At 51.0% G+C, this 217500-nt stretch overlaps 3 protein-coding genes across 8 annotated transcripts; 1 reads left to right on the top strand and 2 right to left on the bottom strand.

Annotated features, from left to right (window-relative positions):
• Window positions 1-24837: 24837 nt before the first annotated feature.
• Window positions 24838-41886, top strand: EMX1 (empty spiracles homeobox 1). Its single transcript, XM_084766485.1, has 3 exons — window positions 24838-25711; window positions 31126-31310; window positions 41333-41886. Exons 1-3 carry the CDS (start codon window positions 25192-25194, stop codon window positions 41498-41500), a joined length of 873 nt encoding a protein of 290 aa, XP_084622611.1. The 5' UTR covers window positions 24838-25191; the 3' UTR covers window positions 41501-41886.
• Window positions 41887-50251: 8365 nt separating this feature from the next.
• On the bottom strand, window positions 50252-172801 carry SFXN5 (sideroflexin 5). Of its 4 annotated transcripts, XM_084766177.1 has the most exons (15): window positions 172193-172780; window positions 155877-155945; window positions 140743-140820; window positions 128925-128951; window positions 128373-128427; window positions 127884-128000; window positions 126098-126123; window positions 108999-109052; window positions 108215-108271; window positions 107021-107086; window positions 97082-97172; window positions 76785-76900; window positions 74656-74741; window positions 67401-67518; window positions 50252-52912 (listed from the first exon to the last, which is right to left on the bottom strand). In XM_084766177.1, the coding sequence occupies exons 1-15, from the start codon at window positions 172295-172297 to the stop codon at window positions 52835-52837; spliced, it is 1143 nt and encodes a 380-aa protein (XP_084622303.1). In that variant the 5' UTR covers window positions 172298-172780; the 3' UTR covers window positions 50252-52834. The 4 variants fall into 4 exon arrangements, with proteins under 4 accessions (XP_084622303.1, XP_084622304.1, XP_084622305.1 ...); XM_084766178.1 differs by lacking the exon at window positions 127884-128000 and having other exon boundaries at window positions 172193-172767; XM_084766179.1 differs by lacking the exons at window positions 126098-126123; window positions 127884-128000 and having other exon boundaries at window positions 172193-172769.
• Window positions 172802-173793: 992 nt separating this feature from the next.
• Window positions 173794-209796, bottom strand: RAB11FIP5 (RAB11 family interacting protein 5). Of its 3 annotated transcripts, none has more exons than XM_084766171.1 (6): window positions 209186-209796; window positions 186651-187087; window positions 185874-186546; window positions 179612-181600; window positions 176302-176491; window positions 173794-176078 (listed from the first exon to the last, which is right to left on the bottom strand). In XM_084766171.1, the coding sequence occupies exons 1-6, from the start codon at window positions 209614-209616 to the stop codon at window positions 175875-175877; spliced, it is 3924 nt and encodes a 1307-aa protein (XP_084622297.1). In that variant the 5' UTR covers window positions 209617-209796; the 3' UTR covers window positions 173794-175874. The 3 variants fall into 3 exon arrangements, with proteins under 3 accessions (XP_084622297.1, XP_084622298.1, XP_084622299.1); XM_084766172.1 differs by having other exon boundaries at window positions 179612-181297; XM_084766173.1 differs by lacking the exon at window positions 179612-181600 and having other exon boundaries at window positions 209186-209788.
• Between the last annotated feature and the right edge of the window lie 7704 nt (window positions 209797-217500).

Raw genomic sequence — 217500 nt, 5'->3', positions numbered from 1 at the left:
CCCTCTCTCCCTCCCTCCCTCTCTCCCTCCCTCCCTCTCTCTCTCTCTCCCTCTCTCCCTCATATCCAGGATAGTTTATAACAACTTTGTACACAGGACTGAGATATGAGACTCTGAGGTAGGACACTTGCCTAGTGTGCACAAGGTCTGGGGTTTGACCCCCCTCACTACAAAAAAAAAAAACCTTAAGATAACCTTATATAAAAGGACTTTTTGCAATAGTCAACATCAGCGATGTCGTTCAAACATTCATGCACTGCAGTGTGCACACGCTTCCATGACACACTCTTCCGTGTACTCATAACTACTACACCTTCCAGTGGTTCCAGCTGTGGAAGCTTCCTGGGGCAACTGTGCCAGGCTCAGAATCACATCTGTGTTCTAAATCCTATATCCACCACAGCAATAATGGGCAACATCTCAGTGTCTCTGTGCTGGTCTCTGGGATAGGATCACAAGGATTTGTTTTCTCTAAACATCTCTTTTTTTTTTTTTTAGCCTGAATATTTTATTTGAGGGCCCAAAGAGCTTGCCCAGGGAGTAAAGCACAAGCCTAGAAGCCTGAGCTCTATCCCCAGAAACATAAGGCAGAAGGAGTGAGGTGATGCCTCAGAGTTGTCCTTTAATATCCACAACATGGGTACCAGGGCGGGGTCAGCTCCCCTTGCAGACTCATAATGTTTTAAAATTTAATAATAAAAATACGAATCGTATTTAAGCAATACATAGTGCATAAAGTGTGACTACATCTTACTTAATATTCCTTCAAATATGTTTATGTAAAGATAGACAGAGGGGCTGGTAAGATGGGTCAGTATGTAAAGGCCGTTGTCACCAAGTCTGATGACCTGATTTGATGCATGGTACCAAACCCTTAAGGAAGAAGGAGAGAGCTGACACCTCAACATCATCACGGGCCTCCACGTGTGCTTCACAGTATGTACACCCATACATGTACACACACTCATATGCAAACAAACAAACAAACAAAAAGTGCACTTTAAAACTAAAAGAAAAAAGTCCATGTAAGTTTATAAATTTTTGTTTATTTGTTTGTTTTTGTTTTTGAGACAGGGTTTCTCTGTGTAGCCTTGGCTGTCCTGGAACTCACTGTGTAGACCACGCTGGCCTCAAACTCACAGAGACCCACCTGCCTCTGCCTCCAGAGTGCTGGGATTAAAGGCATTTGCCACCAGCGCCCAGCGATGATCTGTTTTTTAAGGTTCCCAATATGTAAATCAAAATTTTAACACTGGATCCAGGCTTTGGTTTTCCCAGCTATGTAAGGTCCTCATCTGTTAGGATAGGTAAAAATGCTCATCTCCCGGGGGTGCAAGGAGTTGGTAGACTAATCACGGAAAGTCCAAGAACAGTGTTTTGTGTCCAGAAAGAGCTCAGAAAATGTTAGCTAGTATTCGTAACAGCAAGTCATAAAATAATAGTATCTGGCTAGTAATTCTAGAAAAAAGCTTTATTTAGCTCTTTTTGGGTTTCCACAGCTTGATTTTTCCCCATAGTGAGCATGGATTTCTTGGGAATAGAAGTTAACATAATTGGGAAGAGGAGTAGGAAGGGATATGAGAGAAGGAAGGGAGAGAGGGAGGGAGGGAGGGAAGGAGGGAGGGAGGGAGGGAGGGAGGGAGGGAGGGAGGGAGGGAGGGAGGGGTTGTATTAGTCCTTCTCAAGAAAAATATAGTTTTGCTGAATTTTCTAATTTTGACTTTTTGTCTTTGTTTGTTTGCTGGCTTTTTGAGACAGGGTCTCCCTGTGTAACCCTGGCTGGCCTAGCTCTTGACATATAGGTCAAGCTGGCTTTGAACTCACAGTCATCTTCCTGCCTCAGCTTCCTGAGGGCTGGCATTTTTAAGCGTGAGCTCCCACACCATGCTGGGCCTGGAACCCAGAACTTCAAACATGACAAGCAAACACACTACCAACCGAGACGCATCCCCAACCCCGACCAGTTCTCCTTTCGGAAAGTGAGAATCCGATGGACCCAGGCCTCTTTAGGAGTGCCTCTGTAGGTCCCTAGCCGGGCTGCAGGGATCACGAACCCATGCTTAACCTGATAAATTGTGGCGTGGTTGGGTGTTGGTGCTGGGTGTATGTGATACAGAATATAACTGTCTGGGTTGGGGTTTTTCTCCGATGCGGTCTGGCGGGAGATAAGAAATGACTGGCATCTCTGATACTGTGCTCCTAATGTGTGTCCCCCAAATGCCTGCTGCCCCCCCTCTGTGCCAGCCACACTATGTTGCTATCATCCTGCTTGTTTTATTCCAGCCAGTGAGCTTCAGTGAGAGAGACAACCATGTTCTGTCCCCATGCTCCATGGCTGGCACAGATCAGTTCCTAGGGGAGTCTCAACTGACCACGGAGAAGTGCATCCTGTAACGACACTACTCCATGTATTCACCAAGGTCTCTTAGGGGATGCACAAGGCAAGCCCATGTGACAGAGTCATTTGGGGGCTGCAGACTTCTCTGCGTGGAGCTAGATAGCCTGGCTAAATTTGACTTAGCACAGCTATGGAAAGCATCCTAGAGGGAGGAAAAAAACAACAAACGCAGCAGAAGGAAAAGAGGAAAGCTTCCATGGCAGCAGGAGAAAGCGTGGCTGGCCTGCGTTGTGGTCCTTGTTTCTGTGGTCCCATTGTTAGAATGGAAGATAGGGTGGCAGGTGGGGGAGGCCAGTACTGCAAGTGACAGCCTGGCAGGAAGGGCAGGGCAGAACTGCCATGGTGCAGGATGGGACAGACTCTATTCTCTGTCTGCGAAGATGGGTCTCCCGGAGTGCTCCCAGCCAGGGTGTTGGGATGAAGACAGGCTTCCTGAGGTTCCTGCTCTTCCTGCCTAAGCAGGCATGTGCTGGGTAAGGTGAGGTTGGGAGCGTTGGTGCTGAGGCTGGAACCTGGCTCTCAGTGCAGGATGGGGAGAGAGAGAGAGATAGGATGGAGTGGGATGCTGCTGGAGGTGAGTGCTCTCATGCCTCTGTGGGGGCGGATGGCGGAGCTGGGGGCAACTAGGACCTCCCTGGGCCCCTGCTCTGTTGAACGAGACATGGTCCTCCTCTTCCTCCTCCCAGCCTCCCACCCCACCCACATTCTCTGCCTTTTAAGATAGGGCCTCATAACTCGGACTAACTTCAAAGTCACACATAGCCAAGGATGGCTTTGAGCTCCCTGTCCTCCTGGCACCACCCTCAGTCACTTAATATCCACCAGGCACAGGGACCCAGCGCTGGGACTGGAGTCCTTCAGAGCCACGCCCACCTAGTATTCTGTGCTTTTCTTGCTGTGATTCCAGGAGTCCTGCGTCCCTCACATCTTTCTTGACTTACACTAATGCCAAACCATGAATTGTGTGGTCTGTAGACTCCAAAGGGTGCCAGCTAGGGGAGCCCTAGGTTCGGAAGTGAGACAAGAAGGCCCTGGCTGAGTGACGTTGATGTTGTAGAGAGAAGGAAGGCTGCCATAGGTTCCTAGAGCCAACAACCCTCAGTACTCCAGGCGCTGCCCTGAGTCCCTGGTGGGTGGCACTCTTCAGATTCTCTTGCCTATTAGGGATGTCATTTCTAGTGTCACTTAGTCTCAGAGGCCTGTGAGAGAAACTCATTGTTTGAGCTTTGCCCAAAAATCATAAGCAAGCCCCACAGAGACCTTTCCAACTGTCAGCTGTGGTCAGAAGAAAAGCCACAGGGGCCACCAAAGACCATGATAGGACATGTGGAGGTGTGGCCATAGCTGTCAAAGACACTGGAAGTTTTCGAATGTTTTGTATTTTTTTCATCTAATACACACTACCTCAGAGTTCCTGAGGGTCCTTTCAGTTTGCTGTTTCTGTTTGTTTCTTTTTTTTTCTTTTTCTTTTCTTTCTTCTTCTTCTTTTTGGTTGTTGTTGTTTGCTTGCTTGCTTGCTTGCTTGCTTGCTTGCTTGCTTGCTTGTTTTTGAGACAAGATTTCTCTGTGTAATAGCCCTGGCTGTCCTGGACTCACTTTGTAGACCAGGCTGGCCTTGAACTCATAGAGATCCACCTGCTTCTGCCTTCCAAGTGCTGGGATTAAAGGTATGAGCCACGACGCCCAGCCTCTGTTTGTTTCTTATGTGTGTGTTCATGCATGTGGAAGTCAGAGGGTTACCTTGGGTGTCATCTCTCAAGCTTTCTCTGTTTGCCTTATTTTTTGAGACAGGGTCTCTCACTGAGCCTGGACCTTGACTATTAGGCTAGACTGCCTGACAAGCAAGTTCTAGAGAGCCTTGCTTCTCCACTTCCCCATCACTGGGGTTACAAGCATGCATCACTGTACCTGGCTTTTTACGTGGGTGCTGAGAACCCAAACTTGAGCCGCCATGCTCACACAGCCAGCTGAGCCATCTCCCTGTCTTGTCCACTGTTTTGAGACCAAATCTCACTGTACAGCCCAGGCTGACCTTGAACTTGCTACATAACCAAGGCTGCCTTCAAACAAGGTTCCCCCACCACCACCACCTTAGCATCTTGAATGTGGTGTTCAAGGTGTGCACTGTCACCAGCTGTTACTGTTTTTTGGAAAGCCCTAGTTTAGTAATTGTGGCCAGTATTCACTGGAAATAAACATTTATTCTAAACTGTTTTTCCGAGGAAAGTGTACTACCTGAATTAACACGAACATTTTCTTCCTTGAAAAAAAAAATTTTTCCCACTTTGAGCCCCTGGGGGATTGCTTATTGGCATGATTTCTCCGTTCTGTCCCAACTGGTTTTGAAATATTTATCGCTTCTCTCAGATGACAAGCCATGAAATTTTGTTTCAGCCTTTGACGGCAGAGAGAAAATGCCTATAGTTTCAACTAGAAGCTCTTTAGGAAAAAAAAAAATGGCTTCCATGCTCAGCCCATTGTTTCGGATTTTTGTAAACAATAGGTGAAGAGAGTTTTAGAAACCAGAGTCAGATAGCCCTCTCTGCCCCAGCCACCTGTGCATGTCAAGAATAGCCTGACCCAGCTTCCCTGGGTGGGAACAGTCTGCAGAAGGCCCTCAATCACAAACAGCAATCCAGCATGTTCCCAGCAACCCCTGCGCTTTCTGTGTGTTGCGTCTTCACTCCTCTCGCAAATGTCTTGAAAATTTGCCAGCTTTTCAGAGATGTCTGAATAGTGTCATGCGAAGAATTGACAGTCCTGTGGTTGCTTTGGAGTTCTTTCTTATCCTGGCAAATGTCGACACCATTAAATCCCCACTATGTGCATGACAATGTGTGTACGAAGCTCTTGGCTTAACCTCCAGAGCTGCAGAAACACCATTACACCTTCCAACGGTGAACATGGTGCCCCGTGTAGATTGAGTCTCGCATTTTGTAAAGATCAAGTAAAAGAGCCCCACCCCTGGTGATCTTAACCACACTGGGGGTACCCATAAGTATCGACATAATTAAAAAGTGCTGGTGTTCCCCTGGGGTTCCAGTACTTGGGAGGTGGAAAGAGGGGGGGGAGGGTCAAAAGTTCAAGACTGCCTTCAGCTGTAGAGCGGACTTGAGAGCTAAGTCCCAGAACACCATCAGCCGTCTCACACAGCTGATAAGTAACCTCTGGAAACGACGTTTGTCCATGGGCCGGAGAGATGGCTCAGTAGGTAAAGCCCAGCAGAGCATTAGCTCAGGTCTCCCCATATCACAGTGCTCCCATGTGGGAGGGGGGGGGTGGCAGAAACAGGAGAACTCCTAAAAGCTTGTGAGCCAGCTGGCCTGGCATAGATGGCAGTAAGCAATGGGAGATTCTGTCTCAAATGAGGTAGAAGGCAAAAGGGTAACCTCAAGTGTGTTGCCCTGACCTCCACACATCTGCCATGTTGAGTGCTCACACACATGCTAGCACATACCCTGTGTGTGTGTGTGTGTGTGTGTGTGTGTGTGTGTGTGTGTGCGCCTGCCTGTCTTTATCTGTCTTTCTGTCTCCCTGTGTTTCTGTCTCCCTGTGTGTCTGTCTCTGTGTGTGTCTGCTTGCCTGTCTCTGTGTCTGTCTGTCTTTTTGCCTGTGTCTTTCCCCCTCCTTCTCCATTTCTCTCTTACACACACACACACACACACACACACACACACACACACACACACACACGCCCTCGGCATTTACTCATTGACTCTTGATAACTAAATAGCAGACAGAGTCCATGATTCAGACCCAATTTTCAGTTAAGTGAACCACCACAGTAAGTTAAGTAATCTGCCCAAGGTTTACCACGTTGGCACTATTTCCAGAAATCAACTTAAGTGCCTATTAAGTGCATCTTTCTCTGATTTCTCAAAACACTTGCCCTCGGCTGTGCTAGCTGGGTTTCTGTTGCTGTGGTAGAATACCAACCAAAACCAGCTTGTGGAGCAAAGGGTTTGTTTGCTTTATAGTCCGTTATTGACTATAGGAAGCTAGGACGGGAGCTCAACACAGGAACCTGGAGGCAGGAACTGAGGCAGAGACCATAAAATGCCGCTTACTGGCTTGCTTAACTACTTAAAAAAAAAAAGACCATCTTCCCAGTGATTGATCCCTCGCACAGTAGGATGGGCCCTCCCACTTCAATCCTTCATCAAGAAAATGCCCCCACAGACTTGCCCATGGGCCATGTGATGGAGATAATTCCTCAATAGAGGTTTCCTCTTCCAAGGTGACTTAAGTTGTATAGCACTGACCAAAAACTAACCAGTACAATTCACCTTTTGTTAACCTGGCACACAAATACATCACTATTAAAAGCCATAACTTTCCTTTCTTGTTTACCATCAAGAGCTTAGTTTAATATCATAATATACAACATAATTCAACGTTTAAAAATCCCATGCTCTTTTCAAACACTTTAATAGTTTAGTGTCAGGCCAGGTGTGGTGGCACTCAGAATGTAAAGGGTGGAGGATCTCTGTGAGTTCCGGGCCACCAGGGCTGCAAGGTGGGACCATGTTAAAAGCAAACAAATTTTGATGCCTCTTTTAAATGTCCATATCCTTGTGATTGTGGGTGCCTATAAAATTTTAAAACATGTTAAATAACTCTTATTCCAAGAGGAAATAACCAGAGCACAATTACAATCAGATCAAAGCAAAACTGAAATCCAATAGTGTAAATAGATCAATGTCCAATGTCTGGGACTCACTCGTGATCTTCTGAGCTCCAAAGGGCTTGAACAGTTCCACTTTCCCAGCTCTGCCATCCACAGCCCACACAGCTTATCTCTTGGCTCCATACTGTTGTGCATGGTGGACTTCCCACGGCTGCGGCATCTCCGGTATCCTGGGATCTCCAATGCAACCGAGGCTTCTCCTTTGCCGATACTCTCCTGGGCTCTCTATAGGGACTCCAAATCTACCACAAGATCGTAAGCCTCAGACTCTGTGGCTCTTTTAATCCTGTGGGTTCCATTACAACTGAGGCTGCACCCTCGTCAGTGTCCTCTGCTAGACCTCCCACACTGCCAGCCTCAGCTACTGTCAAGAAAACACCCCTTTCCTGCAAAACCAGCACCACATGGGAGACTCGTACACAACTGCAGGTTCAATGAAGCCTTGGCCTCCTCTAGCCCCCAACTCCTATGTGGTAACCCTGGGGAAACACTTCTGTCTTAGTTAGCATTTCTGTTGCTGTGATAAAATACTATGACCAAACAGCTTGGGGAGGAAAAGGGTTTACTTGGTTTGCACTTCCATATCACTGTTCATCATCAAAGGATATCAGGACAGGAACTCAAACAGGGCAGGAACCTGGAGGCAAGAGCTGATGGAGCCATGAAGGGGTGCTGCTTACTGGCTTGTTCTGCAAGGCTTGCTCAGCCTGCTTTCTTATAGAGCCCAGGACCACTAGCCAATGGATGATCCCACCCACAATGGGCTGGGCCCTCCCCCCGTCAATCACTAATTAAGAAAATGATCTATAGCTTTGCTTACAGCTCGATCTTAAGGAGGCATTTTCTTAATTAGGGTTCCCTCCTCCCAGACAGACCCTAGCCTGTCAAGTTGACATAAAATTACCCAGCATGCCGGGCGTGGTGGCGCACGCCTTTAATCCCAGCACTCAGGAGGCAGAGGCAGGTGGATCGCTGTGAGTTCGAAGCCAGCCTGGTCTACAAAGTGAGTCCAGGACAGCCAAGGCTACACAGAGAGACCCTGTCTCGAAAAACAAAAACAAAAACAAAACAAAAAAATTACCCAGCACAACTTCCTAGATTGCTTCACCTCAGTGATGCTGGTCTCTTATTAACCACAGCTGATTTTTCAGCACCCATTGACTAACATCGGAAGTCTCAGCAAAGATTTTACTTCCACGGATTCTTAATCCAAATCACCCCCAGGAGCAGCTCCGATAGTCCTTGCTTCCCTCTGAGATGTCACAAGCCAGCACTCCATCAGCAGCACCGCTCCCAATGTTTCCTGTATTGCAGGCACTCCTAATAGCTCACTAGGGCCACTCAATGGCTTTTCCAGCCCAAGGCTTCAAACTCTTTCTACAGTCCTTCTCCACAATAACACAATCAGATCCTTTACAGGAACACCCCATACTCTGTATGACTTTCAATATTACTTCTTTCCTGCTGTGATGAGCAAAATCAACTTGGGGAGAAAAGGGTTTGTTGACTCTCACATTACCATCCATCTTGAAGGAAGTCAGGACAGGAACTCAAGCAGGACAGGAGCCTGGAGGCAGGAGCTGATGCAGAGGCCATGGAGGGGTGCTGCTTACTTACTGCCTTGCGTCCCATGGCTTGTTCAACCACCTTCCAGGAGGTGGCGCCACCCACAGGGAGCTGGGCTCTTCTGTATCGGTCTTTCATGAGGAAAATGCCCCACTCCACCACCATAGGCCAAAATGATGGAAATGATCCTTCACTTAAGGTTTCCTCTTCCCAAGTGGCTGTAGTTTCTGTCAGGTTGACAAAAGCCAATAGTCATGACCATAGATTGGGTTCTTACACTCATGACAGAAAAGTTTTCCAGGCAATAAAATATTTTCTTTCATCCTTCTTTTTTTTTTTTATTTTGTTATTTTTTTATTTAGTTTTTCAAGACATGGTTTCTCTACTTAGCCCTGGCTATCCTGGAACTCACTCTGTAGACCAGGCTGGCCTCAAACTCAGAGCTCACCTTAAGCATGCACCACTGCTGCCTGGCTGGAAGGGGGTATTTTCAATTGAGACACTACTTTCTTCTTAGGCATCACTCAATCCGCTAAAGTAAACATGGTGGCCCAGACCTGTAATCCCAGAGCTCCGGAGGCTGAGTGAGGCAGGAAGATTGTTTTGAGTTCAAGGGCAGCCTGGGTTATATAGTGAGACCTGGTCTCAACAAAAAGAAAAACAAACAAACAAACAAACAAGATTCAGGTAGTATCTTACAGAAGACCATATCTCGAAAAACAAAAACAAAAGCCCATATCATGAGAACTATGTTGTCACAAAGTCTGCACAATGGGTATTTCCTGGTGTTCTGAATTTTTCCAGGACTTTCCCCAAGTTTGTGATTGTTCTTTCTTTCAGAAACAGCAGAACTGGAATGGCTGACGACAGAACAGCACGCCCCACACAATACTCCATTCTATGAACAGTCCAGATACTAAAGTGTGTGTGTGCTGTTTTCTGAGACAGGCTCCCGTAGCTCGGGCTGCCCTGGAACTCACTATGTACTTAAGGATGATCTTGAATTCCTGATCTTCCTGCCTGCTCTTCTCGAAGTCTGAGAGGGCAGGCATGCTCTACCGTATCCAGTAATTACTAAAATTTGGGATTATTTTTTCCAGGACCTGGAAGATAACTCAGCTGGCCAAGTGCTTGCTGCACTTGAGTTTGATACCAAGAACAAACATTAAAAACCAGATGTGGTGGATTGTGCTTTGTAAGCCTGGCCCTAGGGAGGAAAAGACAGGTGGATCTCTGGGCCTCATGTCTAGCAAGCGTAGCCTAAGGTCTCAGTGAGAGACCCTGTCTTTAAAAAGACGAAACAAGGTGAATGACAACCAGGGATCAACACCCAAGGGTCGCTTCTGACCACCACAGGCATGCAGGCACACAGAGAAACAAGCAAACAAACAAAATGTCTGCTTTTTCCTCTTGCCTTTTTCTATTTTTGAGGTTGTTGGGGGTTTCTGAGAGTTATTACTTCCCTGCAAGTTTCAGACCATGTGTGGAGCCCCAGTTAGAAATGAGTTGCACCAGCTGGGAGTGATGATGCACACCTTTAATCCCAGCACTCGGGAGGCAGAGGCAAGTGGATCATTGTGAGTTCGAGGCCAGCCTGGTCTACACAGTGAGTCCAGGACAGTCAAGGCTATACAGAGAGACCCGGTCTCAAAAAAACAAAAAAGAAAAGAAGAAAAAGAAAGGAAGGAAGGAAAGAAGGAAGGAAGGGAGAAAGAAAGAAAGAAAGAAAGAAAGAAAGAAAGAAAGAAAGAAAGAAAGAAAGAAATGAGTTCCACCTGTACCCACCCTCTTGTCTGCCCGACTTCCATCCTCTTGGAGAACCCTCTCCTTCCCCTCTCTACTACTACTGACACTGTAATTTGATGATAAACTCTTGGAATTTTTGGTGAGGAATAGAAACTCAAACTTTTGTTTTGACATCAATTTTTAGATTCCTGTGACTTCAGTGTTTATTTAGAGTCGCTCAGCGATTGTGTTCCGTCTTTGGGAAGAGAAAGCAGTGACAGATTCTCTAACACTTCCTGCTAAGATGCTTTCCATGTTTTCTCGGTTGTTTTCTAAGCAGATTAGTGTCCCAAAGCAGGGGCTCCTTCAGCCTCGTGACAAACTCCTGCACTGTTCGAGAACTCTTGGACGCAAGGCTTTCTGTTTAGTATTGTTCTCTTTTAAAAGGTTTTATTTTTTTTTAATGTGTCTATGTGTGTCTCTATGTGTGTATGTACATGTGAGTGCAGTGCCCACGGAGGCCAGAAGAGGGTGTCAGATCCCCTGAAGTTGGCGTTAGAAGCAGTCGTGAGCCACCTGATGTGGGTGCGGGGAACAGAACTCAGGTCTTCTGTAAGAGCAGCAAGTGCTCTGAACAAAGGAACCATCTCTCCAATTTTCTTGACTATAGGTTTCGTTTCTGAAGTGGCTTTATTTGTTACTTAATTGTCTATCATCCCTCTTTTTTCATCTTGCTTTTTCCTCTTTTACTAATTTGGAAGTAGTATTCCATGTGTGTTCCTTTGATGGTGGCCCTGGACACTTGATCAAGTATGTTTAACTCTCTCCAACTTTTAAAATGATTGTTATATCTAGTTATGTGTGTGTGTGTGTGTGTGTGTGTGTGTGTGTGTGTGTGTGTGTATCTGTGTGCATGCATGCATGCGTGAATGTGTGTGTGTGTGTGTGTGTGTGTGTGTGTGTGTGTGTGTACAGCCAAGGCACACATGTGGAAGTCAGAGGCTGACTTTATAGAGTTGCTTCTCTCCTTGCACCATGTGTGTCCCAGGAATAGAACTCAGGACTTTTGGCTTGGCCGCAGGTGCCTTTACTCACTGAGCCATCTTGCTGTTGCCTAACTTCCTCAACAGGATAGCTTATCACCATCTTGACTTCCCCTCAGAAGAAGGTATGATACAATGTGCCTTAACTTTGGGCACGACCACCCCAACTGCGTGCTACTGTGGTCTGTAAATTCCAGGAGAACGCTGCGGCCCTCTGCTGCCAACATTTACCATTCACCTTTACCTCAGGCGTTTCTTTTCCTCTGCAGCTATTTTCTTTGTGCCTGAAATTTCTTCAGTGAGAGTTGGCTGGCAGAGATTTTCATTTTTGATTCGTCTGAAACGTCTCTCCTTCATTCTTATTCTTGAAAGACAGTATTTACTAAAAATACGATTCTAGCTTGTAAGTAATTTTCTCTCAGCGATTTGCCGATGAGTCCTGCTCTCTCCGGGCATGCACAGTTGAGTTAGTTTGTCTTTACTTTCTAAGAACCTGCCATTTCTCTCGGCTTCTTTTCCTCCATGGTTTGTGTATAGATCAGTTGTTGTTGTTTAGAGACAGAATCTCATGTAGCCAAGACTGACCTTTCTTAGTCCTGCTGCCTCCACCTTGGTGCTGGGGTTTACTGGTGTGCACTGTCATGCCTGGTTTATACAGATGTGAGGAGTGAGCCTAGGGCTTCCTAAATGCTAGGCAGGCCCTCTACTAACTGAGGTCAAAGAACAACTTCCGGGGGTTGGTTCTGTCCTTCTATCGGAGTTGACGAGATTGGACTCCCACAAGTGCCCTCCCCCATTGCCAGTCCTTTTACGTTTCTGCTTAGTATCATTTTGGGGGCGTTTTGTTTTAATCATATCATTTAGGATATCCAATATTCTCTGTTCCTTGTTGCTTCTCCCTCATTCTGGCTGCTGTAATCCTAGGCCTCTTGAACGCTGGACGCACACTGAGCTAAAGCACCAGCCATTTCAATTCTAATCTATGTGGGGTTGTGCAAATCTGACTCCACAGTTTATGGGCTTAGCTATCTCTAGTGATATTTTTTTCCCTCTGTGTATTTTGTGCACCGCCCCTCAAATTTAACCTTTCTTAGAACTTTAGCTGAGGGAATTCTTTTCCTTTCTCTGTTACTGGGGAGAGGGGGTTATTCCATCCTCGGCTTCCACATCTTTTAGGCTCTTCTGACATTTTTGGCCTGGAGTTCAGACAGATTAGAAACCCTTACACCGTGAGGCACATACGCTCAGCACCCCTCTTTTGTGGATGTGATTCCCTTCTGATCCTTGGGGTGTCGCTTTTCAGGGGACCGGGCCTGACTTCCCGCTGCAGCTGCTCCAAAGCTCTCTCTTGCCCCTCTCACTCTTGAAGGTTTAAGGTCCAAGCTCTGGTCCACCTGGCATTTGTCCCAGGCAGGCCTCAGCTTTGGAGCCTACTCATCTCAAGTCAAGCTTCCTGCAATCCCTGGCCACTGAGGAGTGCTCCTTCCTTACTTTTTGCTACTTCAGCCATCCTTGAAAAAAGATGTTATTTTAATACTGGAAAATGCTTGATGCTGAATAGAAGAAGAAAAAAAAAGTGGGGTTGGTCTCTGCAAAGGATGACTGAAATTTCCCATGAAGAAAAGGCCAATCTGGGCATGGGGTGGCGTTGAAGAGATGACTCAGAAGTCAAGAGCACTTGCTGCTCTTTCAGAGGACAGGAATTCAATTCCCAGCAGCCACATCAGGTCACTCATAACTGCCTGTAACTCCAGACCCAGGAAACAGATGCCCTCTTCTGGAATTTTTAGCACCTGCACGTACACACATGCATGTGAACACACATGTGCACACATGCATGTGAGCACACATACCCTAAATCTTAAAAAGAAAGAAATCAAAGGGACACTTTTTTTTTTAAGCCGGGTTTTTCTTTCTGAGCCGATAACGCTCCGGCCAACATGGTGCATATTCCTAAGACCCACTGGGCATTCTGCAAGAAATGTGGCATCACTAACCCCATAAAGTGACACAGTACAAGATGGGCAAGGATTCTTTATATGCCCAGGGAAAGCAGCAATATGACAGAAAACAGAGTGGCTGTGGTGGACAGACTAAGTGCCTATTTTCTGGGGGGAAAAAAGAGCTAAAACTCAAAGAACATTGTGCTCAGACTGGAGTGTGTTGAGCCCAACTGCAGATCTAGGAGAATGCTTGGCTAGTAAAAGATACAAGCATTTTGAACTGGGAGGCGATAAGAAGAGAAAGGGCCAAGCGATCCAGTTCTAAGGCGATGTTGTTATAAAGACAAGAAATCATGAGCTTTGATTAAAGAGAGAGAGAGAGAGAGAGAGAGAGAGAGAGAGAGGGAAAGAGAGAGAGAGAGCTGGGTGATGGTGGGCCACACCTTTAATTCCAGCACTCAGCTGGGGAGGAGGGAGGGTTGGAGGCAGAGGCAGGTGGATCTCTGAGTTCAAGACCATCCTCAACTACAGAGTGAGTTCCAAGACAGGCAGGGTTACACAGAGAAGCCCCATCTCAAGAAATATAAACAAACAAACAAATAAGCGAAAAGTTCCTCCTAGAAATTCATGGTGAACTATGTAGGGATGAAACATGAGGGGCATAACCTACCTCAGAGAAAAGGGAGGCAACAGGATGCAGAGTGTCAATCATGTGGAACCTGGGGGCAGGGTTTATGAGTGATCCTTATGGTGCTTTGTCTGTGTCCATATAGGATTGGAAACCCTTGTTACAAAAAGTCCAATATAATGAGTAGATTCGTCCACGTTCTACCGCCAAAGGATCTCCTCATGGATAGTCTACACGTCTTTAGAACCAAAGTTGACACCCAATTGAAACCATCAGACTTCAGGAGGGGGAAAAAAACAAACAAACAAAACAAACCTGCCAGTGACCCAGGTCAGATCACTCAACCAATGAAAAAGAACAAGGAGTGCGTGTGTTGCATAATGCAAGGCTGTTCAGACCTAGACACAAGCACGTCTGTGTGAATGGGCGGCAGGGAGGTGAGCCTTGAGGAAGCGGGAAGAACCTCAGGCCAGGTAGGGACAGGCCTACCGACATACCTTGACACTGAGTTCCCCCGAAGGGCTTGGGTTTTCACTGTGTGGCCCACACATCTGCCTCAGGGTCCAAACCTTTGTCATTTGAAAGAAGAGATGTTGTCTCTGAGGTTCTGCTCATTTCTCACCTGCCAAGTCTTCCTATCCCAATCTTTTTTGATAATTGCACTGTGTCCATTCTACAACGCCCAGGAGCTGGATTGGCCAAGGTCTTTGGTGGACCAATTCACTGCCAATGCCCTAGTTTGCTTTTCTATGACTATAACAAACACTATGACCGGAAGCAACTTTAGAGAAAACCGTTTATTAGGCTTAGGCTCACACTCCCATAGCACAGTCCGTCATCATTACGGGAAGCCAAGGCAGGAACTCAAGGCAGGAACCTAGAGACAGGAACCTGGAGACAGGAACCAAAGCAGAGACATTGAAGGACACTGCTTACTGGCTTGCTCAGTTATATTTCTTCTCTCTCTGTCTCTCTCTCTCTCTCTCTCTCTCTCTCTCTCTCTCTCTCTCTCTCTGTCTCTCTCTCTCTCTGTCTCTCTCTCTGTCTCTCTCTCTGTCTCTCTCTGTCTCTCTCTGTCTCTCTCTCTCTCTCTCTCTCTCTCTCTCTCTCTCTCTCTGTCTCTGGTTTTTTTGGAGGACAAGTTTTTTCTGTGTAGCCTGGTTGTCCTGGACTCGCTTTGTAGATAGACCAGGCTGGCCCTGAACCCACAGAGATCACTACCTCCTTGAGTGCTGGGGTTACAGGCATGCACCCCTCTCGCCTGGCTCAGTTACCTTTCTTATACAACCCAAGAGCACCTGTTTAGGGGTAGCACCACCTGCAGTGGACTAGACCCTCCCACATTAATTATTACTCAATAAAAATGTCCTCACAGACTTACCTATAAGCCAGTATGACACAGGCAGTTTCTCAAAGAGATTCCCTCTGGTTTTAGCTTGTATCAAGTTGACAAAAACAAAACAAAACAAACAAACAAATAAACAAAACACCCCTAGCCCTAAGAGTTTGTTTGTTTGTGAGCAGGTTCCAAGTTCAAGACATCTGAGTTTTCTTCCAAAGTAGTACAGTAGGAGGATTCTCTTCCTAAACATCCCAGAAGGGAAGTCCACACTGAGGGCCAGTAGATGTCACCTCCTTTTCCACAGCAAGCCTCCCAGGGCAAGGAAGTTGCATTTTCACACTGTCTCAGAACAAACATAACCTTGAAATGTGTTTCTCAAATTAATACATTCACTCCAAAAAAAAAAAGTCTTTAATGAGTATTGACTGTAATGTCAGTCAACCATGGGCTGAGTGTTAGAAACACAGCAGTGAACAGGACAGAAAAATTCTCCCTGGCACTGACATCCCACGTCCTTCACCATGTGCCTTTGTGACAGCTCCCCTCCTCTCTGCAGTTAGGTTGGTACCGGTGGCTGGTGTATTGTTTTGCTCAAGGCTTAAAGGAGAAAAACATTAGACATACACAGAGCAGCCCCCTTGGTGAGTGCTCTTGGCTGGTGGTAGTATTGTCCCAGCGCACACTGCACACAGGAGAGCAGAGGACAGGCCAGAGAGTAAAGACTTACTCCTGAGGAGCCTGAAGGCCAAGCTAAAATTTAAGCCATGCTGAAAATAGTCAGGGCCGGAGAGGTGCGTCAGTAGTAAAGAAAAGCACTCCTGGTGCTGAGGATGGGAGTTTGCTCCCTAGTACTTACACTTCCTGTAACCCCAGGGGGTCTGACACGCTCTTCTGAAAGCATCTGCATTGCCACTCTCACACACACATACAAACAGAAAGACAGCTCTTTTAAAAAGAAAACAAGGGGGCTGGAGAGATGGGTCAGGAGTTAGGAATATTTGTTGCTGTTGCAGAACACTTAGTTCAGACCCCAGCACCCCCATGGTGGCTCAGAGCCATCTGTAACTCCCCTTTCAGGGCATCTAACACCCCTTTCTGACATCCATAGACACCACCCATGCAGGCCAAACACTTGACGCTGGGCGTGGTGGTGCACATCCTTAGTCAGAGCCCTTGGGAGGCAGAGACAGGCAGATCTCTGTGAGTTCGGAGCCAGCCTGGGCTCCACAGTGAGAGCGTGCCTCAAAGCAAACAAACACAAAAAGGTTTAATACTAAAACTTCTATGGCTGGATATGGTGGCTTTAAGCCTAGCACTTGGGGGGTAGAAACAAAAGGATCTTTGTAAGTTTGAGGCCAGACAGACCTGCCCTACCATGGGAAAAGAAAAAGAACACAGGGTTGGAGATGTGGCTCAGTGGTTAAGAGTGCCATTTGCTCTTCCAGAGGTCCTGAGTTCAATTCCCAGCAACCACCCATCGATGGTGTGATCTGATGCCCTCTTCTGCAGATAAAGTACTCATCTGCAATAAATAAATACATTTTTAAAAAGAAAAAGTTATACTAACAGTTGATGTTTATTGAGTGCGTACTGTGGTAAGAGCAATATTAGAAATGAGTATCAATGGTCTCGTTGTAGCTCAGTTCCCTCTAGAGAAGGCATTTATTATTATCTCTGTAGCGTAGATAAAAGTTGGAACCACCCTTTATTATGAAATCGTCCTATGTCCCACCACAGTGTGAAAAAAAAAATTTTTTTAACATTGTAGAACTGTGATGTGGGAGTCTAGCGGCCGCATACGAAATGAATTGTCAAGAGGTGAAACTGCAAAGTTCTTAAGTGCTTATTATAAGGGAAATCTTTAGAGAGATGAAACAGAAGCCAGTGGCAGTGAATGTTAGTTAGGAGTGGAAAGAAAAGAGTGGATCCTCAGGGCATCGCTGAAAAAAAGAGCCTCCTATAGGTGCTTCGGCATGGCTGAGTCCAGGTGCCTCACAGGAAGATGGGCCCACTATCATCAGGAGACAGTTTCCAGAGAGAGGCACACACTCGGCAAGGATGATATAGAGCTCCATTCTGGAGTAGAGGGAATGTCTAAGGGGCCTGTGGGGTACCCAGGAAGATGTGACACAAGCATGTGTAGTTTAGTGATTTGACCTGAGGAAACCTACAAACCTGTGAGGAACCTGCATCAAGATGATAGATAGATAGAGGGCTAGCCAGGTGATGGTGGTGGCGCACGCCTTTAATCCCAGCACTGGGGAGGCAGAGGCAGGCAGATCACTGTGAGTTTGAGGCCAGCCTAGTTTACAGAGCGAGTTCCAGGACAGCCAGGGCTACAGAGAGAGACCCTGTCTCAAAAAAAAACAAAAACAAAAACAAAAAACAAACAAACAAACAAACAAAGAAAACAAAACAAAAATTATATATACAGGCCTCTGGAGATGGTTCAGTTAATAAGTGTTTACCATGCAAACAGGAAGATCTGATTTCAGATCCCCAACGCCCACATAAACAGACAGGTGTAAGGAGCACACGCCTGTAGTCCTAGCACTGGTGTCCTGGTTTCATTTCTGTTGCTTGTGACAAACACCCGGACAGAAAGCAGCATCTGGGAGGAAAGGGTTCTTTGGCTACAGTTCTAGGTTAGAGTTCACCATTTCAAAGATGGCAAGACAGGAACTTCAAGGCATCATATTCAGCATGGATGGAGGAGTCACAAAGCAGTCAAAGGCTGCCTGCTCTATCTCACCTGGGGCAGTTCTCTCTCACAGAGCTCGGGACTCCCTGCCTAGGAAATGATGCCACCCACAGTGGGCTGTGTCTTCCAACAATTAACAGTCAAGGCAATGCCCACAGACAGGCACACAGAGAGGTCAACCTGGGGTAGCCAGGTTCTGAATTGAAGTTCTCTTCTCAGGTGATTTTTAGGTTGTGGCAAATTGACATTGAAAAATAGCCAAACTGGGAACTAGAGATAAGAAGATCACCAGGGTTTACTGACCAAGCCACAAACTCTAAGTTCAGTGAGACCCTGAATCAAACAGTAAGGTGGAGCCAGGAGTGGTGGCACATGCCTTTAATTCCACCACTTAAGAGGTGGATCACCAGGCAGATCTCAGTGAGTTTCAAGGCTTTGTCTACATAGCAAGTTCCAGGTCAGCTAGGGCTACATATAAGACTATGTCAAAAAACAAAAAAGAAAAAAGAAAAAAAAAGAAAGAAAAGAAAAAGAAAAGAAAGAAAGAAAAGAAAAGAAAAAATAAAATAAAAAAGATTACAGGCGAGGTGTAATTCCAGCACTTGGGAAGCAAAGGCAAGTGGATCTCTGTAAGTTTGAAGCCAGCCTGGTCTACAGAGTAAGTTCTAGGACAACCAGGGCTGATACACAAAGAAACTCTGTCTCAAGAAAAAAAGGAAAGAAGGGAAAGATAGAGGGAAGGAGGGTGTGAGGAAGGGAAAAAAGGAAGGAAGAAAGAAGTGGGGAGTAATTGAGAAAGGCATCTGACCTCCACACAAATGCGTTACATGTATGCACATTCAAAGATAGGCAGACTAGAAGACAGATTAGACGACAATAGAACAAATGAGTGGAATAAAAAGAGAATTAATGCAAACTAGTACAACCACTTTGGAAATCTATCTGGCGCTTTCTCAGAAAACTGGGAATAGGGCTTCCTCAAGACCCAGCTATTCCACTCCTTAGAATATACCCAGAAGATGCTCCAGCACACAACAAGGACATTTGCTCAACCATGTTCATAGCAGCCTTATTCATAATAGCCAGAACATGGAAACAACCTAGATGTCCCTCAGTAGAAGAATGGATTTAAAAAAAAAAAACTGTGGTACATTTACACTATGGAATACTACTCAGCTATAAAAAACAAGGAATCCCAAAATTTGTGGACAAATGGATGGCACTAGAAATGATCATACTGAGAGAGTTAACCCAGAAGCAGAAAGACTCACATGGTATATACTCACCAATAATTGGACACTAGCCCAAGAGGCATGTCACATGAAAGTCTTCACTTCCCAGGAGATTGGGATAGTTGTGAGGACATTCCACTGGGACTCTAGGTAACAGAAGTATGGGAGAATGAGGAAACAGAAGAATCCAGAGGGTCCTAGAAACCTACAAGAAGAACATCATGATGGGCAGATCTGGGCCCAGGGGGTCTGCTCAAACTATGGCACCAAGCAAGGACAATACCTGCAGTAAACACTGAACCCCTTCTCAGATCTAGCCAATGGACAGGACATTCTCCACAGTTGAGTGGAGAGTGGGGACTGACTAGGACATGAACTCTGGTGCCCCATATTTGACCACTTCCCTATGGTGGGGAGGCCTGGTCGCACTCAGAGAAAGAATAAGCAGGCTACCAAGATGAGACTTGATAGCCTGTGACCATATAGTGGGGGAGGAGGTCCCCCTCAATCACAGACATAGGGGAGGGGAATAGGGTGAAAGTGGGAGGGAGGGAAGAACAGGAGGATACAAGGGATTGGGATAACAATAGAGATGTAATCTGAATAAATTCATAAATAAAAAATAAAATAAAATAAAAATAAACTAAGGACAAGGACACCATGAAGAAGCAACACTCAGAGGCAGTAAACCCAGGTAAGTACCCTTTTGGGAAATGAGGAAAGGGAATTTCTGAAAGACAAGGCAATTGCAGGTATTCGATGCTGCAGAGTCCAAAGACAATTATGACTCAAAGGATATTTCTGGAAATTTATTTGGAAAAGAAAAATGGACATGCAATAAGATACAGTAGGGGCCAATTAAGAAGTGGCAACATAGCTCGGTGGTAGAATACTTAACTAGATGCATACTGCCTTGAGCTCCATCCCCAGCACACACACAATAGTTCAGTCCAGTGAAACTTTGTAAAGAATAAAAAGCGTCCAACAGTGAATATTTAATGAGAGGCAAATATGCTCTGAATGATGTGGAAGTATAGCAAAGCATGTCATAAAACTGTACAAGTGAGCCCCTCTCCCTTTGAGACTGGAGCTGAATTTGAGATTCTCTTGCCTCAGCATCCTGAGTGCCGAGATCACATGCCCTCCCTGCTCCTCCATCTTCTTCTCCTTCTCTTTCTTCTTCTCTTTCTTCTTCTTCTTCCTCTTCTTCTCTTTCTCTTCTCCTCCTTGTCCACCTCCTTTTTCTTCTATTCCCCCCCCAGACAGAGTTTCTCTGTGTAATCTTGGCTGTCCTGATCTCACTTTGTAGACCAGGCTGGCCTCCAACTCATAGCTATCCACCTGCCTCTGCCTCCCAAGTGCTGGGATTAAAAGCATGTGCCACCATGACCTGCTTTCTTCTAATTTCTAAAAAAGGGAACCATATAACAAACTGCAAGGATCGGCAGATCTGCTTTAAGACTTTCCTGATGGGGAACACAGCTTCCTGATGGAGTGCAGTTCAAAGGCTTTCTTTATTCTTTACCACATAGTAAGGCCAGTCTGGAATACATGAGAATCTGTCTCAAATAGATAATAAAATAAATAAGTACATTAAGTCCATTTTCCTTCTCCCAAATTTCTTTACATTTTATTTTAAAATCTATTTTCATAGCAACTCTGTTCAATAGAAATGTAGTATAAGACAGAATTTTAAGTATTGTAGAAGCCATATTGACTACTTAAAAAGAAAACAGGGCTGGGTGTGGTAGCAGAGGCAGAGGACCTCTCTGAGTTCCTGATTCGCCAGAGCTACATAAAATCTTATCTCAACAACAACAACAACAACAACAACAAGCCTTACAAAAATCTTAATAAACTTCATTTAACCTGATATGTTCATTACAACATACAATTAATCCAGAAAATAGTAATAAGATATCTTACATTTTTAAAACATTGTCTATCTAATACTTAATTACCCAATATGATGTACATTACTTTGCATTGATGAACTTCCTGCTTCTGTGTTCAAGTATGGTACATATTTACGTTTTTCAGAACATTTCTATTTGGGCCACCAACATTTTATCCATCTAATTAGTATATGTGGCTCTTGGCTTCCAAATTGGAGAAGACAGTTGTATAAAACATCTAGCATTTATTAAGCTTTTTCTATGGGCTGGGCACGGCCCCAAGTCCACCATGTGGGGATTCTAATTCATTTGGTGTCACAATAACTTCAAGAGGCTACGCCTGCCAATCATCTTAAGCATGACTTGCTCTTGCAAGGATGTGGTCATGAAAGTCGGGAGTTTTACAAACCACTTTCCTGCTGTGCTTGGGTAGAAGTCTGGCTGCAAGGACTTGAGGAGAGAGGACACGAGAAAATTGGCCACAAACTAAAGTTATTCAGGAAGTTGGATGGTCAGCTGGCTTTGGTGGCACATACTTAAAACCCCAGTTCCCTTGGGAGACAGAGGCAGGAGGATCACTCGGAATTTACAGGCGGCCTGATTTACAGAGTGTGTTCCAGGTCTATGGAGTAAGACCTTGTTTGTCTCAAAAAGAAAAAAAAATGGTGGGTGATTTAGAAGAAAAAAATTAAGAGACAGAAGGAAACACGACAGGGAAAAAAATCCTTTGGAGGGTGGGAGACAGGAAGGGGAGGAAAGCTGAAAAGGAAGTGGAGAGATAAAATCTAGAAGGGATGGAGATGGAGATTCTGTGTTGGAGTTTCCCCGCCCAGCTGAGGTGCTGACGGAGAACTGCCTGGCCTGACTAGACATTGCAGCACGGTCTTGAAGCAAAAAAGAAGTCTTGAAGAGGGAAGCGACAGTGACTCTTACCCAGGGCTTCTGTGGAGTGGGGTGTTGGCCCTGGGTACTATGTGTTCCCACATTTAATATTTGCAGACTTCCCGTAGAACGCTTGCCACTTAAAAGGTATGAAACTGAGGCAAGGTTCCTAAGCGAGTCTCATGGTCCAGTACACAGAGGGTCTGGATTCTGGTCCAAGCCATCTCAGAGACTGAGGAAAGAGACAAAACGAGAACAGATGCTTCCGGTGGAACCAGCAGAGTAGGAGTAGCAGGCTTCTCTGAAGAAAGCAAGGCAATAGGTTGGACAGATGCAAAATGAGATTTAAAAAAAAAAAAAACAAAAACCAGCCTGGCAGATGTGTGGAATAGAACTCTGGTTGTACGATGGGCCTCCATCTCCCGCAGAGCTCGACAGTTTGGATGAGAAGGGAGACCTCGGGTTTCGACAAAGTGGGAGAAGCCCGGAGGTAAAAGGCAAGGTGGTAAAGGGAGAGGTGTGCAAGCTGTGGAGAGGCAGAGCGGGGGGGGGGGGGGGGGGAGGTGGGGGGGGGAGAGGGAGAGAACTGAATAAAGGTCAGAACTTTGACGCAAAATCCCAAAAAGGGATGGAGGCTTTAGCGACTTCTTCAGCTGCTGCGGAGGACTAGCTAGGAAGAGGAGGCCCTAAGGGGACCAGAAATGAGGAGACCAGGCAGGGGATTAATGCCAGCCGACTGATCGAAATTACAGGAAATTACAGGAGAGGAGTTGGGAGGAAGAGTGAGTGAAAAACGTCATAGGCGCGCCCATGAACCAGAGCAGGTATTTTAGGTACAAGACTGGGACCGCGAAGTCTTGTTCAGCTTCCGGACCGGATTTGCCTCCTTTTAACTACTGCTCAGCCTTGACGTGAGGGCAGACGACGGGAGGCTAAGGATGGACCCGTGGGGTTCATTCATCTCCTGCAAGGGTACCACCGGTTCTGTCATCTCTCTCATTGAGCCCAGCACTTGGTTGTCGCCCCAGTGCATAGGCCTAGACAAATTTTTTTCAATGGACCCTGCAGTCTCTCTGCTCAGACCTTGCTCCAATAAGACCACCTTCCAGATCTCCCACCTCCGCCACGTTAGTGATCAGCCCCAACCACCCAAGGATGTGGCAAAGAAAAAAAGGGGAGGGTAGGTCGTTGTATGGGCAGAGAAGCAGGAGATGAAAGAGGACAGTCCAAGACAGGTAGGAGGGGGTGGGGGAGCATCGTAGGAAGCAGCAGAGACCCGGAGAAGCCAGGGAGAGACAAGACTAAGCGCGAATGCGGTAACCAGTGGGTCCCCAGGGAAGCCCGAGCGTCCCGTTCTGAGTCGTCCAGGACGCTAAGGGCTACAAGGTGCGGTCCCCTTTCAGCCTCTTCTCGCCGCCTCCTCCCCACCTCGCCCAAGGGGGCCGGAATGGCACTGGCTTGCGGGGGCTTTTCGGAGCAGTCGAGTGGAAAATAGACTTTAACCCGCTTTGTAGCTGCGAGGGCGCCTGGAGCGCTCCACCGGACCAAGGCTCCCGGCATTCCGGTGGGCCACTGCCAAGACCTGGCCTGGAGTCCCCACAGAGATGTGAGCATGTAGACCCCCACACACACACCCCCACACACACCCACACTGTCCTTCCGGTTTCAGGAGGCCCAGCTTGGACTTGAGCTCTCCAGCGGAGCTCTGCCCAGTCGGACTCACCGGGCAGCAACAAGAAAGCAGAAATGTCTTCGGTCTCCTCCCCGCCATACATGAGCAAGGACTAGGTCTGGACCCCCTAACCCAGACAGAGTCCTCTTAGGCCACAAAAACCTAGAAGGCTGAGGTGGAAAGTTTGCGGGGTACAGGTTCTAATAGTCAACCGTCCTGTCGCCCTCGGGGCTTAAGTGCATAGGGTGGAAACTAGCCCGAGCAGACTGGCGCACTGTCCTGTGGTCGCAGGAGGAAGGTGACCGCCTAAGAGGCCAGGTTGCCTCTGCAATCCAAGGACCACTGGCCTGTCGAGAGCCACGCGGGCAGCAAGGTCAGCTCCAATTTAGGAAACGGTGACCCAAGGACCCCATTTTTGCCCTGGCAATCGAATACTGGAGCCCGAGGAAAGGAAATCGCTCTGAGTTTGAGGCCGGAGGTCCGGTGGGAGCCGCGGGCCGGGCAAAACCGCTGCGTTGGAGAACCGCGAACTGCTGGAGCGATGGGTTCTACGGCTTCTCCCAGGACAGTGCGAACCTGGCCCCTGTGAAAAGAATGCATGTCCCATTTGAAGCTTCCTAAATATCTAGGAAACGCAAATTTTCAGAAACATAACCTCAGCTTCAGAATATGGCACCAGAGGCCGATGGTGGGTGAGCGGGAAGGCTCCCTTAGGATAGGCGAACGCGGAGCAGGTTCTCCCGGAGAATCTAGGCTGAACCCCCAAACACCCATCCTATGTTCTCTAAGTTCTCTAAGAACTGAAATGACAATCCCAGAAGGGAGGGGGTTCACCTGCGGTGCACGCTAAAAAAAAAAAAAAAGTTGATATTTTTCCTCAAACACAGGCTTGTAGATGTCCCCTTTAGACCAGGCTCTGGCGGCAGCTAAAGGGCCGAGTCAGAAAATCAGGGTGTTGAGTGGAGGATGGGGGGCTTGGGGGCGGGAGCGGAGGGAGGACACTAGATCAAACGCCAATGTTCCAGTCCGGTTTTTGCCTCCGACTGGGGACCGTGTCCCCACCCGCCATCTATCGCCCCGCCCCACCCCGCCCCCCACCTTGGGGCAGGTGAGCCGCGGCCAATGGGCGAGCGCGGGGCAGGTGCCCGCTAACTCACTCCTGGCAGAGCTGCCGCCGAGGCCTGGCCTGGCAGTGCTAGGAGGATCGCGGGCCGGGGTCGATCACCGTGTGCCTTGTAAGGGGGAAAGCCAGGAAGACAGCAGAAGCCGCTCGCAGTAGCACTCGCAGCCCGCGCCCGGGCGGTTGAGGGGAGCTGCCCGCTGGGCCGTGAGGACCACGCTCCAGGCAGTGCGCAGTGGACCAACTCCGTGCTAGGGCTCTTGCACGCCCCTCGCCGCTCCGCGCCTGGCTCGCCCGCAAGGGCCGAGCGCGGGCGGGCGAGCAGGCGGGGGAGGTGAGGGGTGCGGGCGGGAGTGCATGTGCCTGACTCGGTGCACACCCCGCAAGGCGGCAGCGCCAGGGCACCGAGCGCTCCCCAAAGCCCCGCTACCTCACTCTGCTTCGGCGGCCGCGACCATGTTCCAGCCTACAGCCAAGCGGGGTTTCACCATAGAGTCCTTGGTGGCTAAGGATGGTGGTACCGGCGGGAGTCCTGGCAGCGGGGGCGCGGGCTCCCATCCGCTGACCGTGGCCGCCTCAGAGGAACCGCTCAGGCCCACAGCGCTCAACTACCCTCACCCTAGTGCGGCCGAGACGGCCTTCGTGAGTGGCTTCCCTGCTGCTGCCGCCGCGGGCGCCGGCCGCTCGCTCTACGGAGGGCCGGAGCTGGTGTTCCCCGAGGCCATGAACCACCCTGCGCTGACGGTGCACCCGGCGCACCAGCTGGGCGCCTCCTCGCTGCAACCCCCTCACTCTTTCTTTGGCGCCCAGCATCGGGACCCTCTCCATTTCTATCCCTGGGTGCTTCGGAATCGCTTCTTCGGCCACCGCTTTCAGGGTAAGTGTCCGTGACCCGGGAATGCGGGGGAGGCTCGTTGAGGCGGCGGGGCTGCTCAGAAGTTCTTGCGGACCAGGCTCTAGGATCCGCCTTGACTGTGCGCAGGCGATTAGCCGGTTGTGTTGGTCTCCCACTCGGGAAGTGAAGGTTGGAACCGCTACGCTTTTCAGGGACCAAGGTCGGTAGGTACACAAGCCCGGAGAATCCTAGGTGCTTTTCAGACCCTCCTTTGGCCAACCTTAGTTTCCTTTAGGACTAAACCGCTCCCATCCCTGAAAGTGCGGGGCCCTCCACCCTTCCCGCGCCGAAGCTTTGAGCTGTGACCATACTTCGCTCCCGTGGTCATCACAACCCTTTGGAGCGTCGGGACAGGGGAAAGTCCACCTGCACGGCCTGGTTCTGTGGGAAACAGGGGAGCACATTGTGTTCACTCAGCTGTCTTGGGACGTTTCTCGGCCACCTTGGGCAGACTTCTAGTTACCCGTGGCCTTTCCGACCCAAAGGGGGAAAGGCTTGCAATAAGCGAACTGGCGTCTTCACCACTTAGCTCCTCCGAGAGCCTACCCGGCTGCTAGAAGCTCAGGACAGTCCTCTTGAGAGACAGAGGTGGCAGAGGGGGGCTTTTAAGGTCATATCTAGTCTTAGCCCCCCTACACCTCGTCTGCAACTTCAATTGGTTTGCTAATTAAGACCCATCCAAAAGCCTTAAACACACACACACACACACACACACACACACACACACACACACACCAGTTATCTGACTTCCCCAAAGAAAAGAGAGTTGTGTTTATTGCAGGTCATTTTCTTCCTTGGGTTTATAGTTTTCCTTTCTTTCATTAAAAAAAAAAAAGAGATGGCCTTGATCCCTATCGCAATTGCTTCAGTTCCCACTTTGAAATAGACTGGCCCTCTCAGCCTTCTGAGTTTCCGTAGGTAAATCTAGCATCTCGTTAAACAGCAGCAAAAATAAAACAAGGTTGACACTTTGGCTCCAAGAGCTACTTTGACAGTAAGCCAGAGCTACACGGCCAAAGTGAATCTGATATTTGATACAAATATGTATACGATAAAAGGGGGGAAATTTCTCCAAGCTTTCTTTAGCTATTGGTCCTTGACTAGCTCAGAGGGCCCTGTTTTGTCAGGCAATGACCCCAGTCTTACCTGGCCACTACATACTAACCGAGAAAAATCCCGTGAATCCAATAGTGTAATTGCTTCAGCGAGTATTTTTGTGTGCGTGTGTGTATGCGGGCAGATTTTTCACCTCAAAGATTTGCCCTGGCGGGAGGGGGGAAAGCGTACGGTATTCGCTGCTTTAGGTAACATTTCCCATCACTTAACATCAAGGCTCACTACTAAACCGAGCTTTTATTCAAATTTCGCTAACCACCCGCGTCCCCCGGTGGGCTCTGTCTTGAGCTTCGCGCCCACGGGCGGAGTTTTGAGTATTCGAGGTTTGAGCGCAGGGATGGAGGGGCCTGAGTGAAGGACCCTGGAAGAGAGGGCGCTGCGGGCTCCTAGTCTAGCCTAGGAGCTCAGCATACTCAAGACGCCTCCTGGATGGCTTTTCCGCCCTTAGTCTGTTGTCTCAAGCTCTTCTCCAGACCTTTCACACCTCTGGCCTCTCCTGTAAACCCCGCTCGCCCGGGGTTGGTGGTGCCTTTTAAGAGAGACTAGCTCTCGGGCTCGGAGCATCCCCCAGCCAGGCGAGGCCAAAACATCCTCCGCAAAACCTTCTTGGAAATTTCCGCTGCTCTCTGAGCCATCGGTCCCAGCAGATACGTTGTGGAGTTGCACAAACGCTGGGCTTTTCCTCTCCAGAACCGCGTCTCGACGCGGAGAAGGACCTGAGTATGGCCGCGCTTGCGAACTCCGAAGGGTGCTGACCGACCTTTTCAACTCCGGGACTCGGCGGCCCTGCAGCCCCGGCGTCTCCGCGACGCTGCCTCCTCCAGATCCCGCGGGGCCTCGGGGCTAAGAACCCAGCGGTCCCAGGCCCTCCGGCGCCGTGTTTTCTAGAGAACCGGGTCTCCGCGATGCTCATTTTAGTCCGGTTTTGATGCAAGAAACGAAACCCGACAAGAACGAAAAGGAACCGCGTCCGCGGTCTGTGAGCAGCGCTCTCGGGCAGCGCGCGCCGGTAGCGCCTAGAAGCCGCTTCTCCCCTAAGCAAAGAGGAAAAGCCGGGGTGCATGGTCAGGACCTCCGAGCTGGAGGCCAAACGAGAGGAACCCGGGAAGATTAAGCGAGGTTAGAGCGTCGTTTCGGTCATATTTCCCAGCGATTAGGAACTTTCTGAATTGAAGAGCTACGTCTGAAGGGGACTAAGGGAGACCTAGACCTCCCAAGCCCGCTGCGGTTGTGGGCACTAGCTTCAAAGGAGGTCTTTGTTCAGACTGGAGGAAGAGAGAAGAGACTGTCTCCTGCTTTACTGTCTCCTGCTTTACCGTCTGCCTTTCCTAGTTCTAGCTGCAGGATGTGTCGCTGAGGCACGGGTCTCCAAGTCGGTAGCTAGTGCGGCCTCTTCCCCAGGAGGCTTCGGATTCTTGTTCCCGCTTCCTGCAGCCTGGTTCTTAGTATTTGCATTGCTAGATTGTAGCGACCGGCCTGAGGAGAGAGGTGAGGCGGGGGCATTTTTCACCCCCTCTTAATTCCAGGAAGGAAGGGTTCGTGTTCCTTTCCGATGGCTGTCTGAAACTGACACTTTCTCACAGCCTGAAATTTACTGTGTCCAAACAGGCTGCATCCCAGCGTCAAGCTTGTTCTGTCCTGTGGCCCGGACAAGAACTGTGTGGCCTCCCTTGGAGGTGACAGGGAGGGGTGGACCCTGTCCCACAGGCGTCCAGGTATACAGACACCTTGGACACTCATGTCCTTACAGGAACATGCAGCCATTGATTAATATCACCGGATGTTAGTTGTGTGCTAATCGTCTTTCTCACTGGAAAAAGCTTTGGTGGGTGTTTTTTTTTTTTTAATCAAACAACTTGTCATCACTCTCAGTATTTGCATAATCTTATAGCCTCCCGCTTCTTTCATCTTCATCGTTGGGTCAGGAAGGCCCTATGCCTCAGCACATGCAAATGGACACACACTGGAGCAGATTCCAACCACTACACCAGAACCCAAGCCAAGCAAGATTGAGGACTGGGGCCCAGGAAAGAGCTAGCTCTGGCTATCCTCACCCTATGGTGTTTAAAAAGACTGAGAGCACTTCGCTCCACTGTGCAGGTGACCGACACTCCCCTGCACCGCAACACAGCCGGGATAGAGCCCAGCGGAGGCCGCTCTGGCTTTTTCAGCTCCCCGCTTCCCTGCAAATCTCTGCACCCCACTCACTCAGACCTGTGTGCCCTCCTGTGCTGCAGCCACACTTCTGTATAAGTTAGGCCAGACAGCAACTGAGCCCAAACCCTCTGAAGGTTGAGACTGTGAGCCTTTCTCCCTACCACAGAGGACACCCCAGTTGGGGCTTTACCTGCACTCGCACAAGGTGGGCTTTCGAGGCGATTTATTCAATAAAGGCTTTCTCATCCACCTCTCCCACCTTTCCCAGGACTTCCTGTCTTCGAGCCTTCCTATTCAGTCCAGGAATGGGCTTCTTAGTTTTTCCTCTTCCCCCACCTCCTCTGACTGTACCTCTGCTCCCCAACTCTACTACTCTTCTTCAATCAGGCCTGTGGCTCCTGGGTCTGCTGTTGCCACCAACAGCTTAGAGGGCAGATGTCCATCCTTTACTCCTCAGTGACATCCCCTCATCCTGTTGTGTGGTAGTGCAGACCCAACCTCTTGAAATGGGTAGGTAGGTGATAGGAGGTCAGTCCCAGACAGCTGTGTCCCAAAGAAGATTCCAGCTCCTCGGTTGACTGGCCTAGGTTTCCAAAACCCAGGGAGAGTCGGGCAACCAGTAGAGGTCGGATACAGTTAGTCTACCAGCTGGATTTTAACAAGGGCGGCTCATGACGTGAGTGTTTCACTTACACAGCTGTTTCCAGAAGCAGGAGGTCTCATCTGAATTGTCCCTATCACTGTCTTCAGAGTAAAACAGTAGGGTTCAATTGAGTCAACCCAGTAGCCATCTCTGAAGAAAGTAATTGGATCATTCAGCCTCAACAGCTAACTCTGTCAAAACATCCCATCTGGGGCTCTGTGTTGTTGGGTCAGGGGAGCTGATACAGGCCACTTACTGTGTGAGGACCAGTGTGTGATGGTTTCAGGCAGTGTTTTGTTTTGTTTTGTTTTGTTGAGTCCTTGAGAATGTACAGCTCTGTGAGGGCCCAGTGGGGGCATTCGCCAAGCCAGAGGCTATGGGTAGAGGCCTGCTCTGGCTCTTATACTTCCTGACCACCACCCCAGTCTTACTCAGTCCTCTTCAGTGTAGGAGCGGAGTGTGGGAGCTTTGCCAAGGGACAGTCACACTCTGAAATCTTGTACAGTAATGGGAGGAAAAGATGGCGGGGGAAGCTGGAGTGTATATTTATACACACCCATAGGGAAATGAATAGATCTGTATCATATATATATATGTATATATATGTGTATATATATATATATATATATATATATATATATATATATATATATATATATATACACACACACACACACACATATACATATACATACATATCAGCCTCTAGATACTTACTTCTTTCAGCTCAGGACTACTCAGAGAGGACGCAGAAGCCTTTCCCATGAAGCAGGCTTCCATTCTCCCAGCCTTCCATTGGGGGCCTGCCTTCACAGTGTTTAAGGCCCAAGGAGAGAGAGAAGAGAGGGACAAAAAGTAGATTTGAGAACTCCAGGGTCTGCCTGCTTGCTGGCTCTAGCCTGCTTTTACCTCCTGCTTAGTGGAGCCTAGGCCTGCCTAGGATTTTTTTTTTTTCAGCAGGCTGAGCGTTTAGCTACAGGAGTATTTTCAGCACGTGAAAAGTCTTTAGATGACTGACTTCTGGTTAGACTTCCTATTAGACTTCCTCCCCCATCACCTTTCTCACCCCCAGCCCAGACATTTCAGTGCCAGGCAATTAAAAGCTAATCAATTCTTGGGGCCCGGGTGGAGGCAGCGCTGCAAGGACGCAGGAACAGACCTAAGGGACATCTGCCATCCCTCGGCCTTTCTGCTGCTCCTCTGGATTTGTGCCTGTTGGTCCCTCATCAGGCCTGGGCTCGCCTAGGTTCAAGCCCGGATTTTGCTTGTGTCCCCTGGAGGTAACTCTGGGGTTCTCTGGTCTGTGGTGAGGGAAAAGGGGAGAAGAGGAAGAGGTGGCAGGGTTGCAGAGGAGACAGGGCAGGGCAGGGCAGGGCAGGGCAGGGCAGGGCGCTCCCAGCTCCCACAGAGGCCAGCATCTGACCTTGCGCCTTCTCTCCTGTCTGTATCTGCCTGTGCTGCTGTCGGTTCTGGGCTGCAGCAAGCGACGTTCCCCAGGACGGGCTACTTTTGCACGGGCCCTTCGCGCGCAAGCCCAAACGGATCCGCACGGCCTTCTCACCCTCGCAGTTGTTGCGGCTGGAGCGAGCCTTCGAGAAGAATCACTATGTGGTAGGAGCCGAGCGGAAACAGCTGGCCGGCAGCCTCAGCCTCTCCGAAACGCAGGTAAGCATTCTCTGGTCGCATTCTCAAGGTGACTGCGGTTGGGTGCAGGTCTCTTTACTCCTCAGATTCCAAAAGCCACCTGCGATGTCGCATGCCTGGAAACCCTACCCTTTCTCCGGGTTTGCCCTCCTAGGTCTCAGGAGTGTGTTTTGTAATGAGACAGGATCTCAATATGTAGTCCAGGTTGGCCTCGAACTCGCAGCAATCCTCCTGTCTCTATCACCTGCGTGCTGAGATAGCATACATAAGCCACCTCGCCTAGCTTTCCGGATCTTATAACCAGCGCTAAGGATCTGACCATAGTAGATCGAATTTGGTCCTCTCCCTGCGCCCAGGCTGGAAAGATCTCTAGCCTCACTCTGGTCTAGATGACATAGGACCCACAAGTCTGCGCGGGGCAGGAAGGGGGTTGGGGGGGGGCGGCGTGATCCTGTCTTCTCTGCCCTGGCAAAGCCTAGGAGATCTCAGTTGAAGTCAAAGAAGGCCAGCGTCAGCTTCGCAACAGAAGGAATGAATCGAGGAGAGAGGTCAGCTCCTAACTGGAGTCTGAGAAGCCCTGATCCACCCCACCACCACCTACACACACCTACACACACACACACACACACACACACACACACACACACACACACACGCCAGCTGCTAGTTCCCTGTTAACAACATAAGCCCCCACCAATGTCTTAGTACCATGACTTTGGCATTGGGGGCTGCTGAGAGGTTGAGGGAGTGAACCCCATTGGTGTTGGGGAGGCTTGAGGAAGTGACATTACAATTCCCAGGTAGGGTTTTGTAGTTGCTTATTTAAGGAAAAATATTCAAGATGTCTAGGGATTGGTAAGAAGGCAAATATGAGGTGTTTTTGTTTGTTTGTTTGTTTGTTTGTTTTTGTAAGGACCTGGCCATGAAACACGTGGTCCACTGAGGGACTGTCAGCCTGGCTGCTGGTACTGCGCTACTTTTCAGTTTAGGTCTTCAGACCCTGCTGGCTCCCAGATGCTGACTTCTTTCTCTGGCTGGTGCTGAGCCTTCGGCTGCTCTTTCCTCCTGTTCTGCCCCTGCTATAGGCAGGGTCTGCCTGTGCCCTCCCGTTTGCTGCTGGGGTAGCAAGGGGCACTAGTCTGGTAGGCAGCCCCTAGCTGCACCCCAGCTCTCTATAGTGATCTCACCCACCAGTTCTGGCATTTAGGCTACAGTATCTGGTACTCCATGTAACAGTTGAGTTATGGCTTCCTTCCAGGCTACCACAGGACTGCAGAACCTGTAGGTTTTCAGAGCTGCTAGTTGACAGCTCTAACTGAAAGGGGAAAAAAAAAACTTATAGAGCAACAGAGTTAGTTTAAAAAACAGTTTTAAAGGAAGCAATGTTTAAAAAATAAGCTAATAAAATAACACCTCTTTCCCTCCTGGCAAAGAGTGCTGTACAATTATTGTTTAAAACAAGGTGTCAACTTAAGAATGGTGTTTATAATTAACTCCATGTAAAAAAGTAATATTTATTAAATGTTAATTGCAGAAATGTAAGAAAACAAAACAGTTTATAATTTTACCACCCACAGATTAGCACTTGTTGAAATCATGTCATTGTTTTTAAACTTTCCATTTTTTAGCTCAGTGAGAGCATGCTTAATTAATTTTCTTCCAAGCTGAATCTACTAGCTTCCTGTCAATTTTAGTTTCTAACAATGCCAGTTCATAGTTCATAAGCTGGTTGTTGCTTTCATTTTTATTATGTGACATTTTAAACATGCATTTAGAATAGAACCAAAGAGAATAATACAATGCATCCAGCTCTGCTAACCACCGGGGCCTAGTTAACCCTCAGGGATGAGGTTCTTTCTACACACAGAACCGTACCACCCCCCTCCCACCACAGAACTACCTGAAGGGGCTGAGAACTTCCTTGTAGCCCTGTATTTCCAGGCAAAGACCCTGAGGTGGAGAGACGGGCTAAGCAGATGTGACTTCGAATGCCTGTCTGCTGTGCACAAAGGGCAAGTTGCTTGACCTCTCTCAGTTGTTTCTTAGTCCAGAAAACACATTGTTTGAGGATTAGAGGTATCTTACATGAACTCGGGAAACATCCATTTCAATTCCTTTGTCATTCTCTTTGTTTAAAGTAATATGTTAAATTAGTAACATAATGAAGACCCTGCCTAGGAGCCCCCTAGGCCGACATTTCTTCCTGCCATCATCCGAGTTACCGCTCTGTTATCCTTGTAGCTTGCTGTTTGGACTTGCACTGTATAATTAGCTAACCATCCACCTCTCGGTATTTGCCAGGCAAGCTTCCCTGTCATTTTCAGTTCCCTTCTATGTGACAAGTCCATGCTGCAGCCCAATCAGGCCCCTGCTATGTGTTTCTAACATAATACCTGCATTTGTCCACCAGGCCTCGGTGCTCTGCCTCTCACATGTAACTGTGTTTTATCTAGCAACCTCTGTCTGTCTAGGCTCATTCAACTCTCTCCCCAAATTGGTAAATTCATGTTTTCTCCAAATTATATGCTTTTCTTCTTAATAATAACCTCCACGGACCCACCTGCTGAGTATCTCATCCGTTTTGTCTTCTGTATGTCCACCATCCATCTCTGGCGAGCAACTGGCAACTAACAATCTCTTCATACACCTGCAGATGATTAGCCATCATCTCGTCAACACAGCTGTGGCTCTGACGTCTCCCCAGGTTCAGTCACCACATTGCTGTGGTTGAATTAATAAATGCCAGGCTCTCCAGCCCTGAATGTGTGAGGCTCACCCATCCACTTTCTGCTTCTGACTTTTCTGGTGTGTGTGTGTGTGTGTGTGTGTGTGTGTGTGTGTGTGTGTGTGTGCACTGTGTGTGTGTGTCTGTGTGTCTGTGTATATGTGTGTATGTGTCTGTGTGTGTCTGTGTGTGTATGTGTGTGTGTGTGCGTGCATGTTCCCTCCTCCATGTTCCCAGAACCCACGGTGTCTTCCTTGCCTTTCCTAATATGCATCACATTTTGCTGCTATGACTTAATTATCTGTCATGTCCATATGTCAATCTGCGAGGCATCCACCTCGCAGGGAGATCTTAAAATACAGGGATACCCAGGAAATCCTCTTAGGACATCCAAGATGCAGTCCAAGCACCTCTAGCCTCATGAGGGTGTGCCCGCCACATGGGACACCTGCGGTCTAACTTCCGTGGACACTGAAAGGTGAGGCAGCACCTCCAGTACCCATCAGATGCCAGTGGGCAGGCACAGGACACATGGGAGTGGGTGCTGATCCTGGCTAGTTAAGAGTTCGAGCGACCCCTAGAATCAACCAAGCTTTTTCCCACAGCTCACCAGGTAATTATGACAAACAACGTGTCTGAGCATCTTGGTTGTGGGAAGCAGAGGTCATATTTACTTCCTCCTAGGACCCATCACGGTGCCCAGCATGGAGTAGATATTCAGTGATTGTGGTTGACTAAGAGCCAGGCTCGGGGCTTGGAGAGATGACTTGTGCTTAAGAGTACTAGCTGTGCTGTGCTGGGGCTCAATTCCCAGTACCCCCGTGGCAGCTCACAACCATCTATAACTCCAAGTCCAGTAGATCCAACACCCTCTTCTGGCTTCCGTTGGCACTACATGCTTGTGGTACACACACACACACACACACACACACACACACACACACACACACACATACACGCAAGGAAAACATTCATACACATAAAACAAAAATTTTTTAAATTTTCAGGCAGGCAGGCTCACGTACACCTATAAACCCAGCCTGGTCTACGTAAGGTCCTGTCTCAAGTCAACAAGCAAAACACTTGTAGCTCACGAGCAGGCGCATAAAGGCCACCCTTTAACAGTCACTCCTTTGCTCTCTGCCTTGGCTGCTCCCTCCCTGTTTTGCCCCCTCGGTTGTCCAGTCATGCTGTCATAGCTGATTGTTGGTTTTGATGGTATAAAAGCAGCGTATATGTATAGATAAGTCGGAGAGGAGAGCTCGGTTTGAGTTGTTGGGAGGTTGGTAGCCTGAGCTACCTGGTACTGAGCTGTATAGACTAGCTGGGAATGGTGTCCATGCTGGGATGACTGGTGATGCTCAGTTCAAGAGGCTGAAGGATGGGCCCTGGGCCGCAGCCAGGTCTCCGTTTTGGTTGTACTCATTTGCTCCTCACCACTGTGGCGTGGCCCTGAGGTATGATGAGGAAGGCACTCGTCTGAGCTTGCATCCAGGTGGGTGCTTGGCAAACCTAGACGAGGGGTCAGATCAGCACCTCTAGCATCATGAGGATGTGTGCCCGCCATACGAGACGCCTGCAGTCTGACTTCCATGGACACTGAAAGGTCAGGCAGCACCTTCATCAGATGCCAGTGGGCAGTCACAGGACCACGGAGTGAGTGCTGTTCCTGGCTAGCTAAGAGTTCCAGCAGGCTGGAGAGATGGCTCAGAGGTTAAGAGCACTGGCTGCTCTTCCAGAGGTCCTGAGTTCAATTCCCAGCAACCACATGGTGGCTCACAACCACCTATAATGAGATCTGGTGCCCTCTTCTGGTGTGCAGGTGTACACGCAGGCAAGAACACTGTATACATAATAAATAAATCCTAAAAAAAAAAAAACCTTTGACAGTAATTCCCTGTGGCTCTGGGATGACACGTCCCTTCTCCTAAGCGCTGGCTCAAGCCTTTCCATAGTCTTGATATAACCTAGAAGTCCTGTGCGGTAGGGTGAGGGAGAGGAGCTAGGATGGGCGGAGGGAGCAGAATGCAAGATGGCTCCAGAGGAGAGAGGGCTACAGCTAGTGAGGAGGTTGGAGGTGACTTTTTTTAGCTTGGGGGGGGGGCGGGGAATGAGGGTCCAGCTGGCTCTGAGAGCAGGAAGAGTGACAAGATCAAATGATTGGAAATGGATCCCACAAGAGAAGGGAGCCGGCTGGGGGCGTGGCCTGAGAGGGCGGGGAAGGGAGCGGGCTGGGGGCGTGGCCTGATTGGCGGCTCCGAGCTGCGGTCTATTCTAAAGACTTTCTCTGCCTCTGAGGCCGGCAGACTAAGAAGACATGCTTAAATGAAAGCAGAAGAGCAAAAGGAGGACATAAGGAGGAACTTCCCATGTCGGGGTTACAGGATCTTTACAGGGATGTTTGGACTTCTTGAGGATGGGACGGGAGTGTACACCTGGAGCTGAGAGGCTGAGATCGGAGGAGTGGTGACAAGGTGGAATGTGTCGCCCTGCCCCCCCCCCCCCCCCGCCACCCCACTTTGTCCAAAGAAGCAGATCACTCAAAAGTTAAGTGTGATGAACTCTGAAATAGTGCTGTTTTTCCTGTTCCATCCGTTCATGGATGCAGGCACACCCGTCTCACCAGCACGCACCGTGGCTTGCCCTCTGGGTCCATCCAGAACACATTCTCATTCTTCTTCATCCGGCCTGACTCCAGCGTGAGCGCTGCCCATCTCTACAATGCGCCTCTCTCCACCAGCCTCCCCCAGCAAGTGGTTAATCCGCTCGCTCTCTCCTACTTCCTTGTGCTCGGTTTGCTTTCAAATTCCTGTGTACAAATCTCCTATCCAGTCTAGTTTTATTTCTGTTGCTGCTACTAAAATATCCTGACCAAAAAAAAAAAAAAAGAACCTTAAGGGAGGAAACAGTACAATTTCAGGTTGCAGCCCATCACTGTGGGGAGTCAAGACAGGACAGCAAAGCAAGTACTTGCAGGCAGTAGGCCTGCTGTCTATTTCTCACAAGGTAGCCTTTAACCAAGGAGCGCGCTTCCCAGCCAAAGCAGTGCCTCAGGACGCATTGAGGATGCTGCTTTCCGGATGGCAGGCAGGCTTATGCTCAGCTAGCTTTCTGGTACAGTTCAAGACCACCTGTCCAGGGAGTGGTGCCGCCCACGGTGGGCCTGGCCTTCCCTCAGCCGTGGCCACAGGCCGATCTGATTAAGGCAAGTCCTTAGTTGAGATTATCATCTCACACAATTCTCGGGTGTGTTAAGTTGGCAGTTAAAGCTAACCAAGACAGCTTGGTTTCTCCCAAACCAACTAATGCAGAAGAATTGATGCTCAGGCCAACTGGGTCTACATAGGAGTTTTCCAGGCCAGCCAGAGCTACATAGTGAGACTCTGTCTCAAAACCAAAACAAAAAAAAACCCAACTAAAACCGAATGAAACACCACCACATCCCCCCTCCCCCCCCCAAAACCCAACCAAACAAAAGCTGGGTGGTGGTGGTACATGTCTTTAATCCCAGCACTCTGGAGGCAGAAGCAGGTGGATCTTTGAGTTCAGATCACTGTGAGTTCGAGGATAGCCTGGTCTACAAAGTGAGTCCAGGAAAGCCAGGGCTACACAGAGAAACCCTGTTTCGAAAACCCAAAATCAAACCAACCAAAAAAAAGAAAAAAAAGAAAAAAAGAAAAAGAAAAAACAAAAAACTTCAAAACAAAACAAAACAAAACAAAAAACCAAAATCCCTCTCACAAAAGCTCATCCACTAAAAAACTGCATTTTAGCACTTAGCACTTCCCTGGCCCCTTTTCCGGTTTGCTACACTCCTTCTCTTGTTAACATGTCCAATCTGGCCCTGGTACCACAGTCTTGAGTTACTCCACCAGCCTAGCTGGATGGCCATGGCTGGACAGGCCTTCTGGGCCTTAGGACTCAACCCCAAAACCAGAGAGGACACTGCTTTGTCTCCGTGGTCCAGGAATGCCTGAGCATGCTCTCAAGGCCAAATGCGAGCTCCAGGTTACATAATCCAGGCCCAAACAGGGAGTCCCGGGAGGGTCCATCTGGCTTCACCAAGAAGTTGGGAGAAACTCAGAGAGGTGGGGATTCAGATCACAGGGGCTTCTCCCCGAGCCCCCCAAACCGCAGGGGTCAAGTCGGGTGGGTGGAGTCTCCAGCCAGCATTCCAGGCATGCTTCTGGACCAGAGCTCTGTGGAGTTAGAGAGAGGGCATAGTCAGGCATGGCCTCCCATGGAGCTAGCAGCCACACCATGTCACCTGCCTTCCCTCTGGGGTCTCCACCCCTCTAGCAGACGGGTTGACCCCAGAGTTGCCTGGCTGGGCTGGGTTTTATAGGGAATCACTATCAGCTCCTCTTGCCCTGGCAAGTCAGTTCCTTTCTTTATTTTTAATCCAATGGGGGGGCCGGGGAGGGGACTTGATATTGGTAATGGGCAAAGAAAATTCAGAAAAGTCGAGGGAACAAAGAAAAGTCATTAGTGGCTTGGGTCTGTTCCCTTCTGTTCTGTCTCACCCATGCATAGATTTTTGTCTCTCAGGGCTGTGACTACACTGTACCAACACTGTTCGTCCTGGCTTTTGTACGATTACGAAGTCACAACTGTCCCTGTTATTACAGGCTTTATAACCAGCGTCTGGATACCCAGCCCAGGACTGCTCTGCAAGAGACAGCCAGGCAGCCTGAGGAGAGGGCTGTGCCCTGGTTGAGAGACAGACAGACAGACACAGACACACACACACACACACACACACACACACACACACACACGGAGGGGAGAGCTGCTGTCTTGTCCCCAGTGGTGCTGGTTGTGAAATAGGGTCTCAGGAAACTAAGGCAGGCCTCCAAGTCACTATATAAAACCCCTGCCTTCCCAGTGACAGAACTAAAGGTGTGCACTATCACCTCTAGGTTGTGTGGTGTTGGGGCTAGATCACAAGGCTTGGTGCATGCTAGGCAAGTTATCCACCAACCGAGCGACAACCCTGTTGACTTAAGTTGGTATTCTTTTTGTGTGTATGTGTGTGTGCGGTGTACAAGGATGCCGTCCAGGCCTGAAGCTGTATCCCAGGCTACTGTTCTGCCATTGGTTGTTTCCTTTTTTGAGCGAGAGTTGCCAGGCCACGGTAGCAGGCTGGGTCTGCCAGACTAGAGGCCACTGCAACCATCGGTCTCCAGAAGGAGACTTGACAACGGGGCAAGGGACACAGATGCAGGAGGTGACCCTCTGTCTCTGGGTGTTGTCCACTGCCACCTGAAACCACTTGTGTCCAGCCCACTTGGTCTTGTCAAATATGACATCCTGTACACAGTTCTGAGTCATGCACAGGAGGCAGAGTAAGCTCATCCACCCACTGGCTGCACAGTCAGTGTGCTCTGGGGTGGAAGGCAGGAGCTGGGCTGGCTGCCAGTGGTGTGCTGAGAACCATCCAGGGCCTAGGACGTCCTGCGCTCAGAGCATCTGATACCTTCCCTGTCTACCTGAGGAGAGGAACACAGGCCACAAGTTTGAACCCTGCCTTGGAGAGGAAGGAAGGAGTCATTTATCCTAACTTCATCTACCAAGGCCGGGTGCCGGGGTGCTTCCTGGACCAGCTTTGCCTTGAGCTGCTGGCATTTGGAGCACTGAGCACCAGTGTTCCCACCTCCAACCTAGCGGCAGGACAGATGGCTCGGTGGAGGCCTTTGTGAGAAGAACCCGCGAGGGCCTCCATGACGGAGAGGAAGAGTGTGTAAGCCTGGCACATCCTAGGCATGAAAACCTATCCTACAGCCAGGATGCCAGGCCCACTTCTGGCTGCCACTGCCCACCTTTGCAGTTGGATGCGCTTGCTTTGGCCCTGCCCTGAGCTCTAGATCCCCATTCAGCAGTCACTGCAGCTGCCACAATTGAAATGTTTACCACCACGGTACACAAACAGCTTACCAATGCTGCCTGCACAGCCATAGCGGGCAGCCCCTGCTTGCTTTGAGCTATGCTGATAATCCCAGGAAAACATCAGGTCTTGCAATTTCAGTGCCCCACACCCCCTACCCAGGGGACCCACTGGCACAGGAATCCAGGAGGTGCCTTGGAGCAGCAAGGGTTCCCGAAAGCATCTCCCCTGCGGATGAGGGAGGTGAGTCCAGAGGAGTGACTTAGCTGAGGAGGGTACCCAAATTCCTCCTGCTAGCAGCAAGGAGGATTTGGGCCTGGCTGGTCTACAAGGCCAAGGAACGAGATATACAAGCAAAGCAGGTGAGCTCAGGCTTGGTCCATGGTGTGGAAGAGGGAGCCACCCATGGGAGGATGTGAGCTGTGTCTCGGACACGCAGTAATGTCTGGAGAGGAGGAGGAAGGAGGAGGGATGATTGGAGCTAGGAGAGGAGGAAGGAAGGATGGGAGAGACGGAACTGAATGGGGCTTCCTGGAGATGCCTGAAATCACAGACCTGCTCCCATCATCCCAGAGGATGCTTGTCCAGATTGTGCATAGCCCACCCTTCTCCCAGGGACTCCCATTGCCTGGCACTCACCTCTGTCCTCCAATAGCTCTCCTGTCCTTGTGTGACCTGTGACTCTAGATGGGCCAGGGGCCAGTGCTGTTGGACCAGGAGGTGCAGACCCTGTGCATAGGGTAGGGCCTCTGACAGAGCTCTCCCCGTTCTCTCTCCCTTGTCTGGCCAAGGAGGTCAGAGGATCATGGGTAGATTTTAGACTCCCCTGAGGAGCTGGGCACCTGAGAGACTGGGGTTCACCATCACACAGCCCTGGCCTGCATAATTCTACTTGTGAAAGGGTAGGAGAGTGCCACACAGTACCACTGAGGCAGGTATGTGAGTTTACAGTATCCAGTTCTGGGATCGCAGGTGTGGCTATCACAGGCCGTGTTCTTGGTGTAGACATCACTTCCAGGTTACGAAGCATTACCTGTCTTTGTGTGGCAGTGTGGGGACAGCACAGGAGATGGAGGGAGCTGTGGGCCGTCTGGGTATGACTACATCTTCTCTGGAGACTAACAGAGCCCTGGCCTGTCGTGCTCTCTTCTGCCAGCTCACTGCAGCTGCAGGGACCAGGGAGGCTCCACAGCCATACCTTTGTCCTTGAGAGAGTCTGGAAAACTGCCCTTATGTCTAGCTCAGGCCTTTCCCCTCCTCACTTGCATCTGAAGAGCAGTCCTCCAGACCTGCCAGGTGGCAGATGCCTGGAAGAGAGAACCCTGGTCTGTGCAGCCTCAGTTTCCCCCATCTGACTTCCAGCTCGGTGGGAGCGTGGAGGCCCTCTTGGCTGCTTTGGGTGTTTCTTACCTGTGCCCCTCCCTCCTGGCCCAGGTGAAGGTGTGGTTCCAGAACCGGAGGACAAAGTACAAACGGCAGAAGCTGGAGGAGGAAGGGCCGGAGTCCGAGCAGAAGAAGAAAGGTTCCCACCATATCAACCGGTGGCGTATCGCCACGAAGCAGGCCAACGGGGAGGACATTGATGTCACCTCTAATGACTAGGAGACCAATCACGAGCCCACAAGGGCAGAGCATTGCTTGCTGCTGGATGGGGCTCCAGGGGGCCCAAGCTGGACTCTGGCCAGTCCCTAGCCAGGCTGCGGGGAGGCCTCGAGTCACGGCCCCACAGGGCTTGGAGCCTAGGGCCATCACTGTCAGGGGGACAAGAAAATGGGCTGGCTGAGGCCGGGGACTTGCTCAGCCTTCCGGTGGAGAGCCTGCCGCTTGGGTGAGCTGCCCAGCTGCTCTCCGTGTCTCTTTCCTGTCTTTCGTTTTGAGACGTTTCTGTTTTAATTTATTTTCCAGGTACCTGCTGTAGTTCTTAGTGACCCTCTCATGTCCCCCCCCCCTTCCCTATGGGAATAATAAAAAGCTCTCTCTTAATGACACAGCCATCCATCTTCAACCGTAGAGCCTGGGCTGCTGGGTTTCCCTTCTCGGTTCAGTGGGAGCTGGTCAGCAAAGGCGCCCGGGGCCCAGGAGGCTGAAGGGAAGTCTCGGGCAGACTCAAGGGGGGTGGGTCAGGAAGCAAGGATTCCTTATACCTACAGGCTCTGGTGGCTTCTCCAGCTGAGGCACATCCAAGGGGAAGGGGTCCTGGGGATAAGCTAGGGAGGTCCCGAGCCCAGGCCCCACACAGATGTGCAGCTGTCCTGAAGAACCCAAGCAGCCCTTTGTTTTGGCTTCTTTTTCAGACACAAGGTTTTATTCTCTTGCCCAAACTGGCTTCCAAGTCGCATCAATCCTCCTGCCCCAGCCTCCTGAGTGCCGGATTGTAAGTATGAGCCACCACACCTGGTGTCCATGGGCTTGATGGTGAGCTTGCAGAGGCCATCAGGGATCAGGGACACCTTGACTCAACAAAGAAAGGCAAGGCAGGCCCAGTGATGTTTTGTCCACCTGCCCTCTAATTTGTCTATTTGTCCTTCCCCCTTGATACATTTTCCTCCATCCTGGAGAAGTTTGATTTGTGTTTCCACCAGTCTCTCCCTCCCAACACCCAGGTCTGTCTCCGTTCACTGCCCATGAACTAACCAACTGTCCACTTTAGCGCTCTGCTGACATGAACAACAGTCACCAACCACTGTCCCAAACTCCTCTTGTGGCCACATTCATCCACTTCCTGCCTAGGTCGATCTGTCCCTGCCTCTGCCCCAATGTCCTTCTTGTCCCCCCTAATCCCTACACCTCCACTTTGGGTCTCTTGTCTCCTCTTCCTCTGGCTCAGCCACATCTCACGTCTGTCCTGTTCAGCTCATCCGTTCTTGGCTTGGACAGTGATGTCCAGCCACACTTCATCAGTGCAGCATCCCTCAGCTGTCCCTGCCAGCTGCTATCTGGGAAGAGCATGGACATTAAGTGGCTTCTGTGACTATTAAAGAAGACCTTCCATGCTGAGGCCGGGAGGGTTCTGTTCCCCCTCCTCAGGCAGGAGAGTGTCTCCTCTTTCTCAGTCCTGTACTGTGCTGCTGCTTCTCTTACACCCGGGGCCTCTCCTCTGTCGCTCCTCCTGTGCCTGAGTGTCCCTGGGTGAGCGGCCACAGCTCTTGCTAGCCTGTGCTGTTCTTCCCATCTGGGATGTCGGTGAGTACCCTGTGGACACCTGCTCCACGGTGAAGGCCCCCAGGTCCTGTCACCTGGCCTAGCGGCAGAAACCCAAGCACACAAGGTTCTTTTGCTGAGAGCACAGGCCAGTCACACTGTCCTGTGGGTACCTGTTTTTCTACTCTGCCTGTCTTGCTGAGGGTTCCACTCCAATTTCCAGAAACCAAAAAAGATGCTGTCCCTCCTGTCCCCGCCTCCACCAAATGAACACATCCATGGAATCTTAAAAGTCCTAACCTGGCTAGGTCTGAATTCAATCCTCAACAGCTCTCCCTGCCAAGCAAGTGAAGCCGTTCATGTATGAGTGAACAGGTAGGGTAGGAGGAGAGGGTTCCTTTCAGTACTAGTGGGGGGGGGGACAGAATGAGTGTGGGGGCACAGAATGAGTGAGCCCTTCCTCTGAAGATCCTACGCTGCTTGGCTGGGTGTGGGGGGTGGGGAGGGTCCTGGGCCATCATAGCAGAATGCCCTGTCAAGAAGATAGAGGGCTAAAAGGGCCGGAAACCTGCCAATCTTCCTAGGCAGGCCTGCTTGGGGGGCGGGGTGGGGAGCCCCCTCCATCCCCCCCCCATGTTGTGCGTCTCCCGCAGACGGTAAATATTGGTGTTGTGACTTCATTAATAAAGGCTTCTGTGAGCCTGAAAAACATGGAATCAGGATGAACTATTTTCTGAGCTGCGGGCTTGCCAGGTTTGCTAATTTGGGAGTTTTTGGGCCCTCTCCAGGGAACAAACCAAAGTCTCTTCCCAAAGAGACGAAGAAGAGACGCAGATGCAGCCGAACAGTGGGAAGACAGGACTGCTGCTCCTCCCCGTTCTGAGTGGCTCCTGCCTGGCCAAGGGGCCCTGCGAAGGGCAGAAGAGCGGACACTAGCCTCCTCCCCTCTATCCGTCTGGGTGAGCTTCTGGGCTAGGCCTCAGTCTCTAAGCAAGCCTGCTCAGCCACTTCTCCTCAGTGGGGCTGACCTCCAGAGCCCGGTGGAACGACAGCCTGATTCTTCTGAGCACCTGTAAAGAGCACAGAGTTGCACGCACGAGCCTCAAGTGTAGCAAGCAGAAGGAGTTCTTAGTGTTTCACGCCCAACCCATGTGCAGCCTCTCAGGGAACAAGCCCTCTTGTCCACAGAACTTTCCCAGACTGGCCTCTGAGCGGCATGGTGCCTGGTCTCTTTACCAGTCTCTCCTCACAGGTGCTGCGGTTGCTTCCCACGGGGCACCAAGCAATCTAAATGTAGAGCCAGGCTCTATCCTAGAGGTGCCAGTTTGCCCACAGGCGTCTTTGGGACCCTGCTCCAGGGCAGCCACACAGGGGGAGGGGATGGGGGGCAGCAGGCTTAGCGGTGCAGGCCCAGCCAGCTTTCCTGTCAGACGGCGCTGCCAAGGCGGAGCCAGACATCGGGAACAGGTTTAACCAATTACCCGAGCGCCCCATCTGCTGTCTGGGGTTCGTGTGAGGGTGAGTGCATGTGAGGGTGTTTGGAGTGTCTGGGAGGGCTGTGGGCGTGCGAGAGAGTGTGACTGTGTGGGTGGGTGTGGGCGTGTGGCTGTGCATGTGTGCTGCGCACGTGCATGGAGTGTGGCTACACATCCTGGCCATGCCCCCTCGTTTGTCCAAGACTGAAGCTAGCAGCTCTGGTCTTCCTGACCCCCCAAGACCTTGGGGTCTGGGCAGACAACCTAGCACCTAGCACCCGGCACCTCAGCATCTTGTCACCAGCTCTCCCATGCTTGAGAAAAAAAATATTTTCAAATCACACATTAAGATGTCCTTTGCTGGGATGCCCCTACTGGCTTGTTTACTCTTCCATCCAAATTAGTGTGGAACCCCACAGGGTCCTCCCAGCTGTTTCCCATTCTCTCTCTCTGTGATATTCCCTTGTCCTGCTATGCTTGGTTGGTCCAAGCTAACAGAGCAAGAAGTGCGCTCAGACCATTTCTACACCTACTGTGTTGAGCCGTGAGGATGCCAGGTGATGGCTGTGGCAATGACATCCTCTGCATCCAAGTTTCAGTCTCAACACAACCCTTACTCTTTGATAAGAGAGGCCTTAGACTGTCATGCCCTCTCCAGGCTACTTCTGTTACAGGAGAGAGAACCCTACTTTGGTCTTTCTTTCCTCCCTCCTTCCCTCCCTCCCTCCCTCTCTTTTGGGACAGGGTATCATGTATCCCAGGCTGGTCTCAAATTTAATACAAAACTGAAGGTGAAAGCTGGGCGTGGTGGCACACGCCTATAATTCCAGCACTCGGGAGGCAGAGGCAGATGGATCGCTGTGAGTTCGAGGCCAGCCTGGTCTACAAAGCGGGTCCAGGACAGCCAAGGCTACACAGAGAAACCCTGTCTCAAAAAACCAAAAACAAACAAAAAACTGAAGGTGAACTTGAGCTGTGATCCTTCCGCCCTCACCCCAGAGCGCTGGGGATCGCCTGGGTGTGCCACCGTGCTCGGTGTAAGTGGCGCTGGGACCTGAAACTCCGAGCTTCATGAATGCCGCGCAAGCACTACCAGCTCACCTACGTCTCCAATTTTATGCCTTCCATCCTCAGAGCGAAAAATGATCCCTGGGAGGAATGCCTTCCCATCACATAGAGAAGGGAACTTCAGACGGGGCAACAGAGGGAAGGTGACCAAAGGGACAACTTGAAAACTGTTGGTGTACCCCTTTGTAGCCTGGGGAGCCCTTAGTAACAGTGGGAAGGCTGTGTAGCCCTTAGGCCTGCAGGGGCAGGACTAGTGACCAGCAGAGCCTGGAGAAAACAGCTGGTTAGGGAGACTCCAGTCAGGAGCCATGGCCCTGCATGGAGAGCAGTCCACGGAAGTTGGAAGGCCAGGAGGGCGAAAGCCTCGGCCTTGCTCTTCCAGTCCTAGTTTTCTGCTCATGACTCCATTGGTAGCACTTAGACTGCAAGCTCTCCATGAGCCCATCTCTCAGGACTGTGAACAGGGTGCAGGTGCCTCTGACAGGGCCTGACTCTTGCTCTGCATCCTCCCTGGACACTTCTGCATCCAATTCCTCCTCTCCACCTGACTCCTGGAACCTCCGTGGCTCACCTGGAGGGCTCAAGAGCTCTCCGGCATGGGCTCTAGTCTGCCTGGTCTTGAAGACACTGTCTTCAGTTGCTGGTTGCTGGTCTTTTTCTTCCTGTCGTTAGTCCCTCCTCACCCCTGCCTCAGTCTCCCTCCTATACCCACTGCGTTCAGTGTCAGGCTACCGTGACATGTGGTTTACAACCAAATCTGTTTGAAGAATAATCCATGTAGGGCCAGGGAGAAGGCTCACTTAGTAAAGTGCTTGCTATGCAAGCCTGCATTTGATCCCCCTGTAAACAAACAAACAAATAAGTCATAATCTCAGTGCTGGGGACACAGAGGCAGGAAGATTCCTTGAAGCTTGTTAGCCAGGAAGTCTGGCCAAAAAAGATAACTTGTGAGTTCAGTAAGAGACCCTGGCTCAAAAAAATAAGATGGAGAGAGGGAGAGCTGAGATGGCTCAGCGTTAAGAGTGTGTGCACTGCTCCTGCAGAGGAGCTGATTTTACTTCCCAATGCCTGTGTTGGGTAGCTCACAACTGCCTGTAGCTCTAGCTCTAGGATTCTGATGCCTCTGAGGCTACCTAAACACGCACGCACGCACGCACGCACGCACGCACGCACGCACACCCAGAAAGCTGGTTTTGCCCCGACCACACTGTGACCATTCTGCTTCTCCTTGGTTGAGCTTTCTTGTTAGCTTCCACACTCTCCTTGGGCCACACAGAGGTGGGCTCCCACAGAACTTTATCCTAGGCCTTCTCTTGTTAATGTACTGTCCTCCCAGATGCAGAATGAAGCATGTCCAAGTCTTTTGTATTGTTTTTAAGAATGAGTCTCATAGCTGGTGAGACTGACTGACCTTGTACTCCTGATCCTCCTTCCCCTACCTCCCAAGTGCCGGGATGACAGCAGGCATGTGTCACCTCAACTGGCTTCCAGGATGCAAGCCTCTGTCTCTAGCCCTTGCTGGTCTCCTGGTATCTCCACTTGGCTGCCTTCCAGAAATCTATAGGAACGGCTGAGATGAAATGGCTGCCCTCCCCTGCAGACTTGGTCTCCTCTCTGCCTTTGTAGGCTTGAAGATGTAGGGTCATTTCTCCCCAGTCTCCCATACAGGAAAGGGGTTCAGCTGGCTCCCTGCTGCCGCACCCTTCTCAGTGACCCTTATCTCTACCCTTATCTCTACCCTTATCTCTACCATGTCGGCCTAGGCCCTGTCTCCCCAACCTCCCGTGACCAGGCAGTATCCCCTACCTGTCTCTCAGCAGATGCACCGTGTCTTCTGGCTCCTCCGTGCTCTCTCCACCAGACCTCAGTGGCTCCATCCGACCTCACTCACCTCTCCAGGATCCTGCCTCGGGTCTGGAAACAATGAATTTTTTATGGCTTCAAGTGGTCAGAGTTTTCTGTTCTCGGCAGCCAGGCTTGCCCAGGAAGAGGAAGACAACAATGTGAGGGGGCCTGGGACTGACAGCAACCCTCCTGTCCTCACTAGGGCTGCGTGGAGTCTCCAAGGACAGAATTTGTTGCCTGCCAGTCTGTGTGTGTGTATGTGTGTGTGTGTGTGTGTGTGTGTGTGTGTGTGTGTTGAGGGGCAGTTACTGGCCATTGGCAGCAAGGCTACCTGATACTCCAAGAAAAGGATGGAAAAGGACTTGGGAGGAGTGGATGAGAAATTCCCATTTGGAGGCCTAACTAGTGGCTAGGGGGGGTAGATAGCATTGCAGGAGCAACAGCGGCTGGGGGTGGGGGACAGGGGTGCTGAAGGAGGTTCCATTTTGAATATAGTCAAGATCCTCAGGCCTCAGGAAAGGGTCACTCATCACCCTTCACACACCCCTCCCCCGCACCCCAGCATTCTGACCCTCCTAGTCTTTGATTGAGTGGGAGGAAGACGCCTAGATCCAGGCCAGTGCATGGGGACTGAGGAGAGGAGAGGTTGCATTCTTCAAGCGTTAATGATCTCTGAGCTGAGCTGGGCAGGAGCTGAGCCCCCAATCCAGCTAAAAACAACAAACAGTTCCCAGGAGGGATTTGTGTATGTCCTGAGAGTCAAGGATTTCCGCCCTGATGGGGGTTGTTGTGGCCTGTGAGGCTCTTGGCACAGAAATTCCCCAGAGACCAGCAGCCTCTTGAACTCAAGGTGTAGCTTTGAAGAGAGACTCCTCCCTCTTGTCTTTTCCCTCTTCATCCATTCTAAGCAGGCCCAGAGCTCAGGCCTCCTACCCACACGCCAGATAATTAGGAGGCATGAGAGAGGGGTCCGGTGCAGTCCCCCACTGGTCTCTCTACTCCTCCAACAAGCCAGTGAGTGACCCTGTTCTTGACCTTTGGTAGCTGAGAACACCAAGTCTCAGTTCAGAAGTACTCACGCCGGAGGCTGGGGGACAGTTCAGTTGGCAGAGTGATGGAACCCACTTGTACGAAGCCAGAGGGGTAGGTGTGGTGGTGCATGTATTTAATCTCAGAGGCAAGTAGATCTCTGAGTTTGAGGCTAGCCTGGTCTATGTAATGAGTTCCGGGACAACCAGGGCTATGTGGAGAGACCTTGTCTCGAAAAAACCAAGCAAACAACCAAATACTACTAACACCACCACCACCAACAACAACAACAATTTAAAAATAATAATAATAATAATAAAGCCAGGTGTGCTAGGTCATGCTTTTAAGTCCCAGGACTAGCAAAATAGAGATAGGCAGATCCTGGGGTTCTCTCGCTAGCCAGTCTAGGCAGTTCGGAGAGCTTTAGGACAGTCAAAGATCTCAAAATCAAGCTGGATGGCTCCCGAGGAATGATACCCAAAGTTGACCTCTGGCCTCTAGACAACATGTGCACACATATGTGCACCTGAATGCTCACAAACATGTACATACACAGAAAAGAAGTGTCTACAACAGCCGCTGGCCATGCAGGGCCTGGCTGAGCCCGCATTTGCCTGCAACATGCTGTCTCCCCATATCATTCTGCCTGCAGCCTGGAAGATGCCCAGCGTCCCAAAGAAAAGGGCAGGCCAGCCCCTGGGGACTTCTAGAGGGCAGTTTGGGAGAGACGCCAGGTCTATCAGGAGGTGATCATCCTGGTCCTGGGGTGTCCTTGTTGGGGTCACTATTGCTGTGATGAAACACAGCGACCAAAAGGAAGTCGGGGAGCAAAGGGTTTATTTTGCTTATCCTCCATATCTGTACTCTTCACTGAAGGAAGTCAGGGCAGAAGCTCAAACAAGGAAGGAAGCTGGAGGCAGGAGCTGATGAAGAAGTCATGGAAGGATGTCCCTTACCAGCTTGCTCCCCATGGCTTGCTCATGGCTTGGCTTAGAGCACCCAAGACCATCAGCCCAGGGATGGCGTCACCCACAATGAGCTGGGCCCTCCCCTATCAATCACCAATTAAGAAGACACCCTTCAATCCCATCTCATGGAGGCATTTTATCAATTAAGGGTCCCCTCCTCTCATTATAGCTGTGTCAAGTTGACATTTAAACTGGCCAACACATGGGGGACTGGGAAGGGGCAGAATTCGGGGGCTAAGGCCATACACACAGGAAGCTTCACATCTGTACTTGGCTCAGAGCCCTCATAGGTCTCCAGGCCACACCCTCCGGCATTGTGGGTCCACACAGCACAAGAACCTACTGGAATCCTAAAAGTGTCCTGGTTCCCTTGGGCATGTCTCCTCGGCAGCCTCCCAGCCACGGGAGTCTTTTTTATTTTTTTTTATTTTTTATTTTTATTTTTGCATGTGTGGACAGAGGCCTGGGGGGCTCATATGCTATGGCGCACGTGTGGCAATCAGACAACTTTCAGGAACCTGTTCTCTCCTTCCACCATGGGTTCTGAAGATTGAATTCAGTGGCTCAGGCTTGTGTGGCAAACAGTTTTCCTTGCTGATCCATCTAAGCAGGTCGATCCTCTTCTGTGGTCTCAACTCACCTTCTTCTTCCAGCTTCCTGCCCTCACACAGCCGTCCTCCTTTCCTCTGGGCCTTTCCTGAGCCCTGGGCCTGCACCGTCCTTTGGGGGGGGGGCACAACGTCCACAGGCTGCCTTTACTTGCTCCTTCTGTGTGTCTTCATTCCTCAGCCCCCCATTGCCCGAAAATTCACAAAGCTGCACGTGGGTGTGTTTTAAATCCACGTTTATTGCCCACAGCTCATTAGTATGACATAAATCACATACATTGATCGTTTTTCTGAGGTTAAAAAGACAGTCTGAAGTCCCTAGGTGTGCCGAGGCACACTCATACCTGCCCAAGGCTGGAAGCCTATCATGGCCCTGCCTCCCACTGCCTCTTCTCCTCAGGGCTCCCACCCATACCCAGACCAGAGGCTTCAGACAGAAGACAGCCACAATCAGGAAGTGAGAGAGAGTGTGCAGACATCTTGGTTTGGTGGCCATCCTGGCATCCTGGACTTTGAGTTCCTGTACTCTCACACTGCTTTCCGGAGATGGAAGAGCATCCTTGGAAGGAATGTTTAAAGTAACCACAGGAGAGTTGGCCGGGAATGTCAGGGCTGAAGAGCCTGTTGCAGGGAACACCCCAACTGCTGGCAAAACTAGACCCAAGGAGAGTTCATCTGTGTCCTCTTTCCTCCAAGCCTCAGCAGATAGGGGCATTTGCGTTCACACAAAGCTTCCCTTATGGGTTTTATGAAGTCAGAACAGGGTTTAGCAGCATAGCCCAAGACCCCTAGTCACCGTCACACTGAGCCACAAGGACGCTCTGCAACAGCATATCCAAAAGAGCTAGCTCCTTAGCTCACTTGGGCTTGTATTTAGGCCTGTGGCAGAAATCACCCAGACACAAAGCACACCTAGGGATGCTGAGGCCATGAGGACAGCCAGTACAGAGGGGAAACTGGCAGAGCCCTGGTAGGCTGGGCCTCTGGAGGAGGCAGGCCTCGGTGAGGGTGGTTTTGGTCCCAGAATAAAATGCGTAATGACAAGGCTCCATGACAAGTGGGGACAGGGAGAGCTGGGAACGAACTTTTCAAAAGAGGTTCCAGACAGAGCTAGTGCCCAGGCAATACCTGGGGAGTGTGGTGTCGATGCCTATGGCAGACCCACCTCACTGCAGCTACATCTGCCTTAAGATTCTGGCAGGCAACCTGAGGCCTTGTCCTTGCTGCCTTGGGTCAGCCTTTTACTGTAACCGCACACGTTCACCCCTTCAGTCCGACCCCTCCTGAGTCACCAGGGGGAGGTTCCAAGGACTTAAGCCAGGGCTCCCATCCTAGTGTGGGCAGGCGACAGTTTTATAAAGATCAGTGTATCTCCTTTCTGTTGGTCCTTTGCACCTGAAGTCACCCTGCTCACCCCCACCCAGACCCCGCCTATCTCTTCCTCTGTAGCCTACACATGATGAGATGGAGCCAGCAGGAAGAGGCCTCAAGACCGCAGTAGTGAGAGGTGGTGGCGTGTGGTGTGACCCCATGCCCAGCTCAGGCACCGTACTGCCTCCTCCACAGCCATGAAGTGTTTGGCACAAGTCAAGGGCTTCCAGGATAGGGGGTGGGGGGTCACATCCAGAGGGGCAAGGTCCTTTCGTAAGCCAAGTGCTGGCCATTTCCAAAGTGGCCTGATCCATTTTCCAGTCCAGAATCCACCATAGAGAGAGATGCTTGCTTTCAGGCACGGAATGGAAGTGATGGGGGTGGCTTGTCCACTGCCACAGAGCCTGTGCTAGTGCCAGAGCTGGGCTGATGCCACCTCTCAGGCGGTCACCAGGGATCTGGCCTTGCACCCTGAGGCAGGAGACTCTCCTCTGCGGGAAGGTGTGGGGTGTGACAGACAGCTTCTGTGGCTGCAGACTGGACAGTAGTGGGCTCAACCCACCTTTGTCCCAGTAGGAAACTTTAGCTACTCTTGGAAAAGAACCTTACCACAGAGGCCCAAACAGGCTCTTCTCCTTGTTCCCAGAAAACAATGTTCCTCCTTGAGGCTCCCTGACTAGAGCTGAGGTGCTCTCAGGGGCCTGGGGTCAGTAAGAGCTCCATGAAAGATTACCCTTACCAGAGGGTCACCGACTTCCACTCAGCTGTGGTGTGGGATAGGAGCCGGCTACATTCAGAGTCTGCTCTTCCCGGAATCTTCCAGAGGCCTCTAGTGCTCCTCGATGGAGTGAGCCAATGCCTGAGAGCCTTGACTATGGCTAGTTCATCCTGTGGGGTGCAGGCCCCCTCCCCCTCCCCTCCTTCCCTTCTCTAACCCAGGGGCCCATCCAGCCTAGCCATGATACTTTGCTTCCATCACTCCATCCCAGCTCCCAGGCTCCTCTGGCTCCCGCCACCTGTCCACCTGCTGCTTCTGGTCAGCTACAACCAAGGCTCAGACTTGCTTCTGATACAAAACTAAAAAAAAAAAAAAAAAAAAAGAGAGAGAGAGAGCAACATATAAAAGGATCCTAACTCTACCCCGGGAGCGCTCTACAGTTCTTCGGCTCACACGGAATTGTGCTGAGTGTAAGGCCCAGAGATGCACTTGATTCTTTTTGTGTAGAAAATGTGTCAGAATTCCTCTCCCCTATGTCAGATTATGAATGGTTAGTCTCCCTACTGCTGGGGGTGGGGCGGGGGGTGGTGACTGCTTTCCAGGCAGCGCCTGCCTGCAGATGCAGCTCATGAGACTCCTTCCCCACCCCACACGCACGCGCATGCGCACGGCCTGGAGAGGGCTGCTGCGTTCCCAGGCCGGCTGAGCTTCCCTCACAGCCCCTTATTGTACACCACTGTGCGGCTGCTTGTAGCCCGGGCTATCTCAGGCTCCAACTGGGAGGTTTCAATCTGCAGAGAAAAAAAAGAAGAGTGCAGGGGTGGGGGGGGCAGGAAGGGAGGTACAGCGGATCTAAGGGATGCCCTGGTACCCACCGTTCTGTCCCTCTTCATGTGTCCCAGCCAGTGCCCACATGTCCTAGTGGGGGGGGGGGAAATGCATGCCCCCTCTTTTATCACCCTTCCAGCTTAGGACTAGCCTCTTTTATGTCTAGATTCTGGGTTTCCCTCATTGCTCCCTGTACATTCAAGACCCCACCCTCTAGCACCCCCAAAATCCTCTCCCCTGGGAGCACCCCACTTACTGCTCTCCTGGACCATTAATACTGCACGTCTCAGATGCTCCGTTCTGTCTGTCTGCACGCACGCACGCACGCAGCCCTAACTCAGATCTCAGGAACAATTGTTTCAGCTCCTTTCCAGCCTCAAGGATCCTTCTAATTCCTGCTTGGTAGAGGGTCCTGTCCATCTACCCTTCAACTTGACTGCCTCATGGAGATCCTCAAAATCTACTGCTCCTGACCTCAGCTACACCTTTGGAGCAGCTGGAAACAGCTTCCTCCAGGCCCATCACTCTGGACAAGTCACTCTCCCATCCTCTAGAGGTCACAATCTTTTGAGTCACCTCAGCAGCTTGCTCCTGGCTTCCCACTCCTCAGATGGGGTGGAGCAGCCTTAACTCCAGCGGCACCAATGGGAAGCTGTCCTTAGATTCCCAGCATTAAACCCACATCCCCCCACACCCTGCCCCTCCTTCTTGACCCCCTCCCTGCCTGTCCCTTCCCCTTGGATGGCAGAGACCCACCTGGCTCCACCTTGCTCCTTTCTCTGCATGGCCCTCTCCCACACGCCCTTCTTTTCTCCCAGGGTGCTGCCCATGGACTCCTCCCCATGAGCGAGCGTCTCCACATCCACAAGAACCTTGCATCTGAGGAAACTCTTTTCTACCATGTCAGGCTTTCCTTCGGCCTGGTATTTCTTCTCCCCAGCAACCGTGCTGCTTTAAATTGTCCATTCTGGTCAAGTCAACCTGTCCACCTCCCACTGGCTTCAGCCCACAGCAAATCTGGCTTCTGTTTCTATCACTCTCTACAAAAGCTCTCTCTTCAAGGTCATTGCTACCCTCACTTCACAACACTTTCGTCTGCCTGGACCCCTGGTGGCTGTCACGTCTGAGGGGTGTCCAGTTGTGGCTGACTTCTGCCCAGTCAAAGGCAATGGCTGCTTCATGGTGCCATAAACTCAACCATTATGAAATGGAACTCAGCCTGCTATTCGCCCTGCCCCAGCCCAGCTCCATGGTATAGGCAGTAACACCTTTAGTCAATGGCTGTGTGACCAAAGACCCCGACCTTCTTCCCCTCCCTTGCCCTCCCTCCCTTTCCCCTCTCACCCCCTTTCCTTCCCTTCCCTTGAAGACCCATCCAGTTCAGCCCACTGCCTTCTGAATCTCAGCTCTGCTCACCCCTGTCCTCACTAAAAAATGGTCCAGTGGCCTGCATCCACGCCCCCAGCTCCCGCCGCTACATTTCCCATTATCCCGAAGATGCAGGATATACGTACTTCTTTGGGTTCATTATCCAAACTAGGCTGTTCCCTGCCTCACCTCAAGTCGGCCTGTGATGCCCGGGCTGTTAGCGGCAACCTCCCACCTCCATTCCCACTCCTACCCTGTCTCCTCTGTCTTCAATCAGCTTTACAGGCCTAGCTGTAGACCACCACTCACCCAGGATGAGCAAGACAACCTTTCTGGCCCAGGACCCAAGTGATGTCACAGTGTTGGGGGGCAGGGGATGACTGCCCATCCTCTACTTTCCACATCAGCTCACAAGGCCCCCTGGGGCAGACCTATGGATGAGCTTGTTCATTCTGAGTCCTTAAGACCTAGCACAGGCCTAGAGTCTCTGTGGTTAAGGGGTAGAAATAAAATGGGCGGCAAGAACTGCCTGCCTGGAAACCACAGCAGCACAGATGTTGGCCTTCAACTCTAGGCATAGCCTGAGTTGGGCCAGTGAGGGAGATGCTCTCTTAGTGACATACACCACCACCCCACCCTACCCCTGAGTGCCTTCATTTGGCAGATGCCCCAGGCAAGATCCTAGAACTACCAGGCCTTTGTGTTGTAGCTCAGCTGAACTTGGTCCTAGGGACATGGTATATGTGAAGCCATGGAGGCCTTAGGAGGTGGCCAGAGGGTGGCACGGACAAAGGAGACTTCAGAAAGCTCAGTCAAGCCACAGTGTGTGGGTCAGGGTCCAGGCAGGGGGTAGTGTGCTAAGGATTAAGGCTGGTGGGCATGGAAGGGACCCTGGAGAAGGGGCGCCTCTCTCCTGTCCTCCCCAACACCCTAACACTCTGGCTACTGGAGTCAGCTCAGGACCCAGGAGCCCCTGCCTGAAACTGCCTTCCCCTGCCCCACCGCTCCACCCCAAGTCCCCTCCACCCTACCAGCTCCCTTCATCCCTGTGCTGCCACTGACACAATGCACAGCGCCCACGCTTAAAAATCTAAATGCTTTTTGAAAATGTTTAACCTAGTTAGACAAATTAGCAAAAATTTGTGCAAAACAATTTAGGTATTTAAAATATTCAATGTTTTTAAAAAACTGGAAAACTGTTCTTAGCTTTCAGCTGCAAAAACCAACAAAATATAACATCCCAGCAATCTTACCATGAGGTGTAACATAACCCTTCGGGAAAGCTGTTAAACAGCTACCGAGGCATCCTGGGAAATAGCACTTCATTTATTCAAATGCACATATGTCAGGCTTTTGCACCATATGTCATTCCAAGCTATTTACAGTAATAATTAAATCTTAATCAACGTTTAACCTCTGTAAAATGTTTGAAGAATCCTAATCACCCTTCAGACTGTACTAATGAAGGAGAAATATATAAACATAAAAGGAAAATGATGCATAGATACCACACTGGAAAGAACAGTAATTGCAAAATTGTATTTCTTTTAAATATAATCAGTAAATGATGTAAAGTAAGCCAAGGAGTATTTTAAGTTAAGACATCTTGGATGTCAGAGGTGTGAGCAGCTAATTTTGTTCTGCTACCCATAACAGATGTAGCATATTTTATTTTAGTGCCATTATTAGCAGCTCCCCATGCAGCTTTCCCTGAAGCACTGAGGCCCGCATTAAAATCCTAGGGGCTGCTCGCCACCAAGGCGGAGGACCAAGACCCAGGGCCGCGGCCTGCAGGCCCACTCCCCACGGAACGCGGCACCCCCCACCAGACCAAAGCCTCTCCAGCATGGCACCCAGGCTCCCCTGGACCCCCACCGAGCTGAGGGCAGCAGGTAGACTGGAAACAAGTGTGCGGAGGAGCAGGCGGTGCGGCAGCAGCCTCCTGGGGGAGGTGGCCCAGGCACTCGGGACAGATCCGCCATGCCTGTTCATTTCCATCCTGTGTGTGTTGATGTTCTTCGCATTAGCCAGCTCCATACACTCTCGGGCTGGGCGAACAGGGATGGGCAGGGCCAGCCCACTGCCCTTGAGAAGCTGGAAGTTTAGGGGAGGAGTCAGAAAGTGAAAGCAGATGGATTCCTGAAAGACAAGCGAAGTGCCATGGAAACTGGGGAGGGCCTAGGGGTTACCATGGACTGATGAAGGAGCAAGGGAGACTTCTCAGAGGAGGCAGGCAAGAATTGGGGATGAGGAGGAAGAACCCAGCTGGTCAGTCAGCTTGTGCTGTGGAAAGGAAGAAGGGCAACGGTGCTCCCGGTGGGTGAGGATAAGACAGACAAGACATCTCGGACTACCTGGAGGTGTCAGCCATTACCTCAGGGAATTAGGGAGCCATGGAAAGATTCTGAGCAGGGGTGGGCACACCCAGGTCTCAGAAAGGTCCTTCTGGCCATGGCGGGGTGGAGGATGGGGGAAAGTAGAGTGAGTGAGTGGGCAGGGAAGCCTCCCTGAGGAGCAGCTATGGGAACCAGAAAGTTCTTAGGTCCTGCTTTCTGATGTTGCCCATGTGGGCAGCTGGGAAAAAGTGAGCCCGAGGAGCCTTTCTGAAGATGACATCCACAGAGTTGATGACCAATCGCATGTGGGGGTGAGAGGGAGGTGTCGAGGATGACTGGGCGCTGGATGACTCCTAATTCTAGCTCAGGAGCCGGGGTGGTGGTTATACCATTCTCAGAGGCAGGGGATCTGGAGGAGAGTGGGTTGGCCATGCTGAGGCTGGGGTGCTTGTGGGTCTCCTGGGTGGAACGGCCCGAGAGGCAGATGGGCCCAGGGTTCTGGGCTCTGGGCAAGAGGGAGCCGGATGTGTGTGCACAGCCAGCGCCTCCAGAGTGGGGGAGCTTGCCCAGAAGAGCAGATGGAGGGGGAACAGGCACATTCGAGGGGTGGGGAAGGGAATGAGCCCATGAAGGCAGCTTCAGGCGGCCAGCACAAGCAGCTGAACCGCTACATAGGGTACCAAATGCCTCAAGGCCCTGGGTACCAAGTAAACGATGTCTCACAGTGGTTCCTAGGAGGGCTTTGGTCCAGGCCACTAGACTGTGGGAAACCTCCTGAAACCCAGACTTCCCAGCATCAAGTCAGTGCTGACCTTGGGTGCAGCCTCTTACTTCCACTCTAATTCTCTGGCTATTCCTAGGGGTGGGGCCAATTACCATCTTCGGGTGTGTGAGGAGATCACGGAAGGCCTTCACTATTGGGATCCACTGGAGAGACCAGGACAAGAACTGCCTGTGTCATCAGGCCACCATCTCCCCCTCTTATCCACAACCAAGTACACCCACTGCAGGTCACCTTTCCGAGATGAGGATAGGTCCAAGTCAAGGCCCTCCAGAAGAAGGCTGGGGTGCCTGGCAGTGTCCTCTCAATCTGTGGCTCGAAGTACGGCTAGACACTGCAGCTTTTCCGGTTGCCCTCGCCCGCTCCAACCCGTCCCCCAGCCCCAAAGCAAAGGACACGCGCTGTTCTTCCTGTTGAGGATTTCTCTGCTGCTGAGTGGGACCGAGGGGTGACTGAGGAAGCAACCATTCGGCTTTAGATGCCACAGTAGCTGGTGATGGGGCTGTGGCGAAATAAAGAGATGAAGGCTTGGAAAGGCCTAGGTACAGCCAAGAAGGGGCACCAGCATCAGAGGCCCTGGGGGCTTGGGCTGAAAAGGCTGGAATTGGGACTTCTCACCCCCAAACCCCCCAACCCCGGCCCCCAGGCTCTAGGGAGATAAGACGGTGCAGACCAGAGGCCATAGGAAGATTCTCCCAGCTTCGGGGTTGTTGGCTGGGGCAAGCAGGAAGCTACTGTATGGGTCTCATCTGGTGAGAGCTTCTTCATGCCAGGCTGCTAGAGGTGAAGGGAGGCTCTCACAGAAAGGATCTCTGGAAGCAGGTGCCAGAGCCTCAGAAAGCACAGAGGATGCTGGGAGGTACCTCTTGCCCCAGAACTGGTGATGCCATGAAATAAGCATTGCCACTATGCTGGGTCTGCCTGACTCAGCCCCATTTCGGTCCTGAAGACCAAGCTCAAACCCTGAAGTCCCTCTCAAGAGACCCCTCCCAAAACACAGAGCACCATGTGCAGCATTTCCCCTAACTACCCCCAAGGCCCAGGACTCTCTCACTTCCTACAGCTTTCCTTCATGGCCTGGGAAGGGTTAACCCTGAGCTATTTGCCTTTGTAGCTAGACACACTGTGTTGGGGTGGGGGCCAGGAGTCAGGAATGCATTGGGGGCCCCTCTGCCTCCCAGCCTGGGAGCACACACACACACACCTGCAGCCAGGCCCAGTGGATAGTTTACATATTTGAACCTGGTGCCGAGACATAAACAGGAAACTGGATCCCCCAGCCTGCCCCCTTCTCAGGGGCTTTTCCCTTCTACAAAGCACTCCCTCCTCCTGCCTCGTGCTGCTGTGGCAGGCTTTTCTAAACTCCTTTTCAAAGAGAAGGGCAGAGGGGTGGGGCACTCAAGCCTGACCCCGGTGACACAGCCTAAAGCCACTTCCGTGCCTGCCCAGGGGTCTGGGCCTCTGAGACAGGCAGGTGGCATAGCACTTGACATAGGTTCCCAAAGCCTGGCTGGTCCACCTGGCAGCCACATCCCACTTTTGTAGCCAGGACTGAGCCGGCCTTAGATCCTGCTCATATAGATGTTGCGCATCAAGGTCCATCTTTGAAATTGATCTGAAAGTCTTGGAAGGGCCAGGCTAAACTGGGCTACAGGAGCAGCTGAGGCCTGAGCTTAGACCCCCTAAGTGCCTAGGGTAGGCCTCTGGTACCGATGACAGCCTCTCAACACCTTCCTAATGAAGGTCCCACTCCACCTAGACATGGAGTGGCACATGCCTATCATCCCAACACTTGGGAGACAGAGGCAGGAGGATTGAGAGTTCTAGGCCAGCCTGGGCTACATAGCAAGATTGTCTTAAAGAAAACCAAACCATTTCCTTAACGGAGCCACCTTCCAGAATCTTCTAAAATACCTCACTGAATCTGGCGTAGAGGGTTGGCTGGGCAAAGCTCCCACTGGATGAAGAGCACGCCTGGCCTGCTCAAGGCCCTTTGGTGCTTTCTCTGGGTTCCTTGTGTTCTCTGCCCTTGAGCTAAGAGTCCAAGCTGTATCTGCCTCCTCCTGGTGGGTCTCCTGATCTCATGCCACACCAACGGTTGTGCCTTAAGCCTCTCCAGCGCTTTTCTTCTTACTTTCATTGCCCCTGGCTGAGGACTGGGCCAGGGAGGGGATAGGGTACAGCTCCCACACCCACACTACTTGGCTCAATGTTCCAACCCAATCAAACTGAACTAAAGCCCCTCCCCCACACGTGCGGCTCCTCCCCTGGACTTTGTAGACCCAGCAAGTCCCCCACACCCTGTCCTCATTTCAGAACCTTCAACGGCTCCTGGGTGCCCTGTGGTGGACTGACCTCAGGGTTTTTATCCCTCTTTGGTCATCTCAGCCTTGAGGCCTCTGTTTCTCCATCTATACGATATGGGAATTTTTCTAGGACAAAGATAACACCTAGAGGTGGGTGGGGGAGTCTTAGGAAGGCATAGAAACTCACATGATTTTATGGAGAAAAGCTGAGGCCATCCTGCCCAGCCCTAGCTAAGGCTAGCCCACAGGGCTGGCCTCTTGCTATAACCCAGGCATGCTCCAAGCACTTGGTGTTTTTCACTCAATGGAAGCTTTGCCCAGCTAAGCCTCCACTCCCATCTTGAACTCAGAGGTATTCTAGAAGGTTCTGGCAGGGACACCTGGGAGGGCCAGGTTGGGAGGTGGCTTTTCTGAAGCCTATCATTGAGAGTGTATGCACACCGGTGTGAATGCACATGTGTGGGCATTGAGAGTGTGTGCACACTGGCGTGTATGTACGTGTGTGGGCATTGAGAGTGTGTGCACACTGGCGTGTATGCATGTGCGTGGGCATTGAGAATGTGTGCACATCAGTGTGTATGCACGTGCGTGGGCCTGTGCGCACGCATGGGTTAGGATGGGGATGCGGGGAACAAGCAATAATGACAGGTGGCGTTGGCGTTCCTGGGATCCAAGTGGCTTTGCCATCCCCGTTTGTCCCTCCTGGGGGGTCCTGTGGGCAAATTCCAAGAAAGCAGCGGGCGGGGAGGCAGCAGATTTCTGACAGCAAAAATAGCCTGCTTCGGCTTTCAGTGGGGAATTGAGTAAACCAGCAAACGAGAAAAACCCCAAACAAACATCTCTAGGCAAAGATGGATGTGAGACTGGCGAGGACAAGGGCCTTCCTCTAGGGACAATGAAAGAACCGTGGACTCAGGAGGGACACAGTGCTCACTAGACACTGTCTTTAGCAGGAAGAACAGGAGCCAACAGAGTCACGGTGAGGCCAAATGAGTCTATACCTGGTGGTGATAAACAGTTGGGCTCTTAGCTGGGTGTGGCGGTGCACACCTGTAATCCCAGCATTTGGGAGGCAGAGGCTGTAGGATCTCTGTGAGTTCAAGGCCAGCCTGGTCTACAAAGGGAATCCAGAACAGCCAAGGCTACACAGAGAATCCCTGTCTCAGAAAAAAAAAAAAATAAGAAATGAAATAATTGGTTCTCATCCTTACGTGGAGGGAGGGAGATACCCTGTCCTAAGGTGGGAGATGAGACCAAGGCCTACGTGTTTATGTCTGAGGCAGGATAGATCCTGACTATCAGGAAAAATGTCTCAGGGACAGGGCATTCTAGAAGTCTTAACTCTGCCCTCCAATTTGTTCTCAGAGAAAAGGGAGACAAACTGGGGAGGGCGCTGGCCTCTGATGTGACACAGCTGCCTGGCCAAGCTGGTCCATCAATGCTACCACGTTCTGCAGGGCTGAGATGGCTAGAAAGAGTGATTCTAGCACCCAGGATAAGGGCACATTCTTACCTCTTTGGGGTATGGGGGGGTTACATCTTGTTTCTTAACTCTGAAAACAGCAGAGGGACAAGAAGAGGTGAGGCATGGGAACTGAGTAGGGACAGAATGTGGCCCCAGGAATTAGAGTCCCACATTGAGAGATGGTGTGCTTCAGCCACCCTCCCATCATGCCTCAGGCTCTAGAGGCCCTCTAGAACTGAGCTGGGCAGCGGCTGGGTTGCGGGGTGGGGGCTGGATTGGCCTGCTGATCCACGCCTTTTCTAGTTAAGGTGTTCAGCAGAAGCTAGAGTCTGGGGAGGAGGTGTCCATCTGCTGAGGTGTCAGGAAAGGCCAAAGGTCAGGGGCCAACAAAAGACTGAGACAACAGACAGCACAAACAGGCCCAACCGGAAACAACCTTCAGGCTGCTGAACCTGACTCCTTGGCCCACAGGAGGCCTCTGCAGGAGCCTTCCAGCCACAGTTTAACCACTCAGGGTCTGACCCTCCTCTCTAGCTCTGCCTTGGAGTAGCTAGGAGGGTGGAGGGTGGTGGTGGGGGCTAGGGGGGATGGGGGGGATGGGAGGGGGTGGGGGTGGGGGTGGGAGAGATGGGAGGATGGGAGGGATGGGGGGATGGGAGGGGTGGGGGAACGGTGTGTGTGTGTGTGTGTGTGTGTGTGTGTGTGTGTGTGTGTGTGTGTGTGTGCACGCGTGCGTGTGTGAACAAGATGAAAGGCAAGCTCCACAGCAGGCTAAGGGCCCTGCCCACCCTCCTCTTGGCACCATTCAGCTACCACTCAGAGGGCTCACTCACACCGAGGGAAAGGCAGGCGCCTAAGGATCAGCACGGGGCTCTGGGTATCAGAGCTGCGATCCTTCTCCGGATTCAAGCACCTGCCTCTTATTTTCACTTCCAAGTTCCTACAGGGCAGAGCCTGGAAGAAACTTACTTTCAATGCTTGCTGAGGTCTCAAAGTGGGGCCACACAGGGCTCAAGCTGGGAAAAGCCAACCAGAGGGTAAAAGGGAGCCCCCCCCCCACCGCACCCCTTGAGGCAGGGCTAAGCCTCAGTCCCCTCACATGCCCCTCCCCCGCAGGGTCCCCAGACAAGCCCCGCCTTCTTCTGTGGACACATTTCAACCTCACCAAATCGGCTAATTATTGACAGTTGGTGAAGAGGAGATTTCACTTTTTCCTCCTGTTAAACTGCTCCTAATTAGCTCCCTGTCACCAAGCCGGCGCCCGCCCGCTGCAGTTCCCCGTTCACAGCGCCTCATTAACCTTTCGCTCCTCTCCTGCCGCCTGCCAACAAGATGAGGACAAAACCAGATTGTGGAACAATGGCTCCCTCTTGTACCGCAGCCCTGTTCCCTAGCCCCCCGAGCTCCCCAGGGAGCAGCGGGGGAGGGGCGGCCTGGATATGGGAGCATCCCAGAGGACTCAAGGAATTAAGAAAGACAGAGCCAAGGGTGAGCAAGGCTTGGCCAGCGCACTGCTTCTTGCTCCCTGGGAGACCTGAGGCTCATTAAACCTCAGGGTTGGACACACTCCCCCCAAGTAGAGAACACTGGCTGTCAGAATTGGAAGGGCATTTGTCACTGCCTGATTCAGACAGCCAAGCCCATAGACCCAAAGAGTGGACACTGAATGTCCCCCACAAAAGAATCCGAGGCACCCATGTAGGTGTAGATATGACAGAGGTAACTGTGTTTGCCTTGTTCAGAGGCTTAGTGTTCACAGAAGGGCCACCCTAAATCAGGACTTCTTCAACTAGGGAACCCTCCACAACCCACCCCACCTCCAGGAGCCTTTGGGCAAACCACAGCACAGCCCCTGGCTTTCCCTCATAACTGTCACCATCACAGGATTTTATTTCACCTTTTTCTTTTTTTTTTAAAGACAAAGTCTGATGTAGCCCAAGCTAAGTTCAAACTCATTATATAGCCAAGGATAGCCCTGAATCCCTGCTCCTCTTGCCTCAGGTGTGTGCTATCTCAGTTTTACTTTTTGTTTTGACCCAGAATCCCTCTCTGTGACCCTCGCTGGCCCTACAACTTGCTATGTAGATGAGGCTGGCCATGAATTTGTGGGGATCCCCCCTCCTTCTAGGATTATGGGTGTGAGCCACCACACCCAGGGACATTTAGTTATGAATTTGTTTTCAACACCAGAATACAGGCTCCAGGAACTCAGAAGCCACAAGAGAAAGTAGCGTAGCATTCAAGGGAGACCTCGGGACAGGGACCTTACTCTAGGTGTTGATGACTGGATGCCACTCTCTGGCCAATGCCCCACCACACCCTCACCCTCAGGTCAAAGAGCAGATCCCATGCTCCCATTGTCCAGCCAGTGTGAGTGTGAGGCCCAGCAGGAGGCCAGACTAGTTCTCATACCCAAGTTCAGTGCTTATCCCAAAGTCCATCTGCTGGCATTCTAGATGCTTCTACCCTGTCCAGCTCTGCACTAGAAAACAAGGAGACAGACACCCCACGAAGGCCCCCTGGGGAGGTCTAGAGGACACTTGATAAACAAGCAATGGGCAGTCTGGGGCACATACTTGGTGTCTCTTCTCATAGTAAGATGTGGACAGGGTAGGGTGTGTGACAGAATCCTGTCTGGGCAAGCTCCCTCTCTCACAGCCAACATGGACCTTTAACAGTATACTTAACCTTAAGCTGCCTCAGTGGCCTCATGTGTAAACAGGAAATGCTGGAGACGCCGCCCTTCTGGGATTGTAAAACTTTTGCTGTACTCATTTCTAAGTTCATTTCTCTGACCAGAAAACAAAACCATTTCACCTCACACTGAAGCAGGTCTTCCAGGCGCCCGTGTGCTGCTCACTCCACAGAGCTCCGCCCTGCTCCCACTTTCCTTGTCCTCATCCTCAGCTCTCCTCAGTCTACTCCCTGGGTTTCCTCCCCACCTCTGGTTAGCCTTGACCTTTCTTTCCCCCACATCTGCCTCTTGGTTTCAGTCCCCGTGATGCACCAAAGGTTCTCTGTCTCCAGCAGAGCCAACGACCACCCCTGACTATTTAACTATACTTGAAGGAGTTGAAAGACAAAGCAAGCGGAGACCTAGCATTCGACCTCAGTCAAGGTAGCTTTAATTACTAGTTGTACATTGACCCGTGGTGCCGTCTCAATAGCAGAAACCCTCATCTGAGAAGAGCAAAGCTCTCTCCCGGGCACGCAAGGGAAATGAAGTTCTTCCTCAAGCTCTGGGATGAGGGATTCGGACAGCACACCAGTCTCAGCAACCTAGCCATCCTAGGTACCAGTTCCTGGGAACTTGGTCTCCAAGTCTCCTGGTTAATTAATCAGTGCTTTCAGCGATTACTTCTGTTGACAGCCTTGGTGATTTTTGGCAAGGTTGGGTCAGCTCAAGCAAGTCCAGACTCATATGGCAAATTCCCCTGGCTTCTGGGACATGAGACGTGATCCCTGTACTGCAGCAGGAGCGCCTCGTTAGAATTAATTGCAAGGGTGAATGAAGGAGTGAGAGCCTCCCAACCAATTGGCTGATGGCTTCGGTGCCATGGGTTGCAGGCACGCCTCAAAATACCCTAGAATAATATCCAGCTTGGCCTGAACCCTGCTGGGGAAGACACAGCTGAGCAGGGAGTTCTGCAGAGCCTGTTCTTGCCTTCCCTTCTGAAGGACAAAGTCCTCATGCAGTTCTTCCCAGCTAGAAGAGGTTTCGGTTGTGGTAAAACGAACTTGGCTATACACCCAAAAGCACCAACACCCACACTTACGTGAGCAGGCAAGGAGGCAGGGCAGAGGAGTCTGGGCCTTGACTAGAGCCTCTTGGAGCAGCTGACTGGCTGCCTATCTGTACTGGGGTGTGGCCTCCAGAATGTTCCCTCATATCAGCACTGCCTTCCGTGACTGAGGGCTGGGCTGGGCCCACCCATAGCTATTCTTGCCTTTGTTTTCCAGCAGAGCTAGGAGAATGATGACACGGGATGACCCTTTCCAGTGGGGGCAGCTTCTGATTGGGTCGTCTGGGGATTCTCTGTCCCGGGTCCCTTCCACAGGCAGAGCTGCCAGCATGGTGGTGCCCCTAGAGACCGCAGAATAACCTCTACCCTGGCTACGGGGCTTACAGGTGCCTATTGGGAGTTCCTAGGCTCAGTTTTCCCAGGAGAAGAAAGCTGCGGAGCACAGGGAGCTGCAGGCTCATATAACACACCAGTTACCCAGCCTCGAGTGTCCCAAACTTTGAGGCTTAGTAGGGGACAGTGACCCCAGCACCTACACCAAGCCTCCAGTCTTCACTAACGCCCCCTGCTGCCACTTGCCCCCAGGAACCATGGCTCGCCTTCCCTCTTCCTCGAAGCAGGGCCGATGCTCAAACCATTCACTGAGAAGTGGCCCTCTCTAGCCACGAGCTTAGCTGCTCTACACAAGCAGGCTGGCTCTTTACACTCCTGGTCCTTGCCTCTGCTCTGGCATCAACTGTGCCCCTGGCCACAACTGCCTCTGCCACTTTCTCACCCTCTCCACCAGCTAGCTACTGGGAGCACAGGGCTCCCCGTGCCAAGGCTGGTCCCTTGGTCTGTGTTCTAGTCCTTTCGTCTCCTCACGGGCTCGGCTCTTTCTCCGAAGTCCTCCGTTCTCTCTTGGTGTTTCCCTTTTGCGTACACTCAAGTTTTTCACCCTCTCATTTGCAAAAAGACAGGGAAGAGCTGTCGAGGTCTGCCGCGGCTCCCGCCCTGCAAAGCCTCGTTCATCTACCACTGGGAACAAGATTTGCTTCCATAGCCTAAGGACAGGGACATTCTCTAACTTCCAGGAGTTTGGCCATTCCCCCCATCTCAGTGAGCCTGTCCCCGCCCTTGCCTGGTGGTCTCTATCCTGCCCCCCACCCCCCACCCCCCGCAGCCTAGCACACTGTCCTAGGTTACAGACCCGGAAACAGCTCCCCACTGGGCGCCTCCATCTACACGGGTCCGTGGGTTCCTCCCACCTGCAAGCCTAACTGACTCAACCCTCTCCCTGTCTCCATCTTGCGACAACATGACTGCATCTGCCTTCTGGTTTCAAAACGAGAAAGCCAGGAACACACCCTGCAGGCTCCCTTCCCCTCCCACCACACGCAGCGCCTCAGCCTCCACGAAAATCCCCGAGGAAGTGGCTGTCCCGCTCTCACAATGGCCCCACTTCTCCATGCCCACTGCCAACAGCCTGGTCCAAGCCACCACCGTCTCTCACTGGCCGCCCGCCACAGCTTCCTGATGGTTCCCTCCTCAGAGCTCCAACTTAGCTTCATGAAGCAGCCATGGAGACCATCCGTTCACAATCAAGAATCCTCTGTGCAGCCCTCTAGATGCCATCTCCCCTCTGCCTCAGCCTTGGAGCTCCCAGCACCACCCGGGTCTGGCCCGCGTTACCTGGCTTAACTTAACTCTCTTCACAAGGCAGACTTAGTTCAGGTATCAAATGCCAAGTACTGCCATACCTCAGAACCTTTTTGTTTGGTTGGTTTTTGTTTTTCCGAGACAGGGTTTCTCTGTGTAGCCTTGGCTGTCCTGGACTCACTTTGTAGACCAGGCTGGCCTCGAACTCACAGCAATCCACCTGCCGCTGGGATTAAAGGCATGCGCACCCCCAACCCCCAGTCCTCCCCCCCCCTCCCCCCCCCCCCCCGCATACCTCAGAATCTTAATAACAGCCGATCCCTAGCCTGTGTGTCCTCGAAGAGCGACCCTGCTCACCAGGTCAACTCCAATCTAGCTTCCGGCGCCCCGGGAAGCATAGCTCCCTTCAGGCTCCGTTGCTTCTTTTCTCCCACCCCAGCCTTGCTTGAACCTCACTTACTATTACATAGCACCCTTGGGCTGCTGCTTGACGGTCGTCTTTGAGAGGTCTAAGCCTAGGCCGGTCCCATTCATTGTTTTTCTTTTCTTTACTATCATCATCATCATTATTTAAAGAAAGAGTCTCATTCTTAGCTCAGGCTGACTTCGTAACTCAAGATGGCTTCAAACTCACAGTAGTCCTCCTGCCTCATTCCCTCCACCCGACCCCTGCCACAGCCCAAACTGCTGGAATTACAGACAGGAGCCATCACACTTGGCTTCATTTAGGGCTCCCAACACAGAGCCTGGCTCAGCGCTGGCAGTCAGTACTGGGTTATGACTCCTCCAGGCCCTGCCCTGGACCCCCACTGACCTCTGACATCTGCGGGAAAAGGCTGATGGCCAGTGGCAGGGCCAGGCCGAAGGCTGCCAGGCACACGAGGCTCTGCACAGGTAGGAGCAGCCGTGGGCGCGCCTGCAGGAGAGCCGTCCTGTGGAGAGAAGGAGGGGCCGAGTGAGGTGCACAGCCTGGGCAGGCTGGCCTTGAGCTGCCAAGCTGGGCCCCATGCTGCCTCAGCAGCCCAGGATGTCTCTAGGCAAGGAGATGAGTGGGCAGTCTTTGGGGCCTTCTGTTAGTCACCGCTGCTTTCTCCACACCTGGCTCTGAAGGACATTGGTGGACCCAGCAAGGAACCATCGGCTACTCAAATCATAAGTGAATCCTTAGAGTGGAGCACCCATCCATCTACAATGGGTTAGAGTAGAGCACCCATCCATCTACAATGGGTTAGAGTGGAGCACCCATCTACAATGGGTTAGAGTGGAGCACCCACCCATCTACAATGTGTTAGAGTGGAGCACCCACCCATCTACAATGTGTTAGAGTGGAGCACCCACCCATCTACAATGTGTTAGAGTGGAGCACCCACCCATCTACAATGTGTTAGAGTGGAGCACCCATCTACAATGTGTTAGAGTGGAGCACCCACCCATCTACAATGTGTTAGAGTGGAGCACCCACCCATCTACAATGTGTTAGAGTGGAGCACCCACCCATCTACAATGTGTTAGAGTGGAGCACCCACCCATCTACAATGTGTTAGAGTGGAGCACCCACCCATCTACAATGTGTTAGAGTGGAGCACCCACCCATCTACAATGTGTTAGAGTGGAGCACCCACCCATCTACAATGTGTTAGAGTGGAGCACCCACCCATCTACAATGTGTTAGAGTGGAGCACCCACCCATCTACAATGTGTTAGAGTGGAGCACCCACCCATCTACAATGTGTTAGAGTGGAGCACCCACCCATCTACAATGTGTTAGAGTGGAGCACCCACCCATCTACAATGTGTTAGAGTGGAGCACCCACCCATCTACAATGTGTTAAGAGTGGAGCACCCACCCATTTACAATGTGTTAGAGTGGAGCACCCATCTACAGTGTGTTAGAGTGGAGCACCCACCCATCTACAATGTGTTAGAGTGGAGCACCCACCCATCTACAATGTGTTAGAGTGGAGCACCCACCCATCTACAATGTGTTAGAGTGAAGCACCCACCCATCTACAATGTGTTAGAGTGGAGCACCCACCCATCTACAATGTGTTAGAGTGAAGCACCCACCCATCTACAATGTGTTAGAGTGGAGCACCCACCCATCTACAATGTGTTAGAGTGAAGCACCCACCCATCTACAATGTGTTAGAGTGGAGCACCCACCCATCTACAATGTGTTAGAGTGAAGCACCCACCCATCTACAATGTGTTAGAGTGGAGCACCCACCCATCTACAATGTGTTAGAGTGGAGCACCCACCCATCTACAATGTGTTAGAGTGGAGCACCCACCCATCTACAATGTGTTAGAGTGGAGCACCCACCCATCTACAATGTGTTAAGAGTGGAGCACCCACCCATCTACAATGTGTTAGAGTGGAGCACCCATCTACAGTGTGTTAGAGTGGAGCACCCATCTACAATGTGTTAGAGTGGAGCACCCACCCATCTACAATGTGTTAGAGTGGAGCACCCATCTACAATGTGTTAGAGTGGAGCACCCATCTACAATGTGTTAGAGTGGAGCACTCATCTACAATGTGTCTAGCCCTGCACATGGTGATGGGCAGGGGTGGACAGAAACAACTATCACCCTGATTCCTGGAGAAACACACAAGTGTGTGCAATGGCCTTTAGATGTACTCAACAGCAGGAAAGCCCCAGTATGTGCCATCCAGGAAGGAGACACAGATGTACACACGTGTGCATATACAAACACATGCACATGACCAGGGAGGGACGGACAGTCCTGTTCTTTGCACGGGAACTGAAGCCATCCCACTGACATCCAGGAGGCATGAGGAGGGCAGTCATGGCCGTGGGTGACTTGGCAGGCAGCTACCCTGTGGTGCCTCTCACTCTGAGCTGATATTCCTAGTCCTGACTTCAGGACCCTTTAAGAGCTATGCCCCCCTTGCTGTACACACCCCCAACCCCCAAATGCCCCCCACCCGCATGATGTGGTTGTCACCCACTCCCTATGGCAGGTTTGAGGGGAGGACCCCTGAGCAGGAGAGAGGTGTGAAAACCCTCCCCTCCTGAGTTTGAATATGTTCCTAGGAGAAGCCTGGGGGGCCAGCCCGGCTGACTATTCACCATATTCACCACACTTAGCAGAAACCACCACTTGGCAGGGTCTATGGCGTTCCGCCCATGGGGACCTGGCAATGCCACCAGGATGAACACCTGGATCATCTGCTAGAGACACCAGGTGGGCACTAAGCCCAACCTCAGCAGCCGACCAAGGTGTCATCTGTGATAGATGACAACAGGCACTCTTGCCCCTCCCCCACTGGGGCAGGTCCGGGGCCCAGTCACAGAGGAGAGCCCCTTGCTATACATGGACTTCCGCTTACATGTCTTCAAATTTAGTCTCTAGCCTGACTGTGTTAAGAGGTGGCAGGGACTAAGGGCTAGGGGCCCATGGGTGGTCTTCAGTTCATTGAGGTGGGGTTCCCTTCAGGAGCATAAGGGCGGTCCAGTCCCTCTCCTGCCACTTTTTCTATTCTCGGAAGGTTTTGTTCTGCTAACCATGCACACCATGTCGCCCTGCTGTCCCCAGGTTAAGGCTGGATGACGGCTGAGTCGTCTGAAACCGAGACAAAACAAACGCTATCTATGTTATCTCAGATATTTATTTGAATAAGGGAAAAATGATTAATCCGTCCCTCTGGGGTCAGGGTCCCAGTGTCAGGGCAGGCCAACTCCCTATGGCCCTTACCTTCTGGGGCAAATTCAAGAACACCTGCCCCCCCTGCCCCCCCACCCCCACCCCAGCAGGCAGCACAGTTGAGAGCAGCAGTTCTCAGACTTAACAGTGCACACACTGGAATGGTCTAGTTTAAAAGTGTCAGTTCCCAAGGGCTCTGGATTCCACGGGACCCTCCTTCAGCTGGCATTAGACCCAGGAACTGGCATTCATGAGTCTACAGGCTCACACTTCTGAGAGGCGGCTGCCTTTCCACGTTTCTCACTCAGGTGTTAACCAAGACCCAACTGCTTATCAGTTCTAAGCAAATCCAAAGGTCAGCCAGCTCAGCAGCAGGTAAGTGTACATCGCTGCTGCAGGTACCACCGCTGCTCCTCCCTGCAGCTGAGGATGTGCAAGCCTGCCTGGGGAATTGTTCTTTGCCCTTCTTGGCTGGCCCAGACCCCATTGGATTAAGGCTAGGTTGAGCTACTGGGGGATTTGGGTAGGGGGTCTTCCAAGGAATAAGAGAAGCAAACCAAAGGTGCCGAAATCAAGGTCAACTCCCAGAGGATCGGCACCCTAGTCTATGTTAACCCAAGGGCTCCTAGGCTTCCTCTGGAGTCACACAGGGGTTGGAATGGGGCCAAGGCCAGCCCTGTGAAGCCTGCAGCTCTCTGATCAGCTTTTCACACCTAGGGCGCAGGGCTGTCTTCTTGGTCTCCTAGAGTGTAGGGTCCCTGGAGACACGGCCCTGAGGGTCACCCAGAGCAGGGAAAGGAGATAGGTCCTCTGGGACTTCCTGGAAGTCCTGGACAAACTTCCATCCATGGAGATTGTGACCTTGACTCCTCTCGGAGGGGAGGCTGGCTGAAGGCCCTGGTGGGCAGGTGGGTCCAGGGAGCCCCAGGGCTGCCACCTCTGGGAAGCCTGGGGAGTCTGTTCCCGAGCCCCCAAGAGGGAACACAGCAGGATGGGGGGAAGGGGAGGAGGGAAATGGCAGGCAGGGATTGGAAAGGCAGCTGGGGGAGTTAAAATATGCAGATGGAGAGATGTGCGAATGCCTGGAAAAAGGAAAGACCCGGATCACAGGCAGTGAGGAGCTGCAGGGAGCGGACTCGGGGATCTACCAAGAGTGGGGCCTGGACCTCCATCCGGTTTCCACCCACCCACCGTACTTTTCCAGTGTGTCCCAAGGCAGAGCTGCAGGGCTCAGGGAGCAAACTATAGCCCGTTCCCTTCCTATATGGGCACCTGCCTCTGGGCTGATGGATTCAATCTGTGGGCCTCCCTGCTCTGGGTGGCTGGATCTGAACCCAGCTTCCTGGCTGGTAGGGGCTGCAGGGAAGGTACGGAGTGTGAGGTTTGGGGGAAGGAGGTATGTGCTAGGGGGTCTTTCCAACATATGTGGAGGCCCCTTACTTCACCCTTCTCTTGATGGCAGAGGCAAGGACCATGGGTTTCTTTGCGCCTCCGATCAGGGTTGGAGGCCCAGGCTCCAGACTTCAGCACTCCTGCCAGAGAGGATACACTGAGGCCAGAGGCAAGTAAGGCGGGTCCCCACCCGGCTGGCTGCCACACAACAGCTGGTCCCCCCCCCCCCCATTGCTGTGCATTCCTTCAGCACTTGCAGCGCAGCCCTACTTTGCGCTCCATTAATTTGCAAGTCAGCTGCTTTGTACGTGTGCTTTTGTCTTTTCTCCCTGGCTGTCCAGACTTCCTCCCTAGCCTTGCTTGAGAGGATGTGAGGGCTGCCCCCCTCCCATTAGCCCTGAAATTTTGCACCAAGGAACTCTGGACAGCACAGCTGCCTACCCCATAGGCAAAACAGATATTAGAAGTGGCGACAAATGCCAAGCCTGGAAGAGCAAGAAGACAAAAGGGCAGTGTCCTCGGTTTCTATGTGGGAAACTGAGGCTGGAAAAGCATACTTCCCTCCTAGAAGGTTCAGCGGGCTCCGCTCCAGTGTCCTGCCTCTCCTGTCATCCAGTCCTGTGGTTTTCTAGTGGGTGTGAGATGAATAAATCTTTGAGTGCACAGACTGACTCGTACCCATCTTAATGTTACTGAGGGAGCAGGGACTGGACTCTTCTCCCTCAAAGTCTTCCCAGGAACCCCAGGAAAGGATCAACTATTAAGTAGGCTGGATGGAGCCCTGACTTCTCATTTCACCAGCCTGGAGTTTACTTCGTGCCTGGCACAGGCAGACCACCCAGCACTCTAGACACTAGGTAGGAGAGGGTTCAGAGCCAAAATCATCTCCATACCATCTCCCATAGCTCCTAAAACAAATTTTAAGCCGACAGAGCAATGGCGTGCCAAGCCTCCTTGGACTTTCTACAGACTCAGTTCCCATGAAGGCGTCACAGATCCTGTTCCTCTGCAGCAGCTTCATGCAGAAGGTTGGGCCTCTGGCTGGCCTCAGCTGAAGCAGCCTTCCTGTCCTGCCTGTAGCTCTCAGGTACCTGGAAACTGTGCTAGGGATGCTGGGTATTCAGCGAGGGAGGAAGGCTGCAAGCTTCACCTCCTACTGTCTGCAATGGATTAGCCTAGCAAGGCCCATTCTCTGGGGCCATAAAACCCAGAGGCAAGGCCCTCTGGACCCCCCAGCGCTTCTGTCGCACCAGACTGGGCAGATGAGACTCTGTTCTCCCTCAGAAGCTTTCTGAGCTGTAGGGGCCGAGTTTGCAGCAAACCCTGGGCTTGGTTGACTTCGATGTCCTTTGCCGCCTGAGTGCGTAAGAAAATGTCTCTGTCTAATTTGCCAGGTGAGGGCTCCGTCCTCCCAGACTTAAGTGGCAAATGGCAGGTGTCTAACACACTGCACATCTTCCCATCCCAGGCCTCAGCACTGTAGACAGCTGTGCCCTCTTCACCTGGCCCTGGTCTACAGTCTGAACTTGCAGTCGCTGGTATTTGGGGACAGCCTCAGCTCAGGAGAATGGTCCTCCTCAAATCTATTTTGTGGTTGTTGCTTATTTGTTGTAAGTTTCCGTGCTAAATTAACTTTCTTTTTATAGTTCATAACTTCCTTCTCTTCCCTTCCCTCCTTTCTTAATGTGTTTTTAAAACAGGGTCTCACATTTTAGGCCAGGCTAGAGCTCACTGTATAGCCTAGGCTACCTTAAAACTCATGGCAATCCTCCTGCTTCAGCCTTCTGAGTTCTGGGCCACTGTCTCAGTTCCAGATGAACAGTTTTTAATCTCAATGCTTAGACACAAAGGCTCTGCCCATCTCTGGGATTAAATGGTCTCTCCTATGGGCACATAGGACCCTCATCTGTTTGCCCCAGTGGGCATGATTTTCTTCAAGCATACTGGATCCTAGGGGGTCCCCACAAGGCAAGTACCCAAAAGGGAGGGGGTGCTCATTAGCATATGCATGAGGCAGGCAGCCATGTTCTTTGCCTCTGGCATCCGCCCAGGGCCCTCCCCTGCCCCTCACCAGGCCGGCCAGGCCTCCATAGGCAGGTGGACCCTGGCCCTCCCCTCCTTGTCTGTTCAGCCATTTCCCAGCTGCACCCCAGGCCTCACCATCCTAATACACACTAATAATAAACAGAAGCTCTCTATCGTAAGTATTGAGGTGCCCCTACATTACATGGACACTGACATGACCTTTGATCATCTTCTGGGGGACCCAAGGAGAGTATTATTATTATTCCTGTTTTGCTCTATTATAATTTTTTTTAAGACAGGAGGAGGCCTGGGATTCATTATGTAGATCAGGCTGGTCTTGAACTCACAGAGATGCATATGCCTCTGCCTCCTAGGGGCTTGGACTAAAGGCAGACAGCACCACTTCCAGTCTACGCTTTGGTTTTGTTTTGTTTTGTTGAGACGAGATCTTGACTATGCAGCCCAAACTGTCCAGAATTCACTGTGTACCCCATGTTATCTCAAACTCACGGCAATCCTGCCTCATCTTCTGCATCCAGAAGGCAAGAGTGATCCAGCGTCAGACTATATTGTCCTACTTCCATAAGTAGAGGCTCGGTGAGGTTGACAAATCCAGGCGTCCTATCTCAGACTGTCTTCACAAAAGCATAGGACTGCTCACTAACAGAGTGTGCGTACCTGCACACACACACACACACACACACACACACACACACACACACTCACATTTACAGGGCCACACAGATTCCCACCCAAACTGCCAGCTACCCTGCCCCCCTCTGCCAGGGCAGAACCATGTTTATCCAGAGGTGACCTGGTAGCATTGAGCACCAGCCCGGTTTGCAATAGGAGAAGTCATGAGTTTCAACACCGCTGCCCAGTGCAGCAAAAACACACCAGGTAGGCGGCCACGGCTTCCCTGCCTTCTGGCTCGGGTCCCCACTCCCCCGCGGCGTCCCCTCTGTCCCCACAGCCTGACTTACTTCTCCAGCACAGACATGACGATCGGGGGAAGCACCAGGATGGGCATGGGCAGAACCACGCGGGTCAGCGCTGTCTCCAGCAGGGCCTGAGGACGGGAACAGGGCTGTGGTGAGAGGGGCGGGGGGGGGGGGGGCTCACGGCTGGGAACGGCCACTGGGGAAGCAAATCCCACCCAGAGTCTGAGGTGTGTGCACTGCTGTTCAGCACATCTGGCAGCTCGGCCTTGTTCACAGCAGTGCATACAGAGCTGGATTCCAGACACCACACTGCCCCATGCCCACCCACAAGTGTTTAAGAAGAGCAGATTCTCTGCAGACAGTAGCAGAGGGAGCCTCCGCAACCTGGGGTGTGCAAGGACCATGGGCTGGTGGGGGGTGATGGGGGGGGGGAGGTGGGGGAGGAGGGGGGGGGGGAGAGGGATGGGACACACAGAGAACCTAAGATGCTGAGGTCAGAACAAACTGATGGGGCCTGAAGCACCAGGAGAGCTCCGAGGCTGAATAACTTTTTAAAAACTATACCCCTTAAAGGCAAAGATCTGTAAGATCTTTTGTCTCCTGGCTCTAAGTCATTTTTATTTTATTTTATTATTTTTTTCTTTCTATATCCCCAGACAGGCCTTGAACTATGTAGCTGAAAGATGGCCTTGTCCTCAGATTTTCTTGCCTTCACCTCCTGAGTGGTGAGATTACAGGCTTGAGCTATCACCCCAGGATTTATGTGGTATTGGGGATCAAACCCAGGGCTTTGTGTGTGCTAGTACTCTACAGGCTGAGCTGCACTCCCCAGGCCTGATGGTCAGCTTTGTAAGGGGCACAGGCTTTGGCCGAGCATGTTCTGGAGCCAATGGGGATCTGCCCTGGAGTTTGTTTGGGGCCACAGAGCATCCTGGGAAGCATAGCCTGAGGCCCAGCTAAGTGGCAATTTGTGTTTGGACAGCCACTGCACAGAGTCCCTTAGAGGAGTGACCAGGAATGGCTCCCAACTCTTGGATCCCCAAAAAAGAAGCCTGGGGCTGCAGAGGATCTGGGTGACCTACCTGGATGGCCTGTAGGGAGGGTTGTCACCTCTGCTCTCTCACAGGGCACCATGGAAGGGTGGGGTTGGGAAAGAAGAGGGCAGATTCCCCCTAATGATGGATGCGGCTGGAAGTTTCCCCCCAGACACTTGAACCTTCTATAGTGACCCCCAGGATGGACCAGGGGAGGGTCTTTCCACTCCCCAGAACAGCCTAGAGCCAGGGCAAGGAAGAACAAGAGGACTGTTGGCATGGCACCCAGCCCTGGCCCCTTACAGGATCTAAATGGGCCCTGGCTTCTCCTGAGATGAAGGAAGAAGGAAGAGAAGACAGGAGGCTTATCAGCAAGGTCTCATGCACAGGGGTCGATTGGTCCCCATGTGGGAACTGCTCAGAGGCAAAGGCTGGGATGTGTGTGATGCTCTAACCTTGTTTTATTCCCATCACTCACAGGCTAGCATGCCCAGAACAGCAGGACAAGCCACCAACCACCATCAACAGGAAGGCTGAGAAACACAGGCCCATTCGTACTGGTGTGTGTGTGTGTGTGTGTGTGTGTGTGTGTGTGTGTGTGTGTAAAACACAAGAGCTACACTGGCCAGGGCTAGTGAAGAGGACCTTGTAAGAAACCATTTTCAGGAGCCCCAGCCTGAAGCCCCAGCCCTCACAGCCGTGCTGCTCCTAGCAGCAGCCCACTTACCACTCCCTGCAGCTTTCCATTCATGACCCACAGGGTTGCGAAGGCCTAGGGTGTGGAGAGAAAGCCCAGGGGAGGCTCCTCTGCCCTCTCCAATTAACACCTTGGAGGAGGAGGTGGGTCCTGAGGGGCCGGGATTTTTTTTTTTTTAAATGGGGACATTTCACAGTGGAGGCAAGAAAGGGGAGGCTGGAGAGCAGCGAGAGACTGTCCGGGAGAACAGGCCTTCCAGGGAACAGATTTTGAGGCCCAGGGCTCACACAGAGGGGGGACAGGAGCTGGAGTGAGGAGGAGGAGAAGACATCCAGAGAAAGATGCCAAGGGTCTGTGGCCAGAAGACCTCAAGGACTGTACAGGCAATGTATGAGGACACCAGTCCATTCAAGACGGGGCTTAAACCCTGGGAAACTCACATGTCTGGCTGCGATCTTTGAGGAGCCCACGAGGTTGCCATCAGCATCCAGGACATCGATCCCTTCCTCTAGCTCCCCATACCGCATCAGGACCACATTGCAGATATTGGCACTGGCTGGAGAAAGAGGCATACAGAGAGGGGTAGAGAGGCATGGATGGCTTCCTACCCTCCACCCTTCAGCCAGCGCTCCCCACCCCCCAAGAGTTCTGTGAAAGAGTAATAGAGGAGTCCTCCATTGTGCTTTCAGCCTGGTAAAAGATGCCAAGACCCTTGGAGACCAGAGAAGCATGGACTAAAATAACAGGTGGAAATATGGTGAAGGCTATGGGCGCCACCACCTACAGAGGGCGCTGCTCACCTCTCTCCAGGGGCGGGTGCTCAGGCAGGGGAAGCAGATGTGAACTTAAGAGAGCTCTCTGGCCCAGAGACGCAGCCCCCTAGGGACTGATGTTCCACGCCCCAGCAACTCAGTCCCTTTGGGCCATAATTTGCTTTTAAATGCCACTCCCCATATTCCGTCCTCCCCGCGTGTCTCACTTGAGCAAACAAACCAAGAGACTTCCATCCACAGCAGCAGGTGACTGAGCCGACCTCGGTGCTCGCCCAACACCGCCTCCTCATCACAGGAACAGAACACAAGCTCCAGAGGGCAAGGGTGACTTAACTGAAGTCACACAGCAAAGGGAAACAGAGTGGAAAGGTTGTGGTACATGAACTCCAGGTACCCAGAGATGGGGTGGGTGGGGCTGGGGGGCGGAGCAAGCAGAGTTCTTCAGGTGGTTGGGTTGCTCCACTTGGCCACACCTCTCCCTTGTCTCTTGGGGACCTGTGGTTGACTGGAGGTTCCTGAATGCTTAGCTAAGCCCGAGATGAAGGTGGCTGGTACAGTTGCTCCGCTCCCCTTAACAGGGACTCAGAGGCCAGGCCCATAGTGGTGTACTGATATAGATCTGGCCTGAAGTCCTCCAGCCTGCTTCATGATGAAAACGGGGAGACTTGGGGGTGGTAGGTGGGTGGTGGGAAATGGGGGGGGGGTGACAAATGCAGAGCCTGCCTGCTGCACTCCTCCCCCCAAAGCGCCTTGCTGTGTTTAAAGTTTTAATTTTTGCTAATTAATGTCAATTAATTTTGTATAATGAGTGTTTAATTTTGGGGAGTGTGTGAGCCTGGGAGCGACTGCAGTTCTGGGCTGTGAACGTTGATTAGCATCAACACCTGCTGCTTCCCCCTCTCCAGTGGGGGGGGGGAGCACCCGGGTTTGGGGAGCTGGAGGGTGATGGGGCTCAGTGGGCAAGTGGAGTGGGAGGGAGCTCACAGATGCTCCTGGGACCTGAGCCAATGTCTGGGGGAGCCCAGCAGTGCAGGGTGCTCACAGCTGGGGGACAGGGTTCTGCAGGTGAGGGCTGGTGTGGGATGGGGGAGGGGGTGTGGCGGTGCCTATGTGCCTCACTCTCCTATTGCAATAAAGCAGGGAGGTGGAATAAGCCGAAGTGAAGACCAGGAGGCACTGCAGCCTTTGGAGAGGGAAAGCGGGGAGCAAACAAGCTCTGAAATGTATTTGGAGCACATATGCCATCTTTGAGCGGCTCCTTGTTTCCACAAGACGCCATGGCAGACCTTCTGTGACAAGGACTCAAGCCTCACGGCTTCTGTCCCCACAATATACATGTCTACCTCTCTAATCAGTGGCTTTCAACCAGGGACAATGTGGGGAGGCTTTTATTATTGTCATGGCTGGGGTCTGGGTGGGGGTGTGACTGGCACACATGGCTGGTGGAGACAGTTGATGCTTCGACACACGGCTTCTGTGGAATGACTCTATAATCCACAGGGCACTCCTACAACAAGGAATTACCTGGCCCCACGTGTCAAAAGTGCCCTGACAAACTCACATCCTGGTTTGTTTTGAGATGGGGGGGCATCCCCTATGCCACCTGCATCCGTGTAGCCCAAGCCATTCTCAAACTGGCAATTCTCCTGCCTCAGCCTCCAGAGTGCAGCTCCAAAATCTCTGAGAAACCCTTACCTTAGCCACATCCAAAAGCTGAGTTAGGAAGGTGGATCTGAGGTAAAGACTTGGGGCAGCAGGGGAAGGCCATGGGAGATGGGGCAAAGTGCCTGGGTCTGGGGGGCTTCTGGTCTTGGGATCCCTTCCTGGCTCTGTCTCTCTGCTCCGTCTCAAAGACGCGTGAGCTTCTTTCTGATAGACCCAGAATGCCCATGACCCAAATTGGCCTCTTAGAGTGGCCTTGGGAAGCAGGTCCCGGCCTCCGTTAGTGACCTGCCCTCTAGTGGCCACAGGGATACTCTGCAGCCCCGTTGGCCCTTGGGCTCCCGGGCTCTCAGTTCTCAAAAGATATGGGAACATCACTGGGTGAGAGAGAGAGAGTGGGGTTTTCTGTCTGAGAGGGTGGAATCTTAGCCTCAAGAATGCTTTCCACCACTTCCAGCACCATTGTTCCTCTTAGGGTTGTAAGACTGTGGTCCTCAAAGAGGAGACAGTGGGCGCTGTCCCCCCTGCTGGTCATTCTCAGTACTGCACTTAGGGTCTCCAGGCGCTCTCAGGCCACAGGCTACACTCACACTGAACTCCAGCCTCTGAATCCACCAGGTCAGGGAGGCAGGAGGGAAGCTCAAAGGACTATAGCCCCACTACGTGTGTTTATACATGGTAGGGGCACTGAGGAGAGAGGGGAGCAGGCCTTGAAAGTGGTGGTGGCCCAGCCTCCAGGAGCAGCGTGATAATTCACTTTCCACAGTTTTCAAATGTGGGTGTAAGGACAACAGCAGGACAGAGAATAACTTTAGTTCAAACACAGAACCCACATAAGACCAGGAGGAAAAAAAAAGGACCACCAGGAACGGTGATGTGTACCTGAGATTCTTATACTCCAGAGGGATGCAGAGGCAGTAGGATTCCAAGTTCAAGGTCATCCTTGGCTACCAATTGAGTTCCAAGCCAGCCTGGGCCCTGTTTCAATGCTCCACCATCCCCTACCCCACCCCCCCCACCCCCGCCACGAAAAAAAATCACAAAAGAAAGTGAGGCCCAGCTTCCTCTGTTCTCTTAGCAAGTCTCTCCAGGATGCCACTGGGGAACAGTGGCCCTGTCATTTAAGATGCCCGGATGGAAAAAAAGAGATACCCAGTGTCCAAGTAAAAGCCACCACCTGCCCCTACTAGGGACAGCATTCTCTGAGACGACTGGCTGTGCAGACAGCACACGTGCCTTACAATCCATTCTGGTGACCCTACAGCGGTTGTCTAGTTACAACCAGCCCGGTAGTAATTATCCAGGGTGACAAGCAAGGAGGACATACGCCCCGTGTAGGGACTGCACTTTGACCACCTCATCTGGACTGTTTGACTCTGCCATTCCCAAGACCTTCCCAGACCTCTCCTATCCCATTCCAGAAAGATAGACAGAGAGAGGGGAGGGGAGGGAAAGAGGGAGGGAGGGAGGGGGGAGGAGAGGGAGGGAGAATATATGCATGGGTCTCCCTTTTGACACACCAACAGATCTATCATCGACAATATCAGCAGGTTAATTAAGCAGTCTATTAGCGATAATGTTACAAAAACTGGCACGTTTTCAACTCAGATCGACACCATTCAAGACTCAGGCATGACTGACATCCGAGCAGCAATACCGGGAGACATCATGAAATAGGGGGCGGTGATGACAAACCCCCCCCCCCCCCCGCTCTTGACTGCCACAGATGCTCTTGCATGGACCCACTGCCATGCAAATCCATGCAGACAGTGAAGAGCCGATGATGACGCAGCATCCAGAGGAAAAGGGGCAGCGAGAGACAGAAAGAGCGGTGTGGAAGTGTGAGGGAGTTCTCAGGAGCCCGAACAGAACAGACAAGCGATCACTGGGGCCTGGGCAAGCAGCACACATCTGTGTCAGAAACTGGCTGCAGGGAAGGCAGGTGCCTCAGCCCACACAGGAGGCGGCCTGTTCAGACACACTCATGAAGAGCCATAGGCCACTGACTAGGGGAAAATGAAATCCCATACTACTCAACTCCGAGCTGCATTTTTCCACATCCTAATATCCTAACAGTTATGATGTGTGGGGCTGGGGTGACGGTGCACTTGGCAGGGTCTGCACAAGGACCTGAGTTCGAGTCCCAGGACCCAGGTACAAAGCCTGAGATCCCAGAGCTGAGGAGGTGGGGACAAGAGGATGCCTAGGCTTGCTGGCCAGTCTCACTAGTCTCATAGGTGAACACTAGGGGTCAGTGAGGTGCTCCCATTCAAAACACAAGGCATGGGCCCCGTGAGATGGCGGTGGGTAAAGGCACTCACCACCGAGGCTGACAACCCGAGTTCAGCCCCTGGGGTCTGTGTGGTAGAAGGAGAAAACCAACTCCTACAAGTTGTCCTCGAACCTCCACACAGGAGCCTCGGGCACAGGAGTGTGCAACGCGCATGCACACACACACACACACACACACACACACACAATCATAATGGCTGTCAGGGTGCAGGAGGACTTTACCTGCTACCCAACATAACTGACAGGACCCATGTGGCTTTAACCACGGGCAGGAGGACGGCTTCATTCAGTTGTCACCTCAGCCGACCACAGCAAGCCACACAGAACTTGAGCTCAAACTTAGATTCCTAATTGTTGCCTGAAACATCTTTTTTAAAACTTACACTATAATGGTGCACGGACACGAAAAAGTTATTGTACATGCAGAAGATCGTCTGCCAGATACCAGGCAATGCAATTAAAGGCAGTAGAAATTGCCAAACCATAGATAGCTACGCTTGCCCATATGCACAAAGAGACATTTACAAGGATGTTAATTATAGTGCTGTTTGTAAGAGCAAATAATTAGAAACGAGCTAAACGTCCACCATTAGGGAACTCACGCTGGACTCTCTCCAGAACCAACCGCAAGATGAGGAAAAGCTACTGAGAGCAGACAGGTGACTGTGTCAGGCGCTGCCATGGGGAGAGCCAAGTGCGCATGTGCGTAAACGCACAGGTAATGTTTGGGTGTGCGACACCTGTCTCCTAGAGCTGCCACTTGAGGAAAGAATGCAATGAGACTCAGGGCCTGCTTCGAGAGACTTCTATGTTTTCTACACTAAATGTTTCTATATTATGTAAATTTTACAATGGGAGTGCGGTTATGTTTTATTTACCTAAAAAAAAAAAGCCATCTTAGAAATATAGAAGTCTCCAGGTGTAGTAGTGCATGCTTTTAATCCCAGCGCTTGTGAGGCAGAAGCAGAGGCAGGGGGATCTCTGTGAGCCTGAAGCCAACCTGGTCTACACAAGCTCACAAAGAAAAACAGAAAAAAAAACCATGGAAGTTAAGATCTAATTTTATGAGTGAGAAGCTGGGGATATATACTGATTAAATATGATAAACAAAAATCTGCTTATATGAAACTATGGAGAGTGAAGGTGACCAAATAGCAGCTATTTCACCCCCAAAAACTAACCCAGAAGACTTCCCTTGCAGGTGATTAGAAAGATGCATGTGACTTAGACTCCTGCTAGTAAGGACTGTTTTGGGGATACTGTGAAAGGTCTCCTCCCAACTGAGGGGAGCAGAGGAGAGTCGGAGCTCTTTGCTCTCTGGGCACAGAGGGCTGGGGTGTGATGGCTGGGGCTCAGGCTGCCACGCTGATGATGGGAGGTCTAGTCTCAAACCGCTCACAGGGCAGCGGGCAGACGGGAAACAGAAGGGCAGCGGGGCTAAGGTGTCTCATCTGAAACCCACTCGCTGTAAAGCAGGAAGTGCTTGTATTACTTAAGCTACCTTGTTGATTTCAGCCCCAAACATCTATGCAGAATAAAGAGGTTTTAAATTTATTAAGGAGCTGGGGATGTACTCAGCTGACCAAATGCTTGTCATGTAGGACCTGAGATCCAGCCCAGAACTCATGTAAAAACTGAGTTTAGGTGCTGTGACCTTGTAACCTTGTGACCTTGTGACCTTGGTGCCGCGTCCCTGGGGCTTACGATGCAGCAGGCCAGGGAGCCTACTCAGTGCATGTGGAGGCAGAGGGCAACCTCAAGTAGCCTTCTTTGGGCACTGGCCACCTTTTTTCTCAGGACAGTTAGATACTCTATCTCAAAAGGGGAAAAAAGAGGGGTGCTAGTGAGTTGGCTCTGCAGTTAAAAGCACTTACAGCTCTCGGAGAGGACAAGAGTTTAATTCCCAGCACCCACATTTGGTTACCTGTAACTCCAACCCCAGTAGGTTCAAACCCCAGCCCTCAGCCAGCGCTGCACTCATGTGCAGTGTCCAAGTGCGTGTGTGTACATGCACACACTGTCGTAATCACAGTTCTATAGCTGTGACAGGACACCATGACCGAGGCAACTCTTCTAAATGAAAGCATTTGCCTGGGGGCTTGCCGACAGCTTCAGAGCCCATGACCATCATGGTGAGAAGCAAACACACAGGAGCTGGAGCAGGAGTTGAGAGCTTTAAATCCTGATCCACAGGCAGAGAGGGGGAGGGGAAGAGGAAGAGGGAGGGGGAGGGGAAGAGGTGGGGGAGGGGGAGGGGGAGGGGGAGACTGGGCCTGGCTTAGACTTTTGAAACCTCAAAGCCCACTCCCAGTAACACCTCCTGTAACAAGCCACACCTCCTAATCCTTCTAAACAGTTCCTCAATTGGGGGCCAAGCAAGCTGTTCTCATTCAAACCAATACACATGCGGGCGTGACACACACACACACACACACACACACACACACACACACGGATAATTATTTAAAAAAAAAAAAAGGTGGATCGTGCCCAAAGAAAGATACTTGGGTTGGCCTCTGGCCTCCACATGCACATGTACACACACACATACATACACAGAGAGAGAGAGAGAGAGAGAGAGAGAGAGAGAGAGAGAGAGAGAGAGAGAGAGATCCAGTGGCCAAAATCACAGGAAAAATGTAAGACTAAGAGTTTTATGAAATGAAATATAAAAAAACCTGATAAACACGAACTCAGTCTTATGAATAGTCAAAGACAGACTTCTGAATCTAAGAAAAAAATCAATTTGCAAGAGCTCTTTATATTTTGGAAACTACTCCTCATTGGTCAAACGGTGTGCAAATGGCTGTTGCTGGACTGTGGCCTGGTCCTCCCACTTTGTGGATGGTATCGTCTGCCACACAGTTTAATGTGTCCTCAAATAAGCAATTCCCCCTTCCAGTACTTTCTGTGTCATTAAGAAACTCTACCATTGCACATATATATTTTCTTTAAAAAATAAAATAAATACTTTTCACATTTAGGTCTTTAATCTGCTATGGAATTTACTTTTGTATATGAAATTCAAATCACTCCATTTCTTCTATCAGAGGACCCCAACTGCCTAATGAAGTTAAGCAAATTCTCAACTACAGTAAAAATTGAAAGGAAAAAATAAAGTCAATGAACATGAAGACCAGTAGCTAGGCATGAGAATGTAATCTCAGCTCAGGAGAGACAGTGGCAGGAAGATCAGCACAAGCCCAGCCTGGGCCACACAGTTTAACACCTCCCCATCACCACCACCCCACCCTCCACCCCCTACCCCACCCCCCACCCCCACAAAACAAAAACAAAAACAAAAAAACAAATGGCAGGCTGGGCTGGAGAGATGGCTCAAAGGTTAAGAGGACTTGCTGCTCTTGCAAAGGACCCAAATTTGGCTCCCAGCATCTATGTCAGACACCTCACAACTGCCTGAAACTCTAGGGGAGTTTCAACACCCACTTCTGGCCTCTGCACACACCTGTGCCCATGTAAACACACACACACACACACACACACACACACCTAAAAATGAAAAGTAACTCTTACACAATCAAAGTATGCGTGAACATGTGCACGTGAGAAGAAACTATATCAGATAGACACATATTTAAAAGATGCTGAATGCTGAGAGATAGTCAAGAGGAAACAGGACACTAGGGGACAGAAATTCAGACCTTGTGGATCTGAAAAACTGTGTTCTGTTTGGCAAGATCTGACAAAGCCAGAAACGCCCGCCCGCTCTAGCACCATCTTTCCATTTCTAGCTGCAGCTCCTGGGTTCTCAGCACAGACATGCTGTTGAGATGCAGACCGAGGTAGGGCCCAGATCTGCCTGTTTTCAACCTCCCTGGGCAGACACGGTACAGCTGAAGGTTTGCAAAGCCCGGTCCAGAAAAGGTCCATTTCTGAGCACATGGACGTGTGAACAGTCCCAAATAATCAGCCTTGGACCGCCACACCGTAGACCCTCACAGCAGCTGAAATGGATGTGTGTGTGTTAACACGGAAAACTCTGAAAACCATAGTGAAAAACAAGCTTCCAAAAGACAAGCAAGGGCTAGTGAGATGGTTCAGTGGGTAAAGGCACTCATTAACAAACCTGACCGCCTTGAGTTCAATCCCTGGAACCCACACAGTGCAAGGAGAGAATTGATTCCTGAAAAGTTGTCTGTTAATCTCTGAGCATGAATGCACAGCACAGCTACACACACACACACACACACAGAGAGAGAGAGAGAGAGAGAGAGAGAGAGAGAGAGAGAGAGAGAGAAAGAAAACAAGACAAACATTGTGGTGATTTGAATGAAAATGGCCCTCATAGGTTCATGTTTGAAAACATGGTCCCCTTCCCAGTTAGCGGATTTGTCTGGGAAGGATTAGGAGGTGTGGCCTTGTTAGAGGAGGTGTGTCACAAAGGTGGGCTTTGAGGTGTAAAAAAATAAAATAAAATAAAATAAAAATTACATTCTAAAAAGACACTGCCATTTCCAGTTTGTTCCCTCTGCCTCAGTTCTCAGTCGCTCCTGCTGCCCTGGCTGTCATCGCAGACCGTTCAACACCTTCTTTTATAAATTGTCTTGGTTGTGGTATTTTATCACTGCACTAGAGAAGTAATTGATACAAGCATATGGGGAGAGAGCTCACACAGAAAAATTTTTAAAAGCACAAACAGGACTGGAGATGGTTCAGTCAGTAAAGTGCCTCATAAGCATGTGGATCTGAATTTAATGCCCAGAACCCATGTTTTTAAAAAAAAGGCCACAAAAAATAATAAATAATAAAATTAAATTAAATTAAATTTTAAAAAGGCCACATGCTCTGAGGAGGCAGGGTTAGAAGGCTCCCTGGTACTCCCTGAAGAACATGCACAATTCATAAACAGTACAAGTGATCATTTCTGAAGCACACGCCTATCTTGGGATCTAGAAATCTGAAGGAATAGGGCCCACTGATGGCAGGCAAGCAGCTTCCTTGGAGAGATCACCATCAATTAGGTAAAGGACACAAGTGTAGCTGACTTCTTCGGTCACCTCGATTAATTTTCTTTGCATTGGAAATATTTCACAATTTATTATTAATCCACGTGCTTTTTTTTTTTTTTTTTTTTGAGACAGGATCTTGCTATACATCTCAGAATGTCCTAGACTTGAACTGTAGCCCAGGCTGGCCTTAGGTTTGCCCTCCCAAGCTATGATCGTAGGTGTGAGCTAGGATGTCCGGCTACTATATTTCAAAATTGAAAAATAAAAGTTGTCAAGGAAGGACTCACTGTGGCTAGATCCTATTGAAAAGGGGCAAGTTAGGATTTTATGACTTTCATGGGAAGAGTTCCCAAATTTCCCAGGTGTAGTGGTCCATGTCTTAGAAGTCAAAAGTTTTAGAAAGCTCTAGACCCTTCTCAGTTTAACAGTGAGTTCAATGCCAGCATGGGCTGTGAGCCACAGGCTCAAAAAATAAATAAATAAATCTATTGTGAGGTAGTGTGTTTATTTGGTCCCATTGCACTTGATTACATTTAAATGTATACAATAAAAAGGCAGGGAGTCATACACTTCTGCTACTGTCTGTTTTGCTTTGAGGCAGAGTCTTGCGTAGCCCAGGCTAGCTTACTCTGTAGCCAAGCATGCCTGTGGACCCCTAATCCTCCTGCCTCCACCTTCCCGTTCCTGGGGATATAAGCAGAGATTCTCATGCCTACTTTGATTTGTAACCTTGTTTACTTGGCTTTGAAAGGAGATAGGATTTACTTTGTGCATCAATTATATATTATCAGGGAAAAAAAGTCTTTTTTCATATAAGCAAACCAAGTGCTATGGCAGCATCAGAACGCAGCAACCATTTTCAGCCCCAGGCCGACCTGGCTAAAGCTCTCCGGGACTCTTACTTCCTCTCTTTCAAGGAGGGTCAGGCTAACTTGCTCCCTGCCCTCGTCCTTCCACCATCACTTCACGGGTGTCGCGGCCCACGGGCAGGGCCTATGTCACATCTATTAGTTCCTTGTCTTGCTGTGACAGAAGGCCCCACACAAAACAACTTAAGGGCAGAAGGGTTAATTTCGTCTCTCGGTTCCAAGGGATACAGTCCATCCTGGCGGTTACAGCATGGTGGCAGGACAAGAGGTCACTTTGCATCCACAGCCAGAAGACAAACAGCAATGAATGCTGGGTACTCTGCTCCCTTTCTCATTTGTATCCAGCCTGTGGCATTGTACTGCCCATACATGAGCAGGTGGCTTCCCCCCCCCACCTCGATTAACTTAATCTGCATAGTCCCTCCCAGGCGTGCCCAGAGGCTGGGCTCTGGTGATTCTACTTCCTGTTTAGGTTGACAACCAAACCAACCACCACAGCATGGTGAATAGTTCAAACTGCACAAACAGGAGTCTCCTCTCACCCCTGGCCCTTAGCCTCCTCCTCTCCTCAGAGGCAACCATCACAGCCAGGTTCTCAGTCCAAGCCGAAAGGGCCCTGCACACATATGCGCATGACCATGCTGACAAACTCACTTGCTCAATCTCAGAACACAGCCCCTCTGTCTTTGGGGGAGCCGTGCTCACCCAACAGCCACACTGACCTTAATATTTGCTTAATTCCACAGCCCGTCCCAATACTGCATCTGAGAGGCACCTCTAAATGGCCCAGAGTTTCTTCTAAATAGCTTGAGAATCAGGGGAGAGTCTCACAGCCCATACTGAAGTGTCACCAACTCAGGGCTGGAAGTTTCTAAACTGGAAAAAAAAAAATTAGTCTATACATTCAAGGTATGGCTAACTCTGAAGTGTGGAATCTCTCTCTCACAAGGCCCTAACCTCAATTCCTAGCGCTCAGGAAAAAAGCTGGGGATGGCCAAGTGCACTTGCAATCCTAGTGCCAGAGAGGTGGAGACAAGAGGGTCCTTGGAGCTGGCAGGACAGCCTAGCGAGTCCCAGGCCAGGGACAGATGATACAGAGAGAGAAAGGGAAAGGGAGAGAGAGACTGAGGAATGACACCAACAGTGTCACATATGTGCAGTACATGTGTACACACACAGTAACGCAAGACTCCTGCTGAAAAAGCCAGGTGTGGTGGCATATGCCTTTAATCCAAGCACTCAGGAGGCAGAGGCAGGCGGATGGCTGTGAGTTCGAGGCCAGCCTGGTCTACAAAGTGAGCCTAGGACAGTCAAGGCTACACAGAGAAACTGTGTCTCGAAAAACCAAATAAATAAATAAATAAAATTAAAAAAGACTCCTGCTGAGACAGCCCTCTTCTGAAATGGGGCAGAAGGGGGGCACTGACAGGCCTTCCAAAAGTTTGCCTAGTCCAGCAGTTCTCAAACTGGAGACTGCACTGGCTCCACAGGCAATGAGACAAGGCCCAAGCCCTACGCTCATAGCCAAGGTTCCAAGGTGCCTTCTCCCTGTCCTATGGTTGCCCCTGACTCCTCCTGCCTTCACTGCCCTTCTCCCCGAGCCTAACACCTTCTCTGCCTTCTGGATTTTAAGAATGGTCAAACCTCTTGAGTTAGGAAGGTATTTGTTCGGCAATGTTTACTGAACACCTAACTACATGATGCCGGGACCTAGGCAAGCTGCCCAGAAAGTGGTGACTTGGTCACATGTGAACAACCCTTAGTGCTTTCTGGGTCAGGCTGCTAACTAGACACATTCCTAGAACTCAGGGGTCACCCAGGCTTGTTGCTTTGTTGGAGGACTCCTGTGTATCTGAGCTACCCTGGACTCCAACTCCTTCATTCTGGGTGGTCTATCTCTGTGACACAGCGGAAAGTAGCGTGAGCCACACACCACACGATGGACCATGCGCCCCCTCTACCTCCAGTCCCTCATCCCAAGTTATACATTTATGTAACTACAGTGTGTTCATGTATGTATAGGTGTGCATACATGTGTGCGTGTGTGTATGTGTGTGTGTGTGTGTGTGTGTGTGTGTGTGTGTGTGTGTATGTGTGTGTAGGCCATAGGACAGCCTCAGGTGTCATCCTCAGAAATTCCATCCACTGCCTTTGAGGCAAGAACTCTCATTGGCCTGGAATTCACCAGTTAGCCTAGGCTGCCTGGCCAGCCTCCTGTCTCCGCCTCCACAGTACCTGGATTACAGGCATATGCTGCCGTGCCTAGAACATTTACATAGGTTGGGGACTGACTTTCAGGTCCTTCTGCTTGCAAGGTAAACACTTTACACACTGAATCATCTTCCCAGCCACTCCAATTTTTAATTTATTTATTTTGAGGCAAGGTCTCACCATGTAGCTCTGGTTGCCCTGGAACTCACTATGTAGACTACTCAGAGATCTTGCTGCCTCAGCCTCCCAAGTGTTAAGATTAAAGAAGTATGCCACCATGCCCAGCCTCTTCTCCAACTGTTTGTTTGTTTAGTCTTTTTTTATTTTAAGACAGGGTTTCTCTGTGTAACTTTGGCTGTCCTAGACTTGCTTTGTAGACCAGGCTGGCCTCGAACTCACAGGGATCTGCCTGCCTCTGCCTCCCGAATGCTGGCATTAAAGCCATACACCACCACGCCCAGTCCCCACCACACCCAGTGCCTCTTCTCCAATTTTTAACAGTATGCTTAGCATCAACCCCCTCCAGATCTCTTCAGATCTTATGCCCCGCCCCATAAACTCACAGCCCTTCAACACTGTCGATCCTGTCCCTTGAGTGTGAGCCGCAGGCTTCCTCTGCCAAAGGCAGTCAATAAATTAACTCAAGAGATCAAGACTATATACTGAGCTCAGGGCCACACTACTAGAGATGTCCTTCCATCTGGACCCACTGCCCAAGTCCCCCGGAAACCTGAGGCATGCTGGGATTCCATGCCCGCTCTGAGGCAGCCGCAATCCTGAGTCCTTGTTCATCCTCTCAGGAAGCTGTGACCAGCGGTCCTTCTGTGGGTGCTCAGAATCCCTGTCACTCAGCCACGCGGTCTTCCCGTGAGTAGCCAGTGAATGATCTTTCTCAAATGCCACACACACTTCGTAAAACATGGGCTCAGGTTAAATTCTTAAGATCTAGGAAGCACAGGAAGATTGTCGGAAGGCTATGCCTCATTGGCTACACGCGCACCCCTGTGGTACTGTGAGCAGATCCTAGGCTTGCTAGAGGAGCACCAAGCCCCAGCCCCAGCCTCCGTGAAATGTCACCGCACATTTGTTCTTGTGCCATTTTGAGCATCTGACCAATGCTTGTCTCCAAGTTAATATTCCATAATGCCAGGGTGCACGTATGTCTCTGTGCAGGTTGTACACACATGAATGTGGGTTCCTGCAGGGGCCAGAGGTGTCAGACCCCTCCTGAAGCTGGAGTGACAGATGGCGGCCGAAGGTGGGTTCTGGGAACCAAACCGGGATCCTCTACACTTTTAACTGCTGAGCTTTGGTTTTGGGGTACAGAATTTCCTGTCACCCAAGATGACTTTGAACTCCTCACTATGGAGCCAAGGATAATCTTGAACACTCTGATCCTTCCCCTCCCCGTGCTGGGATTATAAGAATGTGACGCCACCTTTGGTTCTTGCCACCTCTGGTCGGGACAGTGGGAGTCAGGTGAAGGGCTGACCTGTACTTGGGGCTCTTGAGGCACTGGAGGTTGGTATAGTCCCTGTGGGAGCTAACACAATGATCCAAGGGTCCCATCTGAAAGCCCATGGACCAGAAAGACTTGAGGACATACCTGGGATAAGCCTGTGTGGGTGGCTTACTAATCATCTACCTGGGGCCTACTGACCAATATCACCAGGCTGGAGTTCCACCCCCAGTCAGTGAACCTGAACCTCCTGGGCTAAAGCACTTGTTTGAGCATTAACAAACCCAATGAGACTCTATCATGCTAATCTTCACTGTCAAACCTGCCCGGATTTAGAATCACCATGGAAACACACCTCTGGATGGGTCTATGAGGGTATTTCCAGAAAGGCTCCTGGCTGCAGGCTCAGTGTCACCAGCTATCCCAAGCTCTTGTGGCTATGACTTCACCACCAAGGTGTATTCCTTCTTACAAAGTAAGCCAAAATCAACCCTTTCTCAGTTGGGCATGGTGGCACACACCTGTAATCCCAGCACTCAGGAGGCAAAGGCAAGCGGATGGATCTCTGTGAGTCTGAGGCCAGCCTGTTCTACAAAGAAATTTCCAGGACAGCCAGGGCTACACAGAGAAATCCTGCCTTGAAACAAAACAAAACAAAAAGCAACAACAACAAAACCAACCAACCGACAAACAACCCTTTCCTAAATTTCCTCTTGGCAGGTATTTTGGTCCCAGGAATGAGAACGCAATTAATACATAGTGCTGGGCTGAGAGGCCTGAGGAACGGTGACCCTAAGATCCGGGGACACCACACAGTCTGATGAGAGAAGCAAACTTGAACGTAAACACCTGTGCTGGCCAGACACAGGGTTATACAGAGTACTTGGCAGCAGGTGTAGGGCTGAGGCGTGGGAAGGAGGGGGGGGGGGGACACGACACGACACATCTGGGCCAGCACAGCCATGTGCCTGAAGCTCAGCAGGAGGGTAAAGAGGCTGCAGTGGGTTCGGAAGCAAGCACAGGACAGGGCCATGCAGGTTCTTCCACGGGTGCCTCATGCCTGGCCTCCAGGGGGGACACCTGTCCCAGGGCCCAGGACACAGTTGCCACGGGTACACTCCACTGCCTTCTGGGGGCCTGAGGCTTAGGCAGCACTGGCCAGCTGCGGGGCAAAGTGGGAGTCAACATCATGAAGACCCGTGCCCTGGGGCATAGAAAGGGAGCCAAGGGGCAGCTCGAAGGCTCACTGGGTATGAAGAAACAGGGAGACCCCTCCCCAAGACTTTCTAGAAGGCCTGAGTGACAGTTCCCTGGGGAGCACTGAGTTTTTTTTGTTTTTGTTTTTGTTTTAATTGCAGTGAAACACTTTGGACAACTCACGGTAGGGACCCCCTAGGAAGGACCCCAGAAGATGTCCTAGCCAAGATGGGACTTTCTGGTCCCTGGAAGATTATTCTCCTATGGAGGGCTGGGACAGCTGACATTGATTCTCGGTTGACAGGATCTGGAAGCGCGTAGGAGACCGAGCTGTCTATGACGGAGTTTCTGCAGTGGGTTAAGTGAGGTGGGAAGGTTCACCCAGAGCGCGGGCAGCGCTATTCCAAGGGCTGGGAAGAGAAAGGGGAAAGCGAGCTCACCTCCTTCTGCTTGCTCACTGCTTTACAAAGCGACTCAGATGGCCTTCTGCCATCATGACATCTCGCCAGGATGGACTATACTGTCAGACTAACAAACCGTCCAAAAATCAACCCCGCCTTCCTTCAGGTGCTTCAGGCGGCTATTTTGTTACAGCATGAGGACAGTAACTAATTCAGGGCTCTGGGGCGTGCTGGGTTCAGCTAAGGTCTTTGCTACCCAAGAGCACTCGCTGGTACAAGGAGGCGGGGCTTCCAACCTACACATGCGCACATGGGGCGGGGGTGGGGTGGTGGGAGGGAGAAGGTTGGGGCGGGCACCAGCTCTTACCAGATACACTGAGGTAGGTGGGCTGCTGGTGTTTCCACGTCTCTAGAGGCCCTGCTCCATCCGCCTCTGCCTATTTTCTACAGTGTCGCTAGATAGTGAGACCCACACCTCATGCTGCCTCCCAGCTCAGTCCCTCCAAGGCCTCAGAGAAAGGCGGTCTATGGGACCTGCCTCCTGAAGAGCGGCTCAGCGCTGCGGACCAGTGGCTGGACCCAGGGGTGTGTATTTTTCCAGCATCTCCTCTGTTGACCTTTAATGGCCCTGTTTGCCCAGCTTTCGAAACCATTAACTTCCACCTCCCAGAAGCCACACATCAATTAACGGAGGGCCTGCTCCAAGCTTGAGCTCCTAAACACAATTAAGCGTGACAGTCCACAAATAAGAAAGAACTGGAGAATTAATTAAGGTCTAAACAAATTAATTACCAGTCCCCAATCGATTCTGATGCCAGCACACATGCTCCCGGGCTCACCTTCGTGCCTACCGTCTCCATGTATAAATAGAAATCAAGATCTCCCACATGACTGCTGTTCTAGACCAGGGCCAGGGTATTGTGGGTGCGGAAAACCTCCCTGAGAAAGACGCGGGTGGCTGCGGGCAGCAGCTGGGGCTTGCTTCCTGTACACTTGTCACTCACATGCACACGAGTGCTCACACAACACAATTCTAGATGAAAAGTCAGAGCAAGCTTGGAGACAGGCTGCTCACTCACTGCACAGCACTGCACAGCCTGGTCACCCCCTGGAACACACCTCCGTCTCTCAGCTCCAAAGGCAGGTTTCTCCACAAGACTGAGTCACTCTGGGGGCTGGGAGGCCTCAGCTTTGGGTGCAAAGTGTAGCTCAGAGTTGGAAGTGTGTGTGTGTGTGTGTGTGTGTGTGTGTGTGTGTGTGTGTGTGTGTGTGTGTTGTTGTTGTTGTTGTTGTTGTTGTTTTGTAGAATGAGGTAGTCAGCTCTACCTTAGGGCCCTCCAAGCACTCAATGAGGGACACCCAAAGGCGGGAGGATGAGGTGGGAGGACGGAGCAGGAGGACTGGGCAGCTCCTGAAGATTCTGGGCTCTGCAAACCTAGGGCTGGCCTGTGACGATTGCTGAGGTGGGCCCAAGATGGAGCAGCAGAGGTAGACACGGGGACCAAGCATTCCAGGCTGGGGTGGGTGGAGCAAGTAATCTGGGCTCTGGACAGTGTAGAGCCCAGAGAAGGCACATCCTATCCTGCCTCCCAGGCTTTCACCTGGACAGGCTTGTAGAGGAACCAGGCAGAGAGCTGGGAAACACAGCAATTCCAGGGTGTTTCCTTGTTCCTTGTTTGCCTAGGAAGAGAGGGGTGGCTGTGGCCTTTTCAAGACCCCCATCACTTACAGACACTCTTACACATTCCACTCCTTCCTAGGACAGACGCCTCTCTCATCATGGTGGTACCCTAAGGAGAAAGTGGTACCCTAAGGGGAAAGTGGTACCCTAAGGAGAAAGTGGTACCCTGAGGAGAAAGTGGTACCCTAAGGAGAAGGTGGTACTCTAAGGGGAAAGTGGTACCCTAAGGAGAAAGTGGTACCCTGAGGAGAAAGTGGTACCCTAAGGAGAAGGTGGTACTCTAAGGGGAAAGTGGTACCCTAAGGAGAAAGTGGCCTTTTATCTGATAAAGCAGGTGCTAAGCGTGCTCCCCAGAGGCTCCTAACAGTGGCTAACCAGCCTGCTCCAGAAGGTGGGGGGGGGGTGACTTAGAGATGCTCTGTCATGTCCCTGGAGGGACAATGGTACAGAGAAACCAAGTGCAGGGAGCAGATGATGGCTTTGGCCTCACTGTGGCAATCACTGACAGGGGAATGAACAGAATCATCTTTGCAGATGGGCCTGCTTCTCCCAAGGACCTGGGAGTGAAGATTAGCAAGTTGCAAAACAGGGTGTATACAGTGGGGTTTCACGTTGCTCGGCAAAGACTGGGCTTAGGCAGGAGGGATGAAGGCCCAGACCCAAGAAGAAGGGAGGGGAATCAGGCTAACGCCTCCGAGAGGAGCAGGTCAGAGTCTCAGAACAGAGGACAGGCCTCTCCTCCTGAGGGAGACCCAGAGAGGTTAAGAGCAGCCCAAGGTCACACAGCACAGCGGGGGCTGGAACAAGCCAGTGGCAAAGTTCTTATCTGAGGCTTGTCCCCCGCAAGTCCCAATTACATCTCAGTGGAGCCTCAGAGCCAGTCTAGGCTGCCTCGGACTCTCCATCCCTGGTGGCTGTAGACAGCCCGGTCACTGAATAGCCCGCACGCGCTTGTTACTCAATTAGACCTCATGACGAAGTCAGCCTTAAAGAGTTATTTCATTAATGGCCCACGGCAGAAATAGCTAAGAGTTCATTATGATTGTGGAGTTGCTATAGCAATTATCTGGGTTGGCTAGGCTCCACTGGGTTGTTTGGTTCTGGGAGTTTATTAGCCACTGGGCATGGAGGGAGTGAGGCCGCCCCATTCTGTAGGTACCCCCACAACACATTCCTGTCAATAGAGTCTGCTCTGCGGCCTCCCGTGCAGCTGTGGGCCATAGTTGGAGAGTACAAAGCCTACCTATTACACATAGGAAGGCGAGGCATGAGGGGAAGGGTCAGGTCATGGCCTTGAGCCTGGCTCAAGCTTTCCACTGAGTACTGACATCGGGAAGGTCACAGAACCTCAGGCCCTGGGCTGAGCTGGCCCCACCTCTGTCCTCCGGAACTCTGACCTGGGGTTTAGTGTTCATGCACCCTTCTTTGAAGAACAAACGACAAATGGCTTTGTGCCGCATCTACAGTTATGAAACAAACAAACTCTGCACAATGGTTTCCGTCCCTGAAATTGGGGGGAGGGGTGTTCCTTCCCAAAAGCCAGGCCAAGCTTTGCAACATCCTCAGGGTGGATGTGAGTCAGCCAGGCGGTGGTGGTGCACGCTTTTAACGCCAGCACTCAGGAGGCAGAGGCAAGCAGATCTCTGGGTTCAAGGCCAGTCTGGTCCACAGAGTGAGTACCAGGACAAGCAAGGTTACACAGAGAAACCCTGTCTCAAAAAACAAACAAACAAACAACAGAAAAAAAGAAAAAAGAAAAAAGAAACAAAGAAACCCTGAGCTGTCCTGCAGCCAGAGTCTCCTCTGATGCCAGGTGAAGACTGAACAGTCCCCTCAAATTAATGCTTCTATATGTATAAACAAAGCGCAAAGGATTTATAAAGAGATTAAAACAAGTTATTATATATTATATATATCACATATAAAACTTATCAAATATAAAAACTTTTATGTGATTTAGTAATAGATGCACCTTTAAATTTACTTACTTACTTACTTTTGGGAGTGCATGTGTGAACATCGGACAGCTTTGGGGAGTCTTCTTCCACCATGTGGGTCTTAGGAACTGAAGTCAGGCTGTTGCCTATAGCCCTGGCTGGTCTCAAGTTCACTGTCTAGCTAAGGATGACCTTCGACTTCTCTGCCTGTTGCCAACTCTCACTGCTGCTGTTACAGATGTGCACCTCCAAGGCCAGCTAATCAATATGTCTTTTACCTGATTTCTTTCTTTCTTTCTTTCTTTTTTTTTAAGTAAGATGTAGCAGTTGAAGCATCACAGATGATTGATTACTCAGGCTCGCCCTGCACAGAGGCAATGATACTTGCAGGTCTCTGAGTAACCATGGCAAAGTGCCATGGTGAGCCTTAGGTTTTCTGCTGGCAAAGCTCCGAGTCCTGGTTTTTACCATTTGCTGGGCATACTCGTGATCCGAGGACTGTAAATGTTTTGTTAGAGTTTATTGTGAGTGCTTTGCACAGCTCATGGCATCCATTGTGTTCTGTGTGCTGATCTCTATGAGCCTGGAGGTCCGGATTCCGACTCTCCCTGTGCTGGGCTCCAGGTGTGGCTTAGTTGGTAAGTGCCTGCCTGGCATGCAGGATGCCCTGGATTAGAGCAGCAACACCTAGCAACTGATAATGGTGCACACTTTTAAGCACAGCAGCAGGGAGGTGGAGGCAGGGGGACCAGAAGTTCAAGGTCATGCTCCATTACATAGCAAGTTTGAGGCCACTCTGTGATGCATGACACTCCATCCCAAAACAAATGAGCAAACAAACTACCTCTGTGCTAAATCTCTCCGGAGACTGAGGCTAGCCTTGACTACATACTGAGTGCCTAAGGTATGGATTGAGATTTTTGTCTCCAACAAACAAAGGGCGGGGCGTGGGGCTCAGTTGTTAGAATATTTGCCTTGTGTGCATGAAGCCCCAGGTTCCATCCCTAGCACCACAAAACAAAACAAACATGCAAGGATCTGTGCTAAAGCCACATCTCATGCACTGAGCTGGTGGGGGGTGGGGGTGGAGTCTGGCATCCTTTCACCTATCTGTGGGAAGTGTTCTAGATTCTTCCAGCCGGGAGTCTGTAAGCATCAGGAAATGTGATGTGGAAGGACCACCATTCACTCAGGTCCTCCAGACCCCCACCATGCTTCACACACACACACACACACACACACACACACACACACACACACACACACACACACACGCAAATCTTACCTACTGCGGGGAAGGGCACAAATCTCTGCACGAGAAGGCGAGTGGCTGGGGTGAACTTGTTTGCTTTCTGAACCAGCACATTAAGGCCCACCTTGGAAAGGAAAGAAAAGAGAAGAAGGCACATGATGCTGCAAGGGCTCATGGGAGGGAGGAATGGAACTGCAGGAGGGCATCCCTCCAATTTCCCTCACACCCCACACCCAGGTGCAACCCTTTTGAGGCCGACTGGGCCTTCGGGCCTCTAGCCTTTGCTGACCTGGTCCCTAGGTCTGGGCTACCCCACCTCAGGCCACACACCTGTTCCCTTGGGACCAGCTCTGAAGTCTACAACCTCTGTCACTTTCTAGTGACCCTTAGCAGACGATTCATTATTCCTTTCTCTACTCCAGTGTCTGGTGGTAGGAAGAGGATAGTTAACTTCCACCACATTCAGGGCTTGTGATAAGAATGTATATAAAAGGCGTGAGCTTGACACACAAGAGGACTCAGTGAGTGCAGCCATGTGACAATGTCACCTCTCTCAGGCAGGCAGACCATTGATCTGTTTCCCTGGTTCCTCTTTCCAAGACTTAGTCCTTGGCATCCCTGACCCTGGGCCTCTGGGAGGGAAGGAATGCAGGCCTTCTCTGTGTGCGCTCAGCACTGAATGCTGTCTTCTAGCAGCCCAAAGCACATGCTCAGTGAGCCTGTGGTTGAGGAACAGCTACAAGCAGCCAACTGGATGGAGGGCTCAGCACAGGTGAGCGAGACCGTCTTGGGGGGGGGGACCAGAAGCTGGCCATCAGAGAAGGGCTATCTAGAGGAGCAGTGGGCATGGAGAGAGAACAGATATGACCCAGAAGCCTTGGTATTCCCATACTGAGGCCTAGAGAGCTCTATCCTGATGGTCCATCCCGGGAAGAGGAGGCAGCGAGGGCCACAACAAGATCTGGCTTGCATTCAACTCTGGACTCCTGGTGACTTGGCAGCCTACTCTGTGTTCTTAGCCTGGCTCTGGACTCAGCCCTTTTGGTTTTCGGGGCATTGGGAGGCCTCAGGGAGACAGAGCGCCTGCGGTAGAGCAGGGACAGCCAGGCTCAGGCTCCAGTGTAGGGATACAGGACAGGGTGCGCCCGCTCATCATCCCCTTGGCAGCCAGCCACCTCCAGCCTGGGCTCTCGGTGCTGCGTGTCTAGCCTCGCTGTCATGCTGATGTTCCGAGCCCTTGTCCTTGTCCCCGCTGCTTGCTTGAGGACATCTGAGTGTCAGGAACAGAGTGACAGCTTCTACATATTTCAGTGAACACACCAGGGCCCCTCTGATGCCACTGGCCCATCCTGGTACCGCTGCTTGGATGGAGCTTAACCGAATCCAGTCCAAGTGTCCCCAGCTCTTGGCAATGAGTGACTTGGAAACAGGCTCTTGAACCCCACAAAATGAGGACAGAGGGAAAGCACGGAGGGCAGAGGGAGCACACGCCGCAGAGGAAGAGGAAGAGCAGTGGACTGCCGAGAGATCTATATGCTACCAACCCTTTTGCTTGCAAGTCTTTATTTTTGTAGTGCTTGGGGGTGGTGGTGAATGCAGGACGCTTGGTATCCTGGGCATGGGCACTAGGAGCTGCACCCCAGCTACCACATGCAACATCTTAACAAAAGCCCCTTTACACCGAGAAGAGAGGCTGGCCGAGAAAGGACCAGTGACTTGGCCAGGGACAGTTATGTCACGGCAGCCAAAGCTAGGGACTGCTGATCCCAAAGCTTCACCCCCACTTTCCAACTGGCCTCTGATAGTTAATACCACCAACTTGACAGAGTCTAAAACACCTAGGAACTAACCCCCGCCCCCCCCACTGGGTACATCATCTGTAAGGAAGCTTCTAAATTGGGTCAGCCGAGGTAGGAAAAGCCACGCAAAATGTAGGCCAGGGCCCTGGACTGCATAAAAAGAAGGAGAAAGCAGGCTGAACACCAGCACTTATCTTCCTTTTCTTCCTATTGTGGATGCATGTGACAAGCTACCTCCGTGTCCCCATGCCTTCCCTGCAGTGACAGCCAGTATCCTCAAGCCGTGAGGCCTTCCTTTGGTTGCTCCTTATAGAAATTAGATCGCAGCCATGGGAAAGCAACTGGTACAGCCTCCTCCTCAAGAAGCAATGGCTTGATACCCCCAAACCATGGGCCATGTGCATAACATGGGGCCCCTGACAAAGGCCATTGGGGGTTGGGGTCCATGTGATGTGTAAATGAGAGGGTAGCACCCGTCCCAGGATTAGGCCTAAGTCTTGCACACATCCTTAGAGAGAGGATGACATATTGAGGTATAGAAAGCAGGAGAGGGGGAAGGGAACAAGGAGACTCAGGCTGGCAGCCTCCCAGGACTGGACAGAGCTGGAAGGCAGGGGGAGAGGGAGAGAGGCTAGAGGCAATCGCTTGCAGGCAACGCTGAGTCTTGTTGTGGCACCCTGAGCTGGCCTCTCCCTCGCTGGCTGCTGTTATCCCCACTGGCTAGGACTGCCACTGTCTTGAAGGGGTGAGCTAGCTGGTTTGCCACATGCCAAGTGGGATCCTGAGGTAGGAAGGAAGGACGGCCCGAGTCTCCGGGGAGCCGCTGGTGGTCACAAAAGGCCCCTTACCCATTTCAGGCGGTGGCTGCTGCCCCCCACGGGTCCTGAGCTTGGGCACGTCCGCATTAGGAATTCGTGTGCACATTTCTACCTTGTTTGTTTTCCCCCTCTGCCCAAATGGGGCCCCTGTTTGGTTAATTTCTGTTTTGTAGCTTATTTGGAGGCTGTTAAGGCAGGACCCCGGGGGACCCTCGGCAATGGCTGTTCCATAGCTCGTTATCTTCTCTCAACCTGATTATTAGCTCCGACTCTTCTGATTGCTAGCTGCTGTTCGCAATGCGTTGTGTGCCATTAATGCCAGCTGGTTCTCTTAAACAGGACCCGCCGCCATGCCAGGGAAACCGAGCTGGCGTTCCGAGCCTCCAGCCACTTGGCTTTTTCATTTTAATGGGCTCCACCAAATGTTCCAGGCCAAAGGACCCCGAGAAACAAGAACAGACGGGGCTTCCATCCCTCAACGGCAGCCTCCCTGGGGTCCTTCCCAGGCTGTGTCTGTCCCTGTGCAAGGTTTGGGGGGGCAGTATGGCTGCGTGTCGAAGGGGTGAGGGTGAGTGGCCATTCTCCTCTGTGTCTCTGGCACATACGCCAGGCCCGCTGCTGGGGGGGGTGGCCGAGGCAGCCATATTGCCTCCTAGTGAGCTCCCATCTCGGCATGGACCCTCTCTCCACTTTGTGGTCCCCAGCTCCCATTCAAGGCTTGGGCACGTTGGCCTGCTTTCAGATAGATGTGTGCTTCTTGCCGAATTTCACCCTGCGCATGCGGGGCCTGCTAGGTTTTTGTTTTTGTTTTTTATGCCTTGCTGTTTTTGTTGTTACAAGACATGCTTTCGTGTAGTCCAAGATGGCTTCAAATCAGCTGAGGATGACTTTGAACTCCTGACCCTCCAGCCTCTACACCCTAAGGGCTAGGATCACGGGTGTGTGCCCACTGGTTTATTCAATGCTGGGGATTGAACCCAGATCTTCGAGCACCTTAAGCAAGTATTCAACCAGCTGAATACAACTCTAGTCAAAGGAGCTTGCGAGGTCTCCACTCCACCTTAAAAAAATTGCATTAAATGGGGCTGGAGAGATGGCTCAGAGGTTAAGGGCATGGACTGTTCCTCCAGAATTCCTGAGTTCAATTCCCAGCAACCACATGGTGGCTCACAACCATCTATAATGTAATTTGATGCCCTCTTCTGGCCTGCAGGTGTACAAGCAGGCAGAGCACTGTATTCATAATAAATACATAAATCTTTCAAAAAATAAAAAATAAAAAATAAAAAAAATTTTAAAATTGCATTAAAAATGTTGATTTCATCTCACTTTTACTTATTCATTTATGTTTTAAGACATAATCTCACTATGTAGCCCTGGCTGGCCTAGAATTCACTATGTAGACCAGATTGGAGTCGGGGTCACAAAGATCTCCCGTCTCTGCCTCTAAGTGCTAGGATTAGAGGTGTGCGCCTAGTAACTTTTTTTAAACTGTGTGTGTGTGTGTGTGTGTGTGTGTATGTGTGTGCACGCGCACGCCATGTACACTCGTGTGTGTATGAATATGCATGTGCCGTGTGTCCTCATGTAGGGGGGCTATGTACATAAGTGTACTCATGCGTGTGTGTGCATGTGCATGTGTGAGCATGCACACTTATGTGTGAGTGCCTGTGGAAGCCTGAGGAGGGCGTGGCATCCCCTGGGGAAGTTGTAAACTGCCCCAAGGTAGGAATCAAACTCTTGCCCTCTACAAGAGCAGCACGTGCTCTTAAGCAATGCGCCACCTCTCCAGCCTCACACGGGCTTTTTCTGTGGCTTATGAAATCAAGCTCAAGCCTTCAAGCTTGCAAGGCAAGCATTGTCACCAGCTCAGCTATCCCCCCAACCCAAGGCCAGAACTTTCTTCCATGTGTCTATCCGTCTCCAAGTACATATAGGTTTGCCTTTTTACACATCTCTGAATTAAAATAATACGTGCATCTGATAACTGACACCAAAAAAACCCCACAGCAATATTTTGTATCTGTGGACTTGATAGAAACCCCTCTCTCCCAACAGACACTAAGTACTTGTTACCCGCCCACTGGCAAAACAAGTGTGGACTTAACTGATGCTTCTAGAAGAAATCAAAATGGATGATGTCTGAGGCATGAAGGGGGAAAAAGCCTTGCAAACCACTACAGCTGCCTTTGCAAACAGCGAACTGTGGGGGTCTGTGGGCTACCTGAGATGTTCATTTCATACTCGACTGGGGGAGGGGGAGGCCCCAAGGTCACCAAAGCTTCAAAGCGCACGTGACTGAACCCTGGGAGTGAGTAGGAGGTAGCTGGCCAGGGAGGGATGAGGGTTCCGCAGAGACGCCGCCCGAGTCATGTAAGACTGGGTTGTCTGCAAGGGTCTGTGAACCCTGCTGTGCCTGCCGATGGTGTCTAAGCAATCCTGAAGAACACAGGAGGACGAGGCAGGCCGACAGGACGCATGGCATGAGATCAGAACTCAGACTTCTCCTAGGTGACCGGACCTGAGTTTGTGTGGGTCCTGGAAGGCCAGGGGTGTGGGTCAGGAAATCACTGAAGTACCAGAAATGCCCACCAGAGGGCACAGCTTTGTAAACTAAACCTGCTACCAAGTGGGGTCTAACTGGTGACCCTGCGTGGAGGTCACAGGTCTTCCAGCCTCAGCCAGCCTGTTGCTTGGCAATGAGCTCAGGGGCATCAAAGAGGCAAAGGTGAATGAGACAGTTAGTCTGTGGCCACTGTTCCTATCGGCTCCAGCTGAGGCAGAGGGGCTTATCCGCCAGGAACGGCGGCCATGTGTAATGCCTGAACTGTGTTTGCTAGGGACCAGTGTGCTGGCTGCGAGGAAACCAATGGCATCAGACCGGACGCAGGGCTGCTTACTCAGGTCTGACTCGCCACTGCCGCCACCACCTGCAGGCTTCTGGAACCCTTCAATTCAGCTGCTGGGTCCATGCCATGACCCTGCCAACCCAGAAGTCACTTGAAGGGAAAGTAGCATGACAGTAGGATGGACCAGGATTCATGGGTGCCCAGTGTGCCCCGGCTACCCTGAGAACCCTGAGGAGAACAGAAGGGCCTGGCTCTGCCCTGGCTGCACCAGCCAGATCTTGTCTTACAGGAGGCAGGGGGCGCTAGGGATCATCCTGTGGGCTTAATGTTGGCCAGAAGTTAGAGGTCTAGAAACTAAGTAGGAAGGTTGGTGGTACCTGACTATCAAGGGCACAGTAACATTTCTTCCCACTTAGAAGCTAAACCACTGCTTGGGTTTTTGCACCCCAGTAAGCCCCAGTGGGAACAGGATAGCAAAAGGGCCTTTGTGTTAACAGAAGAGTGTGTGAGCAAGCCTGGAGTGGAGTGGAGGGCTCTGTCCTTGGCTTCAGTCTGTGCTCGATTTGCCCATCTGTAAAATGGGGCTGAGCCAGCATAGCGCCAGCACTCTGAAAGGATCAGCCGCACGGCTGTTTACTCATCTGACCATCGAGGGCGTGTGGGGTGTGGGGCTGCCAGCAAGCAGTGAGGACCAGGGCTCCACCAACCTGCCCAAGATGTCAGCCCTGAGCCTTCCTCCCAAGCCCCAGGTCCATCCCCACCCAGGAACCAGTTGTCAGTGGGTTGCATCTGCCACCTCCTAGCTCTACCTAAGACCCTGCGATGCACAGCCTGGGATTCCTCGTATGGTAATCACAGAGCCTAATGGCCACTGCTATCACTCTATTGTCACCATCACCTTTACTCTATATGTGGCACACACATACTTCTGACAGTGTCCAGAATCTGTCCCCATCTTTCTGTGTTCCTCTGTATCTGCTGTACCTTCTCTTTGGGACACCCAGCGCCAGTGGGTCAGCGCCACCGCCACTGCCACCATGGTTCTGACTGCCCCAATGCTCTCCACTCACACCCCCACTCCCAGCATCTTGAAAGCCATAACAGGCTGCAGCCCAGGCTCCTGAAAAGTGCCTGGTCCATCACAGACCTTGCAGAAGGAGTGGAGCCTGCCTGCTCTCTCCCTTCACAGAGACAGCGACGGCCAGCCCAGAAGCTTCCACACAAACTCCAGACCAAAAACACAAAAGAAGACGGAGGGAGGTTTCCTTTGTTAAAAGACTGCAAACTGTTAGGGTTTCAAAAATAACTTAAGATGGGGTTTCTTTTTTATTCTAAAGCAAAAGCCCAGACATTGCCAAATCTATTTAGGGGGCCCTAGAGAGGCTTATCACCCCAACACTCCTGGGCCCTGCACGAGGCTTCGTTTGGGGGAATGCCTGATTGGTGAGGAGGTGCTGCTGGCCAAGGTCAAGGGTTCCTCTGAGAGAGAGACAGGGCTCTCAGACCCCACAGAGGAGGCTGCACCTCAGCACAGTTCAGCCCCTGGGACCTGCTCTCAGCCCATCAGGCCCCATCCAGCCACCTGCTTGTAGGGACTCGTTTTAATTAATGCCAGAACAGGGCCAACCACTGGGGCCCTGACACTTGTTTGCAGGTCATCTGCTCCTAACAGGCTCAACCTGGGAGGGGATTTGTCTCTAATTGAAGCCGAAATCAGTTAATGAGGCCGCAGGGCCTGGGGTTCCAGAGAACAAGAGAGAGGGGAATAAAACCAAGCTCTGTCTCTGGCAGTTTTGTGATTTATACACACAAAAGAAAAGAAGGCAAGCTGCCGATTCTCCAAGTCAGGAACTCCACTCCATCTGCCCAAGTGAGCCCCTCGCTGTGTGAAGTCGTCAGGCAGAGGGACTCGCCACTGCTGAGGCTCAGGCTCCTGGAGAGGAGAAGAGGGGCCTCTCAGGGCCAGCAATCAATCAGCAGCCTAATTAATAGGTATTTATGGCACAGGGCTCTACGGTTCACTCTGTGGGGTATGAGACAGATGCTTGTCCATAGCTAACTTGTAATCCAACTGGGGACAATGAGAGGACAGGGACAGGGTGTGACCGAGTGTGGGAAGAACAAGATGTCTCTGGGATTTGGGTCAAGGAAATCTCCTCTGGGGGAATCTGGGGCCAAGCAAAGAAGAAGAAGAAGAAGCAGAGGATGTCCCCGACTGCGCAAGCACAGCCCAGTGTGAAACCCCAAGCCCCAAGTGTCTGCTGGGTTCTGTGTTCCTCCACCAGCCAATCTGAATGAGACACAGGCCTGAAAAGGGTTGGGATGGAATAAAGGGGACCCCGCCCCCCACCATTAGGATCCTAAAGGCTGAAGGCAAAGAGGCCAGAGTTTTCATAAGTAAAACTCCTGAGCCCCAGGCCCAAGGGGAAGGTAGCAGGGCAATGACGTTGTCACACAGCCCTTCCCTCTCCGCCCTCCCCGGAAGAGAAAGGCTGTCACAGCAGGAGCCAGGCTCTGAACCCCTCTTGTGCCATGACAGAACGGTGAGTGAGCCCTCTCCTCTCTCAGGAGCCCTGGCCACGTCCCATTCCAGCAGAGTCAGGAAGCCCCAGTTTATCTGACCCCCAAACCAAGTTCCATGCAGGGTTGCGAGTCTGCCAGGCAGACTGGCAGTTTCTCCACAGTGAGCCGTCTACACAGGTCTGGCTGCATATGGCTTCTAACTGGCAACAAGGCACAGGATTCAGGGAAAGAACGAGATCCCAGGCACAGGAAGGGACGCCCCACTTCACAGCCACTTGGAGATGGCTTGGTCTGTGTGGGAGTAAAATAAAAGAGGCCACTTGAGGACAGCCCCAAAGCTCTACTTTAGAAGAGCAGCAATAGAAATGACTGTGTAGGATGAGTGATTTGTCGCACAGTGTGTACAATTATGTTTAGTGACAGAAGAGATGAGGAAAGGGGGGGTGTACCAAAAGATTAGTATATGTAAATTCGTTCCTTGTGTTCATTTGCATTTTCTAAGTTTTTAAAAATGGTGTGTGTGTGTGTGTGTGTTTTGCCTGCACGTATGTGCACCATGTGTGTGCAGCACCTGCAGAGGCCAGAAGAGGGCATCAGATTCCCCAGGACTGGAGTTATAGATAATTGTGAGCCACCACATGGGTGCTGAGAACCAAACCCATGGTCCTCTGGAGGAACAGCCAGAGCTTTTGACTGTCCAGCCATCTTTTTTGTTAAGAAAGGGTCTCATGTAGCCCAGGCTGGCCCCAAACTCATACACCCGGCGATCACTTTGAGCTTCTGATCCTCCTGCCTCCACCGCATGAGTGTTAGGTACAGGTTTAAACCACCATGACATGAACTGTTCTATGTGGTGCTAGGGCTCAAAACCAGAGCTCTGTGGATGCTGGGCAAACACTCTGCCAGCTGAGCTGCATCCCAAGCCCTGATTTGTACTCTTTTGTTTTGTTGGTTGGTTGGTTGGTTGGTTGGTTTTGTTTTGTTTTTTGAAACAGGGTTTCTCTGTGTAGCCTTGGCTGTCCTGGACTCGCTTTGTAGACCAGGCTGGCCTCGAACTCACAGCAATCTGCCTGCCAAGTGCACCACCATGCCCGGATCTCTTTCTTTCCCTAGAAATCAATACATTCACTGTTATTAGTGACAGAGATGACAGTTGTGAAAAGCACTTTACCCTACAGAGCTGGCCATAGGAAGCCACTCCAACAGGAATCCAGAAAGTGCCAGAAGAGGGCCGGGGTAGGAACAAGGTTGGACAAGTTCTCAGAGGCTTGATTCTTCACTCTGGCTGTGGCCCACGCCACACTCTCTGTGGCCTGCTTGCTAGCCCCACCTGGGAACCATCACTCCCACTCTCACTCAGGTAATTTGCAGTTTTCTGTAGCAAATTCCAGCTTTATTCTTACAAGACTGCAAAGGCTCAACGTGAGCCTGACTTGAAGAGTCTATAAGCCTTCAAGGAGGCTGGCCAAGTGACCCTCCAACTAAGCCTGAAGAGGTTGCATAGAGGCAGCTCTGCCCCTCCGTAAACAGTCCCACCGGAAGCCAACAGCCTTCTCTCCGTGCCAAGTAAAGACCAAGAAACACACACACACACACAACCACACAACCACACAACATAGCCTTTACTCATGGAGCACCACTGTCCAAGGACTCCTAGATCCATTAAGGAGAAGAGATTCGTGAGTGTGGGTCTGTAGATAGCCACAGATTGTGCACCAGAGGTTGCTAGGAAGAAAATACTCCACTGGGGAGACAAATAGTGGAGCTGCTCTGAAGAGAGTGCTGGGTGCACGGACAGAGACATAGATGCCCTGCCTTCCTTGCCCTGGATTTCACGCCTCCATCCCCAATGCTGTGGAGCGCCAATCTGTTCTTGCCATCTGAGCCTCTTTTCTGCATGCATCCCCTTGCAGACCCTATTCCCCACACCCTGGCCCGGTGGGCGGGGCGGCAGCCCAGTGGAGCGGAGTAGGGATTACTTACAGCAATGGAGACGGCACTGATGACGGCTCCTAGGTAGCCCTGGATGAACTTGGATGCAGGCGAAGGCTGGAAGACAGGCAGAAAGGTTGACAGACTGGTGTCCAAAGCTGCAGTGTTCTGCCCTGACCAGCAAGAAGCACTCCCTCATGAAGCCAAAGGGACAGTCCACCCGACCCCCAGAAACCTTCAAAGTAGACTATACAAGGCAGGGACAGGTATAGCTGAGCCCCTTTACTTCTGTCCTGTTCTAGAAAGATCTAGGCAGACACTGCTGGCTGGAGGTGGGAAACGGCAGGGCCCCACACAATCCAGGCTGTTCAGGGTCCTGTTTAGGAAGGCTGCATCCTAAGCAGGTGTTTCAGCCCGGCACACCGGCTATGTGGGAAACATTGTCTCACCAGCTACAGTCTAGCTAGTGCTCATGGCTCCCTCAGCCCAGGCAGCAGGGTGCTTCACTGTCAGGATGTTACTGTTGCCCAGTAGTCCCATACAACAAAAGCTCTCAAGTCCCAACATTTAAAAAAAATAAAATAAAGAAAAGCCCTATCTTCGCTACAATTGCAGTTTAGAGATAGCTGGTTTAAGGTTACAGGAGGCAAGGCGTGTAGCCACATAGACAAAACCGGCAAGAGAGTCTAGGCATGCGGGGTTAGATAAAAGGGTGTCCTGAGAGTCTCTGGCCCCTCAAGTCCTCACTGCAAAGGCCAGCTTTTAATGCTCTCTTTGCCACTGTTAGAAAAGATTAAGACCAACCCCTCAGAGGGGAAGCTAGATTCCTCTGGACGCAAGAACGGACCAGAATTAAAGGAGGCCTTGTCAGACAGAGATCAGCTTGTGTCATCAGCAACCTAGGAGCTGAGGACTCTGAGCTGGCTTCTGGGGGGAGTTCAGCCCTCAGTATTCTGGTACCTTCTGGATGCGATCTCTGAGTGCACCAGAGAAGAACCCAGAAGCCAGAATTCACTCCTGTAAACCTCCCTTATTTGACCCACCTCCTGCAGGGCCCTTCCCGGAGGCTCCTGCTGACCCGTGCCTAGCAAGCTGAGTGCTGCTTGCCTGTGGGCATGGCAGCATAAGCAAGCACCCAAAGAGGCCAGTGCTTGGTACCAATGATGGTGGCACGGCATGGCAGAGACAATGACCAGGCCACTCCCACCTGAGCCCACCATGGGCAGAGAGGGCAGTGACACTCACCTTGGTAGCGTTGCGATTTGCGTAGTTGACACAGGCATTATGGCTCTGGTTCAGCCACTGAGGGCGACAGGGAGAGAAGTGAGTTAAGAAGGTGCAGTCACTCCATGGAGTACCCCACCTGCACTCCTGCTAGAAGTCATGGGAAACTGTCTCGAGATGTACATAAAGATAGGGACACTGGGGTGACTTTTAGGTGAGCATGGATGCTTGAGGTGTGTGTGGGGGATACAGTGCTAAGATGCTGATACCACTTGGATCCAAGATCTGAATGTACGAACTGTCCCAAAAGAATCCAGAAGCTAGTGGAGTTCGCCTCCTTATATGACCCCTCTTTACCTGCCAGAGGCTCTCTCAGGACCAGCAGGTTCCTTACTGGTTAGCAAGACCAGGTTTAGGTGACGCTGATATCAGAAAGAGGCTATAGGCCTGTGGCCACTGGCCACGGGTCAAGCAACCAGTGGGCAGAATGAGAGCCCACTACCATGCCACCATGTTCCAGGTGAGGGTACCTGGCACCTTCATCCCTTCCATCTGAAGGTTAAGGTGACACAAGATGGCTGGCATCACACTGAGGTGTTGGGGGCCTTTGCAGCAGGAGCAAGGTCTTGGTGGTTTAGCGGTAAGGATGGGGGGGAGGGGAGAACACTTGACCCAGGGGCCTAAATGAAGCAGGAGACAGTGGGAGGAGAAAGTTCCATACCAGTGTGTGTGTGTGTGTGTGTGTGTGTGTGTGTGCGCGCGCGCGCGCGCGCGCGCCTGCCTGTGCCTCTGCACAGACTCTTACCTGCCAGAAGACAGTGGATGCCAGCGTCTGGTTGGGCAAGAGAAGACCCACCACCTAAGAAAGGGAGAGAGGTAGGTTGAGGAAGGCAACAGAGAAGCCCAATACTTTTGTTTTGCCTTTTTTGAGACAGAGTCTTACTATATCCAGGCTGACCTGCAATGTGCTATGTAGCCCAGGCTGGCTTTGAAGTCATAGCAAACCTCCTGCCTCAGCCCCTTGAGAGCTGGGATTATAGGTGTGTACCACCACCCCACGAGTTTGCAAAGCAAAACTATATAGCTGTGGACATGAGGGAACTGAAACTGTGTGGACACTAATAGGTCTCATGTGCATGTGCACAGCGACACCCACAGTGAGACTGGGCATAATAAAAACAAATGCAGTGCAGAATTATATTATAATCCTGTTTATATAAAAGATATAGTTGTCTAACACACACACACACACACACACACACACACACACACACACACACACACACGTGTGCATGTAATTAGCAGGATTAGCTGTGGATTTCCATGAAAGTCATTGCAGACCACCTTCTCATAGTTTTATGACTTCTGCCTTTTTCTTTTTTTATTAATTCATTCATATTACATCTCAATTGTTATCCCATCCCTTGTATCCTCCCATTCCTCCCTCCCTCCCATTTTCCCCCTACTCCCCTCCCCTATGACTGTTCCTGAGGGGGACCTCCTCCCCCTGTATATGCTCATAGGGTATCAAGTCTCTTCTTGGTAACCTGCTATCCTTCCTCTGAGTGCCACCAGGCCTCCCCATCCAGGGGATGTGGTCAAATATGGGGCACCAGAGTTCGTGTGAAAGTCAGTCCCCATTCTCCACTCAACTGTGGAGAATGTCCTGTCCACTTCTGCCTTTTCTTAACGATCGATTTTATTTATTTCCATAATTGGAGCAATAAAAGCAAGTGAGCAGACAAAAGAAACCCCACCCATTCTCCTTGAGTAGACTGAACCCTTTTCCCATTGGATTTTTTGTGAGAATTAGATAATCTCAAAGTCTGTCAAGGGATAATTCCTACATAAAATTTTGGGAAGCGTGTCATCACTAAGCCTTCATCAAGAGGGAGGTGACAACTGTGGTTAACCAAATGACTGGGACACCGGAGCTTAGACTGGCAGTTAGACTGTGCCTCAGGGTAACGTGCTAAAGGCCTACTCTGTGAAGGCACCACGAAGCTCATCCCTGAGTTATTAGTGGGTACAGCACCTTTGAAATGCCCATTTCTAGCCATGTCCCCTCATGCACGCTCTCTGCCTCTTGTGTCCAGGAGGTGAGCTGCTCTGCTCAGCCATGGCTACGCTCCCTGCCACATGCTCTGCCTCATAACATGCCTAGAGGCAACGGAACCAACCCACCAGGACTGAGACCTCTGAAGCCGTGAGCCAAATTAAACCTGCTTTTCCTGGACCTTGTACTCTGTTACAGCAGTAAGAAGCCAACATGCTGACTGACTGACTGGATAAACAAATACACTGAGCACGGTTGGAGACCCATTATGCCTCAATCCCAAATAGCACTTGGATCTAGACTTGCTGGCTGCCTCATAAAAACATCTTATTTATGTATATGTGTTTTTGTCTCAGTGTACATTTCTGTGCATGGAGGCCAGGAGAGGGCACTGGATCCCTAGAGCTGGAGTTATAGGTGATTTGAGTTACTTGATGTGGTGCTGGGAACTGAACTCAGGACCTCTGACAGAGGAACAAGTGTTCTTAACCACCTAGTCAGTGGTCCTCAACCTTCCTAATGCTGCGGCCCTTTAATACAGTTCCTCCTGCTGTGGTGACCTTCAACCATAAAATTAGTTTTGTTGCTACTTCACAACTGCAATTTTGCTACTGCTATGAATCGTAATGTAAATATTTGTGTTTTCCAAAGACCTTAGGTGAGAGAGTCATTCAACTCCCCAAGATTGAGAACCACTGCCTTAAGACATCTCTAGCCAGGAATGGTGTGCACGCCTTTAATCCCAGCACTCAGGAGGCAGAGGCAGGTGGATCTCTGTGAGTTTGAGGCCAGCCTGGTCTACAAAGGGAGTCCAGGACAGCCAAGGCTACACAGAGAAAACCTGTCTCAAAAAAAAAAAATCTCTACACACACACACACACACACACACACACACATCCTTTTTAAGCAGTCTATGTGTCCAGGATGGCCTTGTGCTTGCTATGTAGTTTAGGATGATCTTGAACTTCCTGCCCTGCCTCTACCTCCCAGGTGATTGTAGGAAACAAAACCGTACTGGGTGCTGAGAATTGAACCCAGGGCTTTGTGGATGCTAAGCAAGCACTGAGCTACATCTCTTGCCTGAGTGTGTGTGTGTGTGTGTGTGTGTGTGTGTGTGTGTGTGTGTGTGTGTGTGTGTCTGTCTGTCTGTCTGTCTGTCTGTCTGACTGACTGTGTCATTCACGAATTTGGAGGTCAGAGGACAACTCTTTGAAGCCGATTTTCCGATTTTCCTTTTCCATCTTGCTCTGAAACACAGTCTCTGTGCCTGCCATGCATACTCCAGGCCAACCAGCCCATGAGCTCTGGGCGATTCTCCTGCCTCCACTTCCCATCACGCTATGGAAATGGTTAGATTATAAACATACACTGCTGTCTCCAGCTTTTCTCATGGGTTACATGGATCCAGACTCAAGGATCTGAACACAGCTCACCAGGCTTACACAGCATGCACTTTACCCACTGAGTGTCTCCCTGGCCCTTCCCCTGGCTTTTGAGACAGGGCCTGATACGTGGCTCAGGCTATGAACTTCCTATGTGCCTGAGGATGATCTTGAACTCCTGACCATCCTGCCTCCACCTCGCACAGGGCTGGCTTACAGGCATGTACTAGCACGCCTGGCTGATCTTGACACTGGCTGTACCTTGTGTGAGTCTCTTAAGTTTACCTTTGGAACGTTTGTGTGCAGAGCAACATCTACCAGGCATGGCTGCATATGGGGAAAATGTGCACAGCCATCCACATATTGACTTATTTATTATTCCTGTAGATAAAATGGCTCTTTGGCAAGAATGCCTGCAAGGAACAAGTATAAACATTCAATACTACGCAGTAAATCAAATTCTAGACATCCTTAGCAGCATTAGTAAATCATGTTTTAAACATTAAAATGTTTTAAAACAGCGAGCACACACACACATTTATATTTGTTGGCCCATATCAGTTTGAATAAAATTATATAATGTAAAGCCATTTTCCACAGCTCCATGAGGAGCTACACGAAGGGTTCTTCTTCCAGGATGAAATCTCCACTTGATTCTTTTGTGCAGTGGCCACTTAGGACACTGGGCTGAAATCTAAGTCAGGAGACCTTGGGCCTCAGCTGCATCTCTTGAGACTCACGATTCTGTCTGGAGTTGGACTTTTATATCCTAAAAGGAAAAGGACCGACCTTGAAGGTCCTAGCTCAGTCCCACACACTCACCCCACCCCAGTGTGCTGTATCATGTGTGTATAGGATATGTACGTGTGCACATGTGTGTACATGCATGTGGAGGCCAGAGGGAGATGTAGAATGTATTCCTCAATCACCTTCCATCTGTGTTTATTATTGTTTTGTTTTGTTTTTCTCCGAGACAAGGTTTCTCTGTGTAGCCTTGGACTTTGTAGACCAGGCTGGCCTTGAACTCACAAAGATCCGCCTGCCTCTGCCTCTCAAGTACTAGGATTAAGGTGTGTGGCACCACGGCTGGCTTTATTATTTATTTTTAATGTACATGTACAGGTGTTTTTGTCTATATGTGTATCTGTGCATCACTTACATACAGTGCCTACAGATGCCAGGAAAGGGTGTTGGCTCTCCTGGGGCTGGAGTTACAGACAGTTGTGAGTTGCCACGTGCTGGGAACCTAACCCAAGCTCTTTGCAAGTGCAGCCAATGTGCCTAACCACTGAGCCATCTCTAACACCCACAACCTTTATGCTTGGATACAGGCTCTCACTGAAACTGAAGCTCTGGCTGGCTACCTGTGTCCACACCACTCCTCCACCAGGATGCTAGGGTTATAGGTACACACCACTGTGGCCGGATCTTTCTATGGGTTCTGGGGGGAACCGAACTCGGGTCTCCATGCTTGTGTAGCAGGTTTGCAGATTTAGCCATCTACACTCTCCCTCGGCTCAGTTTAAAAGTCTCTTCTGGGTTCCAACTGTCTGGAGAGATGACCCACCCTCTATGAGGCGCCTACAAAGTGCAGTGTCTCCCAAGGGACCCAGGCGCTTTTCCTTGTGTGACCTCTAGTCAATGCAAAGAGAAACTGTACCTAAGCCTAGAGGGATAGAGGAAAGATGAAGTGCGGGTGGGGTGTCTGTGTGTCACATATTTATACACGAGCACATGAACGGCCACCTCTAAAAAGCTGGGGCAATTTATACTGTCCATGGAGGAGTGTTCGGTGCCCTTCCCCCGCAACCCCGCCCCCGTGGTTTATACAATATCACATTGCAGACTATGCAATACATCCCCCACCCCCAAATCCCAACTTCCTGAATGGTGCTTAAGCCACCAACAACGTCCTCAGACACCATTACCTGGGGCTCACCAGGCACCTGCTGTCCAGGATGGTCCCTGCATTTTGAACAGTGGCAATCCTTCACTAAATTGCCTCAGAGATACTTTCTGATTTCTGAGTCAGAGGTCTCATGTCCGAGCAGCTGGTTTACATCTGTCTTGCAGACCCTGGGCCACTTTCCTGTGTCTGACCATTAAGAAACCTAGGCCAGGGTCAGCAAGATGGCTCAGTGGGTAAACTGTTGGCCACACAAGTCTGACAACCTGACTTTCATGCCTAAAAGCCACACTCTGGCTCCTCAGAGTTGTCTTCAGACCTCCACACATACATGGTGTTATGCGTGTGTCCATGGAGGAGTGTTCAGCACCCTTCCCCTGCTCCCCCGCCCCGTGGTTTATACAATATCACATTGCAGACTATGCAATACACCAATAATAATAACAGTAACAAGAAGAAATAAATAAAACAAAAAGAAGCTCCGGCCGGCCGGCTTCCTCTGCCCACGGCTCGCATGGCTACAGACCCACACTGCTCATGACCTGTGCCCGTTCCCAACCTCGACCTCATCGCCTTCCCTTCCTTAGCCATCCTTTTTATCTTTACCCATTTTATCCTGCAGTGTGAATGTTTAAAAATGACATGCAATCTTTTCTAGAACAATCCAGAGCCCCAGATACACTCATACCTAGGCTATGTCAAACATGTTCCCACTGCACGTGACTGACTGGAAAGTGTTTGGCTGTGCTGGGCAACCCTTGCTGCCTGCCATCCACAAACCTGGTGTCCACGCCAGCGCCTCAGACCACTGACACTTCCCCAGGCCTTTCTTAAAGAGATCACCTTGTCGGCTGACCTTGCCAAGTATGTGTCACTTTTGGTAATAAGGACCCTATAAAACAGAGATGACCTTCCATGTTTTGCTGAGGCTTTGAGATGTACAAGGAGTCTACCCAAGCCTTTCTAGCAAATTCCAGAGCCAGCTCTCTCAATCTTTAGCTTGGCATTCTGGTTCTGATTTTAGGGTACTCCTCCAGCTTGTCTCAATGAGCACAAAGGAAGAGGGGGGTTCAGTTACCACTTAGCCTGTTGATGGGGCATACTATATATAGTGTGCTCTGAGGCTTCTAGCAACAGCAGGGGCGGGGAGTGGGGGGCTTACACGGTCCTCGTGATGGTTAATCATTGTCAACTTAATCGATTGAGTTGAGGATGACTCACACCTCAGGGTGTTTCACGATGGAGTCCATCAAGATTTAACAGCCCTATCCCATGGACTGGAGCCCCGAACTGAATAAAACGTAGAGAGCCAGACTGGCACATGCATTCGTCTCAGCTTCCCGAGAAGGAGTGTAATGTGACCGCTTTAATGCCCGAAGCCATGACTTCTCACCATGCGGGACCGTGTCCTCAAACTACGAGCCCAAACCAAACCCTTGTTTACTAACATTGTGCCCACCAGGCATTTTGTCACATCGAAGAGATATTAACTAAAACACTCCCTAATCACAAAACACAAAGACTGGACAAGACAGAAAAAATAGCTAGACTGGTCAACGAGGCCCACGGGAGTGAGCAAGGCTGAAGGTCGTTAACGTTCAAACAGGACTTTCGGAAGGCCAGGCTTGACCATTAGCAAAGAGAGATCCATTTCTGCACTCACATGTGTGTGAGTGCATGTGCATGCACATCTGTGTGTGTTTGTGTATGTGTGACAAGAGCCAGGCAGCTGAGGCAGCGGGGACAACAGGGCCATTGGCCCGACTGAGGAGAATGTCCCAGAAATTGGCCAAAGACAATCTGGAAAGGGTAAGGATAGGAGACCGTGGGCACCAAAGAGCCATCTGGGGTCTGAGGCGGGTGCTCTAGGACCCTGCCCTCTGGGTCCCTGTGGCCAGGCAGAGCCCAGAGCGCACGATGCCAGCCTTGCTCCCTATTAGGCAAAGCACGGTACCATCTGTATGGTCCCAGGAGCAAGAGCAGGCGTTTTATAACTTCCTTTTCTTTTTCAGTCTACATTAAAAATAAATGTTCCCTTCAGCGCTCAGATGTATATCTCTGGTGCAACCTGCCCACATTCCCTCCTGCTGCCCTTTCCAGAACATGGCAGGGGAAGGGAAGGAAGAGATGGAGAGAGGGAGCCAGTCCACCCGGCTGATGCCAGTGCATCACACCTCTCCCAAGAGGGAAGCGCGGCAGGCACGGCCACACATGGTAGAGAGTGCCCAGAATGCATGGGGGACCAGGGAAAGTGGAAGTAGAGGAAGCGGGAGCCAGCAGCCAGGCTTTCTTCCCGCCCCCACCCTCCCGCGCTGCAGGACCTTGGCCAAGTCACACATCCCGTCTTTGCATTTATAGTTCATGCAGTGGCTGGAGTCCGTCCTCCCCCCCCCCCCCGTCTCTCCTCCCCCTCCCCCCTCCCCCCCCCAGCTGCTGCGCCTCCAGCCCTTCAGTGGCTGCCCTCTCTGCACATCTGTACCTCCCGTCATGTGTCCTGCTGCAGGTTATCAGATGCTGGGGCCAAGACTGACCTAGCTTAACTTACTTGAGTTCGTTACACTCGTCTTCACCTGTTAAATAAAGAACTGCCCCGGCATCTCACAGGAGAGGCAGGAGAGGCAGAAAGGCACAGACAGAACCTGGCGCAGTGTCTGGCACATGCTCCCGGATATCGGGTGGTGGTGTCATCCCTCCTCCAGTTAGTTCCTCCTCTGTCAGTCACTCACACACACACACACACACACACACACCCTTTCTTTGACCCCCACAGCCTGCACCTCACAATTGAGCATCATCTTAAAAGACAAATCTTTGTGTGTGTGTGTGTGTGTGTGTGTGTGTGTACATGTATGTGTTCGTGCGTGTGCGCATGCATGTACAAGCCTCTGGAGGCTGAGAGGAGCAGACCATAGACACACAACAAGGATCGGAACCTCCTCCAGAGGCTGACCCCAGCTAACTAAGAGTTCCTAAGAACGTGTGCCCTGGACCATGGCACGACTGCACCGTCAGTAACTGGTCCAGGGACACCCCATGCAGAGCGATGCTGCTGCAGGGACCGTGAAGAGAACCCCCTGCACTGCCATCTTCACTCGTGCCATTGGCTCCCAAGCAACCTTGCTCAGCACCCCACTCTCCTGACTCTGGGGCCAAAGAGAGACAATTTGTGCTGCTCTAAAGACAGAATAGGGGCTAAAGAGATGGCTCAGAGGTTAAGAGCACTGACTCCTCTTCCAGAGGTCCTGAGTTCAATTCCCAGCAACCACATGGTGGCTTACAGCATCTATAATGTGATCTGGTACCCTTTTCTGACCTGCAGGTGTACATGCAGGCAGAATACTATATACATAATAATTAATAAATAAATTAAATCTTAAAAAAAAAAGGCAGAATAGGGAATGGATGAGTAGCTCCCATCTGGAAAATGGTTCAAAAGAAAACCGGCATCCTTATTCCATCTCTCTTTCAGTGTCCTACAGCTGGGGATAGACAATTTTTTTTGGGGGGGGTGGGGGCTGTTTTGTTTTATTGTTTGCTTGGTTTTTGTTTTTCAAGATGGGGTTTGTCTGTACAGCCCTGGCTGTCCTGGAACTCTCTCTGTAGACCAGGCTGACCACAAACTTATAGCAATCTGCCTCCACCTCCCAAGTGCTCTGGGATTAAAGGTGTGCACCACTACCGCCTGGCTGACAAGTTAGTTTTTAAAGATTTATTGTATTTGTATTTACATGTATACATGTGGGCATGTGCACATGAGTACAGGTGCCCAAAGAGGCTAGATAAAGGCTTTAGATCCCCTGGAGACTGAGTTAAAGGCAGTCGTGAGCTGCCCAGTGTGGGTGCTAGGAACTGAACTCAGGTCCCCTGGAAGAGCAGCCGGTTCTGACAGTTAGCCACTGAGCCATCTCTTGAGCCCAAACAAGTCCTAGTCTGGGAAAACAGCACCTCAAACATCTCTGTCTTCTGGCCAGGAGTTTACCTGAGCTGCTATAGTTAGGGGTGGAGGAGGGCACGGACCAGGCAGGGCAGCAATAATTGGCCTTAGAGGGACCAGAGCAGCCCCTAGCCTTGCCATTCCCACAGCACTCTCAGTGATGGAAAGACTTTGGGTATGTGTGCTCGTGTGTGTGTGTGTGTGTGTGTATGTGTGTGTGTGCTCGTGTGTGTGTATGTGTGCTCATGTGTGTGTGTGTGTGTGTGCTCATGTGTGTGTGTGTGTGTGTGTATGTGTGCTCATGTGTGTGTGTGCTTGTGTGCACGCGTGTGTGTGTGTGTGCTCGTGTGTGTGTGTGTGCGCACACGCGTGTGTGCGTGTGTATGGGGTGCTGGAGAGATGGCTCAGCAGTTAAGTGCACGTGTTCTTGCAGAACACTAGCCTTCTGTTTCCAGCATCTACACAGTGCCTCACAACTGTCTGTAACTCCAGTTATAAGGGATCTGACGCCCTCTTCTGACTTCAGTGGGCAGTGCACGGATATACACGCAGGTAAAACACATGCATAAAACTGAAATTAATAAATGTAAAAGGCAGGGCACTGGGGAGATGGCTCGGTCAGTAGATTGCCCACTGTGCAAGCATGAGGACCTGAGTTGGATCCGTAGCACTCACATAAAGGGTGGCGGCAGCAGCACGTGCTTGTAATCGCATCACTGAGGAGGTGGAGACAGGAGGGGCCTGGGGGCTTGCTGGCCAGCCATCCTAGACGGCTGGCCAGCTCCAGGTCCAGGGAGAGACACGGTCTCAAGGAGAAAAGTGGGCAGCAATTAAGGAAGACACCTGATGTGGATCTCTGGCCTCCAAACCATGTCTGTACACCAGCGTGTGAATGTGTATGTACACACACACACACACACACACACACACACAAGATCTAACTATTGGGAGGTGAAACATTTGTTGAGCTTCACCACAGAGCACCACCAAATTATCCCAAGTGTCCCTCTACGCTCCACTCCACGTCACTCAGCTCAGCATCCCTTGCCGTTCGTTACGCGGGTCTCCACTCAGGTCAGGCTCCCAGCACTGCCCCCTTCCTCCCTCCATTCACCTCGTTTGCACGGTCTGTTTCCCCAGAACTATCCTCGGCTTTGGAGGGGAGAAGCGAGGGCACTCACACCCCTCACTGGTGCAGTACCACCTGTCTTTTGATCCCTTTCCTTCCTTACCCCCAACACACCCTCAACCGCTCTCTCTCACAGACCTGCCACAGCTGGGGTACCCAACAACTTGCTTTTTTTGTGTGTTTTTTTGTGCTCCTTGTGTTTTGCCTCCATCTTCTGATTTATATGGCTAGTTATCTGAAAGGTAACACTTCGTTGTATCAGGGTGCAGCTATTATTTAATGCAGTGGTCCTCAACCTTCCTAAGGCTGCAACTGGACTGACACCTCTTGCATGGCAGGGATGGGGCCAAAATGCCTGCTATCTGGTGATGCTGGAAGTGGGCACGGGAGAGCTGGGATTGGGATTAGGATACAGGAGAAAGCCGTTTGGGTTAAGGAGGACTCAGGATGCTGAGAAAGGCATGGGTGACATAAATTAACCCCTTTGCCTCTCACACACAGCGGGCATTCAGGGACCTCATCAGCACCTTCTGCGTTCCTGGTTTCTATGCTCATGGGAGCATCTAGGACAATAAGCGAAGGCTCGGACTGTAACCCAAGTGCACAGTAGCCAGGAAGGCACCTTAGTCGGTGGAGCACTTGTCCAAGATGCACAGGGCTCTGGTACCATGCCCAGCACTGTGTAAACCAGGTGCGGCAGCACAAACCAGAATCCTAGCACATAACTAGATTGATTGATTGATGACGGTCTGGACCCTTCATCCTTCTGAGATTTGAAACGTCCACACTGGATGGGGTTGCGGAGCTGAGAAAGGGAGTGCAAACATTCCCAGGGAGACTTAGGCCCATGAGGGACCCAGCCCCTGGCATGTGAGGGCTGCAGGGCACAGGCAGAAGACTTGAACAGAGCCCAGGACAGGGAGCCTTGCCCCTTCTGCTATGGGCTCACGGGAAGGACCATGTTCCACACTACAGTGGGGGCAAGAGCTATTGACTGTAGGAAGCACCCACACAATAGGGGCTCAAAGGGGGACCCTCAAAGAATGGATACTGGGCTGCAGCAGCCGCAGAAGTGGCCTGGGCACACTGGCTTAGCATCCGTGCTTCTGTATAAATTGGGATCTTTTTGCCACACACTAAAGTGGGGGAAAGTTCCCATCTTTAAATGTTAAGCTTAAAATAAGCCCCGACACGGGTGCCAGTGGATCTGTGAAATCTGCTGACTAAACTGGCACGGGCGGCGCCTGTGAGAGAACCAGCTCGCCCCTCCGGGAGCTCTGGGGTACGGGAGTGAGGTTACTCTCAGGGTAAGCAGGAGGGCATGGGGTCGAGCCGGGACACTCATGGAGGCAGGAGGGTGCTCAGATGCGGCATCTAGAAGCTTCTCAGTTGAGGCACCTGCCAGCCTTCCTCGCCCCTTCCCTTCATCACTCAGGGGCCCAGTTCCTAGCACATTCGCTGGCACCCTCGTTTCTATTTCGGAACGCGTTCTCAGTGGCTTCTACATGCGTGTATTTCTTACTCACTCTGACCAGGGGCTTCATGAAGGTGTGGACTGGAACCTTCCAGCCCCTTTAGGACCGGTAAGGAAGGAGTGTTCAGGGTTGTCGGGCCACATCAGGACAATTGGAGGGGCTCCTGCAGCTGAGGGGCATCAGACTTCAGGTGGAAGTGCTGGGGAAGCAGACATGTTCCTTCCATATAAGGTAAGGCTGTGATCTGGTGGTGGCGGGAGTCAAGAGTGGGACCCGTGAGATGTGTCACGTGCAAGCACGGGGACGGGATGCCGTGGGTTCTCCATAGGCACGGGCTCAACTGGAGACTTACCTCTGACCCACTAGTGTGACTCTTGGGACATGGCTTTCTGGAACTCAGAAGCAGGTCAGCTGCTGGGTGGTCTCCTGGGACATCATGTCCCAAGCCATGCTGACTGTTCTGCCTTAGTGGAAAGGTCACGCTGCTCTTGTGAAGGGTTCTGTCTCCACACCGTGTGCTAACTCTGGTTCTTGTGCACGGACTCTGGCCCATACTGCATACTTGCCTTCACAGTACACAGCCTACAGCGATGGAGGTCCGCATTCAGGCCTGGATCCCTACAATAGTGGGTTTGTCTGGGGTGTGAGGGGACGATCTCAGTAGCACTATACAGTGAAACCCTGTCTCAAAACAAATACACACACACACACACACACACACACACAAAAAAAAAAAAAAAAAAAAAAAAAAAAAAAAAAAACCACACCACCAGAAAACAGCTATAGCTCTTAGCGTTGTTGATTTGATCTGGCTGAGGCCAGCCTCTGACTGCTAAACTCCACCTGGTCTCTTAGTGGGTCATGAGCCCATATCTACCTGTGAGTGGCCAGCTCAGATGCCCAGGTCTCTGGTTTGACATTTGCCAAATGACGTACCGACCAACGTAAATGTTTATAAAAAGCATTATTTCAGAGCTGAAGAGATGGCTCAGTTGGTGAAGTGCTTGCCTTAAAAAAGCTTGAGGACCTGGGTTCAATCCCACCGGAAGCCACTTTAAAAAGAAGTGGGGTCTGGAGTGTGGTGACACGTGCTTGTCTCAGCACAGGGGAAGTGGGAGCAGGAGGATCCTTGGGGTTCAGGGGCCAGCCTAGCCTGCTTGGTGAGTTCCAGGCCAGTGAAGGATTGTGTCAAACGCAAGATGGATTGCACCCGAGGATCAACACTTGAGGCTGTCTTCTGACCTATACATACACACCCTTGCACGCACACACACACACACACACCGAGACACATGCGGAAACAAAAGATGACCATGACAGGCTCTTACGTGCCTACCTATTAACTATTCCACCCCTCTTTTTCATTCATAAAAATCTCTGTATGATTGAGAATCAACTATATAACAGCTAAACTCCCCCATGAAATGCCACTGTTGTATGGGACTCCCAAGAAGACTCCGCGAAAACAGATGACTCAGTTGTGAGATATTTCACTCTTTCCCTCTCTATCCTCTTCGAAATATGCCTATGACTAGATTCCAGCAGCCATCACGTGGGCTGTGAGGTGACATGTACAATAGAAACCCCACACTGAGAATGAACGACGGAAATGGACGCCAGGGTCCTGGTGGCCCCGGGCAAGCCCTTCTACCCACACCCGAACTTCCTTGACATTCGAGATAAATCATGTTATTTAAGCCACTGTTACTCTGAATTTCCTACACCATGCAGATGATCTCCCACATAACTGATAAAACCACAATAAGTTCTAAATGACAGATTTACAGATGTCATGTTCTCTGAACATAAGATTAAGCTATAATAATAACAACAACAAATTAACACGTTTGAAAAAGGAATCACTTATTCTAACTTAAGGGGCCTAGAGAGGCCTCAGCAGTTAGGAGCAGGTGCTGCTCCTGCGCAGGACCCAAGTTCAGTCCCCAGCCCATACTAGATGGTTAACAATCACTTGTGACCATAGCTACGGGGAAATCTGACACCTCTGGTCTCCATGGCCACACAGGCACGGTCATGGACACACACACACACACACACACACACACACACACACACAATTTAAAAAGAAATCTTTTTTTTTTTATCTTAACTAAGGAGGATTCAAAATTATAATTTCAGACTTATTTGGAAAACAATAACAAGGTTACATTATGTGTCTATACACATGAAAATATACTGGTATCTTCCACAGGCACATCCCAGCCTTAAACACTTTCATTAGGAGAAAAGAATGGGCAATCAAGACACAAAGTTTTTTTTTAAAAGGCAGGCTGGGGCCTCAGAGAGATGGCTCAGTGGGTAAAGGTGCTTGCCGCCAAGACCTATAAGCTGAGCTCAAGCTTTGGAACCACCTGGTGGAAGGAGAGAAATTACTCGATCCATGTACTCTGGTGCACGCACAAATACCTCCCCTCCCTCCCACCCCCCAAGAGAGTAATAAAAACAGTTGTTTTCAGAATACCAGGCCAGCAACGTAGCTCAGTTGCTAGAGTATTTGAGCAGCACACACAAAACCTTTGTTCACACACATGAACCAGGTGCAGCGCTGCATTGCCTGTGATTTCAGAGCTCTGGAGTTGAAGGCAGGAAGATCAGAAATTCAAAGTCTCATCCTCAGCTACCTGGCCAACCTGAGCTACTATGATGGCCGTTCTACCTGCTGAAACCTTTCTTTCTTTCCTTATTTATTTATTCATTCATTTATTATGTGTACATTGTTCTGCCTGCATGTACACCTGCATGCCAGAAGAGGGCACCAGACCTCATTAAAGGTTGGTTTGTGAGCCACCATGTGGTTGCTGGGAATTGAACTCAGAACCTTTGGAAGAGCAGCCAGTGCTCTTAACCACTGAGCCACCTCTCCAGCCCTCTTTCCTTCTTCTTTATTTTCTTTTTGAGAAGTGATCTCACTGTGTTGACCTGACTGGTTTCAAACTGCAGGGCTCGAGTGATCCCCCTGCCTCAGCCTTCAGTGGAGTGCCAACTCTTAAGCATAAGCTATGGAAACCTACTCCGAAAGAGTGCTTCTACGCAATGCCTGTAGGTACACACATGACTAAAGCCTGAAGCTCAAGCCAGACTTCTAACCGAGGTGACTCTATGAAGGAGTGGGGGTTGAAGCCTGTGGTAAGGGCCTGAACTTCTAGTTTGTATTGTTTGAATTCAAAGCCAAGAAATCATTAATGCGTTGCTTGTATAAATATTAAATATTGTATGTTTACATTTTACTCTCAGTCAAGTCTCGTGTATCTTAGGGCTTTGAACTCCATGTAGTCGAAGCTGACCGTAAACTCCCAACCCTCCTGTCCCCATCTCCAAAATTCTGGGATTACAGGCAAGAGCTACCATACCCAGCATCAAAATATTCTATATATTTATATATATGTATATATATAAAACTCTTGGTGGTATTTTTGAATCCCAAAGAACATATTCATATATTACTTGTATAAAATATACATCTTTTTTCCTTTAATCCTAGAGATATTTTTGAACTCCAAAGATAAGAGAAAAATATATCAAATGATTCCCAAAGAAATGGGGGCAAAATTTACTTACAAAAGAAAACACATTTGAGCCAAATATTGCTCATGCATGAAAGGAGAAAAAAAGACATTGCCTGCAAAGCAACGATGCAGACAGTGGATGGTCCACAAGCTCCAACTGCTACTCAAAAGAGCATCCTAGCCAAACACAAAGCCTAGTAGTCATGACATCCGAGACAGCTGTGAGAGGAGTCCAAATCATTTCCAAAAACTGGGCAGGTGTATAGAGGCAAAGGCTAGAGGAAGAGAAAGCCTTGGTGGCACAGGGCTGTAATCTCAACCCTCAGGAGGCTGGCACAGGAAGATTAGGAGTTTGAGGCCAGGCTGGACTACACAGTCGAACCCATCTCAGCAGAAGCAATGCCCCAAAATGTAAATGCAGTTCTTGGTCTCTCTCAGTCCACAGGCTCCTTAGCCAACCCCATCAGACAAAAGTCCTCCAGAGCAGAGTTTGTCACCAACCCCATCAGACAAAAGTCCTCCAGGGCAGAGTTTGTCACCAACCCCATCAGACAAAAGTCCTCCAGGGCAGAGTTTGTCTTTTCTACCTTTGTGTCCCAATCTTAGTGAGAGTCCTTTATGAAATAATTGTTAGGGGAATGTGGTCTTAGAAACTTCACTTTCGTGAGAGTTTCTGCTGAAGAGCCTCTGAGCACTGGTAATAATAGTTATTCAACCAGAAAAAAAAAACAGGCCAAGTGGTGTGTTAAAACCTTTCCTGGGTGGTGAGCTCATATTTACTATTTGATTTCTTTTATATTTATAATGTTCATATATAGAATGCAACATACCTGTGCTATAAAATAATGTGAGTAAATAGTCATCACCAGGATTAGGAGGGCCCTCTTCCAAAGGGCCAATTAAAAACCAGTGAAAACAATCACTCTAATATAAATGAGGAATAAAAAAATGGGGGGAAATGGCAAAGTATAATTAAGAAGCCAGAACAAATAAGTTGAAAGCTAGGCCCAGAGTGGGGATAAAGCCAGGTGGTGATGGCAGGTGCACACCTTTAATCCCAGCACTCAGGAGGCACAGGCAGGTGGATCTCTATGAATTCGGGGCCACACTGGTCTACAGAGCGAGTTCCAGGACAGTTAAGGCTACACAGAGGAAACCCTGTCTCAAAAAAACAAAAACAAAAACAAAAATAAAACAAAACAAAAAGGGTGGGAATAAAGCCCGAGTAGGAAAGCGCTGGCTTGCAGGGGCCCCACATCCCATCCAGAGTCAGGGAAGGCCAAGACAGTGCTGCACACCTGGAATCCCAGGACTCAGCAGGTACAGGCAGGAGGAGAACCGCAAGTTCAAACCTGACCTCAACAACATATCGGGGCTAGCCTGGGCTACATAAGACTTTATCTCAAAGAATGAAAAATAGATAGAAAGATAGATAGCTCATTTGTTTTAAGCCAAATGTGATGGCTTACACTGTAATCTCGGCACCTGGGAGGCTGAGGCAGGAGGATCAAGAGTTCCAGGCCACATAGAGAAAGTGTCTCAAAGAACCAAAACAAAGCAATACTCCCCAAGGGCAGTGGGTGTGGCTCAGCGCTAAAGAATTTCGTTAGCATGCACAAGGCCTTAAGTTTGACCATAAACATTAGGGGGGGATAGTTGAATTAAAAAAAAAACATGAAATATGGTGGGGGGGAGGGGCAATAAACAAATTTCAAAATTAAAAGTGCGTATGTCTACGATGAAGCCTTTATGCACACGCGGAGGCCTAGAGGGCAACGCAACATGCACTGCACTCTGTTGCCCATGCCTCTCGCTTCCGTAAGGGATTGTGGAAGTGTTGCCTTTTCTGTACGAGCCAACAGGGACGACAGCGCGGTGTTCCTGCCGCGAAGTGAAGTGACCGGTGCGGTGAGTGACTCCTGCTTGTCACTCCCAGCGCTGCTCTCCCGGACACACAGAGCCGCACACCCATACACTATATATACTATCGCTTTGCACATTTTTAAACATGATAAAAATGACATCAGCGAGTATTACTACTGTGCTACTATTTTCCCATTCAGCACTGTTCTTCAGACTTAATCCATATTCATGGCGCAGAATACTTAACACAGGAAAGAAATCATGTGCAGGGCTAAAACCCGACTCCAAAAACCAAACAAAAAGAACACCAGAAACCCTTTCTGAATTCATCTGCAACTTCAATTTCCACAAGGTGCCCTTGTCTTCCCAACTCTCCGGTTCCTTTGGAAAACCCCCAGACGCCAATATGAGGGTCCGAGGAGCTTCCCCCACCTGGGTCCGTCTCTGTCAGACCCCTCCGGTGGAGCATTGAATGACGACAGCAAGGGAAAGGATGCGCACACCCTCTCTCCCAGCGGTGCCCCGCCCGAGACGGGAACCTAGAGCCTCTGCCAACTATTTATGAACAGTGATGCTGCCAAACGTTTGAAGCTTCCCTTTGGAAAAGAAAAGCCTTTATAGGTAAGACTTACAATTGGCGTCCCGAAAGGAATGTAACCTGCGGGTGGGGAGAGAAAAGGAGTCAGGTCCCATGGACCTTCTGGGTCTCAGGAGAGAGACCCAGAAGCCTCTGGGGCTTGCTCTGCCCCATGGCCCTGGTGAAGAAGGCCAGGACAATTACAGAGAGACACCGCAGCCTTCCCTTGACCCAGCTCTCCCCAAAGCAGAGGGCTCGCTGTCCCCCAACAGTCCCCTCGCTCTGTTCCCTAGCTCTCAAACAACTGCAGCTCCCCCCTCCCCCTCCAGAACCCAGAGGCTGGCCTGTAGGCAGAACAGCCTGTCACCAGCGGTCTTCTGAGCCATTTCCTTCCTGAGGTACAACACCCAGCCCCCAGCCCTGCAGTTCTATCTCCTAAAGAGCCCTGAGTGTTTTCCTTCTTCCTTAAGTGTTTTTTTGGGTTTTTTTTGTTGTTGTTGTTTTGTTTTGTTTCTCCTTCTTCATCTTCCATCTGAGATGGGCATGTGTTAGATGCCAGAGCTTTTAAAAGCTCTGGTGCTCTGGCTCGCCAGCCTCAGAGAGCAATAGAGAGCTGGTGAGGTTCGGCCAGGTCCCGGCCTGTGTACAAGGCGTCCACACTGCTGTCAGTGGGCAGCCTCCTGTCCCTTAGCCTCCAACTTATGCTAAACAGTCAACTGATGGGCAGGGACAAGGGACCACACTTATCTGAGTTCCGTGAAGAGCCCAGGTTCACAGGAGCCTGAGCAAACACAGCACTGTGTGCTGGCGCCACGGCTCTCCTGCGCCTCCCTCTGGGGACAGGGCCAAGTTTTTTTGTTGTTTTTTTTTGGGGGGGGGGGTGTTGGGATAAGGGGGCTGAAAGGAATGCCTGCTTTAGAAAGGACCAGAATTATAAAAGAAGGCAAGCTGGGGTGTGAGCCTGCTGTGCCAGTAGAGGGACAGTGAACAGCTCCAACTCTAGGGCCTACATGTTCGGAGCCTGTGCTGCCGAAGCCCTGCACAGCAAAGGCAGGGGCGCGTGGCAGTTCACACCATGGCATCAGGCAGCCAGGTCTTGGCTGAGTCTCTCTGAGGTCAGGCTTTCTGAGGCAGGGCATCCTCATCTGACTGAGGTCGCCTTTCCCAGCCAGGTGGAGGCCTTTCCAAGGCAGCTGACAGCATTCCTCCACATCATCCTCATGAATCAGAATAGGCACAAATGGTTCGGGAAAGATGGCAGCACACCGATGTCTGCAGAGCGACTTGGGGCCAAAGGCACATCTTCCCAGAGCTGGGGGAAGGGCCCCTATCTCAGCCTCAACTAGTTATTCTGAGCCCCAAGTGTGAAACACACAAAATAGGCCCTCTTGGAGCTGCCAGGCAGGGACTTCCTGGGTACAGAAACTCAGAGCCCCTGTGCACGTGGGCTCCACAGGACAGGAACCCTGCCTTGTGAGCACACACTGCACAAGTCTGCCCAGAAGGAAGGGTTAGTTAACAACGAGGTCAAAAGACAGTGAGTCAGTCTAAACGTTACGGCCTGGGACAGGAAGCAGGTGGTGAGAAAGAGTGCACTACAAGGGGTCAGGTGGGGCTTGGAGAAGCCAGGGCTTGCCCACAGCTGGAGGCACAAGGATGCTATTAGGGAGGGGTTTGTGAGCAGTTGGAGGCCAAGATCCACGGCAGAGGCCACAGCGCTACCCCAACCACAAGGAGGAAAGGAGAGATAGGTGTGTGCCCGGTCTAACATGGTTGCGCTAACGTGAGCACATGGGCACGTGGCAAGAGTGTGGCTGTATGCGGGACAGGCTATGGCCTTCTCTGGCGCTCTGCTGTGACTGCTGCCTCCAAATTGAGATCATCAGGAGGAAGGGAGTTCATAAGATGGAGGTACCTGAAACAACCAGGATGCTCACAAAGTTCCAAGATGCCAGAGGCTAAAAAAAAGCAGTAGACACTTGGTGACTCTCTAGGTGGCACTGTGTGTCAAATAGACATGGAGTGCCAGAGAGGCAGCTGTCATAAGCTATCACCTATGTCGGGATAGGCTTTTTGGTAATGCTCCTGCCTGAGAGCCAGCAATGTTCCTTTAAGTAACCCTAATAAAGTGGGTGGTTCACCAAAGTCTGTAAGTGGACTGTTTCCTTGGGATGCCACTAGCACCTTTCCTGGAGTGTGTACATGTTTTTTTCACGTCTTCTCAGGAAAGTTCATATGCTATCTGAGATGTGGCCATGGCTAGCTTGGCCACAGGCAGCACCACAAGCTGGGCAGAACCAGATTGGGGGGGGGGGGGCTTGGGAGCTCACCTGACATTCTGAAAGGCATGAAGATCTTCTCGTTGGTGTCCGGGTGTAGGATAGCCTGGTGGTTAGGGAGAGGAGAAGCGGAGAGAGACAAGTGGAGGTATTAAGGAGGAAACCAAGGAAGACCCTCCCACTTGTGGCTCTGTGTGTTGCCTCTGGACAATTGGTTTTGCCACTTCTCAGAATAAAAAGAAAACTCAGGCATGAGCCAAGGTCTTCCTCCTAATCCAGTCTCCCAGCCCCTGGGAACCAAGACTGGCCACTTTGAAACCTCCTTTACTCCTTGCCCGCCACACAGCAGGCACAGAATCAGATCGGCTGCACGGAAGCTGGTCCTGAGTTCCCAGGGTGTGGACATCAGGCAAGAACCCTAGCCGTCAGATGCTCAGGCCCTGGGGTGCTAGGAGAGAGGAAGGGGTGGGGAAGAGGCTGGGCACCCAGCAGCCATGGGAGGAGGTCTTCTGCTAGATCCCTGAGACAGGGAAAGGGGGGGGGGGGTCCAAAAAAGCACAGAGAAGGAGAAGAAAATAAAAAAAGAACTCAGAGCTGTATTACCTGTTTGATTTTCTGCGCACTCCAGAGCTGGAAGAAAGAGAGAGAGAGAGAATTAAAAGCTCCTTGTCGTTTAAGCTCTATGACCCATGTTTTCTTTTAATTAAAAAAAAATTTTTTTTTGTTTTTTTTGAGACAAGGTTTCTCTGTGTAACAAGCCCTGGCTGTCCTGGATTCTCTTTGTAGACCAGGCTGGCCTCGAACTCACAGAGATCCACCTGCTTCTACCTCCCCAGTGCAGGGATTACAGGTGTGTGCCACCACGCCCAGGTTAGTTTTGTTTTTTTTTTAAGATTTATTTTTTTTTATGAATACATAAGCACATATGGAAGTTTTGATAGGAATGGCCCCTACAGCTTCATAGGAAATGGCACTATCAGGAGGTGTGGCCTTGTTGGAGGAAGTGTGTCACTGTGGAGGCAGGCTCTGAGGTCACCTATGCTCAAGCTACACCCAGTGTGAGGCACAGCCTCCTTCTGCAGCCTATGGATCAAGATGCAGAACTCTCAGCTACTGCTTTAGCATGGTCATGGGGTCTCTTCACAGAGATGAAACCCTGACCAAGCGTGTTGTCTGTGTGAGTGTACACTACATGTGTGCATGCTTGTGGAGGTCTGAATAGGGTGTCAGATCCCCTGGAGTGGGAGATGCAGGCAGCTGTGAGCTGCCCGTGTTGGAGCTGGGAATTGAACTTAAGTCTTCTAGGAGAATAGCCAGTATTCTAACCGCTGAACCCCCTCTCCAGCCACCATCTATTTATTTTTGAGACAGGATATCCTGTAGCTGATGATGACCCTGACCCCTGATTCTTCTGGAGCCTCCACTTCCAGAGAATTCAGATTAAGGTGTTCCACTGTGCTTATTTCATGGGGTCCTGGGGATGGAACCCAGGGCTGTGTGTATGCTTAGGCAAGCACATAGCCCTAGCCCACTTCTTTTGTTTTGCTTTATTTTTGTTTTCTTTCTTTTTGTTAAATTCAATTTTTTAATTGGGATGTCTTCATTATGACATTTTCATATGTATATGTCATTATACCTGGCAAGTACTGTGATGTTTAACCAAAGGAATTTTGAGACAGAGCCTCTTGTAGCACAGGGTGTCCTTGAATTCTTGATCTTCCTGTCTCCTTTCCAAGGGCTGGGGTCAAAGGTGGACACCATGGTAACACATGCTTCTTGATTCAAAACACAACAAATGGACATCACATTGGATAACATCGTGGCCTGTGATAAGATATTTGATCTGTGTGCTTGTGATCTCAGGAGGTAGAAGCAGGAGGATCAGGAGTTCAAAACCAGCCTGGGATACTTGAGACCCTATCCAAAACCATTAAACAAACTGATGTTTGAAATACCTAGATGAAAACGAGCCCGGATACACAGACAATACAGAGAGAGTTCAGAGGAAATGACACAAAGAACCAGAGAGAACTTGAGAATTTTGACAACGCTGTAGTATATTCAGAGAGCTAGACACAGAGTGGTGCAAGGAAAAGGGGAGGGACAAACTCTTTCTTCCTGTCTTCTGTCCTCTTTCTCCTCTTCTTTTAACCTTCCTTTAAAAAAAAAAAAAGGCGGCACACACATTTAATCCCAGCACTTGGGAGGCAGAGGCAGTTGGATCTCTGTGAGTTCAAGGCCAGCCTGGTCTACAGAGTGAGTTCCAGGACAGCCAGGGCTATGCACAGGGAAACCTTGTCTCGAAAACCAAAACAAACAAACAAAACCCATTTATTTATGTGTATACTACATGCAAATGGGGGGCACATATGTACACATGCATGCAGGTCTCTACAGAGGCCAGACGAAGAAGGCATCAGATCCCTTGGCACTGGAGTTCTAAGCCGTTGTGTGTAGCCAGACTTTTGGTTACTTTGTGGGTTCTTTTTTCTACCACTCTTCTCCACCCTTATTCCACTCTTCCAACCCCCCCAACACTAGGTAGAAGAGAGGGAAGATTAGAGGGGCGAAGGGCGTCAATATTGCTAGACTACTTCCTGCAAGTTCCTTGCAGCAAGTTTGGTCTTCACCATAAGGATATTCACTTTCTTTACTCATCTCTTCGTGCATAACCACTTGACAAACTGCAACAACTCTACCAACAGCAACCAATAACCACCAGCACCAGCAGGAGGAGGAGGCGCTGCCACAGCCCCTCTCAGGGCTCTAGCATTTATATACCCTCTCAAGAGTCCCCAGATTTCCAAACACCATACACTTGCAGGAGCTATCAACAGTTGGCAAAAATCACGCCCCTGTCAGAGCACGAGGCAAATCATAGTCAGCTGCTGTGGACAATCTGAAGCAGCCTCATACTCACACCTGGTTATTAAAACAAAAACATATTCCCATAACATTTCTGTGGGGTTTTTGTTTGTTTGTTTGTTTGTTTTGAGTTTTTGTTTGTTTTTCGAGACAGTGTCTCTCTGTGTAGCCTTGACTGTCCTGGACTCACTTTGTAGACCAGGCTGGCCTCGAACTCACAGTGATTCACTTGCCTCTGCTTCCTGAATGCTGGGATTAAAGGCGTGTGCCACCACAGCCTGGCACATTTCTGTGTTTTTAAAGAAACCAAAATTACAAAAATTCTCTCTACAATTGTGAGCTTCCCAGTGTGGGTGCTGAGACTCAAACCCAGGTCTTCTGCAAGAGCAGCGTTAACTGTTAACTGCTGAGTCACCATCGCACCGCCATGTTTTGTTCTCCTTTTCAAAGCAATTTTACATATCCCAGGCTGCTCTCAAGCTCTTTATACAGCTGAGGATGGCCTTGAAATCCTGATCCTCCTGCCTCCACCTCCTGGGTGGACATCACACTTTGTGCAGGGTGTGGCGCATAGCTGGAAAGCACTCAACCAACTGAGCTGCATCCACAGCCAAGGCTTCTGCATCCAGGGGTTCGAACAGGTGGAGGCCAGAGGTCAACATCACATGTCTTCCATCGCACTCCACTATATATTTCTGATTCAGCTGGACTGGCTGGCCAGTGAGCTCCAGGGGTGCTCTTATCTCTGCATCCCCAATGCAGGGGTTCACGATGCTTGTCACCCTCTATACTAGCTTTTACATGGGCATTGGTATTGAATTCAGGTCCTTATGCTTGCCCGGCATAGCACTTGATGAGCCATCTCCCCAGCCTCCCAAAACGTCTTCTATTCTTTGCTCTTTTTATGTAGAATCATTTTAGAATTCTGTGTCTTGTTCACATATTGTTTCTTCAAAATTAATTGTTATATATGTACACATATTATAGATAGATAGATAGATAGATAGACAGATAGACAGATAGATCTGGCTATAAAAGGCAAGACCACACTTGCCCAGCATGCTGTGGGTCAGCGGGTCTCAACTTTTCTAACTTTAATACAGATCCTCATATTGTAGTGACCCCCAACCACAAAATCATTTTGTTCCTATTTCAGAACTATAATTTTGCTGATGTTATGAATTATAATGTAAATATCTGATATGTGACCCTTGAAAAAGGGTCATGTGACCCCCAAAGGAGCCTTGATCCACAAGTTGAGAACACTGCTGTAGTTTAACCAATTCGTTAATTAATATAAGAAAGGCAACTAACTAGTAGAAAAATAAACATTGTGCACTTAAAATTAGGAGGTAGAGGCAGGTATATCTCTGTGAGTTCATGGCCAACCTGTTCATAACGAATTCCAGAATAGCCAGGCATAGTGAGAACCTGTCTCAAGGAGGTAAAATTTTTTTAGCTGGGTACAGTGGCACATGCTTGTGATCCCAGCACTCAGGAAAGCAGAGGAAGGTGGATCTTTTTGCGTTTGAGGCCAGCCTGGTCTACAAAGGGAGTGCAGGACAGCCAAGGCTACCCAGAGAAACACTGTCTCAAGAAACAAACACACAAAACAAAAACAAAGCACTTTACCCAGGTAATGGTGCCGCACTCCTTTAATCCCAGCACTCGGGAAACAGAGATAAGCAGATCTTTTTGAGTTCGAGGCCAGCCTGGTCTACAAATTGAGTTCCAGGACAGCCAAGGCTACACAGAGAAACCCTGTCTGGGGGGGGGGGGGTAGCCTTTTGCTTTTATGTTTAATTTTGTGTTTTAATGAAATAGAGTGTGTAGCATCCAAGTCCTCTATTGGCTCCTTTGGTAGGTGAGGGATTAAATGCCCCACAAAATCCCCACAGTTAGAGAGCAGCAGCTGGCAGGTGGCTGACCAGTTAGGAATCTGTGTGACTGAGCAGAGGTGATGTGACATGCACCTTTCCCAGGCCAGTGCTCCCCGCCCCATATGTTCTGTTAGAACCGGATGGGGCTGCAGCACAGCCTTGTTGATGCTAACAGGACACCACCCTGGGAGGGCAGACATGAGCCAGCCAAGCAAACATCCCTTCCTTCTTAGCAGGTAGTGTGTCTCCACCAAAGCAGAGAATCCGTACACAGGGGCAGGCACTTTGGCCTTGGTGCAGCCACGATCTTGCCTTGTCCTCCTGGTTAAATTCCCACACACCTTTGACTTGTACTTTTTTTTTTTTTTAAAGTCAAAGCACACCTGTAACCCCAGCACTCAGGAGGCTGAAGAAGGAGGAGCCTGGATTCCAGGCCAACCTGAGCTATACAGCAAGTTCCAGGCCAGTCTGGGATACAGGGAGGGAAAACAAATCAAACACAAATAAACCAAAAATAAAAAATAAAAAATAAAATTAACCAAATTAACCAGAGCAGAACATGGTGACACATGCCCACATGACTCTGAGTTCTGGAGGTGGAGGAAAAAAGGATCAGAAGTTCAAGGCCATTCCCAGCTACATGGTGAATGAGAGGCCGGGCCTACATGAAACCCTGTCTCAAATAACCACAATAGTCAGTCAGTCTACACACCAGGCACAACTCAAAAGAACAGGCTGAGGACACTGGGCTTACACGTCTAGCTGGGTTTTTCCATGTGATCTGCTGGACCCGTGAATTAAATCCTGGATGTAGAAAAGTCGCAGTGTGGGTACTGTGCACAGTGAAAAGGCTGAAGTTCCACAAGCCGCTCAGAGGGCCACCCTGGGACATACAGCCACGCATAGAAGACCAGCTGAGCCACAGTGGCCCACCATCCACATGGACAGTGCCGGACGGCCGGGAGCCCCAGCATCTTCACGGGGGGGCACACAGAGGCACCTCCGCTCTGAACTGCAGCCCCAGTTTTAGAGCTGACTCCCTCCTTTGTGCTCAGCCCAGCCAGCACCCTGCTCACCTCTGGCTAAGCATGGAAGTGTGCAGCCCTGACCCCGTGGGCCTGACTGGCTTTAGTAACAGCCCTGCCTGGACCTGACAGTTGAGACTGTTTGGCTCACTTGGAGAACAGGGACAAAGGGCAGTGTGGGGAAGCCATCTGGGTGGCCAGTGCCTCCGCCTCCACGTGGAGACTAAGGGAGGGGTAGGCTGGAGGTCTCACAGGCTGCTAGGAGGCAGGAATACCCCAGCACCCAAAGGGAGAACAATGGCCCCACCCCCAGTCTGGCTCACTTACTTCCCCTCTGTCTCCTAGCAAGCTGCTTTTCTAAACCTCCTAAGGCAGCAAAGACAGAGCCTATTTAAAACAACCTCCAGAAGGTAATTAAACAGAGCCTGAAGGAGACCCTTCTGTACAGCAAGGACGCCTCCATTCAACAAACAAAAAACTTCCTAATTGATCAGTTGGGCCCATTGCATTATAGTATACCATTAATTGCGTTGCCATGGTAACGCCCAGGTACCAGGTACCTATACAAGCTATGTGGGGTGAAAGGAGCCCCCAGTTCTACAGATACGGGAAAGAGGAATGTCCAGCCTGCTTCTGCAGCACTGTCGCGGCCACAGCTGTGGCTTCTTCACACAGGGAACTTCTCTCAAGATAAAGGTCCGTCCCTACAGAGGACCCCAGGTTTGAATTCAAGACTCCCTCCCCATCAGCTTATTAGGAGACGTGGGGTGATTTACTTGGTCTTTCTGAGCCTCCAATACTTCTTCTGTAATATGAAGATAGGGGTATTCGCTTTCAGGTTTACTGTAAAACAATTCATTTAGTGGGCAACTGTTTAATTAAGCATCCACCTTACATTAAGCACTAAAGATATCTCAACGCAAAACAATACGGTGGCTCACTTGGTAGAACACTGTCTCAGCATGCCTGATGCCCTGGGTTCCAGTCAGCATCACATAAGACGGGCATGGTGACACGTGCCTGTAATCCTAACACTCTGAAGGTGGAGGAAGGAGGATCAGGAGTTCAAGGTCATCCTCAGCTACACACTGAGTTTGAAGGCAGCTTGGAACACATGACACATGCAGTACAGTAGTTTCCTCTGAAGTCAAACACTCCCTCCAGGAGGGAGACAAGATCATGAGACTGGGAAGGCAAACAAAAAGTCACGTATCTGGGAAGGCAGACTTGGGCGATTCCAGAAGGTGTCCAAGGGTTATTGAAACTCTGCATAACCGCTGAGGGAGGAGACTGAACAATCAAGCTGAGAGAAACTCTGGACTGTGGCGCTCCGCAAGCCATGCATCATTCATTGCTGTGGCAATCAACTTTTTGTTTTTTTGAGACAGGGTTTCTCTGTGTAGCCTTGGCTGTCCTGGAACTTTCTTTGTAAACCAGGCTGGCCTCGAGCTAACAGTGATCCGCCTGCCTCTGCCTCCCAAGTGCTGGGATCAAAGGTGTGTACACCACCACCACCACATCTAAGAAGGCAGCTGTCAGCCAGGTGTGGTGGTGCACGCCTTTAATCCCACTACTCAGGGAGGCAGAGGCAGGCAGATCTTATGAGTCTGAGGCTAGCCTGGTCTACAAAGCAAGTCCAGGCAGGACAGTGAAGGCTATACAGAGAAACCCTGTCTCAAAACAAAACAAAAACACACAAACAAAAAACAAGATGGCAGCCCCCTGTGGAGAAGTTATCAGCTGCCCACGGACAGAAGAACAAGCACCTCAGATGGCTGAGATACCTATGGGCATACCCAAGGCAGCTAGCTCCAGGCATCAGTGATGGTTGCAGGGATCAGGTCCAGCCATGGGATTTTGAGCCGCGTTCCTGCCAAAGGACCCTGAAGCAGACAGAGTGCGGGTGCAGAGAGACCAAACTACTGTCTACTCCAAGTCCAAGACCTCTGTGGGACTCATCAGAGGCCCCAGACTTGATGCCTGGGCGGAGCCGTCCCTGAGCTAGAGCCTTGGGCTCTCCTGAAAATTCACACCGCTATGGAGCTGATATGCCACCTCTGTGCATTCCATTCCCTGGTCCGCGAGGGCCACAGGTGTATAATTTTGATAACCGTGACCCAAGGAAGAAGGCATTGTGTCAGCCACCACACACAGCCCAATTCTTCGGGCTCTGCAGAGGGAGGTGCTGCTCCAGGGGACCAGAGTGACAGGCTCACACCTAGAGTACCGTGCCACCCAGCCACCAGATGGACCCACCAGGCACTGATGCTGCCAGCCAGAACGCAGCAGCGGCACAGGAAACAGCTAAATGCCAAGCTCCAGGCCCTTCCCCCACTCCCAGGAGGCCTGTAGGGCCTTTCGGGACAGCAAACAAAGCAGGAAAGAAAGAAAGAAAGAAAGAAAGAAAGAAAGAAAGAAAGAAGAAAAAGAAAAAACAAACAAACAAAAAAACAAAACAAAAACAGGACAGCAACTCTCAGCTATCTGAGCAAGCAAAGAGAATAATGTGGCCTCTATCTCAAACTCTGGGAACTGAAAGAGGTCTGAAGAGGCCCAGCTCAGCAGCAGTGGGGCTTGACAGGGAGCTTAGGCTGGTATCAGGCCAGAGTCAGGAAGTGGCCTTACTTCTGACAGGCACAAGGACACTGGAAGGTACGCGGCTTCCTTCAGGCTACAGAGGGCTGGAGGTTCAGGTCCACCTTGCAGACAGAGGCCAGACAGAAATGCCACCACTGGGGAGTGAATTGCAGCCTGCTTCCCTGCCCAGGGCTGTATGGCAAATACCACAACGCGGACAGGACCTGCTTGATTGCCTGGGCTTCCTGTCCCATCCCTCCCTCGGGGCCTTGCATGGACACTGGGCCAAGGTTTTGAGGTCACTCTGTCATGCTGGCCTCTAGCACATCTGCCCCGCTCATTTCTTCTGAGGTGCGTTCACTCTGGACCTTCAGCACAGTGTACATCTTCGTCTGCACCAGACCCACCGCAAACTTGCCCACTTCACTCTCTCCCTTGCCCGGACCGCATCCCCCTCCCCCCACCGACAGCCCACCCCACCCCACCATTCTACCCCCCATCCCCCATCCCCCACCCCCACCCCCACCCCCACCCCCACCCCCACCAGCCCAGCCCCTGCTCACTCCATGGCTTCTCATCAGCCAATCTCAAGTAAGAAAACCCTGCCAGGCTGATGTTGAGGCTTATACTTTTAATCTCAGCCCTTACGTGGTGGCAGAGGTAGGAGGAACTTTGTGAGTTCAAGGCCAGCCTGGTCTACATAATACATTCCAGGACAGCCAGGGCTACACAGAGAGACCCTGTCTCAAAACGTCCTCCCCAGGCTGGGCATGGTAGCGCACGCCTTTAATCCCAGCACTCGGGAGGCTGAGGCAGGTGGATCACTGTGAGTTCAAGGCCAGCCAGGTCTACAAAGTGAGTCCAAGACAGCCAAGGCTACACAGAAAGATGCTGTCTTGAAAAACAAAACAAAAAAGAAAAAAAAACAACAAAACCACCCTCCCCACCCACACCCCCAGCAAAAAAAAAAAAGAAAAGTAAATAAACAAAGAAAGAAAACTCTTGGGCTGGAGAGATGGCTCAGTTGTTAAGAGCACTGACTGTTCTTCCAAAGGACCCAGGTTCAATGGCAGCTCACAACTGTCTGTAACTCCAATATCTGACACCCTCACACAGATATACATGCAGGCAAAACACTGATGCACATAAAATAAAAATAAATAAAGTATTGAAAAGGAAAGAAAGAAGGAAGGAGGGAAGAAAGAAAGGAAGGAAGGAAGGAAGGAAGGAAGGAAGCTCTCTAGCTGCTTTGAGTCTGGGCAAGCTTCTGAGTCCACTGATCTCCTGCACTGTCACTTTTCTTCTCTGTCACTGACTTTTGGTGGGCTGGGGTGTCCGTGAGGAAAGACAGCCACCAGCCTCATCCTTGCTCTCTGTCCTGTCGTGATGGAATGAAAGAGGAAGGCGAGAGAAGGAAATCCGGGAGAGGAGGATGTGTTCAGTTCCGAGTCTTTGCCTATCACACAGCAGACCCTGGGTTCAGTCCCCAGGACTCAGAAGGAGAGCAAAGGAGGAAACCTGAGTGTCGGTTTAAGGTGTCTAACCTGCGGGACCCGGAAGGTGGCTCTCTCGGAAAAGTGCTTGAACACCTGAAATCGGATCCCCCGACACCTGTGAAAATCCAGATGTGACAGTATACATCTGTGACCCCAGTGACGTGAGCAGCAGAGACTAGTAATAGGCAACCATGATAGCCAAACCAGTGAGCCACGGCTTCCACCAGGGGCCCTTCCTCAAAAGATAAATGTGGCGAGCAATTGAGGAGAGACACCCTCTGTCTGCCCACACCACCTCACACACACGCCACCTGCACATACACACGCACACACTAACAAGAACACACGATGGACATATGACTGCACAAAATGCATTTAATATCTGAAGTCTAGGAGTTGTAGAATGATAAGAAATTATCAAAGAAAGAGTATAGCTGTATATAATGGCTTACTCTTCTAATCCCAGAGGCAGGAGGATCACCTTGAGTTCAAGGTTAGCCAGCTCCAGAATGAGACCCTGTCTCAGAAACAACAAAAACAGGGGCTGGAGAGATGGCTCAGCGGTTAAGAAGCACTGACTGTTCTTCCAGAGGTCCTGAGTTCAATTCCCAGCAACCACATGGTGCCTCACAGCCATCTATAATGTGATCTAATGCGCACTGTATAAATAATTCTTACAAACAACAAAAACAACATGTAAACTTATTTTCTAGGACTGCTAAGAACATTCAGATTTAAAAGAGTCACCAAAAACCCAAAATAAAGATGTTTTTAAAAACTTAAGCTGGGTATGAAAATTCATGCCTGTGATCCCAGCATTCATGAAGCTGAGGCAGGAGCACTGCCATGAGTTTGAGGCTAGGCTGAGCTAAAGAGTGAGACCCTGCCCCCACCCCACCCCCCCAAAAAAGTATGCAATCCAAGCACTTTTGAAATGGAGAGAATTTTAAATCAAGAGTTCAAGGTCATCCTTGTCTATACAGCAAGACTGAGAGCCATTCTGGGCTACATGAGATCCTATCTCAAAAGAAAAAGAGGAAGAGGAGGAAGCAGACAAGAGGCAAGGTGGAGAGGAGACAGGGGGGGGGAGGGGGGGGAGGGGGGGAGGGGGGGAGGGGGGGAGGGGGGAGGGGGGAGGGATAAAGCGGATTAGAAATAATCCCAGAGAAAGAAGGACAATCTCCAAAAAATCAGGAGTTAGTTCAACAGCATCAGATTTTCCAAAAGCCATAGTGTAGGTCAGGAGAAAATAAGCAGTGGTCTTAAAAATTATGAGAGAGAAAAAAAAATAATTGCCATCCTAGGACTTCCTCACCCAATTGTGAGTTAAGTTTGAGTGGAGCCACGCGCCTTTAAGATGGGTCTCTGCGTGTGTTTGAGGCCAGCCCTGTCACATGGTGAACTTCGAGACAGCCGAGGCTGCACATCGAGACCTTGTCTCAAAAAGAACAATAACAAAAGCACTCCAAACATTTGAACCCTCCTCTCATGCACCCCAGCATTTCACCAAAGCTACAGGGTACACGAGGAAAAGGAAGACCTGGGACTGGCGGAATGCAGGAAAGGGAGAACGGCAACGGAAGACAGGGGCCGTCAAGGTAAAAGGAGGCACTGCGGTACCCAGCGCAGAAGAGGCAGCAAGAAGAGCTGGAAGTAGAAGGAAGCACATCAGTGAAAAACACAGGCAGTGATCAACTCCAGATAAAACGTAACGTGAAAAAGACAAAGGACAGCCATGATACAAACCACGTGACTGGCCGATAACTGTTATTTAATAATTGGAATGACATGAGCAGCTGAAATACAGCTCTCAAAACCATGACTAAATATTTGAGGAAGGGGGTGAACTAGAAGGAGGAATATATCTTTATAGAAATGGAAGATAAGAGAGCCAAGTCTGCTGGGCGTGGTGGCGCACGCCTGTAATCCCAGCACTCGGGAGGCAGAGGCTGGCGGATCGCTGTGAGTTCGAGGCCAGCCTGGTCTACAAATTGAGTCGAGGACAGCCAGGGCTACACAGAGAGACCTTGTCTCAAAAAACCAAAAAAAAAAAAAAAAAAAAAAAAAAAAAAAAAAAAGAGAGAGAGAGTGCCAAGTCCTCAGCAATCCCAACTGACAATGCAGAATAACTGAGAAATGGCAGGCCAGATGAACAAATACAGATTTATATCTGTGAGTACAGATTTTCTTTTCTTTATCTTTTTCTTTTTCTTTTTTTCCAGAGCTGAGGACCAAACCCAGGGCCTTGGGCTTGCTAGGCAAGTGCTCTACCACTGAGCTAAATCCCCAACCCATGTGAGTACAGATTTACAACTGAGATTTTGCTAAAAGGAGCTTCTTCTGGTGACCAGGACTTTGGGGGGCGGCAGGGGGGAGGGGGGGAAGAGAGAGGAAGGGCACACCACAATGCTTTTTTTTTATTCAAAGGTCTTTTTGAACTATAAACATTTCTTTCAAAAACATGAAATTAATCTTTGAAATAAAGTGTCTGAACAAAAAGGAAAACTTTGGCTTAATAGCCACAAGACTCTGAGATCCCCTCCCCCTGCCCCTGCCCACCCCTGGCAGAGGCACCTACCTGCTCATTGGTAACTCCCGGGCGTAGGGTGCCATGCTTGTAGTCTTCCAGCAGTTGCACAGCCTCTCGGAGGCGCCTCTGTAGGGGAAAGGAAAGACATTGTGTGACATCAGACCAGTACTCCTGACAGCTCTTCCTTCCTGAGACTACCTCAGCAGCAACCAGAGCCACAGTGTTCACAGTGCATGGGCCATGGCCCCCAGAACACACATGAAACAGTAGGAAGGGTCCTGCATAAATATCTTTCAACAGGGACCTGGCTCAACAGGAATAGGATGATATACAAGAGACCAGGCTAGCCCAAGCAAAGGCTGAAGTAAAACTCGGGGGATGGTTAGTCAGTAAGAGCTTGTATGCACTAAGAAACAAAAGTGAGTGGTGCACACTTGGGGTCCCAGAGCTGGAGGGGTTGACACGGGGGCTCCTGTGGCTTGCTGGCTCGAGAGTATAGTCTACTTGGTGAGTTCCAGGCCAGAGAGAGTCCCGATCTCAAAACAACAAGGTCAACAGCACCTGAGGAACACACCTGAGGCTGACCTCTGGCCTCCACACCCATGCACATATGTGTGCGTGTGCATGTACACCCACAAAATAAATAAATAAATAAATAAATTTAAATAAAAACAGATTTACCTACTCAAGTACTTATGGCTACAATACCTGACAGAGAGGAAGGACGGAAAGAGGTTGGATTGTATGTTTTGCTTTTTTTTTTTTTTTTAAACTCTTCAAAGCCACAGCGGTGATAGAAGGCAGCGTTCATTTACCAAGAGACTTGAAAAAAGAGGTTTACAGAGCTCTTGCACATGGCCAAGACTGCAGACAACTAATGGAAGTGCAGATAAGTAATTTGGACTATATGAGTGAGTGAGTGAGTGAGTGAGTGAGTGTGTGTGTGTGTGTGTGTGTGTGTGTGTGTGTGTGTGTGTGTGTTGTATGTGTGTAGTAGCACACAGTAACTTGCAGGAGTGGTGGTGTCTGCCTGTGATACCAGTCTAATACCAGTATTAGAGATAGAGGCAGAGGTAGAGGAATAGTGAGTTCCAACCCTGTTTGGGCTAGTAGAGACTATGTTCCAAGCCAGCATACACTAAACAGTGAAATTCTGTCTCAAAAAGAGGCAAACAAGCCAGGTGTCGCGGTGGCACACATTTTTAAATCCCAGCACTCAGGAGGAAGAGGAGGAGGCAGGTAGATCTCTCAGTTTGTAGCTAGTCTAGTCTACATAGTGAGTTCAGGGGAAACAGGCCCCTGGAGGGGGTGGGGGGGGAGTGGGACGACTTCAACAGAGAATGATAATTTACTTCCCAGGTGGTGGCATGCACCCAATGCCAGCACTGTGAGGTGGAGCCAGAGGATCAGGAGTTCAAACCAGCTTGTAGGACACAGTGAGTCTGAAGGCATCCTGGGCTACACACAAACCCAAAAAGAAAGAGAAAGGAAGGGAGGGAGAGAGGGAGGGAAGGAGGGAAGGAGGGAGGGAGGGAGGGAGGGACGGAGGGACGGAGGGAGGGAAGAAGGGAGGAAGAATATGCAGTAATTTAAAAAGTAAGCTGAAGAGGGTGGTGGTGATGCCTGTAATGCTAGCACTGCAGAGGCAAGAACATCAGAAGATGGAGGTTACACAGCAAGTTCAAGAAAGAAAGAAAGAAAGAAAGAAAGAAAGAAAGAAAGAAAGAAAGAAAGAAAGAAAAGCGTAGAAAACTATGACAACGTTACCACATGGATGACCCTTGCTGGCATAATGGACCTTCTAAAAATAGTCACCCCATTATCCAAACCTCCCAGAGTCTTCCAGAAGGTTTCCATACCGAAGTCTAGCGATAAAGTCTATGTGCTCTCTCCTAGATTCCAGACAGACTTTGTGACTGTCTCAACATAGAGAAAGAGGGTGGTGGATATGAGGTGGTATGACCTGAGGCTAGACCATAAAGCCTTGCAGTTTCAGCTGGCTCTCTTAGAAGCAGCTACCGTGTTGCAAGGACACGCAATCAGCTCAGGGAACACCCACGTGTGCAAGCAGTGAGCCGTAGTGCACTGCTCCAGCTGAGCCACTCCTCAACAGCAGCACACACTTGCCGGCCACATCCCTCCTGAATCTGTCCATTTGCTTTCTTCCCCACCCGACACGCTCCCCTCTTCTCCAAATATGTAAACAGTTTATGATGCTTAAAAAACACATCAGCATCGGGCACCGTGGCACATGCCTGTGATTCCAGCACTCGGGAGGCAAAGGGATGTAGATCTCATGAGTTCGAGGCCAGCCTGGTCTACAAAGGGGAGTCCAGGACAGCCGAGGCTACACAGAGAAGTCCCTGTCTTGAAAAACAAAACCAAACAAACAAAAAGAAGAGCCGGAGCAGCCCATGGTAGACACACCTGCAATCCTAGCAGTTGGAAGGCAGAGGAAGGAGGACCAGGGGTTCAAGGCCAGCCTGGGCTACAAAGTAAAGCCTTGGTTCATAAAGCAAAGAATGAGGACTGGACAGATGGCTCAGTGGTTAAGCAAACACACTGCTTTTGCACAGGACCCAAGTCTCATTCCCAGCATCCATGTCAGAGGACTCACAACCACCTGTAAACTCCATTTCCAGAAGATCTAAGGGCCTCTTCTGGCCTCAACAGGCACCACATTCACATGCACAGACTCCCACACACATATTAAAGTTTTTTAAAATAACAAAAAAGAAACTAAGCATGGTGGCACATGCTTGGAATCCCTGCTTGGAGGCAGGAGGATCAAATTGAGGCCAAAAGAAGAAAAGGGCGGGGGGGGGGGGTGTCAAATGAAGATGTCAGAAGAAGCAGGAAAGCATAAAACCTAATTCCCAACCACCATGCACAACACCAGGATAGCCACAGCATGCACAACACCAGGATAAGCACAGCATGCACAACACCAGGATAGCCACAGCATGCACAACACCAGGATAGCCACAGCATGCACAACACCAGGATAGCCACAGCATGCACAACACCAGGATAGCCACAGCATGCACAACACCAGGATAGCCACACCATGCACAACACCAGGATAGCCACACCATGCACAACACCAGGATAGCCACACCATGCACAACACCAGGATAGCCACACCATGCACAACACCAGGATAGCCACACCATGCACAACACCAGGATAGCCACAGCATGCACAACACCAGGATAGCCACACCATGCACAACACCAGGATAGCCACACCATGCACAACACCAGGATAGACACAGCATGCACAACACCAGGATAGATACACCATGCACAACACCAGGATAGACACACCATGCACAACACCAGGATAGACACAGCATGCACAACACCAGAATAGCCACAGCATGCACAACACCAGGATAGACACACCATGCACAACACCAGGATAGACACACCATGCACAACACCAGGATAGACACACCATGCACAACACCAGGATAGACACAGCATGCACAACACCAGGATAGACACAGCATGCCAGGATAGACACACCATGCACAACACCAGGATAGACACATGCACAACACCAGAATAGCCACACCATGCACAACACCAGGATAGACACAGCATACACAACACCAGAATAGCCACAGCATGCACAACACCAGGATAGACACACCATGCACAACACCAGGATAGACACACCATGCACAACACCAGGATAGACACACCATGCACAACACCAGGATAGACACAGCATGCCAGGATAGACACACCATGCACAACACCAGGACACACCATGCACAACACCAGGATAGACACAGCATGCCAGGATAGACACACCATGCACAACACCAGGATAGACACATGCACAACACCAGAATAGCCACACCATGCACAACACCAGGATAGACACAGCATACACAACACCAGAATAGCCACAGCATGCACAACACCAGGATAGCCACACCATGCACAACACCAGGATAGCCACACCATGCACAACACCAGAATAGCCACACCATGTACAACACCAGGATAGCCACAGCATGCCCAACACCAGGATAGCCACACCATGCACAACACCAGGATAAATACAGCATACATAACACCAGGATAGCCACAGCATGCACAACACCAGGATAGCTATAGCATGCACAACACCAGGATAGACACAACAAAAGTTTAACTTTTCTTCTCGACTCTGAACATTTTTCTTTCTTTGTTTTGTTTTGTTTTGCTTAAGGGGTATGGAGTTCACTCCATAGCCCAGGCTAGCCTAGAGATTACCATGTAACTAAGACTGGCCTCCAACTTGTGGACAATCTTCCTGTCTCAACTTCTTTCGTTCTAAGACGGCAGGTGCACACCACAAGTGGACTTGTGTTTAAACAAAATTGGATCATTTTGCTTTAACTCACTTAAGGCTGCATACGGAGTAACTTCAGGACTTAACACTTGAACTAAGTTTCATTAAACCCTTGGCAGGTATCCTGGACCCCAAGTACCCCCAAACCTCCTAAAGGTGCTCGGATTCCCCAAGCCTGAGTGGCTTCCTCCTGCTGCCTGGGCCTCTAAGGCCCTGGACAATACATGCTCTACTTTCTAGCGAAACGCGGTGAAAGGCCCTGAAGTCTCATTATTTCTCCCACCCCAGGGATTCTCCTGAGTTCCTATAACAACCTGGCCGGATTCCATCTCATTTGACACAGTCATCAAAGGCAGCCTCCAGCCAAAAGAATCGGTTCCAATAAGCCCTGAGCTTGGCAAAGACTGTAAGGAAGGAGGAGAGCCAAAGTTCCTGCAGCCAGGCCTGAAGGCCCAGACTGGAAGAAAGCTAGAAGGAAACCATTTCCCTCTGAGCCTCTAAGCTGGACTTGGCCTAACTAAGCCTTGCCCGGAGGTCCTGTAGGATGGACAAGGCCCCAGCCACCTATGTGGAGAGGCCACGGAGCTGGCTGCTCTGGGGACTGTTCAGGGAGGCTTGGGGATCAGAAGAAATGCCTCCCTGCTATGCCCTCCTCTCCAGCCACTGTATTATGGCGGTTGGCAGAAGGCCTTTGAGGAGGGGGGAATGCTGGGAGGTCAGTGAGGGGTGAGCCTGGCAGGAAGTCTTTTCAACCAGGAACAAACAGGCAGACAGGCGGAGAATGTAAAAGCTCTGAGGGGCCCAATGGGCTCAGGAGAGGCTGCTGGGCTGGGGTCCCTGCCTGAAGCCCCAGGATAAGAACAGACTGGCCAATGACGTTGCTTCTGAACTCCTCATCACCAGCCAGTGTGTGCCTCAAAGGCACTGTGAGCCTCTCCTGGGGTTTGGTCCCTACAGGTACCCTGCAAACACATGTACTAACAGGCACGCGTTAGCAGCAGACTATTGGCCTGAGGAGCATCTCAGCTCTCTGGACCTGCTGGAAAGCCCCAAAAAGAGATACATAGGAAGCAAAAGGATTTGCTTGGAGATTGGAAAGGGGGGGGGGGTCAGAGGCAGAGGGTCACAGGAAAGAAAGGATATAGAAAGGGAAGTTGAGGCTGGGTGTGGTGGTCATCATAAGCTGAGAGGGTTGCAGGTGCATCTGTATTTCATCTACGCCGATGCTTAAAGCACAAGAATTGGGACGCCAAGGCTAACCTCGGCTACCTAGTGAGTTTGAGGCCAGCCTGGGCTACATGAGACTCTGTATCAAAAAATAAACAAGAGGCGTCCCAGGGGACCCCTCCACAAAAAACCAACTCTTGCTATTTTCTTTTTTTTAAAATATTTTATTAATTTATTCATATTACATCTCAATTGTTATCCCATCCCTTGTATCCTTCTGTTCCTCCCTCCCTCCCGCTTTCCCCTTACTCCCCTCCCTTATGTCTGTGACTGAGGGGGATCTCCTCCCCCTGTATATGCTCATAGGGTATCAAGTCTCTTCTTGGTACCCTTCCTCTGAGTGCCACCAGGTCTCCCCATCCAGGGGATGTGGTCAAATATGAGGCACCAGAGTTCGTGTGAAAGTCAGACTCCACTCTCCACTCAACTGTGGAGAATGTCCTGTCCATCAGCTAGATCTGAGTAGGAGCTTGAAGTTTACTGCACACATTGTCCTTGGCTGGTGCCATAGTTTGAGCAGGACCCCTGGGCTCAGATCCACCCATCATAATGTTCTTCTTGTAGGTTTCTAGGACCCTCTGGATCCTTCTATTTCCTCATTCTCCCATGCTTCTCTCACCTAAAGTCCCAGCAGGATGTCCTCCCCTCTGTCTTGCTATTTTCATTGACCATTGACCATCAGAAATTGATGGTAAGACCCTGTTTCTGAAGAAATCACCCAGGACACAGGACACAGGACACAGGGAGACCAAGTGCATTCTGATCACAAGGCTTCCTCCCTACACCAGCATCTGGCAAAGAGCTGAGGGAAAGTGAAAGAGGGAGGAGAGAGAGGAAGAGGAAGGGAGGGGGGAGGAGAGAGAGGGAGAGGGAGGGAGGGGGAAGAGAGAGAGGGAGAGGGAGGGAGGGGGAGGAGAGAGAGGGGGGGGAGGAGAGAGAGGGAGGGAGGGGGAGGAGAGAGAGGGAGAGGGAGGGAGGAGAGAGAGGGAGGGAGGGGGGAGGAGAGAGAGGGAGGGAGGGAGGGGGAGGAGAGAGAGGGAGGGAGGGGGGAGGAGAGAGAGGGAGAGGGAGGGAGGGGGGAGGAGAGAGAGGGAGAGGGAGGGAGGGGGAGGAGAGAGAGGGGGGAGGGGAGAGAGGGAGAGGGAGGGAGGGGGAGGAGAGAGAGGGAGAGGGAGGGAGGGGGGGAGGAGAGAGAGGGAGAGGGAGGGAGGGGGGAGGAGAGAGAGGGAGAGGGAGGGAGGGGGAAGAGAGAGAGGGAGAGGGAGGGAGGGGGGAGGAGAGAGAGGGAGGGAGGGGGAGGAGAGAGAGGGAGAGGGAGGGAGGGGGGAGGAGAGAGAGGAAGAGGAAGGGAGGGGGGAGGAGAGAGAGGGAGAGGGAGGGAGGGGGAGGAGAGAGAGGGAGAGGGAGGGAGGGGGAGGAGAGAGAGGGAGAGGGAGGGAGGGGGAGGAGAGAGAGGGAGAGGGAGGGAGGGGGGAGGAGAGAGAGGGAGGAGGGGGGAGGAGAGAGAGGGAGGGAGGGGGGAGGAGAGAGAGGGAGGGGGGGAGAGGGAGGGAGGGGGGAGGAGAGAGAGGGAGAGGGAGGGAGGGGGGAGGAGAGAGAGGGAGAGGGAGGGAGGGGGGAGGAGAGAGAGGGAGAGGGAGGGAGGGGGAGGAGAGAGAGGGGGGAGGGAGGGGAGGAGAGAGGAGAGAAGGAAGAAAAGGGAGGGGAAATAGAGGAGGGGAGGGGAGGAAAAAGAACAAAGAGAGAAGAGAGGAAGAAGAGGGAAAGAGAGAGGACTTATTTGGCTTCTTTCCATGTCATAGTCCATTACTAAGGAAAAAAGTGAGAGGCTCTGGAGGAGGAGGCTCAGTGTTAAGAGCACCTGCTGCTCTTCCAGAGGACAGAGGTTTGGTTCCCAGCACCCACGTGATTCACAGCTGCCTAACTCCAATTCCAGGAAACCCAATGCCCTCTTCTGGTCTTGGAGCCACCTGTATATGTGTGGTACACAGACTTACATGCAGATGCAGGCAAAACACCCATACATATAAAACAAAATGTCTAAAACGTTAATTTAAAAAATAAATTTATTCTAAAACAATTTTATATACATATAATTTTCCATTTATTAAAAATGGAAGCAAATTAACACACTAACGAGATGAAGGTGTTTATTTTTACATAAAAAATTAAATCTCAGTGGGGCACAACATGCATGCCTGTGACCCCAACACTCAGGAGGCAGAGGCAAGAGGATTGCTGTAAACTCTAGTCCAGCCTGGTCCACAGAGTGAGTTCTAGGCCAGCCTGGTCAACATAATTAATTCCAGGCCAGCCAAAGCTACATAGTGAAACTCTTTCCAGTGATAATACTAATAATAAGTCTTGGCTGGATAACTGCATTGCAGAATGTGGAACATCTTAAACAGTTTTCAGAGATGACACATATTTTGATTTTATAAGCAATGCTGAGATCACCACATCACATTAAATACACACTGAAAAATGGCAAGAGTATAGTGTAGGGCCATTTTTAAAATTCCTAGAAAGTATTTAATGATTTTTTTTTAAGACAGGGTTTCTCTGTGTAGCCTTGACTGTCCTGGACTCACTTTGTAGACCAGGCTGGCCTTGAACTCACAGAGATTCACCTGCCTCTGTCCCCTGAGTGCTGGGGTTAAAGGCATGCGCCCCCATGCCCAGAAATTTTTTGGTTTTTCTTTTTTTTCTTTTTCTTTTTTTTTTTTTTTTTGCTGTTTTGTTTTTGTTTGTTTGGTTGGTTGGTTTTGGTTTGGTTTTGTTTTTTGAGACAAGGTTTCTCTATGTTAGCCTTGGATGTCCTGGACTCACTTTGTAGACCAGGTTGGCCTCGAACTCACAGCAATCCACCTGTCTCTGCCTCCCGAGTGCTGGGACTAAAGGCGTGTGTCACCATGCCCGGCCTCAGACAGTAATTTTTAAGTCAGGCATTCTAATGCAACCCAGAGACAAGCTGTAATACTCACATGCCGAGGAATGAAGGCAAGATATATGAAGTCTTTGTGCTTATGACTAAACTACAATTCTCTAAAGACAGAAAACTTTGTGTATACAGTAAAACATGGTGATTCATACAATAGGAGGAATTTAGACCCAGGTGTGTTGTCTCATGTTGGGAGCAAAAGGCAAGAGGGTCATCATGTTTTCAAGGCCAGCCTGGGCTATATAATGAGCTCTGAGATAGCCTGTGCTACAAGATGAGAGACTCTCTTTAAAGAGAAAAAAAAATCCCCAGGTGTGGTGGTGTAGAACTTTAATCTTAACACTCAGGGGGCAGAAGCAGGCAGATCTCTGTGAGTTCAAGGCCAGCCTGGTCTACATAGTGAGTTCCAAGCTAGCTAAGGCTGCATTGTAAGATACTGTCTCAACCCAACAAAGTAACAATGACAAAAATCCACATGGATGGTGGAAGACACCTGTCTGTAGTCCTATAATTCTGCAAGTGGATGTGGGGTTAGCAGCTCAAGGATAGCCTCAGCTACACTGCATTTTGAGGACAGCCTGAGCTATATAATGAGTTGTGGGCTAACCTGGCCTAGAATGTGAGACCCTGTCTGCCTCCCCTTCCCCAAAGAAAACATAGGTGCCACATAGCACAGCCTTGTCTGCATTCCATGTCCTACATGGAGGGGTGTGGCATGTTCTATGGGTTTCTGCAAGCCTCCTTTGCTGAACGGACACTGTACCCTGGACAAGAGACTCAGTCTCCAATCTCCCAAATAATTTATAAACCATATTGACTGTGGCAAGGATTCCTTGGAACAGCCATGGAGGGGACCACCGTACCGTACCCAGTTGCAGCTTTCTCCGGCGTGGGAGGAGCTCAGCAGAGCTCAGGCACATCTCACTGTGCACCACATCTGCCAACCTCCCGGCTCACCTGCCTTCCTGCTCCCCTTCCCACTGTTTGCTCCTCTTCTTCCTTCTCCCCCCTTTCTCCCCTTTTAGAATCAAAAGAGCACAATTCTCTCCCCGCTGTCAAGCAGAGCCACCACCACCTCCTCCTCCTCCTCCTCCTCTAAAGGCTTGTTCAAGGCTTTCTGAGAACAAAGACAGCCTTCTTCCTAAGAGAAATTACGGTGGATAAAATTGCCTCCGCCTCATTACACATACAAGGGTTGGAATCTTTTTAAAGCTTGGCCAGTTATAAATTGCAAGCCAACAGCTGCAGAACCTTCTGAAGAGGATTCTATCCGCAGACTCCAAGACTGCCTCAGATCTGGGGCTGCAGGTGGCTCAGGCTCTGGGGTCGTTCCTCTCTGGGAACCTCCAGCTTGCACAGCCACCTTCTCACGTGCTCTACTGTCCTCCCTCCCTCAGACCTCCAACCAAGCAGCCACCACCCCGACACTGCCTTCCACGTCTCCAGCCACAGCCCGGGAGTAAAGCAGGGTCCTGTAGACACACGTTCCGGTATACAGGGGGGCCTGGCAGGCTGTGTGTCCCACAGGCCAGCAGAGCACAGCAAGGTCAGAGACTCTTTCCTCTCACTCCCGCTGTTTCTGGTGAGCACTGAGACCACTGCCCTTGCAGGCTGGGAGGTCCATGTGGGACTCCTGCAGACGTTGAGGGATTCGGGATTTTCCGAGACTATAATCTCCTCAGGAGGCTAGCAGGTACTCCAGGAAACAAATCTCAACTCCGGTGTGACAGTGACAGGAAAGACAGAGCCACCGGAAGCTTGTCCTGTACCCATGAAGAGTAGAAGGGAACTAGGGCAATCTGAACGTTACTTGAAAGTTGCTGTTGCCTGAGTTTATTCCTAATCGGTAAGTGTCTATGTTGCTTTGACATTTTAGCTGCTAATGGGACGGGAAGGCATGAGGTTTGATCATTATTAATTAACATAAGAAGTAGGTTGTGCTCTTTCAAATGCAAGAGTTCCACCGGCCATGGTAGCGTGTGCCTGTAATTCTTGCCCTTGGGAAGCCGTGGCAGGAAAATTACAGCGAGTTCAAAGCCAGCCTGAGCTACTTAGGGAATTCCAAGTCAGCCTAGACTAACTAGCAAGACCCTGTTTTAGAAAAAAGTGAAATAGCTGGGCGTGGTGGCACATGCCTTTAATCCCAGCACTCGGGAGGCCTGGTCTACAAAGCGAGCCCAGGACAGCCAAGGCTACACAGAGAAACCCTGTCTCAGGGAAGAAAAGAAAAAAAAAAAAAGGAAAGAAAGAAAGAAGTAAAACAAAAATGAGCAACAATGACCCAAAAGCAAGATTTGAAGCAAGCTGTAAATGACGGAAAGCAACAGGAAATGAAATGCTGGGAAGGGTGCTCTTGGAAGAGGGAGGGTGGCATCTGGTCCTACAGCACCTCCTCTGTCCCCAAAGTCTCCCTGCTCATGAGCACTGAGGGCCTCTCAAATCCTCCCCTCCATTCCCCCCAGAACTCCAAGGACACCATCAACATCTCCAGCCTTAAATTAATCTCCAGCTTCCAGTGACTCCTCACCAAGCAAGTGGCATTTCAAAACTATAATTGTATCTAGTTTTAGACAGTTCTAGAACTTTCTAGGGTGAAATATTTTTTATTTTATTTATTTATTTATTTATTTTGGGGTTTTTTTTTTTCCCCAAGACAGGGTTTCTCTATGTAGCCCTGGCTGTGCTGGACTCATTTTGTAGACCAGGCTGGCCTCGAACTCACAGTGATCCACCTGCCTCTGCCTCCCAAGTGCTGGGATTAAAGGCGGGCGCCACCACGCCCTGCTCTAGGGTGAAATATTACTGGGATGGGAAAGCAGTTGTTCAAACTTGGTGCTCTCCCAAATGTTTGCACAGTCACGTCCAGTAGGAGAATCCAAACAAAGCCTAGGGATGCAGCACACTTGGCCTTTTAGGAATGGTAGCCCACTGGGGCCAATAAAAGCAGATAGCAAACTGTCCAGGCCTTATGTTCTTACTGAGGTGTAGTAGGGCCACCACGTATCAAAGTAATCCCCACACTTCATGTTCCACAGTGCTACCCAGGCACACTAGATTGTGGCTCAATGTTCATGTACTCAGAAAGCCGTGTACTTCCTCCCACCATGCCTTTGGGTTAGTGATAATACAAATGTGTTGGAGGTCTTCAAAATATAAGAGTTGGAGCTGAGCAGAAAGATTGTGAGTTTGAAGGCTTAGCTTGAGCTAGTGAGTTCCAGGCCAGCCAGAGCTACACAGCAGGACCCTGTCCCCCTCCTCCCCCCCCAAAAAAAACCAAACCCACAAACAAACAAAAGCAAGATCTGAAGACAGTGCTTGAGAGCAAGTTACCCAGAGGCCCCTGAGTCCCTGCCAGGCAGAGAGGTTCAGGGCAAGCTCAGTTCAGTCTGGAGCTGCCTGGGAGGCTCAGTGAGGAGCCTGAGGGAGCAAGGCACTCACTTGAGCTTGGAGCTTAGTTCTGCCGCTAGCTCAGCGATCTTGGCCAACTTCCCAAAATGCAGATTTTCTAAACAGGAATGCAAACCTGTTGAGCACCACGCTGGGCAGCTCTGCGTGCACAATGAGCCTTGGCTTCCCGCTCTTCATCTGTAGAATGGGATGTGTAACAGCAGCCTCTAGTGGGGCAGATTCTCTGTGATTCTGATAAGCTGATGGGTGTGAAATGTTTACTGTCACCACAGAGATATGGCAAATGTTGGCGAGGGACCAACACTGTTACTCTGCTATGAACATGGCAGAGGCACGTGGGTACTGAATCATGACAGGGAACTGCAAAGCAATGTGTGTCAGGGATCAATTTAAAAATACAGAGCTGGTGAGATGGCTCAGTGGGTAAAGGCACTTGCCACCAAGCCTGATGACCTGAGTTCAAGCCCCAGAACCCATGTGGTAGGAGGTACTCACGCCAAAGCTCACAGCCCTTGACATACCTACACATTAATTAGTTTAATACAAAATAAAAATAAGGGGGCTGGAGTTAAAAGCACTTGCTTCTCTTCCAGAGGGCTCAAGTTCAACTCCCAGCACCTGTATTCAGCAGCTCACAACTGCTTCTAACTCCAGCTCCAAGGGCTCTGACAACTGCTTCTGACCTCCAGAGGCACCGGAACACACATGGCACACTCTCATTCACACGTACACAGGAACACGCACACACATGCATGCACTGAATACATCCTTTAAAATTAATAAATAATAAATAAAGCTAACTAAATAAATAAAACTAAAAACACAAACTGTCTTGTTCAGCATGTATTTAATAATTGTGCGATGTTTTTGTTTGGTTTGGTTTTGGTTTTGGTTTTGGTTTTTCGAGACAGCGTGCCTCTTTGTTAGCCTTGGCTGTCCTGGACTCACTTTGTAGACCAGGCTGGCCTCGAACTCAGAGATCTGCCTGTCTCTGCCTCCCCGAGTGCTGGGATTAAAGGCATGTGTCACCATTGCCTAGCTAAGATCTTTTTTTTTTTAATTTAGTAATACTGATTGCTTCTGAGCCTTTTGGCTAAGATCAAGAGGTAATAGCAAGTGTCATATGAGAAAGTGGAACCACACATCATTGATGATGTCACACCTAGAGCCACTTTGAAAAGCAACGTGATAGTTTTCCCAAAAAGTTAAACATATATTTTCCACACTTGCCTTACAAGCTAGCCATCTTGTTCCCAAGGCCAGCCTGGTCTACAAAGCAAGTTCCAACATAGCCAGGGCTACATAGTGAGACGGTCTCTCAGAAACAAAACAGAGAAAGAAAGAAGAAAGCTTACGTCCACACAATGAATGTTCGTAGCAACTTTACTCATAACAGTCAAATGCTGGGAAAGGGCCAGACGTCCACTAATAAGGCAACAGACAAATTCCTGAACATGTTTTCAGTGGGACACTTCCCAGCATTAAGAGACAGACACAAGCCAGGCATGGTGGCGTACATCTTTATCCCCAGCACTCGGGAGGCAGAGGCAGGCGGATCACTGTGAGTTTGAGGCCAGCCTGGTCTACAAAGTGAGTCCAGGGCAGCCAAGGCTACACAGAGAGACTCTGTCTCGAAAAACCAAAAAACAAAAACAAAATCAAAACAAAAACAAAAAACAAAAGAAAGACAGGCAGACAGACACAGCCTGAGTGAGCAGCATTTGTTAGAGAAGAGAGGTGGCTGTGGAAACAGCCAAATGGACAAGAAGTTGACAGGAGCTGGCGACAGAGAGGTTCTGCTCCAACAAAGCATAAGCCAGCTGTGAGAATGACACAAATGCTTCACACCCTGTGTGTACATTACATGCACATATGCTTATGTGTGCACTGTGCATGTGGAGACCAGAGATTGGTTAACCCTGGGTGCCTTCGTAATCACTTTCCACCTTATTTTTATTATTATTATTATTTATTATGTATACAAAGTTGTGTCTACATGTACAACTACACACCAGAAGAGGGCACCAGACCTCATTACAGATGGATATCAACCACCATGTGGTTACTGGGAATTGAGCTCAGGACCTCAGGAAGAGTAGCCGGTGCTCTTAACTTCTGAGCCATCTCTCCAGCTGCCCCACCTCCACCTTATTTTATTTATTTATTTTTATTATTTATTTATTTATTTATTTTGAGGCAGGGTGTCTCACTGAACCTGGAACGCATCCGTGCGACTATTCTGGTTGAATGTCACAGTGATCCTCCTGCCTCCACCTTTCTGGCTTACACAGGAAGGGACTCTGGGCTTTTTTCTTTCTTTTTTTCTTTCTAATGCTTGTGTCTGCGGTGTTCCTGTGTGTGCAGTTGCACATGTGCCCGTGTATGTGTGCAAGTGGAGGCCAGAGGTGTCATTCTTGGGCTGGCCATCTACCTCCTTTAAAACGGGGTCTTTCATTGGCCTGGTGCTCACAGAACAGGATCCACCAGCCAGTGAGGCCCAGGGGTCCCTTTGTCTCTGCCTCCCAAGCACGGAGATCAGAAGTGTGTGCCACAGCACCTGGCTTTTCACGGGGGTCCTGGGGACTGAACTTAGATCCACATGCTTGCAAGGCGAACAACTTACCAACCAAACCCTCTCTTACATGGTCATGGTCACAAATACTTGGCTGACTCTGTTTGTCAAAATTCATAGAACTGTACAATTTTAGAGGCAAACGATGCCTTAGTAAACCAGACATTAAAACCCAAGGACAGTGGTCACCGAGGAGAGGGGGCACTGAGCAAGGAGAATAATGAAGGCACTTTTTGCTTTGCTAACTACATCTAGACTGCTTGGCTCCTCCCACCCATGGCCATTGCCCCCCTTCCCCCCCCCCAGACTGGAGATCTAACCCAGAGTCTCGCACATGTAGGTGAGCACTGTATCACTGGGCCCCACCTTGGACCCCGTTCTGAGCATATGACTCATAGAATTGGTACCAACGTCATTGAGGTTTTCAATAATAAAAGTGATGCTTCTCTAGAAAGGGTACAGTGAGGGCCAGTGGGAGACATGGCACAGGTAGGAACACCCTCTGGATTGAGACGCATGACCTTCCTCTCACCTTGAGCCTTCCTTACCCTCTCCTCCTCCTCCTCCTCCTCCTCCTCCTCCTCCTCCTCCTCCTCCTCCTTCCCCCCTCTGATGACTCACACTTTCCGAAGTGACAAGGTACAAAGGCCAGGGGAGCAGCCTCTATTGAGAGTGCTGGCTCTGACTCACCTCAGTGACAAAGAGTGTTCGAGGGTCGATGATGTCCAAGAAGTGTCTGAAGCGACCATAGAAGGATGTCTGGAGAAGGAGGGGAGAGGAGGAAAGAGAAGAGGAGGTCAGAGGCTGTACGCAAGACACTGGTGGGCTCACCCACAGTCCCCAGGGTCCCCTATGCAGGTGATAGAGGCCACTGAGGCCTCAGTCCCCATCCCAGGGCTGGGAGTTTCCTAAAATCAACTCAGAGACCATTAAGACACATCATGGTGGGGCTGGAGAGATGGCTCAGTGGTTAAGAGCACCGCCTGCTCTTCCAAAGGTCCTGAGTTCAATTCCCAGCAACCACATGGTGGCTCACAACTGTCTATAATGTAATCTGATGCCCTTTTCTGGCCTGCAGGTGTACATGCAGGAAGAACATTATATACATAATAATAAATAAATAAATCTAAAAAAAAAAAGACACATCATGGTGCCAGGTACAGTGGCACACTCCTTTAAGTCCAAGCACTCGGGAAGGAAGACAGAGCTCTGTGAGTTTGAGAACAGCCTGGTCCACATAGTGAGTTTGAGAATAGCCAGACTATGTAGAGAGACCCTGTCTCTTTGGTTTGTCTCTGCCTGCCTGCCTGCCTGCCTGTCTGTCTGTCTGTCTGTCTGAGACAGGGTTTCTCTGTGGAGCCCCGGCTGTCCTGGACTCACTTTGTAGACCAGGCTGGCTTTGAACTCACAGACATCCACCTGCCTCTGCCTCCCGAGTGCTGGATTAAAGATGTGTCTCAAAAAACAAACAAGAAACATCATGACTAGGGCTGAAGAGATAACTTAGCCATTAAGAACACTTGCTGCTCTTGCAGAGGACCCGAGTTTGATTCTCAGCACCCACATCAGGTAGCTCACAACTGCCTGTAACTTAAGCTCCAGGAGATCCAATGTCCTCTTCTGGCCTCTGTGTGTCCCTGAGATAACATGTGCACAGACATAGGCACACCCCAACCTTTCTACGTGTGTCCCCCGTGTTTTCCCTCCCTCCTACTGTCCCGGGATCTGGTCTAGACACTTCAGAAGCACTCAAGCATCCCAGGTACACAGGCACGTCCCTTGCTGCAGAAGGCCAGAGAGAAGGCTTGCCCATTCATCACAGGGCCCCGTTCTGAGGTTCTGCTCCCCACAGGCAGAGCCCAAATATGGCAGGCCCAACTCACAGCCCAGAGCCTCCTTCAACTCACGGCCCTGTTGCCACAGTGAAACGCCAGCTCCCCTAGCCTTGCCCAAGAGCTCTGGAAAAGGAGGGCTTTGTGCTAAGCGGGGCCATGGGCATTCACGCACATTGAAAGGAAACCGAGCAACAGGGCTGCTGGGCCTTCTGCCTGAGGACAAAGCCAATAGGGCACGGCCGAGCTGGGAGGGGAAAGAGAAGGTGTTGGCTCAAGGATGAAGGGGCGAGATGCAAGCGCTGGGGGTTCACGCCTCACTGCACGCTGGGCTAGGCCCCAACGTCCTTCCCAGACTCCCAGCACTTTCCAAGTACCACCCTCTGCACAGTGAAGGAAAGAGAAGAGCTGCCATTGCTCATCCGCTCACTGCTGCACATGCTGCAGTCAGCTCCTGTCCCTCCCCTTCCCTTCCCAGCAAAGACCCTGCGAGGTCCCTCTGCGGGATCTCAAGGTTCCCACGCATACCAAGCCTATTTTCTCCTTTCATATCTTGCCTACCTGCCACGGCTGCGTGGGGAGGGCCCTCCGCATCAGAGCAGAGGCCAGATTAAGGCTCAGCACAATTCAAGCTGAATATGCTTTTTTCCTAGCTCTCACAAGTGGCTGGACCTAGTCTTCACTTAAGACATGCTGTAGGATGCAGGCTCACACATACTGTCCCCGCACAATTTTATCCCTAAGAATACTAGAAGAGAGAGTCCCCATGCACTGTCCATAAATGGAGTGACAAGTGTGACTACCGTATCAACTTGTGCTTTCAAGCAACAATTATGATATAAAAGTGATTGTGAGTTCATAAAATGCATGCCAACAGTGAGAGTCCAACTTTCCAACTTAGTAACCAAGGAGACAGAGAGGGGATGGAGGGGATGGATTTCGTGTGTGTGTGTGTGTGTGTGTGTGTGTGTTACCAGGGATTGAATCCTGGGCATCATGCACGCTAAGCAAGTACTTCTATCAAATAAGATACAGCCCCAAGACACATGGGTACTAAAGACGAACAAAAGGCCCAGATGACATCCAGTCCCTAAAAGAACCAGGGCTTCCCTTAAGAAGTGGCTGGTTCCAGGGCTGGGACAGAGAAGACATAAGACAAAACTAATATATTTCAGAGGGTCCAACAGTACGTACATACATACATGCAAGGAAAACACGTATATACACATAAAAATAACAAAATAATACAAACACACTGTATCTGTGTTAAGTTTCCTGAGCATAGAGACCATATGAGGTACAGAGTCCTTGCACTGAGGCACTGTGGGGTGAGTGGATGTAACCTGCTCTCTGTGGACAAACTGTAATCTAGCAACATGGCTGCTCTGGTAAGGGATCGTATCTAAAGTCCTTCCAGGTCTATGTGATCTGGAATGCAGACACACTATGGACTACAGTATGATCTGGCTGGAGTACAGACATGCCCTTAGTACACACCTTTAATCACAAACAATGAAAGGAAGGTTAGTTTACAGAAAGAAACAGTGATGGTGACATCTAATTGAGGGGCAGACAAAGTGACCAAACAGAAAGATTTGACAGAATGAGTCAGAGATAGGGTGTGTCCAACTCTCAAAAGAACAGCACAGGAAGAAAGGCTACTTAAAAGCAGTGCAGAGGGAGGGAAAGAGAGAGAGAGAAAGAGAGAGGGAAGGGAAGGGAAGGGAAGGGAAGGGAAGGGAAGGGAAGGGAAGGGAAGGGAAGGGAAGGGAAGGGGAAGGGGAAGGGAAAGGGGAAGGGGAAGGGGAAGGGAAGGGAAGGGAAGAGAGTGTGGCGATTTTACAGAGACAGGTTGCAGAGAGAACAAGTTAGATTAGATGCAGGTGAAGACAGAACAAGCCAGAGAATGAGATTAGAGGATTAGAACATATTGCCAAAGTTAGTATGGAGCCAAGCAGAGCAACTCAGTGAGAAGCGAAGAGAAGCCAGATGAAATCAATCAGCTTGGAGAGGAGTTTTGGCCAGTACAGCTGAGTTGAACCAGCCAGCGAAGAGTCCAGAAAGAGCTAAAAGGGTGAGTTTATTCAACAGTAAGCCTCAGAGGCTGAAACATTCTAGGCCTAGGTTAGCAGATAGAGGCTGGAAGCTGAAGCCTTCAAGGTTTGGGTTTACAGAAAATTAGATTGTACAGAGGTTAGAAACTTCTAGGCCTAGGGACTGCTGGAACAGAGAAGGAAGCACTCTGGGCTCAGCCCAAGCCGAATATTCATACAGACTGGGTACAGTTCTCATCTCATCCCCTCATCTGAGGAAATAAAAACACTCACAACTCTCAAGTAGCTGAAGCAAAAAGAAAAGACCTAAATGCACAGGCCAGCCACGAAGCCTGACAGGTGGCCGCTATTGCTTTATTTTCTTCCAGACTAAAGACGTCCTTAATAGTGGTGTGTATTTCTGCTGTGTCCCCAGACTTTCTGGTCACCTCCAGACAATGGTGGCAGCAAGTGGCCCTGGCTCCCCCAAGACAAGAACCACAAGGTGACTTGAACAGACGACAGACACAGGAGGTGTGGTGGTGTACACCTTTAATCCCAGCACCAGGAGTCTGGGAGGAGGACAGATCTCTTTCAGTCTGAGGCTAGCCTGGTCTACATAGAAAGTTTTATGCCAGCCAGGGCTACATAGTGAGACCCTGCCTTAATAATAATAATAATAATAATAATAATAATAATAATAATAATAATAATAATAATTTACTTTAGTGGATATAAAGTACAAGTTGGGTATGCTAGGTAATACATTTTCTTTTATAAAAATTACTTTTTCTTTTATGTGTATGAGGGCTTTGCCTGAGTGTTTTTATGTGTCTCATGTGCACGCCTGGTGCCCAAGGTTAGAAGAGAGCATCAGATCTCCTGGAACTGGAGTTATTGACAGTTGTGAGCCACACCGTGTGGTGCTGGGAACAGAACCCAGGTCCTTGACAAGAGCAGCAAATGTTCTTACCCACCTAGCCATCCCATCAGCCCCTGTGCGATACACTGGAGAGTAAGCTCTAGGACACTGGGGGTGCTCTGTGGCTCCTGTTTTCTACTTACAGACAGACCTGGCATGCAATCAACATGTCCCTAAAGGGACAGTGGCTGGGCGCAGCTTCAAGAGGGAGGTAGGATTAGAAAGAATAGCAGGTCAAGGGGGACAAAGATGAGCAGAGGTGCCAACGAGAGGCCCACGGGAGGTGACTTCCCCAAGATACCTTCTACCTTCTCACTCAGCCTGAAGTCTTGATCCAATATGCTTGCTTACTTATGCACATGTCTGTGTGCTTGCATGAGTTTATATGCACCACATGTGTGCAGATGCCCAAGGAGGCCAGATGGCGTTGTCGGATGCCCTGGTACAGGAGGTACAGGTGGGGTGAGGTGCCATGTGGGTGCTGGGAACTGAACCCGGGTCCTCCGCTAGAGCAGTAAGTACTCTTAACCACTGAGCCATCTCCCTAGCCCCACATGTTTAGTGTTCCTGCACACAGTACTAGAGCAGCAAACTTCCGACCATCATGATCTTAGAGAATTCTTAGGCATGGTGAGTGACACGGATCAGCAGTTAGGACAAATGCCTTCAAGCAACATACGCTAGGTCGACGCGCCAGTCCACATGTAACGACGGCCCTGAAAAGCAGAGACAGGGGTTCCCAAAGCAAACTGGCCGGGGAAGACCAGCCAGAGAGGCAAGCTCTGGGTTTGATGGAGAGACCCTACCTCAAAGAGAGAGACGGAGAATGACAGAGAATGCTTCCTGGCATCAGCCTCAGGCCTCCACATGCAGGTGTGCACATGTACATGCATGCCGACACGCATGCAGAAACATACATACACATACATGCAAACTGCACCCACACACGTGAAAAATGGGGGAAAGAGGAGGGAGAGGAGGAGGAGGAGGAGGAGGACTAAGTAAATTCAGTACTGAGTTGCTGGTGTCAGTTCTTGTTAGAAACAGTGTTTCCGAGTTCTGTCAAAAGACATTGTTTGCCTACAGGAAAAACAAAACAAAACAAAAAAACAAAAAAACCCAAAACTTTATCTGTGTCTGCCCCTCTCTGCCTGTTGAGTGACATGCAGTTTTTACTTTCTCAGTCTGAGTTCATTTTAGTTTTTCAGTACTTTAAAATGTATAGTCAACCCTCCCTCTCCCCCTTCCCCTCCCCCTCCCCCACCACCCCCATTCGGCCCCATCTTTGCTCAATCACACAGCGCATTTTTTTTTCCTCTTTCCTTTTTTCTTCACTGAAAGAATGAGTCAACGAAATGATCCCTTCCCTTTCCCCTCACAAGCGAGGTGAGTCAGCTCACTGTGGGTAGCGTCCCTGCCCCCAGCAACCCCGAGCTGCCCCCTCCCCAGGTACAGCCCAGCCAGGAAGGCCTGAGAAGACCTGCTAGTCCCAGACCCTGCCTCTAAATCGCCCTTCTTCGGGGATTACTTGCACGGGACCAAGCTAGCGAGTGGTGGGCGTGACCCGTCACTGAATCTCGCACAGGCACCTACCTTCACAGCATCAGCACCATGATCACCCGGGACTGCCCAGGCAGCCTCATCTCCAGGATGCTGGTTCCACTAGTCTGGGGCGGGGCGGGCTTCACACACCAGCATCTATTTAGATACTTACCCAGGGGCTGGAGAGATGGCTCAGAGGTTGGGAGTGAGTATAGCTCTTGCAGAGAACTTGAGTCCATTCTTGGTACCCACACTGGGTGGCTCAAAACTACTGATAACTCTAGCTCCAGGGTGTCTTGATGTCCCTTTCTGGCCCTTTGGGGCACCCATACTCATGTGTGCAAGCACAAGCACATACTTAGGTGAAGGTAAATTTGTTTTTGTTTTTGGAGACAGGATTTCTCTGTGTAGCCCAGGCTGTCCTGGAACTTGCTCTGTAGACCAGGCTGGCCTCGAACTCACCTGCCTCTGTCTCCCAAGTGCTGGGATTAAAGGTGTGCGCCACCGCCACCCTGCTGAAGGTAAGTAAAATTCTAAGAAGACATCTACCCAGGGCTCTGGGGAGTTGTTAAGGCCCCTCCACACACAAACCCCCAAAGCTACCTTGGGCAACAATCACTTCATGCCAAATAAATGATTAAAGGACAGAGCTGGCTTCAAGGGACTAAGATTCTAGAAGTTTATTTCAAGCAAATTAAATGAGAAATAGGCTCAAAGCCACACGATTCAGCCCACACCAGCCTCTCCCTCAACTTTGATGTGAGGGGTGCGCTTTGTCACCCAGAGTCTCCCTGAATCCCACGGGCAGCCTGAGGCAGCTCAGGCCCAGTTAGTTCGGGCCCATCTCAGAGCCCAGCGCACATCCAACATGCTCTGACCCCAGCCATCTGATCAGGTAAGTGAGATGTCTGAAAGAGCAAGAATACTAAAGAAGTCTGGCAGGGACAGAGCACGCCTTTAATCCCAGCCCTCGGGAGGCAGAGGAAGGGCAGATCTCTGTGAGTTCGAGGCCAGCCTGGACTACTGAGCAAAGGTTCTAGGACAGTCATGACTACAAAGAGAACCCCTGTCTCAAAAAAAAATCAAAAACAGACAAAGAACACTAAAGAAGTGAACAGACCAGGCTGGAGAGATGGGTTTTGTTTTTTTGTTTTGTTTGTTTTGGTTTGGTTTTTTGGTTAAGAGCACTGGCTGTTCTTCCAGATGACCTGGGTTTGATCCCAACATCACATGGCAAAGCACAAATGTCTGTAACTCCAGTTCCAGGAGATCTGATGACCTCTTCTGGCTTCCATGAGCACCAGGTACACACACAGTGCACAGATAAACATGCAGGTAAAACATCCATTCATTTTTTAGAAATATTTTATTTAATTTTTTAATGTATGCACGTTGGTGTTAGGGTGTCAGATCTTGGAGTTACAGACAGTTGTGAGCTGCCATGTGGTTGCTAGGGACTGAACCCTGGTCCTTTGGAAGAGCAGGCGGTGCTCTTAACCACTAAGCCATCTCTCTAGCCCACCATTCATTTTTTTTTAAAGATAAATAAAATAAAAGACATGAAAAAAAAAAGTAAACCAACGACTGTGATTCTTGTAGATGGACTGACAAACAGGAAGAGGCCTGTGTGTGGTTTCCTAATCTAGGGCCCGCAACTTGCCCAACCAGTATCTGAGTCTGAAGGGAAGCAAAGAATGGAGGAAGGTCTGAAGAAAAGGAGGGGGAGGGGCCAGAGAGATGGCTCAGCGGTTAAGAGCACTGTCTACTCTTCTAGAGGTCCTGAGTTCAATTCCCAGCAACCACATGGTGGCTCACAACCATCTATAATGAGATCTGGTGCCCTCTTCTGGCCTGCAGGTGTACATACAGATAGAGCTCTCATATACATTAAATAAATAAAATTTTTATAAAAAGAAGAAAAGGGGGGGAAACACTGTGGGAGGGGGCTGGAGGAAGAACACAGGAGACCCAAGATGAGACAGAATGCTACAAAACGCTGTCTTCTGGGCACATGGCCATTACACTCAGAAACACACAGCAGCTGTGAGGACCTGAAGCCAGGCCAGTTACCACCTCAGCATGGACCGGACAGACAGAGGAGTGACTCATGAGGCCCCCACCCATACCAAGGGGCCGAGGACTGCTGGGGAAAGAGAGTCAGGGTCCTTCAAGGGTGCGGCTGCTGATAGGTTCCCCAGAAAAATGCCCCACACCCATGTGTGTGCTGGCAGTACTAGACTCAGTTATCTTAAAATAAATAAAAAGAGAACATGAAGGTGGGAGGGGAACATGTCATGGGTGGGTGGGTCCAGGGCGTGTGGGAGGGAATAGTGGGGCTGGACATGATTAAGATATATGTATGCACACACACACACACACACGCACACACACACACACACGCACACATATACACACACACACACACGTAAAGATTTTATCTGTAATTATGTATAAGCTGTGTGTCTGGGGGGTATGTGCATATGAGTATAGGTGTCTGAGGGGGCCAGGAGTGTCAGGGCCCTGGATCAGGGACTACAGGTGTTTTAAGTCACCTAACATAGGTCCTGGGATAGAACTCAGGGTTCCCTGCAAGAGCAATTCACACTCTTAGCCACTGAGGCATCTCTCCAGTGTGTGTGTGTGTGTGTGTGTGTGTGTGTGTGTGTGTGTGTGTGTGTGTGTGTGTTTATCACACATATATACATACATACATATATGTGTATATATACTTATAACAGAAACAGGGTTTCACTATGCAGCTCTGGTTGTCCTGGAACTCACTATGTAAATCAGGCTGGTCTTGAGCTCACAGAGCTATGCCTATTTCTACCTCCCAAGAGCTGGGGACAAAGGTATATGCTACTATTCCCAGCTTCAAACTATTTTCCAAAAGAAACTGAAAAGAGAAGAGGAGGAGGAGAAGAAAGGCAGCTCTCAGAGGCTCCTGGGAGGTGAGCTAGCCTCTTTCATGGGAAATGTGGAGTAGTGCTGAAACACAAGGCCGAAAAATGGGGCAAAACAACAGGCCAGCCGGGCAGTGGTGGCGCACGCCTTTAATCCCAGCACTCAGGAGGCAGAGACAGGTGGATATTTGTGAGTTCGAGGCCAGCCTGGTCTACAACGTGAGTCCAGGATAGCCAAGGCTACACAGAGAAATCCTGTCTCGAAAAACCAAAACAACAACACAACAACAACAAAACCAGAGCCACAGAGATGCAACCAGCCACAACTTAATACGGGGAATTCTATAGGACACCCCAGTTCTTCAACATATATGAGAGGTGAAAGCGGGAGAGAACCAGTAAGCGAAATAAGCAAGAAAGCTCTTGCTTCACATGCCTGCAAATCACTAAGGGGCAGGGGGGAGGGGGTGCAGGACCCAGGCCAAGCTGGACTACATAGGCAAACCCTATCTCCAAAGCATCAGACAAGCCTGCAGGATGTGGCTGTTACACAGGACTATCCACCCAGCCAAGCTGCCACCATCTCCACCGGATCAGCTGTGACCACCTGAAAAAGACCTTCCCAGCCGAGCTCACTGACTGTGGACATCTCCTGAGGGAAGGAAGGGGGTAGGGAGGGTACTGGGACCCTCACCAGTATATCCAATTACTGTTCCTCCCAACCAATTACATGCAATTCTGTCCTAATTGCACATGGCCTCGGGTCAGAGGGCACAGTGGGGAAGGGCCAGGGGAGGGAGCCCCACCTACACAGCCACTGGGGAGTCATATGTCATCCAGTGTGGCAGCATGGTGGGTGGGCCTGACCATGCATCTGCCCTCACCCGTGCTCTGTAAGTAAGCCTCGTGAACGTGTTGGTTCCCCAGAGTGAGTGCTACGGAGCGGCACCTCAGTTTGTCTTTGGGGCCTCAGGAACAGGGGTAGGCATTGTTCCCATCCCTCAAAGGGAAGGCACTTTAGCAACAGTGGGGGCTGACGGGGAGCGTCATTCAAACAAACCAGGCAACAATCAGGGAAACGTGAAGTGACTCGGTGTTTAACGGTGAGAAAGACAGAGGGCTGGAGAGATGGCTCTGTCGCTCTTGCAGAGGACCCGGGTTTGATTCCCAGCACCCACATGACTTGTAACCACCCATAATCCCGGGGGATTAGACGACCTCTTCTGACCTTCAAGGGAACCAGGCACACACATGGTGCATAGACATACATGCAAGCAAACACTCATACGCATAAAATAAAATAAGTAAATCTTTTTTAAAAAGAAAAGAAAAAAGAAATAACGAGAGACTGGAGAGATAAATTAGCAGTTAGAGACAGGCGTTATGGCACATACCTATGATCCCAGTACTCAGGGAGGCAGAAGCAGGTGGATCTTTGTGAGTTCGAGGCCAGCCTGGTATACAAATCCAGTCCAGGACAGCCAAGGCTACACAGAGAAACCTTGTCTAAAATACATACATACGTACAAGCAAATAAATAAATTAGCAGTTAGAAGCATTTGCTGATCTTCCAAAGGATTTGAGTTCTGTTCCCAGCACCCATGTCAGGCAGCTCACAACTGTCTCTAACTCCAGCTCCAAGAGACACTGGCACACATGTGTGAATATATACACAGACATAGACATAGACAAATAAATAAAATAATAAAATGTGAAAATAAGATTAATTAGTGCAGCATAATGGCAGAAGCCTGTAACCTCAGCACTGGGAGGTGAAGGCAGGAGGATCAGGAGCCGATCAAAGTCATTCTCAGTTACATAGCAAGTTCAAGGCCAGCCTGGGCTACATGAAACCCTGTTTTTAAAAAAAAAAGGGCAGTTGATCCCATGCCTTTGATCCCAGCACTTGAGAAGTAGAGGCAAGCAGAGCTCTGTGAGTTCAAGGCCAGCCTGGTCTACAGAATGAGTTCCAGGACATCTAGAACTATGCAGAGAAACTGTCTTGTTTGTTTGTTTGTTTGTTTTTCCAAGACAGGGTCTCTCTTAAAGGCGTGTACCACCACGCCCAGCAACTCTGTCTTAAAATAAATAAATAAACAAACAAAAATCAAATAAATAAGAGGGCGGGATAATGTGGTGTGGGGAATACTGGACTCACATTAACACTAGTTTTAATTTATTTATTCTTTTTTTTTTTTTTCCGAGACAGGGTTTCTCTGTGTACCCTTCACTTTCCTAGACTTGCTTTGTAGACCAGGCTGGCCTCGAACTCACAATGCTCCACCTGCCTCTGCCAGTGCTGGGATTAAAGGCATGCACTACCACGACCTGGCCTTGGAAAAGCATTTGCATACACCCTTAACTGCTGATCCATCTTTGCATCCCTCCCTTCCCCACGTTTCCAAATCCCTGTGAGAAGCTGCAACGTGGAAGATGTATCACACCTGGAACACACTTTCCTCAAAGCCTGCAGCTCTGTCTCTCACAGGGGAAAGCACTGGGCACACCCACACTGAAGATACACTACACCTGTTCTTCCCAATGCTGCCAAAGTCACAAAATGAAGAAATCCAGAGAAACTCAAAGACCAAAGGACACTAACGACACGCTATGCAACAGCAACATGGGTCCCTAGACTTGAAGGGTCATTAACATAAAAATAAAAATACAGTTCAGCCTGGAGTGCAGTGATTCTTTTTCTTCCTTATATTTTATTTTATTTTATTTTATTTGCATTGGTGTGGGGGTGTCAGGTCCCTTGGAACTGGAATTAAAGACAGTTGTGAGCTGCCATGTGGGTGCTAGGAATTGAACCCGGGTCCTTTGGAAGAGCAGACAGTGCTCTTAACCGCTGAGCCATCTCTCCAGCCCCAGTGCAGTGATTCTTATCTATTTATTTTTATTATTCACACATTAAATAAATTTTTGTTTTTATTTTTATTTGCCTTTTTTTTTTTTTTTAAACTTTGCCGGGCGTGGTGATACATACCTTTAATCCCAGCGCTTGGGAGACAGAGGCAGGCTGATCACTGAGTTCGAGGCTAGCCTGGTCTACTAAGGCCAGCCAAGGCTACAGAGAAACCCTGTCTCGAAAAACCAAAATGTACCTTTATTTTTTGTGTATGTTTTTCCTGGATGTGTGTGTGTGTGTGTGTGTGTACGTGTATGTCTGAGGCGGAAGGAGGTCAGAAGAGGCCATCAGATTGCCTGGAACTGGAGTCACAGATGGTTGTCAGCCACCAGGTGGATGCTGGGAATCAAACCTTGGTTCTCTACAGTCCTCCACACCTTTTTGTGGAACAGGTAGCTCTGGCTGGTCTGAAACTTGCTCTGCAGACCAGGCTGGCCACAGATTCACAGAGATCCACCTGCCTCTGCCTCTCAATTGCTGGGATTAAAGATATTCACCACCTCACCCACCTATTTATTTATTTTAATTTTCTTTTGTGTGCCCGTAGGGGCTAGAAAAGGGTGTTAGATTATTGGAGATGAAGTCACAGGCCATAAGAGCTACCCACCTCACGTGCATGCTAGGGACTGAATTCGGGTCCTCTGCAAGAGCAAGCGAGCACTCTTAACTGCTGTGCCATCTCTCCGGCCACTGATTATTTTTGACATACGTACCTTGGCCCTGTGAGATGCTAAAGGACCTTGTATGAGAATTGTGTAGAAATTCTTTGTTTTAACTCTGTAAATCTAAAAGCATCTGCCCCTACCCCTTTTTTAGGTTTCTAAAACAAACCAAGGCTGGGTGCGGCACCTGAGGAACTACAGCTAAAGCGCTCTGGTCTCCACAGACAGGGGCGCACAAATGCAACACACACACACATCAGTTGGCTAAGAATGGGAAAGAATGCAACTGAGATACTGTTTGGCTTTAAACAGGCAAAGCTGAGGTTGAACGATGGGGAAGAAAGGCTTTACTTTTGTGATTGAAAACCTCCAAAATAAGGAACACTGACAAACAGGTGTCTCCTGATTCTTTCAAATACTCTTATCCTGCCCACAGGGCCCGGGCTGTGTGCAGCACGGACCTCCCTCACTGGACCTCCTTGTGGTTTGCTTTAGAAGGCCGTAAAACATTAATTCAGGAAAAAAAAAAAAAGTTGACAGTAAATAAGTAAGCCTGGACTGCAGTGAGGCTGCCTGGGAAGTCCTTGCCTCTGAGAGCTGCAACTCTCTCACCTGAAAACTAAAGGTCATTGGGCCTCTCACGAGGGGGGGGGGGGGCGGCCATAAAATTTTCATGAGCCAATATGCAAAAAGGTGTGGGGGAAGTTAGGCTACAATCATTATCTTATGGAGAGAAAAACAGCCATAGACCAAAAAAAAAAAAAAAAACCATCACCCTTTCTGGCTCAGTGCTGCCTCTCCCAGTGCCCTCCTTCCTGGAGAGACCCTTGAAGAAGGAAGGGAGGAAGGGCTTCCAGAGAGCAAGGAAGACCTCACCTCCCAGTCCTACAAAAAGCAGTAGGGCCTTACTTGACTAGGACTGTACCTCAGTTAGCAGTGTTTGCCTAGTATGCACAAAGCCTTGGGCTTGGCCCCTAGCACCCCATAAAACTAGGTGTGGTGTTGAATGCCAGCACTTCAGAGGCAAAGGACCAGAAGGCCAGCGTCATCATCCGGTGACCATGGTGAGTAAGTTTGAAGGCAACATAGGTTGCATGGGGGGAGGGTGGGTTCTGGGAATGGACCATGGTTTATTTTATTTATTTTGGTGGTTTTGTTTTGTTTTGTTTCTTGAGACAGGGTTTCTCTGTGTAGCCTTGGCTGACCTAGACTTACTATGTAGACCACACTGGCCTTGACCTCACAGAGATTCACCTGCCTCTGCCTCCCCAGCGCTGGGATTAAAGGTATGCGGCGCTACATCCGGCTAGGACCATGGCTTATGAAGCACTGTCAGCAGCAGGCATCTCTGCCAGGCCTGCACAGGCATCTCTCTGCTGTCCTTAGACACCCACTGTTTACCAACCACTGAGAACAGGATTGGATCCCGTGTGTAGCTTAATTGATGGAGGACTTGCTTAGCCCCTGCAAAGCTGGGTTCTATCTCCAGTATCAACCTAAATGTCATGGCTGCTCACACCTGGAAGCAGAGACAGGAAGGTCACATATTCAAGGTCATCCTCCGCTATGGAGAGTTTTGAGGCCAGCCCCTGCAGAAACCTGTCGGCTCAGAACGGTAAGGGCAAACAACTGTGTCTTTAGAATTACCTCTTAACAACTTAGATAAAATGTGGCCAATCACCGCCCCCCCCCCAAGACTTGTAAGTCAATTTCATTCAATTCCACAAACCCTACTGCCTAGCCTCACTCGGTTCACAAAGCTCCGTGACACCCTTCCGGATAACAAGGCAGACACGGTCCCAGATCCCATGGAGCATACGATCAAAATGGGGAAACATATGGTAATAAAGAAGCGAGGGGCATAAGGTTCCTTGGAGGAAATGATGCTTTGTGGATACTGCAGGGATGAGGAGATGCCGGAAAAGAGCTGATGTCCCCGTGGGAGGCCCAGGCGTGGGAGAGAACACGATAGGCCTGAGGGGTGAAAAATCAACCAGTGGGAGCCAAGTGTCAAGCAAGGAGCGCGCCTTGCAAAACTTTCGGTGCCTTCAGATGTGAGGTCTCTATCTGAAAAGTAGAGGAAACCACTGCGGGGTGTTTAAGGATGCTGCCTGTGTGGGAGTCACCTGACCAGACCTGCATTGCTGGGACTCTGCCATAGAGGAAAGGGAAAGATTGGAAGGGGGCCAGAGCAGGACCGGGAGCCCAGGAGCCCTTCGGAGGCTCCCACGTTGGCTCAAAAAATAGATAGACTGTGTGGACTGGCTTAGTGTTGGAGAGGGCGGCGGAGGGAGTTGTGGGAGAGAAGAGAACCCGGCCTCTGGCTGGACTGGAAAGGCTAGGGAGCACAGAGGAGAATAATCTAGGTTTATGCGTCTTGGGTGGCAGGCTGAGGGAGGGGGGCGCAGGTGCGGAAGAAACAAGTTCTCAGCGTGGGTGAATCAGACCTGCTCAGCACCCTTTCTTACCAGGCCACCAGGCTGCCGGCAGTGGGAGCCTCAGCGGAAGTAACCGCATACTTTACTGCTAAAGCTAATAGAGCCTCAAACACACTCCACCAGAGCAAAGAGCCAGTGCAGAAAGCCAATAGAAGAAGGTAGTCAGTAGACGTCTGTTGCATAGATGGATGTCCCAAACGCCACCCAGATATCAGACACCTGGGAAAGAATCCCTTACTTGGGGCACGTTATTAAAAGCCTAATAGCCTCGGGGTGAGAGCAACCTCTTTTCTCAGGGTTGAAGGGCCACAGGGAATAATTTAGAAGAGTAATCTGCAAGGTTCCCCCTGGAGATGCAGTGGGGAGTTTGGCGTTCTGATAGGACCACAGGGTGGTGGCTCCAAAGACTCCAAGTGTTTCCCAGTCGGGGGGTGCCTGTCTGGCTTCAGGATGAGCAGACTCGGGGGTGGGGGCAAACGGAGGGTGACTCAAGGCCAAGGCACAGGCACCCCTGACCGCGTTGCCGCCGTAGGTGGGATTTTACACTAGCTAAGTCTCTCCAGTTCCTCTATGCTGAGACAGTCTATTTTTAAAAGAAACCAAGTCCCATTTAAAAGCTCTAGGGATATATTCTCAGAAAGCTCAGCGAAGTTGGGAGCTGAATTAGCACCCACTCTCACCTCCACGCCGCCCCCCGCCCCCCCCCCCGCCCAAAAAGAAGCCATTGCATCCCACCTTTGTAGCAATTCCTTTCTTCCTTCAAAGTTTTCTCTAGCACATCTGCTGCCCCCTACTTCGGGCAAGCCAAGGGTCACTTTAGCTCTGGAGGCAGCCAGGGGTTGTAACCCAGCCCCCCCCCCCTCCCCGGCTCCTGGCTCACAGACGTGGATCTCCGGTGCTGTGGCCGAGTTAGTGATGCCCTGCCGGGTTCCTGGGTTTCTGCGTCCCGGAATAAGGTTAATCATAGTCACTGTGCACCCCGATGAGCCCAAGCGAAAGTGGATGTGGGCTAGCGCTGGGCAGCGCCGGGGAGCAGCGTGTGTGAGACTGGGGCGCGCTTGGGACCCTCAGGAGGACCGCGGCGGCTCCCGAGGATGACACAGCGTTTCCCCGCACCCAGCTCTCTCCGCGTCCCAGCCGCATCCCCACAGATCGCACTAGCTGGCCCGCTGGTCTCGTCACGGAAGCCCCCGCCCCGGGATAGGGATCGGGTCCCCGCGCCCCTGCACGCGGTCCCATCCTGGGGCGCACGCAACACCCTGCCTGAGGTCGAGGAACCGGAGCATGACCGTGGGGCGTGACCAGAGAGTTTAGCCCTGCTACTGTCCCGCAGCTCAAGAAAGGTCAGTCCCACTCGGGGGAAAGTTGAGAAGCGTACGGGCCACGCCACCTGCCCATTCAGCGCTGGACTGGAACTTTGCGCCTAGGGCGCACTTGCCAGAGCGACCCTTCCGAACGACTCGGACCCGGGACCCGCCATCCGGGTGGCCAATCACTGCGCGGCTCGGACGGGGGCGGTGGCAGGGCGCGGGGCATCAGCGGAGTGACTGCGTTATTTGCCAATAGGAAATGACGGTAGGAGACCTCGCCCATCTGTTTGACCAATGAGAATGGAGCGGCTACAGCCGAGGTCCCCGCACTAGCTCTCGGCTCTAGTGGCCAGGGGTTGGAGACCCTCTGGCTCAAGTGACTTTAAAGGAGATTTAGCTCGGTGCCCTCCCTTGTGCCTCCCTCCCGCCTGCTGGCCGCAGCCCGGGCCTCACCTGCTGGAAGCGGGGCTTGCCCAGCTGGAAAGGGGGAGCATCGGTGGAGGCGTTCGTGGTAGTGGCCGCTGCCGCCGCCGAGGCTGTGGTCGCTGTATCCGCCATGGCCACTGACGCCCGCAATCTCCAGCCCTTTTAAAATGTCCCTCCTCGGCCCCCGCCACCGTTCCCTCTCCCGATTGGCGGTGAACAACCGCAGCGAACCAGGCGCGCAGGGCCTTCTGGGGAGTGTAGTTTCCCCCCAGCTCTGAGCCTGACTACCCGACTGCGGAGAGTCGCTCCCACGCCGACCTGGTCTCGGTTCCCGCAGCCAAAGCGGCAGACGTCGGCAGTCCTGGGAATGTGTGCTGGTGCATGCTCGGGATATACGTGCAGCCTAGTGTCTTAGGACGAGGAACCCCTACAAACGCGGGCCGGACCGGAGATCAGCTAGGCAAGGATTCCAGGCAGAGTGGGGTTAATTCCGAAGGCCTTCAACAAGGAGGTCGCACTGCGGGATTTTCCTAGTTTCTTTTGTGGTAACCCTGCCTCCAGCCATTCTGCCATTCTCTGAAACGCCACGCTCAAACTGCTGTGACCCTTGAACATTCTACTCATACTTTTAACATGGCCTGATTCGGTTCTTTTTCTGAGCTCTGCCTAAGCATTCATTGATCCCATCACCCGACTTCCACAAAATCGGCCTCAGGACTCTGTACCACACAACACTCTCTTTTGCATCGTTGCATGTAGCTCAGGCTGGCCTCAAATGTGTGATCTTCTTCCTCTGCCTCCCAAATCCCACGATTGCAGGTGCCAGCTATGGGCTGAAATAACTCTAAGTATGGTATGTGTGTGTTGGGGTGGGGGTTTGAACGAATCTTCAGTGCAGACATGGGAGGGCTCACGCTAAGAATTCAAGTGTATTGGGGGAGTTAAACAACCAGAACTTAAGCATTCGGAGACCCCACTTCTTTTTCTACAAGACGGTTCCCTAATTATCAAGGACCAGCAACAGCGATGCACCAGGAGCTGCAAAGCACACTGGGTAATAAACCCACACTCTTGCAGCGTGGCATCAGATGGCAACTGAGCCACCCCAGCTCAGTGGTCTGGTTAGGAGCCACAAGACGTAACTACTTGACTCTAGGGAAGCCTCCGTTTCATGGTGGGGTCCAGAGGTCACTTGGGTTACCCTCTTGCCCTTCTGGACACGGCATGAGCCATAGGCGGCCCAAGTGCTCATCCACACACTAACAGCTGAGCCACAAGGAACAGAACTCAGATGACCCTAAAGCTGGGGAGATGATAGCCAACCAAAGAAACAGGGTTTTTTACTTTTTTGTTTGTTTTTGGCTTATATCTTACCTCCCCTTACTAAACTCAGTGGATTCAGAAAATCACAAAACGTTCCTTTCTTCTTCCCTCCCCACCAGCACTCACTAAATGTGCCTGTGATCAGCGTCCAGTGAACACAGGCATCTGAGGCGCACAGCCATGAGGCAGCATTGCCTGTGATTTCAGGGCAGTGGCAATGTCACCCAACAGCCACACTGCCCCCTCCCACAGGCGGTCTGTCTCCTTCACCCACTCACTTCAAAACAGAAACACGCCAGGCTGGCTGCGGTACACCAACTTTTTATTCTTCATAAAGTGCTAGAGACATGAAGAACAAGCTCTTTATAGACAGCAGTTTCAACCAGGAAGACAAACAGCAGGGCCGCGCTGCGCCTGCTCGTGCCTGCCCGGCTGCACTCTGCAGTGTGTGGTAAGGAGCAGACACAACAAGCAGATCCCTGGCCTCAGTTCAGAACCTCTCTGGAAGACACCCTGCCCTGGCCACACAGGGAGGCCAAACAACAGGGATGGGTGAAAGATGAGGACAGGGCTGAGACCAATTAAAGCCCACAGGAATACCTAGCAGAGAGATGTGCTTCCTTAAGAGGCTCTCTCTCTCCCCAACAGCCAATGACCACCCCACCCCACCCCAATTCTGGGATCTGGTGGCTACTTTCCTCAGCTCTGAGTTGACCCAGAGTTGGTAACTGCACTGTGGGGGACACCAGTGTGGGGTTCTTTTGCTCTATGCTAGCAGAAGACTGATAGCACCCACAGAGCAAATCCTCCTGAGGTGTTCTGAATGAACCCATGACCCTGTCATTAGGAGACAGCTGGGAAGAAGCTGTTGCCTCTCCATCGGGCCAAAGGCATCTTGTTTTCAACATCTCACCTCCTTTCACACATACCTTTTGCTAATGCACAGCCACCAAGGACCCCCCGCAGATGCCATGGAGAGATCTGCTGTATTCACAAGCAAACTAAAAGCCAGACCACAGGGCAGATACATGGCTTCAAAATGCACTTCAGCCAAGCCAGGCAAGGCAGGAGGAGTTGGTGAGCAGGAGGGAGGCTGCACAGCAGCCCACAGAACAGCCGGAGAGCCACAAGGCATTTTCCTAAGTGTAAGTGTCTCCTAAGGCAGAGTGAAGCCTCCTGCTTTCAGATGAGCCCACTGCCCAGCACAGCTGGACACAAGGCCAGACACAACGAGGTCCAGGGCAGCCCCTGCCTTACTGTGCACTAGACTTTTATCACAGGATGATCCAGATAGGGGCCAAGGGAGGAGCAGCAGGTGGGAGGAAGGCTTAGGGGGCGGCAGCAGGCTGGCAGCGCCTGAGCTGAGGTACTTCTCAGGGAAGCAGAAAGCCTGGCCCACAGTGCCCTTTCAGGGCCCTAACAGCCATTTTCATGTGTTCAACAGGAGGGAGGGGACGGCATGGCCAGAGAGAGGTCCACATCCAGAGGTTCTTATCCTGGCCCACAAAAGGCACATTTTAATTGGTTTCCAAAAGTTCCGACCCCACAGCAGCACAGTTTTGGCATCTGGACAAGTGTTAACAACAGACACGGAGGCCTGATCCATAAAACATGAGCAGCCCAAAGCCCCAACCTGGAGGGTCTCATGGGAGAAAGGTAGAGAGGACCTAGGAGCAAGGAGTCATTCTCTCTGCGCCCAGCCCCACCTCCCATCACTACTGGGACATGGAGTGGGAGGGTCTGAAGAGGGGCAGGGAGGCACTGAAGAAAACACAGACACGTATCACCATCACCACCACCACCACCACACTGTATACATCGCCACACACAGCCCTAGACAGAAAGAGACAAGACTAAAACACACAGGCCCCCTGCTCTAACGGAACAGGCGCAAGGTTGAGGTGTAGGTGCCCTGATTGTCTAAGGTGCACAGACAAGCAAGCAGCTTAGTGCCCATCCCTGTCGCTGTCACTTGTAGGAGGCCCTCCAAGCGCTGGAGGGAAATGGACATGAAGAGTCGGCCAAGAGAACAAACAACTGACCAACCTCACGGGGTGATTTAAGTCTGTGCTGTCACCAGTGTTGCCCTAGATACCACAGCGCACCCCAGAATCCATAGCTCACTCCTGCTCCATCTTGACAGCTAACATCCTTGTTCCAATTCTCTAGGGGACCCCAAAACTACAAATGTGAAAATGGGCATGTAGGGAGACCCAGGGCTCTAGTGGGAGTTCAAAGGGCCCCCTTCCAGCAGCCCGAGCAGAGGCAGGATGGGGTGGGGAACAGAGGGTGACCATGACAGCAGGCTGTGCCCTATTCAGGTGAGAGCAGTCAGTGGAGGGCTCTACACCGGGCCTCACCAACCCTCCAGGGAGGGAGTGAAGGGTTACTTGGGGGGACCAGGGGAGATCTGCAGCAGTGTGGGTGAGGTCTCCATGATCCGCACCAGCAGCCGGTCAATGTAGCTCTCCAGCTCCTGCACGTGCTCGTCCCTCTGGCTCAGCTCACGCTCACGCTGCAGGAGCAGGCCAATGAGCTCATCGTGAGTCAGGTGATAGTACTTGGCCGACTGGTCCAGCATGGCAGAATCCTATGGCCAAACAGGATAGAATAAGAAGGAGAGGCCCAAGACCTCCAGCAGCTAACCCACCAGAGCCTGTCTCTGCACTGCGGACCCCCAGACTCCCGAGACACCCTCTTCACTTCAGAGCTGAGGCGTGGGGAACTACCTGTCCACCCTCGGCATCACTTGGCCTCTCTCTACAGAACTACCTGTTCCCTCAGGTGGCCCCTAACACCTTGCCGGGCCTCACCTTCAGCCTCTTGGTGTCCACAGTTGGGCCAGGCTGGGATGCTGGAACCACAGAATGGATGCTGCCAGATGTGACGGTTTTGAGCCTCTCTAGTCCGCTGCTCAGGGCTGTGCTCAGGCTGGTGCGGCCCTGTTTCCTGTCCGGGCTGGCCTCCACGGGGGCAGCACTGAGGGGTTTCACAGGATGAGGACTGCAAAGACAAATAGGAGGTGAGCTGCAAGGAGGGAAGGGTGGCACAAAGGTGAAGCCACTGTCTCTGTATGAGGCACAGGGCACAGCATCCTGCCCTTCTCAACCCACCAGCCTCAATCCAATACGCCTAACTGCCCTACAGACTCTTGTACCTGTACCCAGTCTTTGCTTCGTCTTCTACGTTTCAGTGTCCCAGGTGTCAAGACTCTGGGTCTAAGAACTTCAGGGCTAAAAGCAGGAGAGACCCACACAGACTTGGGTGTGCTCTCCCTCCGCATCACTTCTCTCTGCTGGTGGCTTACGTGAGCTTCCTCCTCCCACGCCCCTGCCCAGAGGGTGAGAACTGCCCTCTGTTTTGAACCTCTCACTTGGAACACTCAGGCCAAGAGCTCAGTGCTGCTAGTCTAAGCCAAGGGAACTTTCTGGTCTCCTCCTTCACCCCTGAGCCCACAGCTACCTACCTCTCTCCTTCAAGACCTACAGCTAGTGTCCTGACCTTTCAGCTCCTCAGTCTAGACTGCTGATTCCATGGCTTCTCCTGGACACCCTGTTATCTTGCCAGCTGCAGCCCCAGGTGTTTGTTACCTCTCAGCCAGCTCTTTCCCTGGGGTCCTCCCAGCTGTACCAAGTTCCCCTCACACCTGCCATGTCCAGGAAGTGTCTATTTGGGAGTCCCTCCAACCTGTCCTCTCCCAGCTGCACCTGCCTTCCAGTCACCCACTCCCTCTTCTGCACAAGGACAATTAGTGGCTTTCCACTTCTGAAAATACCTTTACTGGCCCCTTTCTAGGTAAGGTCATAGGCTCTAGGACAAATAGGGCTCGGCCTGTGCCTCCTGGCCCACAAGCCCCGCCCCAGTCATAGACAACCAAGATCTTTTGACCCTTACAAAAACTATTTCTGCCTAGACATGGTGGTGCACACCTGTAATAACAGTACAGCAGAGGCAGAAGCATCAGGAGTTCAAAGCCAGCTTCTGTGCCTCAACAACCACTCCCAAAAAAAAAAAAAAAAAAAAGCTATTCCTCTACCTCAGAATTCTTTCCCTCCTGTTAACCTAGTTCCTACTACTGTGTCAAAGGTTTACAAGCTCACATCCTCCAGGAAACCTAGTGATTCCCTGAACTAGGATAAAACCATCTCCTGGGATGCCTTAGCACCTCACACCTGCAAGCTGTAAGCATCAGGCCCATACGCCAGGTAACCTGACCTGGGGGATCTCATAAGTCCACACTCACCCTACAAGGACTCCAGGGCTTCAGGCAAAGAACAGAAACAACAGCCACCTAGCCTCCTCCCTGCACACCCTGATACAGGCTCAGGCCAACCCCAAGAAGTAGCCCTGCTCCTCAGGGCAGGGCTGGTGTTTAGTCTCACAAATATGAATGTATATATCGTCTCCACCTGGGGGAATGTCACCTAGAAGCCACCTCACCAGGACTTCACCTAGTCCTGTCACCGAGGAGTCTGCACTGGAGATGTTATGAAAGTAGTTCTAAGGGGGCTGGAGAGATGGCTCAGAGGTTAAGCACACTGTCTGTTCTTTCAGAGGCCCTGAGTTCAATTCCCAGCAACCATATGGTGGCTCATAACCATCTATAATGAGATCTGATGCCCTCTTCTGGCTACATGCAGGCAGAATACTATATAAGTAATAAATAAATCTTAAAAAAATAAAAAGAAAAGAAAGTAGTTCTAAGCTGGGCGTGGTCCTGCACACCTTTAATGCCAGCAGTCAGGAGGCAGAGGCAGGTGGATCTTTGTGAGTTCAAGGCCAGCCTGGTCTACAAAGAATGTCCAGGGCAGCCAAGGCTGTTACACAGAGAAAGCCTGTCTCAAAAACAAACAAAAAACAAAAAAAAAAGGAAGGTAATTCTAAGGCCTCCTGTTGAAGAGCCGCCCTCAGTGCATGGAGGTGCCCCCTCAGGAAGCAGCTAGAATGCTAGGCTCTCAGCCTGACCCTCTATACATCTGAGATGCGGGGATATCATTTCACAGTGTACGGTCACGCTCCATATAGACATGAAGTGCAATTCTGAAAGGGAGCCCTATAAATAGAGGTTATACTGCAAGACCTGGGCCAGATGAGGACACTGCCATCAGGAAATGAGGAAACCATAGCCACCAGCTCCTTCTCTCTACAGGGGGCACAGCCCCACCCACCACTGGGGTCACCAGCAAGCCTACTGCTTCCCTCACTGAAATCTCCCTGGTTGCCCACCTGTATTGGGCATTCCTTGGTTCTGGCACAAAATACATGCTCAGCAACCCTGGGCAACTGGACATAGAGCCAGCAGGTGCCTGAGCAGGCTGGAGGCCTCACAGAACCTGGAGCTAGGTGCTGAGCAGCCCCCTCCCCCACCCCAGCCTCAGCCCCTCTGTTCATGCCACCTTCATTCAGGCACCTAGAGCACTGCTGTCCCTCTGGACTCCACTGCCCTTGCTGAGTCACGCTCACTGACGCTCGATGGCAGGCCTCCTGGCCTCTGCTCTCATCACCTGCAGGTGAGGTCTCCACTTTGCCCCAGGCCTAATGCTATAGAGACCACAGCCACACAGGCATCAGCTATCCATACAGCTGCCCTAAAGTGATGGGAGCCCAGCTCAAGACCAACGGCACAGCAAGCCGGTGAGGCCCCTGCTGCAGCTGGAAAGCCTTTTGTAAGGGCTATGGGGATGGAGAGCATCTAAGAAGAGCTTCCTCTCTGAGTCCTGGACCCTCTGCCAGCTTCTGCTTCCTCACCCTGCCTAGACAGGCTATGGGCCTCACTGCTGCCTGTTAAATAGCCCCAAGGCCTTGAGAAGCATCACCCTTTGTGTCACCGCACTCCCCCAACCATGGCATCTCTGTCTGGCGCACAGCTCTCATCCCCTATCTCCTGCCAGAGCACACTGACTCCAACCTCGTTCTTCAACCCCCGTCCTTGTGGGGCCACCCTGACAGGACAAACAGCATCAGAGCTGGTCCTGCAGAAGCTCGTGCCCTCAAAGCCTTCACCACCTGCCCTCCTTCCCACGTGCCCTTGGCAAAGATGAAGCTGGGCTGTGCAACCCTTCTCCTCCTGTGTCACTGTCCCGCCCACTGTCTTGCTGGGAAGGGTTCTGGGTGCATGCTCACCTGCCGCTGGGCTGGGGCTCCTCAGCTGGTCGTGTCTCCAAGGGCAGAAGCACAAGCGGGGAGGCTGGGGTGGCTGCAGCGCGGTCTTCCCCATACGGTGTGGGGGATCCCCCACTGGGGGAGAGCTCAAGGGGACCAAGGGATGAGGCCGACTCCTCGGGAGGTGAGGAAGAAGAGGTCAAGGGCCAGGCTATAGGCAGGGGAGGGCATGGAGGGCCTGGCACCCCGTGGCGGTGGCTGGCCCAGGGTGGGAGAGGGGGAGGTGGGAAGGCAGGTTCTGGGGGTGTGGACAACTGTTCTGGACCAGAGTGGATAGAGGATTCCCTTGACCCTGGTGGTGATACAGATGGGAGGCTGGGGGGATCTTGGCTCTCCTCACATAAGAAGGGATTCGAAGCCTCTTCCTCCTCCTCCTCCTCCTCCTCCTCCTCCTCGGAGGCCCACAGATCAGCCTGCTGGGGGATCACTGAGAGAGGCCCAGAGTCATCTTTGGCTAGCTCCGGGCTCTGGGTTTCAGTGTTCTCATCTGTCTCCCAGACCTCCTGGCTCAGCAGAGTTGAGCTAGTTGAATTATGGCATCTGGGTCTGGGCCCCTCAAGGCAGCTGGTGGGCCTAGGTGGACAGACCGCAGACACAGGAGCGCCCGTTCCTTCAAGTCCTGGCTCACTTATCAGGGTCCCAGAGGGCAAGCTGTCCAATTCCTCCAATTCTGGATTCACCCCCTTCTCCTTATACTCTTGGGGACCAGTAACCAGTGCACTTGGGGTGATGTCTTCTTCTATCCCTGGCCCCCTGCTACTCAGCCCCCCTGTAGTATTCTCTTCCTCCTCTCTGTCCTCCTCCTCTTCTTCCTCCTCCACCTGGGAATTTGTGGGCGTGAAGAGGCGTGGTGGCTTGGGAGGAGGTGGGCCAGGCCATGGCCCTTCATCCAATTCCTGCTCAGGCTTTGGCTCCAACTGCAGTGTAGGGAGCCCCTCGCTCGCCAGGGGCTGCACAGTGTCTGGTGTTTGGGGCTGCACCTGGGGAGAAAGCACCTCATCCAATTCTCCCTGCATGGTGGGTGAAGCAACCTCTCCTGTAGGAGAAACGGTGATCACGTCCCAAGGCCAGGAATCCTCCACTGTGTTCAGCTCCTGGAAAAGCTGGCTTCCATCTTGGGGGGCCTCCTCATCCTGGCCCCCAGCGGTGTCATCTGAACCAGGAAGTCTCTCCCACACACTGAGCACTTCTGGGGAGCTGAACACAGATGCCCCGCTATCTGCTGGACTCTGCCCGGCTCCCCCTTCTGAGGCAGGAAGCTCCTGGTCTGGTGTTGAGACTGATGCTCGCAGGTGCAACTGCGCTGCTCTGGAGGATGGGCCAGCCCCTGAAGACCCAAGGGGTCCTGGGTCAGACACGCTTGAGCTTGGGTGGTCCAATCCTGAGTCCACAGGAGCCCTGGGCTCCAGCCATATGCTGCTTCCACCTCTTCCTCCCCCGAGCGCTCCCTGGGGCTCTGTTGCTTTCACTGCCATGGTCCCAGGGTCTTGCAGCCCATCCTCCTCCAGCCCCACTCCTGCAGCGGCCTGGATCTCACACCCGGCCTCTGGCTGCAGCCTGCCAGCCGCAAAGATGTTGAAGGAGTCGTCCCACTCAGGCAGGGCTTTCCCAGGGGAGGCCAGGGGGGCCAGGCCGGCCCTCGAGGCACTGGGGAGAGAGGGAGCAGGTGAAGGAGAATTTAGTGCTAGGTCGGCTTTGAGCTCCTCGAAGAAAGGGTTGTTCTGCAGGGAGGTGAGGAACGGGTTGGTGACCCCCAAGAATCCAGATGGGGTGGCTTCAGGGACAATGGTGGCAGCAGCGGCAGTGGCAGCAGCAGGGGAGGCGGCTGCAAAAAGGTTAGTGCTTAGCATGGGAGCAGCAGCGGGAGCAGGAGTAGGGGGGGCCAGAGCCCGGGGGGAGCAGGGGTGAGGAGCAGCTGGGTCAGATTCTACCTGAGGAGACACGTCCAGGCTGTGGAGAAGACAAAACCATGAGCCTCCTGGTTAATGCTGAGACTGGTAACATCCCTTCCAAGTCTCCGCCCTCCCCACCTCCAGGCCAGGAGCCACACCACCACACAGGCTTACGCAGCCACAGGACCCAGGCAGGGGACAAACAAACAAAGACCCCAATGTTATGAGGTGCCAAAGGGAAGGATGCTGGGATAGGTCACGGGCAAACAGCATTAAGAGAACCAAGCAGGGGACCTGGGGCTGCAAAACTGAAATAGACTATGCTCTACTGAGCTCTTGCGGCACTGTCACCAGGCAGCACAAGGTCCAAGAGCGCTCACCACAGAGGGAGTGGGCAAAATGACTACTGCCACACATAGCACCCTCATCTTACCCCTCTTGTGGACCAGCCTCTAGAGATGAGATAAAGGGGTACACACTGATCTAAGAGCCTTCACTGTCCCAGGACACAGACAGAATCCAGAACACAATAAAGAAAAAAGCAAGCCAAACACTCCAATGCAAGCCGACTGGCAGTGGCCTGTGGCTGACCTTACAATCAGATACTAACTTTGGTGGTGTCACCCTGCTATCTGACAGAGTCCATCCTTACAGGCAGCTTTTCAGTTCTCCAAGTGCCTAAGGCCCCCTGATTTCAGCCCGCCTAAATGAGCACATGCTGGGAACCTCCTCCTGGGGAACCTCCTCCTGTCCATCTTTCCCACTCAACTGTCAGCTTCACAGAAAGTACTGGGGCTGAGTGAGCCAAAGAAGCTGAAACCAGGCTCTGCTGGCCAGTCATAAAGGAAGGTGGGTTGTGGTAGCAAGGCAGGAGGCTTGCCACACTCTTCCAGGAAGTCAAGGTGTAGACTGGGCGGGTTGTGCATAGGGCCTGGCAGACAACAGGAAAGAGCCCAGGTCAGCCAGAAGCCAAGGAGGCTCCAAAAACAAGCATGGAGAAGGTCAGCCTCCCCAGCAGGACACAGCCAGATTCTCATAAGGACTGAGCTGTCAAAAGCAGAACAAGGGAGAAGCAAGAGGATGGGAAGCACAGTGTCATTGTCACCTACAGAGCCAGCCCCACTAAGACACCTACATGACACACTGTCTTAATAAACCAGAAACAATTAAAGCAGGCTGGGGCTGTAGTTCAAGTGGCGGCATGTTTGCCCAGCATGCATAAAGCTCTGGGTTCCATTCCCAGCACTGCATTACCCTGGGAGCTAGGGTATGAGAAGCTACACGCCGACTACCACTTGGGTCACAGCCCTGCTTGGAGCATCCACAGCACCCAAGCTGCACCCCAGGAACAGGGCTGGGGCACTCTGAACTCTGAATGACACAGCCTCTCTCTAGGCCTCTTAGGATGAGTGGCCCTAGATGCTCCATCAGCATTGCACAGCAGCAAGCTTAGCACTGCCTGAACCCCCCCCCCCCCACACACACACACTCACCCTCACCCTCAGGCTTGCAGCAATCAGCTGCCAGTCAGACTTCAGGGAGAAGGGCACCAGGGAAGCAGACTGGCAGCCCCGGGCTCTGTCAGCAGTCTCCTCCCCACAGGGTTCCCCAGAGAGGCACACAAAGCGGTTGGTATGGAAGCAGCAAAGGGTTCTCTTGAGGCTGGGGCTCCAGGCAGCGGCCCCAGCAGGGCTTGCTCTAACGCCTGCCTGTTCTCACCTTCACTCTTCCGGCTCCACTCCAAGCACACATCCTTTTGGTTGTGAGCCTGCCTGGCCTTTAACAGCTGAGCCAAGCACACATTCTGAAGGTCGCTGGTGGAACACTCCTGCCCTCTCACTGCACATGGCACAAGGCAGCAGAGGCGCGTACCTTTGTGTGGTCTCCTGTGCAGGTTGTACCCTGAGCCCACCACTGCCCTCTGGAGCCTACCCTGCCAGCCTAGCACAGCCTCCCTCTCCCAAGAAGCAGGGTACAACATATGCTGGTCTCCCTCAGGGCCAAATTCTGGGAAGAAAAGAAAGGTGGCCTTCCCTGGGGCCGTCTGTGTAGAAGGCAGGTTCCACTGCTGGCTGGGGCTTCCTTGGGCTGAGATGAGCTCTATGCTTCATACACTAGCCAGAGAGGTGACAAATGGCTCTATGGAGGCTCCTGACCCACCCTCAAAGGGTAAAGCCAGCCTTCAAGACACCACCTGCAGACAATGTGCCCTCCTGAGCTTTGGAGGCCCCAGCTCCCAGGACACAAGTCCAGGACATGTGCTTGTCCTGTTGGCATCAGGACATCAGGAGGAGACACAGAGCAGCCTTCTAAGCTTAAGCAGAGACCCTAGCATCGATCTTCTAACCAGGTCGGTGCTAACACAGTAACTGTTCTGCAAAAACAGCCATTGAAGGGACAAGAAATGTGCTAAAGCCAGCCAGAAGACACCTGAGATGACCCACTCTTTTTTGCAACACCAGTATCTGCCTTCCACACCTCAGGAGGAGGGACTAGACAGACACAGAGGGACTCAAGGCCATTTTGAATACTCCTGGCTCTCTGTTGCACCAGAGTTACCCCCCAGTTAGATGTATTTTCACATTCGTATTTGGTCCCTTTCTGTGTGCAAAGGTTGTTGTGGGAGAAAGGAGCAAAAACCAAGGCGCCATGGCACTGGAGAACCTACCGTGCTTCACTCAAGCACAGGTCACAGCCCAACACCAAGGGCTCAGCAGGTTCTGAGGCCCAGATGAGGCTCAGTCCCATTCTGACTCCTCTTGGGCTCACACAAGTAGGAACCATGGGTAACAGCCACATGTCACATCATAGGAGGAGGGCCAAGAGAATCCTCATGCTAGCTACTGAATTCTACAACACTGCCTCAAGCCTCTCCAGAGCATAAGTGCTACACGGTCACTAGAGGGCGCTGCTGCCCTTACTCAAAACAAACTTTCAGGCTCTGGGACTGTAGCCCTGGGCACAGCAGGGTTCACAAGCCCCGAGGCCTGTGAGCTGGCTCTCCAGGCCCAGGTAAACGTCCAGCTGTAAGGAGTTCTGGTTCTGAGCTGCAGGTGCTGCCCTGAGCTGCCTCTAAGCTCTCTCTCTCCCCAGGACTCTAAGCAAGCATTCTAAACAACAACTGCTCCTCTGGGCCAGCTTTGCCTCCCACTACAGGCATCCAAAGTTCGAGTGTTGCTGCTGGGGCTCACAGTCCCTGAGGGTGGCCCCTCCTGCCCTCTCTGGATGCTTGGCCCAGGGCCTGCTGTGAAGGCCAGGGCAGGCAGGCAAGGTGCTTAGATACCCCAGCCTGTGATAAGAATCCAAATGCAAATGAGAGCAGGACAGAAATCCCTTCTTCCTTCTGCCCATCACTGGCCTGAGTTTCTGGACTCTGAGAGGCCGCTGAAATCAGACACGCACGAGGGAGATGGAGATGGAAGGCACTAGAAGTAAAACTAGAGCTGCAAGGTCCTGCTGCCTCCCCTCTGCTGGGAAACAGGCCGAGCGCGGTCACAGCCGGGCCCAGCTTTCTATACCCACTGAGCGGGAGAGGGACACTTGCTGAGGGGACAAACAACTGGCCTCAGGACACTAGCTGGAACTGCCACCAATGCTGGGCAGCAAGAAAACCTGTGACCTGCCCACGGAGACTCTGCTTAGGGCCCTGCCAAATAATACAGCAGTTGCTCTGTCTCAGAATAAGGAAACAGAGTGGGGGTCAGAGGCTCTGACCAGGGCCAAGGGAGAGGCCTGGGCACATTGCCAACAGCAGAGTCACTGGCATTCCCAACAGAGTATGCACCAAGGTCAAGAAACACCAGGCCTTGGTGGAGGGACTTATTTCAAGGGAGCTGTTATGGTCTCTGTCTAGGCTAAGAAGCAGCTAGGGGTAAGGAGGAAGGGTACAGCAGCAGTGATTTAACTCCTCTCCCTCAAGAGGACAAGATCCGGGAGACAGGTGGGTAGCCAGGGGAAGCCATCTAGGTGCAGACAGGGGAAGGTGTCTGAAGGGACAGTGCCCAGTCTCCAGGCTTCCTTGTCTTGAGGCGAGAAAGCAAGACACGGAGATCAGAAAAATCAAGAGGTCACACAAATGACCCCTCCTGTCCTTTGCACTACCAACTCAAGCATCAGCGCCTGGGCCCACCTTCACCCACAGGACCCTCATGGCACTGTGCCCTTGCTACTCACCTGCATTGGTGGGCTCAGAAAGACAGGATACCCCACTTAACCATGCAAAGCTAGAGCCCAGGCAGCCTGCTCCCTGCCCTTCCCAGTCCCCAGGCCCCAGGGGGCAAACACCCCCCCCTCCTCCACACAGCACCCAAGCAGCCTTGACAAGTATGTACCTGGGCTTCTGAGACGGCTCCTTGGATTCTCTTAGGCCAAACCAGCTACTCTTGGCCTTTTCCTCCCCGGTGGATGAGTGGTGGGGGGAGGCCCCCAGGGAAGGACTCCCTTTCTCCCCGACCGAGCCACGGCGCCCCAGCTCGTTGCGGCTCAGGCCCTGGTGGTGGTGGTGATGGAAGAGCCCCATCCGGGGCTTCCGCTCCTTCTCTGCCGCAGCCTCAGAGGATGCCACCATGGGTGTGGCCACCTGGACTGGCTTTCCCTCAGGAGGCCGAGGCTCCTCTTCCTCTCCAGAGCAACTAGCAACTTTGGCCTGCGCGCTCAGCTCCTCCTGTCCAGGCGCTGCCTCCAAGCTACTGCTGCCACGGCTGCCTCTGGTCCAAGAGTCATCTGAGGACCGAGGCCCCTCCTCAGAGGACCGAGGTGGGACGCTGTGTAGGGAGCCTGAGGGTGGAAAGGGGCCTGAGATGGAGCTGCGGTGCCGTAGGGGGGGCTGGGGCTCCTCATTGTACACATGGCTCCCATTGACACAGAGGGAAGACCGGGAGGCACCATCAAGGTGGCCTTGGAGCTCAAGAAGGGCCCTGGGGGGAGCTGCTCGCAGCTGGCTGGCCTCGTCACTGTATGTCCTCTTGTGGGTGAGTAGCTTGGGGGACTGTGTAGAGTCCCTACCTGGAAAGGAAATGTGCGCGGTGTCAACACTTGGAAAGAAGAGCCCTGCTTCTCCGCCATGCTCACCACCTGGGAATAATAGCCCACCCTCTCCCCTCACTCACCCCCTTCAGTGGACAGCCAGCTGCTGTGGCTTGGTGAGCGGGTGAGGAGCTCAGCTCCAGGGCCCTGGTAGACCAGGCTGCCACTAGTGGAGGACAGGGTGCTGTCGGAGCCCAGCGAGGTGTTGGACTGTGTGAGCGAGGACTTGCGTAGCTTGTTGCGGAGAAAGAAACCTTTGGCTTTGCCCATCTTGCCCAGGCTGCCTAGGTCAGGGTCCTCCAGGGCGCTGCTTGGAAGAATTGCTGAGGCAGATTCTAGATCATACTTCTTCTTGCCCTTCACCTTGTCCTTGAGCTTGCTGAAGGGGGACCGTGGCTTGTCCTTCATGGAGAGGTCGAACATGCTGGCGCTCAGGTTGTTTCGGGTGAACTGGATGGTTACTTGGATCTCACCGCGCTCCTTCTCCTTCTTGCCGGGCTTGGAGTGCAGCTTGTACCACCTGAAAGAAGCAGCAGGGGTGAGCTCTGGTCACAGGCACCGCAGAGCCCCCCTTTCCTTCCCAGGCCAGCTCTACACCCTACACCCCCACCAGCTCCGGCTCCAGCACACAAGTGTGGGTTTTGGAACTACCAGTAATGCTGAGAAACTCTCAATGGAGAAGACCACATCCCGGGTTAGGGAAGCTCCTCGGGTGCTACTGAGCAGGGCAGCAGAGACAGGGGCCACAGCCCTTCCCAACCAGTGCTCAGAGACCCCACAGCACCCGTCACCCCTACCTATAACTCTGAAGGCAAAAAGAGCTGGGCCTGTTGAGAACTGCCCTGTTTCTAGGCCCATGGTATAGACGGCCATCACCATGATTCACATTATTTCCTCTGGCCAGGTCTACGCTGAGCCACCAAAAAAAAGAACACAGAGGCCAAGGATGCTAGTGTTGGTAGGCACAGTCCTCACCCATGCGCTGACTCACCCCAAGTCCTGCCAAGAAGACTTCTATGAAGTGGAGGAGCAGACAGGCATGCCTGAGACCCGAAGCAAGAGAGCCGGGGGAGGAGTGCCTTCCTCACCCCCTCACCCCACCAGGGACTCCCAAGGGTGTCATCTCCCTGTTGTACAGACTGGAAGGTGAAGCCTGGACTGAGAACAGCAGACAGGCAAACAAAGGGACACTCCGAGCCAGGCTCTCCTCCCTCCCAAGCCCAGGGAGTAGCTTTGGTCGTAATGGTCCCATGTGTCCTGCTTGTTTTTGTTTCTAGAGACCCCCAGGCTGGCCTTGAACTCACAATCAGCTGCAGTTTACCTTGAACTCCACCACCCAAGTGCTGGGATGACAGGTGTGCACCACCATACCCACTAACCTTGTATAGCCAAATGCACTGAGGAGCAAGCGGACTCCTTGGTTTCCACCTGTTGAGGTGCAAACCTGTGTCCAGCGAAAAATCTCTCTCAGAAGCTATAGCACCTCTACTTACAACTGCCCAGACTTGGAAGTTCCCAAGGTGCCCTTCAATAGATGGATGCATAAACACACCGGTAGGGACAGTGGAATTGTATGCGATGATAAACAAACTGAGCTACAGAGCCATGAAAAGTAACAGGAAGATTTGTGAACATACAAGAAAAAGAAGCCAAGTGGATAAAGCTCCATAGATTCCACTGACATTCAAGTAAAAACAAAACTATCAAGACAACAAAAAGATCAGGACAGCACGGCAGGCAGTGCACACCTGTAATCCTACCGCTGGGGATGCTGAGGCAAGGAGGATCACTCAAAACTTGAGTTCAGTCAAGGCTATACACAATAAGACCCCTTCTAAAAAAGTCAAAATGAAAGAAGAAAGAGATTAGAGCTTGGCACAGGGGCTGAGGGAAGGAAACAGGAACGAACAGGCAGAGAATTTTTATGGATGAATGAGGAATTTTTATAGGGATGAGACTATCCAGATGATGCCATCATGGTAAATGGGTGTCATTTTGCCGGGCGTGGTGGTGCTCATCTGTAATCCCAGCAGAGCCAGGTGGATCTCTGTGAGTTCAAGGCCAGCCTGGTCTACAAAAGAGTCCAGGACAGCCAAGGCTACACTGAGAAACCCTGTCTCAGAAAAGGTGTCATTTTGTTTGTCAAAACCCAAAGAATGTACAATACACTGAATGAGCCCTGGCGTATAATCAATCACCCAGGAAGGGAGAGGCAGGATTACCGCAGTGGCAAGGGCAGCTTGGGCTACATGGGGATTTCTAAACCAGTTAGGGATTACATCGTGGGACCCTGTCTCAAAACCTAAGCAATAAAAACCTCTGATACCTTGCTATTGACCTCTCAGCCTTAACGAATGCATGACTGTCGCCAGATGTTAGCAACAGAAAGAAGTGGCGGTTGGGGGAGTGTGTGTGGAGTGGAAGATAAAACTCAAACTTTAATTCACCTTTCCTAAATCTAACAGTAAAACTGTGCTTTTAAAGAGCCAATCAATGGAGTTAGGGAGCTAGTTCAGCTGTTAAGAGCATACACTGCTTTTACAGAGCAGCCACATAAGAGGCTCACAACTGCCTGCAAGTCCATCTATAAGTGAAGCCCTCTTCTGGCCTTCACAAGCACTGCACACACACACACACACACACACACACACACACACACACACACACACACACCCATACACACACAGGCTTAGTGGATTCGATGACAGTCACCATGATGCTATTTTAACCAATATAAATAGCAGCAAGGGGAAAGTTACTCTAGCTCATAGTGTCAGAGGCTTGGTACATGGTCCAGGCCTCCCTCGGTGCTTGAGTCGCTGATAAGGCTGCAGGAGCACATGGTGGAGGGCGCCCAGCAGGGACAGATGCCTGGCAGCAGCATCTCTAGAACCAAGCAGGATGGCTGGTGCCACTCACACTAGGGGACATTAGTGTCCCCTGGCTGCGGGAATCCTATGGACACAGAGCCCTCACAGGGATGCTCAGAGGGCTTCATTAATCTCCCAGGTCCTTCTGGGCCTAAAGAAGTTGTGGAACAACCTGGTATAAGGCATTTAAACAGCACATCTTCCTCTGCTTCTTGAATGCTGGTGTTAAAGGAGTATACCACCACGCCTGGCTTCATTTTTGTTTTTCAAGACAAGGTTTCTCTGAACGGCCTTGGCTGTCCTGGAACTTGCTCTGTTGCCCAGGCTGGCCTCGAACTCACTCATGCTCCACACACAGTGGGCATACATGCATGCCTTTGGGAGACTAAGGCAACCATTCCAACTAGGTGTGGTGGCACACACCTTTGATCCCAGCACTCAGGAGGCAGAGGCAGGTGGATCACTATGAGTTCAAGGCCAGCCTGGTCTACAAACAGAGTTCCAGGACAACCAGGGCTATTACATAGAGAAACCTGACTAAAAAAAAAATTTTTTTTTAAATTAACTTAAGGCAACCATTCCTTGCTGACCTCCTTCCTCACAACACTGGCAACTTGGAGGTCCTACCAGGCAGTGGAGGTTGGGAGTGGGTGTGGGAGTGGGCCCTTTTATAAAAGTCCTCTGTGTAGCTAGGCAGGGTAGACTCACAAGTATAATCCTAGCTCTTAGGAGGATGACCAGCTCAAGGCCAGCCTGGGCTACAGAGTGAGATCCTGTCTCAAAGTGAGTGAGGGGTGAAGTTTCTCATCCAAATATACAAAATTAAGTCACCATAGGAGGAAGTGGGTGACATCTGGTGGCAGTGGGCAGTGAGGGGGTACTGCGTTTTAAGGCGGGGTTGTGTTATATAGCCTAGGTTAGCGTCTAAATTAGGATCCTCCGGCCTCAGCCTCAGTGCTGAGATGAAGGTGTGTTTCACAGTAGCTGGCTTCTCAGCCTTTGGGGCCTTAAAGACCAAACACAGACACAGACACAGAGACACAGAGAGAGGAGGGGGGAGGGCAGGGAGAGAAGCTTATGGACTCTGACTGCAATCCGACCCAGCCCCTGCCAAGATGATGGGCAGGTGGGCCACAGACATCCTCAGTGCTTGGCCTGAAGGTCACGTGCAGCAGAAGAGATTAGCAGGGAGAGAGGCTGCAGGGAACTGTCTTGTCCTCTGTGGCTATTTTTGTACTGCCTGAATTTTTTATAAGGAGCATCTATGACAGCTGTAATAGAAAGGAGAAATGCCGGGTCCGAGCTCCTGTCTTCCTCTTCAGCTCCTGGGGCCACCAGAAAGGGTGGCTCTCTGGACTTCCCCAGGTTGAGGCAGGGGTGTCAGCCGCCCAGGTTGAGGCTTGACCTTCTCTCCCGTGAGGTCACTGCCAACAGCTGATACTCCTCCCAGGAAATCAAGTGTCTCTGGGAGGCTAGGAAGGAAGAAGCCTTCGCTCAATGTAATGGTTACTGTTAACCACTGATCTGAGTGAATGCAAGTTACCCAGGAAGCAAGCAAGTCTCTGGGGGGCTATGTCTGGGGTCACTGCTGTGAGGAAACATTCCCTAACTGAGGGCACTGTCCCACCGGCTGTGGCTCTGGACTGAACAAAAGGCAAAGGGGAGCTAAGCATTACATTTGTTGCTCTCTGCTTGCTGACTGCAGATACAATGTGACCAGCTGCTTCACATTGTTGCCAGGATAATTTCAGTGCCATGATGGACTGCACCTCCAAACTGTACCCTAACACGGGTTTTTCCTCCCTTAAGTTGCTTTTGTAAGGGTATTTTATCACAGCAAAGGAGAAAGTGCTTAAAAGACTCAACATTTCAGTAAAGGCTGAAGATGAAGATGTCAGACCCCCAAAAAAGCACAAAAAAAGACAAAAAAGAGAAAAAGAAAAAAAAAAGACTCAACATTTCTCTTGTTCAGAGAAGACTGGGGCTGCCAGTGCCTTGCCTTGAGACACAAAACACTGTCACTCCTGTCCCTCACCAAGCTCACTCAGGCCTCTCTAGCCACCAGTTCAGGCACCTTGAGCACCCTGAGGACTTGACCAGAACTTAGTCTTCCTCCAGAAAGTGACTCTCCTCTTGCTGAGCTGGCAAGAATCCTCAGTGAAATTCTTGCTTCCTCATTCCAGGACTACACAAGTCCTCAGATGCACCCACCCAGACACTGCCTAGTGGGCTGACACGGCCGGCACACCACAGAACCAGGAGCAATCGGCTATGAGCAGCAACGTCCTGAAGCCTGAGGCTCGCCCGTGAGAAGGGGGCCATCAACAGCCTTATTGGGTGTGCAGCCCTCTCCTAACAATGTTCACCCCTCCCCTATATCCAGGACTGGACAAAGGAAGGGAGGGCCTGACTCTGGAAGTTCTCCTTCCCTCCCCATCCCCCTCTCTGCCCCTCCCAGGCCCACACAGATGAGCTTGTCAAAGCCCCAGGAGCCTCAAGGCCCATGACGGCTGACCCAATACTTCCATTCAGGGTTGAGTGAGACCCGGCCAAAGTCCATCAAGAGTTGACCAAAGCCTCAACAAAGCCTGAACTGTGATGCCCAAGGCCAGAGCTCTACAGCCAAGGCCCCAACCAGCTGGGCGCCATGACTGCAGGAGTATTCTGTCTGCTATCTCTCCCTCTAGGGACACCAAGACCACCTAAACGTTACTGAACTATTAAGTCCATACCGGAAATATAGATATGACAGACATAATGGTGGTGCCTCAGATGACTACACTCAGCCCTGGGTGAGAACAGGATGGTCTCTGCCTTACCTCCATCAGTTTGCCAAGTCAGAAACCAAATTTCCCCCACATGGTTTCATTCTCAAAGACACTCGGGTGGAACCAAGAGAATCCTTTGTCACCCTGGGCCCAGCCAAGTCAGTACTTACTTCTCTTTCTTTTTTGGGGGGTGAGTGGGTTTTGGTTTGGCATTTTGCTTTGCTTTGTTTTTCAAGACAGGGTTTCTCCGTGTACTTGGCTGTTCTGAACTCTCTTTGTAGACCAGGCTGGCCTGGAACTCACAGCGATCCACCTGCCTCTGCCTTCCCAAGTGCTAGGATTACAGGCGTTGCCACCACACTCAGCCCAGGACACAACTGTCTATCTCTAGTTTTTTTTTGTTTGTTTGTTTGGTTTTTAGACAAAGAGTCCAATGATACTGCCCAGACTGGCCTCAAACTCTTGGTTCCCCTGCCTCGGCCTGTCTAATGCTGGGGACACAGCGGTGTAGCATCACTGTCAGCAGGGCATGCTATGCTGCTGCTGCTGCTGTTGTTGGGATACTGTTGCTTGGATGTAGGCTCCCATGCATTCTTGTTTGTTTGTTTTTCAAGACAGGGTTTCTCTGTGTAGCCTTGGCTGTCCTGGACTCACTTTGTAGACCAGGCTGGCCTTGAACTCACAGCGATCCACCTGCCTCTGCCTCCCAAGTGCTGGGATTAAAGGCGTGTGACACCACACCCAGCTGGCTCCCATGCATTCTAAGCAAGTGTCTTACCACTAAACCTCAGCGTCTGTTTATTTTTATTTTTTTCTATTATTTTGTGTATGGATGTTTTACCTGCACACACATCTGTGCCCCACATGCATGCCAGGTGCCCTTGGAAACCAGTGGAGAGCACCGGCTCCTGTAACTGAGTTATAGATGGTTGTGAACTACCACGTGGGTCTTGGAAGTGAACCTGGCTCCTCTAAAAAGCAGGCAGGGCTCTTAACCACTGAGCCATTTCTCCAACCCCCTAATTATTTTTGAAACAAGGTTTCACTGAGTTGCCCTGGCTGACCTTGAACTTGCACTGTAACAAGGCTGGCCTTGAACTCTGATCCACCTGGCCCAGCTAAGACACTTCTTATTAGATGCCGGATCCTAGACGCGCCACTCCCTCCCCAGGAGGAGGCCACCTGCCAAGGACAGCACACCTGGGGAAGGGGCCACCTCATAAAGACTTCCTGTAAACCATGCTATGATGGGTTCAACCTCTTTTTTTTCCCTGAAAGGAGATGGGAGGCAAACACAGGAGAATCTTCAGATGCCCTTGGGCCATTTAGCCTGGCTCACTGCAGTGACAAACAGCAAAGAGACCTTGACTCTATCAAGATGGAAGGTAAGAGCTGATACCGAGGGTGTCCTGACATCCACATATCATACAATACCCTGGATGCCTCAGATATTTCCCAAGAGGCTCCATTTCCACCCAGTTCCCGGTAGTGACCAGGCTACTGCTGCCTGGAGCCACACTGTGTGAGGGGCTGTAGACAAACAGACCAGACAGACCACAACCAGAGTTAGCCTTATGGGGAGCTTGTCACACACCAGGTCCTGCATGACTTTGGCTGCCCAGTCATGGATCTGCTATTTCCGCTGAACTGACAAATGGAGGTTTGTGGTTTGCCCGGGGTCACACAGTAAGTGGAGTCCATCTGAACGTGAAGCTGCCTGGCTTTGAGGTTCAGTGTCTCTTTAGAGGTACCCTGTGATAACTCTACGATAGAGAAAGCGTAGCTTATCTTACAAGCCCCCTGAATAGGACTAGGGGTAAATTGCGGCTCCCCACAAGCCTCAGCCTGACAGGGGTCTCCTGCTGCTTACACAGGCGCCTGTGGCCACTGCCACATTGGTTCTCCAAGTATTGGGGCTCCCGTGTTACGCCATGTGGTAAACAGTGGGTGTTAAGGCTGGGAAGCCCACTAGTACAAACAGCTACTTAGGGTCCGGATCCTGTTACTGAGCGCTGATGGCCCTCCCACACCCATCCCGCCGCTCTCTGCCCCTGGGGTCATAAGGAAGAGTCTGAGACCTGAGTCCCGAGGCCACACGTGACCACTGGACTTTGTCAGGGAGATGAGCTCCAGGAAGCGCTCAGCTGACAGGGTTCTTACTAAGCTTCCCCATAGTCCAGGCCTGCTCTCCTCGGCTCTGTGCAGGAGGCTGTTTTCCCCAAGTTTGTTTCTGTTTTGATTTGAGACAAGGTATCATGTAGCCACAGGATGGCCTATTTGATATGTAGCTGAGGATGACCTTGAACTTCTGACTCTCTTGCCTCTACCTCCTGAATGCTAAGACTGCAAATGTGGGCTACTCTTGGCTTTTTGCAGTGCTGAGGATGGACCCCGGGGCCTCACACATGGCCATGCAGGCTCTCTTACTAACTGATTTAGCAAGGTTTAAAGGAGCCATAGGTGGGGTGACCCCTCAGGGAGTCCAAGTCCTGGGATCATGTGACCTCTGTGAAAGGGCCTGGTTTTGATACCCACTCACTGAGAGAAGATGCTCTAGCAGACCTAGAAAGTACCAAGGATTAGGAAAGGAAGAGGCAGTGCCAGGCGTGGTGGTGCACGCCTTTAATCCCAGCACTCGGGAGGCAGAGGCAGGTGGATCACTGTGAGTTCGAGGCCAGCCTGGTCTACAAAGTGAGTCCAGGACAGCCAAGGCTACACAGAGAAACCCTGTCTCAAAAAACAAAAACAAACAAACAAACAAACAAATAAAAAAAGGAAAGGAAGAGGCTGGGTGCTGACCTCTAGCCCAACACTTGACCCTGAAAAACCACGGATGTCATCACCACTCCACTACCAAACCCAGCCCTTCACTATACTAAGCGCACAGCACACTGAAATGTCCTGATCCCTTCCCAGCCTGTGACATCAGGGTAGGATGCAGAACCCGAGTGATAAAAACATGGTGGGGGGTGAAGTAGCCATCTCTTCACCAACATCCAAAAATGTTTTGTTTGGTTTGGTCATTTGAGACAGTAACAGCATAGTGGCAATATACAGAAGTGTAAAACACACACACACACACACACAAACACACACGTTGTTCCACATTGGTTGACAGCTGCTGAAAGCACATCGACCACTGCTCTGATCTACATAACAAAGAGCAATGAACCAGATCACTGGACTCAATGCAGGACCGAAGCCTAGTCTTCTCCTGTGTTGACTACTCTCGGTGTGCAGGGCTTATAACCTGTCTATTTAGAGACCTAACTCTGAGAAGAGGCCCCTGGGCCTCAGAGGCCAATGAGCCCACAGCACTGGGAAGGCTGAGAATGCCCGGAAAGGGAGCTCAGCAGAGGGCCAGACCTCCCTCTCCTCCAAAGCCTCCAGGCTGAGGCTCCAGCAGAAGACAGAAGGCAGGCACCTCTGTGGATTCCCACCCAGGTTCCCCAGCATCACATCTGCTCATGGTGGTCGGCTGGCCTTCAAACACCCTGAACGCCAATGAAGGTGACTTAGGGAGAGAGAAAGAAGGGGACCAGGGAGGGCACCTGCCTCCTAGGGAACAGCAACCAGTGATCGTGTGACCAATATCACACATTTCTGCTTCCTTGTCCGGGCAGCAATTAAAAGCTTTGTCAGGCATGGTGGTGCACGCCTTTAATCCCAGCACTTAAGGCAGAGGTAAGTGGATCTCTATGAGTTCCAGGCCAGCCTGGTCTACATAGGCAGTTCTAAGACAACCATACTTAAAGAGAGACTCTGTCTCAAAAACAAAACAGGAAGGAGATGGACTAGATCCCAGACACTCCCTCCATGCTATCTCCCACACCCCAGCTGCAAAGAACAGTGTCCAGCCACGTGTGGCCTTAGAAGGCACTGGACTACCCAAGCAGTAGGCTGACTGAAGGGGAGACTCCATCTGTGCAGCTTTGGAGAGGTTATTACCCATGCTGGGATGGGGCTTTGGGGGATACAACTACCCTGGGTTCACTCACACCCCTCTCTATAACCCTCCATGTACTCACACCATGCTCCCAAGTAAGCCTAATGACACACTGCTTGCAAGCTGCACGTGGTAGAACATCTGCTGGGCCAATGAGTGGGTGGGACTGCGGTGTCCACAGGTGAGCACAAGGCTCAGGAGTTGGGGGGCATCATTAGAAGTTGGAGCCAGTCATAAAACAAGAGAAAAGGCTAACCCCCAATCTCTACAAGGGTTTACAGTAACCCCATCATAGATCCCTAATGGGAGAAAAAGGAGAGTGAAATGAGTCAGAACACACAAATGTTCCAGAATATTCTAGAGCTATCTTTAGATCCAGGTGCTGTGTGAAAACACACGCATGGTGCCATCCTCACACAGCAGCAGCTCTGTGACAATGCCCCCAAGTCAAAAAAAATCTCTTCATGGCTATTGGCTGTGTCTCTTCTCCCAACCTTCCCAATTCTCTCTGTCCATCCAGTGGAGGAACTGGAACTCCTGTGGCCCCAGAAGTAGATCCCCCATGTTTCCATTCATTATAATTCTCCAGCCCCAGGCACCAGACATCTTGGCGTGAGTCCGCCTGGCATGGGTGCGGGCTTCCTACATGAACTCAGGGACGCACAGACAAGGCAGTGGGTTCTCCACAGTTGGCCCTGCCCAACTGTTAGGGAGCTCCTTCTTACGTGACTTTTCCTGGAAAAAATGTGAACAGAAGTCTGTTTACCCGAAGCTGGCACACAGCACATCAGCCAGCACCATCCCTCCCAGAGGCACAGGGGTCCTGCCAGCAACGCCCTACAGAGCCAGAGGTTGCCTAAACCAGGCCTCCACTCAAATATTCCAGGGAAAAGAACAGAGTGTCCTGTGGCACTCACACCCTAGAGAGGCAAATAAAGGAAGATGGCGGCCACCATAGGAAAACACAGATGAAACGCACAGTGAAAAGGAATGGCCAGGGGACCTGGGAGGCGTCACGGGATGGGTAGGAAAGGGGCCTCCGCAGGAGACATTCCAGATGGGAAGAACACAAAGTGCAGGAGCTGGGATGGGCTGCAAATAGCAGGCTGGGGGCAGACAGGCGACAGCCTATACCATACATGGGAACCAGGACTTTCTTTCTTTCTTTCTTTCTTTTTTGACTTTTTTTTTTTTTTTGACTTTTTAATACAGGGTTTCTCTGTATAAATAGCCCAAGCTGTCCTGGAACTCTCTTTGTAGACCAGGCTAGCCTCAAACTCACAGAGATCCACCTGCCTCTACCTCCCAAGTGCTGGGATTAAAGGTGTGTGCCACCATGTCTGGCTTCTTTTCTTGTTTTTAGCTTTTTAAAAATTTCATTTTGTTATTTATTTGTGTTTGTGTAGGAGTTTGTGCACAGGAATTCAAGCGTCCATGGAGGCCAGAAGAGGCTATCAGATCCCCCTGGGGCTGGAATTACAGGTGGTAATGAGCTGCTGGACATGGGGCGGGCAATGTGCTCTCTTAATCACTGAGCCATTCTCCAGCCCCTGTTATTTGGTTTTGAAACAGGGTCTCACTCTGTAGCCTGGTTTGGCCTGGAACTCTCAGCCGTCCTCCTCCCTCAGCCTCTCCAAATGCTGGGATTCCAGGTGTGAGCCACCATGCCTGTCTGCAGACCTGTAGCTTTATTGTGAACCCTGGAATGTATTATAGGGTATGACTCAGGGCAGAACGGATGGACACTGCTGTAGGAAGAGAGACGATGCCATGGACCGGCAGCATAGTGAGAAGGGGGGGGGGCCAGCATGGAGCCAGTACAACCATGGCAGGTCCCAGGCCAGGCTGGTTCCCAAACCCCTCACACTTTAACAGCAATTTCTCATCATGAAAAAATAAACAGACACTTTGTTTATTTTTCTTTAAGTAGCAGCAGCTAACAGCCTAAAACAGAAGTTTAAAAACATAATCCTGGGCCAAAGAGATGGCTCAGAAAAGTGTTTGCCACTAAGCTTGATAACCTGAGTTTGATCCAAGGGACCTACATGGTGGAGGAAACCAATTCCAGTAAGTTTCCTCTGCCCGCCTCATGTGCCATGGCATTTATCATATACACCCCACCACCACCACACCCACCCCCCCCCACCCCACCCCCACACAAATGAAAAAAAAAATCCATGCTGGGCGGTGGTGGCACACACCTTTAATCCCACTTGAAAGGCAGAGGCAGAAGATGAATTCAAGGCCAGCCTGGTCTACAGAGAAAGTTCCAGGAATGTCAAAACTACACAGAGAAAGCCTGTCTTGAAAAAAACAAAAACAAGACACAAAAGAAGAAAAAGAAAGAAAGAAAAGAAAATCCTGGGGCAGTGAGATGGTTCAACAGGTAAAACCACTTGCCACACAAGCCTGGTGACCTCAGTTCAATCCCCAGAACCCCCGTGGACCAGGACTGACGCCAAGAGGCTGTTCTTTGACCTCTATACACACACTGAAGAGCACACGTGCCTGCTCATAGGTAGGAGCATCATCACACAATAATAAATAAAGTAAAAACTATATAAACACTATTCTGGGAGCCGGGCGTGGTTGCACATGCCTTTAATCCCAGCACTCAGAGGCAGAGGCAGGCGGATCATTGTGAGTTCGGGGCCAGCCTGGTCTACAAAGCAAGTCTAGGACAGCCAAGGCTACACAGAGAAACCTTGTCTTGAAAAACCAAAAAGTTCTGGGAAGTTGACCATAGTAGCACACACCTGTAATCTCAGCATTTGCGGGATGAGGTTGGAGGGTTGGGATTTCAAAGCCATTCTTAGCAACATGGCAAGTTCAAAGCCAGCATGAGCTACAAAGAGGCCTTATCTCAACCAGGAAATCCTGACCCAGGAGCAATGGGGAAGGCAAGAGGGACAGGGGCTTCCTCGGGAGACATTTTTGGTGCCCTGGCAGCACCACTCTATCCGGGATTCTCCCAGTGATTGACAGCACAAACCAATACTCGTCCACCTTTTATATATTCCACAAGTCAAGATGCCACCTGTATGATAGGTTTGGAATGAAATGTTCCCCCAAAAGCTAATGTGCTGCAGGCTTGTTCCTCGCTGCAGGTGACTGGATCAGAGCTCTCCCTTTATCCATGGGCTGAGCCATGTTGGAACACAGCAGGCCACAGGCAGGGGTCTCAGGTCTCTTCCAGGCAACCGTGAGGTGAAGCAGCCACTTCCACCACAGACGCCAGACACAAGGATATCCTACCTTACCTCAGGACTAAATCAGCCAGCCAAACCTTGGGCTGAAATCTCTGAAAATGTGAGCCAAAATACGGTCCTCTCAGGTGCTCTGTCGGCATGGCTGACAGATGAGTGAAACCAGGACCCAAGGTACAGAACACGCAGCCGAGTGTGATGACCTGCTCCCAGCTCTTCTGGAGGCTGAGGCAGGAGAATTGCCTGGGCTGAAGATTTCCAGGTAAGCAAGAGTAACAGTGGTAAAAGCCTGACTCAAAACAAAACAAAAGCAAGTAAAACAAACCAGCCCGCCTTCTACCATCCGCTAGATAAAGACAAAGAGGGAGAGAGCACCAGCAGGACTCAAAGAGGGAGAGAGCACCAGCAGGACTCAAAGAGGGAGAGAGCACCAGCAGGACTCAGACTTACTTACAGAAAACGGGAGGGGGGGGAAGAGGGGAAGGGAGCAGATTTAAGGGCATTGCAGAAAACCCTCGGTGACTGAAAGACAGAAAGGCCTGATTCTTGTCCTGCCTCTGCTTTACTGAATAAAGTTTGTTTTATTTTGAGACGGGGTCTCATATAGCACAATTAGCTCTGAACTTTGTAAGAATGACTCTGAACCCCAGATCTTCCTGACTCAAGCACTGGGAAGGCGCGACCACACCCAGTTAGTGTGCTGCTGGGGTGGGACCCAGGACTTTTGGCATGCTGGGCAAGCACTCTACCCGCTGAGCTGCAGCTCCAGCCCTCTGAACTGCACTTTTGGGATTGCTTTTGCTTTTTGACAGTAGGGGGAATTGAGCCCAGGACTTCACACCTGGTAGGCAAGGCCTCTGCTACTGAGCATATTATACCACCAGAGCTCTGTGGGTAAATTTTCAAATGCTATTTGCCTCTGCAAAATGGAGTGATAAAACAGATCTTAAAAATGGGAACGCACAAGTTAAAATCCATAGTTGGAAGTCTGGAGACAACCAGGACACACACACACAGAAACACACAGAGACACACACACACACCCCTCTCTTCTGCCTTCTCCCTCCATCTTCTACCTCCTCTCCTCTCCAAATTCCCATGGAAGCAGTCTGTCTCACATACCAGTGGACAGGTGCAGGCAGGCTCACAGGACAGCCCCTGTGTCTCCTAACACCCACAACCTAAAACCTGCTCTTTGACTTGGTCCCTATACTTAAACTACAAGCCAGACACAGTCCCGGGACATGATAGAGCCTTTTATCAGGCCCAAAGACTAATCTTATCACCTCCTCTGACACTGTGCCAGGCCTGGCAGCCACAACCCTTGGAGAGGGCCCAGGCTGGTATTCACTTGTTACCCCTGTGGCTGTCACCTCAAACCACAGCCAGACTCAACTCCACCACACTTCCTTCACATAAACATCTCCTCCAATCCTTGTCCCACTGCCTTAAGCTCCAAAGGTCAGCCTGTCAGCTGGCCTCAGAAGGGGCTGGGAGCCCCACGCTATAAAAATGCCAGAAGACAAGTCTAACCACCAAGTAGCAATGGCAGATATTCAGGGTGCAGGGACAGGAGCACAGGCAGGGGAAAGTGCACTGAGCTCAAGGTTGGGAACCTGCTCGCTACTATGGAGCCCCGAGACCTCAAACAGGTCAATCTGTGTCGCGAGACCCCAGTCTTCTGTCTGTGGAGATAGGGGTCACCCTGCTGCCCTCAGGGGGGGAGCAAAATGAGATAATTCTGGAAAACACGCTGAGAAGTAGGACAGCCACATATAAAAGCTTTGGGTTTATTATCTATGGACGGCCTTTTACAGGCTGTCACTTGCCTCAAGGAACAAGGTGGCCAGGACCAGGCAGCAATGACTCCATCCATCCAGGAGGAAGGAAGAAGTTGGCAAGATGACCTTCCATGGGGAACTTCAGCAACAAGAGATGGACAGACCTCTACTTAGCTAACCCACCTGGCCTCCACCAGGCTCCCAAGCACACTCTGCCCAGGAACCTTGGGTCAGAGAGGCCAGAGCAGGGTGGTGACTATCCTTCTCCAGAGCCTGTTTGAAGCCCAGGATAGACAGAGAACATTAATAACTTTCCCCTGCGTGGGAAAGCGAAGCAGGAGGGTCATAGGCACAGAGCTGCATTTGAGAATGCTGCACTTGGGCAAACAAACAGGGAGGGAAGAGAAATATGCAGTTCACTTGCTTGTAATGCAGGAAGTAAGTTTGGAAGCTCACCCCAGAGCTAGAAAGACTGGCTGCCTCTGAGAAGGGGAGCAATGTGGCCCAAGGTGGAGGGGGCAAGATGTACCTAAACTCAGCTCACTCAACTACCCTTGCTGGCTATCTTTCCCCATAGTACTGAGGTGGTCCCTGCTGCCTTCTGATCACTAGGCCATGTCAGGTCTCTCTTCTGCATCCTCCAAAAGGTCCAGCCTGATTCCTCCGCCCTGAACACGTTCTCCTGGCTCTCCCTCTGGGGCTGACTGGCTGCTGGCTCTGTGGAGGCAAAAGCTCCCTACTAACCCCTCAAACACACACTGTTGCCCCTCTCCTGAAGGGACAACCCATTTCCCTCTCATTTCTTCCTCAGACCTGCCTAGGCCCAGCGGTTACAGTGGGACCTCAGGGAAGGCTTCCCAGATGTTGAAAACAATAGGAAGCAAATAACAAGGGGTTGCACTGCTGCAGAAGAAGAACAGGAGGGCGAGCAGCCCTTCTGTCAAGTTAAACAAGTCTGGGGCACACAGGGAAGCTGGGGAGATTTGGAGGGGCCCATCCAAGTCTGAGGGGTGTCCTGGCCTCATCCTACCCTTGTGATGCCCCAAGCCCCAAACAACACTTAGTCCCTAGGATGAGCGTGACCAGCTAGAACCGGAGACAGCCATGATGAACTGCTTAACTCAGAAACTCAGGGAGCAGCCAGGCGGTGGTGGCGCACGCCTTTAACCCCAGCACTTAGGCGGCAGAGGCAGGTGGATCGCTGTGAGGTCGAGGCCAGCCTGGTCTACAGAGAAAGTCTAGGACAACCAAGGCTACACAGAGAAACCCTGTCTGGCAAAAAACAAAACAACAACAACAAAAAATAACTCAAAAAACAAAAAAACTCAGGGAGCATAGTCCCCAAGGCCAACCCCAAGATCTAGAGATCTGTATTGGAGAAGGAGAGGAAGCCTCAGCCGAGAACACACACACACACACATACACACACCAAACACATGGACTTGTGCAATGCGGGAGCGGGGGGGAATAAACGAATGTTCCTATGGTGGCATGCTGTGTCAAATTTGGTCACTTCTATGTACCAAGAACTACTCAGCCATGAAGCAAGGTGACAGAATGACAGCTCACAGAATTTGTGACTGACACACAGGAACAGGACAGAAAGAAGCCCGATCCTAGGGCTGGGAGGCAGATAGTTTCGCTAAAGGCCACCCAACAGGCCTCTAGTGTGTGTTACCGCCTCAAGGAGGCTGGCCTTGACTATAGCAAAGCCAGTGACCCATCTGCTCTGAACACTGCCAGGGCTTCTGACCAGGCCCAAGAACACAGGCTGTAACTAAAATGCCTCCTCCCAGGGCAGAGAGATGTCCACATCTCCGCAGAGCCCCTCCCCTCCAGAGGCCAATCTTGAACTTTGTCATGTGCTCCAGGGCGCCCCTACAGGAGGCTACCCTTCCAGGCCTGTAGAGAGCCCACACACCCCTCTGCTACCCACAGCCGAGCTCCCAACCAGCAGAAAGCCCATGATGCACACAGGACCCCAACCACCAGCTCTTGCTCACCATAACTTGTCAAGCTGCCCAGGCTTAAGACCGAGCCACACCCTCCCTGACTACAGAGTAGCTTCTGGGCTCTCTTCTCCCTATGCCCAGCCAGTCTCCACATGTTCCGTCCTCCTCTAGCTCTGAGGCTGGAATTCGCAGGGGAAAGACCCAGTGGACAGGAGGTGAGCCAAAGCTTGGATGACCTGCTAAAGCCTCTCCCCACAACATCTTCTGTGAGCCCTGCTCAATGCCATCTGAGGAGACCCTGGTCCTCACCCCATGCAGGGCCTCATCACCAAGAACCATGACCTCTCTCACCCATAGGGAAGCCAGCTCAGCAAAGGACAAAGTGAGCAGTCTTGCAGTTCTGGCCTTCCAGAATCCAGGCTGAGGACACACTCTATGGGGGAAATGCAGTGTGGGGGCTGATTTCCACAGAGCAGTGGCCGCTCCTGTCATTGTGTGTTAGTCATCTGTCCCGAACGGGGTGGGCAGGGCAAGGAAACATCTGGCAAAGGCCAGACCAGCAGTTTAGCAGCAAGGAAAGCACCCCAGCGCCAAGGTGGCTGTAACAACAAGGGGCGGCCATCTGCAGCCTGGGCCACACACCAAGTTCCAGGTCAGCCTCAGATCTGCAGTGAAACTGTCGCAAAGGGAGAAAAAAATGTTTCCAAGGAAAATCAGGCCTCAAGGTCAACAAGGATGGGGTTCTGCTGACTTGTATCTTCTCCCCCATACTGGAATGGGGAGGGGGCAGACGAGGCAGACGAGGTTGGCCATAGATCCCTGGGGACTGCCTGGTCCTGGCCCTGGGCTCACTCAGTGCCAGCGCCAGATTCAAAGGAGAAGGGAAGCCACTGTGGCGGGGTTAGGAGTCATACTTCCTCCCCCACCGCCACCTTCCTCCCCCCACACTCCCGATGCTGCTGCTCAAGCAACCCCAAACAGGGTTAGGCCACCAGCCACAATCAAGCTTTCCTAATGCCACACCCCACCAGCATCCACTCCAGACCTGGGTTCAAGCAGGGGTCTAAACCAGGGGCCTGAGTGGGCGTTGGCTGCTTCTTGAAAACCAGGTCACACTGAGAAGCCAGAGGAGAAAGAAGGTTGCATGGATGTGGGAGGAAAAGAAGCCCCAGAGACCCTCCCAACAGCCCAGCACAATGGCTCCTGCCAGTCATCCCAGCTCTTAGGGTGCAGGGGGATCAGAAACTAAAGTGGTCACGGCCAGCTGGGGGGAACCTCTGCTCTCAGACCTCCACACCCATGAGCTTCCCTGGGCCTGCCCTCTCCAATAAACAAACACACAGCAGCGCAGGCCGGGCAGGATCTGAGGAAGCTACTCAAGGGGCACAGTTAGCCGCCTGTCCTGGGTCCCACACAGCTGTATACTATGATGACAAAAGACAACTGGTCCAAGCCAACAACCCCACAGCCATGGCTTTTCCAGAGCACCAGCTCAATCTATTTCTGTACCACAGGCTTCAAGGCTGGGACCAGGTCGGGGAGAAGGCAAATGGGCTCCACACAAGCTGACGCTATGTCCTCCCTTGTAAAAGCAACTTTTATTTGCCTGCTCTAATTGTTGTCTCGGAGGATTACTGCCTCTGTCTGCTAAAGTAGGCCTAAGCCTAGTCCTGGAAGCTTCTAGCCCCCATACAATCCAACCTAGGCCTAGAATGGTTTCAGCCTGAGACTTCCTGCTTACTGAGCTCACTCTTATTCCTTCTGAGCTCATAGCTGGCTGCTTCAGCTCAGCTGTTCTGGCTCAAGCGCCTCTCCCAGCTGACTGATCCGATCTGGCTTCTCTCTCGGCCCAAAGCTGCTCTGCTTGGTCTCAAACTAACCCCAGCAATTTGCTCTAATCTTCTGACTCCTTCTCGTTCTCTGGCTTATTCTGCCTTCAACCTCTCTCTGTAAAACTTTCCAGGTAAAACTGCCTTCTCTCCCTCTCTCTCTCTCTCTCTCTCTCTCTCTCTCATAACTTCCCCTTTTTTTCCTCTTCTCAGGAGAGTTGGGCATATCCTATCCTCTCAAATCTTTCTCTTATTCATCACTTTTTCTGCCACTCAACTAAACATCACTTTCAGGCATGGGTGTTTCCTTCTATAAACTAACTTTACCTTCATTGTTTGGGATTAAAGGTGTGTGCCACCACACCTGGACCTAAGCTTTACTTTAAACTTGCTCTATACTAGGCTGGCCTTGAACTCGGATCTGCTTGCCTCTGTCTGCTGAATTAAAGGCATGTTTGTGTTCCAGGTGGGTCACACAGATTTAGAAGGTCTTTGGATGTGATCTCTTGCCAGAGCAGCCATGTTCTGAATTAAGGTTCCTCTACCCTCTCCTTCCCCAGTACAGACCAACCAGCACTCTCAGGGGCCAAAACTGGTCTCCCTAGCCAAAATGCTCACTGACAGACTCCCTAGTTTTTTATTCCAAAAGTCCTGCTGCTTTCTCTTCCCTCTTCTAAGTTTTTCAGGATCATTTCCCTGTGGCACAAGCTACATCCACAGCAGTAAGGCCAGAAGAGTCCAGGTATCCTCATCTGACTCACAGGTAACAAAGAGCACTAACTGCCACTACTCCACCTAGGTCCTGGGAGCCAGGGGGTCAAGCCTTGCTCCCACGGGGAGGGGAGGGGGACAGTGGCAGTAAAAAGCTACAAGGGAGTAGCGTGTTGGATTGTCCCAGCCCAACAGCACTGATGTCACCAAGGGAGCTGGTGCTCCAGAGGGGGACAAGTAGCTCTCACCAAGTGTCATGTGCCCCATGGTTTTTTGTTTTGAGAGCTTCCTCTCTGAGGTCTGGAAAAACAGCTCAGCAATAGTGTGTTTGCCTAGCACACACTAGCCACCGAGTTCCATCCCTGGTGGGGTGGGGTGGCACGGGTTTCCTCTTTGGATATTTCGAAAGCTAACCCTCTCACATGGAAGACTGCCTCCCAGAGAAGTGACTTTCAGGGGTCCCTGGGGCAGCTAGAGCCTCAGCACAGGAAAGCTGTCCCACAGCAACTCCAGCCCTACCCTGTGAGAGCAGCCATCTCTATTACACCAAGCCTTCACAGACAGCATCCTACCCATCTATATAGCCAGTCTCTACCATCGTGCGAGCCTTGCAGAAATGTGGTGAAATGGTTAAGGAACCAGCATTGTGCCGGCGAGCCTTCCTCCAGGGCACGGGCAGTGCCAAGAAAGGCTGCCAGGGAGAGCTGCAGAGCCACTAGGTGACCTAAGCCAGTCTTTAGGACTATGGATGCCTCCCAGGTGCAGCTCAAGTTCTGGGGCCTCCCGGGGCTGCAGAAGGCAGTTGGGAATTCCGATGCTCCTCCTGTCACCACCCACGGTCATGAGGCTTTCCCAGAGTTATAAATTCTTGAGCAGTTCTTTCAAGGCAAGAGGACTTCTACCAGACGTAGGCAGACAGGCTGTGTTGCCAACATGCCCTTCCACCACCACTGCTGTTCACTGACCAACACACGCAGCACAGTGCCTGGGAGCTGCATCGGGTCTTCCTCCATAGTCTCATCAACCCCGGCAGGGGACGTCACCCCCATTTTAAAGACTGGTAAACTGAGACACTCAAGAGTTTACCTGCCGGGCTGTGAAGCAGCACATTTGAGAAACGGATCTGCTCCATGCAACTTCCCAGTCTCCTCTTCCACGAGCCAGCCTTTCCCATGTAAGATTCTCTAGGTGCAGGGCCAACCTCTGCTCCCTCCACCCCTGCCTGCCTCCTAGACTTAATGTGAATACAGTACTTTTCCACCAGTATTGGAAACCAAGGATGTTACCCCCTGGTCTTCTCTGCCTCAGTGGTTCAGGCCAGGGTGGTCCAGGAAATGCCTCCAGGACTGGCCATTAGGGCCTGAGGGATGTGGAATGGAAGTGGCAGCCATGGTTCTCTGTCAGTGAGCATACTGTGAGGGCCAGTAACTGGCAGACCAGAGCGAGCCAACCGTGATGACTTTTCCTCTGCCCACCCTAAGTGCCCCACTTCCTGCCTTCTCCAACTCTATAAATAAGCCGGGTCAGTGCCTCAGCAGAAAGGCAGCCAGGTGGGTGTGAAGTGAGGCTTGTGGAAAAGATGACTTCTGAAAGTAAATTAAGGCTCCTGCTCAGATCAAGGGATAGGACGTCAGATTCTCCCGGGAGCACTGTTCTTGGCTGAAAACAGGCCCACCTGGACTTGCAGGCTGGGCCAGCTCCACCAAGGAAGAGTCAAAGGCCAGCAGGGAAACAAGGGCATGAATTGGGGAGGAAAAAAAAAAAAAAATCAAAGAAGCTTCTCCCCGCACGCTAGTTTTTTTGTTGTTGTTTGTTTTCCCCCTGTCCCTTTTAGTCCGCCCTCCCCCTAACACACAGATCCCACATGTAATATCCAAGCCCAGATGGAACAGCTGAATGTCGGAAGAGGTGACAGGCATGGGAAAAGGAAAAGAGCTAAGCGATCAGGAGAGAACATTCCATCCCACACCCAGGCCCCTGGTCTGCCTGGACCAGGAAGGAGGGAAAGGACACAAGAGAGGGAGGGAAAAGGACAAAACAAGGGTCAAGTTATACCTCATGACTCCACACCCAACAACCAAAAACAGCAAGTCCTGAGGACGGCAGAAAGAAGTCAGGGGAGGGGAGATGAAGACCGTCGCAGCCGGCCTGGAATGTGCCCAGGGCTATCCCACCCCAGCCGCAATAGGCCAGCCAGGAAAGCCCTTCCCTAATCTTGTTTTGGGGGGAAAACAAAAAACAAAAAAACCTTGTTCAAGGTCAGACCCTTTTCTAGTCCTACCCTGCTTTCCTCTGCATCTGACCAGACTCAAGGCTTAGCCCTCTCCAGCAAGCCTTCCTTGATTTAATCAAAACCATGGGATCTTTTCCAGCAGCTCTCCTGGGTAGGCCACCACTCTGCACCCATTCCCTGGGACCCCACCCAGGAGACTTAGAAATTAACTGCTCCAGCAAACCACAGCAGGTGGTCATCCCTGGGGACTGACTTCTAGATGGTCCTTGGCCCAAACAGGAAAGGGTGCTCCAAGTCTTTGGTCTTTTGTTTGTTTGTTTGGATTGGTTTGGTTTTCAAGGCAGGGTCTGTGTATGTAGTTCTGGCTAGCCTGGAATTCACTAGGTAGACCAGGCTGCCCTCGGACTCAGAGATCCACATACCTCTGCCTCCCAAGTGCTGGCATTAAAAGCGTGCACCATCACAGCTCAGGCAAGTCCTAGGTCTTGGTCTTAACCCTGCAAAGGGGAAACCCTGACAAAACGATTAAAACCTAACCAAGCCAGGCGTTGTGGCCCACGCCTATAATCCCAGCACTGGGGGAAGGCAGAGGTGGGGAAGATCTCTGTGAGTTCCTGAGCCTGGTCTACATAGCAAGTTCCAGGCCAGCCAGAGCTACGTAGACAGACATCTCAAAACAATACGAAAGCCTCCTACACTTCCTAGAGAAAATAATCTGAAGAACTGCCGAGCATTATAACCACGCCGCTATCTCACCGACCCAAGTGTTTCCCTTCTTTACTCTAAGGAGGCTGCCCAGTTCTCTCAAGTCCTGGTACCCTGAGCAGAGCCAGGGAGTATGTCTAGACGGTGAAGGGCATTCCTAAAATTTCAAGAAGGCACATATCCTGTGTAACCCCTGAGTTTTCCGTGGCATCTCCCTTCAATCTTGCCCTGGAAGATAACACCTCACCTTGCCGCCTCTACAAGGTGAGAGACAGCTTCTCCACTCCCCAACGGGCTGGGCATCTCTTTGAGAAAAGGAAGACAGACCCCAGAAGCTCTGAAATTTCCCTTCTTGAACTCCCACAGCCTCAGAATCCCATTCCGAACTTTCCTTAGCCATGTACCCCTAATGCTTGGTCACTACGCCAACTCCATCAGGCCTTCCAGGCCCACCAGGCTGTTTGGGAGACAGTCGGAAGGGACCCTAAAATGAGAAGTAACCACTAGTGTGTCGGTTTGTGTCCTTGAGCGCGAGGTCCGGGTCCCGATGTCCCACCAGCCCCACCGGGTTAGGCCTTCAACCGTTTTGTGCCCCCCTCCCAGGGCCCCAGACTCACTGCGTGTGCTGGGCGCGGCCTGCGCGGAAGACCTCGTCCAGAGCCACGGTGGCCCGGCCCAGAAACTTGTCCACACCGATGAGTGAGCGGTGCATAGTGGTGAGCACCAGCTCGCAGGCTGCGTTGGGGCCCGAGGCCCAGGGCGCAGGGCCCGCATCTGCCTCCTGCGCCCGCAGCAGGCCGTCCAGGGCGCCGGGCGGCAGCTCGAACGAACACTCTTCGCACCATTCCGGACAGCCTTGCGTCTTCTCCACCACCGAGGTGCTGTACTTCTCTCGGCCCACCTGGATCACCGTGTACGCGTCGCTAGTGCTGCCGGCGCCCGAGCTCTTGCCCCTCAACCCGCTGGCCCGCAGCACCGTCACCTGGACGTGCGTGGGCAGCCAGCGGGAGGACCCGGCCGCCGATTCAGCGTCCCGCACCAGTGCCATGGCGGACCCCGGGACCGAGTGACAAACGTGGCCGCCGCGGGATGCTGTCAGGAGCCCGCTCCCTGCGCTGCCTGCAGCGCACCGACCGCCGCAGCTGCGGGATGGCCTGGGCCTCCCGGGCCGCCGCCTCCCCGCCGCCCCGCCTCCCGGGCCGCCGGCCGCCGGGCGACGTCACGCCCCGCCCAGGCCCAGGCCAGGCCCCGCCCCCCGGTTCCACCAGCCTAGGAGCTGAAGGAACCCAGAGAGGGGCGCGGCCTCTGCAAAGATGTGGGCGGGGCTTCCTCACAGGCCCAGCCCCTCTAGCGGACCCTCAAGCTAGAGCTGCTGCATTAAAAGGTGACCCGTGCGGAAGGGGCGCGGCCTCTGCATGCATTGGGATGGGAGGGGGTTGGGAGTCGGCCACGCCTTATTCGCGACCGGATTCGCGTGTGCACATTGCGGAGCTGCAAAAGAAGAGACGCGGGGGACTACCAGCAAAGGCTGCTAACGGCTTCTGCAGAAAGGTGGGCGTGGTTCTACCGTGGTCCCGCCCCGTTTGGGCCGCGACCCTAAGCTGGAGAACGCGACCTTTGAACTGTTTATCCGCGGCGCTCTACTTCGTCAGCCCCAGGTTTTCTTGCAAGCTCCCCTACTCCCGAAAGCCCTCCCCGCTTCGCAGACCCACTCTCCTCAGTGTGGGTTTGAGGGGGGTCTTACTCTGGAGAACCCCTAAATCGCACATGCGCTCCCGTCTTCATCCCGCGGCTTCACGTGACTGGCCCTCACAGCAGCCTTCGCTGACACTGCAGCTGAGGATGTGTGATCACTTGGAGCAACCGCCTAGGTGATAATGCGAAGTCACTTGGAGCAGGGCTCCAAGCAAACAGACCTTCTTTTTCTGTTTTGTTTTTTGCCCCTTTTTTTAAAGACAGGGTCTCTTATGTAGTCCTGAGTGTCCTGGAACTCGCTATGTAGATTAGGGTTTGAACTCATAGAAATTCAGGTGGGCTCCACCATGACAGAGTCTTTTTCTTTTTGAGCCATCACACCATACTGAATACCTTTTTTGAGACAGGGTTTCTCCGGGTATCCTTGACTGTCCCAGAACTCACTCTGTAGACCAGGCTGGCCTCGAACTCACAGAGATCCTCCTGCCTCCTCAGTACTGGGATTAAAGGCGTGTGCCACCACCACCAGATTTTCTTTCTTTTTTTATTTTATTTTATTTTATTTTTTGTTTTTTGTTGAGATCTGGGGCTAGAAATTTAGCCCTGTACATCCTCCAATTTACACCTAGCTGGCTTTAAAACTTTTATGTCGCTTAGTATTTTGGTGCACACCTTTAATCCTAGCACTTGCACTTGGGAGGCAGAGACAGGAGGATCTTTTTGCGTTTTAAAGCTATGGAGTAAGTTCCAGGACAGCTAAGGCTGCATGGTGAGACTTTGACCTAAAAATAAATAAATAAATAAATAAATAAATAAATAAATAAGAAGAAACAAATCAAAAAGGGGGGGCAGTTGCACTTGGGAGGCAGAGGCAGGTGGATCGCTATGAGTTTGAGTCCAGCCTGGTCTACAGAGTGAGTTCCAAGACAGCCAGGGCTACACAGAGAAAACCCTGCCTGGAAAAACAAAAACAAAACTCAAAACCCACAAACATTTTCTGTTAGGCTTATACTGCACACCACAGGGCCTTGTTTGTAGGAGGCAAGCTTTCTACCACAGAGCTACAACCCTCAGCCTCTGAATCCCTTCATACATGCCTACTATGTGCTGTGTCCTGAGTACTACCAGAACACTTGGCTCATTATGAACTTAATGGCTAATAATTATGGATGCTGAATTTCAGCAGGAGTCAGCCAACACTGACTCATGAGCTGTGTGTGTGTGACCTCACGTCATCTTCAGAGCCACCCTGTATGTGAATTCGGTTTCCCAGAAGACAGATTTATAGGTTAGAGAAATTTTCCTGAGACGCATATAGCAAAGAAGTCATGGTAGCGAGGCCTGTTATCCTAGGACTCTGGAGGCAAATTCAAGGCTAGCCTGGTCTACACGGTGAGCCTTTCCTTTTTGCTGTTAACTTTCAGAGCCTATACCTAAATTATATATTTTTTCTTTTCCAATTTTTGGCGAGTTAGGGGGTGGAGCCGGTTCAAGACAGAGTCTCACTGTAACCTTGGATGTCCTGGAACTCTTTCTGTAGACCAGTTTGGCCTCGAACTCAGAGATGTGCCTATCTCTGCTTTCCGGATGCTGGGATTAAAGGCGTGCCCCACCACATAATAGGCGGCAACAAGGCCACTCCATGGCCACCGCACGTGAGGACTTGAGCTTGATCCTCAAGACCCATGTGATAGGAGGAGGGAGCCTACGTTGTCTTCAAAGCCTCCACGAATGCACTGTAGCATATGCTTTCCCGCCAAAAATAAGCCCATGGGACTCAGTTCTCACAGGATCAAGTTATTAGGTTCCATGGAAAGCACCTGCTGAGCCATCCTATCTGATCACACTTTTAAATTTTTATTTGAGACAGGGTCTTACCATGTAACCCTGGCTGGCCTCAAACTCAAGGAGAGTTGCCTGCCTCCCCTCCCAAGGGCTGGTCTTAAAAGTATTCTCCACCCCCAGGCGTGGTGGCGCATGCCTTTAATCCCAGCACTCGGGGAGGCAGAGGCAGGCGGATCACTGTGAGTTTGAGGCCAGCCTGGTCTACAGAGTGACTCCAGGACAGCCAAGGCTACACAGAGAAACCCTGTCTCAAAAACCAACCAAACAAAATAAGGTATTCTCCACCATGCCCGCCCTTTATTAACTTATTTTTACTCTGAGACAGGATCGTGTGTAGCCCAGGCTGGCTGTGAAGTCACCACAGGCTGGCCTTGAACCCCGGATCCTCCTGCCTTTCCCTCCAGAGTTCTGGGATTCCAGTTCAGCACCACCGTGGCCATCTTCAACCCAGCACACTAGTTTTTGTTTCATTTAAGTTGTCCCAGCATCTCCAGTTGTATGCTGGAGATTGACCCCAGGACTTCACTTGGGCGTCCTACAACGGAGCACACACGTGAGGCTGTACCTCCTAAAGCTACTTGTGTTTCCAGGCCTGGGGGTCGGCTCCACCCGGCTGTATAAAGTTGCTTCTGTGGCTCTATCTAAATCTGGCACGGGCCGGATTATCCATTACCTATTGCTTTCCTGCTAAGATAGACAGAGACTCTATCTGGCTCACACCCACTCCCCATGCTCAGTTCTACCATTGTTCTTAGTTCTATTATTGTTGTCCTTCCTTGATTAGGAGGTTCACAGGGCTAGCCTCTACTTCTTATGTAGCGCCCAAATTTCCACTTCCCGGGCCACCCTCCTCTACCGCAAAGGGGGTGTGGGGGTGGGAGAGAGATCAGCACTCTAGGGAAAGGAGTCTCTTGGGAACACTCCTCCACAGCCCATTGGGTCAACCCATCATGGTAGGGGTGTGTGTCTGTCTGTCTGTCTGTCCATCCGTCCATCTGTCTGTCTCCCAGTGTTGATCCCCACGCCACATTTTACATAGGGTCTCTTTGTTGCTTTCTCCTAGACTGAGTACACCAATTTTGCTGGCCCACGAGCTTCCCAGGACTCTCCCTTTTTCCCTCCTCCTTTCCTCTATCTCAGTGAGCACTCTGGGAGTACAAATGCGAGCTTTGAGCCCCACCCCAGCCTTCTGTGTGTTATAGGGATTCAAAGGCAGGGCCGTGGCCACGGTTCATGCCACGCATGAAGCCCTGGATCCCATCTCCAGCATCACATAAACTGGGCGTGGGGGAGCACTCCTTCATTGCCGTCGCTTGGGAGACGGATGCGGGAGGATCATACATCCATGTTCGTCCTTGGCCACAGAGTGAATTTAAATCCAATAAGTTATTTGGAAAATACAGAAAAGCACCACGACACTGCCAGCAATTTGCTGCCCTTCTAATCCTTACACTCTATCTGCATATAACTTGAGGGTCCTAGACAGTAAAGGGTAAACCCATGGGGTTTGGACTCTACTGGTTGTGTTCCTTGTTATCTCCCTTGCCCCCCCAAAACAGGGACGGAGGTACTCTTGCTACCCTCAGTTCCCAGATGAGGGAATTCGGGTAGAGACAGCGTAGCCCATTTCCCTGAAGTCAGCAGCTGAAAACTTGCAAACTTGAAGTTAAATAACAGTTTCGGTAATTTTATTGCCTGTGGCACTCTGCCTTCCCATAGGTTTGCCGGCCATCTAAATGCTACAGACTTCTGTAGGTTTTAGTCATTTTGTTCTCGGTTTTTTGAAACAGGATTCAGTAACCAAGCCATTAGTCCCTGTTCTATTGCTGTGAAGAGACACCATGACCAAGGCGACTCTAATAAAAGACAGATTTGAGTGGGGCTTGTGGGCAGCTTCAGAGGGCTATCTGCTCTCATCATGGCGGGGAGGCAGGTGGGCCGTGGTGCTGGATATGTGGAAAGGTGAGCAGACTTGCCCAGAGTTTTAGACTCAGAAGTCTCCGTTCCACTTCCCCCAACTAAACCCAGGGCCTCCCACACTGACCTTACACACACACACACACACACACACACACACACACACACTTCGGGGAGTTGAAGTTCCCATTTTAGCAGTAAATTCCCAAGGTCTTTCTAAATGAAAGCTTCTTTATTAACGTTCAACTACCATGGGTTTGCCACGCTCCATTAAGAGCCTGTTTCATGTTGGCTGGCTCTCTAGCTGAGCTGCCTCCACCCCTGCCCCCACCCCACCTCCACTCCTGCCCCCACCCCGCCCCTGACTTAAGCAATAGGAAGACTCCAGGAAACGGCAAACAGAAGCCAGTTGTACCAGGCCTGCTCCTTGCTCTCCTTCCTCCTGCCCTGGCCTGAGCAGTTGGCAAGTCGAGGCTTCCTGCTGGCTCAGGCCTGTAGCTGTGAGAGAGCCATGAAAGCCTGGCAGTGCTCACCTGAGGAGGCCCTTGGCCCTAAGAGAAAAAGAGTCGGCCAACTGGCTGTCTGTAGCCTGGCAAGAGTTGACCTCCAGACATGAAGAGAGCCATGGGACCTCTTCCTCTAGAAGTGGGGACCACCCACCGTCCCAACGCAGACATAGAGGAATCACTGACTGTAGGACCAGAGAAAAAAAACAGGATGAACTTGGATCATTTTGTTTGTAATAGTGGAAAATAAGGATGTCCTCAGGCACAAGAGGTCTGGGGATGCCAGAAAAATAAAGGGACCAACCAGGAAGGGCTATAGGTGCCTGAGGCGAGTGGGGGGTGGGGGATGGGGGCAGGCTAGTGGAGCCAGAAGAGTGTCTCAATAGAACAGGAAACCCATTAAGAAAAAGGGGGGACGGGGGCTGGAGAGATGGCTCAGAGGTCAAGAGCACCGTCTGTTCTTCCAAAGGTCCTGAGTTCAATTCCCAGCAACCACATGGTGGCTCACAACCATCTATCATGAGATTTGGTGCCCCCTTCTGGGGGGCAGGAGTACATGCAGGCAAAATACTGTAGATGTAATAAATAAATCTTTAAAAAAAAAAAAAGTCAGCCTGTCGTGGTGGCAAACACCTTTAATCCCAGCACCCGGGAGGCAGAGGCAGGCGGATCACTGTGAGTTCTAGGCCAGCCTGGTCTACAAATCGAGTCCAGGACAGCCAAGATAATATAGAGAAACCCTGACTGGAAAAACCAAAAATAAAAATAAAAATAAAAAAGTCCAGGTGGAGGCAGGTGGGCAGTGGTGCATGACTTTAATCCCAGCACTCAGGGAGGCAGAGGCAGGCAGATCCTGAGAGTTCGAGGTCAGCCTGGTCTACAAAGCAAGTCTAGGACAGCCAAGGCGATACAGAGAAACCCTCTCTTGAAAAAACAAAAAGTTCATGTGTCTATAAAGATATCAGTAAATGCTTGAATGAATAAATAAGGGCAAATTATGACATCCAAGTGCCCCTGTTCTCTGCAGGGCTACATTACATTCAGGGTGATTGCTTTGGTTGTGTGGTGGTGGTGGTGGTTTTGTTTGTTTGTTTGTTTGGCTGGGGTTTTTGTTGTTTTGGGTTTTTTTTTTTTTCTGAGACAGGGTTTCTCTATGTTATCTTGGCTGTCCTGGACTCACTTTGTAGACCAGGCTGGCCTCGAACTCACAGCGACTCGCCTGCCTCTGCCTCCCGAGTGCTGGGATTAAAGGCGTGCGCCACCACACCCGGCTCATTTTTTTTTGTTTGTTTTTGTTTTTGTTTCTTGAGACAAGATTTTCTGTGTAAAAGCCCTGGCTGTCCTGGACTCACTTTGTAGACCACACTGGTCTTCAACTCATGGAAATCCTCCTGCCTCTGTCTCCTGAGTACTGAGGCATGTACTAGCTCTTGTTTATTGTTTTTCAAACAGCCTGGCCTGGAACTTAATCTCCTGCCTCAGCCTTCTGAGTCTGGGATGGCTGGCATATTGTATGCCACCTTACCCAAGAGGATTTAGGACTGTCTTTTCTTTCTTTCATTTGTCTTTTTTGTTGTTCTTGTTGTTTGCTTGATTTGGTTATTTTGGCTTGTTTTTTTTTTTTTTTTTTTAATTTGGGGGGTTTTCTTTGTCTGTTGTGGTTTAGACAGGGTTTCTCTGTGTAGCCTTGGCTATCCTGGAACTCTCTCTGTGGACCAGGCTGGCTACCACTTGGCAATTTAGAATTTTCTTAGGGTAATTCAAAATTATTTCACAATTAGGAAAAGAAAGCTTCCTTAAAACAATGTTATTCCGATCTGGCGGTCTCTGCAGCTGGGCAAGGGTGTGGGTGTTCCCTGGCAGGAGTTCCCCACAGGGAATGGGAAGAGAGCCAGAGTAACCCTCCTTGTGGTAAGGGGCTTGGGTTGGAAGAGCAGTAGTGCTGCTGCCCCTACGACTGAGGCATCAGCTCCAGGGGAGGCACACTGGTGGGGTTCTTTGGTGAGGGTGGGAATGCAGATTATAAGATTATACGAAACTGAGCCGGGGCGTGGTGGTCCCAAGCACTCGAGAGGCAAAGGCAGGCGGATCTCTGTGAGTTCGAGGCCAGCCTGGTCTACAAAGTGAGTCTAGGCCAGCCAAGGCTACACAGGGAAAGCCTGTCTCAAAACAACAACAACAAAAGATTATACAAAACTGTTGGCTCTTTGAGCTAAAGGCAGGGCAGAGTGTGGAAGACCTCAGAAGCTGACCTGAGACCAGGGCTGCAGGAAATCCAAGGCAGAGGAAGTCCTTGCGATAGATAGCATTTCTCAAGGTACACAGGAGAGGTCCTGAGGGGGGGCGGGGCCTGAGTGACAAACCCTCCTCCCTCTTCTCTCTGTGCTGTGTAGCTCAGTAAGGCCTCTAACTATGGAGCCAAGGGTGGCCTTAAAACACTTCCTGCTTCTACTTCTCAACTACTGGGGTGACAGGGATATATGCACCATCAAACCTAACTTTAGGATGCCCCCTACAGGGCGGGCAGGGGAGTGGGGGGGGGTCTCACCATGTAACCCTTACTGGCCTGGAGCCCACTGGCTCACTGTGAGACCAGGCTGGCCTCTAAGTAACTTTGTGGCACTTCTACCCATAGTGTGCTGGGATTTCAGGCATGGGTCATAACACACACTTTTTTTCTTTTTTTCTTTTTTCTTTTTTTGGTTTTTCCTTTGTTTTTCTTTCTATCTTTTTTTTTTTAAGATTTATTATTTATACAGTATTTTGCCCCCATGTGAGCCTGCTTGCCACAAGAAGGCACCGGATCTCATTACAGATGGCCATGAGTTACCATGTGGTTGCTGGGAATTGAACTCGGAACCTTTGGAAGAGCAGACAGTGCTCTTAAGCTCTGAGCCATCTCTCCAGCCCATTTTTTGGTTTTTTGCTTTGTTTCGTTTTGGTTTTTTTTTTTTTTTTTTTTTTTTTTT

The sequence above is a fragment of the Acomys minous genome (assembly GCF_964271855.1).
Source record: "Acomys minous genome assembly, chromosome: 17".
NCBI classification, from domain to species: Eukaryota; Metazoa; Chordata; class Mammalia; order Rodentia; family Muridae; genus Acomys; species Acomys minous.
The sequence above is the reverse complement of the archived record's forward strand: the minus strand, read 5'-3'. Positions and strand labels throughout refer to the sequence as shown.

What these genes read in the sequence shown, in the direction of transcription:
- EMX1 (XM_084766485.1), top strand. Translation starts at nt 25,192, where the DNA reads ATGTGCCTGACTCGGTGCACACCCCGCAAGGCGGCAGCGCCAGGGCAC. An exon ending in CTTCGGCCACCGCTTTCAGG is followed by an intron (nt 25,712 to 31,125) that starts GTAAGTGTCCGT and finishes TCTGGGCTGCAG; the next exon opens with CAAGCGACGTTCCCCAGGAC. An exon ending in TCAGCCTCTCCGAAACGCAG is followed by an intron (nt 31,311 to 41,332) that starts GTAAGCATTCTC and finishes CTCCTGGCCCAG; the next exon opens with GTGAAGGTGTGGTTCCAGAA.
- SFXN5 (XM_084766177.1), bottom strand. Translation starts at nt 172,297, where the DNA reads ATGGCGGATACAGCGACCACAGCCTCGGCGGCGGCAGCGGCCACTACC. An exon ending in TCAGTGCCGTCTCCATTGCT is followed by an intron (nt 97,173 to 107,020) that starts GTAAGTAATCCC and finishes TTCCTTTCCAAG; the next exon opens with GTGGGCCTTAATGTGCTGGT. An exon ending in GTCATGTCTGTGCTGGAGAA is followed by an intron (nt 67,519 to 74,655) that starts GTAAGTCAGGCT and finishes TTCTCTCCACAG; the next exon opens with GACGGCTCTCCTGCAGGCGC.
- RAB11FIP5 (XM_084766171.1), bottom strand. Translation starts at nt 209,616, where the DNA reads ATGGCACTGGTGCGGGACGCTGAATCGGCGGCCGGGTCCTCCCGCTGG. An exon ending in GGCCGCGCCCAGCACACGCA is followed by an intron (nt 187,088 to 209,185) that starts GTGAGTCTGGGG and finishes TGCTTCTTTCAG; the next exon opens with GTGGTACAAGCTGCACTCCA. An exon ending in GAGCCCCAGCCCAGCGGCAG is followed by an intron (nt 176,492 to 179,611) that starts GTGAGCATGCAC and finishes TTGTCTTTGCAG; the next exon opens with TCCTCATCCTGTGAAACCCC.